General features: G+C 33.1%; 10 protein-coding genes across 12 annotated transcripts in view; 6 read left to right on the top strand and 4 right to left on the bottom strand.

Annotated features, from left to right (window-relative positions):
• The window catches only part of LOC115890696, a 317,145-nt gene extending 212,948 nt beyond the window's left edge, over positions 1-104,197 (bottom strand). The window contains exons 1-2 of one of the 2 annotated variants that reach the window (XM_030911002.1): positions 104,009-104,197; positions 42,256-42,344 (exon numbers count right to left, since the gene is read on the bottom strand). The gene's annotated coding sequence lies outside the window, so the exon portion shown is untranslated. Of the gene's footprint in view, positions 1-42,255; positions 42,345-69,927; positions 70,068-104,008 lie in introns of those variants that run through there. The other variant, XM_030911001.1, reaches the window with a different exon arrangement.
• On the top strand, positions 41,032-41,616 carry LOC115890678. The gene has a single exon (XM_030910980.1). It carries the CDS (start codon positions 41,032-41,034, stop codon positions 41,614-41,616), a length of 585 nt encoding a protein of 194 aa, XP_030766840.1.
• Positions 74,647-75,135, bottom strand: LOC115890677. Its single transcript, XM_030910979.1, has one exon. It carries the CDS (start codon positions 75,133-75,135, stop codon positions 74,647-74,649), a length of 489 nt encoding a protein of 162 aa, XP_030766839.1.
• Positions 104,198-110,102: 5,905 nt separating the features above from the next.
• LOC115890698 (inward rectifier potassium channel 2-like) lies at positions 110,103-134,211 on the bottom strand. The gene is made up of 5 exons (XM_030911005.1): positions 134,080-134,211; positions 126,992-127,281; positions 120,130-120,380; positions 116,189-116,445; positions 110,103-110,610 (listed from the first exon to the last, which is right to left on the bottom strand). Exons 1-5 carry the CDS (start codon positions 134,172-134,174, stop codon positions 110,292-110,294), a joined length of 1,212 nt encoding a protein of 403 aa, XP_030766865.1. The 5' UTR covers positions 134,175-134,211; the 3' UTR covers positions 110,103-110,291.
• A 10,235-nt stretch (positions 134,212-144,446) lies between these two features.
• Positions 144,447-171,875, bottom strand: LOC115890632 (protein fem-1 homolog B). 2 transcript variants are annotated; one of them, XM_030910918.1, is made up of 9 exons: positions 171,712-171,875; positions 171,302-171,652; positions 170,975-171,158; positions 170,709-170,920; positions 170,070-170,647; positions 168,073-168,331; positions 152,084-152,301; positions 146,708-146,931; positions 144,447-144,696 (listed from the first exon to the last, which is right to left on the bottom strand). In XM_030910918.1, exons 2-9 carry the CDS (start codon positions 171,425-171,427, stop codon positions 144,509-144,511), a joined length of 1,989 nt encoding a protein of 662 aa, XP_030766778.1. In that variant the 5' UTR covers positions 171,428-171,652; positions 171,712-171,875; the 3' UTR covers positions 144,447-144,508. The 2 variants fall into 2 exon arrangements, with proteins under 2 accessions (XP_030766778.1, XP_030766780.1); XM_030910920.1 differs by having other exon boundaries at positions 168,103-168,331; positions 171,712-171,874.
• A 294-nt stretch (positions 171,876-172,169) lies between these two features.
• On the top strand, positions 172,170-198,769 carry LOC115890633 (LHFPL tetraspan subfamily member 3 protein). The gene is made up of 4 exons (XM_030910921.1): positions 172,170-172,584; positions 187,796-187,962; positions 195,536-195,781; positions 198,361-198,769. Exons 1-4 carry the CDS (start codon positions 172,349-172,351, stop codon positions 198,558-198,560), a joined length of 849 nt encoding a protein of 282 aa, XP_030766781.1. The 5' UTR covers positions 172,170-172,348; the 3' UTR covers positions 198,561-198,769.
• A 3,770-nt stretch (positions 198,770-202,539) lies between these two features.
• Positions 202,540-240,441, top strand: LOC115890692 (O-acyltransferase like protein-like). Its single transcript, XM_030910995.1, has 12 exons — positions 202,540-202,680; positions 206,564-206,715; positions 209,011-209,249; positions 215,565-215,777; positions 215,980-216,067; positions 216,278-216,447; positions 220,625-220,793; positions 221,761-221,954; positions 230,693-230,855; positions 233,660-233,852; positions 239,615-239,757; positions 240,252-240,441. The coding sequence occupies exons 1-12, from the start codon at positions 202,605-202,607 to the stop codon at positions 240,396-240,398; spliced, it is 1,947 nt and encodes a 648-aa protein (XP_030766855.1). The 5' UTR covers positions 202,540-202,604; the 3' UTR covers positions 240,399-240,441.
• Positions 240,442-240,775: 334 nt separating this feature from the next.
• On the top strand, positions 240,776-278,360 carry LOC115890654. Its single transcript, XM_030910951.1, has 6 exons — positions 240,776-240,868; positions 263,834-263,985; positions 269,257-269,495; positions 271,017-271,229; positions 274,385-274,527; positions 278,226-278,360. The coding sequence occupies exons 1-5, from the start codon at positions 240,790-240,792 to the stop codon at positions 274,512-274,514; spliced, it is 813 nt and encodes a 270-aa protein (XP_030766811.1). The 5' UTR covers positions 240,776-240,789; the 3' UTR covers positions 274,515-274,527; positions 278,226-278,360.
• On the top strand, positions 243,054-246,309 carry LOC115890655. The gene is made up of 4 exons (XM_030910953.1): positions 243,054-243,131; positions 243,501-243,560; positions 243,625-243,678; positions 246,054-246,309. Exons 1-4 carry the CDS (start codon positions 243,086-243,088, stop codon positions 246,269-246,271), a joined length of 378 nt encoding a protein of 125 aa, XP_030766813.1. The 5' UTR covers positions 243,054-243,085; the 3' UTR covers positions 246,272-246,309.
• LOC115890653 (protein FAM200A-like) lies at positions 255,153-257,977 on the top strand. Its single transcript, XM_030910950.1, has 2 exons — positions 255,153-255,442; positions 255,549-257,977. The coding sequence occupies exon 2, from the start codon at positions 255,558-255,560 to the stop codon at positions 257,658-257,660; it is 2,103 nt and encodes a 700-aa protein (XP_030766810.1). The 5' UTR covers positions 255,153-255,442; positions 255,549-255,557; the 3' UTR covers positions 257,661-257,977.
• Positions 278,361-288,358: the final 9,998 nt, after the last annotated feature.

Below are 288,358 nucleotides of genomic sequence, written 5' to 3'. Positions count from 1 at the left end.
TGGTAAACTAGGTATGTACGCTTTTGGAATGATTCAATTATGTTTTAAGAATTTTTATTACTGTTTCTCGTTTTTAATTAGCGATGCCGCCGTCCAATATCTACCTATATTGGGAAATTACACAGTTTTATTGTATTTTCTTATTACGAAACGCATATAATTTGGTAGGTGATGTTTGGCTAATCTAATTTAAAACGTATTAACCATATTCTGGGTTATTCTGGTGATATTTCAAAATTCCATACCTATTGTAAATGGAAATTAAGAAAAAAATTTACCAAAACAAGAGTTTCTAACAAGATCGAACCCGAACCTTCGAAAGCATAGGGAACACGTTACCGAATTTTGTGAAAACTATATAGTTTTTCGATCCCGGTTAATATTCGTCCTAAGAAAAACTAGTTTATCCTAAAATCGGGTTTGCCCGGTAACATACATGTATATAATAGAGTTGGGACATGCTAAACATTTTAATTTCCATTTCCCCCTAACCTCCAACCAATGTCATCAAATAATGTAGGATTATTGCTAAACTTACCTTGACATTTTGGGATCAAATCGTCAACTCCCATGCCTGAAGAAGGTCTTCCATTTTCACATATCACAAGCACAAACGATAACAAAAAACTTTATAATTTTATAAACTACCTAGTCGGTGCGTCTAGTAACTAACCTAAAAGTAAGAAGAGGCTTTATTTTATAGTAGGTGATATTACACTTGAATAAAGTAATTATTACATGTACACAAAGAATTTCTATACTTAATGCAATAATTTGCTAATTTACAAATAAGTATAAGTAGTACTCGAAACAAGATTTTATCTAGAATTGTCTAGAGTGTAGTTAGAAACTTAATTTCAATACTAGGTAAATCTTAAATAAAAGATAAATTTTCTTAGCTTCTAAGGATAAGGTTTTCTTGAAAAGAAGTATAACTAGATTTGCGGAATGGGGAAACTAGCATATCGTTGGTTCAAGATTAATAATCTTTAAGCCAGTTTAGCTTTTTTTCCGTGTATTTGAAAGAATAATGTTTATTTATTTATTTATCTACAACCGTTTAGTTATAACGTTTTAACCACTACTACTACTCACTATTTTTTAGTATTTTAGTTACGTTATGAGATTCATAACACAACTAGTGGTGTTATGAATCTATAACACAACTAGTTTTTATAATAATGAAAAACAACTACGAACATCTAAATATATTAATTGTTGATACAAATTCCTACTACTAATTATTATAAATATTAATATCACATTTTTTACACTTCTTCAAAACAATTCCTGCTGCTGATGATGATGATAATATGATAATATAGTGAAGGTCTAACTGAAATAGATTGGGCTGTTGATCGGTTTGGCTGGCACTCGGGCTGGCATGCTTCCTCAGCGATTCATGATCCCAAAATGTGCTGCACAACAATTTTCTTGTTTTAACAAAAATTGTTTGTTATCAGCTTCCTTCAGGAATTTTTCTATATCATTTCTTGTGAAAGACCTTGATTTAATAGGCTGGTAGGACTGAGATTTTCTTTTGAGGAAAGCAATGATTTGGGCATATTTACTTATATCACAGATTAGGTATCCTATAAGTATACAGATAAAAATCTTGTCCCTAATTCGTGGTACGAAAATTGTTTTTTATGACGATGTGCAAACGAGTCAAATTTCCTGTGCGCAAAAATAAACTCGCGTAAAATAACAATAAACAGCGTATTAGAGAGATATCGCTAAACCGACTAGCGTGCATGGACGTTAATAAGGCCAGGTGTTATTTCCTTTACGTGAGGTGGTATTAACTCTCTTCATTTATAGTTATCGGATCGGAAAGAATTCTGATCGCGTCGCGTCCGCTATTTAAACTTAACCTAACTTTGAAATTGTTTTGTTTACTAGGTATTTTAAAACTAAAGGGCTAAAGTGCTTATTTCCAGTGCTTTATTGTTCAACGTCTGCCAATGGGTTTAGGGCAACAAGCAACAAATTCTCTTAGAAGGGCTAAGTCGTCATCTGCTGTAAACCTAAGCCTCTTTATACGTTCTTTAATATTGGAAGAGGTGGAATCCATCATTAAATATCAAATTACCTAATAAAACTAAAGCAATAATTCAAAACAATTCAAACATAACCTAAAATAAAAGATCTCGCCGGCCGGCTGCGGTTGTCAAATACCCGCACATACCCATTTAAGCAATTTTTAAACGTTATCAGAGGTTATTTAGAAAGAGCTCTTGGTGTAATTGATCCGCAAATTACGTCAGGCGGTAACGTTATTAGCGGGTGTTACGTTGACTCGCGCATATCGAAACCATGATAAGGTACGCGTAAATACTGGATGACGCTATTCGGTTTTCCGATATATCTCTAATAACTGTGCCGGTCAGGCGCTGTGCACAATTTTAGAGGCCATAAGTGGGCGTGCTATGTGCGCAAACTAGTCACCTAACTAGTGCCCGATTCCGAAAATTGGAACCACGAAAAACATTAAAGAAAAAACAAAGATTATAATCTGAATAATCTGTGCTTATATCGACGTTCTTCTTCGGGGATATTGTGTATATTCTCAATTATTGTGTATATTATATTGATATATTCTCAACATAGAATAAAACGTCCATAGACTTGATGCGCTGTATTTCCGCGCAAGATTTTCAAAATATGCTAAAATTACTTTTTCATTCCATTGATTTTTCACCTTTTTGTCATCACACCATGTTAAAAACTGGTTGTATGTTTTTTTCATATTTTGATCGCGACTTTTCCGGCAATAATTATTGCGTGGCACGTATTCCGGCAACTTCTACATCTGAAGGACTGTCGGAATCGCTCATCGTAATTTTTTAAGTTATTTTTCTGGGCAAAAAGTGCTCGCGTTTACTTGACAGGGCAAACTGACTTTTCAGAAAAAAAGACTCTCTACTTGAAAACAACGTTTGTAACTGTAAAAGAAAACTTTAAAAAATAATACTACCTTTACAACTTCATATAGAGTATCTAAAAATTCATTTTAATATAATCACTAGTGATGGGAAAAACCGATTAATTTCAATAATCGAGTACTCGAGTATCAAGCGATTGCAATAACCGAGTGATCGCTCGAGCGAAATATCACTCGTATTTAAAAATACGGTTTTCACCCGTCGCTTGTTGTAAGTACTCGTTAACGCCAAGCGCCAAGCAATAAGTAGTAAGTAGTAAGTAAGTAGTAAGTAGTAAGTAGTAAGTTCCGGTTTCACCGGAAATGACTACAACTTTTGATTTTTAAATGGCACCCTCGGTATTTTTTTACTTTATTCGGTAGTAAATGACACTCTGAATAGAATGACATATCACATGTCAACTTTTGACATTTTCGCATAATGGTTTATTTGAAATTGTAACATGCGATTCATAACGAAAATTTGACTCGAAATACCAAGTGTGTGCTACCAAATTATTCGTAAAAAAATGCTTTTTCCAAATATGCTAATGAACCACCCTCGTCCCATTTGAAAAAATTGAAATATGACCAAAAATACGATTTGGGTATCTTTTAACCGACCAGGACAAGACACTAAAACATTAGACGATCAAATCTATTTTTCCAAGGCTCCTTGATTAAAAATTAGTGTTTTTAACACAGCCATGGCACTCTAGATTGAAATTTAAAATACAATTTTGTTTTTAGATTGAAATTTAAAATACAAAAGTTGACATATGATACGTCATTCTATTTAGAATGTCTTTTTCTATCGAATAAAGTAAAAAAACACCGAGGGTGCCATTTAAAAATCAAAAATTTTAGTCATTTCCGAATACAATTGAATACGTCAATCAATCCTAATTTATGTTATATACTAACATATCAAATCTCATTTTTTTTATCTAAAAAAATAAAAAAGTTATAGGGGTGAGCCGCTTTTGAGACGCACCCGGTATATACGGCGTCGTATAAATTTGCTACCTGCAATCTATGTAGAAAATTCCCTCGGCTTTTTATCGAGTATGTCACATTAAAATCGGATTTCAATTTATTTCATTCTAGGATCGCTTGCTTTCGTCGCTTTGTACTCCTCACTTGAATCGCTCGTTCATAATCGAGCGATGTCGGTTATTTCAATAATCGAGTACTGGAGCGAATTTTCGCTCGAGTTATCCCATCACTAATAATTACTAGCTTTAAAGGGCAATAACTCGTTTAATTTAAATGGAACACCCTGTATGTTTTAGGAGAATCGTATCCACAATTTAATTGTAGATATTATATCAAATTGTAATATATCATTTTTTATCTATCTCTTCAAGTTTTCGTATATAATTCAGACCTCATTTATTAATATACCCATAGAATATTGACATTTTCGATTTTTTTTGGAAAAATATTTTTAGATTGTAGCTCTAATAGTCCTTCAACGAACCCAAAATTTACAAGGGGAGTTAATCACCGTGACCTTACAGATCTATTGTGTGTTCCCATTGTGTTCCCCTTTCTTGAGTTATAACAAGTTATAACTCATCATACAGTCTCAGGGCTTTAAGAAAAGTCAGTATCTGACACGGCTCTACAGAGGCCAGCTCTCCGTCCTCCACATCAGCCCTACCAAAGTTCATGGCACGAATGGTCGTCGTCTCGGCGCACTCAGTGAAGTTGTTCGTTGTTCTGGTATTTCCCCATTTTCCCCACAGAATCTGCATTCGCCGTTGTTTCTCAGCTTCAGCCTACTGAAGTGTTCGTTGAGGAGACAGTGTCCTGTTAGAAACCCCGTGACAATCCGAAGATTGTTTTTACTTAAATCAAGGAAAACCTTTGATTTTTCTCGGTCGTAAGTTCTGAGGAATTACAATACTCCGTGTGGTATGTGGTGAACAACAATGTATAAAGATTTTCAGGTAAATATTTTCTTAGAAAATTTAAATTATACAGTGTGGTTCACTAAATATGCAACATATGGGAATTTTTTTTATTAAGTCCTATTCAAATAGCAATTTATTGTGGTGCTGTCCAAATAGCAAACAAACATATAGGGAAAGAAGTTAAAGTATGGCAAAGTTTCGCAATTTTATTAATTAAAAGATATTAGGAATATAAATGACACACCAGATTTAACAAAACACTGCCATTTTCCGTATAGTTTGGTTAACAAATATTACAGCCATTCACAAACGGTATATTTATTTTTTTTAAAGAATGTCTTGAACATGACGGTCCCCATGAAAATAGGTTACGTATATATATTTCTTTTGTTACACCACAGTGGTAACAATATGGCTCTATACCTATCCTATAAACCACCTGCCATGTGAATACTATAAAATACAGAGGGCATTTGCATTCAATGCATAAATAAACTTAATGAGTAGGTAACTGTAAACTATGTAAAATTAAAAATATGGTTGTATTTTTTTTCAGTTCAGTTTAACTTAGTAAAAGATCGGTTTGTAGAATGTAGAATGTAGAATGTGTCGGAGGGGAGTTAATCACGGCGACCTTATAGATCTATTGTGTGTTCCCCTTTCTTGAGTTATAATGAGTTATAACTCATCATGCAGTCTCAGGGCTTTAACAAAAGCCAGTATCTGAGACGGCTCCACAGAGGCCAGCTCTCCATCCTCGACATCAGACGTATCAAGGTTTATGGCACGAATGATCGTCGTCTCGACGCACTTAGTAATAAGGTGTTCTGGTGTTTCCCCATTTTCCCCACAAAATCTGCATTCGCCTTTGTTTCTCAGTTTCAGCCTACTAAGGTGTTCGTTGAGGAGACAGTGTCCTGTTAGAAACCCCGTGACAATCCGAAGATTGTTTTTACTTTAATCAAGGAAAACCTTTGATTTTTCTCGGTCGTAAGTTCTGAGGAACTTTTTCGAGTGTCTTAAACCGTTGGAGGACACCCATTCCAAGTTACGGATGCAGTCTTCCAGATTCTTCAGTTCCGCTTTCAGTTGGTTCCCGTTTGGAAAACAGAACGGTTCTGGTCCAGTTAGTGGAGTGTTCGCTCCTTTTCTAGCTAGATCATTTGCTTTTTCATTGCCTTCTATCCCTTGGTGAGCAGGCACCCAGAGTAAGAGGACTTTATTTTCTTTACCTAATTTGTTGAGCTTCTCTAGGCATTCTTTGACCAACATCGAATTGATGGTTACTGAGTTGATCGCGTTAAGTGCTGCTTGACTATCGGATAGGATGGCAATTTCCTGTTTTCGATAGTTCCTATCTAAGATAAATTGTACGCATCTTTCGATAGCGCAAATTTCAGCCTGAAGGATACTGGGGTAGGTGCCCATTGGTTCGGAGTATTCAGTTTTCGGCCCAAATACTCCTATCCCTGTCCCTGCTTTGGTTTTGGAGGCATCAGTATACCACGTAATGGTATGGTCTTTTATATGCTGAGTAAGCGTTTCTTTCTTCCAATCCTTTTTATTACTCAATACTACAGTGAGGTGTTTCTCAAAGTTGTAAATTATTGGTATGTCATCCACTGGGAGTTGGAGAAGTGGAATTTTCTTTTTGAGGGTGTTCCAAGCCCCTGACCTGAATATTCTCCCAGTACTGTTTCCGTCAGTAACCATTCTAATCATTGTCGCATTGGCATAACTACCGACGACAATGTGCAGTGGTGTTAGGTCTAGAATGACCTCCATTGCTGCTGTTGGATATGTTCTCATGGCACCTGTGATGCAAATACATGCCAGTCTCTGTACTTTGCACAGGTTTTGCCTTGCTGTACGTTGCTCTAATTTTGTATACCAAGCAACTGCTCCATAAGTAATCATGGGTCTTACTATCATGGTATACATCGAGCGCAAAATGTTAGGGGCGCAGCCCCTCCTATTTTCCGCCAGTCTTCTGCATATCATGAGAGCCTTTGTGGCTTTGCTGGTAATGTTCTTAATATGCCTGTTCCAGATAAGTTTACTATCCAGGGTTATTCCCAGATATTTCACTTCCTGTGATGGCAGTATTTCTTTTCCATCTAGATAGGATTCTTTTGAAGTTTTTCAAACTTCGCTTTCTGGTGAATGACACTACTGCGGTTTTATCTGAGTTAATACTCAGCCCGACAGTCCTGCACCATCTCTCAGCGATGCGGAGTCCTCTTTGGATAATATCACACAGGGTGCCTTCATGTTTCCCCCGTGCAATGATGACTATGTCATCTGCATACCCTATGCAGTGTATTCCCGCTAGAGTTAATTCTTCCAGTAGTTCATCCACTACCAAGCTCCACAGTAGGGCGGAGGTCACTCCACCTTGTGGAGTTCCTTGCGCTGCTTTAACAACTACAGTTTTGGTACCTATCTCAGCCTCTGCTGTTCGTGTTGAGAGCATTTCCCAAAACCAGCGAATTATCGTACTGTTCACCCCTCTTGTTTCAAGAGATCGCTTCACCACCTTGTGAGGTATATTGTCAAACGTCCCTCAATGTCCGATAAGGCACGTTATTTAGTGCTGTTTCTTTGCTATCCAGGCTTGCCTGTATTAGCACAGTTAACTGGTACAGAGCAGTTTCTGTGGATCTGCCCGCTCTATATGCATGCTGACTATCGTGCAGTGGTTTAACTTGTAGATGATTTACTCTAATATGGTTGTCCACTACTTTCTCCATAGTTTTTAATACGAACGATGTGAGACTAAAAAAGATGGGTTTACAAATTATTGTTATTATTCTCGGATTAATATGTTCTGTTTTTTTTAAACATTGCAAACAGTTTTATTATTATAGGGTACCTAGTTAATTTAAACTTAATAAAGATAGTAAATTGGTTCCAAATTGCAACATACATACCTGTTTTACAATTTCCTGTTAAATGTTTTTTTTATTATATCAGTAGTATACTTTTACTTGGACTTAAAATAGTTTTGCTGTATTTTATCTCGTTTTACGGCTACTACTGTCAGGTCAGTTTGAAAGTTGCCTTGTATCTCTAAAAACCATTTTAGCATTTGCAGTACTTACAGCTCTACCGTAAAATTCCTCTATTAAATCTGCTAGTTTCCCAAATTGTATTAATAAAAATTGAGTTATTGTTTAGGTAACCTAATTAGGGAAAATGAGGAAACACCAGAACACTTGAGTGCGCCGAGACGACAGTTACTCGTGTCATAAACTTTGGTACGAATGACATCAAAGATGGAGAACTAACCTCTCTAAAATCGTCTCAGATACTGGCCCCTGTCAAAGCCCTGAGACTGTATTAGTTATACCTAAAAAAGGGAGACACAAATAGATCTGTAAGGTCGCGGTGATTCAGCACCTCCAATACAATTTACATCACGGGTTAGCAATGGCATTATCAGAACATTTTTACGGCGTTGCCAAACTTATTATTTTTCCTGCAAAAAAAATCTCGACAGTGTTGCCAATTTGTGCAGTTTTTCCTTAAATAAAACTAACGTAAAGAATAAAAGGTGGATAGTGATGAAAAGACGAATGAAAACGTCGTCTAGTTTATACGATCCACGGCGTAGCGAAACGACGTTTGAGAGAATAGACGAGGCGGCCGTTATTAATCCAATTACTGTGCATATAGCCGCGTCTCGGGAGGGAAATAATCTCGACCATTAGTGCGTTGGTTCCTCCGAGAAATAAGTAAACATAGAAGTACTCTAATCCTTGGAATGGAATTTTTAACTAAAAACTTTAAAACAAAAAAAAATTCTGAGAAATTTTTTTGTTTTAACTGACACGAAATGATAACTAGTTGTTAAAGTTGGACTAATTATTAGAGAGCTATGTTGAAGTAACGTCAGACCATATTACAGCCAACTAGATTTTATCAAATAATAAAGATCTACTCAGATCAAATCATGTAAATGAAAATATCTAGGAAAATCTTTGTTTAAGGGGTAGTACCTTAATAGTATTTTGAAGAGACATGAATTATGCATTCAATATCGAAATAATATACTGGGTGTTCTATGTAAAATAAAAGAGTAACATGCTTTTAAAGGTGAGCAATGTTCAATATTAATTTTGTCTCACCCTGTTTAACTTTTGCATCAAGTTTTAATTTGATTTACAGTACAATAGTTAATTTATCTATGTATTAGGCTATACCTGGCAAATTCCAATTTAGGTAGCTTTTATTGTAATTTAAAAATTGTTCTTTATTTCTAGAAAATGTTAAATATGCCAAAAACCTTACATTTTAATCATATACTTCTCTTATAAAATTCACCTTTATTTTTTTCCCAGAATCCGAAAATCAATTAATATATAGGGTGTTCCATTACAAAAAACACAACTTTGATACCTATGTAACTTTTTTGGGGACAGCCTGTAGAACTCTCTATATTTTTAAAAAGTGCTCTAAATTAACCTACATATGCTCACAAAATTTCATTTCAATACAAACGGTTGTTCTTCTTGGAGCCTCCGCTGCGTATGAGAGGCGCCACCCTGTATCTCCTCTACGCTCACTTATTTCTCTGGCGTTCGTCGCTTTTGACGTATACACGCCGGATCGTTCTCTCGCATGTAAATGGCGCGGCGGGCAGGTTATTATTACCCTAATTGGGCCGCGTTCGCAGCACGTTCGCCTATTTTAATTAGATTAATAATTGGCCCCGGACTCCGCTCTGAAATATGGCTCTATTCCAGTCGGACGGACGTTTCCTGAAACGGACCGCCATATTTATTCAGCCAGCTCAACGCGACGCGCTCTGTCGCTATGTATAAATATGTTCAAGCTCGTTGCTGTAATACGCCGGGGTGACATAAACCTGAAATGTTCGCTTTTAAAGCTGTAAAATCACGAGGAAATCAGTTCTGTGGCATCCATAATTATTATATTATACTCTAGGGCTCTTGCCACTTTTGAAACGACTTTTGAACCATTAGATTGGAAAGCCCGTCAAAATATATAATTGTTTTTTATGGTACAAAGAAAACAAGGTATGATATTGCGCAGGTTGGTCGCTACCTCACAGGTGATAACAGGCGCTATTGGTCAGCACGCTCCGCGCGCCATTTCAAATCGTCAAGATATTGTAATGAACCTGTTTTTTTCGTTTATATACCGTAGAATGTAGAATGCTTAGGAGGGGAGTTAATCACCGCGACCTTATAGATCTATTGTGTGTTCCCCTTTCTTGAGTTATAACGAGTTATAACTCATCATACAGTCTCAGGGCTTTAACAAAAGCCAGTATCTGAGACGGCTCCACAGAGGCCAGCTCTCCATCCTCGACATCAGACGTACCAAGGTTCATGGCACGAATGGTCGTCGTCTCGGCGCACTCAGTGATAAGGTGTTCTGGTGTTTCCCAATTTTCCCCACAAAATCTGCATTCGCCGTTGTTTCTCAGTTTCAGTCTACTGAGGTGTTCGTTGAGGAGACAGTGTCCTGTTAGAAAACCCGTGACAATCCAAAGATTGTTTTTACTTAAATCAAGGAAAACCTTTGATTTTTCTCAGTCATAAGTTCTGAGGAACTTTTTCGAGTGTCTTGGACCGTTGGAGGACACCCATTCCAAGTTACGGATGGATTCTTCCAGATTCTTCAGTTCCGCTTTCAGTTGGTTCCCGTTTGAAAAACAGAACGGTTCTGGTCCAGTTAGTGAAGTGTTCGCTCCTTTTCTAGCTAGATCATTTGCTTTTTCATTGCCTTCTATCCCTTGGTGAGCAGGCACCCAGAGTAGGAGGACTTTATTTTCTTTGCCTAATTTGTTGAGCTTCTCTAGGCATTCTTTGACCAACTTCGAATTGATGGTTACTGAGTTGATCGCGTTAAGTGCTGCTTGAATATCGGATAGGATGGCAATTTCCTGTTTTCGATAGTTCCTATCTAAGATAAATTGTACGCATTTATCGATAACGCAAATTTCTGCTTGAAGGATACTGGGGTAGGTGCCCATTGGTTCGGAGTATTCAGTTTTCGGCCCAAATACTCCTACTCCTGTCCCTGCTTTGGTTCTGAAAGCATCAGTATACCACGTGATGGTATGGTCTTTTATATGCTGAGTAAGCGTTTCTTTCTTCCAATCCTTTTTATTACTCAATACTACAGTGAGGTGTTTCTCAAAGTTGTAAATTCTTGGTATGTCATCCACTGGGAGTTGGAGAAGTGGAATTTTCTTTTTGAGGGCGTTCCAAGACCCTGACCTGAAAATCCATGTTAAGTCCAAATCCATGTTAATTGATAATTAATATTTTGGGTTTTTGTCTTTTATTTTTAAATATATTTTTGAAACTGCTGGTTTTAGTAATTATTAAATTAAACGAACTAAAAAGTCAGAAAAAATAAACAATTCTTAACCATAACCTTAAAAATGCAGATCTCCTGTCAACTTTCTTTATTTTTTATTTATTCCTTCTTCCTAGTGACGTCACAGGTGGTATGCGCGAACTGAACGAAATTGGAGCCGCTATCGATCATACCTTGTATTCTTTGTACCATGATTGTTTTGGGTCGCGACCATTGTACGCGATCTGGCGCTGCTATAGCGGTTGCTAAGAACAACCGCAAACAATAACAGAAATAATTTTCTCTTGTCAAAGTCAGAATCTTAAAAAAATTATAAAATCTTTCAAAATTTAAACCGCCTCATTGAAAAAAATACGGAAAAGTGTTTAAAGCGTCCGTTCTCAAAGTAATTATTGCATGCTATCTTGTGAGTTTAATTTAAATTTAACTTACTGAAACCTGTGGTAATTGTGAAAATGTGGCATTAAAAACTAAAAAACTGTGTTGTGAACTGTGAACTGCAAAAACCATCGTGGATCGTGGCATACCGTCGTTTTCCAAAGTTTCATAGGTATTTCACATACATGTTCTTATATAAAATAAAGTTTCTTTTATGCAACACACAGTATTTTATTTATAAAATTAAAAGAAAATAATAATAAATTTGAATAAATAATATTTGGAGACATAATTCCGGAAAAAGCAGAACCGATCCGAAATTATCAAAAGTTTTGGATCGCGACCCTTGGCGTTGCAAGAATAGCGACAAATAGTTTTACATTGTCCTTAAAATAGAGGGCAATACCTTAGAACAGGTCTACAAGTTCAAATATTTGGGGTCCTTGATAGTTAACACCTTGAACAACGACGTGGAAATAAAAACCAGAATAGAACAAGCGAGAAATGCATTTTTAAAAATGAAGAACGTCTTCCAGAACTCCAGATTGGACCTAGAGTTGAGAACTAGGCTCGTTAAGTGTTTGGTCAATACTATTATACGGAGCAGAAACATGGACACTGAAAGTTCAAGAGATGAATCGCCTCGAATCGTTCGAAACATGGATATATCAAAGAATGCTTAAAATTCCATGGACAGCCCATATCACAAATACCGAAGTCTACAACAGAATAGGCAGAGAGAGAGAGAATTGCTCAATATAATAAAAATAAGAAAAACATCATACTTAGGGCATATATTGAGAAATGTAAAATACCACGTCTTACAATTGATAGTTAAGGGTAAGATTGAAGGAAAGAGAGGTCTCGGCAGGAAGAAACTATCTTGGTTGAAAAACATCAGAAACTGGACTCACCTAACTTTTGAAGAACTTATAAGGAAAGCCGAGAATCGTGAAGATTTTGCCAATGTGATCGCCAACCTCCACGAAAGAGACGGCACGTAAAGAAGAAGAATGGGCACTTTCCAATCTAAACTTGTTTCATTTATCTATGTTTTGAACCACAGAAATGTCGTCGCCATTGGAGAATAACGAATTTAAATAAATAGCCATCTTATCTGATAGTCAAGCAACAGTAAACGCGATCAATTCAGTAACCATCAATTCGAAGTTGGTCAAAGAATGCCTAGAGAAGCTCAACAAAGAAAGTAAAGTCATCCTACTCTGGGCGTCTGCTCACCAAGGGGTAGAAGGCAATGAAAAAGCAAATGATCTAGCTAGAAAAGGAGCGAACACTTGATTAACTGGACCAGAACCGTTCTGTTTTCAGAGGAAACCAACTAAAGGAACTGAGGAACCTGGAAGACTCCATCCATAACCTGGAATGGAAGTCCACCGACGGTCTAAGACACTGGAAAAAGTTCCTCAGAACTTACGATCCAGATTTCCCTTGATTTAAGTAAAAACAATCTTAATATTGTGACAGGGTTTCTAACAGGACACTGTCTCCTCAACGAACATCTCAGTAGGCTGAAACTGAGGAACAACAACGAATGCAGATTCTGTGGGGAAAATGGGGAAATACCAGAACAACTTATCACTGAGTGCGCCGAGACGACCACCGTTCGTGCCGCGAGAGCTGGCCTCTGTGGATCCGTCTCAGATACTTGCTTGTGTTAAAGCCCTGAAACTGTATGATGAGTTATAATTCGTTATAACTCAAGAAAGTATAAAATTATTGTTTTTGACAATAAAACAATCTCTGAAATCAATATTTTATTTAAAAATGTGTTGTTCGTAAAAGACTAGAGATAATGGGATAGGTCAAGAAATGAAATGTTAGGAATACATTTAAGATTACAGGAAAGTGTTTTTTTTATCCAAAATGCCCGTCTCATTTTTTCCACAGGGTGTTTTGGATTTATAGCAGAAAACAACGTTTTGATTTATCCCGGTATAAACCCACTTAACCGAAGAATATAAGTCATTAATAGTTATTTTTTATATAAGACGATAATGCAATTTTATTGTCGTGTGTAAAACAGTATTTTTTTTTTCATAGCGAGTTACGTTTTAAAAAATATTATAGAAATTATTATTTCAAAGAATTTATTACGAGCAGAAAAATATTGTGCTGTGTTGGCGTTGGTTTCTATGTAATTTGACAAATAAATAAAGCTGTCTCTTTAGTTGCCAGTTTTGAGTCAATATTTTTTAATTCTCTTTCGTGTCGATTGCTGATTAAATTGGAGTCAGAAATGACTCAAAACGAAATAAGTAAATTACCAACAGATATTCAGGCTGAGGCGACAAATGCCATATCTAAACTCCTTCCATTTAAACCCGGATAACTTATGAAAAGGAATACAAAAATTTTCAAAAATGAAAGCAATTAAAAAACGTGCGAGAAGAAATAAAGTTTTTAACCTATCCTCGCTGTTAGAGCATCATTAAATCTACCCTTGCGGTTAAAGCACTATTTTATCTACTATTTTTGATAGATATAAGGTAATTTTAACAGTTGCTATGGAAAAAAATAATAAAGAATCATGCCAATAAATTTATCTTCACACTGATATCATAATTATAAAAATCAGATTAAAAAATAAAAAGTTATGAAACATCAAACTTAGTCAAATTTTCAGGATGGCAAATTTTGTGCCGGGGAGTATAAATAACAATTCATTCAAAATTTACGGTATACAGGATTAACTAATCAACAAAAAATAAACATAAATAAATAAGGCGTTGAATCAACCTTTACAGAATTGCGTAAGTGAGACATTAAATTCGAATCATCATCGTCGAAAAAGTTTGTTTTTTCTCATCGACATGAAGTCCGAGACTAGCATAAGGTGAACGAACCTGGTTCTGTGTTAAAATGGTATTCTAGCCACTTTCTCTGAAAATACACAACAGACTCCGATAGACGCGGATACCGGGAGGGAGAAGAGCAGAGAGAAGATGGGAGACCTGAGATCTTCACAGCGTTTATACAAGGAATTATTACATGAGTGACCCGTTATATAACGAACTAGATGTTCAGTTAAAAGAACAATCAGTGCATGTGGCACAGATCGTTACCCAGTGTTGCCACAAGTTTATTTTTCATCGAGGTAGATTGTCACGAAAGAGCGGGGTTAAATTGTTTTACAAAGGGTAGATCTACCCCAAATGTAGTACTGTGGCAACACTGCCGCTATCACTTTTCCTCTTGCTAATTCGCGCATGGCTCGCGCCTCACTGTATACCCTGTATATCAATTACAAATGTTTGTCAAGTACAGGGTGTGTCAAATTTTAAATGGAAACATCCTTTTCTATAGGAAATAGACGAAAACTAATATCGGTGCCTGGAGCTCAATTTTCATCAAAAACATGATGGTGAAAACCGCACATCAATATCTGTTACCGTTTCGGAGATACGGGGTGTTTTTCAAAAATGTGCACTTTTAATAAATCGCTGTAACTTTTTTGCTATGAAAAATTTTGTATTTCTATGAAAACATTTCCAAAGCACCTTTTTACATAGAATTTAATGATTTAAGTATAATTTTTTTAAAATTAATAATTTAAGAGTTATCAACAGAAAAATTGATTTTTTATTTGGGACACCCTGTATATTTTTAATTAACTGAAAATAATTTAAAATTACCTTTCCAAAAATATAGCAGACTTGATATTTTGTTATAATCCCCTTCGAAATACAGAATTTTTAAAAGTTCGCCACTTTTAACTCGTAGGCTTTGGACCCCTTATTGATGATATGCCCTTAATGGAACTGAAAAACATATTTTTCCAGTAAGACGACGCACCGCCTCTGAACGCTGAAGTTATCAGCACATTTTTGCTGCCAATTTCAAGAATAATTGAATAGCTAACCAAGATCTCAGCCGTTGGCCGTCGAGGCCGCCTGACTTAGTGCCCATGGATCTAATCCTATGAATATATTTGCGGAAGAATAAAGGTTCCTTATTCTTCCGTATAATCTAGACAAGAATTAGAAATACTTAGCAGTTATGGGAGGGTGTCTTTCACCCCCACTGAGTTAATGAATTGCGCGAGAAATGTTCGATATGTCAAAAACCTGTAGCAAAATCTCATGTCTTGGTTTGCTGTTTATTTTTATTGTTATTAGATATAGTTTAAATGTGTTGATGTTGGTTAAATATATTTTTAATATGTTATAAAATTCTGCATCTCTCATAGCAAATATCATTTTCGTTTCAATTGATGCTCACAGCTAAAATTTTTTTGCATTACAGCCGGTGCCGTTCAAAGCCTACTTATTTAAAGCGGACGAATTTTTATATACTCTATATCTCGAAGACGTATCGAGCAAAATATCAAGTGTGTCATATTTTTGAAAAGGTCATTTTAAATTATTTTCAATAATTTAAAAATATACAGGGTGTCCCATATAAAAAATCAAATTTTCTGTTGATAATTCTTAAATTATTAATTTAAAAAAGTATATACTTAAACCGTTAAATTCTACGTAAAAAGGTGCTTTGGAAATGTTTTCATAAAAATACAAAATTTTCCATAGCAAAAAAGTTACAGCGATTTGTTAAAAATGCATATTTTTGAAAAACACCCCGTAACTCCGAAACGGTAACAGATATCGATATGCGGTTTTCACCGTCATGTTTATGACAAAAATTGAGCTCCAGACACCGATATTAGTTTTTGTCTATCTCCTATAGAAAAGGGTGTTTCCATTTAAAAGCGTCGAATTTGACCCACCCTGTACATATACATACTACATACTGCCATTACTCGCTGACGAGTATTTGACACGCATCAAGAAGACGGTTGCGTTAGACGTTTTCTTTCATGAGCTTTTCTGTGACAGAAAAGCCCTATACGCGATTTTATCTCTCTTCCGCACTCCGGACATTCAAAAATATTAATTACTTTGTTGCCTCTTTACTTTTTGGTTGGTTGTCTCATCTTTGTATATTTTGAGTTGTCCACCCGGTTTTCTCTTACCGTCTACAAGCTCACCGTAAAGCAGAGATTTTGGTACGCGGTTTTCTTGCATTCTGCATACGTGACCAGACCATCTTAAGCGGGATTTTGCAATCATGACTTCAACGCTCTCGCAATTAGCTTTTTCAAAGATCGATACGTTTGAGACATGGTGGAACCATTTGATTCTAAAGAATTGTCTAAGGTGTCTCTGTTGCAACTTGTTTAATGCGTTCATGTGCCGGCGGTACGGCACCCAGGTTTCGCTTCCATATAGCATGGTGGGGATTATTATTGCTCGGTACACTGCAAGTTTCGTTTTTGTACTCAAGTCATGATTGTAGACAACCCTGTCTTTTAATTTCCAGAATACTATTGACGTGCTGCTAATCCTGTGCTGAATTTCAGAGTCGATATTGGTCTTTTCCGAAATCAAACTGCCGAGGTAATTGAATTCCGCTACATATTCTAATAGTTCTTCGCCGATTTTTATAGCATTGTTGTGATGTTCCGGAGGAGTGCACATGATTTTAGTTTTATCGATGTTCAGCTTAAGTCCCAATGCCAACTTTTAACCATGAATTAACTATACCCAATTACTTTAAATGTTTACTTTTGATATAATTATTCTTGTTCTAATATATCCACTTCACATACAGAATCGCCTAAACAAAGAATCCATGACATATTGACACATTTTTTGTCTAAAATCACTGCAATAATTTCGACATTATGCTAGCGATTGAAAAAATGAAAATTGATTTTTTTCACAATTCTTTTGTTTTTTATTTAATCACCGTCACAGATCGATACGCGCTGGATTGATTGGACAATGGCTACTTATTTGGACCGAGGCTATACCATGCCCAGCCTATTAGATTTTGATAATTATTGAATTGATATGAAAATTAGTTTGCTTAGGGATGATTTATAATATATGATATATTTTTCTAAGTCCTGAAGAGAAAGATGTACGAACAACAGAATTCGAGAAATTATGGAGGTCAATCGCACAATAAAACAATTAATATAAATAATATACAGGATGTCACAGAAATGAGTGCAAGTATTTTAAGGGGTGGTAGATCTCAATAATTATTTTACTTGAATGAAAAATTTCAAAAAAATGACTTTTTGCTAAAATTTTGAGAACCACTGGATCGAACTCTAAACTGTATTTCGGAAATTTCGGCAGCATATTCTACAGATAAAAATAAGTAAACAAGTTCATATAAATGTATGTCCTAAAATGCTTAGTTTCGGAGGTACAGGGTCTAGAAGTTTCATTTTTGTTTCGATTTGTTCCAAATAATTTCTGAAGTGAGGTCAATATTTTCATGAAAATTAGTGTCTGGGAGTTTTGTGACATGAGAAATTTGATTTTGACGTCAATATGACTCTTGTTTGTAGGCGACCCTATCTACTTGTGTTTTAACTGTTTTGAAGAGTAATAACTTTTCGTCCGTACCTGTATAAAACTACTGAGTGAAAAGATATACATTTCCGTGACTTTTTACTTAAAAAATGTCTCTTGGTAAAAATCGCTACGAGCAACGCGTTTTCAAGATATTTATAATGGAAATGTCAATATATGTCATTATCGACAAAAAATAAACACGTTGAGTAGATATTTATTTGACTGAAATAAGATTTTTTTTTTTAAGTTAATCATAAATTTTTCTGCGAAAAAAAACGATGATAAAACAGTTTGTGTTGAACTTTTGGCACAAAAACATTTCAAATTTATGATTTCAGTCTAATAACTATTTAGTCAACATGTTTATTTCAAGTCAATGATGACAGGTACTCATAATTTCGATTCCAAATATCTCGAGAACCATGACACGTAGCGATTTTTACCGAGAGACCATTTTTACGTAAAAAAATCAAATTTCTTATGTCAAAAAACTCCTAAGCACCAATTTTCATCCAAATATTGATGTTACTTCTTAAATTATTTGAAAAAATCGAAATAAAAATGAAACGTCTACACCCTGTATCTCCGAAATTAAGCATTTTAGGACATACATTTATACGAACTATTTTACTTATTTTTATCTGCAGAATATGCTGCCAAAGTTTCCGGAATACAATTCGGGCCACCCTGTATACCACCCTTAAAATATTCTACTTATTTAAGATTCACCTTTTTTCGTTTGCTGTAAAGAAAATATTTAAAGATATGAAGCTACTTCTTTGTAATATACCGGGTAATGTAAATATTGAACTGTCCAAATATTTCCAACCAATTGTATGCTGAATACACATGCCAAATTAGAAGAATTTTGGACAAGCGGATGTTTAACTAATTTAAGAAAAACATCATCTATTTTTGAATTAAAACTGAACAAGCAACAATTTAAAACCAGGCAAATGTGAACATACTTTAAGTTCTCAACCTATGATTTTGTGAATGTCAAATTGTATTTTGCATACGATTTCCTATGATTTGAACGACGCACGATGCACCACCCGGTATAATAAAAACCTTGGTTTGTCCCTGTATAACACTGATCCTTATACTAGTTACTTTTAGTTACTTTTTTTATTCTCACCGTCAATGCCATTCTGGTAAAAATTTTCGATTCGAGCGACAAAAAAAATGAACCACGCCGGCAAGATAACAAACGACAGTCTGGCAAAGTGGTACCGAAATCCAGTTCCTTATTTGGAGAAAAATAGTTGGAAACGGCGAAGTAGGCCAAGGCGACCGGCGCCGCGCCGCATAGGTCAACAACGTTTTGCTTATGTATTTTACGTGCGCGAGTACTGTACACGGTGGTCAACATTTTCTTTTCTGTACCTGCAGTACCTATTGTAGACATTGTAGATTTCAAGGGATTGGGGAAGTTAATTTATAGATCTATTGTGTCCCCTTTCCTATAATTTTAACTCATCATACACTGTGAGAGCTTTGACGAAAACCAGTATATGAAACGGTGGTGCGCTGGTACCCAGAGGAGAAGGACTTTATTTTCTTTGCATAATCTGTTCAGCTTCTCTAGGCATTGTTTGACCAACTTCGAATTGATAGTTACATCTTGGTTACATCTCTTAAGGCTATTTGACTATCAGATAAGATGATCATTTCTTGTTTCCGATACTTCCTATTATCTAAGATAAATTTTACGCCTCTTTCGATAACGTATAATCAATTATTTATTTTTGCCTGAAAGAAGCTTGTGTAGGGTGTAGCTACCCAATTGGTTCAGAGTGTTTAATTTTCAGTCCAAATACCTGTTTATCACGTTATGGTATGGTTTTTAACTGCTGAGCAACCGTATATTAACAATACTATAGAGATGTGTTTCTCAAACTTTTATGAGGGTGTTCCGAGCTCATGCAGTATCCATACACTTATAAAAAAATATACTGTCTATATTGCGGCCTTTCCATATAAGAAATGAGGGGATTTATGCTCCTCCAATGAATTATAGAAAATCAAGTTTGTCTTTGTTTAGGAAATAGAAGTAAAATAGATTCAAAAAATAGTCCATTTTCCTATTAGTCGAATAGCGTTAGTTATATATGGAGAAAATGGGGAAACACCAGAACACAAAAAAAAATGATGAGGAACCATAGACTTAAAAATAAAATATAGACTACACTATTTACATTTCAACGCGGACAAACAACCTTTTTTGTACACATGTTTACTTCTGGGTACAGTCGACCGAGCCTTCCTCATCCAGCCTATGTTGTCACGTCTTTAATATTATCAATATTTTTTTTCTTGTTATACACATTTATTGAGATATTAATAATACAGTTTAATAAAGTAGGTTTTAATATTCCATAGATGTATTAAATAGTCCTTATACTACTAAATTATAAGTCGGATACTGTTTAATAAGGATAAGTTCTTTACAATATGACAACACCGATTAGAGGCAAGGGAGCCTATTCATTCATTTATTACCTTGTAGTACGTGTCGCACGTGTGCGGTAAAGCTTTGTTGCCGCTATCTCCCCGTCTGTATTAACGCATTTTCTTAGCTTGTAGTCTTTAAGTGTTTATTTTATTGACTTTTTCTGTTCAAAAACTATAAAATATGGTTCGCCAGTGCCAAATTTGCAAGAAATTTGACTTTAATAATCCATTTAAGTCTTGAAACGACTTTTGACCGGTAGGCAACTCTCAATTTACCCATTGGGAGTCAGTGGCGTTGTTGTAGAAAGGCGCTTATTTAGATAATATTTTAGTAAAATGTAAAATCTGATTTTTTTCTCTTACATTACATTATTTACTTACTTACATTGTAACAAAATCATAATTATAACCCTGTTAATAATAAATAATGTTTTTATTAAAAATATATTCCGGTTTATTCTAAAATTATCTTCAGAATCTAAAATAACATACAAGAATTTTAAAATGATATTACATTATGAAACAATATTTTTTAATATACCGGGTCGTCTCAAAAGTGGCTCACCCCTATAACTTTTTTATTTTTTCAGATAAAAAAAAACAGATTTGTATGTTAGTAGGTATATGACATAAATTAGGATTTATTGACGTACTCAATTGTTTTTGGTCTCTTCCTGTTTCACCGAAATTATTACATCTTTTGATTTTTAAATGCACCCTCGGTATATTGCTACTTTATTCGATAAAAAATGACACTCTGAATAGAATGACATATCATATGTCAACTTTTGACATTGTCGCTTAAAAATATATCCTATTTTAAATTTCAATCCAGGGTGCCATGGTGTTGTTAAAAACACTAAGTTTTAATCAAGGAGCCTCATAAAAAATAGTTTTGATCGTCTAATAGGTTTAATGTGTCTTGTCTAGGCCGGTTGAAAAAGATGTACAAATCGTATTAAAAATACGATTTGACATCATTAACCATATTTGACAAAAAAGCACCTTTTTTATGAATATATTGATACCACACACTTGGTATTTCGAGTCAAATTGTCGTTATGAACCGCGTGTTACAATTACAATTAAACCATATGCGAAAATGTCAAAAGTTGACATATTATATGTCATTCTATTCAGAGTGTCATTTTCTATCGAATAAAGTAGAAATATACCGAGGGTGCCGTTTAAAAATTAAAAGTTATAGTAATTTCCGGTGAAACAAGAAGTGACCAAAAACAATTGAATGCGTCAATCAATCCTAATTTATGTCATATATTAACATGCTAAATTTTGTTTTTTTATTTGAAAATATAAAAAAATTATGGGGGATGAGCCACTTTTGGGACGCACCCGGTATAATAAAGACAGTACCGAGTTAAATAAATGTAGTTTTCATTTTATCCACTTCCTATCATCTTCCTTGCTTTAATGGAACAGATTTAGGTTTTCTCTAATTTACATAAGACATCACTTAACCAGAAAAAATTACAACAATCAATTTTTTTTTCTCTCCCTGTCGCCGATTCTATTATATCTGTGGAATATATCCTGTTTTTGATTAATATTAGGGGTTGTAAATGTTTGACTAAAATTAATAATTTATTATTAATTCCAAAAATTACGTAATTTCGATTATAAAATTTCTTCTATAACGTGTATTTTATTATTTTTATCCTTTTTGGCACTAAGACGTTTTTTCTAAACTTTTATTTAAAAAACCTGTCCTAAATCTTAATAAAATATAAAAAAGTTTAAATACGATATATTTTTTAATTTAATTATAGCTTCATTAAAATAAAAAAATTACCCGGCTATGAGACGGAGAGTTCAGGTGTACTCGAGAAACGAAAGACAGTGTTGTGTTTCTCGGCAGAGTCGTCAGGGAACGACCGTTACGACAGAGACAACCTATCTATCGCTCGTGTCGCACTCGTTATAACCTAAAACAATAACACAACAATAACAAGATATTGTCTGACCGCATGTTCCAGCTATTTATGAATGAGATGCTCAGTCTATATTTTATTTTAAGTCTATGTGAGGAACAGAACTCATTGAAAGAAAAATGAACAGACCACATTTTCAATGAGTGTGCCGAGACGACAACAGTTCGTGCCTTAAACTGTGGTTTGGCTGATGTCGAAGATATAGAGCTGGTCTCTGTGGAGTCGTCTCAGATAGTGGCTTTTGTCAAAGCCATGAGACTGTATAATGGGTTATAGAATGAAAGGGGTACACGCGGTAGATCTGTAAGGTCGCGGTGATTAAGCTCCCTCCTAAATATTCTACATTCATCACCGAGGAGAGAGTTCCACGATCAAAATCGACGATAATAATCGCGAGTATAAAGTGAGATACCCTGTACTAAGTATTGGAGGTACCGGCAAAGAGTAGATAAGACAAGAGACGACAGTGAACAAAGAAATCGAATTTCGCGAGAGAGACGCAGATATATTAAAATTTAAAGGTCCCATCAAGTCCCATTTCATCTGTTGCCACGTATATTTTTTTGAAAAATAAACAAGATTTTCTGAAAATAAATTAATAATATAAGAAGAATATAAGTAACGTACGTTAATATGGAAATGTAAATTTTCAGTTTAGGTTGATTTAGGTTCTTTTTTCGCAATGTACTGTTAATATCAAAGAAACAGAATGACTAAGTTGATCGATTTCAAAGATAAACGATAAAATCTGACAACGGCGTATTTTATTTATTCTAACCTATGATTTTAGGACGCTAATCAGCTGTGCTAATCAGGCTTAAACATAAACAAATCTGATCAGTTGTTTTCTTGCATTTTTGCCTTTTTAAAGTGTGTGTTTCAGAGTTTTTCGATATATTATCGTTTTGAGAGTTTTTAAGGTTTAATTTTAGTATTGTTTTTGTTGCGTACTAATTTGTAATTATTGTTAAATATGAATACTGAACAGGACACGAGTAGCAGGAAAAGACGAGATGGTGGCAATGTGTGGCTTATAAAGACTGCAAAAATAGGTCTTATTCTTCGACAAACATAATATTTCACTCGTTTCCAAAGGATCCTGAAAATTATTTTTTTAGAAATATACTATATAATTATGTTATTAAACTAAATGTAATCCATAGATCGAAGACATGGTTAGAAGCTTGTAATATATTTTTACAAAGAAAATTGAGCAATTCTATTTTTTTGTACATAAACTCCACATTGTGATATTGTAGAATGGAGGGGAGTTAATCACCGCGACTTTATAGATTTATTGTGTGTTCATTGTAATATTACACTTGTTCAAGTCCATATGTAAAAAATACATGTAAATAAAACACTTCTTACAAATCGACTTGTCACTTTATCTTGTTTACCAACGATATACAAAATATTGCTTTTATTATCTTTATTCCCCAACAAATATGTTTCTAATTATAATTTATTTTATATAATATTTAGAAAACTCATTTTTTTTCGTTTCTATTTATTTCTTTGCCCATACAGTAACTATTTATAAGCTATACAGGCAAGTTTTAATAATAGTCTATTTCAAATTTCCCGCAAAAAAGTTACGAAAATTTAAAGGGACAAGCGAGACGAGGTCACTCTCCCCACCACTCAAACATGAAAGGTACCGCGCGAACTGTCGTCTCTTGTCTTATCTACTCTTTGGTACCGGTAACGATGCCTGCCGACATTATTTTATTCTTCGCTTGGATTTCGTCGTACGCAAATGAAATAAAAAGTTCGTCTCAGCCTTGTGTCTAATACCGATCGTTTAACTTGACCATTTCGGGCTATTCGGAGGCTGGCCGGTACCGACGAGGAATTCGAATGGATATGGATAATACAGGGTGTCGCAATCAATAACCGATTGCTCCTAAACACAAACACGTCACAATTCCACTATTAGACGGTCCAGAATCGGTAACGAGGTAAATGGTAGGGTTCATATGTCTGAATGTATGACCTGCGTCTATTACATAGTTTACAAATCATTATTCCAATTAAATCAACGCAATTCTAATTCTCATTATCTATAAATTTACTTACGAATGATCGAATGGCAGGTGAATGACATATGGAGTAAGTGGACGATAAGAACTTTACTGTACCTGAAACAAAAAGGAAACAAATAAATAAACGTACAACAAATATTACACAGAAAAATTCAAGGTGTGACAGCAACGTTATTTTTGCAACAAAAATAGTTAGTTAATATTTGTAATGCTGTTGGCCGATAAACATTTATTGTTATTACTAGACATAAAAATACCGTTTATTCGCAATATGTGGTTTATTTTTAAACAAATATGAGAAACGAGGACTTATGTAGTGTGAATCATAGACTAATATCATGTACTAGAGATAGATTGGACACTGATATAAAACAAATGGGTCCGTCATTTAGAGCCACCTGGTGATCCGGAAGAAACTAATGGAGAGTTTTGGCATAACATAATTTTAGCGGTCCGTTACTTATTAACGCTAACTAAAACGGTAACGTTATTCAAGCTCAAAATTACTCCTTGTAAAATATAAAATAATAAATATAGACTTTTTTGTTGCCATTTTATGTTTTATTAGATCATTAGAAGTGTAACATAATTAAAACAAAATTAAAATATATACATACATTTTAAACACCAACAATAGAGCACATAGCGCCTATTTTTTGATTTAACCAATAAATTATATAGCAAAAATATTATAGACTACTAATTAACTGTTACAAAAAATACTATATATTACCAACTATGTAATTACTTATTTATGATTAAACTATTTTTTTTTATTTGGTTCATAAATTTATACTTTCTAAAATGTCAGAATGACTTTAATAAATAAGTTTAGTACTTTGAATAAGAAGATTAAGGAAGGAGCATAATGCTATCCATGTATTCATGCATGGTGGGCGGAAAAGCCACCATAAAAGCTCTCTAGGGTGGGGATCCTTGACAGTTCTGTTTGACGATTCATTTGACACATTTGAATTTGATTTGAAATTTTGTGGATTTGTCAGTCTTTACGGAGCTTATTTTATGTTATTTATTATTTATTCTACTACTGATAGTTGTATAAAGGTAGTAAATCTAGATGGAAATTGTGGCAGAACTTAAATTAACAGTGACACTATCGCGATTTATCGAAAAGACTCTAAAATAGTTGGTTGTGTAGCGTGCGGTAAAATCTCGGCAAAAACTGAGTGAAATAATGGAACAACTTTTCGCTAGTAAGTGACTATATAATATACTTACGTGTAGTAAACCGATCATTTATGAAATTCACTTAAATTAACTAAATTATATATTTTTCTTGCATTTTAGCTTTTATTTATTACTGTCAAAGATTAGATGTCAAAAAAATTTAGATACGCTAATTTGACTTACCTGCTTCAGTAGCGTATCGGATGTTTGTGTTAATAAATACTTATTATAACTTATCTATTTTTATTAGAATTATATATTTTTATAACAATTTTAATAACTACCAACATTTATTCACAACGTAAAATAAAACAACAAATTATGGAGTCTACCCCACGTCTACCCTACATCATAGTTTTACATTTTTTAAATAAAATTAGAACGACACTGATAAACCGGAATTTAAGTCGGCCATATTTGAGGCCCATCGCGGTGTACCTAAGATTTTTGATATGCTCCTTCCTTAGCTTCCGATAAACTTTCCGATAAATCAGGAATATCTGAATTAATGATTATTTAAATAATGATCAAAATAATGATTTAACTTGACGGATCACCAACATTTTGTCAAAATGTCAACATGATGTCAATTAGACAAAAACTAGACCACAGACAATAGTCAACATAGGGACTGTCATGTCATCTTCATATATAAATTAGAAACCTGTACTTTAATGTCTTTTGCGCCGTCTGGCGATGCGGAAGAAACTAAATTTGGAGTTCTCTAAAATTACCATTGAGTGTCTAGGGCATGGTGTATATAATGTCATCATCATCATCATCATCACTTCCAGCTTATTCCACCATTTCCAATTATGGTTTCACATATTTAGATACTCTCTTTGTAGATGGGCTCATTGGGGGTTTTCAACTGTTGGCTATGTGGGTCCAAGGATTCATTCCGGGGAAAAAGTTAACAAACTTTTGACTTTTCCACTAATTATAATTCAAAATTTGATTATATCCGTCAAGAAAAAATGTTGTTAGAAACCAAAAGTTTATTGTTTTATAAGCTAAATGTTAGGCTTTCTCTATGGATGCAACTGATTACTGCAAGCTGTTGCTAGGATATTTTATTAATTTTATTAATTGTGTTTTTTAGACATTGTGAATGATCGTAAACTAAAAAGGTATAAAGTTTAATTGACACCATTAATTTATTCCACTAATGGCGAGGTTTTGAATGAAGCTTAAGTCTGTATGATGAGTTAAAACTTAAGAAAGGAACACTATATAAATCTATAATGTTGTGGTGATTAACTTCTCCCCTCCCATACAATCTACAATCTACAAGTAGGTTTTACTAGGACAGCGGCTATACAGGAAACGCTTAAACACAACATACTTACATAAGAGCGTCGCTACGAAGCATCTTTTAATCTCCACAGCTCCGAGACAATCTCAGACGAAATTATCAACCATTCCCCGCGACATTTTCCGCTCTTTTTTGCAGTTTTAGGAATCTTCGGTGCTTCGCTTTTTTTCCGTCGTCTGTTTAATCTTTTGCCGGAATCGGCGGGATCCGAGAAGCTAACTGTCGACCGGCAGTTAAGACAGAGAGAGCGAAGAGATGGTATCGCGGCTCCGGGAGACGCAGAAATTGTACTTTGTCTTCTGTGCGAGCCGGGAATTCGCCTTTAAATCTGTCTCTCGTTGAATAAGAGAGACGCGGCGGTACTGAGGCTGATAAAAATTTCGTATACAGGGTGTTTAAAATGGGTTTTTGAATGTTCCATGTCGTTATCATCATTATTTTCAGCTTATTCAACCATTTTCAATTATGGTGTAGCCTCCCTCATATATTTAGATACTCTCTTTGTAGTTGGGCCCATTGTGGTCTATTGTTGACTATGTACTCCAATGCATTTAAGGTCGCTCGTGGAACAAAATCACATGAAGCTGATTAACATACAAAAAGTCCCCACCCCTGGGAGGGTGCAAACCACCCCAAAACCACCCCCATAGGTACATTTTTTTAGTTTTTGCCCATTATCTCGAATATGGTTCATTTTTTCAAAAAAAGACTAGATATTAAAATTAAAGCCAATAAGATTATCTACAAACTGATGTATATAAGTCTATATTTTAATTTACACAGTGGCGTACAGCAAACGTTTAAAGTCGACAAAAACCATTCTTTTGTACATTTTTTAAAGTTTTTGTTATTTATTACAAAAATGGTTGATTTAAGAAAAAATACTACTTAACAAAATGGAATCCAGTAAAAATAGCTACAAAATGATGTATATAAGTACATATTTAAGTTAACACAGTGGCGTACACTAAGGGTCTTTATGTTGGTGTTAATATTTTCCATCGTGTAGCGTAAAATTAATAGGTACCTTATTTAAACAAAGTCTTCTTCGTGGTCATCCTCGTTTTCCTCAGTCTGCTTAGGGACGAGAACATTGCTACAGGACTGTCCTTGGCATTGCCAACAGAGATTGGAGCAATCTAATCCAGCTTTTCTGCAACTGCGCAGTTTTCCACAATCTGTCCTACAGTTGCAGAACAACAATTTTAAAATAAAATCTGAGGCAATGGGCTTATTAACAGTTATTGGCACCAAAAGCCCTGTTTTTTTTCCATCCCCAAGAGGTATATAGCATCCAATTCAATCCCCAACCATGCCTGAACTTGGTGATACACCCGCAAACTGTGGTTGGATGCAGCGTCGGATGTTGGCGGCAGAGATGTCAAGGAAAAGGTCGAGTTGAGGCTTTGTCGCGCAGTATTGTTGTTGAATTTTACGAACCGTAGTTGATCTAATGATTTTATTGACTTATCGGCTCCATATAAAATTAAAAGAAATTCTTCTACAGAAATTAATTCACTTTTGTTGGCATTTGGCGTTAGAAAACTGCTACTTTCCTTTGTAATTCCGGATTTTTTTCTAAAAGCTTATAGGTTGACAACTTTCCCTTTTTATAAATTGCCGAAGTTGTGTCACATCCAGAAATGACATGGCAAAATAGGATAGAGGTTGTAAGGATACCTATCTGGTTCTGCAGGGAACCTATGTGCGTGCTTTTATTAAGTTTTGTAGCTTGGCCAGGCCTTAACATAAAGATGTTGTCGGATTTTGTTTTAAATAGTAGTAAAACCATTAAGTTAGTGTCTTCTCCAACCAATGTTACTCGAATTTCTGATTTTCCTAATTCTAAAACTCTGTCCACTATAAGTATATCTGCATCACCGTCTGCCTGAAATACTTGAACACCAGCTTCTTTAAGTTTTGACTCAGTTGTTTAATAAATAACGACTTATTGTTTTTATTCGAAAAAAAATGTGATTGGTTGATGGTTGTCTTTGTGTCTTCCGAAAATTGGATGTCAGCACAAGTATTTTTATCATACCGACCATAAAAAGGGAAATTTGTCAACCTATAAGCTTTTAGAAAAAAATCCGGAGTTACAAAGGAAAGTAGCAGTTTTTTTAACGCCGTATGCCAACAAAAGTGAATTAATTTCTGTAGGAGAAGAATTTCTTTTAATTTTATATGGAGCCGGTAAATCAGTAAAAACATTAGATCAACTCCGGTTCGTAAAATTCAACAATACTGCATAACAAAGCCTCAACTCGGACTTCTCCTTGGCATCTCTGCCGCCAACATCCGACACTGCATTCAAGCACAGTTTGCGAGTGTGTCACCAAATTCAGGCATGGTTGGGGATTGAATTGGATGCTACCTCTTGGGGATGGAAAAAACAGGGCTTTTGGTGCCAACAACTGTTAATAAGCCCATTGCCCCAGATTTTATTTTAAAATTGGTGTTCTACAATTGTAGGACAGATTGTGGAAAACTGTGCAGTTGCAGAAGAGCTGGATTAGATTGCTCCAATCTCTGTTGGCAATGCCAAGGACAGTCCTCTAGCGATGTTCTCGTCTCTAAGCAGACTGATGTAAAAGAGGATGACCACGAAGGAGACTTTGTTTAAATACGGTACCTATTAATTTTACGCTACACGATGGAAAATATTAACACCAACATAAAGACCTATAGTGTACGCCACTGTGTTAACTTAAATATGTACTTATATACATTATTTTGTAGGTATTTTTACTGGATTCCATTTTGTTATGTAGTATTTTTTTCTTAAATCAACCATTTTTGAAATAAATAACGAAAACTTAAAAAAATGGACTTTGTCGACTTTAAACGTTTGCTGTACACCACTGTGTAAATTAAAATATAGACTTATATACATCAGTTTGTAAATAATCTTATTGGCTTTAATTTTATTATCTAGTCTTTTTTTGAAAAAATCAACCATATTCGAGATAATGGGCGAAAACTAAAAAAAAGTACCTTTGGGGTGGTTTTGGGGAGGTTTGCACCCTCGCAGGGGTGGGGACTAAAGTTAAATACAGTGCTTAGTATCTTTCCAAATTTGCCACATTACTTGTCAAAAATAGTCACTATTCCCCGAAAAAGTCCTGCTCAGAGAACCACAGAAATGCAAGATCGAAGTGAGCATAAGCATTTCTTTGGTTCTTTCAGCAGGACTTTTTTGAGGAACAGGGACTGTTTTCGACAAGTAATGTGGCAATTTTTTTTAGTTTTATGTGGCAAATTTGAGCAAACCTTAAATTAATTTAAAAATACGCGCCACGATAGCCGGTAAAACGGACCGTCGCGCATTCGCGCTCGCTAGAAACCAGTGGCGGATACAGAGGGGGGGGGGGCCATGGGTTCCGCCCCCCCCCCCCTAAAATCTGTAAATTGTGTTAAATATTAGGCTTTTTTTGTTAAAAATGGTGCCCTAAAAAGCATATTCTACATTACTTTTTATTTTGGGCCCCCCCCCTAAAATATATTCCTGTATCCGCCCCTGCTAGAAACCGATCTTAATCTCTTAGCGGTTGCGGCGTTGCCAAATGGTGGTTCACGGCTTGTTAAGTAGAGTCGAGCTGTGATCAAGTTCTCGTTTCAGGTTCGGTCTTTTTCTAGGTCTCTTAATTTCTTGTGGGTACCATTCTGTAATTTTTGTGGTCCATCTGTTGTCCGACCTTCTTGCCAGGTGTCCTGCCCATTGCCGCTTGAGGGATTTGATTCTGTGGATAACATCTAATATCTGGCTCTTTTGTCGGATCCACTCTATTTTTTACGGTTTTTCTTGGTTATTCCCAGCATATTTCGTTCCATTGAGCATTTTGCGACCTGCAGTTTTCTTATAATATTCGTTTTAAGTGTTAGTTAAACGTAGTTAAACAGACAATTTTGTGTAATTCAGACTCTACACTAGGAGGAAAATAGTCCGAAGTAGGTCAAGATCGTGTTTCCTCACCTAACTTTTTTTTGTCTCGGCTTATCTCCGGTTATCTCGGCTTATTTCCGTTTGTCTAGACCTACTATTTCTTAAAAGCGCTTCGAAACTACCCGTGAATTTGCGGAGGAGGGCGTAATAGACGAATAGCTGGCTACATAAAAAACCTTATCATCGTTACATGGTCAATTTTTTCTGTGAAGTAACCTTTTGTGTTGCTATTATGAAATAGTCATGTCTGCCACCGCAAGGCCGGGGCTTAAAGCGGGAGTGGCCAATCGAAAGGGTGAAATTTTGAGACTAAAATATTATATGGTACACGAGTTATAATTACCAAATAATTTTTATTTATTATTAAGAAATGTGAAAAATTGTTGGCAGACATTTTCTCGTGGCTAAAATGCCGGCAGACAACACGAAAGAGGTACGAAATTATATAAGGCCATAATTAAAAAAAATTCTAGCTGTGAGGATCAATTAAAACGAAAATAATATTTGCTATGAGAAATGCAGAATTTTATAACGATTTAAAATATATTTAACCAACATCAACACATTTAAACTATATCTAATAACAATAAAAATAATTAGCAAACCAAGACATGAGATTTTGCTACAGGTGTTCGAGATATCGACCGTCTTCTGTTATGGACAGACGGGGCAGTTTTTGAACATTTCTCGCGGAATTCATTAACTCAGTGGGGGTGAAAGATACCCTCTTATAACTGCTAAGTATTTCTAATTCTTGTCTAGATTATACGGAAGAATAAAGGAGGGCACTAAGTCAGGCAGCCTCGACGGCCAACGGCTGGGATCTTGGTTAGCTATTCAATTATTCTTGAAATTGACTCCAAAAATTTGCTGATAACTGCGTTCAGAGGCGGCGCGGGCGCGTCGTCTTGTTGGAAAAATATGTTTTCGAGTTCCATTAAGACCATATCATCAATAAGGGGTCCAAAGCCTACTAGTTAAAAGTGGCGAACTTTTAAAAATGCTGTATTTCGAAGGGGATTATAACAAAATATTAAGTGTGCTATATTTTTGGAAAGGTAATTTTAAATTCTTTTCAGCTAATTAAAAATATAGAGGGTGTCCCAAATAAAAAATCATTTTTTCTGTTGATAACTCTTAAATTGTTAATTTAAAAAAATATACTTAAACCATTAAATTCTACGTAAAAAGGTGCGTTGGAAATGTTTTCATAGAAATACAAAATTTTCCATAGCAAAAAAGTTACAGCGATTTGTTAAAAATGCACATTTTTGAAAAACACCGCGTAACTCCGAAACAGTAACAGATATTGATGTGCGGTTTTCAGCATCATGTTTTTGATGAAAATTGAGCTCCAGACACCGATATTAGTTTTCGTCTATCTCCTATAGAAAAGGATGTTTCCATTTAAAAGCGTCGAATTTGACCCACTCCGTACACAAATTTGATTATTGTTGTATACACTCTATCTTTTATACATGTTTATGTATCCACTCTGTACATTTTTCGTTGTCCAAACAAACAAATGAAGATTATCTAACTCGGCGGAACAACGGTACAAGTGGAAAGCATCGTCTTCTTCCGAGATGATAACGAACGATCGAGGCACTTTATTAGGTTTGTCTTTTTGTCGGGAACCGAAGGAATTTCGCCCGAGATCGCAACGAACGATAGAACAATGGCGCGGTGAAAGTCGAATATAACAGAATGCAACAGCGTCAAATTAAATAGGAATTAGAGAAAAAGTTTTGGGTTGCGAAGCTCCAGAAGAAGACGTGAGAAACGCGGATTAAGGACGATGGAAACATCATTAACTTAACGATTTTTGCAATGTCATATGCCCGATAATTTCTCATGGAAGAAACAATGATGAATATGAGAGAATCTTCTTAATTTCCTTTAATTGTTTTATCGTAGCTCCCTCTACACTGATAAAAAAGATAGACTTGAACTAAAGTCGCCATCGTTCTTGAAAAAAAAAATCAGTGGCAAGAGAATTTATTTTAGCGTAATAGAAAATATTTTGCCTGAAGAAAAACTCTCTTAATTCAAGAGAACTGGTTCTCTTGAAAAATTCGAAAATTTCTCTTGAATCTATTTTCATTCAACCAAGTGCAAGTTACTTTGTTTTAAGATAATAACAAAAATACGCTAGGAAGTACTTCATTCAAGAAACATGGCCATTTTTCCAATAGCTAAATACTCTTTTGATGAAAAATAATAACGACACGCAAAGACGATGACGAAGGACGGTATATACAATCAGTTGACAGTCCGATCAGTCGTACGTCGCCTTTCATAGGTCGCACATCATAGTACGCACGGGTTTTGTTGCTTGGAATTTTTTACTTGGAATTTTGCATAATTTGCTTTTTAAACGCATATCGTATAACAAATTAGTGATCGTTACTAACATGCATTTGTCATTTTTTATGGACAAATTTTAGGATATATGGATTATTTGGAGTTTCTGAAAAAATGGAAATTAGAGCATTTATTTTCTATATTTGAAGGTAAGAGACATTTACCTAATGCATCTCTTTAGATAATCCATGCGTGACTATAGATAGAATAAGAATATAGGTATATCGATTTTTTTATGCAAATAATTACAAAAATTTTAGAACTTCAAGTCGTATTAAAAAAATACAAAATGTGACCAAAGCATATAATTTTAATAATTTGTTTGCTTTACTTTGATTAATCGTGATGTAACATTATTTTGTAATTTGTAGAGTGATAAACCACCCCAAAAAATACCAAGGAGTGATGAAGAAGCAGATATAACTACTATCGAGGAAAATAATATCACTTTACTAAAGACCAGGAAAACGTAAATTTACCAGAAAATAATATACCGTAATATGCCTGTATATGATGTATAGACTTCTCCTAGATCAAAATAAATTTTAGTTGAGTCAATGGTATTCGCTATTGGTTTAAGAAAAGTGTCTCTTTAATCAAGAAATATCCCTTTTCAATCAAGAATTTTTGCATGAATCAAAGAGACTATTGTTCTTGTAGCAAGAACTTCTTTGCATATTAATTTTGGGTCAAGAGTGAAATACTTTGGACAGATAGATTCTTCTATTCTCTAAAGTAATTTTTTAAAGCTTATGAAAAGATAGTTAATGCTTTGGGCAAAGAAACGTCGTTCTTGGCCCTATTGAAAAGCGCCAATCTTTTGGCTGAAAGTCATATTCATTTCGACTGATAGATCATTTTTTTCAGTGTACAAATAACGTATTGTAATCGCAAAACATTTTTCCGATGCACGTCATCAATCATAACGACACTGACACTAAAGTCTATAAACCTGACTAAATGAAATTTTTGAAAAAATGTTTAAATTTGTTGTATAATTTAAGATACCGAGCAGCACTTCATTTGACTTTATAGAGAACATGATTGTAACAGATATTTTATTTAGATTAAAGCAAAAATTAGTTTAAACGGAATTTTATTATCGCTATGTTGGTCACATTGCGCCGCAGCAAGGTTGTCGTTTATTATTTGACAATTATTATCCTAATGTCAGTCATTATTTTGTATAATATCGTGTTGTTGTTGAATCTTTGTGAGTAATTCTCGTTTTTTTTGCCTATTTTCATAGTCTTTCTTTAAAAATTGTACTTTTAAGCACAAACAGTTCTTTTAAGAACTAAACTTTCGAGTTTTTGTATTGTATTTCTTGAAATTTGTGTGTTGAAAATATGCCGAAGCATTTAAACAGTCGAAGGAAAGATCTTGTAGCTTCCCTGATAAACTAATTTGACCGAGAACGTGACAATAAAGGTCCTTTATTACCCTTGACTGCAGTTAGAGAAGTAAGTTTCATTGATAAGCACATTACACCACTTTCAAAGTTAATTCTACGTTAGTTTTTATTAAATTCTGTAATTATTAGTTTGTGCATTAACAGTACCCTCTTACTTACTAGTTAAATTTTGATGAATCTGTGTTTGTTAAAAATTATACCACAGTGGCCAGATTTAATAAAACACATTTTTCTCATGGAGGTACTATGATAATGTCTTTAAACAACGACTTTTCCGAGGTAACTAGGTACAATGATTTGTTATCTGAAAAAGTATTCGAATTTTCCATTGTCCACTATAATGCTTATGACCATTACATTATTTGTATTTATAAAACACCTGACTCTGACGTGCAATTATTCTGTCATAATCTACTAAGCTTGCTTGAGTCCCTGCCCTTAAAAAGCAAATCAATTTTGTGTGGCTAGTTATCTTAATATTGACTTTCTTAGTGTATGTGCTGCTCAGGAGTTTCTTCAGTCTTTTGATTCTTTTGGAATAGCCATGCATGTAGGCTCACCTACCAGAATATCCAATACCAGTTCTAGTACTATAGACTATGTTGTGTCATCTTTTGATCCTAACTCCATCGCCTGCAACGTCTTTAGCTCAGGTCTCTCTGATCATGAAGCAGTTTTAACTGAATTTTCGATAAAGTCCAAAATCAAAAATGCCCCTCGTAAATTATGTCGTATTTTTTCAAAAAAGAATGCTCAAAAGTTCAGCCACTTATGTAAAACAACCAACTGGAATACTAGCTCTTATGATATCGACACCGAATTTTCTATTTTCGTAAAAACATTAACCAGTCTAGCGTTCAAATCCTTTCCTCTTAGGCCTATAAAAAATAAGCATAATAAACCTTGGACTACTAAAGGTCTACGTATATCTTCTAAAAACATGCGTTCATTATCTCACTTAAAAAAAAATCTCAGACAGTCTCTTCTTCCACAATTACGTAAAACTATACAGAAAAATTTATCATAAGACTATAAGAGCCGCTAAGGACCTTTATTATAATAGGAGAATAGTCAATTCTGGTAATGTTGCTAAAGAAACATGGTCTATTGTGAATGAATTGAGAAACAAAGCTTCTTCGTCTAGCAGTATCTCTACCTCACCTGAGAACCTTAACGATTACTTTGTAAATGTAGCGAAAAACTTAACTAATACCATATGTCCTCCTCATGATCCACTTTCTTATCTCTCTAATGATAATGTAAACTTACACAGTTTACATTAAGAGCTTCGCAGTACCAGTAATACCATCAAAAATAAATCCTCTTCTGGGACCGACGGGCTGCCTTTAAAAATGTTTTCGAATCTGCCATAAAGCACTCTGAATCACCTAACAACTTTAATAATGCCCTTCCATTCTGGGGTATGTGTTGTGCGACTCAATTTGACCGCATTTTCAAGCTCCAGAAGAGAGCTGTTCGATATCCACTGGGACTAAACAGCAGAACTCATTGCCGGGACTTTTTTAAAGAATTAAAAATATTGACTCTTCCTTCCTTATTTATATTTGAATCCGTTTGCCTAATACGTAAACATGTATCAGCTTCTCAAGAAAGGCCATCTCACACTTATCCACTCAGGAACGCGAAGCAAGATCTTTATCTACCTACCCCACGCTCAGAGTTAGTTAAAAGTTCAATATTATACAACTCGAAAAAAATGGACAATCACCTGCCATTTGAAATCAAATCCATAACATAATTTTTTTCATTTCGCAAAGCATTGAACTCTTATTTACTAGACAAGGCTTTCTACGCCGTAAATGAATTATATTTTGAAAATAGAATTTGATCTTGTAAACACTGGTCTAATGTGTGCTATTGCTATATTTACTAATGACCTCGAAATGAATTTATTTAGAGATCATTGATATTTTACTATAAACTAGCTAAATATTTTTGAATATTATTTTTATTTTTTTGTTCTTTGACATTGTAAACATTTATAAATGTTTATTTTAACAATAAGACTGACAATATTATTTGTATAATGTTTTGTATTATCTTTTGTTTGTTTGTTTGTGTACCTTGTTTTTTTACTTTGTTTGTTAGTTTAGAAAGCCATTATTATATATTTATAATTATTATTTTTTTTATTTTTTTTTATTATTTATTTTTTTAGCCATTTGTCTACAAATTTAAAAATTTTTTTGACAATAAAGGCATTTATTTATTTATTTATTTTATTTATTTACTTGTTATTACCACTTATGGCGTTGTAAGATGTACATCAATAAATAAATAAATAACCCATAATAACGCTTAGACTAATCTTCATAATGGACTAGTTTTGCCAATAGGTAATAAGTAAAATTAGCTATAAAGCGAATAAATCAATTCATTACTAAAATATTAGTTATTAAATTAAAAATAAGACGTAAAAATCTTTAAAAAATGATATAATAAATATACTGTTTGTCACGTTTAAATTAAGATTCATCTCATAAATCTATCACAATCTGGCAGCGCTGTCGCCATCGCTTGTCACTCAAAATTGATCACGTGCATCGGAATTTGTTTTGCGATTGCCATACCTAATTTTATAGACGATTGTTTGTCGTCTAGGCACACTCAGTGATGAGGCGTTCTGATGTTCACCCATTTTCACCACAGAATCTGCATTCGAAGTTGTTTCCTAGCTTCAATCTACTGATCTGTTCACTGAGGAGACCGTTAATTTAAGGAAATTTACAAAATCAATCGTCATTTTTCTTAAAGGCGGGCGGCCACTGCGAGCGAAACTAAACTAAGGAACTATAACATTTTTATGCAATGCAATTCATCTTTAGACGCGTTTTTCTCGGAAGTAATAAAAAGTAAGTTAGTGACTTTTGGCAGCAATGGGACGAAATGTAAGTTTCATAAATGTACAAGGACTTTCAAATATGAATTTTGCTCATTTCCGAAGATTTTCTAAATATATTTTTTTGATAAAATCACATAAAACAATTTACATCCAACATAAACAATTCCTAATACAATATACCGTATGATCGAAAAAAAATGGCGTCCAGTTGGCTGGGAAATGACGATCGATGACATTTCCCATATAAATTTACATATAAAATGACAGCGATCTTCATTTCATAGCCATCGTTGACGCCGTTTTTTCTCGATCATACGGTACTGTCTTTACTATTTTGTAATAATAGTTAACAATAAAAATATGTCAATTTTAGAGATAACAAACTTGTTACAATGACTTAGAGAAAAGAACTACTTAGTATTGCATTTTTTGTTTAGCATAGAGTATGGGATGGTATAGAGGTATTTTGAATGCGTTTAGTTTCTAAAATCAAGGAATTTGAAAATCATTTTATCATCTAAGTGTATCTTTTCTCCATAGCATATTTTTTGGTTCATCTCAATAGGTTTATTTTTTTGGAGATACATATTTGCTTCTGAAGAAGCCACTAACATTTTTTCATAATTTTAGATTAAAACCATCCATTTCTTTTGTTCCCAGTTAACAGACCTATAACATAGTGTTTATATTGATAAAACAAAAATCATCATTGGCTGTTGGGCAGTTACTCTAGCAGAAATGGTTTTAAGTCCAGAAATTGTGTCCGCTGTAGTTGTTTTCATTGAAGATGATTCAGAGAGTCGCTTTAGACAAGTTTATATTCTAGACATTCAGAAACCTTCGTCGATTACTTCGAATCGAGACGATCGCCATTTGCTAGCTTTTCAAATTTATGAATTGCACTTAAGGAACGAATATGTAAGTAAACGGACTTTAAAAAGAAGATTAAACGAAGCAAATCTTATGTCAAGATGGCCTGCTTCGGGATCAGCACTTACTAGATCTGTTGATTAGGATCAAAAGCGAAGGCATGGTTTTAATGTCAAAATACGAAAAAATGTTAGTGTCTTCTTCAAAAGCGAATATCTCCAACAAAACTTACGCAATTGAGATAAACTAAAAAATAAACTAGCAAAAAAGGATGTACCAAGTTGAAAAATTTTTAAATTCCTTGCTGTCTTAACATATTCCACAGGGTGTTTCAAACTTAACCAAAATATCAAAATTTTATTTTCTCTCGTATAATTGACAGATGGAAGCTTTCTTTTTTAATTTAGAAAGGGATAATAAAAAGTCAAATAATTTAGCTACATACTGATTAAGAAATCATCAAAATCGGCCCACTAGAACAAAATATATTAAACTTTAAAATACACCAAAATTGTAAGTTGCCCGTTTTTGGTGCCGGTGAGTGTGTAAAGGGAATGTCTTCGATCGTCATTCCCTAGCCAACTTGACGCTGTTTTTATAAATTGCTAACACGATACTGATAACATATTTTCACAAAAATGTAACTGTAAACAATTTCAAACGCATTCGTATCTTATACGCTAAAAGCATCAAAATATTTCAAATAAGTACTTAAAAAAATCAAATTTCTTCTTCGGTTTGCTCACTTACGTTCACCAGCTGCGACATCTCCAACACTATTCGCATATTAATCGTGCGCCCGTCATTAAAATTCAACACTCAACCTCTTCGTCGCTTGTTTCAACATTTTAACACAGCCCCACTATGACTAACGATCGTGTTTGTGCCGTTGTGGCGTCGCATGCAAGAGGAAAATGAAAAATTGACGTTTCTGCCCGCGCACGTACCTTATTATAATACAGTCGAAGGGTTAAAGTACTCGAAACAAGGGCAATATAGGATAGAAACAACCCAAAAACCCAATTTTATAGAGGAGGGCTAATTTCCTTTAATTTAAAACTCATAACGTCCGCAGCATAGGAAACGCTTTTTTTGTTAATTTCACTACAGTGATTTAATGTTTGGAAAATCTATACAGGGTGAGTCTATTTTTTTTTAATCGGTTTAAAACCCCACGTCTTTTGATACTATCTATCTCTATCTGTAATAGATTCTTGTTGTGCAAAAGGATTGGTGGTAATAGGAAATCGGTATATTGGTGGAACAATGCAATTGCCGAACTGAGAAGAAACTGCATTCGTTTGAGACGATTAATTAAGAGGCAGAATAAAAGACTGGGGACTCATGTGGCCGTCACTAACTTGGGTGAAGAGCATAAAGGGGCAAAAAAGAAACTCAAGGAGGAGATTGCAAGATCCAAAAAGAAAAAATGGGAAGAACTGTGCGACGAACTGAACGCGGATGTGTGGGGAATACAGAATAGTCACCAGGAAGTTTATGAATAGGGCTAGAGTTCCAATCCCGGCAGATGAAGTCAGAGAACAAATAAGGGCTCTTTTTCCAACGAGACCATACATTGAATGGGGTAACTTGAATATATCTACTGAGGAGGTGCCGGTTTTTACTACGGCGAAAATTTTATGCGCCGCGCGTAACATAAAGAATGGCAACGCGGTAGGTTTGGACGGAATACCTGTAGAGGTGTTGAAAGCAGCAGCTCTGAAGGATCCGGAGTCCATTACTAGCGTTATGAATTGGTGCTTAGTCCGAGGCCAATTTCCGAGATTGTGGAAGGTTGGAAAGCTGGTTTTGATCGAAAAGCCCAAAATGGAGAGTTCATCTGCGATAAGTTACAGACCAATATGCCTACTTAATGCCAGCGGGAAACTCTTTGAGTCCTTAATAAAAGCTAGACTGGAGACTGAACTGGAGGAAACAATAGACTGTTCGATAGGCAATTTGGATTCAGAAAGAGCAAATCCACAATAAACGCTCTTAACATAATTGTGGACAAGGTCGACCTGATAAGGCAACGCAGCTGGAAGAGTAGGGGATACACCCTTCTAACGTTGGATGTGAAAAACGCATTTAACTCTGCTCCCTGGCGGGGTATTATAGACCAATTGAAGTTAATGGGGATCAGCAGGTACCTAATTAGGGTAATCCAGTCCTACTTATCATGCAGGAAAATAGAGGCGGAGGACGGCTAAACCTATAAAATGAGTTGCGGGATTCCTCAGGGATCAGTACTTGGCCCGACGCTGTGGAACGTCTTCTATGACCAGGTGCTGAGGTTGGACATAGAAACTGGGTGCGAGATTCTTGCTTATGCAGATGACCTGGCAGTCCTGATCACAGCCTCAATGCCAAATATGTCGAAAATAAGAGTGGCGACTGCGGCGCTGATATTCGGCAACAGGCTGGATAGCATGTGTATCAGCTTAGCAAAACAGAACACGGAGTTGCTTGCTTTGGTGGGACATGACAGCGGAAATTAGAAGGCTGGAGCGCTAATATCATGGGCGAGACTATTATGCCCTGCAAAGCTCTGAAGTACATGGGAGTGTGGTTGGACAACGGTCTGCGTATGATCACCCACGTCCGCAGAATAGTGGAAAAGGCCATACGTGCACAATTAGGCACAAGGCCATATTAACACACTGTGGCGGGTAATGCCCAAGGTTGGCGGACCTAGGGCTATGAAGAGGAGGACGATGGCATCGGCCGTGACTTCTATGATATTGTATGCTGCTCCAATTTGGAGAAGAGCTATACAATATCAACACTATCAAAATATGCTGCAATCTATGATTAGGAGATTGGCCGTACTGGCGTTGGCTGGTGTCATGGCTATTGTACACCAGGTAGAGGAAAGATGCGACACCTACAGGCTGGGCAAGGAACATAGGTTGCAAGTAAGAGAAAACATCTTGATGAAATGGCAGGAGGATTGGCAGAGATATGATGGCTGGACAAAGCAATTTATTGAAAATGTGGCGGAGTGGCACAAGAATGGATGGGTGGAGGTAGATCACTTTCTTACTCAAGCTATCACAGGTCATGGGTATTTTGGCATATACCTGAAAAGGATAGCGACCGCTGTGTGTACTGCCAGGAGCAGGATACTCCTGCGCACACTCTATTCGAGTGTGGAAGATGGAGGAAGTTTAGGGCCGTGGCAGAGGCAAGGTGCGGCACCAAGGTCACGCTGGATAACGTCGGGGCACTTATGGGTGAAGACCAAGAGAAGAGCATAGCGGTTGCGGAAATTCTGAGGGTTATTATGAAAACCAAATTTCAGGAAGAGTCGGCGCAACGATTAATACATAGGATGCACACATAAGACAACCCTCTGTCTTGAAGTAATGCCCCGGGCGGTTCCGAGACGGAGACTGAGGTTTGACAAAGATGGGTTTTTAGTGGTTAGACCCTCTGGGTAGAGTAGAGAGGGAGATCCCCACACTCCGGGCCTAAAGGCGTTTCCCATCTATAAAAAAAATTGAAACCTTTACTTTACTTATTTCTGCCATTCTTTGGACATAACAAAACTCACCTTCTTAACAGCACTTAAGAGACATAAAGGACCATTACTACCGCTTTCCTGTTCAAAATATTCTAATAAAATTGTGATGATTTTTTTAAGGCTATTAAGCTATATTGTACACTTCGCACTAAAAGAGGTCCTTAAAAGAACAATGTTCGACTACGAGGTCTGTTAGTAAACATTTTTAAGCTTAAAGTACAACAACACAATTCATTTAAACCAAATATCGGTAATACAAAACTAAAGTGTTAAAACGAATGACAATTATCAGGAAATAAATAATTAAATAAAATTTTATATAATTTTTTATATTAATCTTTTTTATTTGTAGATAAATTAAAATAAAACTCACCTTATATTTTATATTTTAGTTGAAGCTGCATTAAAGCAAACCGATATCACTTTCGCACTATACACGGTGTCCTAAGCACGTACACATCACTGAAAAAAAAAGAAATTATCAGTATTAAAATATATTTTTACAATTCATATTTATTTTGCATTGTTTATCAGCAATTCTTAAATTATTCAAAATTTTAATTAAAAAATTCCCAATTCTTTACTTTAAACGATTTTTTTCTGAAAATTCTACGAAAACCACAATAGTTTTTTTTTAATAATAAATATACAGGGTGAGTCTTAAATAAGTGCCAATATTTTTAGGGGTAGTATATTTCGATCCCAGAAACACGATTATGAGCTTTATTTGGCGGAAAATAAAATTGTGAAAATTTAAAATTTTTTGAAAATTTTTTTGATAAAATCTAATCTCAATTCTTCTTAGAGCTTTATTGTAGACTGTATGAATCAAATTAAAATGTATATATTAACATTTTTCATTAAGATAAGAACTAATCTATACTAATATGTGCTAATATATAAAATCCTTAAGTGACTGACTCACTAATTAATCACGATCCTGCCCAAACCATTCAACGTAAGAAACTCAATTTTGGCATACAGGTTGATTCTACGGTGTAGAGTTTCGATAAGAATGGATTTTTCGAAATTCCAGTTCCGAGGGGGTGCAACAACCCCTCAAATATTACAATATTTTAGTATTGAAAATACTTCTGGCCGCGTTTATATGGGACCCATCTTTGAAAAAACGACATGCTCGATGCCACACGAGTTCAATAACCTGCCTAATCCACTTGTCAACACGTAAGTCGATAGTTTAGCCGGCGTTGATCATCGAAGGACGTTTGAGGGCCGAAATGAGGTCTTATTAATTTATCAGTGTGTGTGTGTGTGTCTGTGGGCTATCTATTTTATGGATATGGATGTTTGTCTGGGCCGGCGAATAAAGAAAGCCCATGTTATTATAAAAAAGAATATGCGTCAAGGCATATGAATTGTTAGGTACAGTTTGGCTATTTTAATCTAACTCTTTCCGTATGAGAAGCAAGGGGCAAATTATACGTGAAAGCGTCGAATCACATAAATAATAAATTTAGACTAATGCAATATTTTTTTCTTGGCGCGTAGGATAGGTAAATGCATTAAAGGGGAATAATTAATTAAATCATTAAGTTCCAAAACATAATAACTCGGATCTCATCGGATCTGCTGATACATTTTGCTAAAATTTAGCCTATTAGGACCTATATTTTTTATGATTATTATTTTTTTAATTAACAACTTAGGCCAAAGAAAAAGCTTGCATGGTTTCCACCGCCAACAGGCGTAAAAACACATGAATCCAAGGCGCTGCCAAATATTTATTGGGATAAGATTTTATCCTTTGAATATTGTTGTAAATAATAATTATCATTTAATTAGTGCTAGCTTATCAAAGTTCACAACATGGCGAAATTTCAACAAAATCGGCCAACGGATCTTTGGAATATTAATAAAAAAAGGTCTATTAGAAAACACCTTGATCTGTATCTTTAAAATTATACATTTCCGGACACATGTTTATATGAACTTTTTACCTTAAAACACTCAAAGAATCACCTCCTGAAGTTTGGCCAGATACTTAATTAACACCCTGTATTTAAAAATGGCTAGCTAGTGATTTAGTAAGCTATGTTTATTTTAATGGGAAAAAATACATCTCATAAAAAATAAACAAACTCATAATACAAATACTATACACTAATTAATTCATTTTAAATGTATCTAAATAGGCACTTTAATAATTGAAAAATGGTCAGGAGCACTTCATAGAATATACCAAATATGCAAAAAAAATCCAATAAAAAACCAAAAATGGCACATTAAAATCTGCATTATCTGAAATCAAACTATACCTAAACGGCTAATAAAATAATAGTGACAAGACTAAATAAAAGTGACAAGACGCCGACATCGATAACGCGATGAGCAGTTTTAAATAATTATTATATTATTCCAAGTTATTATTACATACGTGTTTTACAATTATTGTAATACAGTAGCATTCCTTCAAATAAATTTTAATTTAAGTATTGTTAATATAGTCATATTAATTATTATAGCCCGTATGATTTCTAAAATAAAAAAATCAAGCGTGTTTTATCAGAATTATTAACTGATTAAAAATAAGTAAAAATAGTTAATATTTATCAACCTCGTAAGTGTTATATTTTAATATAATTAGGGACTGTCTTAAGTTTAAATTATGGTAAACTTGTATGAGTTTCAATCATTTATATTTAAAATGTTAGGAAAGACAATATAGATTTTAGGCAAGAGGGAAGCCAATATGGGGGGGAGGACTGCGTAACTAGTAATTAAAACTTAACAATTTTTTTTACTTGATATTTTTCTGGTCGTTCACGTTGCACTTTAACTCTTCGTTGTGTCACACACAATCTAAATTTCGGATATGATGCAGAACTGATGAAATGGATTAAATATATTAATTGCAAGGTACGCAAAGAAAAATTTTTGTTAACTTTGCAAATACTTAAGGCATGCAATAATTTTAAAAAATGACGTGAGATTACTTCATAATTCTTGGAAGTCTTGAATGATAAAGATTTGAATTATTATGGGTCTGTTTTGTTTAAGAAGCTAACAAATAATTTCAAAAACTCAACTATCAAAATATATTGGTAGCAAATTTTTAAAAGTATGCATAGTTATAATGTTCTATATTAATTGGACATACTGAATGTAAACTAGGTATAGTTGTTGCAATCGATAATATATTTTGCTGCTTATTTTCAGCACAACAAAATCCGTTATGATGAAACGAAAAAAAATACCGCTACTCATATTATGGGCACCTATGTATTTTTAATTTCATATAATAATAATGGTGTTTAAAAATACATAGGTACATACTATGAGTAGTGGTTGTGACGGTTTTTTATTAGGCATGATGAAAAGAAGCTGCAAACTAAATTATCGTTGGAGCCAACTATATTTTAATTTATTTTTATCTACAGTAACTATGCACGGTAGGGGTTCAAAATATGCCTATACTGTGAGGCAATTCCATTCGAGTATAAATTAACATTTACATTCCAAGTATCTTCTTGGTCTACCGGCGCGGCACCCCATTCACCCTTATTCCCTCATTTTTTTTAAATTTTTATTGTGAAAATTGGTGAAAAGTATTTTTTTTGTACGGCGAATATAAATTTATGGGCCATCCATAAATTTAAATTTACACCTAAGTTCGAATATTGGTTAAACCTAGGAATACCCAGGTAATACCCCGAAATATGCAAAAGAAGAAGTGAGTTTAGGTTAGATTAGAATTAGGTTTTAGTTGGTTTTGCATTAATAAAAAATATAGACCTAATCTAAACTTAAGCTAAACTGACCCCCTTTTTGCATATTTTGGGCTCCTACGTGTGTATAGGAGCTCGTCATAGTGTCGTGACCGTGATCGTGACCAATCACGAATCCGCACACCTTCATATCCATCATTAATATTTTCCTCACTAAATTCTTCACTTTTACACAAAACCATCACGATAAAAATCAAATATCAAAATTATTTAACGTTGCGAACGTTAAACTTGTTCACTATACGTATCTGGAATATATTTGTGAATAGCGATCAATGATACGTTTACGTTAGACTGCCGGAGTGCTGACGTCACGAATGTCAAATTGCTTTCCAACGAACAAGGTTTAGTTCTTTTATATTTCTATTGAGCTCTCCCAAATGACGCCACAAGTTAATATAAAATGTAAAAAAACAGGTGATTGTCGACAACCGCCGACTTATGTCTGGTATTTTCAATACGCCTATGATGGTTGCGCATGTTGCAAAATCTGTGAATTTTTTATTTAAAAAACGGTCAAGTTTCCGAAAAAACGTATGTTTTATTTTGTTTTTTTTACATATTTTAAGATTTTTTAAAAATCTATACAGGGTGTTTCGAAAAATCTTGTCATTGATTAATCACGATTCTGCTTAAAGCGCTTGACGTAAAAAGCTGATTTTTGGAAAACGGATTGACTTTAGGGTGGAGAGGTTCGATAAGAAGGGATTTTTCGAAATTCGAATTCTAAGGGGGTGAAACCACCCCTCAAATATTAGAATATTTTTTATTTAAAAACCGGTGAGTTTTTCGGAAAAACTCTTAAACACGAATATTTTATTTTGTTGTTTTACATATTTTAATTTTTTTTTAAATTTATACAGGGTGTTTCATAAAATATGTCCATTGAGTAATCACGATTCTGCTTAAACTGCTTGACATTTAAAGCTGATTTTTGCCAAAAGAATTGACTGTGGGGTGTAGAGGTTCGATAAGGAGGGGTTTCTCGAATCTCAAATTCCAAGAGGGTGAAAACGCCCCTCAAATCTTACAATATTTGTTATTTAAAAAACAGTTAGTCTTTCGGGAAAACGCATGGACACGCGTAATATATTTTGTTTTTTTACATATTTTTAAATTTTTTAAAAAATCATACGGGGTGTTCCAAAATGTTGGGTAATTTCTTAACCACGATAAACCTTATTTTTAGCAAACGGATTTATCGATAGTCAAATTCCAACGAGATGAAACTACCCCTCAAATATCACCAAGTTATATAATAATATCGCCATATGGTTTTTTCTCATGCTGACATAAATGTTAGAAAATTTTATCCAGTTTGTATGTTAATGGAAATTCTTGCTTTTTTTTATCATCACCATTACTAATGATTAATTCGACGCGAACAAAGTCGCGGGTTCACGCTAGTAACTACATAATAAACTTATACAATATATCCACAACGAAATTATTGAAATATATAATAGTAATGTTTAATTCTAATTCCTGGGCTTCTTCAATTTCGTTTTAAAAATTAAAATTCCAAATTCTCTGTCACGTATGCTCATCTACGGCCAATTAAATGCGACCTAGACATTCTTAGAATTTTTACATCTTGCAATAATAATAAAAAATAATGGGTTAAATTAATTATTATACCCACATAACTCTAGTAAATAAACCTTACATCATTTTGTTTCTCACGAAAAACTTTAGGTACCTCCATAGGTACTTTATCTCAATTTAATTTAAAAAGTTACATGGTGTTTATTTGGCTCTGGATTTTATCTCTTAATTATTAAATGTTACTATTATGTACTAAAAAAGGTCTTAAAACAAGTTACGACATTTGAGTATGTAAAATAAAAAGAAATCATAATAATTAGGCCATTCACGATATATTTTTTGTTTACGAAATTTTTTTTAAAATTAAAATATACAGGATGGTCCGAACTTTATCCCTGAAACTTCGGTAGCATATTTTGCAGATAAAAATAAATAAAAAAGTTCGTATAAATGTATGTCCTATAATGCTTAGTTTCGGAGTTACAGGATGTAAAAGTTTCATTTTGATTTACATCTTTTCCAAATAATTTCTGATGTAACGTCAATATTTGGATGAAAATTGGTGCCCGGGAGTTTTTTGGCATGAGAAATTTGATTTTGATGTCAGTATGACTCCTACTTGTAGAGGGCGCCACCTACATATTTTTTAACTAGTTTGAAGAGCGATAACTTTTCGTCCGTACCTGTATGAAACTACTGAGTAAAAAGATATACATTTACGATGTTTTTCTACATAGAAATGGACTCTTGGTAAAAATCGCTACGAGTAATGGTTTTCAAGATATTTGGAATCGAAATTACCACTGCTGCTGCCATTACCCGCTGACGAGTATTTGACACGCATCAAAAGATGGTTACGCAGGGCGTTTTCTGTCATGAGCTTTTCTGTGACTGAAAAGCCCGATACGTGATGTTATCTCTCTTCTGCACTCCGGACATTCAGAAACCTCATTGCTTTGTTGCCTCTTTACTTTTTGGTTGTCGTTGTTAACTGAGTTTACAATTCTCCTCCATTGCGTTCTATTGTGCGCTGCTTCCTCCCACTGATGCTGCATACTTATCCGCTTTAAGTTTTCTTGAACAACATCCTTGTATCTTTTGAGTTGTCTACCCGGTTTCCTCTTACCCTCTACAAGTTCACCGTAAAGAAGAGATTTCGTTAGGCGATTTTCTTGCATCCTGCATAAGTGGCCAGCCCATCTTAAGCGAGATTTAGTAATCATGACTTCAGCGCTCTCACAGCTTGCTTTTTTAAGGACTGATACGTTTGAGACATGGTGGTACCATTTGATTCTTAAAAGTTGTCTAAGGTGTCACTGTTGCAACTTGTTTAATGCGTTCGTGTGCCGGTGGTACGGCACCCAGGTTTCGCTTCCATATAACATGGTGGGGATTATTACTGCTCGATACACTGCAAGTTTCGTTTTTGTGCTCAAGTCATGATTGTAAAAAACCCTGTCTTTTAATTTCCGATAAATATTCCAATAGTTCTCCGATTTTTATAGCGCCGTTATGATTTTCCGGGGGAGTGCACATGATTTTTGTTTTATCGATGTTCAGTTTAAGGCCCAAAGTCTCGTATGCCCAGGTATATGTGTTCAGCATTTCCTGTAATTGTTATAACGTATTTGCAACTAGAGCGCAGTCATCAGCGTATTGGAGTTCTGTGATGAATTTTCTACGTGTTTTTGCCCTGAGTCTTTTTATGTTGAACACACCGCCGTCATACCTGTATCTAACACTGTCACGCGTTTTGGCCTTAGCTCGGCTCTTTTAAATTAAAAAAAAAAGAAAGAAAAAAAAATTTAGAAAAGAAGTAAAAAAAAACAAATACGAAGAAGAAAAAAAATATTATTAAGTTAGCGATTAAGAAAAATAAATATTTATGGAATTTGCAGGGGTCTAGTCGCGAACAAATTTATGCCCTAGCTCAGAAAATTCGGAGAGTAGGGGCGGGTTAAGAGCGCCACTGACTTTAGACGGAAAAAAAAGTCAGAAATCCCCCAAAGGTGTATTTAGGGCCTTACAAGTTCCACAAATACATAAATAAAAAAAGTAAATAAATAAACAAAAAAAGTCAAGATCTTAGAGAATTATGTAGACATAGGGCCAAAGGAAATAAAAAAATAATGCAAACTGATTAGTTTCAGTACCCTCTATTGAAATATAAAAGGAAAATATAGGAAACAGTAAATAGAAAATACCAAATAGCAAATAGTAAATTAAATAAATCAATAAAAAAAATTGTGCACCAAGAAAAATATATCTCACAATACGCAAGTAACAAAATTACGTAAATACCTAGGTACCTTTCGTGATCACGTAAGATTTACAAAATAAAATATATATGTATATATCAGCGCAACTAAATTCAGCTAAGATATCAAATTAATCAACAAATTAATAAATCAAATAAATAATACTAAACCAATTCACTAATAATAATAATTAATAATATAATTATTAAATAAATAAATCAAAATAATCAACTAATAATTATGAATTCATCAGTTCAAGAAATTTAGATATCGATAAAAAAAATGAATAGATTTAAATTTTAAATAGAGACAAAAAGAAACTGTGTCAGCTGTATTAAATTTACAAAAAAAAATTAAAGGAAAAAAAAATGAAATATTATTTTATCAACAGAATTAAGTATGTGAAAATTTATTCTAATTAAATTATAATGTTAAAAAAATTATCTACGTTCAGTATTCGTACGCACCAATGAAATTCAAATCGTAAGATAGGGAAAAATAAAAATTGAATTGTACGATACCAAATAGTTGAAAATCTTCTAATCAAATCAATTTTTGGGCAACACCGTCGGCTGTCAACTGTCAACCGTCGACTGTCAACTCCTCCAGAAAAGTAAAATGGATACAGCGAAAAAAAAACTGCTCCAACAAAAAAACTGGCTCAGAGAGAAGTCTTCAACACAGAAGAAAAACTTCTTCGGCCCAGACAAAAAAACTTCTTCGGTCCAGACAAAAACTCTTCGGCTCCGACGAAAAAAAAACCCTACGGAGAAATAATATTATAGTTTCTCCATAGTACGAGATACCATCAAAAAAGATAGTTTTTTTTTAAAGAAGAAAAAAAGTGGAAAGAAATGTATTAATAAAAAAAAATAGGCTTTACCTGCTAACTCAGGGTTTTCTACGAATCCTCAGGTGATTAATATTATTTCTTCCCCTGGATGGAATGGGGTGCTCAATAAAAAAAAGGCGGGCTGCTTGGTTGACCCACGTCAGCGTTTTGAGGTGAAAATCCCGTCACCGGTAAACCGTAGCACCGTCCAAAAAACAAAAGGTAAGATAGGATGCTGCAGTAATTTTTGAGGCACACTCGAAAATCCCCACAAGGGTAAAAATCAAAAACTTGACAAAAATGACCGAGAGGCCTCTGTACCTCACACTAGCTGAACATAAAGTGACCAAACCAAGGTAGTTCCAAGAAAAACGAAAACCTTTTTTGCAACAAAGAAATAGCCAGATAAAAACACGAGCCCTTGATAAAATATGGATTGCCAACCATGAGCTGAATAAAGACATGAAGAAAAAGTTATATATTAAAGGAAAATAAAGTTAATATCAATAATTTATATAATTAATAGAATAAATAAAGTTAACGAGATTAATGAAAGTTATATAGAAATTTGCTTATCAAAACATTCAAAAATTAATAAATAACAACAATCTAGAGATATTGCGCATGACTCACTTGCCGGATCGATACGATATTTTTAAGACAATTATGCTTAGAAAATTCTACCTAAAAATTAAAATAGAGCAACATAAATTTAATGAGTTTAACTAAGTGACAATAGGCTCAATAATTACTGTTGATTAAATAAAATACAAAAATATATAATCAATTTATTAAAGTATATTTTGGGTTGCCTAATAGTTAATGTTAATAAAAATATAAATAAATATTTGACAGTTCAATTCAAAAATTTCTAACCTACGTATTTAGTATATAAACAGAATTAACGGCGGAAAGAATTATTTTATCTATTTCGGCTAAAATAAATATTAAATTGTATTAAATCAAACTAGTTTTGTGCTGCTTAAGTGTGAAATATGTTTAGTTAAAAATAAGGATGGAATAATTACTTTTGTTAACGTTATAAGTACGATTTCCTTTATTCTGGTTTACTGAATTTGCAACTAGATCGCATATTCAGCGTATTAATAATCTGTGATGAATTTTCTACGTGTTTTTGCCCTGAGTCTTTTTATGTTGAACACCGCCGTCATACCTGTATCAACACCCATTCCTCTTTCCTGCAGTTTGCTCCGATAACCAGTAGTGAAATTCCTCGGTAGTTTCCGCAATCTGATGCACTTCATTTGTTCTTAAATATATTTACTATATTCGCGTTGCGAAAGTCCTGAGGTACCTCTCCGCTTTCCCATATGACATCGAAGAGAGCCATATGACATCGAAGATGACCAATAAGTTCTTTGCTTGCACACTTATAGATTTCCGCTGGAATCGCGTCACAGCCAGCCGATTTGTTGTTTTTAAGTTGTTTTATGGAGGCCTTTATTTCCTGTTCCGTTATTGGGATATCTAATACATCAATGCTGTTGTAACGTTTTTAGTTCGTTACATGTCTTTGATTATGATATATGATGTCTGGCGTATCATCACCGGATTCCCTATCGTTCCGGCCGGATAATTTATTTGACGAATATTTACGTTCTCTAGTCCACAACCCTGTTATCGTTTGACACAACCTTGTTATCGCTCTGTGGAGGCGCTGTCAACATCGCTTCTGTCAACTCTCTGTGCTGTCGACTGACTTTTGCTTTTAGCGCTCTGTAGCCTAACCTAACCATCCCGGCTTTTAGAAATGGTGATTATTTAAATGTTGCTGTATAATTTGAATCAGCTGCTATTTCAAAGCAACAGGGTAGAGTTTTGGATGTCCCAACCTAACTTGTATTTGTATTTTGCTGGCACGTTGGCGTCCCTTTTCTTTTGTCCTCCAGAATGTCACATGGAAGAAAGGACATGTTCTTTATTATTTAGTGAGCCCTCGGAAGTAATTCGAGGGTCTTATGGACGGACTGTGTCCAAGGTACGGACTATTTCCAAGGTACAGGCATTATCCAAGGTCCTAGTAGTGTTCCAAGGTACGGGTAGTGTTCCCTTGTACCATTATCTTATGGACGGATGTCCCGTGAACGAGTGTCCCCAGTAGGAGTGATTTATCTTACATATAAAGTGCCCCAGCGTGGATGTAGCTTGAGCCCCATGCTGCTTCGTTCCCATCTATAAGCCAGTTAGTAGTTACGGCTGTATCAATTCATGGTGTCTTCATTCTGGCCCCTTTTGTTGTATTGGATGGCCGAGTACAGAGATGCGAAACCACCTCACGCTGTTACTGTTTGAAGAAAGATTACATAAAGAACAGCTAAGTGTAGATTTAAGTTCAAGTTTTACATTTAACATTTAAAACATTTTCAGTCTTAACTTAATAACGTACATTTTAAATAATATCGTACAGACTATATTTAGTGGTTAGATTATTAAGAACATTTATGTCGATTTAGTAGTTACAATATGATTTAGATTTTAGGTTTCCTTATATTACGCCTTGTAATAGTATTACTTTTTTATAGATATTATTATTGCACTAACATCATATAAAATATACCAAATTAATTAAAGTAATGCTACATTTCATATATTCTCTTAAACTTTACATGTCTTGTATTTTATCATAGTTGTTTTCATAGATATTTAGTACAATTCTTAACACCACTTTCGTTGACATATAACCACTATAATAATTATTAAAATTGTACAATGCTATTTACCATCACAGGCCATCATGAATAAATATAGTCATTAGTTTTAAGTAATATACAACTGTGTTTTCTTTCTCTGTACATGCCTGGCACCCAATATCTATATTTTTTGTTTATTGTTATTGATTAGTTTTCTTTCCAGTGAAATACCTTATCCACGACTGCTCTCCGATGAAAAGCTGCCGTTCGCAGTGGTAATGTTTATAAAAAACGCTACACTGTTATACTGAGGTATTGTGTTTAGTGCTTGCATATTGGGGATATTGTATTGGTTAAGGATATGGCTGTAATGCTCTTTCCAGCGATTTCTGATTTGCTCTTCCTCTTTTAGAATTAATTATCAATACCTGTCGTCATAGACATAAATTAAACATGTTGACTAAAAAGTTATTAATCATAAATTTGAAATGTTTTTATGCCAAAACTTCAACAGAAACTGTTTTATCATCATTTTTTTCGAAGAAAAATTTATTATTATTTGTTATTATTGACCATGCTCACCTGACTAAGTTACTGTGCATTATATTAAAATTCTTCGTGTAAAGAGTATCGTCTTATTAGTCTAATGAGCCACTTTCTTAAGCTCTTTTTACGGGTACTGCATACAAGACTCTACAAAAAATGTGAGGAAGTAAGTGGAGAAAGTAAATTTGGATTTAAGAACGGCTTTGGTACTAGAGAAGCCATATTCAGTCTTCAAACTTTAGTACAGAATTGCCAAGATCAGAGAAAAGATGTCTTCATGTGCTTTATAGACTATGAAAAGGCGTTCGATAACGTTAAACATTACCTCCTTATATCATACCTCAGAGACTTGGGACTTGATGGAAAAGATATAAGGCTCATCAGTAATTTGTATTGGAACCAAAAAGCTGAAATTCGAATACATAGCGTGGGAGTACAGAAGATTTTGAAATAAAAAAGGGGGTAAGGCAAGGGTGTATTTTGTCTCCAATGTTGTTCAATTTATATGTGGAAAGAGCATTCACTGAGTCAATCTCCGATAGTCCCATTGGTTTGAAAATAAATGGCATTCCAATTAATAATATCCGATATGTGGATGACACAGTGATATTGGCAGACAATGCAAATATTCTCCAAATCCTTCTAAATAAGGTAAACAGTGAAAGCCAAAGACAGGGTTTAAACATAAATACTACAAAAACTAAATTTATGGCTGTTACCAGAAACAATATTCCGAACACCAGAATTTACTTAAATGGAGAGGTCATCAAGCAGGTCACACAATTTAAATATTTGGGATGCATGGTTAACGAAACGTGGTATCCGGATCAGGAGATCAAATGCAGGATCGAACAAGCAAGATCGACTTTTCTGAGACTGCGAAGATTTCTCAGAGATAGGAATTTGAACTTCGGCCTTAGATACAGAATGGTGAAGTGCTATGTCTGGTCCGTTTTGTTATATGGTGTGGAAGCATGGACACTGAAGGTAGCAACAATAAACCGAATTGAAGCCTTCGAAATGTGGACCCTACGGCGAATGCTAAGAGTGCCCTGGGTCGACCGTGTTAGGAATGAAGACATTCTCAGAAGAGCTGGTCTGGAACAACGTGAACTCTTCGAAATCATCAAGAAGCGGAAAATAGCCTATTTGGGACACATACTACGTGGAGAACGCTATCACTTTCAGCGTCTCATTCTCCAGGGTAAAATAGAGGGGGGCAAAAGGGGGATAGGACGAAGGAAGCTATCCTGGCTGAGAAATATTCGTCATTGGACAGGCATACAGGACTTCCAAGCACTCCAAGTTGCGGCAGTTAACAGAACCATCTGATGAGGAAGACAAAGATGAACGCCTACGCAGGAATCTGCACGGCACCTTAAGAAGAAGAATATTAAAATTCCTCAACACCGAACAGCTAACTTATCATCATGATCATTCAGTATCATAGCGCGACATTTGTGGAATAATGTTCATAATAAGTTTAAATTTCAATCCTTGCAGATTATGAGGAACCCATTAAAATAATTTAATAATAAATTTGTTAATACAGTTTACATATAAACAAATGCATAATTACGTTAGTAATTGATCAACTGTTCTTGATATCTCTAATTCTTTACCAATTTACGCTTGAAAAAACTTGCTAGTGTCATGAAAAAAAATGATTTAGTTGATTTACCATTATCGAAAACTACCTACCGTCCTACTTGCTCCACGAAGGACTTGTTCCAGAGGAAGTAAAAGCGAAAACACTCCTCCGAAAAGGGGAGAGTAAAGAAACCAAAAAACAACATGACTCATCTCCATCAAAGGGCAAGAGAGGGAGCGAGAACTTCTCGCCTCTTCTCCGACAGGGAGAGAAAAAAGGCAGGATGGAAAGCCGTCCAACACCGGGAGGCAAGCAGGGACCTATCACCAGTTTTGCCGCTATTGCTGGACAAGTGAAAATGGTGGTGCTGCCAAATGATTTCCCAGAGGTTGCTCTGACCACCGACCAGCAAACGTCTCTAGAAGAGGCTATACTGGACGAAGTAGTGGCGATCGGATCGTAACACAATGATCTACAAAATGTGGGTCAGCTGCGTTTTGCGGGGATACACTTTCGGGTGGGCATGATCCTTATAAATTGTGTATCTCAAGAATCGGCGAATTGGTTGGTGGAAATCGCACCTAAGCTTAAAAATTGGCAAGGGCTGGAACTGGTTGCAGTGAAGGGAGAAAACATCCCTAAAGGGGCGGCCATAACGGTCTTTCTGCCGAGGAGCAAGGGGAAATACACCACCTACCTGCCGAGCTTTATCCAAGGTCAGAACTTGTGTATATAGAACGATGTAAGGACATCGAGTTGGCGAGTCATCAACTCGAAGGAGGAGGGTCATGGTCAGGTCCTCACAATAGGAATTGACTTCAAATCCAAGGAGGCAATAGAGAAAGAGGGACATATCCTCTATTATAGATACGGGACAACACCGGTATCAGGTCTAAGGAGAGACCAAGTTAAAGAGGTGGAGAAAATGGAGACAGATCCTCCAGCCTCCACCTCACGGGTTCGTCAGCCGGAGGCAGCTCCTCGACTGTAAAGAGCGGCACGGAGGGCCAAACTCCAACCGTGAAAGTGTGTGTACCCTCGGAGGAAGAACTGTTGTCAGAGGAAGATGGAAAATACCCTGTCCCCTCTACAACAGTGGTATGATGGGTTATAGATTGTGTGATGACTCAAAGAAGGGGGACACACAATAGATCTTTAAGGTCGCAGTGATTAACCCCCCCCCCTCTTACTTATTCTATATTTTACATTCCACTTCCATTGCCCTTACTTGCCATTTCTGTTGATTCTGATTTTTGTGCGGTTTCTTTAGGTTAATCAAAATTTCTTTTTAAAGAAATAGGGTAAATTTCGAAGTAAAAAATAATTCCAAGAAGATATTTTAAGTAAAATACCAAGCTGCTGTTAAAAGCACCATTAAAAAGAGTAGACAAGATTTAAATCTAATCATAGTATAATCAGATCTATGCAATAAAGAATTATATTTCAAATTGTCTGCCATTGTCAAGTTATTTTAAAAATGAATTATTTCTAATACCCTTGGCATTTATTTTTTCTACTCTTTCTGACATTTTCTTTTCTAGTCTTTTTAATTTAATATACCGCTCCAATCTTCTTCACAACATTTTATATTAATAGAATGGGATACATTTCTGCCAAGAATTTAATTAAAGTTAACAGATTCTATCAAGCAGGCTCCACAATAACAGATTCCATCGATTGATTCTTCGTTTATTATTCATCAACCATTATATTAAACACATACTCGACATCATTCTTTAATATCGAAATGGTGAATAAGGGGCAGAATGTATATGCCTATAATTGCCGCAACTTCCTACTGTAAACAATTTTCTGCTCTCGGATTATCTACTTAAAATTCCAATCAAAGACTTCTCAGATAGTTATTATTTTAATATAATGGCGTATTAAAAAAATAAACGGCATCCGACCGAACTACTTTTATATAGGGTGAGCCAATATTTAGATAAAGCTCCGTATCAGATTTATCACAGATAATATACTTACAGGGTCCGGCAATAGTACCTCGGGCATCTGTAGCTCCTAGAATAAAAAACTTGAGAATTGTGAATGGATGTAGTGCAAATGGATGTATTTCAGGAAAATATTTTAACTTCTATAGGGTGGCTCAAAAAAGTGTGAGTGGTCTGGATGACTTTTTTTAAATGGAACACCCTGTTTATTATTGCATTTATGTGTATCCCTTCAGATCACTTTACATAATCCTAAGGTATGAATAAATGTATTTCGAGGATATCAGAGATATTAAAAAATAAATCAAGAATATATCTTTTTCAGCCATTCTTAAAAAAATGATTAAAAATACAAGAACTGTTCTGAAATTAAAACTATATTAGGTATTTACTTTAGATGGTCTGTACTTACTTTGCTATTAATATGAAACTCGTAAATTATAAGGATGTTCAAAATTCTAAGCAAAACTTTCTAAAATATAAAATAATTTTTCTTCGTTTTTTTAAATGTAACGCCCTGTATATTATTTTACCAATAGACGGAGAATTAAAAAATGAAAATTTTTCCTATTTAGAGTATTTCAAAATTTTTAACGGTTCTAAGAGCTACAGATGCCCGACGCACTATTGCCGGACCCTGTATAGATATACAGGGTGGTCCAAACTGTATTCCGAAAACTTCAGCAGCATATTTTGCAGATAAAAATAAGTAAAAAAGTTCGTATAAATATATGTCCTTAAATGCTTAGTTTCGGAGATTTTTAGAAGTTTAATTTTTATTTCGATTTTTTTTCAAATAATTTCCGAAGTAACGTGAATATTTGGATGAAAATTAGTGTTTGGGGGTTTTTGGCACTATAAATTTGATTCTGATATTAATATGACTCCTACTTATAGAGGGCGCCACCTACATTTTTAACTGTTTTGGAGAGTAATAAATTTTAGTCCGTACCTGTATAAATCTACTGAGTAAGAAAAAATACACATTTGCGAGTTTTTTTACGTAAAAAAAGGTCTCTTGGTAAAAATCGCTACGAGTAATGGCTCTCGAGATATTTGGAATCAAAATTATCAGTACATGTCGTCATTGTCATAAATTAAACATTGACGCCTTCTCTATTCGGTCCAGCACTGGCAGACAGCGTTGGACAGGCACAAAAAAGTGTTAACACAGTGACACTATACTTGTATTCATTTAAAACTTCCCAATATGGCGGACTTCAATATGGGAAATATATGGATGACTGTTTTTGTATGTTGTTATTTTTAATAAAGTAGTCCTTTTCCCTCAGAGTTCTAATCTTTATATATAAATTTTCATAAATTATATCTACAAAATTTATTACCTTATAACTTTTTGCTAAAGACTTTGTAGTTGATACAGTTTAACAGTATGTAAAAGAGCTATTTAAATAAGATGTTTGAAAATATATATCTGTTTTTGCACACATCAATTCAATTTGTGATTAACTGTACTGAAAGAAAAACAAATTAAGAGAAATGGGGTGATCTATCAACTATAACATGAAACGCATCATCCTATTTCCAAGTCTTCTATTCATTTCACTTATTAAACAACTATAATTATTCAATAATCTTGATAATTCTAGGAACTCTCAGATTATCGTCAAAACATGAAAACAAAAATTCACTTCCTATAGTTCTTACGTCCCTTTAACTGAAATATAAGAAACAGGGGAATTAATATTCTCACTGAGAAAGTTTATAAAATTTTTACTAAATAATTTCAATAATCTATGTTTTTATTTATGACAACCACCTAATAACCCAACTTTAACGTCAACTTGACAATCATTAAAAATGTTGTTAACCAAAGAGAAAAGAAAAAATTAATTTCTGAATTCGCTAACGCCAACTTATTTTTCATTAAAAAAAAATTACCAATTTTCGTAACTAGGTCGGCCATATTGAGGAACTGTTAAAACAATTGTACTTATAACATGCCAGTGCTGGTCTACATGCGAGACTGGGGCCAGGTACTGGATACGTGTAAATCTGCCTTTAAATTCTAATAATTAATTTATATGTAAAACTGGCTTTTATGAAGTTTCAATTTAAATTTTTTTACCTAAAATGGATATTTTGATTTTTAGGTGTTTCGATTAATTCCCAGAAAATCGCTATGGTCTGTGTCTCTTCATATATCTTGTCGCACCTCGATTTGTTCTGCCAGACAAACAGTTACGCGAAAACAAGTCGCGTCAGAATTTCGGACTTGGCGAGCCGAAGAGGCGGCAAATAAGCCCCGTTCGCTAACTGTCCGCCGGCCAGGGTTGGATCGGCGTAGTAATTAGAATTTATTACGTTACATATTACTTTAATAAATATACTATATTCTGTTTTTTTTTCTCAGGTAAGATTTGGACAGACGACGACAGAAGAAAAGCAGATGATCTATTTATTTTACTAAAAAAAGTTTCTAATATTTTTTAAGTTAACTATGGATGGGTTTAAATATAAATCCGTCATGCGTCGTCTCTTGTTGTTTTTAACCAGTTTTATTGGTTTATTTCAAAAATGACAGATCATATTTCAATTTTATTGGTTTGACGCTTTGAATAAGAAGACTAAGGAAGGAGCATATCAAAAATCTTAGGTACACGGCGATGGGCCTCAAATATGGCCGACGTAAATTCCGGTTTATCAGTGTCGTTCTAATTTTATTTAAAAAATGTAAAACGTATGTAGGGTAGACGTTGGGTAGACTCAATAAATTGTTGTTTTATTTTACGTTGTGAATAAATGTTGGTAGTTATTAAAATTGTTATAAAAATATACCGTATGATCGAAAAAAAACGGCGTCCAGTTGGCTGGGAAATGACGATCGATGACATTTCCCATATAATTTTACATATAAAATGACAGCGATCTTCACTTCATAGCCATCGTTGACGCCGTTTTTTCTCGATCATACGGTATAGTTCTAATAAAAATAGATAAGTTATAATAAGTATTTATTAACACAAACATCCGATACGCTACTGAAGCAGGTAAGTTAAATTAACGTATCTAAATTCTTTGACATCTAATCTTTGACAAGTAATAAATAAAAGCTAAAATGCAAGAAAAATATATAATTTTGTTAATTTAAGTGAATTTCATAAATGATCGGTTTACTACACGTATGTATATTATATAGTCACTTACTAGCGAAAAGTTGTTCCATTATTTCACTCAATTTTTGCCTAGATCTACCGCACGCTACACAACCAACTATTTTAGAGTCTTTTTCGATAAATCGCGATAGTGTCACTGTTAATTTAAGTTCTGCCACAATTTCCATCTAGATTTACTACCTTTATACAACTATCAGTAGTAGAATAAATAATAAATAACATAAAATAAGCTCCGTAAAGACTGACAAATCCACAAAATTTCAAATCAAATTCAAATGTGTCAAATGAATCGTCAAACAGAACTGTCAAGGATCCCCACCCTAGAGAGCTTTTATGGTGCCTTTTCCGCCCACCATGCATGAATACATGGATAGCATTATGCTCCTTCCTTAGTCTTCTTATTCAAAGGTTTGACGGAACGATGAACGATAAATGGACGCCGATGCGTATGAACTCGCCTTTAGATTTTTGAGGCTTGTCAAAGTCTTGCCAAATTATAGGTTATAATTTTGTGTCAACTTATGTCAAATAACCTCCGTTTTGGAAGATGATGCATTTTGATTCGTGTTATTACGTGTGTTTTGTGTCTTTTGAAGTCAAGTTGAGGAAAAATCGAGGGAAAATTAAGTGTAGACCCAGAGCACAGTTTATAGTTAATACTCGCTGCCTAGGCAGTTACCATCAATAAAGTTTGTATACAATCCCGTCGTAGCTAAGTGCATCTCGTATATGGTACAAGGATAGTACTAAACATATACTAAAACTGGAGTAGCTGTAAAATAGCGACATCACACGATAGGTAATTAATGGATTTTAGTACTTGGAAACTAACTTAATGGATTTTAGTACTGCAGAAAAATAATGTCAAAAGCTACTGGTTAAAAAAAAATTAAGATTAAAGTTAATTAATCAACCTTTAAGGTATAAAATTTGGTAAGTGTTATTATTAATGAAATAGTTTGTTTTATTTATGTTGTTTTATTTATTCCTGTGGAATATTATAAATTTTTATTTGTACATAAGTTATATTGATAAATATAATTATAAATGCGGGAAGTTTCTTGAAGCTTGAAAGTAAAAAATAGTTCTTTTTTATATTTTTTTGGTGTGTGGTGTTTTGTTATTGTTTGTTTTGTATTAACACATACCATTTTTTTTAATAAAATAACTCGATTAGATTTCTTCAGTTTTATACAGTTTTTTTCACAATATTTTGAAGTAATCACTTGTCAGTCAAATTTCAAATTAATTTTCTGCTATGCGTTCCAATTGTACCAACTTATTTCTTTGTAAAATAAAATAAACTACTTTGAAATTAAAATGACATCTATCACTGTCAAGGATCTTGTCGTTGGACAGACTATAGCCGTTGTTAGGAAGGTGAATTTTGTTGATGTAAAAATAATAACTGTTTATAATATTTATAATTAATTTATCATTGTTTCCTAAAATATTTTGATCACAAGAAAATATTTAAAAGTGGGCAACGCCGGCGCCGTGCCGGTCCAGCTTAATCACGCGACTAAAAGTTTATTTCCTTTGACCTAATACATTTTTCTGCCTTCCTCTTCCAATATTTTTTGAGATAATTTGGCTACGCGCCATAATGCGCCTAAAATTTTTAGTCATATTTTTAGTTATTATGGAACCCATCGGCCGACTATTTGATGGCATTGCATAGTCTTAATCTATGCGCTGACAGGGAATTTTTAGTCGGCCGACCGTTTAGTTGCAGATTTATAACCAATATATTTTTATGGAGCCGGGCTAACATGCAATCAAATAGTCGGCCGATCGCCTTCATAAGAATATATTGTTTCCACTTTTGCAACTATCGTAATATTGTAAATCAATATATGTGCTATGACAGGCAATTTTTAGTCGGCTGACTAAAAATTGCATGTCATAGCACATAATATATTGATTTACAATATCCGAACTATTTAAAAACCTAATTCAGAGAATTCAAGGTGTCATGTTTTTCAATTTAATACAAAAAAATTCACAGTCCTTTTGGTTCAAAGATACAACAGGGGGGGGGGGCACGAGAAAATGATGAATAAAAACGTAATAAATATGAATTAGTTCTTAATATTTGTGTATTACATACATATGTTTAAATAACGAACTTAACAAAAAACAACAGATTTAAAGATTCACTGAAAAAGTAGTAGTGTTAACATTAAATAAAACATTATCTTATGCGATCGCACCTTATCCGTAAAACAAGCAAGCAAAAAAACCTCGAAAAAAACAAAATAACATACAAAACATCAGGTTAACATGATAACAGATGATCAATGACAGATAAAGAATTCTTACGGAAAGTTACACTTTACGATATAATTTTTTAACTGTTAAAGGCAAACCCCATTTAAACACAAAACTTTTTAATACCTACTACTGTATCTAAAAGAGATTTTTTAAATTACTAAATTCTTAGCCACACTTCTGTTTTTCTTGGCTGTTGTGCGTCACGTCAAAGATTAACAGGCCCACGTTTGCACCTCAAGGCGATGCTGCAGACCACTAGGTAGACCGGTCGTAGAAATTTATGTTATACAACTTGTAGTCAATCTACACAAATATTATCAAAAACTTTTTTTCTTTTAAAATGTGTTCAGATTTTGTAAAAGTATAAGTCAAAATCGCAAAACTTAAATTTGATATGAGTTTCTTAGTTTTTAACTAATATAGTGGCGAATTACAAAAATTCCTTTTCAATGAAAATCAGTTAAATAAAATAATTTAATAAATTACTTTTTCCCGCGACTACGTTCGCGTTACACCTTGAATCGTTCATGCATTGATTTAAATGATTTTTTACTTCTTTATAGAGAGCTAGTGAACATAGATGTTTTTTATTTTTCATCTTTTTTTTTATTTATTAAGAGCACTAATACTCTCTTTATAGGTTATTTATTATTCTTTGAAGGATAATTGAGGAAGATATATTTCCTTATGATGTCACTAAATAAACCCTTGTATAAAATTTTATACTGTCTGGTTTATAATGTTATAGTATTGCATTTTCGTACAGCAAACTTTCATTCCCTATTCTACTCCCTAAGTGTATAAATTTCATAAATTCGCTTTATCTTTGTGTCAATTTTTATGTGTATAATCCAGAGGTCACCAAGTTTTATATAAATTTTTACTAACTTTACCCATTTGGTTAATGAATTTCAAAAATTTCTTCTAATTCTTTTTGTAGGATTTCATTCTTCTAGACCAAATAGTAAGAAATTTTCATACAACAAACTGTTCCGACATAATTTTACTCTCTAAGAGGATGAATTCCTAAAATCGCTTTGTGTAGCTAATTCACTAATGTCGTTTAAACGAACCTTTGTGCTAATATTTATGTATGTAAAGCTGGCGGCATGAACTCACTCTAAAATATCTAAAAACGTTATATATAATCTAACTGACACACCACTGACAATGACAAATAATTTATTTCTGGAGGTATTGTGTGTAGGTGTTTTTCAGGTATGTTTTAGTATTTAGTCGTTTTATACAAAGAAATAGCCATTAAGCACTATAAAAATACTTCATAACAAATCTACACATATATACTTTTCATTTAAAAAAAGAATCATCAAGATTGGTAAAGCGGTTTCGGCGGGATGGATGCAACAAAAAAACCCTTTGAGCTTTTATATATGTATGGATTAATTATTTTTCCAACATATTTTACTTTGCAAATTTTTATAAATAGTCAGACTCGCCAATATCGTACTCCGTGTCCAGCCTGTTTAGCCAAACGTAGGCCGATTCCTCTTCGACGGCGTCGTGACCCTGGCCGAAGGAAGAGTCTTGAAGACGCTCATCCGCGCATAGGAATAAGTTGACTGCGTAGCGTATTGCGTATTAATCGATTCTGAAATTTTCTATCTCGTGTATAACATGTTCGCAAGTTTATTATTTTAATCTCGATTTTAATGGATAAATGTGTGAAATGCCACCTGAATATCTTCCGCCATGACATGTTTTACTTTTTGTTATGGTAAAGTGATTTGTATAAACTTTATTCAATAACGTATATTTTCCTCCATTTGTGATTTTTTAATTTTAAGCGAAAATTAAGTATAACATTTTAGGAAAAAGAAACACTGTAATATTTAAAAGAATAAGAAGAAATTAGTCTTATTTTGAAAGGAAAATATAGAAAAAACTCTTTTTATAGAAAAAGTCTTTATGCTAACCAGAATCCGGTGACATATACGCGGTCTCACCGGAAACATTACTCACGAAATATCCTCCTTGGAGTGTTTGGGTTAAGGGGTGTATAATAAATTAATCCTTGTTTTATAATAAAAACCATAAAACATTTATTTGTGAGTAAAATAATGCAATGGTTGGATATCTCTCCTTTATAATTAGGTGACTAAAAATACACTAAAATAATTAGAAAAAAAATCTTGTACTTATTTAGTAATTACGTCAATATTAATTAATTGACTTTCTAGTCTATTTTATTTTATGTACAAATATATTATTAAATTTTAAGCATTAAGTAATAAAACACTTTGTGCCCTCTTATATCGTAAAAGGTTACGAAATATACTCCTGGTTACACCCCTTACAGAAAACAGTGTAAGGGGTGTAAATAAATTGTATAATCACTGTTTTTTATAATAAAAACTATAAAATATTTCTTATTTGTGAGATTAAAAAAACAAAACAATGCATTGGTTAAAATAAGTACATTCAATACTGTTTTCAATTGTTAATTCAATAATGTGTTATAACATAATATAGCCATTACTATTATACTATTATTATTAAAATAATATGTGTGTAACATATTTCTTTAACGAATTAACCTGTAACAGACATTTATATGCCCAGTATATTTTTGTTTAACAAACCAATCAGGAAAAATCCAAAACCTACCGTTATAGGAGGTATAAGACGATTAAACTTATATAATGACAACTACTTATCGGATAACAAATTAATTACTACTGTCAGCTAGTTCAGCTACTGTCTAGGTAGAATTTACCTAGAGTACCTACACCTACCTATGATGATGTAGGTAGATTAAAGCTTATTTTGACGTTACCTCTCACTTCGGTGTCACAAGCTGAATTTTTCAGGGATGGAAGTACAGTACATCACAGTACATGATATGGGGACCCTTATTCCGAAAGTAGTACAAAATTAAACAGGGTAAAAAGGCACTATCATCAAAAATCGATATATTAATACCACCGTATAGAGAAAACAAATACTTATTTTTTGATCCAGTACAGAATAAAGTCTTCGTAGGGAGTAATTTTTTATAATTATTTACAAAAAAACATTTCCATTAGCGCTTATGACCAAAAAAAAACTTTAAACATGAATAATCATTTCAATCATGCGAAAATTTGGTTTAAAAATAGAGATTTTTTTTTAATATAACTTTCATTTAACGAAAAACGAAGGCCTAAATGAAAAAAAGAAACAATTTAAAAGTTTCGCTCATGTCTTGACAAGGTATCAAAGCAAACCCCATATTTTTTGCTTTTAAACTAATAAAGATATATCAATAAACAATTAGCGATGTAATGGTTTTTGCGCGCGCTGGCCGACTGCCGCCGCTGCGCCGAGATTTCCTATACCCTTGTATATATGACGTCATGGTGTGGCAAATGTAGCATTTTAATTCGATTTGGGCTCCCTTATATAGGATAACAGAAACATTTTCAATGTTAATATGCGATAATTGTTTTTGGTTCAGGGTGCTACAAATTCGAGGTACGAGCATTGGTATCTCGGAAACCGTAATAGATACGAACATGGTTAAATTGGGGCAAAGTTGCGCTTTGGGATGTCCACCAAGATGCCATCAAAAAAGTATTAAAAATTTCAAGGATTGCTGAGATTTTTGGAAAAAAACGGATATTTTTGAAAATCAATTTTATTTTTTCCTATCGTTACTTTTTAGAAAATCAAAAAACGAATTGCACATTCTCATAGCCACTTTATTAGGGCTCTCTGATAGTATTTTTAGATTTTCAAATCAGCTGATAATTTGTGAGGCCAACTTATTTTTTTTTTTAAATACGGACCTGCATTTTTTATTTCAGATTTTGAAAGAACTCGCCCTCCTCAGTACAATGATATGCCACACTTAATCTAGATCTATTCAAAGCCAAAAATAAAATTTAACGAAAAATAAATTTGTGCAATAGGGAGGCTGGTAACCCTTTCGAACATGTAGACTACCTAAAGCATTAGAAACTAGTTTGTAGAACTTAATTTATTCATAATAACTACGATTAATATTATGCAAATTATTAGATCGTACACTGAGAATTTCAAATTCACAATAAGAAAAGTTAAAAATAATATCTTTAAATTGCTGATCTGGATATTATTTATTTGAATCTTTCAATTGGCTTAATTTTTCTTATTCAATGTTAATTAGCACTGATCAATATTGCTGCAATGAGTATAATCAGATTAAATAATTTACAAAACAGAGTCGGACTTGAGTTTTTTTTGTTTTGGTTTTGTGTTGTTAAGGTACCCAAAACAAAAAAAAATATAAAGTGTGGCATATCATTGTACTCAGGAGAGTACTGAGTTCTTTCAAAATCTGAAATGCATTAAAGAATAAAAAATGCAGGTCCGTATTTAAAAAAATTAAGTTAGCCTCAAATTATCAGCTAATTTGAAAGTATAAAAATACTATCAGATAGCCCTAATAAAGTGGCTATGAGAATGTGCAATTAGTTTTTTGATTTTCTAAAAAGTATCGACAGGAAAAAATAAAATTAGTTTTCAAAAAAATCCGTTTTTTCAAAAAAAATCAGCAATCCTTGAAATTTTTAAAACTTTTTTGATTGCATCTTGGTGAACAGCCCAAGGCGTAACTTTGCCCCAATTTAACTATCTTCGTATCTATTACGGTTTCCGAGATACCAATGCTCGTACCTCGAATTTGTAGCACCCTGTATACATATAATAGAGAATACGCCTGGATTATTGAGGCGTCGCGCGTCGGGATTACTGAAGCACTTAAATGTATTTCTTTAAAAACTCAAAAATTGACATTTTATTAAAAAACTATCCTTTATTAATCAAAATTATAGAAAAAAAACTATTTTTCCCATAAAACCTGATTCCTCGTTTCGTTGCAGTTATGTTTGGTTTGGTTTTAATTTTGGTTGGCAAATGTTTTACAGAAAACCTTACCTAATCTATAACAATTGTGGCTTTAACCCATCCCTGGCGTTGTTGGGATCTGCCAAATGTGGTCGTTTCCCAGTCGCCTACTATCGGACTGTCACAGCCGCAATAAAAGTGGTCGCTTACGTCATAGAGGTCGACACTGGCAGGCGTAGGCGCCGTTCGTGAGCAATTCTATCGTGCATGAGGATATTAATTTGTTCTTTGAAAAAAATACCATCTCATTTTTTATTATTATAATTTTATCGATCACTTCGGTTTCTTAGATTTCACCTAAGATACACACACCGGAAAAGTCTAGGGATTTACATTTTTATCCAGCCATCGTCAGTAATTTTATTATTTGCATTTCTGATATAATAAAATTAAAATAAACAAATAGTTTACAGGACGTATTGGAAATAAAAATGCGAAATTTACCGAATTTTTCAAATTTACCTTGATTTTTATTGAACTCAAAAAAATTCACACATTTTTTTTATTCTAAACTGCGAATTAAAAAAAAAGATAAAACCATTTTTACTTAATAAAGGGTATGGCCTCCTCTACTGTTCATTACAGCCCTACATCGTCTCTCCATGCTCCTGATCAGGTTGTCGATCTCTTCTTGAGGTACAGCCTGCCACGCTGCATTCACGGCCCGAACCAGATCCCTACGAGTTTCACGAGGCATACCCATTCTCAAAATTCTTCTTTGGACCGCGTCCCATACGTGCTCGATGGAGTTGAGGTCAGGAGATTGTGTCGGCCAGGGTAAGATGTTTAATTGATGAGCATTGATAAACTCACTTACCACTCTGGCTGTATGAGACCGTGCATTAACATGCATGAGAATGAAGTTTCTCCCTAAAATCATTGGCATATGGTAACACGACAGGCTCAAGAATTAAATCACGATATGTGATTCCTGTTAGAAACCTTTCATGAAAAACGAGATCGGTTTTTTGGCCTAACTGGACTCCTCCCCAGACCATAACTGTTCCACCTTGATAAGGGTGCACTTCCTGAACATGATCCAACCGAATAAGATTTCCCGGTTCTCTCCATACCCTAAGCTTTCTCGAATCCGGATGAATTCCAAAGCGTGACTCATCCGTGAAGAGAACATTGACCCATTGTCCATTCAACCACTGAACATGATCTTGAGCCCACAAATATCGTACCTCTCGATTTTCTCTCGTTAAGGGTTGAGCTCTCCAGGGGCGTCTGCTTCTTAAGTTGACCTCTCTTAATCTATTGCGAACAGTGTCAGGACTAACGGTTACATTATGTGTTTCCTGGAGAATTAAACTAAGCTCTGGTGCTGTAAGAGTCGGTCGGCGTCGAGCATTTAATTGTAAAAAAATGATCTTGCTGAGGGGTAGTAATGCGATGTCGCCTTGTGTGCCTTTCAGCAACATCACCACTTTCACGATAGCGTGCACTTAATCGCGATATTACACTTTGCGTTGTATTTAATGCTCCAGCTACGTCGATTTGGCGCATTCCAGCTTCAAGCATACCCATAGCCCTTAGCATTTCGTCTCTGTTAAGATGTCTACGCTCCATAATGTCGTTTAATACTAAACAGAGTTATTTGAATGAATTTTGGCCAGTTATCATAAAAACATAGCCAGTACAGGTTAAATTCGAAAAAGTGATGCTAGGTGCTTTTTATACATTTGACAAAAAATGCACAAACACTTCTGCAAATATCCCAAATTTAGAAGAAATAACTAGTGTGACTACTTCGTTTCAATCGAAGTAGAAAGAATCGGCCTACAAATATGTGGTTGTTTATTCAAAACATTTATTTTTAACTTTAATAAAATGATATCTCTAGATTTTTCCGGTGTGTGTATTATACGTATTTGTTAATGCAAGTTAATACCGTGAAAAGTGATAATTAGGGGGCTAACTTGATTTTTCCTTGATTTAAACAAGGACAATCTTCGAGTTTTTAACAACAACGGGGTTTTTAACAACACACTGTCTGTTCAGTGAACACCTCAGTAGATTTAATTTAACACCTCATCACTGAGTGCACCGAGAATACAACCATTCATACCATAAACTTTGGCACGACTGATATCAAAGATGGAGAACTAATTTCTGTAAAACCGTCTCAGATACTGGCTTACTCGTCAAACCCCTGACACTGTACGATGAGTTGTAACTGAAGAAAGGGGGACAATAGATCTACAGCATGTCCTCGGATTGTCTTTACAAAAGGAAGAACATTTTTGTTGTTGACGTTTTCAGAAAAAATTCTTCATTCTTTCACCTTTGACACAGATCAATGCTCGGATCAATAAATAATATCTATTCTTATCGAACATAATGAAGATGTTTCGGGATTACCGAATAATATTTTTACCTGACACAAAATGCGTTACCCAGCAACACTACGACTCCGAAGGTTAGGCAACACTACGACTCTGAAGGAGGAGTAGTGTTGCCGGTGTCGCATTGAGTGTCAGGCGAAAGTATTAGGTAATCCCGAAACATCGAGTTGTATTCAAAAGATTATACAACGAAATAAAGTACATATATCGTTCTTATCTTAAACATTTTTATTATAATAATTATTATTTTGTGGAACTGACTTATTAATATTATCGCTCACCTGTTTACTCATGAGTACTTTTTGACATAATTAAAAGTCCCCACCACGATATTTCCACTAAAAACCCTACCAAACGTCCTCAAACTGCCCCATACCAGCACCTCGCGACCCTTCACACCGACGCGGACGGAGAGATCTTTCGCTTCACTAACTATTGATGGAAAATCGAATATTTTCATTAGATTCGATTCGAATTAATTCAATCTAGAAGGCGTCGCTGGGTGTCCAAATAGGGACACCAGTCAATGTCAGATGCGAGTAAGACCAGAGAGCGAGACAAGGATATGTAGCGTGGTAATACAATAGATATTAAAAAAGATAGATAGAGTGATGTTAGGTCTTAGTTTAAAATATTGAAACAATAATACAGCATAATACAATAAATAGTCTTCTGTATATAACGTTTACAGGTCTTGGGAGTAGCAAGATATAGCTTGCTGTGCTAGAGTTTTTGGTATTCTAGAGAAGTAGTAAAAATGTACCTACGTCCACAGTGCACCGGCTGGCTTATTTCGCGGTAGGTCTTATAGCTTTGTGAATTTGCGCCATTGAAGCAGGTAGTGGACATTAAAGGCTGATTCATGGTACACCGGGCCGTACCCGAGCCGAGCACGTTCCGTGCAGTAGACACCGGGCCACGTCCGGGCCTTCAATATATGCTACACCGAGTGGACAACGGGGATCATGTCCGTGCCGATTATATTCTAGAAAACAGTGTTGCCGCAGTGGTACATTTGTACCAAATTTGATACTTTTAATTCTATTTGGTACAGTGGTACTACATTTTCAAATCAGGATAATTTGGTACAATAATTATTCCCACGCGCACCGAAATTGAATAGATATTTAATAATTATTGTCGTTGATATTGCATTAAACGCGCTTACCGATACCATTCGGAGAAAATCCGCATTAATTAACGACGTATTATAAACGTTGTAATGTCTATAGCGTTGCCTATATTAAATAACCCGAAGAAAAAACTTGAAAATTTACTGTTTCTAACATGCTTCTATATTTGCGTTTTTTTTAAATAAAATTTAAGTTTTCCAAGTATTGTGTGTAGTATTAGAATTACTTAGAATTCTTCAACCTATACATACTTATAATTGGGTTTTCTGAATTTCTATTTCATGTTTTTCGTCTCGATTTGTGTCTTTCTCCAGGAAGTTTTTTTATGTAGAAATTTATGAAGAAATTCACAGCGACCAAACCGGTTAAAGTCATATGCAGATGTATTTTGTTGTGCTTTAAAAAATTGTACCAAAGTGGTACATTTTTAGTTTATAATGTGGTACGCGCTAAAAGTTGGGTGCGGCAACACTGCTAGAAAACAGCCGCTATAGGCCCGTAGATGAACGAAGTATTTAGCCCGGGCGACTCATTTATGTTTGCCGCAACGGGGCCGGACCGTAGCGGATCCGAGGAAAAATGTACACCGACATTTCTCGGACGGGGCACGGACGCGTTCCGGCGAAGCTCGGCCCGTGCTCGGCTTAGCATGAATGCATAAGTATAAATAACATTTGACAATGTTTGGCCGTGCCTTCACCGTCGCACGGCCCCGGCCCGTCACGGTGTACCATGAATCAGCCTTTATACGTATGCATTCATGCTAAGCCGAGCACGGGCCGAGCTTCGCCGGAGCGCGTCCGTGCCCCGTCCGAGAAATGTCGGTGTACATTTTTCCTCGGATCCGCTACGGTCCGGCCCCGTTGCGGCAAACATAAATGAGTCGCACGGGCTAAATACTTCGTTCGTCTACGGGCCTATAGCGACTGTTTTCTAGCAGTGTTGCCGCACCCAACTTTTAGCGCATACCACATTATAAACTAAAAATGTACCACTACAATTTTACAAATTTTTAAAGCACAACAAAATACATCTGCAAATGACTTTAACGGGTTTGGTCGCTGTGAATTTCTTCATAAATTTCTACATAAAAAAACTTCCTGGAGAAAGACACAAATCGAGACGAAAAACATGAAATAGAAATTCCGAAAACCCAATTATAAGTATGTATAGTATGTACCTTGGAAAACTTAAATTTTATTAAAAAAAAACGCAAATATAGAAGCATGTTAGAAACAGTAAATTTTCAAGTTTTTTCTTCGGGTTATTTAATATAAGCAACGCTATAGACATTACAACGTTTATAATACGTCGTTAATTAATGCGGATTGTCTCCGAATGGTATCGGTAAGCGCGTTTAATGCAATATCAACGACAATAATTATTAAATATCTATTCAATTTCGGTGCGCGTGGGAAATAATTATTGTACCAAATCATCCTGGATTTGAAAATGTAGTACCACTGTACCAAACAGAATTAAAAGTATCAAATTTGGTACAAATGTACCACTGCGGCAACACTGTTTTCTAAAATATAATCGGCACGGACACGATCCCCGTTGTCCACTCGGTGTAACATATATTGAAGGCCCGGACGTGGCCCGGTGTCAGAATGAATCAGCCTTTAGCCTTAACTCGGCAATACCATTTGACATCATGGAACTATCCCGTGGGGATCTATTATGTCTTTTTATTAGCTGGTTATAATATTCAATATTAACTGATACAAAAAAAATAATACTCACGTTCATGAAATTAATCGGTTTCATTTTTAATTTGGTAAATATAATACGTTATATACAGGGTGTCATTGAAATGGTGTAAAAAAAATTGGGGGGTGATAGTACTCCTAAAAATAGTAAAAACAGTTCCTATAAGTATAGGGCGGAAATGCATATTAAGGGAGTTAGGGGCACTGAATGGATGAATTTAAAAAACGTTTTTTTTGAAATTGTAGGCTTAAAAAACGAGATAAAACGTCGAAAAAAATCCACTGCCATAAATTTTGACCCTAAATCAAATGGTGATACTGAAAAATTATTTGGAAAAGCGGAAAGTGTAGGAGGTTGTTTCATGAATAACTTTTTTGAGGTTATTTTTTTTGCAACGTAGGTTTATTTTTTGAAAACTACATACTTTTTCCTACAAAAAGGTACTCTTATTGCACATCGCCCAGAGCGATGGTTTTCGAGAAAATTGAAAGCAAAGAGATTGCTCTGATGGGTTGCTAACTGGTTAATCAATATAAACTTATGAAAGTTATGGCGGTTCAAAAGTAACCAAGTAGTAATTAAATAATTAATTGAAAAATCAAAATTTCATGATTTTTAAAACATCTTATTGGTTTAAAAAACGAAATAATCCAATTACCAAAATTCCTTATTAACATAATGCATTCCTTAATTCATTCATAGTAAATGTTCAAAGTGACCACCATTCATTTCAATGTAGACATCTGATCTTCTTCTCCACGATCTGCGTACCCTGTGGAATATCCTTGTTGATGTCCGAATTTGATTGGAACAGTCAATAATGCGTTGCCGTAGTTGCTCTTCAGTATCAATCGGCACTGAGAAAACCAAATTTTTTTAAAAGCAAAAAATATTTTGTTTTTAAAGCAAATAAGATTTTTTAAAAATCATGAAATTTTGTATTTCCAATTAATTATATACTTGGTTACTTTTGAACCGCCATAACTTTCATAAGTTTATGTTGATTAACCAGTTAGCAATCCGTCATAGCAAACCCTTTGCCTTCAATTTTCTCGAAAACCATCGCTCTGGGAGATGTGCAGCACGAGTATAGTAGTTTTTGTAGGAAAAAGTATGTAGTTTTCAATAAATGAACCCACGTTGCAAAAAAATAACCTCAAAAAAGTTATTCACGAAACAACCACCTATCCTTGCAAAAACTACCCTTTCCGCTTTTCCAGATAATTTTTCAGTATCACCATTTGATTTAGGGTCAAAATTTATGGCAGAGGATTTTTTTTCGAAATTTTATCTCGTTCTTTAAGCTTACAATTTTAAAACAACCGTTTTATAAATTCACCCTTTCAGTGCCCCTAACTCCCTTTATATGTATTTTCCACCCTATACTTATAGGAACTTTTTTTTACTATTTTTAAGAGTACTATCACCCCCCGATTTTTTTACTCCATTTCAATGACACCCTGTATATGATAATTATTATCAATGTATTCTTAGAGGTCTACATCCAGTACTTTACCTGATATCGTCCTCTCTTAATAAAAATAGTCCAATTTCTTACATTTTTGATATAACATATCACATAGGTCTATTTTCTTTAAGGCACTATTTGAGAATAGATGTCTATATGGTTTATTGTTTATAGATAAAACAATACACCATACACCTTCTTGGTATTGTGTTGTACGACAAGTACTAATAAATATCATTGTATAAGGCGTTTAAATTAAAGATTGTTTATAACATAGTTGCACATTTTTGTAACACACATTTTGAAATACTTAAGTCGATTGAATGTCATGTCCAAATTATCAGATTTTTTACTTTTTATTTTTATGGAAAAATGTTTAAATTTTTTAGCAAAAATCTAATTGAATTAAAAATTAATTAATTATTTAATAATAGCAACAAAAAGAATCATTGAATGGTATAAATTTGTTCCCATATTCCTACCAATTATTGAAGAAACAAAAAACAACAATCCTTTTGAGATGAACCGCCTATTTAAAAGTAAACATATACTTCTTTAAATTCAAAACATTCATTTTTAAGACACTCTGTATAGGCTTGGTGCATTCTCCGCCGGTGCTGCCAACGCCGGAGAACTCGTAAATAACGAACGCATACATACAAATCTCTATCTATCTATTCAGCCTCTTAGATCCATCGTTGGACATAGGCCTCCCCCAATCTCTTCCACTCTTCACTCTCTGTCGCCGTGCTCATCCATCTTGTGCCTGCATGTTTCCTCAGATCGTCCGCCCATCTCATCTGAGGTCTTCCTCTACTTCTTCTATTCTCCCAGGGCCTCCAGTTTACGATGCATTTGTTCCATCGATCAACCTTCTGTCTGACATTGTGACCGGCAAACTCGTGTCTAAGTGCAGGGAGTACACATGGATTATATACTTTGGTTTTGAGGTACTGTGGATATCTTTTGTTTTTTAATATGTAACTTAATTTTCCAAATGCTGCCCAGGCCAGTCTTACTCGTCTCTTTATTTCAGCTGTTTGGTTTTCTTTTTTCAGTTTAATCATTTGTCCCAGATATATGTACTCTTCAACTCGTTCTATTTTTTCTTGGTTTATTCTGGTTGTTATGTTTTCATCTGTGTTTGTTATGATTTTAGTTTTAGTGTAGTTCATATTTAGACATATTCTTCTAGCTGCTGTATCCAGTTATTCCAGCATTTCTACCAGTTCTTCTTTCTTTTCTGTTATTAAGGCGATATCATCCGCATATCTTAGGTGATTCAAGTGTTGTCCACATATTTTGATACCTTTTTCTTCCCAGTCTAAATTGAAAAAATTTGAAAACGTATTCTAATGCCTGGTTAAAGTGTTTAGGTTTTTATTGTGTCACCCTGTCTGACACCTCTTCCTATGCGAAATGGCTTTGTTCCTTCGTGGATTTTAATTGTTGTTGCTGCTTTGCTATATATGTTATTGTTAATGGCTATTAAGTCTGCGTATCTGTAGTCTATCCTGCTAATTATTAAGGAATTTTTTACTGCCCAGTGCTCAATACTATCAAAAGCCTTTTCAAAATCTACAAATGCAATATATATTGGGATGTTGTATTCATTGGCTCGTTCTATTAGTATTTTCATAGTTAATAAGTGGTCAACTGTACTGTATCCTTTTCTGAAGCCTGCTTGTTCTTTTGCTTGGTATCCGTCAAATTTTGTTGTTAGTCTATCGGTTAATATTACAGCAACAAACGGCATAGAAACTAACATTAAAAATGACATTATAAAAATCACACAGATGTTCTATACAGAACTATACGAAACAAAACGGGAACCGCCGATAGACACCGTAAAGAAACTCCAAACAAAAATAAGAAACGTAAACTCAGAACTACAACCTGAAATAAGCAGATCGGAAATAAAGAGAGCATTGAAGAAAATAAAAAACAACAAATCACCTGGAAAAGACGGAATAACAACAGAAACGCTAAAGTACCGAGGAAAAGCTGTAGTTAATACTCTTTATATTATTCTCCTGAATAAAATCCTAATAGAAAAAATAATCCCAAACGACTGGAAGGAATCCATAACCACCATCCTACATAAAAAAGGTGATAGTGCAGATCTAAAAAACTATCGTCCTATCTAATTCCTTAACGTAATTTATAAGCTCTTCACGAAAATACATACAAATACACGGGTTTAAATGGCGAGTAAATAAAAAAAATAGTATACATTATTCTAAAAGTGTTAGAAAGTGTAATTTGTGGAAATTCTAAACAAAAAAATAAAAATGTAAATATTTTGATATCTTCCTAACCTAACCCAACCTAACTTGCATTATAATTTATTATTCCAGTTAAAAAAAAAAGATGAGTTCAACTAAGGTAGCGAGCATGGTTTCATCACGGTTTTGCTAGTTGGATTGGAGTTGTTTCGGTTATATCGAAATTTTTAAAGGTACATAATTTAGCCTGTGTTCTGCAATGTATGTTTTATTTGTAATTTTATGACGTAATTTTTTTTGAATTGATTTGTATTGTATGACTTTTTTTATTATCTGTATATTTGTTTTTGTGTTGTTTTGTTTTGCGAATGCTTTGTTGATGAAGCTGTTTGCTGTTGGGCTTTTTGTAAAATTAAGGGTTGTTTTTTTTTAATTTTAGAAGATGTTCATAAAACATTTAATCACTAGTTGATTAAAAAAGTATACCATTAATATTGCAAATTATATAGTATCTATCTATTTAATTTTTTGATTATGTACTCACTTGTTTCGTCGAACTGCTTGAATCCATTTTTGCTATTGATCAAATCGGCGTAAGAAATTATGAAGCTATAAAATGTTGTTTCAGGAGAGTTGAATATCCGGGAAAGTTGAGTTATTGAATGTTATTGCACCTAACAAAGCCCCTTTACACGTTAAAATTTTTTTGGGCAATTTTATTAACATTTGAAATTGTCACAACACAACAAGACGCCTAGTTCGAATTCTTTTTCACTCATTTTTTACTACCCGAAACAGCGTTAGACCACAAACCTCGTACCTGAGTGTTTTATAGTCTCAGTAACTGCACTAGCAGAAAACTAAAATATGTATTTAAATATATTATGACAAAACCCCGATTTCAATGTTATTACTTGAGTCTAGTCCCAGCAAGGCAACTATTAAGCTTGACCAATCACGTTAGAGTTTTTGACAAAAGCCGATGCAGAATAGCTGTGGCGCACTATATAATTTATTACAAACAAATAAAGAAAATCAATGAATATCTAAAAAACAAATATAAATTAGTAAAAACCAACCAGCCCCACCAACTAACCAACCCAAGCAGCATTTGGACGTCGGGACAACGTTGTGTCACGCGACCAAACGTCGGGGCGCAACGTCGGCACAACCTCTTGCCAACCCTAGTCTGCACTAGTTTGGAGAATAATTTTTGGGTCGAAACGACATTGGATACCGACGTTGGCTTGAAGCCTAATTTAGTACAAACTGCAACGTTGTTGAAAATCCTAATTCACAGAAATACAAAACTAATATGGCGTCTAAGTCGCGTTTTATCCTAAATTGGGATAATTATAGTAAAAATATTATTTTTATGATTTAGTTAGAGACATATGTCAGATGGCAGTGAAGGAAAACAAAACAAAAGTATTTAATATTCTATAACTTTAAAATTATATCTATTTACTGCGCGTACTGTTCTAAAAGTGTCCATGTATATTCTTTTTGTAATTTTGAAAATCCTAATTCACAGAAATACAAAACTAATATGGCGTCTAAGTCGCGTTTTATCCTAAATTGGGATAATTATAGTAAAAATTATTTTTTTATGATTTAGTTAGAGACATATGTCAGATGGCAGTGAAGGAAAACAAACAAAAGCGTTGTTTTAAATGTGGAGGATGTTTGAAGATCATAATTATTGATTACTTTAACCGACTCGATAACTCGTTACCCAAGGCAAAAAGTTAAACGCAAACAACTTTATTGATAAATGTATTGTTTCTACTTTGAAAAATACTAATGATAAGCACTTTTCAAAAATTAAAGAAGTTTTAAAAATTTTCTTGAATTTTTTTTAGTAAAATGAGAATAATTTATTCGCAGAAAAAAAAAAATTTGTTTCCGCGTGTTTTTAGGGTCAAATATTTCAAGTTAATGTACAAAAAAGCAGAATTGCTATTTTAGGAACGAAACATTTTTTATTTAACAACATGGCGGCTTTCACTTTGTTGTTTTGGAGATTAAGATGGAGTAGTTCGAGTAGTCGCATACTGGACAATAAAGTCGCAGTTCGGCCTTAACAGGTAGTATACTAGTCGCAAGATTGCCTAATAGTCAGTCTAGCTTGTGCCGTATCTATAATCTAAATAAACGAAAGTGGATAAACTATCGGTAATATATTATGTCGATGTATTAAATTTAGTTTTATATGTACCTTTCTTATGTCCCATTTTTAATTAAGTTTTTTTTATAAAAACAAAACAGCACTGAACTGTCTGACTGAACAGAACAATGAAAGTGAAAATTTAAGATTTAAGGTTATGGTTCAAGCTGACAAAAATATAAAAGTGACTCGACGTCCTACCAAATGTAAGCAATAAGGAAATCTAAAACAACGTTGGAATTAGTAAACAGACGACGTTTGCATAACGTTGAATAGGTCCTGAAACTGACGTCGAAAAAACTATATTGTCCAACGTTGTAACTACGTTGTCCGAATCACCTAAAGATCGCTTAAGCAAAAAGCATTACAAGACAACGTTTATTCGACGTCGCAGAAGCTTCCTACTTTGCTGTAGTACCGAGTCCAACGTCGGCTCAACGTTATAAAAAACGTTGCTGTGGCGCACTATATAATCTATTACAATACCCAAGGTAAAGAAAAATCAATTTGTAACTAAAAAACGTTATAAATTAGTAAAAACCACCAGCCCAAGTCCAACTAACCAATGAATTAACACCCTCCAAAAAAACACGCTAACCAAAGCTGTTGCCTTACCAAATAGTTACCTTGCTTGAGCTAGACGCAAATATATTATTGTAATGCGATCGACATGACGCGACGGCGCGGCGCGGCGGCGCAAAAAGGAGTATTTTTTAGATCTAGTTGGCCAAAATTGATTTCCGAAAATCACGCGTAGATAAAAAGATACGGTTCTCAAACAATGCCAGAGAGACCCCCCGCTCCGAACCCAGTGTTTATGGTGCCGCACTCCACCATAAAATCGAATGCATCAATCGGTTTTCGGACGTTAAACAGCCGTAACTGTTTCGAACTGTTTTCTGTGTAAAAAACGTGACTTTTAGAAGTGTTGTATATTTTTGGTGTATTCTCAAGACTAAAGTCTCATAGATTCTGAAATGGCAGGTAATTTTACCTTTATTTCCATATTAGGGTTTTTGTTTATTATCGGTTTCTTATGCGTTTATTACTTTATATTAAAAAATCTTGTACTTTTGTCTGTGTTATGAAAAGATATTATAACTGAAAGTGTTTTGTTGTACTTCAGGGTTCGTCCCGGTAATGATTTTTGTAGAGATGATAAATAAACAGTATTCCCTTCCTAAAAATCATATATTCAAGGTCCAGTATACTCCACCTATTGATTAATTAAATATTTAAAGCTTACTGTTTTGCAAAATGTAAAAAAAATAATAATCTCCTGCTGATCTGCTGATACTTTCTATGGTCTGTGGCATTCAAGTTATTAGTAATTTTGCATTTTCCTTTATTTTAGGACCATCTGGCCATTAGGGCAATGACTCGTAGAGAAATATTTGACTTGATGAGTGCACAAAATCGCCTCGATATTAACGAGAAGTTAGAATTTGTCGAAAATCATTTTGCAACATTGGAGCCTTATAGCGACGAACAAATTAAGGAAATAAAGCATAAATTTTCATATGTGAAGTCCGAAATAAAGCGTCACTGGATTGCAGCAAAACAACGACCGGACCAATTCGGGAAAAATAATCAGACATGGCTAAGGGGAGTGTTTGAGCTGCCAAAGTTACAGACAAAGCCAGGACGACCGAAAAAGTTATTTGAAGAGGCTAGCGAACGAACTAAAAGACGCAAGACTGAAGAACTTCGATTGTCTGGTAGTCCTAGTAAAATTATTTATGCATTTATCTTAGTACCTACCAAAATTATATGCTGTAAAGTAATAATATCACACATTTTTTTTAATATACGTAGATTTAACCAAAATATAGTATTTTGAAACGATTTTCAGTGTTAAATAATTTTGGCCAGGTAGATTCAGCAAATACTCCTCTGTGCGGCGTGAACTATTTATTGATAATTTCTGATTTCTGCCGTAGAGTGCGCTGCGGTCGGAATTTGTTGAAATCAACTGTTATGCACCAAGCCTATACAGATGAGGTAAAATTGTAAAATATCTATTCCTAGTCTTCAATGTTGCATAAAAGTAATGAATCTAATTTAAAAATTACATTGCTATATAGTTTGATCCACGCACTTTTGTAGGTACACTTTGTATTTGCATACCTATTAATGCTGTGCTTTTATCTTCCGTTATATAAATATTTTGGAATATTTCAATATTATTGATTTAACGTTTCGAGTGGGCCGGCGTTGGCCAACAAAAAGAGAATCGTAAATACCAACGCCAATTTTCGAATGCCAGGACTGTGTCAATGAAAAACCTCTATAAAATATATTAAGCAGTGAGGTGACGACACTTGAATAATAGAAATAGATCGTTCAAAAATTTTTATAGCTTATTGAGAATGTCCAAATATGTTAACTTAACAGTCGAGCGTATTTAAGTTTGGTAAATTTGTTCTTCAATAGATTTCTGAAGGTATAACAGGGTGTCATTGAAATGGTGTAAAAAAAAGTTCCTATAAGTATAGGGCGGAACATGCATATTACGGGAGTTAGGGGCACTGAAAGGGTGAATTTAAGAAACGGCTGGTTTGAAATTGCAGGCTTAAAAAACGAGATAAAATTTCGTAAAAAAATGCTCTGCCATAAATTTTGACCCTAAATTAAATGGTGATACTGAAAAATTATTTGGAAAAGCGGAAAAGGTAGTTTTTGCAAGGGGAGGGGTTTGTTTCGTGAATAACTTTTTTGAGGTTATTTTTTTTGCAACGTGGGTTCATTTTTTGAAAACTATATACTTTTTCCTACAAAAAAGGTACTCTTGTTGCACATCGCCCAGAGCGATAGTTTTCGAGAAAATTGAAGGCAAAAGTTTGCTCTGATGGGTTGCTAACTGGTTAATCAACCTAAACTTATGAAAGTTATGGCGGTTCAAAAGTAACCAAGTAGTTATCAAATAATTAATTGAAAAATCAAAATTTCATGATTTTTAAAACATCTTATTGCTTTAAAAAATGAAATAATCCACTAGATTTCTACTTCTGGGGCCACTTGAAAGCTTTAGTTTACTCAGTGCCGATTAATACTGAAGAGCAACTACGGCAACGCATTATTGACTGTTCCAATCAAATTTGGACAACACCGAGGATATTCCACAAGGTACGCAGATCTTGGAGCAGATGTCTGCATTGAAATGAATGGTGGACTTTAAACATTTACTATGAATGAATTAAGGAATGCATTATTTTAATAAGAAATTTTGGTAATTGGTTTATTTCGTTTTTAAAGCAATAAGATGTTTTAAAAATCATGAAATTTTGATTTTCCAATTAATTATTTAATAACTACTTGGTTACTTTTGAACCGCTATAACTTTCATAAGATTATGTTGATTAACCAGTTAGGAACCCATCAGAGCAAACTCTTTGTCTTCAATTTTTTACCTATATACTAAAGTGCTTCGTTTGTCCGCTAGAGGGCATCAAACTTTAAAAAAATAAACACATTTTTTCAGATATTGTAAGAACCGTTATTCCGATTTAAATGAGATTTCGGGTGTCTATGTTTTGCTAAGTGCTTTAACATTTGACTTTTTCAAAAATCAAGAAAATCTACGGAAAGGGTGAGAACTACCCCCACCCCTACATAAATTTTAGTATAAATATTTTCCAACTTCTGTAGAAGAAATTCTGTAGTCGGTGGTACAGAATTTCTTTTCGTTAAATAATGCTCCCTCTAGTATTTACTACATTTTTCATCTCTTAAAAAAACGTCACATGGCATAGATTTTGAGAAAAAATTTTATTGGCGAATTTATTTTTCAAAAGCAGACCTACAAAATATACAGGTAGTTCCAATATTCCGTGGACATAGAACAAATACGTATTTTTTTAATCAAAATAAGTTAATTGTACATCATTTACCTTTATACAAAAGAGCTTGGTTTGTCCGGTAGAGGGCATTAATAAAAAATAAACACGAACGTTAATTAATTTTTTTCCATAGCAATTGTTAAAATTGCCTTATATCTATCAAAAATAGTAGATAAAATAGTACTTTAACCGCAAGGGTAGATTAAATGATACTTTAACAGCGAGGATAGGTTAAAAACTTTATTTCTGCTCGCACGTTTTTTAATTGCTTCCATTTTTGAAAATTTTTGTATTCCTTTTCATAAGTTATTCGGAATTTAAATGGAAGTAGTTTGGATATTGCGTTCGTCGCCTCAGCCTGAATATCTGTTGGTAATTTACTTATTTCGTTTTGAGCCATTCCTGACTCCAATTCAGCAATCGACACGAAAGAGAATTAAAAAATATTGACTCAAAACTAACTTACACTTTACTTTACTTACTAACTTAACTAAAAAGACAGCTTTATTTATTTGTCAAATTACATAGAAACCAACGCCAATCCCAAGGACTGTATATATTCTAAAGGACTGTTCGCCGCTGTCATAGTCACCGTGGAATGCTACGTCACGTGCTGACCAGCGCTCCACAGTGCGGCGGATGGTTATTCTAGCGGGACAAAATCTCAAGAGCAATGTTTGGGACTTAAAATCTAAGAACGTAGCAAATGGTCTAATATATAGCAACCGAGATAGCAACTATATGGTTAAATTTATTTATTTATTAACAACTTAATTTATTAATAAACAAATACAAGATAATAAAACTATGATATTATTCGTACATGATACACAAAAACCGTATTTGTTAACTATTGCCAAATACATAAAATTCTGATATCAAAAAACTCTTTAGCAGTTTTTTTTAATTAATTTGTAATCTTGTGACACCCTCTATAATTTATTCTAAAAATATATATTTTATTTTGAAAATAATAAATAAGATAGATATTTTAATTTTAACAATCGGTAATTGTAAATTCATATATAGTAAGTATCTAAGATAATTTTTTAAACTCAGTGCCTTTTGATGGAGTTGTTTTGTTTCTATACTATCCGATTGAAATGAATCTTTTGGGGCTTTCACCTGTTAAACTCCCTGTGACTGTGACTACCTGTGTTGGTAACTATTGGTAACTCAAAAGATCTACATCATTCAATATATCAATATTTGAAAAAAAAGTGAAAGTTTGATATCTGCAGAACAAAGGCACGAAGGATTTTAACAAATAATATATGTACTGTAGAAAAGTACATACCTTTGGCAATCTTCAACATAATTTGGCTTTCTGATAAAATGTATAAGCACTTGTAAATATTTTGTTTTCGTATGATCTCTGCCTTGCTGAGCAGAAAACGACCAAATTTGGTTGATAAAAATGTATCGAAATACAAAGAATATTCATGCATTTTTGTATCAATTGGAATGTCTACTATTTATTCTTATCAGTACACATTTTTTGGCTTATTTCTAACCAAACGCTTTTGTCCCGCTAAATTTATCTTCCAACGCACTGTGCGCTCGTCCGTCAAATGCAAAAATAACTGTCACTGTCTAAAATCTTTAGCGCCAACTTCAACTCGGTCAGTAGATGACGTAAAAAACTGACAGTGCAGGAAGATAGGAATCGAACTATCCTTATCTCTATAGTATCTTTTTACTTGCGCCAATCCAGCATAATATTTTTTCTACTCGTAATAAATTCCTTGAAATAATAATTTCTGAATATTTTTTAAAACGTAACTCGCTATGGAAAAAATATTGTTTTATACACGACGATAAAATTGCATTATCGTCTCACGGAATTAATTCACGACGGACAGTTCGACGATAAAATACCATTTTATCGTCTTGTATAAAAAATAACTATAAATTTTATTAATTTTTTAAGCTTTTTATGAAACTTATTATCAAATATAATTTGTGATACTAATATAAAATTTCATATTCGTCATAAGACAGCTTCGGATTTTTTTTCTCAAAAAATATGCGTTGTGGCTTTTTTACAAGAGACAAAAACTGTAGTAAATACTAGAAGGGCCATTTTACGAAAAAAAAAATCGGTCGTCGGTTAAGTTGTAATTAATTTTAAATAAGTGAAAAATATAACTGACAAAACCAATTACTAATTTTAGTTACTAAGATTATAGACAAACATGTGGAATATTTGCTGGTCTTCAAGATGACTGAAATTATTGTCATAATTATTTTTAATATTTGTGAAAATATGTAGTAATTATTGAGAAATATTGAAACCAAAATTTGCGAAAATGATTAAAAAGGAAACTGAAAGGTTGCAATAATTATCATCAACAAAAGCGCATATTGCTTAATTTAATTAGTATAAATGAGAACAGGTTGGTGTTGTCATCAAAGTCGTTAAAAATTGTGGGTGTTTAGAACTATTAGAATCATTTCTATGAAAATTAAATTGTTATGCAACTGATAATGTCACAATCTATTAATTTTCGTATTTAATATATACTCAGATGCAAAAAAGGCAACGGAAACATTTTTCGTCCAGTTTAAAATGTTATATTTTTTTATTTTTAGTCTTAATATATCGTCACCCTAGAATAAGATTGTTCTATAGACCATTTCGATGAAACTGAGAAAACAAGGTTTAAAGTTTAAACTGGATATCCGTGAACACTATATACCAAAATGGTTCTATTAAACATATAAATTAAGGGTAATATAAAAACCTATCAAACATATGTATCTCTTTTACTTTTAGAAGCTTTATTTAAAAGATATTAGTGATTTTAGATTTGGATATAGAACAAATGTGTCTATTAGCTGTGCATTGAGCCGATTTTAGGGATATAGAACAAAATAAGGGGATATAGAATAATATAATACTCATCTATCCAAAAAAATCCTTATGGGTTTTTCGCCACTGCACTGCAAGAAAAATCTACAAAATAAAATAGTTATTTTTTGTAAACACTTCTGCGTTATACCTAAACCGACGCTGCTTGTCAGAATTTGTGTTTACAGTAATAAAAATTTGCCTAAGAAAGAAAAAAATGCTTAACGTTTCGGAAAGTTTTCTCTTTCCGTCGTCCGAAGCAAAAAAAATATAAAGAATCAAGAAAAAAAACTATTTAAAATATTTAAATTGAACTATTCGAGAACACTTTACTTTTTAAAACAGATACGTCTACAAGAAATCGTTGACGTTCTGTTAAAATGACATTATATTAAGTTAAACTTCAAAATTAACAATTACTACTACCTGATAATTACTTAATAAGGTAAAACCAAAAAGTCCAAACTTTCTGTGTGATTATTTTTAAATTTCACGTATGTTATGTTTATTTATGTAATGTTCTTTAAAATCAAAGAAGCGATTGCCATACATTACTAACATCTACAGATGCATGAGCAATACATTTATTTTTATTAGATTGAATTAAAAAAGCCTCTTTTATTTTTCTTTTAGAGGCTATCGCTTCTTTCATTATAATTTTTGGCGTTATTAAAATTTATTCTGTACCCTGTGTCCATGAATGCTGACAAATCTTAGATTTGTGAAAATCTCCCTTTCTTAAATAATCTTTATGTTCTTTAATTCTAACATTTAAGGGTCTAGATGTTTCACCAATGTAAAATTTATCGCATTCACAGGATATTTGGTATATTACATTTTTTGTTTGTTGTTCTGTATTCATTGGTTTAGTATGTGATAAAATTGATCTAAGTGTATTTTGTGTTTTGAAAGATGTTGTATGTTATATTGTTTTCCTATACCTACTTCTTATTTTTTCCGAAACGCCTCGTATGTATGGAATTGTAAGTTGTATATATTGTGTATTGTTATCTTTGTGTCTATGATTTGGGGTTTGGGTCTATTTCTCGTTTAATGTTTTGTCAATAAAATATGGTGGATAATCGTTTTTTATTAATGTATTTTTTATGTGGTTTATATCTTTGTTTAGTGAAATGTCGTCTGTATATATTATTTTTGCCCTATCATATAAACTTTTTATAACACCTTTTTTTACACTTATACTGTGATTAGATGTGAAATTTAAGTATCTATCTGTGTTTGTGGGTTTTCTGTAAACATCTAAAATTAGTTTATTTTTAAATTTTGACACTAAAACATCAAGAAATGGCAAACGCGATTACCTCCCTCTACTTCTAAAGTAAATTTTATGGTAGGTTCGCGAGAGAATTTATATAACGTTATGTTGCCATATTGCAAAAATATCATCAACATAACGCAGCCATATTACAGGCTTTTTTGAAAAACTATTTATTGTATTATTTTCAAAATCTTCCATAAAAATATTACTTAACAAAGGAGAGAGAGGTGATCCCATTGCCATACCGAAATCTTGTTGAAAAAATTCATTATTTAATTGGAAATAAGTAGTTTTAACACAAAGTGTCAACAATTCCAAAATACTATCTATGTTTAATTTTGTTCTATCTATTAAATGTGTATCTTGTTCTAATCTATCCCTAACTATTTTAAGTGATTTATCTACCGGCACATTAGTGAAAAGACTAACAACGTCAAAACTAACCATTAAACTGTGAGGTGTTATATTAATTTCTGAATGTTTTTCTATAAAGTGTGGTGTGTTTTTAATGTATGAATCGGTGTTATTTGCAATCGGATTTAATATGTCTAGTAAAAATTTTGCTAAAGTATGGCATGGAGAATTTATACTACTGACTATAGGTCTAAAAGGTATACCCTGTTTGTGTATTTTCGGTAAACCGTATAAATGAGGTGGTTTACTGTAATGGGGTGTTAATAATGTTCGTTGTAAGTCTGTTAATATATGTTTTTATTTGTATAAAGTTCTGTATATTTTTCTTTCAATAGTTGGTGTTGGGTCTTTTGAAAGTTTTGTGTAACTACCCTTATTTATAAGATCTGTAATTTTGTTATTATATTCGTCTAAATCTATAACTACTGTAGCATTACTTCTATCTGCTTGTAATATTTTAATTGTTTTGTCTGTTTTTAAATTTTTAATAGCTAACCTTTCTTCTCTATTAATATTAGGTTTAAATTTAATAGGTCTTTCTAGAATAATTTTTGACCTAACACGATATTCATCCGCGTGTTCTAAAGGTAATTTTTGTGCTATATTTTCAATAGCAGAAGCCAAATCTAATTTTGAAACGTTTTTATCAGTTACGCTAAAATTTAAACCTTTTGATAAAACTGATAAGACATTAACTAAAAACACCATAAAAAATAAAAACCTAAAATACAATAGTAGTAATTATTCGTCCGCATTGTTTATTAAAAACTATCATTTTTTTTTCCGCCCATTTGTTTGATATGTATAGTGTTTAGAATAACTTAATCAGATATCTGATTTTTAACTTTTATTGGATTATTTAAATGTTTTTTTAGCTATCTCTAGTATTGATAGTATTAGATAACGATTGAGCAGGCAATTGAGTTGAAGCAGCTGGTTTCACGATATTCCAAAGTGTAAAACATTCGAATTTGCTAACAAAGCAGGCAATCAGTGCTTTTCAAACGAACGATTGGGAAGTCAATTGAGTTGAAGCAGCGGGTTTCACGAAATTCCAAAGTGAGAAACATTCGAATTTGCTAACAAATCAGACAATCAGTGCTTTTCAAACGAACTATTGAGCAGTCAATTGAGTTGAAGTAGCTGGTTTCACGAAATTCCAAAGTGTGAAACATTCGAATTTGCTAACAAATCAGGCAATCAGTTCTTTTCAAACGAACGATTGAGCAGTCAATTGAGTTGAAGTAGCTGGTTTCACGAAATTCCAAAGTGTGAAACATTCGAATTTGGTAACAAATCAGGCAACCAGTGCTTTTCAAACGAACCGATTTGCCGCCTATTTGTTATACGAACGTTTAGTAGTGCAATTTCACCCACTTAAAACAAAAGCCTTAAATTTAAATAAAAACAGATACATACATTGTGTGTTAGAGAGAAAGAGGTCGAGAATAAATGGATATAGAACAATCTAATTTTTATGCATAGTAACATATTTTTTGATCTGGTATTTTCGTTCCATATCCACTTCTTAGGATAAAGAACACAATGATTCTATTTTTTTTTTCTATTACAAACTGTAGTATGTGGGCTTACATAGTGATTTTTGTATGTAGGCCATTATGTGGTTTCGCGACTTTCAAATTAATATGGATATAGTACAAAATATTAGATTTTTTTTTCTTTATTTGTGAATTTGGCTATATTGTTTTTGTGGATATAGAACAAGCTAATTCTGCATAAAAACAATGGTGTACGTAACTCATTTTACCCCAAAAGTGGATATAGAACAACCTAATTCTAGGGTAACGATATACTTGATTTTTTTAGAAAATTGTATATGTTACTGTAAATGTCCGAAATGCGGTAAAACCTAGGATAAGCGCGCTAAACCTAGGATTTACCATGTGGTTAAAGCCCGAAAACTATTTATTTTGCTTCCATTTCGGACTTTTACCGGACCTATCTTAGGATTTACCACACCGCATTGGTAAAAGTACGAATAAGCAGGTGGTAGTAAAAACTTACCAACCCCACCAAATAACCACCTAACCAATGCATTAACACCCCCCAAATAACCAGGCTGACCAATGCATTAACTTGTCGATATTGTTGCTATAAGAAAAATAATTCGTACTTTTACCAATGCGGTGTGGTAAATTCTAAGATTTACTTACGTTTGGGTCCGGTAAAAGTCCGAAATGGAAGCAAAATAAAGAAGTTTTCGGGCTTTTACCACTTGCTTTTGCTAAATCCTAGGTTTAGCGCGCTTATCCTAGGTTTTACCGTATTTCGGACATTTACAGTGACATATATAAATATATCAACTTTAATTCGTAAACTCAGTTTATTATAAACTTAATATTTGTATTATTACAAGGTTAATTGAAGAGTTGTTTTTTACCTTATCTTTAAAACACCCTGTGCAATAATTTCTTAAACTAATTTTCCTAAAATACTATTTTTTGGTCAGAACCATGTCTCCTGAATATTTTATTTTTTGACTCATTTCAAGACATACCTACCTTGGTAAATTTTTAAGGGCAAAATCAACTTGCGACAAACATTTTGCAATTTTTTGAAGTAAGGTTACTTTTTAATGTTATTCTTCATCATGACGAGATGGTTTTGGTGATTATTGTTGTGTAGGTATTTATTATTGTTGTGTACGATTGGATATGGTTCTTAGTGTCGCAGATTGTGCAAAAGTCATTGATCTTGTTGAAGATGGTCGTTATTACAGTATTATTAGCCGACCATAATAATAGATATTGTAGGCTATTAAGATCGGCAAAAAAAAGTTTTTTTTTAATTTCACTCAAAATGAGTTATTTGGGTCATAAATGACCTAAATACAAAATATTTTCATGGTGTCTGTCTGTCTGTCCGTCTGTCCGTCTGTCCGTCTGTAACACGATAACTCAATAACCGCTAAACCGATTTTAACCAAATTTGGCACAAAAATACTGTGGCACCCGTAAATCTGGCCATTAGTTTTTGGTGGGGGTGGGGGGTTGGTAAGGGGGTATGGGAGGGGGTTAAAGTTTATAAAAAATCGTAACTCCAAAATTACAGTAGCTAGCGAAACGCGGTTTTCAATTTAAGATTAGGAATAATATTTGCAACAAAATTTGTAATAACATCAAAATCAGTCAAAGTCGCAGCTTTTCAGATAATTGAAACTAAAAGAACTGCCTACCAACTTTTTATTAACATATTTTAGTATGGGCGGCTATACGTGCTTCCCGGCGCCATTTTTTTTAATATCCTTAGTTCTGTTAGTGTTATTAATATTTATTAAAACCAAACCTGTATCGTTACTTTTTAACATTTTTTAAATTTTAATATAGAATCAATGTCGATATGACACTATGACAATAGTCACCAAAACCACCTCGTGATGTTAAAAAATAACATCATAATAGTGATAGTTAAAAAAATTGGAAATTATTGGTGGCAAGTTCATTTCGCTCTTGAAAATTAACCAAGGTATGTGTTGACATGAGTCAAAAAATAAAATGTTCAGAAGACGTGGTTCTGATCGAAAAGTAATTTTTAATATAAGTTACTGACAAAATTATTGCATAGGGTGTTTTAAAAAGGTAATAAACATTAACCCTGTGTAATAAGCGAAATACTATACTTCATAAAAAACTTAGTCTATGAATTAAAGTTGCTAGATTTATACCGGGTGTTGCGTCGAGCGGGACATAGGAAATCCTATGTAAATTTTAATGGGGTCAATTATTGGCTTCCCTAATTATTTTAGAGAATAATTCTATTTAGGTTTATTGAAGAGCACTAAAACCCACATTCAAAAGAATAACTTTAGATATTTTTGATTAGCCCGTTTACGAGTTATCGCCGAATTCTTTTTAAATATTTCTCCTTTCTTATGGCCCCGTATTTACTTATGAGCACCAATCAAGGTAAAAAATAACTGTCAAATGAAGTTGCCATTTCAGAAATTTATCTATTTAGTGCTTTATTATTATTATTAAAAACTCATACCTACATCGAAAATATTAGCCATGAATTACACTACCGAAGAAAAAGTATCGATGATTAAATGGTATTATCAAGGAAATAGTTATCAAAAGGTGTCGGACATGTTAGCTGCTCTGTATCCGAATAGACCGATACCTGGAAAATCTACAATTACTCATATTCAACACTCAATACAGATTTGAGACCAAAGGTACCCTAATAAATAACTGCAGATGTGAAGCAAGGCAGGAACAAAGAAAAGATGCAAGAAATGATACCGACTTGGAAGTTTTATTGTGCGTGGAAGAGAACGATGGAAAGATCAGCACAAGGAAATTTGAGGATGAAATAGGAATAGATCACACTACAGCGTTTCGAATTTTGAAACGACATAAATACTATTCCTTCAAATATGAAAAGCACCAAGAGCTACGAGATGGGGACGAAATACGGCGGCAGGTGTTTTGTTTTGATATGATGGAAAGAGCAAACACGAATAGGGAATTTTTAAAAAACATATGTTTCACTGATGAATGCACGTTTACCTTAAGTAATGAACCCAATGTTCAAGATTATCGATATTGGAACAAAGAAAACCAACACAGGTTTGTCGAAACAAGGACGCAATATCCATAGAAAGTAAATGTTTGGGCAGGGATATTCGGACACAATATTATCGGGCCATTATTTCTTACGCGACATTTAAATGCAGAATATTATTTGGAACTACTCGAAAATCATATTTTACCTGCTTTACATGATGCCGCTAGAAAAAATCAGGAAGTTTGGTACCAAATGCATGGCTGCCCGGCACATAGTACCCTGGCTGTTCGGGAATATTTAGAAAATAGTTTTAACGGAAACGTTATTGGCCTAAATCATACAGTAAATTGGCCAGCAAGGTCTCCTGATATTTCGCCAAATGATTTCTTTCTCTGGGGCCATTTAAAAAACAGGATAAACAAGGATAAAAAATACCCAAATCTAGACGAGTTAAAAAATGCTATTTCTACCGAATGCAATAGAATTTCAGTTTACCAACTAGCGAATGTAAGAAGAGAATTTTATGATCGCCTGGGTTATTGTCTAGCAGTCAATGGAGGAATATTTGAATATCTTCTTAAATCCTTAAGTTCTAACAATTTAATATTACCTAAATTAATAAGTTATTGAATATTGTAATAATACTATAATTAACCTTGTAATTGATTACTTTGTTTTACTTTAATTCATATTAATTTGTATTTATAAAAACATAGTGTTTTCAATAATAATAAAGCACTAAATAGGTAAATTTCTGAAATGACAACTTCATTTGACAGTTATCTTTTACTTTGACTGGTGCTCATAAGTAAATACAGGGCCATAAGAAAGGAGAAATATTTAAAAAGAAATCGGTGATAACTCGTAAACGAGCTAATCAAAAATATCTATAGTTATTCTTTTGAATGTGGGTTTTAGTGCTCTTCAATAAACCTAAATAGAATTATTCTCTAAAATAATTAGGGTAGCCAATAATTGACCCGATTAAAATTTACATGGGATTTCCTATGTCCCGTCCGACGATGCAACACCCGGTATACAGTTTGCTAAAAAAATCATGAAAGTAGGGTTAAAAGTAAGAAAGATATAACACTTTAAACTTCACGAAAAATTTTTTCGTTGTGTTTTTTTGAGTGTATTTTCCAATATTTAAATAACTTCCAACACAGAACGTCTTGGGAACATTTTCTTAATATTTTCCAAAGAAAGTGATGAATATATAACAGATTAAAATTTAAATCTCTTAAAGTTGTCCGGTGCATAAACCGAATTGATTTGACAGTTTAGACGTGATTTGAATAGTTATTCTCGATGTCATTGTATTACACTATAGCCGCTCATTCCTATTTACATAATGCGCGCTTCTTGCAAAATGCATTATTAATTCCCAGAGGGCGATTTGGAATGTTTATGTCTCATATCGGTACGTTCTCAGAATATTATTATGTAGGTACCTTTTAAATTTAATTTTTGTTAAAACTAAACACATCAAAATACTGCAATTTTACTTTTGTCCTCATCTAGGGGACAAAATGTTAGGACCCAAGATGCAGTAAGTTTTATAGGCAGATATTCTTGATTTGTTATAAAGGGTATTTCAATAAGTATATCAACACGTTACAACAATTACAAGAAATGTTAAACATATATACCTGGGCATACGAGGCTTTGGGCCTTAAGCTAATCATCGACAAAACCAAAATCATGTGCACTCCCCCGAAAGATCACAACAATGCTATAAAACTCGGAGAAGAACTATTGGAATATGTAGCGGAATTCAATTACCTCGGCAGTTTGATTTCGGAAAAGGCGAATATCGACTCTGAAATTCAGCACAGGATTAGCAACGCCTCAAGAGCATTTTGGAAATTAAAAGACAGGGGTCTCTACAATCATGACTTGAGTACAAAAACGAAACTTGCAGTGTGCCGAGCAATTATAATCCCCACCATTTTATATGGGAGCGAAACCTGGGTGCCGTACCGCCGACACATGAACGCATTCTCGCAACAAAATCCCGCTTAAGATGGGCTGGTCACGTATGCAGACTGCAAGATAACCGCATACCAAAATCTCCGCTTTACGGTGAGCTTGTAGACGGTAAGAGGAGGCCGGGTGGACAACTCAAAAGGTACATACAGGACATTTTCCACGAAAACTTAAAGGGGATTAATATGCAGAATGAGTGGGAGGAAGCAGTTCAAAATAGAACTCAGTGGCACAAATTACCTATTACAGATGCGAAAGAAAACGACTGCATCGGAAACCGCTCGGCAAACCCGACACGCCTATTGAGTGGTGTAAATACACCAGTCGTTTAGTCCGGAAGCCCTTGCTGTGTCGTATTCATTTGCTGAAGCTCGCTGGTGTGACATAGTGCGTGGTTATATGTTTGTTTTTAAAAACGCGTGTAGGATTTTTGTTGAACTTTCGAACTGTTATTTCTAAGTTTGTATATCTTATTTAAAATGGGATACAAATGTGTTTATTTATACTGTTCTACAAAAACCGGAGGAGGAAAATCACTTTTTAGGTTCCCAGAGGATAAGTTAAGGTAAGGAAAAATGATTAATAAGTAGGTATTAGGTATTATTCGCCCTTTTGTAATAGGAATTATTGTAATTTAGTATTTTCAAACTGATAAAATATCTAAGTACATTCTGATTTAAATGAACAAAAATAGAAAAAATGAAATGTTCTTTTGCTGGAGTTTGTATTTTAAAACCCCAAAACAGGTGTGTCTTTATTCTTGCCGGCTTGCCTGCATTGTATGCAACATTATTTTAAATAAAACTACGTTCCTCTTATTTTTAAGATCTGTTCATAAATTATGATAAAGCCACGAATCTTTATACGTGACTCATCGCTTGACGAAGTTAGAATCGACACGTACGCTCTGTTTTTTTACATTAAGAACGTGATATTTTACGGCAGATGTAGTGTTATAATCCCGTCCTCATTTTAATTAAATTTGTAATATTAGTTTAGGAATGTCCCATCTCCAATATAAACCTTCATACCTCTGAGGTCATAAACGACCCTACAATATAATTCTAATTGATAAGTAATACCGTATGATCGAATAAAAACGGCGTCCAGTTGGCTTGGAAATGACGATCGATGGCATTTCCTATATAAATTTACATATAAAATGCCAGCGATCTTCATTTCATAGCCATCGCTGACGCTGTTTCTATTCGATCATACGGTACTAACCTTTGGAAATTTTGATCATAAATTTATATAGCTTTTGCAGACGTCTGTCTACCTAAACAATGTAAGTTTAGGGCAGTGTAAGTAAGGCAGTAGGTTTTTAAACATCTGGTCTAATCATCGGCGTCTGCACTCCCCCTACTCACTCTAAAATGCTAGTGTGGTTTTTAATTCTGTCAACTTTGGCATGGTTGACAAATGACAAATCGCCTTTTGTGGATTGACTCGTTTTTGTCTTTCAAGTTTTTTATTTTTATTAGAATACATAATACGTAGCACCGAATAATAATATAGCAAGAAGAGTCACTCTAAATCCCGCCCTATTTTACGTTATTTCCACGTGGCTGTGTTTTTTAGCGGAAGCTCTTATTTGAAATCGGTGTGTTTTTTTGTACGGAGTATATTTATTAAACTTGTTACCTAGCTCTATTGGTCAAAACTTACTAAATTGAGATCATCCATCTTGACGTGATGTTCTTTTTTTAAAAAATGTTTTTATTTGTCTATTTATTTTCATAAAAAAACGTTTATGTTCAAAAGTTAAAATTTTTAGATTATTTTGCCTCGGATTGTGCTTTTTTAGGTCATTAAGTTTGTTATTATTTTAGATTTTGTTCTGTGTAAATAAATATACACAATTAATATATTTATGTAACATAATATGTTTGTTTATTATACGTTATCCTATTTCAAATACATACCGACCAGACTTTATACTATTTACATTTAATTCCATCCGCCGCGCCGCATTTATTTGTGAAGAAACCCCGTATTCGAACGCTCGACCCAGCGGCTGCATACGACCATAACATTTTTTGCTACCGCCGCGGCTCGTCTTTGTAAACGCCACATGAAAGCTAGAATGCCGACTGACCCTTCTTGTTATATTATTATTCGGTATATGTAGGTACAAACACGACAATTTAAGTAAGTTTGTCTGCCATATACATATACCATAAAATGCAAACCGGCTTAATTTTACAACTTAGGGCCTTAATTAATGTATATATGTATATTTCCTACGAATATATATGACGAGCAATCTATTAAATTACTGTGAGATTTTATGCCTCGATCACATATTGGTGCAGATTATTTTAACCGAAACAAATAATAACGCAAACTATACATTGATGCGGATTGTCTATGAACTCTTTCTGAAGGTCACAGAAACCGAAACGCGGAATTCGGTGTACTTTCGCATCTGTTATAGTTAATTTGTGTCAGTGGAGAAAAATTGTAAACTCAGTTAACAGCGACAACCAAAAAGTAAAGAGGCAATAAAGCAATGAGATTTTTGAATGTCCGGGGTGCGGTAGGCAAATAACGTCACGTATCGGGCTTTTCAGTCACAGAAAAGCTCATGAAAGAAAACGCCTTGCGTGACCATCTTCTGACGTGTGTCGCATACTTGTCAGCGAGTAATGGCATTTTATTTTAAATCTGATATACCACTAACAATGACAATGATAATGTATGTTTTATATGTACGAGTATATACATAAAATCAATAGATGTCTTATTAATTCAATTATGACCATTTTGGCCTCAAAATATGTTTGATTTTATTTGATTCCATTAGCATTTTTTTTTATTTTACGTTTTTTCTCTCAGTGTGCCAAATGGCCACGACTTCTCTGGCAGCACACAATTTTTTTGTTGAAATTTTCCATTACTGCTGAACACATTTCTGGAGTTATGTCACGAATTATTCGTTAATTTGACAGAATTTTTTCTACAATATACATTTAGACAAAATGTAAAAGAAACGTAAGGAAATACAATATCCATATAACTTACTTAATTTCCTATAATTAAACAAGAATTGTTAGTTCTGACCCAACCTCTTCATTATATATTATTAGCGATAATTTACTTTGCAGTACTTAGACAATTTTAATTATATAGTTTATGTAAACTGTCTAATTGAATAAACTCAGTTGCGAAAGATGCGTTAACTCATTAGTAATGAAAACTATTCATTAGATATGTAATTGAAAAAGGTAATTATTCAGACTCAATATAAATATATTCTGATGTGCAAAGAAAAAATATAATTTAATCTTAAAAAACAGCCACTATATTAGCACGACAACATTAGTCTACTAATTAAAATACATTATTCTTAAGTCCAATATTTAAATTTACTTCGTAATCGAAATCGTAGATTATTTTATGATAATTATGGTGCCATGCGAATTATGGTGTCACTTAAGAGTCTATTACGCAGGGCCGGACTTAACGAAGTTGCCGCCCCAGACTAAAAAAAAATTGCCGCCCCTTAACATTTTTTTTTGATTAAAAAAATTACGGATATAAAAAACATTTATTTGAATACAGGACCAACAACAGAATAGACCGACAGAACAGATCAACACAGAACATAAAATAAATATTAAAATATTCATATAAAATGGCAACAAACGAACAACAAAGCTATAAGGTTTGCTTATATGCCTATAAAGGTTTCCTACGTACTTTTTTGTTCGCAAAATTATCAATTACTTCATCGTAATTGATAATTTTTAAAAGGTCGGATTCAATATGTAAAACTGCCAAATGATTTAGACGTTCTGTTTCCATAGTGGACCGTAAATAAGTTTTAATACGTTTCAATGCAGAAAACGAGCGTTCAGAAGAACAGTTAGTAATAAAAGTACATGTGAAGATTCTTAATGCTATGAAAGTATTTGGAAACAGGTCTTGAGCGTTTTTTTCATAAATTACTTTAACAAGCTCTCTAGCAGATTGTTTTGCTGACTTAATGCATTTTATAAATTCACGAAAATGTATTAATTCATTAGGCATTGACTCATCTAAATCATTTGGATAACAGGTTATTAAATGTCTGGACTTATCGGTAATGTCGTCAATTTGGTTGAAAAGTCATTGTGGGCACTTTTCCTGTAGGAAAAATTTTAAGGATTAATTTATCAATAATAACATTAAATACATTTATCCTAAAATCGTCCGTAGCGTTAAATAGAGTTTCATTATCACTAGTTTCATCAAATTGTCGTTTCCGTTTCACTTTTCTCTTTTTATCTGCCGCATATTCTTTCTCAACGAACAATTCTATGGCCCTTCTTTCATATTCCTCAAATGATTTAGTATTATCTAGATTTCTAATTTCAGAAAAATAATTTTCCAATGAGCTATATAAATCTGCAGCAAGTTGTAGATCAATATCCACCATTTGAAGCTTTTATTGACCGCATCTAATCTATTTAAAACGTCTCTCCAAAATACCGCCATAAAACCCATTTCTAGGCTTTTGAATTGTTTAAGGAGACTAGAAGCATCTAATCGGGTTTTAGGCTTTTCGGTATCGTCTTCAGAAATTGACTCCAACGTGGATTTTATTTCATTGGAAGACAAAGATAGTGATTGGCAAGCTTCATTTCGTGCAGACCAACGTGTTTTTGATAAATTTTTGAATGTTTTTAAATTTATTTTTTATATTCGAGGTATTTATGTATTAAAGGCAGATTCTGGGGCTAATCTTAATACAATTAAGCGACACGGTGGATGGAAGTCCAGTACCGTAGCGGAGAATATAAAAGACTCTTTACAAAATAAAACGAGTATTGTAGTATCGAGTATAGCACCAGTGCTAAAAGTAAATGACTTTTATCTACAACCGTTTAGTTATAACGTTTTTACATTACTATTTTTTTAGTATTTCAGTTACGTTATGAGATTCATAACACAACTAGTGATGTTATGAATCTATAACACAACTAGTTTTTATAATAATGAAAAACAACTACGAACATCTAAATATATTAACTTTTCCGGCAATGATTCCGTGGTACGTACTGCGGCAACTTCTACATCTGAAGGGAGACTTTCGGAATCGCTCATCGTAATTTTTAAAATGATTTTTCTGGGCAAAAAGTGCTCGCGTTTACTTGACAGGGCAAACTGACTTTTCAGAAAAAAATGTGACAAAGGTCATAGTTAAAGGTGGGCGAGTAGTAAACGAAAATTAAAACAGCATTTTCTTATTTTTCGGTTGTAGATAAAACGTTGTACATGACACGTGCGTTTAAACATGATTACAAGACTCGTGTGATTAGAACGATTCTAATCGTTCACACTCGTTGTTGTAATCATGTTCATAAACGCACTTGTACAGGGTGAGTCAACGATAGAGTAAAGTCCATTATCTCATTTGTTTCAAGGTTTACGAAAAATGTTTAATATAAAAGTTATAGGGATGGTTAAGATACACATTTTAAAATTATTATAGATTATACAAGGCGCTTCAAAAAAGTGTGGCGGCTATAACATATGTTTTTTTAAATGCAACACCCTATTTTTTATTTTATTTTTAGATTTTGCGTAAAATTCCATAACTTTTTATATATAATATGATATACCTAAAATTATTAGTTTTTGTAATATTTCAATTTATTTAAACAAATGTTAAATTGCAGTGTGGTAAAAAATTGTCAGTGGTGCCATTGTTTCTGAAGTTGGAGTACCAAAATTTGGTAGGAGAGTTTTGTAGAGATGAAAAAAAAAGATATATGTAAAGATATTTTAGTTAAATGATACAGGGTGTTCAAAATATATTTATGAATTTCAACTACTTAAAATTAAAAAATCTCAAATTTTTTAAATGGGACACCCTATATATTATCATTTTTTCTGATAGATTTGACAAAACTCTTCAACTTTTATTAAGTATGTCATATCCCTATTTTTAATAGTTTGCAATTTATTCCCATTTTTTCTATTTTTACCCATATTTTTAATACAATTACCCTATAAAATCATAGTTGCCATGACAAAACAAAACTATTTATTACTTACCTTTAACAAGTAGCTTCATAATTAGTTACAATTGCTGGTATTAGTTAAAATTAATTAACTTCACTCAAATAAACTAAATCGCAGTAGTGAATTTCTTGGTGTATTTCTATATTATAAAAGATGACACTTGGAATTTTTTGTCGGGGCGAATAGCCACAGATTAGGGTAATATTAGATTACCTAATTGCCAAAGACTACTGATATATGAATTTTCTTCGACATACAGTATAGTTTTTTTCTCGTAGTAATTCTGATTTATAATTCATTTGGTAAAGCCAATATTACTACTGCCACGAAACCGTCCCATTACACGATGCAGATAATATAGTTAGTAAGTTTTCTAGATAATATACATCTATCCTTATAGTAGTTAGCAAAGTACTATATAATAAATAGTACTGAACCAAAAAATGTGGTTTTCTAAGCTTCTCCGTGTATATCATTCACATTGACTAATTCATGTCAAGAAAATCTGTTATCTCTACCATTTATACTTACTTATTACAACAAATTAAACTAAAATTCAAATTTTATTCTGAACTTGCTTAACAGACATGAAATTGTCATAATTATTACTTTTTGTCATGGCAACTATGATGTTATAGCGCAATTGTATTAAAAATATGGGTAAAAATAGAAAAAATAGGAATTAATCGCAAACTAATAAAAATAGGTATATGACATTCTTAACAAAAGTTGAAAAGTTTGGTAAAATCTATGAGAAAAAAGGATAATATATAGGGTGTTCCATTTAAAAAAATTGAAATTCCTTAATTTTAATTAGTTGAAATTCCTAAATATATTTTGTACACCCTGTAACATCTAACTAAAATATCTTTACATAGGTCTTTTTCTATATCTCTATAAAATTCTCCTACCAAATTTTAGTTGTCCAACTTCAGAATCAATGCCATCATTGACAATTTTTTAACCCACTGCAATCTAACATTTGTTTAAACAAATTTAAATATAACAAAAACTATTAATTTTAGGTACATAACATTATATATAAAAAAGTAATGGAATTTTACGCAGAATCTAAAAATAAAATAAAAAATAGGGTGTTGCATTTAAAAAAACATATGTTATATTTGCCACACTTTTTTGAAGCACCCTGTATACTGTGTAATAATTTTAAAATGTGTATCTTAACCATCTCTATAACTTTTATATTTAATATTTTTTTGTAAACCTCGAAACAAATGAGATAATGGACTTTACTCTATCGTTGACTTGACCCTGTACTGTAAATAACTACCGTATGATCGAATAAAAACGGCGGCCAGTTGGCTGGGAAATGACGATCGATGACATTTCCCATATAAATTTACATATAAAATGACAGCGATCTTCATTTTATAGCCATCGCTGACGCCGTTTTTATTCGATCATACGGTATTACCATCAGTGACATAATGTCACATTTTAGGCAATGACAGCATGCGTTAAAAATTACATTTTTACTGACGTTTGTAGAAAAAATACTTTATTATCTATACTGTGTTTTTAATCAGACGGTGTTTTCTTTGAGGAATTATCGAAAATTTTATGTCAAGGCAAGAAAAATTTTTCAGGAGAACCAACCTGAATTAAGCTACGAAAAAGGCATTCCAAGGGTACGACCGCTCAGTATTTATGTGCTCTAGTATATGTGTCCAGCGCAAGTGGCTTTCTATGTACAAAGCGACGGCGACGCCACGTAGCACCCAAGGCTGCGACCGGTCCTGTCTAGGTGTAAAATAAATGCTTGTGTAACGTAATCATACTTAATAACCGTTGAAAATTACAGATCGGAGCGATTTTCCCAATTCGCTGAATGCCACCTGCCGATTGTTTGACGCGGTTGTGCAAAAATGTGACATGAAAATGATGCGAATTACATATGAGATTACCTAGGAAAATATATTCTTTCCATAGCGTTTTTTTGTTCTAGGTACCATCTCTTTATTATTCCTCACGATATGTTCCCAGTTTTCATATTTGACAAGTGATTATTATTGTAATAACCAGAATAACCTGTGTATTTCGCACTGAATAACAAATAAATAATATTTTATAAACTAATCAAAACGAATTAGGGATCACATATACCGGGTGTTGCATCGTCGAGCGGGACATAGGAAATCCCATGTAAATTTTAATGGGGTCAATTATTGGCTTCCCTAATTATTTTAGAGAATAATTCTATTTAGGTTTATTGAAGAGCACTAAACCCCACATTCAAGAGAATAACTTTAGATATTTTTGATTAGCCCGTTTACGAGTTATCGCCCGATTTCTGTTTAAATATTTCTCCTTTCTTATGGCCCTGTATTTACTTATGAGCACCAGTCAAGGTAAAAGATACCTGTCAAATGAAGTTGTTATTTCAGAAATTTATCTATTTAGTGCTTTATTATTGTTATTAAAAACTCATACCTACATCGAAAATATTAACCATGAATTACACTACCGAAGAAAAAGTATTGATGATTAAATGGTATTATCAAGGAAATAGTTATCAAAAGGTGTCGGACATGTTTGCTGCTCTGTATCCGAATAGACCGATACCTGGAAAATCTACAATCGCAAGGAATATCCAGAGATTTGAGACCAAAGGTACCCTAATAAATAACTGCAGATGTGAAGCAAGGCAGGAACAAAGAGAAGATGCAAGAAATGATACCGACTTGGAAGTTTTATTGTGCGTGGAAGAGAACGATGGAAAGATCAGCACAAGTAAACTTGAGGATGAAATAGAAATAGATCACACTACAGCGTTTTGAATTTTGAAACGACATAAATACTATTCCTTCAAATATGAAAAGCACCAAGAGCTACGAGATGGGGATAGATACGCCGGCAGGCGTTTTGTTTTGATATGATGGAAAGAGCACACACGGAGAGGGAATTTTTAAAAAACATATGTTTCACTGACGAATGCACCTTTACCTTAAATAATGAACCGAATGTTCAAAATTATCGATATTGGAACAAAGAAAACCAACACAGGTTTGTCGAAACAAGGACGCAATATCCACAGAAAGTAAATGTTTGGGCAGGGATATTCGAACACAATATTATCGGGCCATTATTTCTTACGCGAAATTTAAATGCAGAATATTATTTGGAACTACTCGAAAATCATATTTTACCTGCTTTACATGATGCCGCTAGGAAAAATCAGGAAGTTTGGTACCAAATGGATGGCTGCCCGGTACATAGTACCCTGGCTGTTCGGGAATATTTAGACAATAGTTTTAACGGAAACGTTATTGGCCTAAATCATACAGTAAATTGGCCAGCAAGGTCTCCTGATATTTCGCCAAATGATTTCTTTCTCTGGGGCCATTTAAAAACAGGATATACAAGGATAAAAATACCCAAATCTAGACGAGTTAAAAAATGCTATTTCTGCCGAATGCAATAGAATTTCAGTTTACCAACTAGCGAATGTAAGAAGATAATTTTATGATCGCCTGGGTTATGGTCTAGCAGTCGATGGAGGAATATTTGAACATCTTCTTAAATCCTAAAGTTCTAACAATTTAATAGTACCTAAATTAATAAGTTATTGAATATTGCAATAATACTATAATTAACCATGTAATTGATTACTTTATTTCACTTTAATTCATATTAATTTGTATTTATAAATACATCTTTAAGATTTCCGATGTAGGAATGAGTTTTCAATAATAATAAAGCACTAAATAGGTAAATTTCTGAAATGACAACTTCATTTGACAGTTATCTTTTACCTTGACTGGTGCTCATAAGTAAATACAGGGCCATAAGAAAGGAGAAATATTTAAAAAGAAATCGGCGATAACTCGTAAACGGGCTAATCAAAAATACCTAAAGTTATTCTTTTTGTGGGTTTTAGTGCTCTTCAATAAACCTAAATAGAATTATTCTCTAATATAATTAGGGAAGCTAATAATTGACCCCATTAAAATTTACATGGGATTTCCATGGGATACTGTTGTCCGTCCTGCTGGCTATATTGCCATTTGAGTCATTTGACTCTGTGGATCCTATTATTACCTGGTTCTTTTGTCGTATCCACTCTATTCTTTTACGGTCTCCCTTGGTTATTTCCAGCATATTTTGTTCAATTTATTGTTATTGTGCGACCTGCAGTTTCCTTATGATGTCCGTTTTAAGTGTTCAGGTTTTGCATGCATAGGTCATGGCATTCTAGATTTGAATATGATTTAGTTTCTTCTATAAGAACTCCATGCTAACTTAACTATTATCATTGCTAACTGACCTATTATTAGAGACCATATCTTGTTAGTGCATAATGTTTAGTAAGTAGGTCTTTTTAGTGTTCCTTAATTCATTTTTTGATTACATTAAGAACTAAATTTAATTTTCTAAGACTTGTTTTCCCCATATACAACGATCATCTGTTAATAATATCAATGAAAATGTAGGTATTTATTAAGATTGAACCAATATTATGTATTATTTCATATTTACATCATGTGTGAAGTAATTACAATAAGAAATACTGGTTGAAAACAACTGGTACCGCTTCTAAACTAGTTTAAGGTCAATAATTTGAACTTAAATTGATCTAGTAGCTTATTACGTTTCAATAACATTACAAGTACTACCAAAATCAATATTATTAAGAAATCGACTGATATATAACAGTCAAACTAGGGATAATTACGTAGTCAATCAAATAACTCCTGATTTTAGTTAAAATACATATCAAAATAACTCACCTTGAATATTACAGATAAACCAGATCACAACAGACTGTCCACCAAGTTATCTATCGACCCTATACACTGATCGAAATCGTTCCAAAACGATCGCAGAGTACCAACAAGAGGAAGAAAACAAACACTCGCGAGTACCGTTGCTCGGCGTCGGGTTCGTGCCACGGATGATGACTCTCGGCAGAAGACTGGCGATGGCGGTTCGGCGGGATCGCGAAGCCATGAACGGCGGGCGACCGTCGCGGCCTACTTGATATTAGCGGTTAATTGGTGGCGGGCGTCGTTTTGCGGCGCGCTGGATTAACTTTGGCGTTAAAATGTTCTCTGCAAAGATGTTGGTACTGTAAAAAAGGCAGTAAAGAGGTAGTTCTAACTGCCAGAATCTCTTGAAGAAGCTCCTTTCTTCAAGTTCATCAATCAATCATCAATCTCGAAGTTCTTTATTCGAAACATTATTTGAAATTTTGTCGCAGCACTGAGATGTGGTAAATGGACATTACGTGTTGGCCAGGTTGAGGGACCCTCCATTTTGAAATCTCTTAGACTATTCCTTGCCTATCTTCACGACCAACCATCCAGTGTATGTTTTGAAGGCACACAAGTACCAGCATCAAATTGATGCTTGCATCAGAAGGGCTACCTAGTGACCTGGACTCCTTACGTAAGTGTGCGAACACAATGCAAGCAGGTTTGCCGCTTACTGGTAGTCGGCGCCAATCTGGGTACCTATTCTTGACATCATTCGCAACTTTGCGTATACGCATCACGTGTATTGTTATAAACAGGGTATCCCAGAAATAAGTACCAGTATTTTAAAGGGTGGTAGATCTCGATAAAAGAAACATATTTTCTCTTTATCCAAAGCCTTTAAATAAGTCCAAAATAACGGAGTTATTTTACTTTGAAAATTTCCAAAAAAAATTATTTTTTGCTAATAGTTTGAGAACCTTCTTCTTCATGTGCCTTCTCCTCATCGGAGGTTGGCGACTATCAATTGGAATTCCTCCCTGTCTTGAGCCAAACGGATAATTGCCTGGCCTCTCCTATATTAAACCACTGGCGCAAATTCCGCAACCAGGAAAACCGTTTACGCCCGATGCCTCGTCGTCCTTCAATCTTTCCCTCAACGATCAGCTGTAGGAAACTATATTTGTTATTTCGAAAAATATGACCAAAATATGCTGCTTTCCGTCGTTTTATTGTAGTCAATAGTTCTTGGTCCTTAGACATTCTTTCCAATACGTCGAGATTTGTTTGAACCACTGGATCTTTTCTGGATTTTCTTTCTTGTAAATTTAATCTACTACTTATGTTGCCATATTATCAAGAAATTATTTTTTTTAAATAAAAACTAAAAAAAATCCAAAAAAATTTTCAAAAAATTCCGAATTTTCAAAAAGAAATTATTTAGAAAAAAACCTCATAGGCGTGTTTCTGGGGTTGAACTATACTACCAGTTAAGTTAAAATACTTGCACGTATTTCTGGGACACCCTGTATATGGGTACATAGTAGCGCCGCGCCGCCTCGCGCTTATAACCTTTAAAAATTAAAGCGTGTTATGAAATCGGCTAGTTCACAGTGAAAGCAGGTAGGCGCCGTCAACCAGCGTTCATCGGCGTTCTCGCTTTTACCGGAACGAAAATTTATATATTTCTGCTTTTGCAGGCGCCGACGGCGCACAGAGGGTATTAAGAACTGGAAGTTGCCAAAATTATGTTTTATGATTTTTTTGCTTTTTTGCTAGTAATATTAATTATTAGAGGAGAGGGTGCTAATATGGAACCCCACTTAGTTTTTCCTACACAATATTTTTTCCTCTACTCTGAAACCCTTTCCACCCATCAAATAGGGCCATTCTGTGCAAAACCAAGCAATTTGATGAGGATGCTAGAACAAGAAAGTAATTTGTATATTATAGACGATATTTGAGCGAGGATGGGTGTTATAGAGTAAAGACTATTTCCTTTAAGAATCTACTTAAATCAATGTTTTTTTTGGCAGTGGCAAATATTGGCAAGATTTTTGTACATATTCCAAAGCTGGAGACTTTAAGCACTGAACGGATACTAATTTCCATGCGGAATATTGCCGAATAGTCTTACACCTTATAAAAATTCCTCTGATTTTTTAAATATAAAACATTATACAGAAATAGAATAGAAGGAAAAGTTTCCAAATAAAAATATGGCATAAAACGGGACTTGCCAGCTGGCTCTGTATCCATCATGACAGTTATTATAAACAATTTGCAAAAAAAGCACTACAAACAATTCCACTATTTTATAATCTTAGAAATATTCAGAATACACTCAAGATAATTCATACTTATAATTGAAATATATTATTTATTTGATAGTCAACTTACGACTTAAAAAAAGCTAATAAACGTGCTTACATTTAGTATTTGTAGATTTGTATTCAGTTAAGATAAAAAATGAAAATATCACTTTTGGCCAGGTTTATAGACCAAATATACCTATGTGCGGCGCCGGCGCGGCGGGCGCGGCGTTTGAATATGATTAGGTTAGGTTAGGTTAGTTAATCAGGTAAATTTCCTCTTAATTATCTACTTCCGAACCGTGCTCGCATCCCCGAAAAAGCCCTATAACAATACACTTGATGCATAAACGCAAAGTTACGCATCACTTGCGAGTGGTCAAGAATAGGTCCCCAGAGACGGCGCTTGTTGCCGGAAAGCAGAAACCTGCCACCACTATGTTCGTACCCTAAGTTGTACTACCGCTTCCACAAAGCCTACGGTATTGGTTCAACTGAAGTTGATGAATATCTTTCAGCCTTCAGGTCATTCTTTTCTGCGGAGAGCCTTCTACAACTTCAAAAGATTAGGGAAGAGCACAAAAACGAAACTTGCAGTGTACCGAGCAATACTAATTCCCACCATGTTATATGGATGCGAAACCTGGGTGCTGTACCGCCGACACATAAACGCATTAAACAAGTTGCAACAGAGACATCTTAGACAACTCTTAAGAATAAAATGGTTCCATCATGTCTCAAACGTATCGGTCCTTGAAAAAGCTAACTGCGAGAGTATTGAAGTCATGATTACAAAGTCCCGCTTAAGATGGGCTGGTCACATATGCAGAATGCAATTGAATTGACGCAAACAGATGATCAAGCACCCTCTGAAAAATTAAGCGATAGCAAGCTTAGTCTATTCCTTATTAATATTCAGTCCTTAAGACATAAAACAGATGAATTATATCTTTTACTAGAAGAATTTCCAGATCATTGCCATAACTGAACACTGGTTAAATTTTGATGAGCCTGTGTTTGTTAAAAATTATGCAACAGTAGCCAGATTTAATAGAACAAATTTATCTCATAGAGGTACTATGATAATGTCTTTAAACAACGACTTTTCTGATGTAACTAATTACAATGATTAGTTATCTGAAAAAATATTCGAATTTTCCATTATCCACCATAATGCTTATGACCTTTACGTTATTTGTATTTATAGAACACCTAACTCTGACATGCAATTGTTCTGTCATAATCTACTAAGCTTGCTTGAGTCCCTGCCCTTAAAAAGCAAATTAATTTTGTGTGGCTAGTTATCTTAATATTGACTTTCTTAGTGTATGTGCTGCTCAGGAGTTTCTTCAGTCCATTTTTGATTCTTTTGGAATAGCCATGCATGTAGGCTCACCTACCAGAATATCCAAAACCAGTTCTAGTACTATAGACTATGTTGTGTCATCTTTTGATCCTAACTCCATCGCCTGCAACGTCTTTAGCTCGGGTCTCTCTGATCATGAAGCAGTTTTAACTAAATTTTCGATAAATTCCAAAATCAAAAATGCCCCTCGTAAATTATGCCGTATTTTTTCAGAAAAGAATGCTAAAAAATTCAGCCACTTATGTAAAATATCCAACTGGGATACTCGCTCCTATGATGTCGACACCGAATTTTCTATTTTCGTAAAAACATTAACCAGTCTAGCGTTCAAATCCTTTCCTCTTAGGCCTATTCAAAATAAGCATAATAAACCTTGGACCACTAAAGGTCTGCGCATATCTTCTTGCCGTTCATTATCTCACTTAAAAAACTTCTCAGACAGTGTCTTCTTCCACAATTACGTAAAACTATACTGAAAAATTTATCATAAGACTATAAGAACCGCTAAGGACCTTTATTATAATAGGAGAATCGCCAATTCTAGTAATGTTGCTAAAGAAACATGGTCTATTGTGAATGATTTGAGGAACATAGTTTCTTCGTCTAGCAATATCTCAACCTCACCTGAGAACCTTAACGATTACTTTGTAAATGTAGCGAAAAATTTAACTAATACCATATGTCCTCCTCATGATCCACTTTCATATCTCTCTAAAGATAATGTAAACTTACACAGTTTCTCTTTTTTCGCCTGTAGTTTTAGAAGAGCTTCGCAGAACAATTAATACCATCAAAAATAAATCTCATCTGGGACTGACGGGCTACCTTTAAAAATGTTTTCGAATGCGCCAGAAAGCACTCTGAATCACCTAACTACTTTAATAAACATGTCATTCTGAAATGGTATTTTTCCAAAATGTCTTAAGACGGCAATAATCATTCCTCTGCATACAGGAGGAGACAAAGATCAAGCTTCTAACTATCGCCCAATTGCACTCCTTCCAACGCTATCTAAGATCATAGAAAGGTTGGTTAAAAGAAGGCTGGTATCTTTTCTGTTTAAGTACAAAATACTTCCTGAACATTGGATTTCTAAGCAACAAGTCCACAAATGACGCTATGTTTTCGCTCCTTAATAAAGTTTACTCCAGCCTAAATAACCATCATTCTACAGCAACAATTTTCTGTGATTTTTCTAAGGCTTTCGACTGTGTAAATCGTAAGATCCTAATTAATAAACTGCAGCACTATGGGTTCAGGGGAACATCTTTCGAATGGTTTAAGTCGTATCTGATCAACAGAAGTCAACTTGTGAGGGTGAGTACCACGTTGTCTTCTACTAGGCCATATTTTGTTTCTTCTTTTTATTAACGACATTGCTAACATAAACATCAGTGGCAAAATATGTCTTTTTGCGGACGACACTAGCTTCACTTGGAGCAACAAGGACGTCACGGCACTTCATAGAATTATATCAAATGACTTAACCACCATTAAATCTTGGTGCGATTCGAACCTCCTGAGTCTCAATATTTCTAAAACTAAAGCTTTGTCGTATAAAACTCGCTGCAGCCTTTTGTACTTAACAACAACACCATTAACGTCGTAAAATCTGTAAAATTCTTAGGGCTTGTTGTAGACAATTCTCTGAAATGATACATGCATATGGACGCTTTGTCGAAAAAATTAAGCTCTGCCTGTTTTGCATTAAGATCTGTTTCTAAGGAGCTTAACTTGTTGGTGGCTAGAACTGTTTATTATGCACTTTTTGAGTCGCACCTCAGATATGCCCTTCCATTCTGGGGTACGTGTTGTGCGACTCAATTTGACCGCATTTTCAAGCTCCAGAATGAGCTGTTCGATATTCACTGGGACTAAACAGCAGAACTCTCATTGCCAGGACTTTTTTAAAAATTAAAAATATTAACTCTTCCTTCCTTATTTATATTTGAATCCGTTTGCCTAATACGTAAGCATGTATCAGCTTCTCAAGAAAGGCCATCTCACACTTAGCCACTCAGGAACGCTGAGCAAGTCTTTATCTACCTACCCCACGCTCAGAGTTAGTTAAAAGTTCAATATTATACTTACAACTCGAAAAAAATGCAAAATCACCTGCCATTTGCAATCAAATCCATAACATCATTTTCTTCATTTCGCAAAGCATTGAAATCTTATTTACTAGACAAGGCTTTCTACGCCGTAAATGACATATTTTGATAATCGAATTTGATCTTGTAAACACTGGTCTAATATTTGCTATTACTACATTTACTATGAACTTTCAAAATATTTTTGAATCTTATTTTTTTATTCTTTGACATTGTAAACATTTATAAATGTTTAATTTAAACAATAAAACTGACAATGTAATTTGTATATTTGTTTGGTATTCTCTTCTCTTTGATAGTTTGTTTACTTTACCTTTGTCTACAAATTGTAAAATTTTTTGACAATAAAGGCATTTATTTATTTATTTATTTATTTAAGATTTGTACATTCTCTACAGAGCATGGCATCGTTGTAAGAAAAAATATGTCCTTACAATAATAATTACATCACTTAATAATTGGCCTTTAATCTCTAACACTATATTTACAAGGATTAAAAGGCGTCTTTAAGCAAATTTATAGTGAAAATATTAAATTTCGTTTGTCTTTAATAAATTCCTCCCACAATCCGTCTGTCCGTTCAACAGATCCACATTCAAAGACCGCCTCTCGTTGATATGTTTCTGCAAAGAGTCCAGAACTTTGGCGCTGCAAAGTGGTACTTCTTGAGGTACTGTCGTGTTGAAAAGTCTCTTGTTAACTACGTACTCCTTTTTGGCAGCGTTATGCTCCAAGCAAGGCGCAAAGCGGTAACCCCACATGATCTCTTTGTTTAGGTACGAAGTTTGGCTTTTGGTGGATTGGCCGGTTTTGACAGAACTGCCTGATACCACCACAACAATTTCCAGTCTAAAACAATGATTAATTATACCTGTGTACCAATATCCTCTGGTTGTATGCTAGAAAGTAAATTTTCAAGTATATATTTTCATCGATAGGTTTGTAGCTTCTTAATAACAGTCTAGGTAAAGCATCTAGCTCATTTGCTAGCTTAGAAATAGAATTATTAGAGTTAAGCAACTCGCATTTTCATTGAAGGACATTGTCATATTTATTTCAAACCAATAATCGACGAGAATATTTGTATAATTTAACAAAAATTACTGTAAACCATTAAAAATACAAATTGTTGGTTAGGTTCAAAATTTTTTCTCTTCTTAAATAAATTTAAGCGTTAAAATTATTAGGAATTTGTATAAAAGTGTGTATTTTGAGTAGTATTGCACAAAATTTGCAGGCTATTGAAAAAACAGAAAATTTACAGATTACAGAAATAAATTGAAAATAACATTTATATTTATACACACACCGACCGGTAAAAAAAACGCCCACTGAAGACTAGTCCCAAATTCAGAGTTGGATTTCTCGCGAACCACTAATAGATTTTGATGATTTTTTTAAAATTCTAAATTAATTTCTTCTTAACGGATGCTACGGTGGTCCGAACTGTATTCCGGGAACTTCGGCAGCATATTCTGCAGATAAAAATATGTAAAAAAGTTCGTATAAATGTATGTCCTAAAATGCTTAGTTTCGGAGATACAGGGTGCAGAAATTTAATTTTTATTTCGATTTTTTCCAAATAATTTCTGGAGTAACGGCAATATTTGGATAAAAATTGGTGTCTGAGAGTTTTTTGACATGAGAAATTTGATTTTGATGTCAATATGACTCCTACTAGTGGAGGGCGCCACCTACATATTTTTTAACTGGTTTGAAGAGTAATAACTTTTCGTCCGTACCTGTATAAAATTACTGAGTAAAAAAATATACATTTACGACGTTTTTTACGTGAAAAAGGTCTCTTGGTAAAAATCGCTACGAGTAATGGCTTTCGAGATATTTTCAATCGAAATTATCAATACCTGTCATCATTGACATAAATTAAACATGTTGACTAAATAGTTATTAGACTGAAATCATAAATGTGAAATGTTTTTGAGTCAAAAGTTCAACAGAAACGGTTTTATCATCATTTTTTGCAGAAAAAATTATGATTAATTTAAAAAAATAAAAATTTCCCAAATTTATTATTTCGGTGAAATAACTATCTACTCATAACGTGTTTATTTTTCGTCAATAATGACAAGTATTGACTATTTCCATTCTCAAATATCTTAAGAACGGTTGCTCGTAACGATTTTTACAAAGATATATTTTTTACGTAAAAAGTCACAGATATGTATATTTTTTCACTCGGTAGTATTATACAGGTACGTACAAAAAGTTATTACGCTTCAAAACAGTTAAAACACATGTAGGTAGCGCCCTCTACTAGTAGGAGTCATATTGACATCAAAATCAAATTTCTCACATCAAAAAATTCCCAGACACCCATTTTCATCTAAATATGGACGTTACTTCAGAAATTATTAAGAAAAAATCGAAATAAAAATGAAACTTCTACACCCTGTATCTCTGAAACTAAGCATTTTAGGACATACATTTATACGAACTTTTTTACTTATTTTTATCTGCAGAATATGCTGCCGAAGTTTCCGGAATACAATTCGGACCACCCTGTATACAGGGCACAACAATAAGACGAAGCTTTTTGCCCGAACTTTGTAACACCCTGTAGGGTGCAGCAACTGTAGTAGCTATTGCTAAATCAAATCACATTATAGAGTGTTTTTTTTTTATCTTTTGTGAGTATTTTTCTTTTTTAATCACGACATTCGGAAAAATGTTTCGCAGGCAAAACCGCGATTCGTCCGTGAAAAGGACCTTAGTCTATTGCTCAATATCCCAATTCACATGTAAACGCGGAAACTGAAGACGTGCTCAACGATGTCTTGAAAGCAGCTGGGGTCCTATGGCAGGCCTCCTTGCACGCAAGCTGTTTTATTTTAGTCTTCGTCGGATTGATCTCTCACTGCCTTGGGTTCTACGCACGGCTTGTAGCAGATGTCGATTCTGAAACGCTGTAATTCTACAATTTCGTATAGTATTCAGGGCAAAATAAAACACTAAATTACCACAATACACCAAAACACTTTTACACTGGACGCGCGTTTCGCTAACCATGTTAGCATCATCAGCAGATGATTATAAATTTGGTTAGCGAAACGCGCGTCCAGTGTAAAAGTGTTTTGGTGTATTATGGTGATTTAGTGTTTTATTTTGCTGTGTAACACCAAAGGTTCCAACCCTCAACTGTAATATTCTGGGCAATAAAGAGGTCGTCAATTGCATTTTACTTCCGTTTTCTTTCGGAACCCACTCGCCTGGTGAAATTTCCCGTTTTCATATACCGATTCAGTGGCGTAACTACCGATGTGCCGTGTGCCTCCGGGGGCCCGGGCCGCATTCCCATATCTATCACATGCTATAAAGAATCAAGCAGAATCGGACGATCCCGAACTAAGTTTTTATCTATCACATGTCTTCTTAACTACTTAACTAGCACACGCTATCGCGAAAATAACTTATTGCTTTACACTTGTTCTTGTGCAATTTTGTAGCTGTGTTTTCCCTTTATATTTTGCAAAATAAAAATAACTGGAAACATGTGATTTTTCATTAAAGCATTAAATTTGACAAAAAAGGAAATTTGCTGTATTGTCACTGGGTTTCTGTACCATCGAATAGAAATAGAACTAAGTAGTTGTAGCATTAAAAAGAGCATGAAAAATTATACTGGCCAAACTAGTTAACTCAATATCTCAAAAACTCTAGTTACCAAATGATGGTTGTATTAAGGGGACGATAAGGCAGCTGAGTTACGAGAGGTGCTCGAAACTGCCACTTTTTGGCAATTATTTCAATAGAAAATGAAGTTACTCGTACAACAGACATTGGTAATATTGTGTCAACTTTCGCCCATGCTAAAGCAAGGAAAAAAGAATTTTAACATGTTCATGTTCCTATTTACATTGTTTATTTTAATTTAGTTAGTTTTGTTGTTGTTTTTTATTTTGTTTTTATTTATTTTTTATTTATTTGATATTTTATATGTTTTGTTGTTGTTTTTTATTTTGTTTTTATTCATTTTTTATTTATTTGATATTTTATATGTTTTGGGTTACATATTCTGTGTTGCAGTAATAAATAATACTATATATAAAAATTAATTTGATAATGTTATTTCTAACCTAAAATATGGGGGGTCCGGTAAAATTTTTGCACACAGACCCGTGAGTCTGTTGTTACGCCACTGTACCGATTCCAGGCATCCTGGATTGTTGCTCGAGGTATAACCCCTGGTATCGGACACATAACGTTGACTTTGGCCATCCTCAATTAAAGCCACAATACGAGCAACATCCGTCACAGATAATAGCATTTTTTAATTTGCCAGTCGTGTTGCCATATACTTCATCAATCTGTTTTCGTCTATGTCGCCTTGATTATCCACACATAAAACTTTTTACCTGGGAAGCAATTTTCCGAGACGTTAGTTTTAAAGCAGTATATCTTCAATACAAACAGAGATAATGATGTGATTAAAAAAACAAAATGCTCACAAAAGATGAGGCTACAATGTGATTTAATTTAGTAATAGCTACTACAGCTGGTGCAGCAGCTGTAGTAGCTACAAGGTGTTACAAAGTTCGGGCAAAAAACCTCGTCATATTGTTCTGCCCTGTATATGCTCGAAATACACACAACCAAACTTATATCTATTATTTTTCATAATTTTTGAGATGTATGAAAATTTTGTGTTTATGAATAAAACTCAGACCTTACCGATGATTTTTAATGAAAAATAATCCATATAGCGAAAAAAAAAATTAATCAGTTCCAAAAATAAACAAAATGGTATTTTTTTAGTTCCTGAAACGAAATTAAGGTTTAAATTTTTAATGGCCAAAAAGCATAAACAGAAAGAAAACTAATAATTTTAATATTCCTTGTTACCACCTCTAACCCTTATGCAAGTTTCTATCCGCACTGGCATGCTTCTTATTAAATTATACACGTTGTCTTGGAGTATGTTTTCCCATTCTGCTAATGCTGCATCAATAAGCTATAAGAGATTTCCTGGATTGTTTCGACGAGCTTTAACCTTTCTTTTAAGCTAGTCCCACAAGTGTTCGATAGGGTTCAGATCTGGTAAATAGGCAGGCCAGTCCAAAACTATGACACTTTCCGTTTCAAGACATTCTCTAGTCACTCTGCTGGTATGGGGAGGTGCACTATCGTGCATGAAGTTAAAATTATCCCCAATTGCAGTTCTCCAAAGACTAACGATTGGTTCTAGCACCATATCAACATATCTCCGACCCGTTAAAATTTGTTGAAGCGGTAACAGTGGAGTTTTTTCTCCCATTATAATACCTCCCCAGAACATTACAGTTCCTCCTTTATATCTTGGTACAGATTTGGCAGCCTGAAGTCTCGCTCGTCTTCCTGGAGCTCTGAGAACCTGAATTTGATGGTTATCTGATCTTAGGCCAATTCTGGTATCATTCCAAAAAAGAACATTTTGCCAATTCTCAGTTGTCCAGTTTTGATGTTGAAGACGTCAATTTAGCCGGTCAATTTTATTTTGCCGAGATAACTGTGGGATCCGCAACTCTCTCCTACTGTAAAACCCTCGTGCACGAAGCCTTTTTCTTATGGTTTTAACTAAAACGTTCACACTTGTAGCTGCCAGAATTTGTCTTTATAGCTCTGGATGAGAAACATTGGGATTTATTCTAGCAATTTAACACACAATGCAGCCTTGTTGTTCAGTTATGACTCTTTGACGACTTTGTCTGGGCCTATCCTTGTGTGATTCCTAATTCCAAGTATCTGCCATATGTTTTCGATACAACACCCTGGGTAACGCCTACTATCTCTGCTACGCCTTTCTGGAGCATTCCTTGTTCGGTAAGGGGAATAATTATTCCCCCCTGTACATCTGTTAATCCAACCTAAGGCATTTTTTAATTTTTTTGCATTGGATGAAAATTACCGGACAATTGTGATTTTACTACTGAACACAAAATTCAAAAGAAAATAAATCGCAGCAGTCGCTTATTCTTTATTATCATGTTTATTTACAACAAAAAGCCTTATCTTAAAGTTGTATACCAATTTTTATCCATGCAAGAAATTTAGTCAGAAATAAAGAGTGATTCCTTATAAGTTTGGTTGAGTGTAAATTCGGAATAAAAATGACTGACATAGCATCCGTTATGAAGGAATTAATTTACAATTCAAAAAAAATCATCAAAATCTAACGAGTGGTTCGCGAGAAATCCAACTTTGGAATTGAGACTAGTTTTTAGTGGCCGTTTTTTTGCCGCAGTATTAAAACAGCATATGTCACTTTTTACAGACATGTCCTTCAAATCCTTCATTTAATAGCTGTTTTTTAACAGAAGTTTCATTTCAAATATACGCACATAGTGCACACACTGTTTTTTTTATTGAAAACATGCTGTATTTTTAGTTAATAATTTCTATTTTTTTAAGTATTTTTACCGAACCTACTTACTTGTTGGTCATCAAGTCTCTAGCAGAAACCTGCCACAAGGGACTTTTGCAGTTGATTTCGTGCACGACATCAATTGGCCAGAACAACATACCATAGGGCTGTGTCTCCAATTCTGTGACAAAATGTTTATCAATTACATCTTCCTCCGATACGGATTCTTTTATCAGGTACATCCGTATGTCGCTAGTTATCCAGTGTTTTCCTTCCCTATCATTTACCCGTACTATTAGACACAAAGATCCGTTTCTCATAGCTATCTGAAAGACAGTTGAAACCATGTAAATGTGTTATAACAATAAAACAAATATAATTTTTGCATGTTACCTAATATAAACTCACCGGCAGCTTAAAACTAGTTCCAATTTCAAACTTGGATTTCTCGCGAACCACTCATTAGATTCTGATGATTTTTTTTTAATTCTAAATTAATTCTTTCCTAACTGATGCTATCTCGGAAATTTTTATTACGAATTTATTTTGAGCATTTATACTGGGCACAACAATAAGACGAAATTTTTTGCAAGAACTTTGTAGCACAGCAGCTGTATTAGCTATTGCTAAATCAAATCACATTGTAGTCTCATCTTTTGTGAGCATTTTGTTTTTTTAATCACGACATTATCTCTGTTTGTATTGAAGATACGCTGCTTTAAAACGAAGGTCTCGGAAAAATGCTTCGCAGGCAGAAAGTTTTATGTGTAAATAATCAAGGCGGCATAGGCGAAAACGGATTTATGAGTATTTGCAATATGACAATAACGGTTGTCAAATTAAAAACTACCATTATCTGTGACGGATGTTGCTCGTATTGTAGCTTTAATTGAGGATGGCCGAAGCCAACGTTATGTGTCTGATACCCTGGGTATACCTCGAACAACAGTCCAGGATGACTGGAATCGGTATATTATGGAAAGGGGAAATTTCACCAGGCGAGTGGGTTCCAGAAAAAAGCCGAAGACAAATGCAATTGACGGCCGCTTTATTGTCTTGAATACTTTACGAAATCGTAGAATTACAGCGTTTCAGAATCAACATCTGCTACAAGCCGTGCGTAGAACTCAAGTCAGTAAGAGAATAATTCGACGAAGATTAAAAGAAAACAGCTTGTCTGCAAGGAAGCCTGCCACAGGACCCCAGCTAGTTCCAAGACATGTGAATTGGGATATTGAGCAATGAACTAAAGTCCTTTTCACGGATGAATGGCGGTTTTGCCTGCGAAGCATTTTTCCGAGACGTTCGTTTTAAAGCAGCGTATCTCCAATACAAACAGAGATAATGTCGTGAGTAAAAAATCAAAATGTTCACAAAGGCTATAATATTATTTGATTTAGCAATTGCTACTACAACTGCTGCACCCTACAGGGTGTTACAAAGTTCGGGCAAAAAACTTCGTCTTATTGTTGAGCCCTGTACAGGGTGTCCCATTTTGGTTGAAATCATACGGTATCTCTGTTATTCGTGAAGATAGAAGGGTGCGGTTTGCACAAACCTGTGCCACTTTTTTGTCAAACGGAAAATGTTGTAAACAAAATTTTCATAGCTCTCTTCGTTTCTGAGCTACAGGGTCTTTTTGAAAATTTTGCAATTTGGGACACCCCTTGTATCTCTGTTATTGTTAAAGGTATTGAAACCGTGAAAACTGTTTATTGTAGAACTTTTTACGTAGAATACAGTGGCGTAGTCTGTTATTCTACCAAAAAAATATTTTTAAATATATAAACTAAAGTTATGTTTTCTTAAATGGAACACCCTGTATATTAATAAATTATATGATCTGGCTTGCCATAAGCTTCTCAAAAATATATAATACTCTATATTTATTTTCATTATTTAATGCAATATTTAAAAAAATATATTAAAAGATCATATTTATTAGCAGGCCATGATTGATAATAAAACAAACTAAAGAATTATTAAAAGTAATACTGTTATCTGTCTCTTGTTTTATTTTGAGAGCCACTAATTAATTCTTTGTATATTAGGGAAACTTAAATCTCTACCGCTATTTCTAATTCTTGGAAGCTAGCGTATCGGAACTTTTAAATATTCCTTTAGCTAATTTACGTCAAATATACTTTCAGCTAAGATGGGACTTAACTTACAACGAAAATATTAGAATTTTGTTAAATTATTTAATATTAAGACCCTGTAGCTTAGAAACGAAGAGAGCTATGAAAATTTTGTTGACAGCATCTTCCGTTTAACAAAAAAGTGGCACAGGTTTGTGCAAACTGCACCTTTCTATCTTCACGAATAACGGAGATACTGCTTGATTTCAACCAAAATGGGACACCCTGTACAGGGTGGCGCACCTCATTCGCCTCGGTTGATTATACGAAAACAGAAAGATGTAGAAACAAAGTATTTTATGGGTATATGTAAGGAGATAATGCGCACAATTTAAAATTATTTTCAAACATACAGGGTGTTTCAGAACTAAGACCCATACCAAAGTTATATTTTTTTCTTATGGAACACCCGGTATTTTATTTCATTTTTGGATTGTTGGGCCAAAAAAAAGGCATTTACTATAAGGGTTAAATATGTCTAAAATCTTTGGTTTTTGAGATATTTAAAGATATTTAAATTTGCATGCTACAATAGAATAGGTTATTAACACCCTGTACATTACTTTTCATAATTAATTATTATGTTGAGTTTAAAGGTAGAGAAATAAACTTTACTGAAAAATGGTATTGCATCCTCAAATTTTTACAGGGCTATACAAAGCTATCTAAAGTTACTGATCTATTTTAAGGATGTATTTTATATAAAAACTTCGTTATTTCAAATGCAACACCCTGTATTTTTTAAAATAAATCAAAGCAGATTCAAATGCTCTTTCAAACTATATTAAGGTTTCCTATACCTATCTAGCTCAGATTTTGAATAAAAAGAGATTTCTAAATAAAATTGCAATCAAGCTGGCTGGTGTCGCCATGGCAATTTTCTAGTGACAGTTAGTAACTATTTTCAAAGTCGACATTAGTTTATGGACATTATTATTTATAATTTATAACAGTTTACTTTAATTTACCTACAATAGTTTAATAAATAAGTATTCATTATTTTATCAAGAAAAATAAAGCAGTATCTGCTGGCGGAACGAATAGATATGTTACTAGTGATTTTATTTTGTGAGGAAATGAGTGGTATAAATTTAAATAAGTCCATAAGCTAAATTCGATTTTGAAAATAGCTACTGTCACTAGAAACTTGCCATGACGACACTAGCCCTCTTGGTTGCCATTTTATTGAAAAATTGCTCATTATTCAAAATCTGAGCTAGATCGGTATAGGAAACCCTAATGTAGTTTGAAAGAGCATTTGAATCTTCTTCGATTTATTTAAAAAATACAGGGTGTTGTATTTGAAATAACAAAGTTTTTATGGGAAATATATTCTTAAAATAGATCAGCAATTTTTGATACCCCTGTATAAACTTAAGAAAGCAATAACATTTTTCTGTAAAATTTATTTCTCTACCTTTAAACTCAGCACAAGAATTAATTCTGGAAAGCAATGCACAGGGTGTTAATAATCTATTCTATTGTAGCATGCAAATTTAAATATCTTTAAATATCTCAAAAATATCTTTCCATTTTCGTATAGTCAACCGGGGCGTATGAGGTGCGCCACCCTGTATATGCTCAAAATAAATTCGGAATAAAAATTTCTGACGTAGCATCCGTTAAGAAGGAATTAATTTACAATTTAAAAAAATCATAAAAATCTAATGAGTGGCTCGCGAGAATTCCAACTTTGAAAATGGGACTAGTTTTTAGTGGCCAGTTTTTTTTGTCGGTGAGTGTATTTAAAAATAATGAAATTAATAGTCTAAACAACGAAACCTAAATAGTCTAAGGCTTTAGATTTCATCTACTAGTATTTACTATAGCTCAAAATAAACGATTCTGCTTCTGAACTCGATTCGTATTTACCACGGCTTTTCTACTGAAAATTTTTCCATATACGTTTTGATCTTTGATCCTGTTCAGTTTAGCGTATACTACAGATATAAACATGCCATCTATGAAGATACTGGTCAGAGTACTGAACGTCAGTACTACGTAAAACAGACTGCAGTTTTCAGTAGGATGCATATATCCATATCCGGTAGTGGTCATCGTCTCTATTCCGAGCATAAAGAAATTTGATATTTTGTTCACTCCCTCAATGCAAACTAAATGATCTGGAAGAAAAAAGGTCAATAGTTAAATATTTGGGATGATATTCAAAGCATAAAGGTTGATTCTTACTACACCTTTCGTTTCCATTCCATATCCTTCCCGTATTTTTTATTCTATTGTTACGTTTTTCGTCGATTCCGTGTGGATAGAAAGTCACAATTTATTTAAACACTATTTATTTAACACTAATTAACAAAAACAATAACGATAAAAGACTTATAGAACTATTTACAAACGATTTATAACTAAGAATTAATTCTGAATTTTAGCGCGTCAACTGCACTCGTCTATTTATAACTGTCCTCTCTAGGCCACAGCCGCCGGCTTTTATACTGACAGCTAAAGATCTCTAGAATAGTCCATAGATCGTTAGGTGCATAGAGAAGGTTTCGAATGTTCTCGTATGTACTACTCCATTCCAGTGGGACTCGATTCTTCTCGAACGAATGAATCATTACGGTGTCTATTCTTTAGTGCGATGTTAAGGTCATCTGAGGGCGGGACATATAGTTAGGTTAGGTCGATTCCACACGGGTCCGCAACACTGCCCCCTTCTTAGGTACATGCTCGTCCCGAGATGTACACGGTGAATGAAGGTATTTGCAAAGCTGGCCCCTGGTACACTGAGAAGTCTGGTAGAAATAGCAGTCTACAGTTTTCTCTCCCGATGTCAGCTTTGGGTTGTAGCAGCAAACGAGGATCTCGATTCCCGTAAATCTGAACAAGACTTCAATCATGTTCCGGATTGTACGCCAACTCAAACCACCAGTCCACACGCCAGCTTCGGAATGGCTAATCGTGTAATGTTGTTGTTTAGCAGGGCTTCTCTCAGTTCAATCAGGGTCTTCCATAGATTGAGATAAGTCGGCTTACTTGGGGACCATTCCTTGGTGACTAGGTAGAAAATGTGCCTTGCTTGACCATGTTCATTGTCGGTTAGCCTCAAGACGCTTCCAACCTCTGGATCTTGTCGGCGTAGTTCTCCGACTCGCCCAAACTTCTCATTGACCGTCGCAGCGATTCCTCTGGACATCCGCAAATCTCGGGCCACACAGTGAGCGAGCGAATAATCAGGAGGCACGGAAAAGAGGTCTCGTTGTTCTTCTTTGATTACACCATAGCGAGCCTTCTGACTGCTGTTGTATCGGGCCATGAAATCGTCAAAGGACATCTCCGAATCAGGGGGATCAAAGCTGCAGGTTCTCACGGTCCCAGCACGATCTTCTATTTCGCCTTGGTAGGGGCTCAAACGGTTGAAATGGACTACCCTCGGTTTTCCTTTTGGCAATTTTCTGATACGGTATACGACGTCATTAATTCTATCCATGACTTCGTATGGCCCTTCCCACGAGGATTGTAGCTTCGGAGATAACCCACGACGTCTCTGCGGGTTATATAGCCACACCAACTTCCCTGGTTGGTATCCTCCATGCTCAGCTTGAATGTCGTAGTGTTCCTTCATTCGGTCACTAGCACTTTGAATATTTAGGCGGACTCTCTGATGAATGTCGTCCATCCTTTGACGTAGTGTGTGGACATAATCTTCTCCGGCGACTTCTTCTCCCGGTCGGCAACCAAATTTCAGATCACAGGGTAGGCGCACTTCCCGTCCCATAACGATGCTGGCTGGAGTTTGCCCTGTAGATTCTTGGACGGATGAACGGTAGGCCAACAGGAACAGGTGAAGAAATTTGTCCCAGTCTCTTTGGTGGTCAGAGACTACTTTGGCCAGATAACGGTTGATAGTTCTGTTCATGCGTTCAACCATCCCATCGGATTGTGGATGTAGAGCAGTCGTCCTGGTCTTGCGGATGTTCAGGACTTCACAGACGCCTTGGAACAGATTGGACTCAAAGTTTCTTCCCTGATCTGAATGAAGCTCCATGGGAACACCAAACCTGCAGATCCATTCTTTAACAAGGGCATCAGCAATCGTGGACGCTTCTTGATTTGGCAACGCGTAGGCCTCGACCCATTTGCTGAAGTAATCCATTACTACCACAATGTATTTGTTGCCATCGTTCGTCTCCGGGAAAGGACCAGCCACGTCGATCGCTATTCGTTCGAAGGGACTACCAACATTGTACTGGCGCATAGGGGCTTTACCACGCTTTTGTGGCCCATTAATGGCTGCGCAAATATCACATTTCTTACACCACACAGGCCCTCACATCTTCTTTGCAGTTCACCCAGTAGAACCGTTCACGCAGCTTGCCAAGTGTCTTGGTAACACCAAGATGTCCACCGCTGGCTCCATTGTGAACTTCCTCCAACACTTCTGGGACCCTCTTCTTTGGAATGACGATCTGCCTTCTCCCTTCTTGTCCCTCCGGTCTCTCGATCACACGGCGAAGTAGTCCGTTATCTATTACCAAGGAATTCCACTGGGCCCAGTACGACTTTACGTTCGGCGAATATCTGCAAACTTCTTCCCACGTTGGTCTTTGGCCTGCGTTTTTCCAGTTAATTACTAAACCTAATTCTGGGTCACTGGTTTGGTCATTTGCAAGATCTTCGGGTTGCCAACTATCATTAACCACAGTTGTTCCTAGGAGTTTCACTTCTTTCTCTTCTGCTCGGGAAAAACTGCACTCGTCTATTTATAACTACCCTCTCTAGGCCACAGCCGCCGGCTTTTATACCGACAGCTAAAGATCTCTAGAATAGCCCATAGATCGTTAGGTGCATAGAGAAGGTTTCGAATGTTCTACGGAGGATACCGCTTAAATTCCTGTCCCGATATTGAAGGATGGCTATAGAATTTCAATGCATTTCCTACATAAGTCTATCCTTGGTTTGTAGGAGGTTTGACTAAACAAGGATGAACCTATGTCTTGAACATTCGACTCGATTTTCTGTCCTCCTTCAATACTGGGACGTAAATCCTCTCATTGCTCTTATGGGGAGGCCGTCGTATATTTTATTTAAACGTATTTGTCTCGTATGTACTACTCCATTCCAGTGGGACTCGATTCTTCTCGAACGAATGAATCATTACGGTGTCTATTCTTTAGTGCGATGTTAAGGTCATCTGAGGGCGGGACATATAGTTAGGTTAGGTCGAGTCCACACGGGTCCGCAACACTATTGACGCTATACGTAAGCTTCCATTCCGTATCAGCTCCATACTTATTATTGTACAATTAATATCATTACGAAAGTTTTATTTTAAAAATTTGTATCTTTTTAAAAAGGTAATAGAATTAATTAAGAGGTGGATAAATAAATAAATATCAGCAAAATGTTAACAGAGCTGGTATAAATGTAAGAACTTGACAACGCTTTTTCCGATACGCTTCAGTCCGTCCGCCAAAAAATATGTATGGAAGGAAAGGATATGGAACGGAAGGGAAACGGAACGGATAGTGTGCATTGTCCTGTTAATTTACATGATATAATATTTTATTTAAACGGAAGGGAAACGGAAGGTACCTGATATGGAAGGTATAGTGAGAATATTTTTGACTCAATCAAGATATTTTTGACTCAATCTGCAACGTAAATATCCTTTGGAATTTCTACCTCAAGGAAAACAATGGCAAATTACTTATCTTAGGTAGGAACTAACGGAAAGCTATCAACTCAGTAAAAATCAATCTATCCCCGTTCCTTATTCCAAAATATTCAGTGATATTTTTTAGAAATTAATAATAGTATATTACATACCGGGGAAGGAGGGAAGTGTTTCATTACTGTCGAGAGATTAACTAAATCTCGAGACGATAATGAAAACTTTCCTCCGAGGTTTGTATACTATTTTATTTACAACCACATCATTAATTAAAAAATAGGGACAGTCTTTTATTTTGAAAAAAAAAATATGCGAAATTTTATCGTTTTCTGTTTTGGCATTTCCATATCTATAGTTACCGGTACCAGTGGTTGTTATGGCGCAAACCTTCAACAGCAAAACAAACAACTAAGTGACAGTTTTGAATTTCTCGTTCGTTTTTTCGAATTTATATAACATAGAAAGCCAGAATGTTGTCGGAAAGTTCTGATAATGAAGACTACTTTAATATTGGTACTCCACCAGAACTTACAGAAGCTGCAAAAAGAGCAGAAGCCAGTTTACTTCCAGAGAAAAGTAGGGGGCGATATGAAATAGCATTGAAAGTATACGAAAAATGGCGTGCCGAAAGAAATGTTAAGAATATTGCTTCGGAGGCTTGGTGGCATATTTTAGCAACATGACAAGACAGAAAAATCCATCTACTCTTTGGGCTACGTACAGCATGATACGGACAATGCTAGAATTAAGGGAAAAGACTGACATATCAAAACATCACAAACTCGTCGCTTTTTTAACACGCCAGAATGTAGGTTTTAACCCACAGGAGTCTAGCATTTTTACCTTTAACAAATAAATGTATTAAAATCTTCATTTAATTATTATTGTTAATATTCTTGTTTATTTTTGTTGATGTTAGATAAGTATTTAATAAATATATTACAAGAATATTTTGCTTAATTAAATGAGGCGAGAAATAAAAAAAAACGAGTGAGGAAAATGGGTGAGGGAAATAGATGAAGGAAATGGGTGAGGGAAATGGAAGAGGGAAGAAATGTAGATAATTTGACACTTTTTAAAAGTCAGTAATGTCAGTATTACCAGAGAGAACACTAATAACTAAAGTGAGAGGGCTTGTGGAATAGGGCATTTCGTAGACAAGTTTATTTTGTCACCGCGCATCCCAGACGCGCATAGCGTTTAGGCGGTCAAAAAAGGAAGTTTTCAGCTTTGCAAGTTAAACATTTGACAGGATTAATTAGATTGTCAGTAGCTTTTTCTATTTCTTAGCTCTAGAAGGAGATAACTAAAATTTGTTGATAATCGGTGTAATAAATTGTTTTTAACTGAATGTACTTGTTCTTTTAGCTTGTGAGAAGAGAAGATTATTGTCATATAAGTGTCATTATTGATTATTTGAGATTCCACGATTATTCGGCATTTTTGTAATTTTTGTGTTGTGGTTGAGATCCAGACAAAACGTGTCCTTTAAAGGTAAGTTTTATCTCGGTAATTATACTTTAAAATACCTAATAGTAATAGTGAGTGCACATAATATAGTCTAAGAGCTAGCAACGTTTTCGAGAAAGTATTTTAAGACGTCTGGCTCTTTGATATATCTTTTACTATGCTCTCTGGAACAGTATGCGGCCCGTCTGGCTGCCGATATCCGTTGCGTTCACTACTGCGTATCGGAAGAAGATCCTATTTTTTTTAATTTAGTCCTATAAATTCTAGTATTGAATATAAATCGAACATGTCTCCATAGCGCAGTGCGTAGAGCGTAGAGTTTCCGACGATTTCGTACGAGCGTACGAACCGACGATTCAGAGTTCGAATCTGGGCCATGGCAAAGATTTTTTTATTTTATTTTCGTATATATTCTGATAGTAAAGTATTAAATAATTCTGGTGATTCCAAAAAAAAACAAATGTTTAATACTTTACTATCAGAATATAAACGAAAATAAAATAAAAAAGTTTTTGTCCTGACCCGGATTAGAACTGTGACTCCTCGGTTCGTGGTCTGAAACCCATTGAGCTATGGAGACTCGGTCGGTTTATATTCAATACTAGAATTTAAACGACTAATAAAATATAGGATATTCTTTTAATGCGCAGTAGGGAACGCAACGTTTACCGGTAGCCAGACGGGCCGCATGCTGTTCTAGAGAGCATAGTAAAAGATATATCAAAGAGCCAGACGTCTAAAAATACTTGTTTTTCCGACGTTGCTAGCTCTCGTACTAATAGTCGTACATTGCTAATTTACATAGGTAAGCATAACATGTGGAATAAATCCGATATCCGTAAAAGTAAAGCATCACATTCTTTTCTGATACCTATGGAACGACTAGGTATTATACCTGGTATATTACCAGTAATACAAATTATTTTTTTCAACTGATTTGTTCTTGTTATAGAATAAAGACTATCAAAAACATTGAATACCTACGGGATACCTACTGATACTCTGTGCGAGCTCCCAACCGTGCTTCCCTGTTTACTCCCAACAAAGTTAGATAAAAAAGATATTGAAGATTGCAGCCTTGAGTTGGAGTATGGCAAGGAGTATGGGCTCCACTACGACATGTACAGAAATGGATTAACCTAAACTGGTAAGCATGTAAAATTAAACCATAATGAAAAATTGAACTTATTTATTTTTAGTCCAAGAAAAAGCATGACAATCCACCAAAGACCTAGTAAATTAATTCTGCAAAAACTGAAAACCAAACTAAGTTAAATAAATTATTATGTTCCTACACAGTATTTTATTTATAGGTTTTAATGCTTTAAAGTCTAATAATAAATTTTCGTTGTCAACAAAATAATCTAAAAAAACTACGAAGATTTCTTATTATAAACTTGAAAGATTAAGATTCGGTTCCAAATACACAAATTTTAAATTTTTGGCGCCAGTATATAGATATGAATGCAACCTACTATATCGATAATGCGCTCATAGTTCGGGTTAGACGCCAAAGGCCGCGCAACTAACACAGTCTGCGAAAATTAACGTTGATCGGTCTCTCTCACTTTAGTTATTAGTGTTCTCTCTGGTATTACATAATGTGGTTGTAAATAAAATCATTTTACTTACCGGAACTATTATCAAAATCTCCGCTAAACCACGAATCGTAATAAAACAATATGCCGCAGCACAAATACGCCACAAGATTAACCAGGGCCACAACCAGTAATAGCCACCGCCACTGCATCATCACCAGGGTGTTCCATAGATCTCTGGCGAACTTGATCGACTTGTGCGGAATTTTTTTGAAGTAGAGTTTCGTTCTGCCTCTCTTGTTCACCAATCTGGCGTCGGATTTACGATACTGAGAACTCTGGATGGAAACGTTACGACGTAAGGCGTCATGTTTAGAGTTCCGACTAAAATAAAAGCACTGCTTGTAAAAACTTACTTAAATCTGTTGTGTGACGTAAAGGTACTACAGCTTGCCGCTCTGTTAAAATGATTTTACCAGAGCTTGAACGGCTTGTGATGAACGTATCTTAATCTAGTTATATTGTACTCGAAAAAGTCTTTTAGAAGAAAGTTTTGGGGGAATTCTAGCAGCGAAACCTGGGTGCCGATGCCGTACCGCCGACACATGAACGCATTAAGGTACATTCAGGCTGATAGCGTCGAACGCTCGACGCTCTCAGCCTGAATGTACCTTTAAACAAGTTGCAACAGAGACCCCCCATCTTAGACAAGAATAAAATGGTTCCATCATGTCTCAAACGTATCCTTGAAAAAGCTAACTGCGAGAGTATTGAAGTCATGTATACAAAGTCCCGCTTAAGATGGGCTGGTCACGTATACAGAATGCAAGAATAACATAATGTATTATAATAGTAGTCTTTTTGAAGTTTCTTTTTGTCGCAACCTAAGTTTTTTATAAAGGAATTTGTACACATCTGGTTTTCAATGATTTCAAAATATCGATTTTGAAGCGATATGATACGCTCAATACGCAAAACTACGGCCAATCTTGAACCAGCGCTAGAGCCTAATCTGATTGTTTGAGGAAAAAAATATAATAATAATAGCTCCCGTATATAGCGTTTGACGCCTTGGGAGTAGCAAGGTACAGCTTGCCATGCTAGAGCCGTTAGGTATACAAGGAAGGTAATGTGGCTAGCACTACGCTTCAACCGCCTATTATTACCTCAGGATTGTGATCCCAAGTACTCATTTAAGGCTGAGTCGAGCTAGGTACCCAAAAAATTTTTATTTTAATAAAAATAGTCGGCTGGTGAAATGCCTGGTGCGGGATTCGAACCCACACCTTGAGATTGGTAGACGAGAGCCTGTACCTCTACGCCACCGGGCACCATATAAAGAAAACATATAAAGAACTGAATTTGTAGTGTGTTTTGTCTACTTTAATTTTGTATGGAGGTATCATATCTGAAAAATGTACTTTTTTGGAGTTATATGCAAAAAAACTGAAAAAATTGCATTTTTTGCGTTTTTTTGTATTCTTTTCAGTTTTCCGTCACAAAATTTTGTTAACATCAGATTCAGTGCTCCAAAAATATAGGACTACCCCAAAACTTTCCCTTAAAAAATACAATTATCTATCTGCCAAAAAAATCTGTGGTCCGGTTTGTGTTAGTTCCAGATGTTTTAAATATTTGTTTCTTTGTTCTTTGTGTTTTTTGTTGCTTTTGACAACGGGAAAATATATGCCTCTCGGAAAGTTTACGACTTTTTGACGGTTGAGCAAATTTGTTTTACGAGTAAAATGTCTTTGAGTAAATTGGTCCCCGTTGGATCAACGCAGTGTTATTTACAAGGGGTAACTTTTTTATTTGGAAAGTTTCCTCTAGGTGACGAAAAACTCCGAATTGCAAAGTTAAATTAATGGCCAATGCCATAAAAATCGGAGAAGAACTATTGGAATATGTAGCGGTATTCAATTACTTTGGCAGTTTAATTTCGGAAAAGGCCAATATCGACTCAGAAAGCACAGAATTAGCGGCGCCTCAAGAGCATTCTGGAAATTAAAAGATAGGGTGTTCTAATCATGACTTGAGTACAAAAACGAAAGTTGCAGTGTACCGAGCAATAATAATTCCCACCATGCCCCAAGTAGCATTTTCACGACTTGCGACCACATGTTTACTAAACACAACGTTGGATTAGAGTTACAAAAAATAGTTAGCTCCGTACCTTGGGTATTAAAATAAATGTAAACGTTGTTGTAACGTTGTGCCGACATTGCACTAGTACTACAACAAAGTAAAAGCTTCTGCGACGTCGAATAAACGTTGTCTTGTAACCTTTTTTGCCTAAGTGAACTTTAGGTGATTCGAACAACGTAGTTACAATGTTGGGCAATCAAGAGTTTTCCGACGTCACTTTTAGTACCTATTCCAACGTTATGCAAACGTCGTCTGTTTTACTAATTCCAACGTTGTATAGATTTCCTTATTCTTACGTTGGTAGGACGTCGAGCCACTACCTTTTTGCAACTGTATTGAACCATAACCTTAAATCTTAAATTTTCACTTCATTGTTCTGTATATAAAATTTTCAGTGCTGTTTTTGTTTTTTTAAAAAAAAAACATAATTAAAATGGGACGTAAGAAAGGCACATATAAAACTAAATTTAAATTATACATCGACATATTACCTATACTTTATCCACTCCCTCGTTTATTTAGAATATAGAGGGCGGCACAAGCTAGACTCTAGGATGACTAAATTAGGCAATCTTGCGACTAGTTAGTCCAGTATATGCGACTTCTCGAACTACTCCATCTTAATCTCCAAAACAACAAAGTGAAAGCCGCCATGTTCTTGAATAAGAAAATGTTTCGTTCCTGAAATAGCAATTCCTGCTTTTTGAATACATTAACTTGAAATATTTGACCCTAAACAACACGCGGAAACTATTTTTTTCGAGTGCGAATAAATTATTCTCATTTTACTTAAAAAAAATTCGAGAAATTTTTTAAAACTTCTTTAATTTTAAGGCCCATTAGTATTTTTCAAAGTAGTAACAATACATTTATCAATAAAGTTGTTTACATTTAACTTTTTTGCCTTGGGTAACGAGTTACAGAGTCGTTTAAAGTGTTTCAATAATTATGATCTTCAAACATCCTCCACACTTAAATACTTTTGTTTTGTTTTTCTTTACTGCCATCTGGCATATGTCTCTAACTAAATCATAAAAATAATATTTTTACTATAATTATCCCAATTTAGGATAAAACGCGACTTAAACGCCATATTATTATAGTTTTGTATTTCTGTGAATTAGGATTTTAAACAACGTTGCAGTTTGTACTAAATTAGGCTGCTAGCCAACGTCGTTTCGACCCAAAAATTATTCTCCAAACTAGTGCAGACTAGGGTTGGCACGAGGTTGTGCCGACGTTGCGCCCCGACGTTTGGTCGCGTGACACAACGTTGTCCCGACGTTCAAATGCTGCTTGGGCAGTGTTATTTACAAGGAGTAACTTTTTTATTTGGAAAGTTTCCTCTAGGTGGCGAAAAACTCCGAATTGCAAAGTTAAGTTAATGGCTAATGCCATAAAAATCGGAGAAGAACTATTGGAATATGTAGCGGAATTCAATTACTTTGGCAGTTTGATTTCGGAAAAGGCCAATATCGACTCAGAAAGCACAGAATTAGCGGCGCCTCAAGAGCATTCTGGAAATTAAAACACAGGGTGTTCTAATCATGACTTGAGTACAAAAACGAAAGTTGCAGTGTACCGAGCAATAATAATTCCCACCATGCTATATAGGCATGTTCGGTCTTCCGGTATACCGGTACTTTTGAAAAATTCCGGTATCGGTACCGGTACCGGAGAACCGATTTTGGTACCGGTAACGGAAGACCGGTTTAAATCGGTCCCGAAAGACCGGTTTTAATTGGTACAGAAAAATAGATTCATGATAATATGAAAAGCAAAAAACCTGTATTAGACGATTTCGGTACCGGTTTTTGTGCAAAGCTGATTGTGTTCTCCTACTTTACGTACCGTATGATCGAAAAAAAAGCTGCGTCAACGATGGCTATGAAATGGAGATCGCTGTAATTTTATATGTAAAATTGTATGGGGAATGTAATCGATGTTCATTTCCAAGCCAACTGGACACCGTTTTTTTATCATTCGGTATAATACGGTCAGGAACATGCATTGTAATTTATTTTGATGTATGTTTAAGGCATTGCTAGACTAGTTTGGTCTAGTAATCTAGTCTTCTTTTTTTAGTATAGTACATCTAAAATTCAAGTAAAGCATCTTACTCATGGATCACTCATGTATATTATCTAAATTAAAATGTCCTTAAAACTCATAGCTAACATCGTTTTATATGGGCGACCTTCAACAAATTAGAGACAATTTGTAGTTCTTTAAACATCCTGAAACCCCAGCGATGAACCGTTGAGCCCGTCACCCCAAAACCACCCCTACAAGGGGTAAAAGTGGCCCTTTTTTTATTTTTTCTTCAATAACTCTAAAACTACGAATTTTAGGAAAAAATGTCACGAGTAAAAAATTGAAGAGAAGAAAATTTCCTACCATATAGTAAAGAACCAAAATTTTTAGAATTTCAGTGGCGCAGGTGCGAATTCTTTAATTTAGGAGGATTGTTTTAATAACCCACCATTCTGTGTTTAACTTCTAATGAAAGCATTTTTGAGATAAATCTCGAGACCAAAAAATTTATTAGGATACAAGTTCCTATAAAAACGGTCTTTTTAATTAAGGTAAGTTACCAGTGGCGGAGATATCTTTTTTAAATATGCGTTTTTTACATTTTTAAAACATTGAATAAGAAAAATTGCAGTTTTGCAAATAATTTCCCATGAAATAATTTTTTTATGGGATTTTCTTATTTTGTTTCATAACAAAATAAGAAAAACCTTAGCTCAAAAATAGGATAACTTATCTTAAGGATAGTCCTCATTCACTTCCACATTTGCTGGGTTCATACATGTAATGCCATTGCATTGACCACATGCCATAGTGCAGGAAAGTCCCATTCGCTTGAATGTACATGCTTTTTTACAGCCTCCCGAAGAGCAATTGCAAAAAATTTTCTCTAAAACTCATGTAGGAGCAATAGGCTGGTCTGAATGTATTGGATTCATCTCTCGATTTTTCAGATTCCAACCCCAATCTTGCGGTGGTTAATTGTTATTTAACCAAGCCTGTACCCTGCGATATTTTCAAATCTGTTTTCTCAATACTATAATTATATAACATATCGCTATGGTAAAAATGTCACTGTTGTTTTTGATGGCTATGAAGAGATACAGACCAAAATTGTGGATCAGAATCGCAGATCTGCAGGTAAAAAAATGGTACCAATTGTATCTTTCTCGAATTTTTCTGCAGTGAAGGTACCAAAGGCAGATTTTTTGTCAAACACCACCAAAAGAATGAAGTTGTTTTGTTGGTGTTAAACACCAACAAAAGCAACTTCATTCGTGCGCCCGGAAAAGTATTGTTGGAAAATTGAATCAATGTTAAATTCGCTGATGGTGATGCCGATACTCTTATTGTAACTACAGCGGTCGCAATAAGCGACAATTTACCAGAAGGGACCGTAGCAGTAGTTAGCGAAGATACGGACATTATAGTGTTACTGATTCATTATTGCCACAACAGACTGTTTATGATTCCTCCGGGAAAGGTGTCAAAACAAAATAAAATAATCGACATATCGGCCTTACAACAAAAATTGGGGGATCTGAAGAATGTGATTCTTAGACCCACGCTATATCTGGTTGTGATACAATGTCTGCTGTGTTCAATAAAGGGAAGATTAATTTAGTGAACACCATCCAGAAGAAAAAGTTATGTGAGCTATTAAAAGAATTTTATAATCCCGAGGCTACAAAGGAGAAGTTAGAAGAAGTTACATCTCAGTTTTTTATAGCAGCATATGTTAAAAACTCGACAAAAAAGTAGATTTGGATAGTGCCAGACACATGCTTTATCAACAGTACGTAAGTACGTAGCTAAACGAAGTCTTAATACCAACTTCAACTTGGCATCATTACCACCTACCTCCAATAGTGCGAAATATCATGGACTTAGAGTTTTTCATCAGGTAAGTTAAATTTATGTTGCATTCAAATGTTAAACAAAATTCTCATTTTACAGGTACAGGCTTGGTTAAATAACAATTTACCACCGCAAGATTGGGGTTGGAATCTGAAAAATCGAGATATGAATCCAATACATTCAGACCAGCCCATTGCTCCTACAAGGGTTTTAGAGAATTTTTTTTGCAATTGCTCTTCGGGAGGCTGTAAAAAAGCATGTACATTCAAGCGAATGGGACTCACCTGCACTAAGGCATGTGGTCAATGCAATGGCATTACATGTATGGACCCAACAAATGTGGAAGTGAATGAGGACTATCCTTAAGTTATCCTATTTTTGAGTTAAGGTTTTTCTTATTTTGTTATTAAACGTGTAATTTTTCAATATTCCTATTTCATGGGAAATTATTCTATAATTATAATATATTATTTTCTTATTCAATGTTTTCAAAATGTAAAAAACGCACATTTAAAAAAATTATCTCCGCCACTGGTAACTTACCTTAATTAAAAAGATCGTTTTTATAGGATCTTGTATCTTAATAAATTTTTTGGGCTCGAGATTTATCTCAAAAATGCATTTCATTTGAAGTTAAACACAGAATGGTGGGTTATTAAAACAATCCTCCTAAATTAAAGAATTCGCACCAGCAGCGGCACTGAAATTCTAAAAATTTTGGTTCTTCCCTATGTGGTAGGAAATTTTCTTCTCTTCAATTTTTTACTCGTGACTTTTTTTCCTAAAATTCGTAGTTTTAGAGTTATTGAAGAAAAAGTAAAAGGGCCACTTTTACCCCTTGTAGGGGTGGTTTTGGGGTGACGGGCTCAACGCTTCATCACTGGGGTTTCAGGATGTTAAAAAGATAAAGATCTACAAAATGAAGCTCTACGCCAAATTTCAGCTTGTCTCTAATTTGTTGAACCTCGGCCTGTATAGGCTCTGGGCTATCAGGCCGATATTCAATAGCGCCTACTCTGTTATTTAAAATATGGAAAATAGCATCTTATTTTCTCGCTCCATTTATATCTCCAAGAACAGCAGCTTCCAGTACTTTTTTCCACTTTTTATAAGTAAAGAGAATGTTGGAAAAGATAATAACATACTTACGATAAGCTCCTGGTTGTAAAAATCACTGGAAAATTAAAATTCTGGTCACTATCATTATTAATAAACTTTAACAACTCGTCTCGTTCAACGGTCATATTGTTTCTCCGTAATTAGTTATTATTCACATATCTACGTAGGTAGTATACAAACACAACATCAGCAGGTATACAAATATCATCTGGTTTATACCGACAGGAAGATAAGATAATTTTTTCTTATGAAAATACCGCCAAAACGTAAAACAATTATTAATAGAAAATGTATGATTTACGCTACCGTTTTTTTTCTCAATGTGAATATACAGGGTGTCCAATGTTCGTAATGACTCTGCTTTTTTTCGCGTATTAATATAGATATAAAACTAGCGGTTTTTGCAAACCTGAGCTACTTTTTAGTAATCCTATATATTTTTTGGCGTTCCTAATAAATATATAGGATATATCACGAAATAATGGCTCAAAAATATAAAATATCATATTTTATGTTTTCAGCCATAATTTCGTGATAAAATATAAAAAATTGTGGTAGTTATCATACCGTGCTGGCAACTGTTACTCTTGGGTCGGTACTTACATGTATGGAAGTAAATCGCGGCGTTGCCGGTACGCCTTTCCCTCTCAGGTAAAGTAAAATCACGAAAAAAACGAGAAAAGATAACTAGATAAAATCATTAGATATGATTCTGAGCATCTAAAATGGAATTATAAGGATATATCGTTAGGGTGCCCATTTTTTTATAACGATAAAACGTCAGTAATCGCGATAATTTTAAAACTCAACTTTTTAACACATAACACGCCATAATTTAAGAACCACTTTTTTCTTTTTTTTTTAATAACACACAATATCCGCAGGATATTCATAGAATGTCGGAATGTCCCATTATAAGATCATCTTATAAAGACATATATAGGATATCCTCCAGACATCCTGTAGATGTCTCAGAATAGAATATCCTATGGATATCTCTGTCGTATATCTAATGTACATCCAGCTGAGATATCCAAACATGCTCATGATAATAAAATATCCTAACAATATCGTCTAGATATTTAGGAAAAATAAATAACGTACTACTTTTTATATTACATAAAATGCAATAAACCATACAGATAGGTATATATATTACGTCAAGGCAACAAAATATCCTCTTGGTATCTTCTGGATAATCTGGATATTGATGAGCTTGGCCACTCCCAGTAATACAGAGAATTAAAAACGCCCGCGCAAAAAATTTCCCACAATCCATCTCGACAGTTGTTTATTTTTGATGGTTTTTGCATCCTGTATTATTCAGTCCTTTGAGTTAGTGAGATTCGAGGTGAATTCGGTCATTTGTCGATATTGGATGGGCTTAAAAATGACTGAAACTAACAAAACTGGTTGAGTTTGACTTAGCTTTTTCTTATACTCATAGTTCTAGCCTTGTTCTAGCACAGGGTTGCCATATTTAGAAGAAGAAAAAGCGGGACGCACTGAATGACCGCCGGAGGTGAAAATGTTTGGGTGCCACGCCTAAAAATGTTTATTTTAATATCTTAAATAATAATTTATTGTGGGATTGTGGTATAAAAAATGTTTAAAAATGAAAATACACAAGCACAAAACGAAAAATATAATAAACATATTAACATTATTTATATTTTATTAAAAATAAGATAGTATAGGTAGGTAGTTGGTTTTTTTTATCAACAAAGGGGATAATATAAAGTTAACATGATTGCTAAGAAATTATAATAAATGCTGACGATAACCACCATTACCGATTATTCTCAGGTCCGTACTCAAGAAAACCCCCGGTGATGGCCATTTTTGTTACCAGACGTCTGTAAAATATATTTTAAAAAGTCCGTATTAAAAAAAATAAAATAAGTTGGTATCGATACCTGAACAGCTATATATTTGGTGAATTTTCCAAGTAGCATATTTTGTAGAAAAAGAAAAAAATATAAAATTTGTGCACAAAACTTATGATTCTATAATTATTAATAGTTTTTGAGTTATTTTTTTTAATAAAATAAATGTTACACATTTTGTACATATTTCCCTGTATATTGGAAACAAATGAAATTTTTGCAACTCTGTAAACGTAACTTTATTGAGCACAAAAATGCGCAACTTTTTTCTAATTTAACAAACCTCGTATCTTTTGGTGGATTATTCTGTATATGAAAATAGTTTAATATGCCTACCTCTCTTTTTCTTTTATTTTTTAATTTACCCCTAGCCAGTCAATCTCATCAGAGGACACTGAGGAATCTGAATCCATTTTGTTGCAAAAAAAAAGAATTAACCTATAATTATATAATTATATATAATATTAAAATGTACGTAATATGCAGCAAATTAACTCAACATAACGCGTTTGATGTCGGGTAAAGCACTCACTGCACGGACCACGGACACGGAGCAAGGAGCAAGTACACCTTCTACCTTCTGTGAAGTACACCAAACACCAAAGTACAAGTACACCACAGAACAGAAGTACACTACAACAAGGTCTTTTAAAATTAAAAGACAAAAGACCTTGCGACAAAACGTAAGCGACAAGCGACTAAATCCCGTGAAAGAAAAAGAAGAGAGAAAGAAGAATCAGTAGGAATGGCAATGATGCATCGATATGTCATGTATTTAAACCGTCGATACTTGAAACGGTGAGGCGGACACGAGGCGATAACAGAGTTTACGCATGATGCCATTGTCGCATGTCTCCTACTATAGTGGCGAAGGAAGATTTTGGGAATTTGGAAGCAGAGAACGAGATGCGGGACAAATCGGGACAGTCTCGGGCCGCGGGACATATCGGAACACATCGATTAAAATCGGGACAGTCCCGCCTAAATCGGGACGTCTGGCAACCCTGTTCTAGCAGAAATTCTATCCTAACCTCAACTAATGTCGAAAAACGACGAACAACTCAGGGTCTCACAATGAAGAATTTGTGACAAAATTATAGGTGAAAATTTGTTGAAAATCGCTTGTTCTTTATCCATAAACCCATTTTCGTGTTTGATCTATTTAAACAGAAATCCTATTTTTGGGTTTAAATTTTGAATTTCTGGAATGTGTGGTGTTAGAAATTATACCTGTATCCTGTGTGCTAACTTTGATGTAAACTGTTGCTGCTAGACATAAACTGGTAGACTCCATAAAGGGTAGTATAATCTTGTATAATACCATACGATCGAAAAAAACGGCGTCAGAGGTGGCTTGGAAATGAAGATTGCTGTTATTTTGTCCGTAAAATTATATGGGGAATGTCATCGATCGTAATTTTCAAGCCAATTGAATGCCGTTTTTTTTCGATGGTACAGTATAAATTGAAAGGTCTTAACTCATACAAATAAACTTCTAAATTTTGACGCAAAATTCATTGCCATAATATGTAGGTATATTTTAGAGCTGTTAATAAAAATATCCAATGAATAACGTCAAAATGTGGCTAAATAAAACTAAATCGCTAACGTTTTTATTATAAACTAAGGATGAAGTAAGTATTGTCAAATAACAGTCCTCATATAATGTCCTAAAAATATTCTATAATGCTCCCAACATCATCCTTGTATTATCCTAGAAATATCCCAAATAATCGTAAAAGGCTTGCCTATAGGGATGTCTTGAAGATGGCTTTTTTGTCCCACTTGGATATCCCATAAATATCCTCCTCTGGTTTTTGGATATCCCTAAGATATTTACTATATCCTTGGTGGATATCCTCAAGATATCTATAGAGGATATCTATAGGATTGTGTTGTGTTATATGGGTTAGGTATTGAAACTTTTTTTTATTTTGAAGATCGGATCTTTTACAATATGTTTAAATAAGAAAAATTCGATAAGGTTGTTTTTTCCATTCAAAACTTTTAAACAACCCATCCATTTTACTTTTAGTGCATAGCAATTTTCAGCAATCGTGTAACTTTTTATTGATAAATATTTTCACATACTGTCTGTGAATAATAGATTTTGAGATATCGATTCATTTTGAATTCAGAGTTCTAATAGCGCGACCCCTGTCGAACACCAACTCAATACCACTTATTTTTACCAAAAATGCAAGTATTTCTAACCTGCACTTAAAAATTTTCATGCTAAAGGGAAAGTTATTTTAGGGCAGTTTCTCGGTCTAGTTCGTACGATTGGTAACGTGTTTACTGTTCTCTCTTTGTTCAGTACATTATAAACGCATTGTACTCTTCTTACATACGGAAATCTCGACCCAAGACTAACCTTTGCCAGCCCTTAGTATACGATTTGAAGTTGAATTTTAACCTTCAATAACTTTCAAACGAGCCGATTAAATGAAAATTCAAATCAGAACTTTTTTGAAGACCGTTCAATTTCCTACAAGAGTGTGTATTGATTTTTACAAAACACTGATTTATTAATAAATGGGAAATAGAAAATCACGATGAGATACCACTTAATATTAATATTAAGAGCTCAACCAAATCATCCTGAACAATATTTTCACGGTAACTAAAAAGAAAAATAACTATGTATTTTTTGGTGCACCCTACTGTATGTACAATTTATTTTTAGAATAAGAAATATTCCGCTGTTTGAACGAGAAATATCATATACTGGTCGATAATATTAAAACAAATAAGAAATGCTTTTAGTGTTTGTATTATGTTTAAAACAATAGGAACGCAAATGTATGTAGCATTTGCTTGTGTAATAAGTATATTTGTTCAAGCTTTTAATTAGATTGATCGCAGGATTATTTAGGAACGCCTTATGTATATTTGATGATTCTATATTTGTCTACTTGTTTATATAATTCGACAAAATAATAGAAAAGTACATACGGAAGACCCATATCTTCGTTGTTAACGTTGACAAAGATATGAAAAAAAATTGGCGCCGGGAGGCACGTATAACCGCCCATACTAAAATATGTTAATAAAAAAAGTTGGTAGGCAGTTCTTTTAGTTTCAAAGTAAAGGAATTTTTCCAATTTTAGTCCGCGGTTATTTCCCCCATCCGCCACCTGGGGTCGCGTCCGATGGGAGTTTGGAGTTCTCCACACGGATTTTCTCAAAAACGGACTACGGAAACACGGAATATCTCAAAAACTGCGACTTTGACTGATTTTGATGTTATTACAAATTTTGTTGCAAATATTATTCCAAATCTTAAATTGAAAACCGCGTGTCGCTACTGTAATTTTAAAGTTACGATTTTTTAAAATTTTTAACACCCTCCTAAAATATAGCCTCCTATTTAAACTTTTTATGCAAAAGCGCAATATCTGTTATGATGTCAAACAGCGCCCTCTAGCTACTACGAAAAAAAATATGGAAACAAAATTTATACTGGAGATGATTAAGGAAGAAAAGTCCTTTTAAACGAGCCGTAGTTTGTTTAAATCGGGTAACCCAAACCAGAGTTATCCTTATTTTAATAAAAGCAAGTTTAACCTTCCCCCACCACTTTATTTTATCAGATTTATATATTTATGAGCAAAATACTCTATATCAAAAAAATTACAAATTTCTCGATGATTACAGTAGCAATATTTAAAATACCTGTTCGCCTGCATATTTTTGAGAAAAAAACCTGTTTTCTAATTGGCTAGCAGAGAAACGCCCCCTAGCGGACATTTTTCGAACTTGAGAATAATTTCCAGCGATTTCTCTTGGTCGATCTACTTATTAGAATGTTTTTCCCAAAGTTATACGATAAGTATAGTTTCTGAGATACAGCCCGCGTCCATTCTTAGTTGGCCACCCGGTACATAACTACTGTAATCAACTGTGAAAAAACTGGCTTTGGTAAATTCAGAGAATTTTTTCGGCGCTGCTGCCTGTTAGACTATTTTGTCAGCAACGACGATATTGGACATCCCCGCACTAATGAGCCACCCTGTATATATTATGAATAATATAATTTTATGAACAACATTCGTTTGTGAGCTTTTCGAGAGCTGCTACAAGAAATAAAACTATAATAATTTAAAACGTCTTCACTTTATTTTGTTCTTTTCTATACAATTTATAATAAAAACAATATCGTTACAGCCCCTTGGTATTACAAAATACAGTCTCAAAATCCAAGATAATAATTATTACGAGAAAAATAAATACGCAGCAAAAAAATAAAATAAAACTCAAAGAAAACATATATATTTAAAGCTATAGATAGAACCATTAGTAAAAATTTAATTTTTAGAGTATATTTTTCTATAGTTCATATATTATATTTTTATATACATATATATATCATTTTTTATTAATAACAAGCAAAATCACAAATATCAGAACGGCAACGATTCATCCGAGATAACGTAAAAAAAACAAACTGGCTAAATTAACCCGCCGGCAGTATTGCAGAAAAGAAGTATATTATTTTTCTGTCAGTGAGCTAGTATTATTTCAACTAGATCAATACCAGGAAACTTTGTCTTCTGTAATTCGGCCCCATAAAAACACCCCTTAATTGGTTTGCCTTCTACTGATTCTAAGATAATTAAAATTGAGGATTGAAGAGTGGAAAAACCACAAGAATGCCAAATTTTTCAATATTAAGTTATTAAATTAGAAACGTAATAAATACTATGCTACATGTCCTAACAGTTACAAGTGCCAAGGGAAAGCGTCTATTGTTTATGTATATTATATGTATTTTAAATGATATTTTAACAATTTATTAGTTTCAGTTCTACTGTGTTTTTCTCATTTACATCAAAAAAATAATTTTGGCACTTTCCCCCTTTGATATTTCCACTCTTCGATTAAAGAAAATATGCCTATAATGCTATAAAAGACTAAAAACTCAACACCGCAAGATTGTTTTGATTATTTTTCGGTTTTTTTTCGGTCTTCTTTTTTTGTTTATCTACTTGGTTAGTTCATACCGCCGTCAACGACAAAATGTTTATTTAATATCATGCCGTGGAATGATAGTATTTTTTCTATACACTAACAATACCGCCGGCGTCATCATTTAACCACTTTGGAAAAAATAGAGTAGAAACAAGTAGAACAAAAAAGCGCCCATTTCATTATAAACACATTTTAGGGGACCCAGTACAAATATTAATAATATTTTCTTATATTAAGAATATTATATTATTCTAAAAGCAATTGAAAGGAAATTATAAAAAAATCGAAAAAAAAAGACTTTAATCCCTTGTAGAGACGAAACAAAGCATCGGACCTAAATATAAAAAATAAATCTTATTTTTAAGTGAGGAATTTCCCCACGAGAGATGGCACTTGTTTTTCTAAACACCCTGTATTATTTATTAAATAAAAGTAAAAAAAATCGGGTCTACCCTACTATATATTTTAACACGACCCAAAAAAATAAAACGTCACTGATACACCAGAATTTAAGTCAGTCCTATTAAAGTAATTGATGGGAAAAACCGATTAATTTCAATAATCGAGTACTCGGGTTTCAAGCGATTGCAATAACCGAGTGATCGCTCGAGCGAAATATCGCTCGTATTTAAAAATACGGTTTTTCGTCCTTCGCTTGTTATAAGTACTCGTTAACGCCAAGCGCCAAGTAGTACGTTGCGTGCGCAGGGCACATAATATTCTTTCGGTGATGAATGGCAAGTAGCCAGCGACGAGCGGTTCGCTTGATTTAGTTTATTTCAAAGCATTGCGGATGTAGGTCGTAAAATTTTGTCCCTCAGATACGCAACGGATAAATATATACACGGCGTCGTATAAATTTGCTACCTGCAATGTATGTAGAAAATTCACTCGGCTTTTTATCGAGAATGTCACATTAAAATCGGATTTCAATTTATTTCATTCTAGGATCGCTTGCGGTCGTCGCTCGTAACTCGTCGCTTGCATCGCTCGTTCATAATCGAGCGAAGTCCGTTATTTCAATAATCGAGTACTCGAGCGAATTTTCGCTCGAGTTATCCCATCACTAATTAAAGTACCTTGTAGGTCTCTAATTTTAACCAACCCAAGTAGCATTTTTAGACACAAAATCGAAACAAAATCTCTGCTGAGAAATGTTTTATGTTATAATTGTGTTATAATAAGTAAATAAAAGCGTTTTAATTATTTTGACCATAAGTTTTGATTGGCGTTGTTGACAGGTAACTAGTTCCAAATTTCTACACAGGGAGCGTTAAATCAAAACATTTTGGAAACATAGGTTTCCATTTATTGTCGATTCATTTTCGAAACACAAGTTTCTCCCTTTTTAGACACAAATATGATATAATGCAGGTGATTTGTGTCCGATTTCATGTCAATTTTATAAAATAATGAATTAAAATTCCGCTATGTTGGCTAGCGATAGCGTTTTTAACTAAAAAACTCATAAGAACGCGTTCTACTTACATTAATTTGTATATTTTTATTTTTAGAACCATGATTTAGAAATAAAAATCTATTTCAAACAAAAATATTTTGTAGCAACAAATAATACTATATAGAAGGAGCATTAAAAATATCCCAAGTAGCATTTTCACGACTTGCGACCACATGTTTACTAAACACAACGTTGGATTAGTTACAAAAAATAGTTAGCTCCGTACCCTGGGTATTAAAATAAATGTAAACGTTGTTGTAACGTTGTGCCGACGTTGCACTAGTACTACAACAAAGTGAAAGCTTCTGCGACGTCGAATAAACGTTGTCTTGTAACATTTTTTGCTTAAGTGATCTTTAGGTGATTCGGACAACGTAGTTACATTGTTGGGCAATAAAGAGTTTTCTAACGTCACTTTCAGGACCTATTCCAACGTTATGCAAACGTCGTCTGTTTTACTAATTCCAACGTTGTTTAGATTTCCTTATCTTACGTTGGTAGGACGTCGAGCCACTACCTTTTTGTAACTGTATTAAACCATAACCTTAAATCTTAAATTTTCACTTGTTCTGTATATAAAATTTTCAGTGCTGTTTTTGTTTTTATAAAAAAAACTTAATTAAAATGGGACGTAAGAAAAGCACATATAAAACTAAATTTAAAGTATACATCGACATATTACCGATACTCTATCTACTCCCTCGTTTATTTAGAATATAGAGGGCGGCACAAGCTAGACTCTAGGATGACTAAATTAGGCAATCTTGCGACTAGTATGCTACCTGTTAAGGCTGAAGTGCGACTTTATTAGTCCAGTATGCGACTACTCGAACTACTCCATCTTAATCTCCAAAACAACAAAGTGAAAGCCGCCATGTTCTTGAATAAGAAAATGTTTCGTTCCTGAAATAGCAATTCCTGCTTTTTGAATACATTAACTTGAAATATTTGACCGTAAACAACACGCGGAAACTATTTTTTCGACTGCGAATAAATTATTCTCATTTTACTAAAAAAAAATTCAAGAATTTTTTTAAAACTTCTTTAATTTTAAGGCCCATTAGTATTTTTCAAAGTAGAAACAATACATTTATCAATAAAGTTGTTTGCGTTTAACTTTTTTGCCTTGGGTAACGAGTTACAGATTCGGTTAAAGTGTTTCAATAATTATGATCTTCAAACATCCTCCACACTTAAATACTTTTGTTTTGTTTTCTTATACTGCCATCTGGCATATGTCTCTAACTAAATCATAAAAATAATATTTTTACTATAATTATCCCAATTTAGAACAAAACGCGACTTAGACGCCATATTATTATAGTTTTGTATTTCTGTGAATTAGGATTATAAACAACGTTGCAGTTTGCACTAAATTAGGCTGCTAGCCATCGTAGGTATCCAACGTCGTTTCGACCCAAAAATTATTCTCCAAACTAGTGCAGACTAGGGATGGCACGAGGTTGTGCCGACGTTGCACCCCGACGTTTGGTCGCGTGACACAACGTTGTCCCGACGTCCAAATGCTGCTTGGGATGCAAGTACAATATTAAATTAAACGATGAATTTGCTTTTGCCAGATATTTTTTGTGCGAGAAAACCTAAAAACAAAGATCTTTAGACAAAAAAAATTATGGCGGAGGTCGACATTGTTGATGGTTGTTTTCATTTTGAAATCCACACACAGACATACACTAATTTAGTTCGGTATTTTGTTTCATCACATTTAGTAACAGTGGCTGCTGAAAACGGAAACAACGTGGACACAAATTGCAGAAAATGTTTCGAAACATTTTCTCTAAAAGTTTTTGTTTCCGCATGGAAACATTTCAGGAAACGGCTAGGGCCAACGCATTAGAAACATGAAAAAACGCCATATAAAATATATAGGTTTCGAAAAAATGTTTCCTATTTGTAGCATACCGTTTCCATTTTGTGTCAAGAAACAGACACAATTATTAGAAACATTACCTAAAATGTGTCCAAAAATGCTACTTGGAAAACCTCCCTTAATGTTTTTATTCAATTTAACACAAACAAGCGCCTTTTTGTTCAGTTACCTATTTTTTACTTACGCTATATCGCGCTTTATTTAAATCGCGTTCTGCCTTAGCAAATCGACTAGAACTAGGCTAAAATATAATCATAAAGCGTTCAGCTCTTTCCTACTCTTCTCCCACCGTTCTATGCCTCTTCCGTGAAGTTCTATAAATTCTTCCAGACCCGGTGGTACGTTACCCCGGTAGGGTACCTTGTTTATTTTGATGGCGTTCGCTGCCAAACATTTCAGACTGATTTTGACTTGAGTCTTGAGTATTATTTCCGCTACACCTGGAACAAAATTATTTATTTATTAAAGAACAAATGGAAAGTACCCATTTTAAAATATTAACAATAAAGGGTGTTTAGATATGAGGCGTCAAGTTGCAAAACCCGCCTTATCCATTTAAAATATATACATATATTTAAGTTTTTGTGTATTTTTCTTGGTTTTGGAATATCAAGTAAATTAATTATTTAATAACTGTCTTGCATACTATAGGTGACATATATTAATAGCACAGATTAGGTATCCTATAAGTATACAGATAAAAATCTTGTCTCTAATTCGTGGTTCGAAAATTGTTTTTTATGACGATGTGCAAACGAGTCAAATTTCCTTTGCGCAAAAATAAACTCGCGTAAAATAACAATAAACAGCGCAATAGAGAGATATCTCTAAACCGAATAGCGTGCATGGACGTTAATAAGGCCAAGTGTTATTTCCTTTACGTGAGGTTCCTTTACCTGAAGAGGATTAACTCTCTTCATTTATAGTTATCGGATCGGAAAGAATTCTGAATTTGAATTTAAAACTTTGAAATTGTTTTGTTTACTAGGTATTTTAAAACTAAAGAGCTAAAGTGCTTATTTCCAGTGCTTTATTGTTCAACGTCTGCCAGTGGGTTTAGGGCAACAAGCAACAAATTCTCTTAGAAGGGCTAAGTCGTCATCTGCTGTAAACCTAAGACTCTTTATAGGTACTTTAGTATTGGAGGAGGTGGAATCCATATTTTGGGCCATATTTATTTAATTAAAACTAATCCCAGCTACTTAAATATCAAATTACCTAATAAAACTAAAGCAATAATTCAAAACAATTCAAACATAACCTAAAATAAAAGATCTCGCCGCCGCCGGCCGGTTCCGGTTGTCAAATACCCGCACATGACCATTTAAGGCATTTAAGCAATTTTTAAACGTTATCAGAGGTTATTTAGAAAGAGCGCTTGGTGTAATTGATCCGCAAATTACGTCAGGCGGTAACGTTATTAGCGGGTGTTGCGTTAAAAATTGACTCGCGCATATCGTAACCATGATAAGGTACGCGTAAATACTGGATGACGCTATTCGGTTTTCCGATATCCTAATAACTGTGCCGGTCAGGCGCTGTGCACAATTTTAGAGGCCATAAGTGGGCGTGCTATGTGCGCAAACTAGTTACCTAACTAGTGCCCGATTCCGAAAATTGGAACCACGAAAAACAATAAAGAAAAAGCAAAGATTATAATCTGTATAATCTGTGTTAATAGTAACAACAATATATGATATATATTAATAGTGGACCCTGAAATCTACATAAACATAGTCCCAAACTGCAGTAAAAGTAGCCTATTCTTATATCCTAAATTACGTTACTGCAGCAAAATCCGTCTTATCCACTTATATATTTGCTTTTTATTGACATTATTGTTGCAAATCCCGCATTTTTTCATAGGTTTTTTACACAAGTATAATATTACTACTGACGTCTTATCCATTTCCTTACCTAATTTTAATAAAATAGCACATAACTCGCCTTAAACGAACTATTCTTCTATTAAAAATGACTATTTAAACATTTGCTAAAACAGTTTTTGCATATTATCTCGAAATAACGATTTTGGGATAAGACGGGTTTTGCAACTTGACCACTCGTATCTATTCAAGATGGCTAAGAAACCTAACAATATAAAAGTGTAGAAAAGTATAGGGTAGTCCTAACTCTATTCCGGAAACTATGTCCTAAAATGCTTAGTTTCGGAGATACTGGAGGGTGTAGAAGTTTCATTTTTATTTAGATTTTTTTCAAATAATTTCTGAAGTAACGTCAATTTTTGGATGAACATTGGTGTCTGGGATTTTTTTGACATGAAAAATTTGATTTTGATGTCAATATGACTCCTACTTGTAGAGGGCGCCACCTACATATCTTTTACTGGTTTGAAGAGTAATAACTTTTCGTCCATACCTCTATAAAACTACTTAGTAAAAAGTATACATTTACGACGGTTTTTACGTAGACGTAGTAGTGACTACTAACCTGTTGTTGACGCTTCTAACGGAGTTTCGCCTTTGTTATTAACTATATCAGTGTGAGCACCATTTTCCGTCAAGTCTGTGATGATAGAATGCAACGTCAAAAAATCCGCTATAGCTTTCCTGTAGTTTACTATCACGTGAAGAGGGGTGTTTCTTTCGTTGTCCATTGCGTTCACATTGGCACCACATCTGATGAGAAGTTTTGTAGTTTCAGCACAAGGAAATCTGAAATAAAATATAATTATAAGACTATTTCAGTCTAATTAAATAAACATAGGCTTCAAGGTTCTTTAATAATTCACTTTGAACAAGAATGTAACAATGGACAATTGTTCTAATTCTTGATTGCTATTTTAGTTGGTTAGAAACTTTGTTTACAATTTAAGAGACAGTGAGAAGCTAGTTTTCATGTAGATTCCCTATATAAATAATACCCCTATAAATCCAAAACTGTGAAATATAAAACCGCATTATACTAGTATTGAACGTTTTTATCGATGTTTTGACATTCATATTCAATGTTTTTTTATTAGTATTAATGTCAAACGGTCCAATACACCAATGTGAGTCGTTATGTGACATTTTCAAGAAATATAATAGTCGTTTTCACATAGCCCCACGTTGGGCGCCAAAATTTTGACCAATCACTAAAAAAAAAAATATTATTTAGTATACTCTTGCAAATCATGCATTAATTTTGGACTTATCGAAAATAAAAAAAGTACTGTACAGTTTTTACTGTAGAGAGCTTTATTATATAATATACTCTACAGGGTGCTACAAATTCGAGGTACGAGCATTGGTATCTCGGTTACCATAATAGATACGAACATGGTTAAATTGGGGCAAAGTTGCGCTTTGTGATGTTCACTAAGATGCCATCAAAAAAGTTTTAAAAATTTCAAGGATTGCTGAGTTTTTTGGAAAAACGGATTTTTTTGAAAATCAATTTTATTTTTTCCTGTCGTTACTTTTAAGAAAATCAAAAAACTAATTGCACATTCTCATAGTCACTTGAGAAAATTGTGACGTGTGTGCGTCATCAAAAAAAATCGACCGCCATCTTGAATTTTGGTACTTTTCGGGAAAAAATGTAAATAACTCGAAAACAGTGCGTTACAGCGAAAAACTTCAAGAGGTAAAAATTAAAGAGAATTAAAAAGTCTATCAGAGTCGGTAAAAAATAGTTTATTATCCTAACGCAGTGACGTACAAATTTTTTTTAAAAATCGAGCAATTTTTAAAAAGAACCGAAATGCAAATTACTAATTTTTTAAGCTTATTAACAAATAACATGGATATTTAGCATCAATTCAACTAAAATACAATCCTTGTGACATTTTCAAGAAATATCTATTGGTGGTTTAATAATATTTCAAAATTAACAAAAATTGTAAAAGCTATCCTTTACTAAATACATGTGTACTAATATTGTGCGAAAGCAGCCTCCACCTTGTCCCGGTCGGGGCTATTTGCACTTAAACCAAGGCCTTTTTATTACCATTTTGTAAACAACTTGTTTTTAAAAATACAGTGACAGTTTGAAAAATTAGGCTACAAGTTGGAAGAAAAAAATAAAATGTAATAAAGTACTTGCGAATGCCTTTTTGACATAAATATCATCTACGATCTTAACACTTTTTCATTATGATAAATGCATTATAAACATACTCCTACAAATCGAATAACAATAATTCAAATTATGATATCTATTATTTTTAATATACCATTTTAATAAAAATGTGTTACCAACTTGTAACCTAACGTTTCAAACTGTCATCTCTAGAAAAAAAATGAAGTTTACAATTTTATTCGATTTGTTCTCCATCGACCGATATTTGTTTGTTGTCGCAAGAAATACCATGACAATTACCACACACCACACAAGCTTGAACATGGCATATTGGATTTTAAACATGTACATAGTTTATTACATCCAGATTTGCAATTACAGTAAATCATTTTCAATACAAATTCTGGTGCCACTGCGTTTGACATTGTTTTTGGAACTAAGGTATCCGTTTTTTTACACATCCCCATTCTGTTGCCTCTTTTCCGTTATTTAGCCATTTGTAAATAGGTCCTATAATAATGATTTTCAGCTGCGTTAGTTGTTGGAGGTAAGGTAGCTGAATCAAAGTTTTACCAAGTACCTGACGAGATGTAAGGGTTTTATATTTTTAATACCTCAACTGATCTAAATCTTTTGCTAGCCTATGTCGACCATATAATGAAAATAAGAAAGTATTTCCAGCTTCGACTAGCTCAGATTTTTGTGCTGCAGGATCTAAAAAAACGGATGTAATTTGTCGAAGATGATCTTTTTCCAACGTTTTGAAAGTCGCCAGTTTACCTTTTTTAAACAAGCACGAGGTTGTACCACATCATAATATAGCATCTGCAAATAAGATTGAATGCTTCATGTTACCAATCTTGTTCTGCATATTACCGATGTCAGTTACTCTGTGAGGTTTGGACGATTTTCCATGCCGAAGCATAAAAATAGAATTTTTTGTCCGATAATGCGGTAATAAAACTCATAAATCAGTATTTGCTTCGCCAACTAAAGTAACCGACGCCGACGTAGAAGATGCATTTACTTTCAAAACATAATTTACTAAAACTATATCTGCATCTCCATCTGCTTAGAAGAAGTAACAGTAAAAACACTACTTACTAGTAACAGGCCTACTATGATTTTGGCGACCGATATCAAACTCAACAGTTTATCAAATAAACTTTTAAAATATATTTTTTTTATTTTATATTTTATTTTTATGTGAATGTTAATATTAAAGACAAGTACGAAAATTCAAAAAAAGTAACCTATTAAATAACATTTTACACTCTATACGATTTTCGCTTTGCGAATGCTTGATTCTAGAATATTTCCGGATTTAAGAATTCATGAGATGAATCTTCGCTGCGAGACTAAATTAGTTTTTAATGCATCTGGTAGATTTTTTAATTCTCTTCAATTTTTACCTCTTGAAATTTTTCGCTAAAACGTACTGTTTTCGAGTTATGTACATGTTTTTCCAAAAAGTATCAAAATTCATGCCATTCATGATGGCGGCCGATTTTTTTTGATGACGCACACACCGGACAAATGGGGACTTTTAATATGTTAATAAGAGTTACTAAGGCTATACTCTGTTTTTTTTCTCAGGTAAGATTTCGACAGAGGATGACAGAAGAAAAGCAGATGACGTCCCATACCAATCTATTTATTTTACTAAAAAAAGTTTCTAATAATTTTTAAGTTATCTATGGATGGGTTTAAATATAAATCCGTCATACGTCGTGTCTTGTTGTTTTTAACCAGTTTTATTGGTTTATTTAAAAAATGACAGATCGTATTTCAATTTTATTGGTTTGAGGGAACGATGAACGACAAACAGACGCCGATGCGTATGAACTCGCCTTTAGATTTTTGTCATTTTTGACGCTTGTCAAAGTCTTGCCAAATTATAGGTTAGAATTTTGTGTCAACTTTTGTTAAATACCCTGCGTTTTGGAAGACGATGCATTTTGATTCGTATTATTACGTGTGTTTTGTGTATTTTGAAGTCAAGTGCAGGAAAAATCGAGTGAAAATTAACTGTAGACCCAGAGCACAGTTTATGGTTTATACTCGCTGCCCAGGCAGAAAGTTTTATACACCAATGAAGTTGCCATCGATAAAGTTTGTATACCATTTCGTCGTAGATAAGTGCATCTCGTATATGGTAGAAGGATCAAACTAAACACATACTAAAAACTGGAGTAGCTGTAAAATATCGACATCACACGATAGGTAAATAATGGATTTTAGTACTGCAGAAAAATAATGTCAAAAGGTACTGGTTTAAAAAATTAAGATTAAAGTTAATTAATCAACCTTTAAGGTATAAAATTTGGTAGGTGTTATTATTAATAAAATAGTTTGTTTTATTTACCTATGTTGTTTTATTTATTCCTGTGGAATATTACAAATTTGTATTTGTACATAAGTTATATTGATAAATATAATCATAAATGCGGGTAGTTTCATAAAGCTTGAAAGTAAATAATAGTTCTTTTTTATATTTTTTTGGTATGTAGTGTCTTGTTCTTGTTTGTTTTGTATTAACACATACCGTTTTTATTAAATAAAATAACTCAATTCCATTTTTTCAGTTTTATACAGTTTTTTTCACAATATTTTGAAGTAATCACTTGTCATCTTGTCAATCAAATTTTAAATATATCCTGCAATGCGTTCCAGTTGTACCAACTTATTTCTTTGTAAAATAAAATAAACTACTTTGAAATTAAAATGACAGACACATCTGTCACTGTCAAGGATCTTCTCGTTGGACAGACTATAACTATTTTCAATAGTCGCAGCTTTCTAAAAATTTTTGCAATTTCAACATGGTGAATGTCATAACTGCACTGGGGTACAAGTAGTTATCAAATAATTAATTGAACAATCAAAATTTTATGATTTTTAAAATATCTTATTGCTTTAAAAAACGAAATAATCCACCAGATTTCCACTTCTGAAAGCTTTGGTTTACTCAGTGCCGATTAATACTGAAGAGCAACTACGGCAACGCATTATTGACTGTTCCAATTAAATTCGGACAACACCAAGGATATTCCACAGGGTACGCAGATCTTGGAGAAGAAGAGCAGATGTCTGCATTGAAATGAATGGTGGTCACTTTAAACATTTACTATGAATGCATTATTTTAATAAGGAACTTTGGTAATTGGTTTATTTCGTTTTTAAAGCAATAAGATGTTTTAAAAATCATGAAATTTTGATTTTTCAATTAATTATTTGATAGCTAATTGGTTACTTTTGAACCGCCATAACTTTAGCTAAAGTTAAACCATAAGTTTATGTTGATTAACCAGTTAGCAACCCATCAGAGCAAACTCTTTGCCTTCAATTTTCTCGAAAACCATCGCTCTGGGCGATGTGCAACAAGAGCACCTTTTTTGTAGGAAAAAGTATGTAATTTTGGAAGCCAAACCAAACCAAACCAAACAAAAAATGAACCCACGTTGCAAAAAAAGTAACCTCAAAAAAGTTATTCTGAAACAACCCCCTACCCTTGCAAAATCTACCCTTTCCGCTTTTCCAAATAATTTTTCAGTATCACCATTTGATTTAGGGTCAAAATTTATGGCAGAGCATTTTTTTTTCGAAATTTTATCCGCCTTATACTTATAGGAACTTTTTTTACTATTTTTAGTAGTACTATCACCCTCCGATTTTTTTTACACCATTTCAATGACACAATATAATATACTCTATATACATACTTATGTTCATAAATAAGATAAAAAACGGCGTTATATGGAAAATTTGACATAAAACTATTTACGCTTCGATCTTCCAACTTACTTGCATACATCCTTTGTATGAAAATCATCCACTGGCGTTTCATGGTTACAAGCCAAATGCAGCAATGTCTGTCCCCCTCTCACGGTCAGCTGCAGCTGGTTCAAAGCGAACACCATGCGTTGCACGTTGAACTTTTCCTCCTCATTGCATTTCTTCATCAGTTTGGTGAGAATAGAGAGCAAATAGAGAGTGGTGAGGAGGTTACTTTCGATTTCACCCTGGAAGGAGAACCATTGAAGGGATAGAATTCTTATAGGTTTACTTTTTTAAGCGGAAATGAACAAGAATTAGAGCTGAGAAAAAAGAAAATTCCTTCGTGCTTAAAAAATAAAACGTATGTTAAACTAAAACAGTGAAGAACAATTGTTAGACTAAAGCGAGGGGTGTCTCACATGGGTAGAAAATGTACATGTGCTGCTAAAATATAATTTTACTGCCAAGCGACTGCCAAGAATGTCTGTCATACAATAATTGTATGGCAGTCGACTATAATAATTATTATTATAGTCCACTGCCGTAAACTAATGACTGCCAAGAAAATGTACCGGGTGGCGTATTTACATAGTATACTACGGCACAGAACCCCATAGAACGCGGCGGCTCTGTAACGCAGTATGGTATGTAGTTGTAAACCGCCCTTATTTTCTACTATACTCTGTTTTTTTTCTCAGGTAAGATTTCGACAGACGATGACAGAAGAAAAGCAGATGACGTCCCATACCAATCTATTTATTTTACTAAAAAAAGTTTCTAATCATTTTTAAGTTATCTATGGATGGGTTTAAATATAAATCCATCATACGTCGTGTCTTGTTGTTTTTAACCAGTTTTATTGGTTTATTTAAAAAATGACAGATCGTATTTCAATTTTATTGGTTTGACGGAACGATGAACGACAAACGGACGCTGATGCGTATGAACTCGCCTCTAGATTCTTGTCATTTTTGACGCTTGTCAAAGTCGTCAAAGTTGCCAAATTATAGGTTATAATCACAGAACAGGTTATAATTTTGTGTCAACTTTTGTTAAATACCCTGCGTTTTGGAAGATGATGCATTTTGATTCGTATTATTACGTGTGTTTTGTGTCTTTTGAAGTCAAGTGGAGGAAAAATCGAGTGAAAATTAACTGTAGACCCAGAGCACAGTTTATGGTTAATACTCCCTGCCCAGGCAAAAAGTCTTATACACCAATGAAGTTGCCATCTATAAAGTTTGTATACCATTTCGTCGTAGATAAGTGCATCTCGTATATGGTAGAAGGATCAAACTAAACACATACTAAAAACTGGAGTAGCTGTAAAATATCGACATCACACGATAGGTAAATAATGGATTTTAGTACTGCAGAAAAATAATGCCAAAGGTACTGGTTTAAAAAAATAAGATTAAAGTTAATTAATCAACCTTTAAGGTATAAAATTTGGTAGGAGTTATTATTAATAAAATAGTTTGTTTTATTTACCTATGTTGTTTTATTTATTCCTGTGGAATATTACAAATTTGTATTTGTACATAAGTAATATTGATAAATATAATCATAAATGCGGGTAATTTCATAAAGCTTGAAAGTAAATAATAGTTCTTTTTTATATTTTTTTGGTATGTAGTGTCTTGTTCTTGTTTGTTTTGTATTAACACATACCGTTTTTATTAAATAAAATAACTCGATTACATTTTTTCAGTTTTATACAGTTTTTTTCACAATATTTTGAAGTAATCACTTGCCATCTTGTCAATCAAATTTTAAATATTTCCTGCTATGCGTTCCAGTTGTACCAACTTATTTCTTTGTAAAATAAAATAAACTAGTTTGAAATTAAAATGACAGACACATCTATCACTGTCAAGGATCTTCTCGTTGGACAGACTATACTACGGTGCAGAGCCGGTAGAAAGAAAAATGTATTTATGATGCTATTATTGTTGTTTAGTGCCAAAAATGAGTAATACAATATTAAATTGTAATGTGTTATATTAATATCGATAATTGACAACTTAGATATGCATTTGTGTTCAAATTAATGCATAAAAAGCTTAAAAATTTACTAGAAATAACAAACTATAATAATGCTGTAAAGGTTGGTTGTATTTTTATTGCTTTGCAGTTTAGGTTTTTATATTTTTCTTCATTCCACGAAAGCCTAATACTTAACCCAAACTAAAAATAGGACAAATTTAGCGAGTTATTTTTTGCCAATAAAATTTGATAATAAATTTCAGTATATCATGAAGTAATTTAGTTATTTATTTTATATTAAATATAAAGTGATAAGACAGGGAATAAACACTATTTTGCTCTTTAATGCAATATTATTGGCAGTAAATGAAATGTTTAATACCAGCGCTTTCCTATTTTTATAACAATAATGTTTAATGCCACAATTTAAAATAAAAAAAAACAACATATTATTGTGATACAATCATTTTATTGATACAATTATTATTATTCAAAAATAGAAAATAGAAGTTAGTAACACATATCGATTGAACAAATATTTTTAACATTAACATTCCACTAAAAATATTAACTATAAATAAAAATGGTTTTAGTTAATATTTTAGTGAGATTTGACATTTTGGCGATTATTAAGAACAGTTTCATTTAGTGATCTTTGAGCCTTGCATTTTCGAATCACTTTTTCATTATTTGCAGGCCTTCCTGCCTGAATTCTTTTAGATCCAGATGTCATTCCAGATCTTTTGGTTCTCCTACTCAGGGAGGTAGGCTGTACCTTGATTAATCTCCCACGACGTATATTTTTCATGGAGGTGAATAAGCTCAAAAGCTCTGTTGTACTCTTTATTTTTTCTAAAGTCTTATTATGTTTCACCACCATGTTTGTCGTTTCAGTCCATTCTGACCATTCTGACTTAAGAAATTTTAACTTAACTGATTTACTGCAATTTATTTTTTCTCAAGTTCTTCTGCATGATGATAATAATATTGAAGGTGTTGGTTTATTCGGAACCATTTCTTGGTCAAAGAAGTTGAGAGTGTCACATGGTTCTTTGTTGCTACTCTCATTTGTTAAATCATGGGTGTTTAAAGTATCCATCATATTTTCAAAAAAGGCGTCATGAAGGTTTTCCCCCATGGCTAATTTATCTAAATTCTTTCTATCAATGGTTGATAATGAGGGAATGAAGTTTAAATTGAGAGTCTTATAATTTTCTTCAACTGAGCACATATGTTTGTAAAACAAAAGATGCCACTATACGCGAATTAAATGCATGGAATGGTGACTATTTAGGAGTTTGATTTTAAAAATAGATTCATATAGGCATTGTTTTATTATATTTCGGTTTAATATTATAGTAGTTTTTTTTTAATTTGACTTTTCTTCAACTTGAATATACTTATGACATAGGTACTTACAGGCTATTCATATTCAATACAGACTAAAAACCAAAATGAAAAGGTTTATCACGTAATCACTAAAGCGCAGACACATTAAACACCAAGTGATAGGTCTTGTTTCGTTTTGGTTTTGAGTCTATCTTGAATGTGAATATTCAATGAAATAATAAAACGTATATCTAAGTTGTCAATTATCAAGGATAAAAAATCAATATTAATATAACACATTACAATTTAATATAGTATTACTCAATTTTGGCACTAAACAACAATAATAGCATCATAAATACATTTTTTTTTCTACCGGCTCTGCACCGTAGTATAGTATGTAGTAGAAAATGAGGGCGGTTTACAACTACATACCATACTGCGTTACAGAGCCGCCGCGTTCTATGGGGCTCTGTACCGTAGTATACTATGTAAATACGCTACCGGGTGGCCAACTAAGAATGGACGCCGGCTGTATCTCAGAAACTACTTATTGCATATAACTTAGGGGAAACAATTCTTATAAGTAAATCGACCAAGAGAAATCGCTGGAAATTATTTTCAAGTTCGAAAAAAGTCCGCTAGGGGGCGTTTCTCTTATAGCCAATCAGAAAACAGGGTTTTTCTGAAAAATATGCAGGTGAACAGATATTTCAAATATTACTATTGTAATCATCGAGAAATTTGTAATTTTTTTGATATAAAGTATTTTGCTCTATCTCATAAAATAAAGTGGTGAGGAAAGGTTAAACTTGCTTTTATTAAAATAAGGATAACTCTGGTTTAGGTTAGCCGATTTAAACCAACTAGAGCTCGTTTAAAAGAGCTTTTCTTCCTTAATGATCTCCAGTATAAATTTTGTTTTTATAATTTTTTTCGTGGTAGCTAGAGGGCACTGTTTGACATCATAACAGATATTGCGCTTTTGCATAAAAATTTAAAATAGGAGGCTATATTTATCTTTGCACAATTAAATAGAGCACAAAATTTCCAAAATACTAGCGCAAACCGCAACTTTCTATCTTGTCTCTAACCGAAGATATTAAGAGAAAAAATCATGTTCAAATCTAAAAATTAGAGTAGCTGTGGTAGTAGGCTAGGAAACAAAAAGAAGTAAATTGGTTAGGTCAAAATATCAAAACATATATTTTAATTTCATTTTAATACCATTTAATTGTTATTTATCCATGTCCGTTCTTGCTTCGACCCCATAAATTAAAACCCAGGCATATTGAATCCGATGACCTAGCTGGCCATGGGAATATGCCGCTCTGCGTCTCTATCTACTAAAGTAAGTTGTATCCAAGAAGCCCCACACATTCATAGCAGAAAATGCGACCAAGCTGCACCAACTGCATCATCTACACCAACTGCATGCTGATGAAATTGCTGATAAAATTCATGCCGATGAAATTGCAACAAATGCAATTTCATCATGATGGATCCCCTAACAAAATTGGCAATTCATCTCTACAATCCCGGTACTTCTTAGAAATTATGGATAGTTCATTTCATTCAGATAATTAAAAAAATCCAATCATTCGCCATCCTAGAATTTCTGCCTAAACATGTAGGTACCGACCAACGGTCTTGGTGCTGAACTACTTGCATTCAAGGTAGATTTGGACCAGTAGTGCATATTGTTAAGATTCGCCTCTTCGGGTCTATATGAAAAGTGACCCAAACGACATAAATTTTATAATATAATAATAAACAACACAAACAACAGGTAAAACACGAATACAAGTGAAATCAAGAACGAACTTGGATTAATAGCTAAATGATCTTACATGAAATAAACCCCCAGTTTTCGGCCATACGAAATTTGTTATTGTTAAAAGCAATATGGCGGCACAAAATTCCTAGAAATTTTAATAAAATTATTGATTGTCCGACTTATGGACATTTTAATTTGAGAACTACCTGCGTATAATTAACCAAGAAATTCGTAAAAATTATGTGGATGGTCGATAATGTTACATAAACACGTTTAAAAATTTATGACATGACGTCATTTTTTTAAGAAAACGCCCGAAATTCGAATGCACGAAAACTTAACTTAAACGTTTTGATATTTTGACGTAATCAATTTACCTCTTTTTGTTTCCTAGCCTACTACTATAATTTATAGACCATATAATCTTCAGCGGCAGCCTAACATGATTTGTTCTCTTAACATCTCCGGTTAGAGAAAAGATAGAAAGTTGCGGTTTGCGCTGATATTTCCGAAATTTTGTGCTCTATTTAACTGTGCAAAGAACAATATAGCCTCCTATTTAATTTTTTTATGCAAAAGCGCAATATCTGTTATGATGTCAAACAGCGCCCTCTAGCTATCACGAAAAAAATTATGGAAACAACATTTATACTGGATATCATTACGGAAGAAAAGCTCTTTTAAACGAGCCCTAGTTCGTTTAAATCGGTTAATCTAAACCAGAGTTATCCTTATTTTAATAAAAGCTAGTTTAACCTTCCCCCACCACTTTTTTGAGATATGGTGGGTTCATACAGCCAAATAAAATAAAATAAGAATAAAATAAAATAAGAAATAAGGAATTCTTATTTGTGTGCGTTCATACAGTCAAATAAAATAAAATAAGAAATATATATTTGCTCATGCGCAGTACGATGAGGCTGGATAAAAGTTAACTTTTACGATTGTTTATAGTAATTTTACTATTTATAGTATATTTATTTATTCGTTGCCTACTATATTATACATTTTACTTATGTGAAATTATAAAATAAATTAAATCCAAACTGAAAATATTTGTAGGTTAGAATTAAGCGTGCGCAAAGCCGTTTTCACATAAAATAAAACAAGAAGTTAAAAGATAAAGACTTCTTATTTTATTTGTTATTTTATTTGGCTGTATGAACGCATGTACGGTATCCCATATAACCAACTTTCTTATTTTATTTTATTTTATTCTTATTTTATTTTATTTGGCTGTATGAACCCACCAATAGGGCAAAACACTCTACATCAAAAAAATTACAAATTTTTCGATAATTACAATAGTAATATTTAAAATACCTGTTCATCTGCATATTTTTGAGAAAAACCATGTTTTCTGATTGGCAATCATCGGACATTTTTCGAACTTGAAAATAATTTTCAGCGATTCCTCTTGGTCGATTTACTTATTAGAATTTTTCTCCCAAAGTTATACGATAAGTAGTTTCTGAGATAAAGCTGGCGTCCATTCTTAGTTGGCCACCCGGTACCTGTGCTGCCAAAATATCATTTTACTGCCAAGCGACTGCCAATGACTGTCAAGAAAATGCACATGTAATTCCAACAGTGGAGACACACCTCAGACTAAAGTATTACAGTTTCAATTTTTCTGTTATTCCATGATGTTCTTTATTACTCATGATTAGGAAAATAGTTAGAATAACTCTGTTAGTTTATAGTTAATGAAAACTATTAGAAAGAGTGCGTTGAAAAATGAGAGCATCTCAAATCTCAGATCATTACGTAAGTATAGGTTCTCTAGATCGATAATATATGATTTCGATAGATGATATAAAAAAATGACACAAAAACAGTTTGTGTAGAGTTTCCATACAAGTTTTTGGAAATTCAGAGACAGGTAAATCATACAGGGTTATTCATCTCATTCGACACGGAGTGTTGTAGCCAAACGATCGTTGTTCGTTGAAGGACTATTAGACCAACAATTTAAAAATATTTTTACAAGATACAGAGTGTCGCAAATAAATAAAAAATATCAAATTTGTATTGTTTTAAACGGAACACCCTAAAAATTATTACATTTTTAGTTTCTACGATTAAAATAGAAGTAGATTTGATTAAGATTTACCGCACTTCAATATTACCGTTTTTGAAGTATTTACCATTTTGTGAAAATGCAGTAAACAATTTTAATGCTTCATTTCTCTAGGCATAATATACAGGGTGCTACAAATTCGAGGTACGAGCATTGGTATCTCGGTGGATGATTCTCATGATTAAATTGGGGCAAAGTTGCGCTTTAGGATGTTCACCAAGATGCCATCAAAAAAGTTTTAAAAATTTCAAGGATTGCTGAGTTTTTTGGAAAAAACGGATTTTTTTGAAAATCAATTTTATTTTTTCCTGTCGTTACTTTTTAGAAAATCAAAAAACTAATTGCACATTCTCATAGCCACTTTATTAGAGCTATCTGATGGTATTTTTAGATTTTCAAATTAGCTGATAATTTGTGAGATACAGAGGCCAACTTATTTTTTTTAAACACGGACCTGCATTTTTTATTTCAGGTTGTGAAAGAACTCCGTCTCCTGAGTACAATGACATGGCACACTTGATACTTCTTTTTGTTTCGGGTACCTTAACAATAACAAAACTATTTAACTATTATTTAAAATAATTCCAAATCCGGCTCTGGTTTTTTAATTTATTTAATCTGATTACAGTATAACTTCACTCCAGTCAATTGGACACCCGCTACAGTTCGGACATTTTCAGATTTTTACCTTCTGTAATTCGGACACTGCTAAAAAGCATAACAAATTACAACGGCTAAATGGGAAAAAGTATACTAGTATGTATACATATGTAAAGAAATATTTTTATACATGCAGCGGCTTGTCCAGTCGAGTCGTACGTAGTATTTATTTGGCGCCGAGTGTTAGACCACGTGTAAAAAATGACTCCAACGAAACGCGTCCATTGATCTGCTACTATTAAAGAGAAGTGTAAAATTCTTGACAGTTTAGATGCAGGTGGTGGTGTTCAGCATGTTGCGAAACTTCTCAAGATACCAAAATCAACAGTATCCGATATAAAGAAGAACAGAGTGAAGATTCGAAATTTTGTTGCAAGGTCGTACACTGATATAGGTAAGTTTATGAATAAATGCTGGGTTTTGAGTTTGCACTAAAGATATGTAATGTTTTTTAGGCCAGAGAAAAGTTATGAAAAAGCCCGAGAATCCTGATGTGGAAGAGGCGTTATACACTTGGTTTCTACAGCAACGTAAAAATCACATTCCTGTCTCTAGTGAAGTCTTGCGCACAAAAGCCAGATTTTTTTATGAGTGCATCACTGGAAAGACTAACTTTCAAGCTAGTTCAGGATGGCTTGACAAATTTAAGCCAAGACGCGGCATTCATTTTTTAAAAGTATGCGGAGAACGTGTTTCAAGTGACGCTGAAGCAGTTGCTCCTTTCCAACTTAAACTGCAAGCCCTGATTGAGAAAATGCAATTAACTAAAGAGCAAGTCTACAATGCGGATGAATCCGTACTTTTTGGAGGGTTTTGCCAAACACAACGTGGGTGCATAAAGATGAGAAATCGGCACCAGGGAGGAAAGTTTCAAAAGACCGTGTAACCTTTATGCCATGCTCAAATGCATCAGGCACACATAAGTTGCCGTTACTTGTGTTAGGTAAATCTAAGAACCCCGAGTTTTCAAAATGCACAGTTGCCTGTGAAATACGAGGCTAGTACCAAAGGATGGATGACCCGAAACATATTCTCTGAGTGGTTTAAAACAATCTTTGTTCCTGAAGTGAAACAATAACTGAGTAACGCCAATAAGCCAGCAGGGCACTGCTTCTTGTTGACAATGCGCCTTCACACCCACCCGAAGAAGAGCTCAATACGAATCCAAATTTCATAGTGGTATTTTTGCCTCCTAATTGTACTGCATTAGTTCAGCCAATGGATCAGAACTTGATACAAAATATCAAGGTTTCTTACAGAAGGCAATTGCTGACCCACATTATATCACAAGAAAACAAAGACACAATGCAACTGCTGAAGAAATTTAGTCTTCTGGATGCAGTGAATACTCTCGACTCTGCTTGGAAGTCCATAACCGAAAAGAATATTCAAAAAAGCTGGGATGGAATATGGCCTCAATTGGTGTCAGATGAAGAAGATGATATTTTGCTGGCCGATCTAAGAAAAAGCCTACTTGAAGAAGCTTTGAAACTCAACGACTTGAAAAAAATGTTAAAAGTTATAGATCCGGAAAGTGAACTGAATGATGAAGAAATAAGAAAACTGGGCGACAGGAAGAGACGAAATAGCTGTTGATAATGTTGGCGACGAGGAAATAATTGAATCGGTACAATCAAACACAAACGATGAAGAAGAGGAGGATGTTATTGACATTCCTACAAAAATCAAACACATAGAAGCAGTACAGTGTTTTTCAAAATGCGTGCAGTGGGCAGAAGAAAACAAATTGAATTATCAAGAAGTCCTTTTAGTGAAAAAAAAATTAGAACTATCAAGAAAGCTTCACAATGAGAACCTTATACAAAAAAAAATTGGTGACTTTTTGCCTTTAAATACTCGTACATAATATTCCCTTTCGCCAGATAGCCGCAAAAGTTGGATATGTTTTAAACTTTTTCTATTATACATACATACACATATTATTTGTAAAACACTTGAGTTAATGTTGGTACATATAAATATGTAAATAAAGCTAAAAAATTAACCTGTGTTTCATTGTCAGCATAACTTCGGTAATCCGGACAATTCACCAATCCGGACGACCACCTAAACTATATCTGTCCGGATTACCGAAGTTCTACTGTATATTCATCACAACAATATTGATCAGTGCTAATTAATATTGAATAAGGAAAATCACACACAATAAAAATTGTTTTGGACATTTGAAATCTATACATTTGAAGATTAAGAGTACAAAAACAATTAACGAGTGATAGAAAACAATTAAAGAGTACAAAATGCTTTCGGAAGTACCAAACCCTTTCGAACATGCAGAGCATTAGAAACTAGATTATAGAAGTTGATTTATTTATAATAACTACGATTAATATTATATATATTATTAGATCGTACACTGAGATCTCAAATTCACAGTAAAAAAAGTTAAAAATAGTAGATATCTTTAAATTGCTGACCTGGATATTAATTATTTGAGTCAATTGGCGTGATTTTCCTTCTTCAATGTTAATTAGCGCTGATCAATATTGTTGTGCTAAATATAATCAGATTAAATAAATTAAAAAACTAGAGTGGTACTTCAAATTGTTTTAAATGACAGTTAAATAGTTTTGTTACTGTTACGGTACCCAAAACAAAAAAAAAAGTATCAAGTGTGGCATATCATTGTACTCAGGAGACTGAGCTTTTTTAAAGCCTGAAATAAAAAATGCAGGTCCGTATTTAAAAAAATTAAGTGGGCCTCTGTATCTCACAAATTATCAGCTAATTTGAAAATCTAAAAATACCATCAGATAGCTCTAATAAAGTGGCTATAAGAAAGTGCATTTAGTTTTTTGATTTTCTAAAAAGTAACGACAGGAAAAAATAAAATTGGTTTTCAAAAAAATCCATTTTTTCTAAAAAACTCAGCAATCCTTGAAATTTTTAAAACTCTTTTGATGGCATCTTGGTAAACATGCCAAGGAGCAACTTTGCCCCAATTTCACCATCTTCGTATCTATTACGGTTTCCGAGATACCAATGCTCGTACCTCGAATTTGTAGCACCCTGTGTAAGTTTTTAAAACCAAATATTATACTGAAGTTTTTCTATTTACTAAATATTGTGTTGCAATAATAAAAATAATACTACCTTATATAGAATGTCTAAAAATTTATTTTAAATAATTACTAGCTTTAAACGACAATAACTTGTTTAATTTAAATGGAACACCCTGTATATTTTACATGAATCGGATGCACAATTTAATTGCCTATCAAATTGTATTATATATTATAGAAATGCCTCCAAACCAAAGTAGTATTTTTGACAAATAGATTTTTACAAAATCTGTCTCCTAAACTTCCATGTGTCATGAAAATATTTTAATTACACTTCTAAAGGTATAATTTAAAAATATAGTGTTAAATTCTCCTATCAAAACAGAGCAAGTTTATAATCAATTAAAAATTAAAATTAAACAATTAAAACAACATTTTTTTTAAATAGATTTGTATGTCTGGAAACGTTCTATCCCTTTCTAATCTTTCTCTAATTAGTGTATTTTTGACACGTTTTAAGTCAATTTTTAGTAAATGATGCCTAGAGTCCGCCAAAATTTTCATTTATTTTATTATTCCCAGCCGTCCTTGACGCCATTTTTTCAAATCGTAGTAGTATATAAACTTAAAGAAATAATGTCCAACCAAAGTTTTGATGAATTATATGTCTAGAGCCCTGGACTAATAAATTATTGTTTAGTTTCCCAAAATAAAACTTAAGACAACATACAGCTTTTATTGTAACCCTCAAATTTATAAAAAAGCGAAAATAAACGCGTTGGCACGAAATGGTTATACAAACGAGACAGATACAAATAATTTACAAAAGTATGAAATGCGTAAAAGTGTCGTGTATGTGTGCTTTTTAAATTTAGGTTTTAAAACTATTTTTAGATGGATAGTTGCAATAAAAAAATGAACTTATTGTTTTCTCATGCTACAAAAAATAATCCGTTTTTGCAAGGTCAATTCTATTTAAGTTTTTGCATTTACTGGCTTTGTCCTATAATGTACAGCGTGTCCCAATATTCCGTGGACATACAACTACTACATTTTTGGAATGGAAACAAGTTCACTGGACACAAATCTACCTCTATAAAAAATGCTTCGTCTGTCCGCTAGAGGGTATCAAACTTTAAAAAATAAACAAATTTTTTCAGATATTTTAAGAACCGTTAACCCTATTTGAATGAGATTTTGGGTGTCTATGTCTTGCTAAGTGCTTTATCATTTGACTGAATTGAATCCGTTGGGCAAATTTATTTATTACAGTGTTTTACAAAAAATAACTATTATGTTTTGTAGATTTTCTTACAGTGGCGAAATATCCATTCTTTTTTGAACAGATTAATCCACCACAGAAGCATAGACATTTTTTAAAATGTAGTTTCGTCTCCCTTTATGTCTTTGATTCCAACGCCAGTGGCATTTTAATAAAATAACTTGTTTTTTTTTTAGATTTTTCTTCAGTGGTGGAACCCAGCCTTTTTCCAGAAATTATAATTTAAATTGTTAAAATCATATTCAAACAAACTAAAAACAACGAAAAAATTGGTTAGAATGTTAGAGAAAATAAAAAAAAACAACATGTAAAAAGCGCTTTTTATGGTTAAATTATTTAGCCAGATAATACATTTATATTTCCCAACAATACCTTTATTAACACTTAAAAACATACCACATATGAATTATTAACTTTATATGATTAATATTTCGTCCTATTGCTGCCAAAAGTCACTAACTAACATTTTTCCGAACAACCAAATTCAATCACTAACTATGTTTTGAATCGGAGAATCGATTGCAAAAGTCATTAACTACGATTTCTGGCTATTTATGTTTCATTTTAATACCGAATAGTTACTGACTATAACATCTTTATGCAATGCAATTCATCTTTAGACGCATTTTTCTCGGAAGTAATAAAAAGTAAGTTAGTGACTTTTGGCAGCAATGGGACGATTTCTTGATAATACGGTTGTAAAGAAACAAATTAGAGTAAATATTGAAAATATATCAGCTCATGCCATATCAGCCTTATCTAAGCCATTCATCTAAACACCCAGGACGAACACATCCATGCGCAATCACATGTCATTTTAGGTTGTATATATTAAAGTGTTGTTTCTCAACTTCCTAACAATATAACATAGTAATAAATTTAGCAAATTAAATTTATTTTGTCATGAACAAAAGTATTTCATTCCATCTCTAACAAAACTTTATAAAAGCATTACCAAATAATTGTTACATTTACTTAAAAATCATTCAAAAATATATTTTATTGACTCTGAATTTTTGATAATATTTCTAAAATGTCTGTTCCTAGTATCTTTCTAAAAAAAATTACAAGCAACTTTTCTATCCGATACTTTTCAATATTTTGTCACTTAAATACACTTTTTACATGTTTAAAGGCATTTTTGTAGATTGCCACTATATCAGTCCATGACATCTATTTTTTTTTGATGGAGCATGCTGGTTTGATTCCTTTTCAAATTTGAGTTTTTTTTCAAATTATTACAACTATTAGGTAATCCTAAAGATAAAACACCTCCACTGGAAAGGTCGAGTATTTATGAGAATTATTAGGGGAAATATTGCAATCAGAAATATGGTGGACAAACCAGATCAATATTAACTAAATTTAAGAACATATGGTTCACATAAGATATGGTAGACTGGATATATAGTCTGTGAAACGACTAACTTTGAATTTGACAGTTCCCGCGGGCTTTTCTAGTGTTAATTTTATTAGGTTAGCAGCTTGCGGCCATGCTGACGCAATGCCGTCTCTAATAGAACAGCCTCGGAGCGAGATTTATGACGTCACGCTAGTTAGATATTACGGATTAATAAATATATTGAAAAAAATAGTGTCGAATAAAATCCAAAAAATTACATATAAAATATTCACAACCTAACCTAACACCACATAATGTTTACTGCAATTAATAAACTAATATAAACTTCAAACAAAGATGACCACATATTTTTAAAATTATTCTTAACACTAAAACTATCTACATTGACTATGGCTGAAATCGTACTCCATAGTCAATGTAGATAGTTTTAGTGTTAAGAATAATAATTTTAAAAAAGATATGTGGTCATCTTTGACAAGTGTATATTAGTTTATTAATTGCAGTAAACATTATGTGGTGTGGTGTGAATATTTATATGTAATATTTACATATAATGATTATATTCGACACTATTTTTACTGCATTACACAACACTGATGAAGGCTATAATGTTAGCCGAAACGTTTTTTTTAAACCAAATAAAAATAATGAAAAACCAGTTGAAAACTTAATCAGCGTTTTTTCCGAACCTAAATCCCAAGAAAATCAAAAATTTTAGAATAATTTTACATATAAAATGACAGCGACCTTTATTTCATAGCCATCGCTGACGCCTTTTTTTCTATGATATTGTATTATCTGCAAATATAATTTTTCGAACATTGATACTTGCAAAATATACATATAAATTTTGTGAATGCAAATAATAATACATCACTATTAGTAGATATTGAATGTTTTTTCTTAAATTAGATCGATTTTCAAACCCGAAAATTTAAAATATATTTTACATTTTACACATTATCTTATGTACCTATTCATTATTTGTATATTGCAAAACATTTGCTGCATTTGTATGATTCATAGTTTATTTGCCAAAGTATTTATTACTATAAATAGGTATATATTATATTGTATTTATTAACTGTATATTATGTATATTTCATTTAAACTATATCATTTTTAAAATACAAACCAAAAATACGAGGAATAATTATGTTTTCCATGTATTTTACAACATATTTATTAATCCTTAGTATCTAACTAGCGTGACGTCATAAATCTCGCTCCGAGGCTGTTCTATTAGAGACGGCATTGGTCTGATATTTAAAAATGTCAAAAGCTGATGACATTTTACTTTTGACAATTATAACATTTTGTGTTGATTTTTGCAAAAAGAGGAAGAACTGTCACTTGTTTTATTATTTTCCTTTTCTATTTCACGAAAGTAAAAAGAGTTACCTATCTGATTTGTTCAGGCACTCAATTTAAAGAATATCAGTAAATTTTTTAAAAGAGGGATTTTATATTTGCCATGTTGGTATAAAATAACGGTCAAAATTCAAAGTTATTCATTTTATAGACTATATCATGCGCTCCTCAACATATTGTTGATGAAGAAAAGTTTAAAATTAATTAAAAAAGTTTCAAATTACAGGCAATTAGATGCATATGTGAGCGTCATAGGGATAATGGTCCAGTTCCTTTCAGTTCTCTGTTCCTATTCCTCTAGCTTTGGTAGTTACCTTAGACAACTCTGGTCAAATGGTTCCACCATGTTTCAAACGTATCGGTCCTTGAAAAAGCTAGTTGCGAGAGCGCTAAAGTAATGATTACTAAATCCCGCTTGAGCTGGGCTGGTCACGTATGTAGGATGCAAGAAAACCGCCTACCAAAATCTGAAAGGTGAACTTGTAGGCGGTAAGAGGAAACCGGGTGGCCAATTCAATGGGTACAAGGATATTTTCCATGAAAACTTAAAGGGGATAAGCATGCAGAATCAGCGGGAAGCAGGGCACAATAGAACGCAATGGAGAAGAATTGTTAACAGCGACAATCAAAAAGTAATGAGGCAATAAAGCAATAAAATTTTTGAATGTCCGAAGTGCGGAAGAGAGATCAGGCTTTTCAGTCACAGAGAAGCTCATGAAAGAAAACGCCTTGCGTAATCATCTTCTGATGCGTGTCAAATATTCGTCAGCGAGTAATGGCAGTAGTAGTCTTCTCGCTTGAAACGCTCAATTTGTAGATATTAGTTTAGTTTTAATCATCTGTTGATGATGCTAACATGGTTAGCGAAACGCGCGTCCAGTGCAAAAGTAAAGTGTTTTGGTGTATTGTGGTGAATTAGTATTATATTTTGCGGTTGTAACACCAAAGGTTCCAACCCTCAACTGTAACCATTAAAGATTAAGACATCATCAAAACTAAAGATCTGATATGTCCCACATCAAATTTTAGAATCATTCCAAGTAATGTTGAGTTCCCCCCTATGCTTTAATACTTATTCTTTACATCTGATTATAATATATACAACCTACACATGTTACTTACTCCCTCCTTATATATCTACTAACCAATATCTTGTACATAAAACAGCAAATTACCATGACAGTTTCTTTCTCTTCTCGGGGACTCGGTTTGGCCAAGTCCCTCTTGTTCCTCTCCAACTCAATGATGGCGGCCGCCAGCACTTCGATCACCTGCTCGTAGGTGATCTGGACGCCGACGTGCAGCATCTGGGAGAACACTTGGGCGAACCTGAGCAAGTCTTTTACCACAGAAACGTGGTTCTCCTGGCGGAGCTTGAGCGCGTGCGACCACAGTTCCAGACACCTGAAAAATTGGTGTAGAAAGGTGTAGAGTATCAATGTGATGGGAACATTTATGCACCACAGTGTTACTGATCATATATTATACAGGGTGTTTCAAAAAGTGCCATCTCCCGTGGGGAGATTCCTCATGTAAAGATAAAATTTATTTCTTATATCAACGTAGAGATAAGCTTTGATAACGATTCTGCTTTGTTAAGCGAGGTTCTTAATTTTTTTCGATTTATTGTAATTTTCTTCAAAGTGCTTTTAGCGCTTCGAATGCAATTTTCAGTTAAAATTTTAAAAACTAAATAAAAAATTGTTAAAATACGAAGATATTTTTTTGTAAATAATATTTATATTCTTGTTTCCATAGCAACTGTTAAAATTGCCGCATACCTATCTATCAAAAATAGTATACTTTAACCGCAAGGGTAGATTAAATGATACTTTAACAGCGAGGATAGGTTAAAAACTTTATTTTTTCTCGCACGTTTTTTAATTGCTTCCATTTTTGAAAATTTTTGTATTCCTTTTCATAAGTTATTCGGGATTTAAATGGAAGTAGTTTGGATAAATATGGCGTTTGTCGTCTCAGCCTGAATATTTGTTGGTAATTTACATATTTCGTTTTGAGCCATTTCTGGCTCCAATTCAATCACCAATCGACACGAAAGAGAATTAAAAAATATTGACTCAAAACTGACAACTAAAGAGACTGCTTCATTTATTTGTCAAATTACATAAAAAAACAACGCCAACCCAGCACAATATTTTTTCTACTCATAATAAATTCGTTGAAATAATAATTTCTGAATATTTTTTAAAACGTAACTCGCTATGGAAAAAAATATATTAAATTATTAAAAATTAAGCTTTTAAATAAATAATACATATTATTAAAAATTATGCTTTTAAATAAAAAAGTTAAAAAAAAAAGATTTTATTTTTTAGAATTTCTAAAAATTTTCCCGGCCAAAATTGAGCTTTTTTCACTTATTCCGAATTGAAAGATTTTTGGGCGTGGGTCGATGCAGATTGATTAGTTAAAATTTTTAGTATACACAGTTTGTCAAAAAATTCATACAGAGAGAGAAAAAAATAAAAACCGATTTTTTCACCACTTGGCTGATAAATTAAAATCTACTTTAAATCAATAAATCTCTAAAACTACTGAACTAAAGTACATAATATCATATCATTAGAAGGGAATTGAAAGACCTTTCACATGAGGTATCACTCGGCCCCCTTTCTATTAAAGAATTTAGGGGTGGCGCCTCCCCCGCCTTGGGGGTTGTAGGTGTAAAAGTAATTTTATGATATATTCTTTTCCTCCTCGAAAACTAAATCGACGTGTCCGGGCGTTTTTCCAAATTTTAATTTTAAACGAGAAAAATTGGGGTGGAAAGTTTCCATTGGCCCACCCTGTATAGTGAAATTTAAAACTAACTATTTTATTTTCAAAATCTCATTCAAGTTGGAATAAAGGTTCTTAAAATATCTGAAAAATGTGTTTATTTTGATAAAGTTTGATGCCCTCTAGCGGACAAAGCACTGTTGTATAGAAGTAAATAAGGTCAAATAAACTTATTTTGATTCCAAAAATATGTAGTTATTTGGAACACCCTGTACCTATATTAAAATTTGTAATACAGTAAACTGTTGTTACTGTAAATATGATAAAATATTAAATACCTTTTTTCATATAAACAAATAATTACACTTACAATTTTAAATTAAATAAAAACATGTTTGTTTACCTTTCAAATCTAGCATTATCAGCAAAAACAGCACCCCTATATATTATAGGATGTGTCAATTCTGGATTGTGCACCCCCAATATCCTTTCCCTTATAGTCAGAGCTTCCATGTGCAAACTATTGTTATTTCCCTGAATTGCCTCCAGCTCTGCCACAGTCTGAGTTTCAACCCAATTATCGTAAGCCTTTATTGGCGGCAAAGGCTGTTTCCTAATAACATTATTAGGATCACTAAACCTTAATGTCATAGACCTGTGCATATATTTATATGCTTTTAAAATATCATAGTTTTCTTTATCATTAGCATACGAAGCTCCTAAAAGTTCCAGAGCTTCAATTTGTTCCTCTTTACTAATTTCAGGTCTGTCAATTAAATATTCTACCACTCTATGTCTTGTTCTTTCAGCAGCTGATCTGATAGGAGTCATGCCAGTGTCATTTGTATAGAACTTGGCTTCGTAGGTCAATAGTTCTTTGACAACTGCTACATGACCACATTCTGCTGAGAAGTGCAAAGCTGTGGCTCCACACAGAGCCTTCTCGTTAGGATCAGCACCATTTTGTAACAGAAAATTAACCTAAAAAAATATACATAGTATATACAAAAAACTAGGTAAATGCAATAAGAAAGGTACTCACTACATCTAAATGTCCTTTGTAAGCAGCTATCATCAAACAAGTATTATTATATTTATTCGCTATGTGTATGTTGGCTTGGTGGCATGTTAAGTATTTGACAATATCGAGCCTTCCATCAAAACAGGCAGCTCTGAGAGGTGTGGAATTTGTTTTTGTAGGATGGTTTACATCTGCCCCTGCTTTAACAAGGAGTTTAACAATGTTCAAGTGTCCTAAAATTTTTACATTCTCACAAAAATATTAATTTGAAGAGATTATTATCGTACCTGCACAAGCAGCACACCACAAAGCTGTAGCTCCTTCAATAACATAACCATCAAATTTAACGGTGCCCTCTTGCTCTATGTTGGGCTCAAACTTAGTTAAAAGTATCTGAACTACCTTGTCATGGCCGTTTTTTGAAGCCACAATTAGGGGACTACATTCTTGACCATTATCATCAGCTACACTCTACAGTTAAAAGAAAAATAATAAACATTCGACTATTGTTAATACAATAATGAATTAACACGTTAAGAAACAAAGAGCGGCGTGTTGAGAACAAAGACAACAAAGAGTAGGTGTAAATATAGCTCGATAAAGTTAAAAATTACCTCGTTAAGAAGCGAATTTGCTTCAGACGGATCCAGTTTTGATAAAACAGTGTATAGGATAATAGGCATTCCATCTTTAGCAGCGAAATAAACAATGTCTTTTACTTTGTCTCTGTTCTCGTTCATTTTTTGTGCATCGCAATTCAGCAGGCACCTTGCATCGTAGATTGCTATTTTCAACTGTGTTGCGGAAAAATCAAAATAGAATTTTCCCGTTCTGCGAATTTTTCTTTTTGACGTAAGACGTAATGCAAAAGGGCAAAAAACCTTGGGAAAAGTCAAAGTGAATTGGGAGCGTCTATCTGTACAACCAACAGATTTATTCCGAATTTGAATATTCGTAGGTGGAGTCTATAAATAAACAATAAAAATAGTTGTATTGTTGGAAATTATAGAAGGCTAAAGCTTACTTATAAATGTGAAATAGTCCTAATGTATTTACTTCCAAATTTTGCTTGTTAAAACAATGTGAATAAAATATAAAATATTTTAAAAGTATTTTGTTAGTAAATAATATCGGGTATATAACAACTTCCAATTTCTCGCGTACAGTCAGCTGATTTGAGGTTAACATTTGAAAACATTTTTAAACGGAATACTATAAATAAATGTTTATTAAAAATAGAAGTACTGTTAAAAAAACTTCTAGGTATATCGATTAAATTGTAATTATGTTCATTTTATGCGACAAATTAAAATGTTTTTAACTTTAAACTGACGCAACCAGTTATACACGTGTGTAGTGTGTGTAGTCTAGTGTGTATTATAAGAGGTGCCGTGTATAAGTACCAATCAAAATAATTTGGAAGATTTTTGACTGTCCCTCGTATAAAAAAGAAAACAATGCATTCTTGAAAGGTAGGTATGGTAGGTATGCAGGTATGGTACCAATGGTACCGAGGTGGGAGTGCTGCTGCTGAGTAGTCCGAAAGTTTGGGTGTGCTGGACGAGTACCAGCAGCTGGCGCGTAACCTATTTATGGCTACCATTTAACCTTTCAATTAAAATGCCAGTAAATAGTACCCGTGCGTAGTACCACCGCGGAAAATGGGGTCCAAAATCGAGTACGTGGACTCGTCGCAAATTTACGCGACGAACTATGTGAGAAACTCGAAAGCCATAGGGGTCTTGTGGGCTATTTTTACCATTTGTTATGCTATCATCATTGTGGTGTCTTTTATCACTCCCGAATGGATTGGTAACTTGGAGGGTGATAGTCCTGGTAAATTTGGACTGTGGTCTGTGTGCTACGCTGATGAAAACGGGGAAGTTTGTAAAGGAAGGTAAGTGGTTTATCAAATCAATCAAATTTGGGTTACCTTTTGTTTTACCGAAAATCCATTTTGTTAGTAAGAAATGGTACCTACTTTCATTTAGTAGGTACATCATTTGATTTCGTTAATATAATTTTTTATGTAAACATAGAAATGGTTATACTCAACCAATGCCTTCTATTAAAAGATCAGCCTACGGGCGAGATATATGACGTCACGCTAGTTAGATATAACGGATTAATAAATATGTTGTAGAATACATGGAAAACATAATTATTCCTCAGATTTTTGGTTTGTATTTTAAAAATGATATAGTTTAAATGAAATATACATAATATACAGTTAATAACTTCCACTAACATATATATACCTATTTATAGTAATAAATACTTTGGCAAATAAACTATGAACCATACAAATGCAGCAAATGTTTTTACAATGTACAAATAATGTATAGGTACATAAGATAATGGGTAAAATGTAAATATATTTTAAATTTTGGGGTTTGAAAATCGATCTAATTTAACAAAAACATTTAATATCTACTAATAGTGATGTATTATTATTTGCATTCACAAAATTTATATGTATATTTTGCAAGTATCAATGTTCGAAAAATTATATTTACAAATAATACAATATTATCTAAAAAGGCGTCAGCGATGGCTATGAAATGAAGATCGCTGGCATTTTATATGATTAAATTATTCTAAAATTTTTGATTTTCTTGGGATTTTTAGGTTCGGAGAAAACGCTGATTAAGTTTTCATTTGGGTTTTTCATTATTTTATTTGGTTTAAAAAAACGTTTCGGCTAACTATAGCCTTCACAGTGTTGTGTCATATGAGAAAAATAGTGTCGAATATAATCCAAAAATTACATATACAATATAATTCACACCTCATAATGTTTACTGCAATTAATAAACTAATATAAACTTATCAAAAGATGACCACATATTTTTAAAATTATTATTCTTAACACTAAAATTATCTACATTGACTATGGAGTACGCAGTAAACATTATGTGCATGAATTGTGAATATTTTATATGCAATTTTTGGATTATATTCGACACTATTTTTTTTCATATATGACACAACACTGATGGAGGCTATAATGTTAGCCGAACCGTTTTTTTAAACCAAATAAAATAATGAAAAACCAAATGAAAAATCAATCAGCGTTTTCTCCCGAACCTAAATTCCAAGAAAATCAAAAATTTAGAATATTTAGAATCAAGGTTCAAAGAATATCAAATTTTCCAAGATTGTAAAAATTCTAGTTAATTATTTTATGTGTACAGTTATTTAGGGAATGGCATCGATGTTCATTTCCAAGCCAACTAGACGCCGATTTTTTCGATGATACGGTATAATTCTTACGTAAAATGTAAATAACATTAGACCAATTAAAACAAAGAAATATGAATTTCTTAGTATTTTTAGTAACACCTTTATTCTTAAAACTTAATTTTGTATTATGCAAATATACCAATTTTATTGTTATTTTATTCATATTGTATTCAGCCATCACTTAAATATTTGATATTAATTTGGTATTATAAATAATCAATACTATTCATTAAAATTACTGAACAAATATATGTTATGCTTAACATACATTATATATTATCAAACAAAAACACATTCTTCTTTTAAACTGTATCAGTCTTGTCTTTACAAAAATCTTTTTTAAAATTTGAACTCAAAATAATAATCTTTTTCATGATCTCTAATACACATATTCTTTATTTTTCCCTAGATCATAATACCTACTTAAGTGTTTGAATCTATCGAAGCTGAACCAGCAACACTTGGAGTAGAGATTCCACAATATGAATAAAATAAACATAATTGTCCAGTTTTCATTAATACCATCATGGGAGAATATTATTTTTAAATTTATTAAAGATATTTTCAATAAAATTCTCTTGATTTATAACTCGTACCCACTTTTCTTGCTCTTCCGGACACTTTAGGCTGCCTAGTATAATAACTATCCTTAGTAACTATCCTTTCCACCAGGAACACAACAAAGATGAGGCATAGCACCAATAACACACTCCACTTAAGCTTTATTGATGAATTGTTAGAGTCTTAAAAAACACACACAAAAATCACGATAAGTAAAAAATGTATGGGCACTTTTAGGTTAAATCACTTGCACAACGTGTAATTTTTAAAATTTCTATTTTTTTATGCGAAACCGAGAGTGACCATATATCTGGTAGTAGTTTATGTACTTCAACACCAAAATAATTAGTTTTTTGCACTACAATAATAAATAATACCAAAAATCAAAGAGTTAAAACCAAAAATCAACCGACAAAATATGAAACGGAATCTAACCCAATATCTAAGTATGTACAGCTGATGAAGTAAACAAAAGTCCGCCCGCAGGCTGATCTTTTAATAGAAGGCACTGACTCAACCAACTGACCCATTTTTAAAATTTTCAATGGAGATTATGATGTTTATAGACAGTGGCGCATCTAAAAAGATTGACTCTGGATACTTTTTTTAGATAATAACTAAAACTACCAGATTTAAATTAAAATTTTCTTTGAAATGTATTGTGATTGTGGACAAAAATAACCTTCGATTGGCCTGGATTATGTATTTTGTTTGCTATCATTAATTTCTTTTGTGGCAATTTTATTTTATACCAAATTTTATCTTTATACATAAATTTCTTTCTAGGGGGGGGGGGGGTAATTACCCCCGTTACCCCTCCCGTATGTGCGTCACTGTGTTTAGAGGTATTTTTTTTTTTCAAAAAACTATAGGTTATGGGTACCAAATGGATACCATACGTTGGAAAAAAAAACGGCGTCAAAAACGGCTGGGGAATGACAATCCGCGATAATTTTGTCGATGTCAAGCCCTAGAAGTCCTTTACTTGGCCAGTACCCCGTACTCTTTTTTTAATGGTGCTTATAGTGTCAATTCGCCTGAAGAAAGTTATAATTTATTTTTATATTGAGTAAAAATGATCTTTAAATGGTGTAGTTTAAAATTGGAGAAAATATAATTTTTTGGAAATGCATAATATAGTTCATATGAAATAATTTTTTTATTCACGTGATTAAGCTTGACAGGCACAGCGTTGCCCACTTTTACACATCTTTTCTTAATCAAAATATTTTAGGAAACAAAAATAAATTAATTATAAATATATAAACAGTTATTATTTACATCAATAAAACTCACTTTCTTAACAGCACTTATGGGACATAAAGGGCCATTACCAAGCTCCGTCACGTTGGAACCCGCTTTCAAGTAAAGTTTTCGATTTTTGGCTTATTATTAACTACAAAAACGGTGCAATTGATTGTATTAATTCAATTTTTTTGTATAGTACTAATAATTAGCCAGAAAAAGTAAACAATTGTGCGCAATGTAATAAAGAGAAAAAATATTGTTTTAACAAAGGTCTAAAAACCTTCAAAATCGTTTGTAGTTTTATGTAGTAGCAAACAAATTGAATAAAAGATTCTTGGAATTAGTGAATTATAGTAAAATTTGAAAATTAACATAGTTTGACATAATGTCTTTAGTTGTACGCAAACTACAAACGATGCAATTGATTGTAGTAAATTCAATTTTTTTGTAGTACTAATAATTAGCCAGAAAAAGTAAACAATTGTGCGCAATGTAATAAAGAGAAAAAATTTTGTTTTAACAAAGGTCTAAAAACCTTCAAAATCGTTTGTAGTTTTATGTAGTAGCAAACAAATTGAATAAAAGATTCTTGGAATTAGTGAATTATATTTTATAAAGGCTGTATAAACATAGTTTGACATAATGTCTTTAGTTGTACCTCAATTCATATACGATGCAATTGATTGTAGTAAATTCAATTTTTTTGTAGTACTAATAATTAGCCAGAAAAAGTAAACAATTGTGCGCAATGTAATAAAGAGAAAAAATTTTGTTTTAACAAAGGTCTAAAAACCTTCAAAATCGTTTGTAGTTTTATGTAGTAGCAAACAAATTGAATAAAAGATTCTTGGAATTAGTGAATTATAGTAAAATTTGAAAATTAACATAGTTTGACATAATGTCTTTAGTTGTACACAAACTACAAACGATGCAATTGATTGTAGTAAATTCAATTTTTTTGTAGTACTAATAATTAGCCAGAAAAAGTAAACAATTGTGCGCAATGTAATAAAGAGAAAAAATATTGTTTTAACAAAGGTCTAAAAACCTTCAAAATCGTTTGTAGTTTTATGTAGTAGCAAACAAATTGAATAAAAGATTCTTGGAATTAGTGAATTATAGTAAAACTTGAAAATTAACATAGTTTGACATAATGTCTTTAGTTGTACACAAACTACAAACGATGCAATTGATTGTAGTAAATTCAATTTTTTTGTAGTACTAATAATTAGCCAGAAAAAGTAAACAATTGAGCGCAAGGTAATAAAGAGTAAAAATATTGTTTTAACAAATGTCTAAAAACCTTCAAAATCGTTTGTAGTTTTATGTAGTAGCAAAAAAATTCAATAAAAGATTCTTGGAATTAGTGAAATATAGTAAAATTTGGAAATTAACATAGTTTGACATAATGTCTTTAGTTGTACACAAACTACAAACGATGCAATTGATTGAAGTAAATTCAATTTTTTTGTAGTACTAATAAATTAGCCAGAAAAAGTAAACAATTGAGCGCAAAGTAATAAAGAGTAAAAATATTGTTTTAACAAATGTCTAAAAACCTTCAAAATCGTTTGTAGTTTTATGTAGTAGCAAAAAAATTCAATAAAAGATTCTTGGAATTAGTGAAATATAGTAAAATTTGGAAATTAACATAGTTTGACATAATGTCTTTAGTTGTACACAAACTACAAACGATGCAATTGATTGTAGTAAATTCAGTTTTTTTGTAGTACTAATAATTAGCCAGAAAAAGTAAACAATTGTGCGCAATGTAATAAAGAGAAAAAATATTGTTTTAACAAAGGTCTAAAAACCTTCAAAATCGTTTGTAGTTTTATGTAGTAGCAAAAAAAAACAATAAAAGATCCTTGGAACATAGTTTGACATAATGTCTTTAGTTATACCCAAACTACAAACGATTTGAAGGTTTTTAGACCTTTGTTTTAGACCTTTCTGGCTAATTATTAGTACTACAAAAAAACTGAATTTACTACAATCAATTGCATCGTTTGTAGTTTTGGTACAACTAAAGACATTATGTCAAACTATGTTAATTTTCATATTTTACTATAATTCACTAATTCCAAGGATCTTTTATTGAATTTTTTTGCTACTACATAAAACTACAAACGATTTTGAAGGTTTTTAGACCTTTGTTAAAACAATATCTTTTCTCTTTATTACATTGCGCACAATTGTTTACTTTTTCTGGCTAATTATTAGTACTACAAAAAAATTGAATTTACTACAATCAATTGCATCGTTTGTAGTTAATACTAAGCCAAAAATCGAAAACTTTACTTGAAAGCGGGTTCCAACGTGACGGAGCTCCATTATCACCGTTTTTCGATCAAAATATTCTAATACAGTTGCGATGAGTTATTTACGGCTATTAAGCTATTCTTGTACACTTCGCACTAAAAGGGTTTCTAAAAAGAATAATGTTTGACTGCAAAATTTGCTAGTAAACATTTTTAAACTTGTTTTTTGAATGATATTGCTTTGTAATAATTTATAGGTGTAATTTGTATATTTATGACTGCCACATTACACATACAGGAAATAAATTTTGAAAATTGCTATAAAATCTTTTTAGAACGTATTCTTTCTGGTGTGGGATCTATTAGAGAAAAATAGTTTCCGTCCAACAATAAATTATTATGAAAAGCTATTAGCAGAAATTATGGGAAAAATGATTATTATCATTGTTGTCCTAGTTTCAACAGATACAGAGTATGCCTTCTAATAATTTGAAAAATACCTGAGTAAAAATTGCAACAATCTATCTATACTAATATGACAGCTAATATATAAAATCATTAAGTGACTGACATATACTGATTAATCACGATCCTGCTCAAACCACTCAACGTAAGAAGCTCAGTTTTGGCATACAGGTTGATTCTAGGGTGTAGAGGTTCGATCAGAAGGGATTTTTTGAAATTCCAGTTCCAAGGGGGCGAAACCACCCCTCAAATATTGCAATATTTTTTATTTAAAAAACGGTCAAGTTTCCGAAAAAACGCTTAAACACGTATATTTTATTTTGTTTTTTACATATTTTAAGATTTTTTAAAAATGTATACAGGGTGTTTCGAAAAATCTGGTCATTGATTAATCACGATCCTGCTTAAAGCGCTTGACGTAAAAAGCTGATTTTTGGAAAACAGATTAACTTTAGGGTGTAAGTTCGATAAGAAGGGATTTTTCGAAACTCGAATTCTAAGGGGGTGAAACTATCCCTCAAATATTAAAATATTTTTCATTTAAAAACCGGTGAGTTTTTCGGAAAAACTCTTAAACACGTATATTTTATTTTGTTGTTTTACATATTTTAAGATTTTTTATAAATTTATACAGGGTGTTTCAGAAAATATGACAATTGAGTAATCACGATTCTGCTTAAACTGCTTGACGTTTAAAGCTGATTTTTGGCAAATGGATTGACTGTGGGGTGTAGAGGTTCGATAAAGAGGGGTTTCTCGAATCTCAAATTCCAAGAGGGTGAAAACGCCTCTCAAATATTAAAATATTTGTTATTTAAAAAACGGTTAGTTTTTCGGGAAAACGCTTGGACAAGCATAATTTATTTGTTTTTTTTTACATACTTTGAAATTTTTTAAAAAATCATACAGGGTGTCCCAAAAAGTTGGGTAATTTCTTAACCACGATTCTGCTTAAACTGCTTCACGTAAAAAGCTTATTTTTGGCAAACGGATTTTTCGAAAGTCAAATTCCAACTAGATGAAACTATCCCTCAAATATTACCAAGTTAATATTGTTTTTTCTCATGCTGACATAAACGTGAGAACATTTTATCCAGTTTGTATGTTAATGGAAATTCTTGCTTTGTTTTATCATCACCATTACAAATGATTAATTCGAGGCGAACGAAGTCGTTGTACACGCTAGTATGTACATATAATCTATTTTTTTCACTTAAAGCAAGGCCGCATTTTTTTATCCTTAAATTTATTAAGTATTTTTGAGGGACTTTTTATTTAAAATAACTTTTAATTGTAACAGTTCTAAGATTACCTATCATGAAACTGTTTGGACAAAGTTATCAGGTGATTTAGCGATTTAACCATACCTGTAGAGGGTGTTTCATAAAACATGTGCCATCTCTCGTGGGGAGATTTCTCAGGTAAAAATAAGATTTATTTTTTATATCAACATAGGTCCGATTCTGATTTTTTTTCAATTTATTATAGTTTTTTTCCAAGTATTTTTAGTGATTCGAATTAAAAATTTTGAGGGTAAAAGTTACTATATTTGCTACATATTCTAGTACTAAAAAATTGCCGATAGATTCACCAAGGCCGTGCATATGGGTTATCACTAGAATATTTTTCGAAAAAAAAATCATGCGTGGGTTACTGACTTTTTTTAAAAGACCTAATTTTGAAAAGGTTTAATATCCTGTAATTTTAAAACTATTTATTTCCGTAGTCATGTTTATAAGAACTTTTGTTCATATTTTGTTGTGAGAAATCAATGAGTACTTATTTAAAACTTTCGCAAGTTAATGATATTATTTTTTAAAGGTTGCTATTAGACTTGGATCAAAGCAGATTAATAAAATTATCTTATCAAGGAGGCCAAAATCGACGAAATATTAAAAGACAACTTTTAATCGGCATTAAATTTGCTTACACTATTTCGCTAAGAGAAAAAAGTCAGTGGCGTACATGCTGTTTTTAGAAAAATATTCCAGTTATAACCCATATGCACGTCTCTGGTGAATATGTCGACACTTTTTTCGCATTAAAATATGTCGCATTTATAGTAACTTCATATATTCCTCAAAATTTCATTGGAACCGCTAAAAGTACTTGGAAGAAAATTATAAAAAATCGAAAAAAAAAATAAGACTATCACACTGCCCAAGTAGCATTTTCACGACTTGCGACCACATGTTTACTAAACACAACGTTGGATTTATTACAAAAAATAGTTAAATTCCCCACCTTAGGTATTAAAATAAATTTAAACGTTTTTATAACGTTGTGCCGACGTTGGACTAGTACTACAGCAAAGTAGAAGCTTCTGCGACGTCGAATAAACGTTTTTTCGAGTAACCTTTTTTGCTTAAGTGATCTTTAGGTGATTCGGACTACGTAGTTACAACGTTGGACAATATAGAGTTTTCCGACGTCAGTTTCAGGACCTATTCCAACGTTATGCAAACGTCGTCTGTTTTACTAATTCCAACGTTGTTTAGATTTCCTTATTCTTACGTTGGTAGGACGTCGAGTCACTACCTTTTTGCAACTGTATTGAACCATAACCTTAAATCTTAAATTTTCACTTCATTGTTCTGTTCAGTCAGACAGTTCAGTGCTGTTTTTGTTTTTATAAAAAAAACTTATTTAAAATGGGACATAAGAAAGGTACATATAAAACTAAATTTAAATATACATCGGCATATATTACCGATAGTTTATCCACTCCCTCGTTTATTTAGATTATAGAGGGCGGCACAAGCTAGACTCTAGGATGACTAAATTAGGCAATCTTGCGACTAGTATACTACCTGTTAAGGCTGAACTGCGACTTTATTAGTCCAGTATGCGACTACTCGAACTACTCCATCTTAATCTCCCAAAACAACAAAGTGAAAGCCGCCATGTTGTTAAATAAGAAAATGTTTCGTTCCTAAAATAGCAATTCTTGCTTTTTGAATACATTAACTTGAAATATTTGACCCTAAAAATCACGCGGAAACAATTTTTTCGACTGCGAATAAATTATTCTCATTTTACTAAAAAAAAAAAATTCAAGAAAATTTTTAAAACTTCTTTAATTTTAAGGCCCATTAGTATTTTTCAAAGTAGAAACAATACATTTATCAATAAGTTGTTTGCGTTTAACTTTTTGCCTTGGGTAACGAGTTACAGAGTCGGTTAAAGTGTTTCAATAATTATGATCTTCAAACATCCTCCACACTTAAATACTTTTGTTTTGTTTTCCTTCACTGCCATCTGACATATGTCTCTAACTAAATCATAAAAATAATATTTTTACTATAATTATCCCAATTTAGGATAAAACGCAACTTAGACGCCATATTAGTTTTGTATTTCTGTGAATTAGGATTTTAAACAGCGTTGCAGTTTGTATTAAATTAGACTTCTAGCCAACGTTGGTATCCAACGTCGTTTCGACTCAAAAATTATTCTCCATACTAGTGCAGACTAGGGTTGGCACGAAGGTTGTGCCGACGTTGCACCCCGACGTTTGGTCGCGTGATACAACGTTGTCCCGATGACCAAATGCTGCTTCGGTGTAGCCATGAAAAGAAATAAATCGTATTTCTACGCGAGGAATCTCCCCACGAGAGATGGCACATACTTTTTGAAACACCTTGTATAGGCTTATATCCACTGTGTATGTGGGAGGACTGTTGCATCGAGAAATTAGGGAATATCATCTTATACATATTTGAGGAGCTTGTAATATCTATTGGTTATTTAGTTTTAATATTTGCTTTTTCTAAAACATATATATTTATTTCAAAAGCTCTGTGTTTAATAATTCTGAAATTTTTACGCGCAGTTTAACTTGAAATTTATTAAACCATTAATTAATGTAGAATTGTTCTCTAGAGTAACATTAAATAAAGTAATAAAACCAAAGTTGGCCGTTTTACATAAGCCAACCCGTTTAAATTTCTTAAGCTATAGAAATTTGTTACCAATATTGTAGGTTGCTAAAGTCGATATTAATGTTAGACATTTGGTTTTAATTAAAATCTACCAATTTTATCGATAATAGTATAGCGAAATAAACGAACTTTTTCTCTTGATATATTTTTTTTCAAAGGATATTTGATTGTTCTAAACTTATTTAAATGGTAGATACACAGTGTGCGACAAAAAGCAAACAAAAAAGGTAATTGATTAAAAAAATCATAACAATTTTGTCATAAGTATGCCAAGGGGCTACTCCCTTCTTGAAAATATCATTTAAAAATGTGATATGTAGGTTATTTTATAATACAGTATGTCTCCGGATTGTCTTTACAAGAGGAAAAACTTTTTTATTATTGACAGTTTGAGAAAAATGCATCCTTCATAAAAATTTTTGCTTGTTCTAAAATGGTTAATCCCGTTTAAGTTTTTCGAAATTGCCATACCGTTTTAGAGAAAATAAAAAAAAATGAAATCTAGTTAAATTTTTCCAAAAATTAAATGCGTTTCTATAGTAATATAATTTCGATTTCATTCTTTGATAGATCGCTATGATGATGTATGAAAATGTAGTTAAAGTATCACATTTTCCGATAACTATTATCACCCTTTCCCCAGCGCTGAATTAAATAAATTTTGTGCTACTTTAAAATTTTAAAATAGCAATAAATAGCCACCAAACCAAGCCACCCTATCTCGGTTAATTTTGATTTCAGCAAAAAATTATATGACCATTTTTATGTGAAATGTGACTTTCTCTTCAACTTTTATTTGAACTTTTTTTTCTAGTCTTTACCGTAAAAGTTTTAAATTACTTTATTTAGGTATTTATTTCCAAAAAATCTTTCACAATTCGTTTTTAGATCTTTTAAAGTAACTTATATCAAAAATTCAATTTTTTTCATTATTTTCTTGGGCTATACAGGGTGTCCCGGAAATAAGTGCAAGTATTTTAACTGATAGTATAGTTCAACACCTGAAAAATGCATATGAGGTTTTTTTCGCAAAAAAAAATTGAAAATTCGAAATTTTTTGAAAAACTTTTTGGAATTTTTTAAGTTTTTAGTTATAAAACATAATTTCTTGATAATATGGTAACATAGGTATTAGATTAAATTTACAAGAAAGAAAATCCAAAAAAGATCCAGTGGTTCTCAAAATTTTAGCAAAAAATATTTTTTTTGGAAATTTTCAAAGTAAAATAACTGCGTTATTTTGGACTTATTTGAAAAACGATAAAGAGAAAATATGTTTCTTTTATCGAGATCTACCACCCCTTAAAATACTTGCAGTTATTTCTGGGACACCCTGTATAATCGGCTACAATATTATCTGAGAAGAAATCTCGAAATTTTATAAGTAAAAAAAAATTACAAGGCTATTTTTCCTTGAATTTATGATCAGAAACAAGATAAAACAATTATTAATTTTGACCTCAATTAACTCAAGTGTAATGTTTCATTTTTCTTTTTGAATCAGGAAGTACGAGAAACAGAAAAATGAAACGTTTTTCTTATTACTTAATAGACTAGATATTTTCCGACTGAAACAGAAAACTATTATACAGGGTGTTACAAAAAACATGTTTGAACTTTTGCGGGGAGAGTCTTCAAGAGAATAAAGATTTATTTTTTATATCAACATAGGTCCGTTTATTTCTGCTTTCTTTCGTAAGTACAGGGGGTTAAAGTTTTAATTTTTTTATTTACTATAATTTTCTTCCAAGTTGTGCTTTTAGTGATTCGAATGAAATTTCGAGGGTCAAAAGTTATTATTATAAGTACTACATACAGTATTGGCCATAAGTGGATGAACTTTGTTAAAATAATGGATTTTTCCTAATATGTTTAAATTAAAATTTGACTTTGAAACTGTCAGTGCTATAAAAATAAATAGCATTGTTTTTTTTTAAATTTGCTTTAATAAGGTGGCAAAAAATTTAAATTGAAAAAACCATTGGAAAAAAGTAGATTAACAAAATATATATTTAATAAAAAAAAATCTTATGTTAACAAAAACTGAAAAATTAACTTATAATTTACTAGTACTTAGTGTAATAATCCTTATTCTTAATTACTTTCAGACATCGCTTAGGCATAGATCCCAGAAGATTTTCAATTATTGAAAAATCGATATTTTTCTAAGACTCTTCCAAAGCAAATAATTCTTGCTTATTTTTGTAGAATTTGGTCCTAATGTGTTGATCCAAAATTTCTCATAAATTTTCTATTGGATTCAGGTCTGGGGATTGCGATGGCCATTTGAGAACAGTCACCATTTCATCTTCCAAAAACCTTTTAACCAATTGCGAGGCTTGTTTCGGGTCGTTATCATGTTGGAAGTAGTGTACAACTGGCATTTTTTCGTCCAAATAAGGCACTAAAAGGTTTTGTAAAATGTCTCTGTAGCCAAACCGATCCATTATGCCCTCAATTTTATGGAGAGGGCCCATCCCATACCCAGAAAAACAGCCCCATACCATGATTGAGCCCCCACCATGTTTTACAGTGGGTCGCGTATACTTTGGTAGCAATTGTGTGTTGGGAGGTCTTCTTACATGTTGAATTCCTTCTGATGACATCAAATTAAACTTTGATTCATCACTAAAACAAACTTTTTTCCATTGTGCCACAGTCCAGTTTTGATGTTCCTTGGCAAATGTTAATCGGGCCTTTAAATGTTTTTTTGATACCACTGGTTTCTTGGCGGGTCTTCGGTCGGATAGTCCTTGTACTCACTGGTGGATAGCACATTTCTTCAAGTTTTGCTTTTACCTTCGTTGACGGCAAAATGGATCTTGTGAAGAAATTCGTTTTATGGCTTTTATCACATTGGGACCAACTTTTTTAGGCCGTCCTGGTTTTCTTTTTATAGAGACATCTCCTCTCTCTTATCTCTTTAAAATATAATGTACCGCTGATTTTCCAAGGCGTAATTGCTTAGCGATTTCCGCTTGCTTCAGACCATCCTTAAAAGCATTCACTACTCGCAACTTAAGATCTGCAGACAAGTTAATTCCACGTGGCATGATATATCACAAGAGCTCGAACGTTTTTAAATCGCAATTGTTCATAAAAGCAGAACAAATGAATTTAACGATTTTTAAAAATATTTGGTTCATCTACTTTTGTTCAAGATAAAAAAAAGTAACATTTGCCAATTCTTACCTATAACTCGTAAGACTAACAGAAGAATTTTTATTTGTTTGTAGTATTTTGGTGAGAATGTATTAACTTTTTAACATACAAAGGTACATAAAATAATTTTGATATTTAACACCTCAAATCTGATTTTCTGCGCAATTATTGGTATTGGTTCATTCACTTTTGGCCAATACTGTACATATTTTAATTCTAAAAAAGTGTCGACAGATTAACGAGGCACGTGCATAATATGGGTTATCACTGCAAATATTTTCCTAAAAATTACATCTCCGCCACTGAAATTTTTTCTTTTTTTAACAAAATTGTATAGGCCGTTTAATGCCGATTAAAAGTTGTATCTTAATATTTTGTCGATTTTAATCTCCTTGATGAGATAAACGCAATTTTATTAATCACAATTAATAAATTATTTATTTTATCTAATTTTTATTAAATTTTATTAAAATTTATACGGATCACTGAATAAATTGAATATACCCGGTGCATCAAAAGTGGCTCACCCCCTATAACTTTTTTATTTTTTCAGATATAAAAACGAGATTTGGTGTGTTAGTATATGACATAAATTAGGATTGATTGACGTATTCAATTGTTTTTGGTCACTTTCTATTTCACCGGAAATGACTACAACTTTTGATTTTTAAATTGCATCCTCGGTATTTTATTACTTTATTCAATAGAATATGACATTCTGAATATCATATCATATGTCAATTTTTATCATATGTCAATTTTTGACATTCTCCCTTAATAAAAAATCGTATTTTAAATCTCAATCTAGAGTGCTATTGCTATGTTAAAAACACTAATCCTTAATCAAGGAGTCTTGGAAAAATAGATTTGATCGTTTAATGTTTTTAGTGTCTTGTCCTGGCCTGTAAAAAGATGCCCAAATCGTATTTTTAATCATATCTCATTTTTTTCAAATGGAACGAGGGTGGCTCATTAGCATATTTGGAAAAAGCATTTTTTTACGAATAATTTGATATCACACACTTTGTATTTCGAGTCAAATTGTCGTTATGAACCGCATGTTATAATTTCAAATAAACCATATGCGAAAACGTCAAAAGTTGACATATGATACGTCATTCTGTTCAGAGTGTTATTTTCTATCGAATAAAGTAAAAAAATACTGAGGGTGCTATTTAAAAATCAAAAATTGTAATTATTTTCGGTGAAACAGGAAGTGACCGAAAACAATTGAATACGTGAATCAATCCTAATTTATGTCAGTTACTAACATACCAAATCTCGTTTTTTTACTGAAAAGATAAAAAAGTTATAGGAGTGAACCACTTTTGAGACGCACCCGGTGTATTCAAAAGAAATATAATAATTTATTTTATATAATGGGGTATTTAAGATAATTACAAAAGACCTATTTTTAAAAAGTATTTAAAATGTTTATAGGATCTTCTTTTGTATTTTTTTGATACCCTTACTTAACTTTTCAAGTAACGCTCATGCTAGTATATACTTTTATTTAGTTTCTCTGTTACTGCTTATAGCTTTCTTTAGTATCTAACCACAGAATTTCAGTTGTACAGGCGTCTTAATAGTTTATATTGCTAGCTTGGGTACTACTTATTTGCTGTTATTATGTTATTGTTACTTATTGTATACCATTTCACCAAATAAGTACCTTGCCAAACCTCTAAAATCTTTCAGATATAGGTATTTGTTTTAATATATTTTGCGGTTACGCACAAACGGCATATCTACGAAAGTGTGACCAAACCAGTAAATGCAAGTGTTTTAAATCGTCGACGTCCAGTTGGCTTAGAAATGACGATGAATGACATTCTCCATATAATTTTGCATATAAAATGACAGCGATCTTTATTTCATAGCCATCGCTGACGCCAGTTTTTTTCGATCATATTGTAGTAATATTGTCTTATGATTGAAAATTCTTTATGAAAATTATAGTAAAACGATTTGATAATATACAGCGTATTCCAAAAATTCCGCAGCAAATGTTTTTTTTATTAAGTTTAACTCATTTTGACATATTATGTCAAGTGACATGTGAGAACTATCATGGTGAAAAATTAATAAAAGTTCTAGCGTAAAATATCAATTATTATTTATTAATTTCAATTCATTATTTATGGGAAATTATACAAACAAAGTGATTAAGTTTTGTGCTAACTAAGATACATCACTTTATTTTTATTTATATAGATTTTGTTTTTAGGTTAGACACTATAATGTCCATGAGCAACAAGGCTTTCCAAGGTTCAGCAGCACTGGTTGGCTTGGCAGTATTTTCTGCCCTTTTGGCCATATGCGCCATGATGCTCTTCTTTTTCTGTCACTCCACCACGGTGTTCCACGTTTGTGCCTGGATGCAATTGGTCTCTGGTAAGTAATTATACAGATAATTATACATGATTGAAAAAAAAAACGGCGTCGGCGATGGCTATTATTCAAATTTATTCAAATTTATCACGATCCACTTTTTAATCGTAATAACAAAGCGTACAAGAATGTTGTTTTCATTAGATTTTGTAGTTTAAATATATCAGTTATTTGCTGATAATGGTTTAGTGTTGCTAATATATATTGGTTCTTAGTTCAGAGACTTGGAAATAAATTAAATTATAATGGATTTTGAAGACCAAGGTAAGTTTTTTTAAGAGAATTTTATTAACTTAAATATTTTTTTATGAAGCGAGTAGTTACCACAAACATAGTAGAGCGTTTTTTTTTTAAATTAAACTTTGAAATTACGTATCTTTAGAACTCCACAGATCTTCGCTTCTCTATTTTATATTTTTTAAAAGGTATTATACCAAGTTTAATTTACCACAAGTATCTTACCCCAAGAGACCCCGAGGTAGATGATATATAAATTAGAATTTTAAATTGACCAGTAGTCTTATTTTTGTTCCATGGATAATTTCTTAAATTATTATACTAATTTTTTTTGAGTAACTCTGGAGTGGTAAAAGTGTAACTATAGAGACTCACATGTTCCTCCCGTACTCTATTCCTTTTATTTTTAGGAACAATAAGCCGCAGATCAGTATGTGAGAGGTTTTTGAAAATGGGTTTTAATAATAGGTCAGAAGCGAATATTATTGATGAAATTATTTCATTTTTGTGTGATAATAATATTCCTAACATATTATCGAAAAAAAGCAAATTGAAAATTTTGTTTATAAATGGTCAGAAAAGTGGAGGAAATGTAATTATACTTGGAGCAGTTTTATTTCCAACAATTGTCTCTGGCTGAATAAAAATTTACTTCAAATGGAAGAAAATCAATCTTTTGATGACCCTGGCCCTTCAATAAGAAAATTTTTTACAGAATTGTCCAAGTCCCAAAAAAATAGAGATCAAAGGTATATATTGCGAGGAATTAATTTATAATATCTTACAGAAAAAAACATGTTTTTTTATTTACATAATGCTGCAAATATTGCATTATTGCTTTTAATTAATGGCAAAGATTAAAAATCAATTTATTTCTAGGAATTGGAGATTCTTACACCTCTGAAGCTCTGGCATATGCTACAGTTTCTAATGTAAGGAAGGAATATAAAAATGAGACAGCAAAGCAGTCCGAATATTATTGTCAATCAGATAGTGAAAAGGAACCAGAAGAAAGTGGTGGTGAATCATGTCATGAACAAAATGGATTTGAAGACTCCATTTAAGGCATATTGCAATTTATGTTTTTTTTCTTTAATTTAGACCAGTTAACCTAATGGGTATTCTTTTTTTGACTAGGTTCGAAGCATTTTTCAAACCTTTTTAAAAACCATAATTTTTAAATAAAATTCATAGAAAATCTCCCTTTTTTATTATTTTTATACTAAACAAACATAGTCTGAAATATATTATATTTATTCCTTCGACAATCTTTGTCATGTTAATAAATCCGCCATTAAACCTACTAAGTCTAGAATTTGTAATAAAATTAAAAATACCATATGCGCCACTTTTTGGCAATCTGAACCACTGTGCGCCGTCTTTTTTTTCGATCATACGGTACTAACATTTTCAAAGAGTTTTTCTACTTTTAAAAAATTCTGGTTATCGGAATAAGAAAAATAAAAACAATGTCTTGCATAACACCCTGGCTGAACTAATTATATTGTAAACAGAGATTTGATTAATTTCTCGCTTGGTGAGAGACAATCTACCCGCCAATTAGATGCGCTTAAAATTCTATTGTAGGCGCCAAAGTATTTAAAGCAAATATTGTTATTTTTTAAGAACTCAAACCTTTTTATGTTAAGAATTACGATTATATAAAACAATTTAATTGTATCCAATTTTCTTGCATTCTACTAAAATAATTGTTTTTTTAATATTTAAACTATTAAACAATTTACTGTAAACAAAAAGTAATCTAGTGAAAGAGAACTACGAAATTGTGTTACTTACTTACTGTCATTACTCATTGATGAGTAATTGACACGCATCAGAAGATCGTAACGCAAGGCGTTTTCTTTCTGAGTTAACTGAGTTTACAATTCTCACCCATTGCGTTCTATTCCTGCGCTGCTTCCTTCCAATGATTCTGCATGCTAAGATTTCATGGAAAATTTCTTTGTACCTTTCGAGTTTTTTACCCGGTTTTCCTCTTACCGGCTACAAGCTTACCATTTTTCATTTCTAGAATGCTTTTGAGGCTCTGCTAATTCTGTGCTGAATTTCAGAGACGATATTGGCCTTTTCCGAAATCAAACTTCCGAGGTAATTCCGATTTGTATAGCATTGCTATAATTTATCGATGTTCAGCTCAAAGCCCAAAGCCTCGTATGCTCAGGTATACAGGGTTGTTCACCACATACGACGCGGAGTATTGTAGCTAAACAATTAGATTTTTACAAATTGTAAGTTTTGGGTTCGTTGAAGGACTATGAGAGCTACAATTTAAAAATATTTTTACAAGATACAGAGTGTCCCAAATAAGTAAAAAATATTATAGTTGTATTTTTTTAAATGGAACACCCTGTATATTATTCTATTTTTGGATTCTACGATTGAAATAAAGGTAAATTTGATTAAGGTTTATAACACTTAAACCTTACCGTTTTTGAAATATTTTCAATTTTATGAAATTGCAGTAAAAATTTTAAGGCTTCATTTCTCCAAGGGTTTCAAAGTTTTTAAAACTAAATATTTACTGAAGATTATTTATTGATCAGATATTATGTAGCAATAATAAAATTTTTACTACCTTATACAGAGTGTCCAAAAATTTATTTTTATATAATTACTAGCTTTAAACGACAATAACTTGTTTAATTTAAATGGAACACCCTGTATATTTTAGGAGAATTAGATGTACAATTTAATTGTCTATCAAATTATATTATACCATTTTTTACCTATCTCTTTAAGTTTTCGTAGAAAATGCATTTTGTTATAATTTAGACCTCATTTATCACTATATCTATGGAATATTGATATTCGACATTTTTTTAAAGCGACATACATATGTACAAGACATACAGGTGGTAAATATTGCAAGCCTATTGGTATACAAAAAAGCTATTTAAATCTTTGTAAAACAGTATACCAATTAAATATACCTACCACCATTATTTTCGACCAAAAATTAGTTAGTTATATACTTTTAAATTATTTTAGTTAATAAAGTATTCTAAATAAATGTGGATTTGGCTCAGAAATCAATATAATAATAAGTTTTGAAAATGAACGTCTCTGTTTTTATAAATTAGCATTCGTCAAATAATGAAATAAAATTTATAAGGTGTTACTTTTTACTACAATGTCTAATATACACACAAAATTCAGTTTTTCAGTTTTGGAGCAATTATTATTAATCAACGTGAACAGTCAATTAATGTAGTTTAAATACTGGGATCATATTAATTGGTCCTCTTTAACTAACAAAAAATATTTACAATTACAACAGTTTTTTATTTTATTTTTTAATGAAATAAGCGAACTATATCGACAATATTAGTGTCTGTACTCTTTGAAAATTTGTTACATCTTTAAAAATAATCTAAGATGTCAATATTCCATGGGTATAGTGATTAATGAGGTCTAAATTATAAGAAAATGCATTTTCTACGAAAACTTGAAGAGATGGGTAAAAAATGGTATAATACAATTTGATAGACAATCAAATTATGCATATGATTCACGTAAAATATACAGGGTGTTCCATTTAAATTAAACAAGTTATTGCCGTTTAGAGCTAGTAATTATTTAATATAATTTTGTGGACACTCTGTATAAAGTAGTAGAATTTTAATTATTGCAACACAATATCTGATCAATAAATAATCTTTACTAAATATTTAGTTTTAAAAACTTTGATACCCTTGAAGAAATGAAGCCTTAAAATGTTTACTGCAATTTCATAAAATTGAAAGTATTTCAAAAACGGTAAGGTTTAAGTATGATAAACCTTAATCAAATTCATCTTTATTTTAATCGTAGAATCTAAAAGTAGAATAATATACAGGGTGTTTCATTTAAAAAAATACAACTATAATATTTTTTACTTATTTGGGACACTCTGTATCTTGTAAAAATAATTTTAAATTGTAGCTCTAATAGTCCTTCAATGAACCCAAAACTTACAATTTGTAAAAATATAATCGTTTAGCTACAATACTCCGTGTCGTATGTGGTGAACAACCCTGTATATGTTCAGCATCTCTTGTAATTTGCTGTAACGTTTTGACAACTATAAAGCGCAGTCATCAGAGTATTGAAGTTCTGTGATGAATTTTATACGTATTTTTGCCCTGGGCCCTTTTGTGTTGAACAGACAGTCGTTGTATCTGTATCTAATGCCCATTCCTCTTTCCTGCAGTTTGTTGTCCACTATAATGAATAAGTTGAATAGGAGAGGCGCTAAGACACATTCCTGCCTAACTCCTGTATTTTTTAAGAAGGGATAGCTCATTGATCCATGATGTGATACTGGTGACTTGTTGGTGATATTTATATTTATGCTTTTGCATACTGTAAGCAATTTGTTGGGCACTCCGAACAATTGCCTAAAGTGCATCTCTGTTTACAGAGATGGTATCTCAAACTAAGAAAAGTGCAGATTGCCCAACACCCTCTTTCGTAAATCTATAAAAAAACTTTTTTCTACAAACGTCAAAAAATGATAAGGTTCGTGAAAAGTGACACTTTTTTCATTTTCCTACGTTACCATAACACGGTGCGCGAAGTAACGCGAGAAATGCCTATCTCGCACACTGCATGTAACTTATATAGGATTTTGAAATTTTGATTTTTGGAAAATGAAGAACTCAATCATAACTAATAATTATTTATTTCGAAGTATTCAAGAATAAACAAATAGCAAATATCAAACTTAACACTAATGCATATTCTAGTTATTATTTACAATGTTAACATTAATAGTACAAACAGTACACGAACCAATATTTAATCCCAAACTAGATAGTTCTGATTCACTTGAAATATGGGGATTTTGGGACTTGAGACACTATCCAATTTTGATGTAGAGGTACTTGATCCCGTTATTTGGCACTCTAAAATTTTATTTCATATTTGAATTTTATTGTGTCGAAGATTTCCATCCCCCGTGGCTCTTCAAACTAAATATATCACCCCTGCATTAGCAAGGAGTGTGGCTGAATTTCTTCGGAAACAATGCCCAGTGTAGGCCTCATAATCTGGCAGCTTCAAGTGTTTTGCTATCATGCTTCCTAGGCATCTTACCAATAGAATTCATGCCGACCACTTGGTTAACACATCTTTTATTTTGATATTTTAAAAACAATCTGCGACTGGTAGCATTTCTTGGACGAAGAGCTGCGTATTTTCGGTAAATCTCAATATAATTCAAATTTGGCACTGTAAAGACTCGGTCTATGTTTGTTTTTGTATCGGGTACTTTAACAATCAAAATTGAATCTTTATCTTCTATGTTATCGACCGTCATTTTAGTAAGTTCCTCACGGCGGCAAGCACCAGAAATACCAAGTATTAAAACGACCTAAAAGGAGATCGATGACGATGTTCAGTAATAAAAAAAACATACATTCCAAGCTCACGCTTTTTTTCGAAGCAATAATATAATAATAATAATTTTTAGGGATATCCCGATTTTAATGTTTGTAGAAAAAATGTTGTTTGCGACTCGTGCGCGAACTACTTTGGTGATCTCGACTAATTTTTCAACTCGGCTACGCTCGTTAAAAAATTCCAGTATCTATCATCAAAGTAGCACTTCGCGCACTACATACATACAAAAATAACTTTTGTACACCTCTGGATGAATAATAGTATTTAAGTACAATATTTGGATTTAAGAGTATTTTGGAAGCATTGGTGTCTCCATAAAAAATAATTAAATATCAAATATTACGACTGTGTAAATCATAATATCTTAATTAACAAATTGCAATACTATGGATTCAGGGGAGTGCCGCTCGAATGGCTTAAGTCGTATCTTGGCAACAGAAGGCAGCTTGTGAGGATTGATACGTCTATGTCTTCTGGTAAGCCTATAGAATGTGGTGTCCCTCAGGGTTCAGTACTTGACCCCATTTTGTTTCTAGTGTTTATCAACGACATTGCAAATCTAGACATTACCGCTAAAATCTGCCTCTTTGCGGACGATACTAGTTTCACTTGGAGCGGCAATCTAAATTTAAATCTTGGTGCGATTCTAATCTCCTATGCCTCAACCTTTCAAAAACTAAAGATTTGTCATATAAAAGTACTATACAATCTTTTGTACTTAATAACACCACTATTGACGTCGTGGACTCTGTGAGATTCTTAGGACTTGTTGTAGACAACTCGTTAAAATGGGACTTGCACATCGAAGCTTTATCAAAGAAACTAAGCGCTGCCTGTTTTGCGCTAAGATCAGTTTCTAAGGAACTTAACTCATCAACCTCTAGAATGGTCTATTATGCCCTTTTTGAGTCGCATCTTCGTTATGCCTTTCCATTCTGGGGTACTTGCTGCACGGCAAAATTTGATCGTATTTTCAAACTTCAAAAGAGAGCAGTTCAATACTTATTGGGACTAAATAGTAGAACTCACTGCCAGAATTTCTTTAAATATTTCAAAATACTGACTCTTTCTTCCTTATTCATTTTTGAATCCGTTTGCTTAATCCGCAAGCACATATTCTCTATTCCGGAAAGGCCTTCTCACAACTCTCCACTTAGGAATGCCCGGAGCACGATATTTATCTGCCAATCCCTAGCTCAGAACTAGTTAAGGGCTCAATATTGTACAATGCCAAGAAAATGTACAATCATTTGCCTTCGAATATCAAGTCACTTTCATTCTTTCCCGCATTTCGCAAAGCTCTGAAATCATACTTACTGGAGAGAGCCCTATATGCGGTAAACGACTTTTTGTTGATGTTTAATCATGAACAATTTTGAATTTTAAAATTTTGATCATCTCACACACTGGTTAAAGGTCTAGTATTTAATATTTAATATTTTATAACTCTTGATTTTATGATATATAACATGATTTTATCCATTTACAGTTTTCCTTTTGTAAAATTTTCTAGATACGCCTGTGTTCTGCAATGTCCATATATGTTTTATTTATAATTTTATGACGTAAATTTTTTTGAATTGATTTGTATTGTATGACATTTTTTTTTATTATTTGTATATTTGTTTTTGTGCTTTTTTGTTTTGTGAATGCTTTGTCGATGAAGCTGTTTTGGCTTTTTGTACAATAAAGCATTGCTTTTTTTTAACGTCACATTTTCAATGTATCAATTCAATCTGTCCTAATTCACTTTTAAAAGAGATTTGAAGCATAAAACGAAAAGTCAAGCGTATTTCCCATCTCTCCTTCCCCCCTTCCCTAACTTTCCATTACCCCCCTTCGTACAATACCCTAATTACCCACCCCAATTACAAAAAATCTTTTCCGCTCACTCTCCGAGCTCCCTTGTTACGTCTTTTCACTGCTTTTTGTTTTGCAGGAGCCTGCCTAATAGCCGGATGCGCCGTTTATCCGATCGGATGGTCAGAGAGCGACGTTGTCAGAGTGTGCGGCGAGGCGACGGACCAATACCAACTGGGCAGCTGCGGTATACGGTGGGCCTACTTGTTGGCGGCGATAGGTTGTTTGGACGCGGTGATTTTGGCAACGTTGGCTTTCATATTGGCTACGAGACACGTGACGTTGCAACCGGAGCCTCAGTACGCTCCTGCCAGTCTTTATAAAGGTATTTTTTATTTTTTTTAAAGTAATTTTAACCCTTAACCGCTATCGTGAGCCCACCCTGGAACCCGGCGCGCGGCGGTTCCCAAATATGGTCTAATATTTTTTTAACTTTTTGGCCACTTATATTTACCGTGCTATTTTGTGAAATAGCACGAGGCAATCAAGGTCAAACGTCGTTTTGGCTTCAGAAAAATAAGTAAACATGGAAAAATTGATATGTGACGGCTTTAATTAAATTTGACAACCGATGGTAAATTAAATTGGCTAATCCTCGAAGGTTACACAAGAATATTTAGTTTTAATCATTGTCTAATATTATTAATTACTTTATACTAAAAAAACAGTGGCTTATAATCCACGGTATTGCGCCTCATGAACAAAATATACAGAGAATTATTTAAAAAATCGTCTAATTAATTATTATTTCTGGTTATGGTAATATTGGTTGTTTTTCTAGTTTTAGTTGTCGAAATCCCTGTAAAAGTATCGTTTACAGATTTTTCTTAAGAACAATAAAAGAACATTGCTTTTAAATAATATCCGTGGACCATACTTTTGTTGACATTGGGTCAAATAATAATTTTCCCAAGCAGATATAATGTTACCAGTATTACTCATCAAGCAATACTACTCTTATATTAATCAATTAAGGCCGTAAACAAACATATCATATACAATTTTATATACTAATTTATAATAATAAAATTAAATCAAAAAAATATTGTAATTCTATTTCTGCAGTTTAAGTGAAAAGTTTTACACTAACTATACACTATACATATAATAAACGTGTGTTGAAATATTAATTCTGTGGAATGTGGAATATATATCAATATAATATAAAACGAGATGTAATTAACGAAATATCATTGGAACAACAGCTATTTTAGAAACGTCTAGGTTTACTTATTTCGCTGAGATTTATGAAAAAAAATCCTTTGCCTCCGGTACAGATACCGCCACGTTTTGGAAATAGCTCAAAACAAAACAAAATTGAACGAGGCAACAAAAAACGCTAAAAAAAAACCCTCGCTCTCTTCACGTGTAGTTTTCAGGCGCTTTTAAGAATCGAAAGTATAGGTCGAGGCAAACCGAGGTGGGTCAAGGCAACTGGAAATAAATCGAAATGCCTTAAAGTTGGGCCAATGAAATGCGACGGGTTGTTTCTAGCATAGTGTGTACAATGTTTAACAACTGCCCAAGTAGCATTTTCACGACTTGCGACCACATGTTTACTAAACACAACGTTGGATTAGTTACAAAAAATAGTTTGCTCCCTACCTTGGGTATTAAAATAAATTTAAACGTTTTTATAACGTTGTGCCGACGTTGGACTAGTACTACAGCAAAGTAGAAGTTTCTGCGACGTCGAATAAACGTTGTCTTGTAACGTTTTTTGCTTGTGATCTTTAGGTGATTCGGACAACGTAGTTACAACGTTGGACAATATAGAGTTTTCCGACGTCAGTTTCAGGACCTATTCCAACGTTATGCAAACGTCGTCTGTTTTACTAATTCCAACGTTGTTTAGATTTCCTTATTCTTACGTTGGTAGGACGTCGAGTCACTACCTTTTTGCAACTGTATTGAACCATAACCTTAAATCTAAATTTTCACTTCATTGTCAGACAATAAAAAAAATACTTAATTAAAACGGGACATAAGAAAGGTACTATATAAAACTAAATTTAAATATACATCGACATATATTACCGATAGTTTATCCACTCCCCTCGTTTTAGATTATAGAGGGCGGCACAAGCTAGACTCTAGGATGACTAAATTAGGCAATCTTGCGACTAGTATACTACCTGTTAAGCGCCGAACTGCGACTTTATTAGTCCAGTATGCGACTACTGAACTACTCCATCTTAATCTCCAAACAACAAAGTGAAAGCCGCCATGTTGTTAAATAAGAAAATGTTTCTGTTCCTAAAATAGCGATTCCTGCTTTTTGAATACATTACCTTGGAAATATTTGACCCTAAAAACACGCGGAAACAATTTTTTTTTTCGACTGAATAAATTATTCTCATTTTACAAAAAAAATTCAAGAAAATTTTTAAAACTTTTTAATTTTAAGGCCCATTAGTATTTTTCAAAGTAGAAACAATACATTTATCAATAAAGTTGTTTGCGTTTAACTTTTTGCCTTGTTAAAGTGTTTTTAATAATTATGATCTTCAAACATCCTCCACACTTAAATACTTTTTTGTTTTGTTTTCCTTCACTGCCATCTGACATATGTTCTAACTAAATCATAAAAATAATATTTTTACTATAATTATCCCAATTTAGGATAAAAACGCGACTTAGACGCCATATTAGTTTTGTGCTTCTGGGAATTAGGATTTTAAACAACGTTGCAGTTTGTACTAAATTAGGCTTCTAGCCAACGTCGGTATCCAACGTCGTTTCGACCCAAAAATTATTCTCCAAACTAGTGCAGACTAGGGTTGGCACGAGGTTGTGCCGACGTTGCGCCCCGGCGTTTGGTCGCGTGACACAACGTTGTCCCGACGTCCAAATGCTGCTTGGGTGTATATTATATAATAATATCATTTTATATCTTTATTTCAGGTGAAATGAACAGTGGTTACATCAGCGACGCAGCCAGTGTTGCCGGCTCTAGAAAATCGCTCAACATCCATCCGGTACTGTTGATGAGACCGGGACAGGACGACACTTATTCTCAGTTTTCCCAAAGGACAGTACCCAGATCAGTACACTCGGGACACTATTCGCATCCCCATTCCTTACGGAGAAATTTCCAACTTTAGAAAATAACAGAAAAAAATGTCTTGTACGATTAATTTATTCGAAAAAATGCCGGAAGTATTTTTAGGTAGATTGTACCGTAGACTTAAAAAGTAAATGGACTATTAATAATTATTTATATCCTGTCAGCTTACTAAAGAGATGTGATGACTTTTTTTTAGTCTATGAATGACCTTTATTTTATAATTGCGAATAAAGCTATTTATAATTTTTTACGTTTTTATAGCTATTAAAAATACACATCATCAATTTTAATCGGGCAAAGAGCGGTATCGGCAGGCCAAGTTCGCAGATCAAAATACCAGAGTTTTGGTTTGGTTTGGCCAAGTCCGCTGATTAAATCCGCAGGCCAAATCGGCTCAAGTTTCGTTTACTTGAAATCAGTTATGTAAGCAATACTTCTTTATTTAGTACGTATTTGGAAGCCTTTTAGAATAGTATGTCATAAAACATTTTCTGCGCAAATGCACCCTTTTCAAATTTTCTGCGGAAATGCATGCAACTTCTTGCGGAAGTGTGCCATTTTCATTTTTACTTATAAAATATTGCAAAATATAGCAAATATAGCAAGATTTGAAAAGTACTCGGCAATTGGAATTCGTAAACAGAGGCGTTTTAGCTTACAGCGTCTTTTGATTGCTATGTTTTTTTCCACAACAAGGGGCCGTCCTCTGCCGGAAACACTGCGACCTGTGATGCCTATTGTGTTTGTCTCCTTTCTATATCTGCACCCATTCTCCTATCCCTGTGCCCTGCACTTACTTATGCTTTGATAGGATGGGAGCATAGTTTCTCCGGTTCTAGCCTAGCTTTCCCAAATAAAAAGTGTCGCTTGCGATCCAGAGCCTCGCAGTGACATGTTATGTGCTCCGCTGTTTCAGGATCTTTATCGCAGAGTCTGCAGCAAATACTTCCTTAATACAGGTTCAGCTTGTTCAGGTAACACTTGACAGCCATGTGTCCTGTCAAGAGGCCTGTCGTAATCCGCAATTTATTCCTGCTAAGCATTAGCAGTTCTTTTGCAGTTTTAGAGCTAGGTCCTTGGATAAAAGCCTTGCTGTTACCTGTGCCCCTGTCTGTTTCTCCAGTGGACATTCTGCTTTTCCCTGATCCAGAGTTTTAGTGCACTACGCGCCATACATTTGGGTATTCCCAGTACTGGCTCTGGACCAAGATCGGATGCCGATGATCCTTAACTAGCTAGCTCATCGGCTTTTTCGTTGCCTTGGATGCCGCTGTGGCCCATCACCCAGAATAATTTAATTCTGTTCCTTTGAGCCAGAGCTCCCAGTTCACCTAGGCATTCCCAGACGAGTCTCGAGTCTCGACCATACCTTTGGGCTCATAAGCGCCCCAAGTGCCGCCTGACTGAGCATATATTGATGAGCTTATCTGAATAAGCTCTTCTATTGTTTTCTCTCGCACATTGTAGAATGGCGAATATTTCTGTCTGGAATACAGTTGAGTGTTTATCCAAGGAAAAGGGTAAACTTACCCTTTTCCCAAATACTCCAGCTCCTGTTCCTTCAGCGGTCTTTGACCCGTCTGTATACCAGGTTAGTCCATCCTGAAGGAATGTTATATCTGTCCACATTCCTCGATCCATTTTGTTCACCTCGAATGGTTTGTGGTAGTGATAAAGAGGGGTCATTTGGTCCGATCTCATTTGGAGTAGAGGTACCATACCAACAGGTATGGTAGGCTATTAAGATCGGGAAAAAAGTTTTTTTTAATTTCACTCAAAATAAGTTATTTGGGTCATAAATGACCTAAATACAAAATATTTTTATGGTGTCTGTCTGTCTGTCCGTCTGTCTGTAACACGATAACTCAAAAACTGCTAAACCGATTTTAACCAAATTTGGCACAAAAATACTGTTGCACCCGAGAATCTGGTCATTAGTTTTTGGTGGGCGTGGGGGGTTAGTAAAGGGGTTGTAGAGGGGGTTAAACATTTAAAAAATCGTAAATTCCAAAATTACAGTAGCTAGCGAAACGCGGTTTTCAATTTAAGATTAGGAATAATATTTGCAACAAAATTTGTAATAACATCAAAATCAAAGTCGCAGTTTTTGAGATAAAAAAAATTGGAAAAATTCCTTTACTTTGAAACTAAAAAAACTGCCTACCAACTTTTTTTTAACATATTTTACGAGGGGCAAACCGCTGTGATATTTATTGTACAAGCACTTGGTAATACTGGTATTTTTTTTGGTACTAATTTGGTATTTTTGGTACCAATTTGGTATTATTTGGTAATAAACTGGTATTATTTGGTAATAACCTGGTTTTATTTGGTATTAAACTGGTATTAAACAGGTATTTTGTTGGACATCTGGCAACGCTGGATTAGACGCACGTGGCGACGACGGCCGGGAAGCTGATTGCATCATTTCTAGCCCACTTGCATCTAAAGCTAATACTGAAAAATATCTGGAATCTAAAGGTGCCTTCACAAAATCGTTTAGTTCTGGAAGTCTTTCCGGAAGATACCAGATATCCAGAAGATACCACTCTACATGTTGTGGAAACTGATTATACCCATGAATATAATATAGTTTCTAAAATACAAAAGCAATGGTTAAAGTCAAAAATTGGTGATGAACTCTGGAGCACTCTGCAATAATGCAATAGTCTGTTTAATAACATTATTTTTAGCACATCAATTTTACTTCCAAATTCTACTGCAAACTTCGAGGCAAACTCGATTTCGGGATCGACTTTAATATGCAAAATAACCTGCTTTTGTAAAAAGCAATTATCTCCTTCTACAAAAACTACAAAAACAAGAGTTACAAAGGCACTCTGGGTATATAAGCTTAAATTTTCAAACACACTTGATAAAGCATTTTGATATAACAAATAAATTATTTACCAAATATTAGTAATAATCGCAGTGTTAAATCTGAGGTTAAATCAGAGGTAAGCAATAATTCTTCAAATACCTATGAGGCGCAACCAAAAGTAACTTCATTTCTAAAAAAGCCTTCTACCGAGCCTTCTACGGAAAATACCGAGGAAATTGCAGAGGCATGCAAACCCTCATGTAGCAAAATTGTACCCCCTAATCTAATATGTGAAGCTCCCTGTAATCAAAGAAATCCTAATGTAAAAATACTAGATTGCGTAATTATCCGCCAACTAAACGAGCCTCGGAACTACCCTTATCAGCCACCACTTTAGCCATACCATCCACAAGCAATAATAATTATCTCCCCGATGTTACCCTTACCATTATCAGCTGCCGCTTCAACCTTACCGTCAACAAGCAATAATTCAATTTGGAAGTCTACAAAATACAGCCGCTCGCAAAGGAATAAAAGAAAAATTGAAATGTTTCAGTATAATCAACCTCTTATAACCAACTTTATTTCGATATTAAAGAAAATAAATTCTACTTTTAAGGAAAACGGAAAAATATCGAAAGCTCTTAAGGAAACGATGATGGTTTGTCTAAATGAACCCGAGAATGAATCTGATGAGAATATAAGCCAGAATCGAGACCAGAATCAATGTCATCAAACAAATTTTTAAACATGTTGCTTAAGACAGACTTTGGTACTAATTTGGTATTTTTTTTGGAAATAATTTGGTATTTTTGGTACTTTTTTCCCAAAATTGGTATTTATTGTACACCATATTTGGCAGCGGTTTGCCCCTCGATATTTTAGTATGGGCGGCTATAGGTGCCTCCCGGCGCCAATTATTTTTATTAAAATATAATATTTTCTACCCTTAAGACACAATTCTTTTCAATAGCATGTAAAGAACACATTGCTTAAATACAATATACAATATCATTTTTTTTGGAAAGTGAAAATTACATAAGGTGTTATCAATTAAATTATAGCAAGCGTGTTCAATTTTCTATAATTTAAAGTGAATTTACATGTTAATTAAATAATTGGTTTGTAATTTGGAGGGTATTGATGACGTTGCACAAAAAATAGACAAGAGTACACTTACATTTTAATAGTTTTACATGGGGCCATAGTAGGTGCGTTATAGGCATCTCGTACTATTTTTACTATTTGTCTAAGTAAAAAATGATGATACTACGATATAATACTTTTCTTTTGATCTTAGTGGTGTTTATTAAAGCAAATTATGCTCAAGTTTCTGGTAAGTACGGTGTTACTTTTTATAAAATAATATTTTATGTATTCAAAATCACCAAAATACGAGCCAAAATATCTTATTAGAAAATTATTTGATTCCTTACTCGGAGACCTTGGACCCATTGCCATAACCCTGTATTATTGTACCAAACCTTCCCCTCATTCTTTCTTTGCGGTAAAGCACTTCCAGCTCTTTGCAAATTTCACGATGTTGCTGATGTTGGCATCTGCTGCTTCCTCTAGTTCCTCCAAAAAAACCTTGGCCTAAAGTTTTAAAGCGTCGGTATTCCAGTGCCGGGCAGTCGCACAGCTCTATGGTTTCTTCTTCCTCTCCGCAATCCCCAGCAAGAGTTGGAAATCTTCCATTTCACGAGGTTTACCTCTGAGGGGCAGTTTCCAATGATAACACCTACAATTATGCGTACTAGGTTCTTTTTATGCTCTAGTAGATAGTTGGTTTGTCTTTTTGCTATCCACCACTGGTCACAGTCTTCGAACTCTAGCGCAACTTCAAATTTTAAGGCTTTAATAAAAAAAAAGAAAAAAAAATATTGTGTTGGTAAAATGTTAATTGCAGATATTTATTGCATCCTCTTGTATTGACGCCAAGCTACTCCCTTGGTGTCTGGTATTTTGTTTTTATGCCCTAGTTCCTTTTTATATCAGGATCATTCAAGCGTTCTATTAATTGGCTAATGCACACTACAATCCCCAATTAATAGAATCATATCAATTCTCTCCATTTTCGGCAAATTTCTGAGATTTTTTTTTGTTTTAGCTGACACAAAATCATAACTAGTTGTTAAAGGTAAAAAACTAATTTGACAGCTATGTTGAAGTGACGTCAGGCATATTACAGCCATCTAGATTATGTCAAACTAATAAAGATCTACTGACACTAAAGCATAAAAATTAAAATATCCAGGAAAATCCTTTTTTTTATTGAAACCTTAATAGTATTTTGAAGAGAAATGCATTCCCTATTGAATATCGGAATAATATACTGGGTGTTCTCAGCCCCGGGTCTAAGCGGGGGGGGGGGAGCAAACCGGGGCACCAGCCTCGGGCGCCAGTGTCAGAGGGCGCCAAAATCATAATATGATATGGTTGAAAATAAAAAAAAATGCTCCACAAAGCGCCTAGTATTCACTTTACGTTCTTCTGTCAAGTATTCATTTAATTTTAAAACGCCCAGTTAGTTTTTGAACACATTCTAAAGTTTCATTCAGAACCTCGCAATTAGTGGAATAAATTAGCGGTTTCAGTTATTACATTTTATAATTTTTGGTTTACGATCATCCACAATTTTTAAAAAACACAATTAAAATTAATAGAATATCTCTTCTAATATATTCTAACCGCAATTTCTCTTCACGGATACTAATCAAAAGGCCTGTTTACACTACGTGCAATGTGCAATACGGTGCAATGGCAATTTTAGTTGCCCGAACGCATGCGCACCTCACACTTTTCGATCGGCTGATGCAATTTTCATTGCATAGCATGGAATTAGAACACGCGCTAATTTGATTGCACGTAGCGTGCAATTTTTGCATCTACCAACCAAAAAAGTCAAATTTTATAATTAAAATAATATAGTTTCTGTTTTACAATTCATGTTATAGGTACCAATAATAATAAATTAAGATACAAACTCAAACTACAAAATCTAAAAACCTTTAATAAGACATACACAACGATACCTCGAAGATAAAATAAAAAAATAAATGAAACAGTTGTTATAGTCATTTTATTTAGATTGGCACAATAGATTTTCAAAATTATGGCATGTATTTTATTGCACTCTATGTAAACGGTAAATTGGGCGTGCAACCGAATTGCATGCCATTTTTAAAAATGGCGTTGCATCCAATTGCATCTAGTGTAAACACCGTTAAAGGCCAAAACGACATTTCCCGCAAAATTTGAAGTATAATTAGTGGAAAAGTCAAAAGTTTGTTTACTTTTTCTACTAATTGAAAATTACTACCACTAATTTAGACGTTCTGAATGCTTACATTGAATTTAAAGGAACAAACTGCTACGCCAATTGAAACCTCTAATTTATTCCACTAATTCGGAGGTTCTCAATGAAGCTTAAGGGCTCATTCTGTCCCGTTTACGAAACATGCCTACCTACAAATATCTAGATATTTGTAAGTTTTTTTAAATTAATTTTTTGCAAACGCTGGAGAGAGGGGGCGCTACTATCAATTTTTTGCCCCGGTTCAAAAAAATTGTAGATCCTGGGCTAGGTGTTCTATTTAAAATAAAATAGTAACTTCCTTTTAATCCGTTTATCAATGTTAACTTTGTCTCACCCTGTATAATAACTTTTTAGGTCAAGTTTTAATTTGATTTAAAGTACAAAAGTTATTCTAACTAAGTATTAGGCTATACCGAGTAAATTCCAATTTATAGTTCATATCAAAATAAACTTTTAGTCACGTGATTAAGCTTGACCGGTACAGCGTTGCTCACTTTTACATATTTTCTTTTAATCGACATATTTTAGGAAACAAAAGTAAATTAATTATAAATATATAAACAGTTATTAGTTACATCAACAAAATTTACCTCCTTAACAACACTTATGGGACATAAAGGGCCATTACTACCGCTTTCCCGTTCAAAATATTCTAATAAAATTGCGATGAGTTTTTTACGGCTATTAAGTTAACTTGTACACTTTGCACTATAAGAGGTTCTAACAAGAACAATATTCGACTGCAAGGTCTCAACATATTTAAGCTTAAAGTCTCACAATACAATTCATTTAAACCAAAAACTCGTAACACAAAACTAAAAAGTCAAAACCAATGACAATGTCAGGAAATAAATAAATAAATGTGGCAACTTGACATATTTTACAGCAGAAAAACTAGAAGTCTAATTGGTACCGAATATAGGTAGGTTTTATTGAAACTTAAAACTTGTTCATACGTAGCTTTTCTGGCGAACTCTCTACATTTAAAAAAATGTTATAAATAGGCACACAATATCAATACAAACTGTCGCTGTCCTTGGTGTCTATGTGTCGTATGAGAGACGCTACGCTGTACTGGTCAAATACAGGGTTGCCACAAGAAAATTTTTGATTGTGTGGAACTTGACCCTAAAAATGTATGGCGCCAAATTTTAAAGCATGATTAGGAGTCTCACTTCCACTCGTTTGTATACGTCAATATGTTCATTTCCCATTTCATTTCCTCTCATGCCAGCAAGGATTGCAGTGATGTCAAAATTGATGCCGCGAAACTAACGATTTTTTGGACAAATTAAACCGGTTAATTCTGTTTAAAAACTTTAAACTATTCAGAACTGTTTAATCGGCCAAATTTGTCCATAGAAACTGCAGTCCTTGCTGACAAGGAAGGAAGTGAAATAGGAATTGAATAATATTCACTTATGCAAACGAGTGGAAGTGAGACTGAACTACAGTGACGTAATTCAGCAGTGAAATTTGACCAAAGTATGTATTATGTATTATTTAAGGATTAAGAAATCCTGTCTATTTACCGTTTTTGGCTATTTTCTATTGGTCCTTGACTGAAAACCCAGTTCATACTCTGAGATTTTACTGAACACCTGAATACTGATGACGGAAAATGATATTTTTGTCAGTTCAAAAAAAAAGTAATTAAAGTACACTTGCAGCCTCTTTTCATGTAACTTAGATAACTTAAAAGCAAAAAATCAGCTTTTGTTAGCTGATTTACTGTTCTGCTATTATTTTTTATATGAAATATGAAAAATTTTCAAAATGTGTAGCTCAGACGATTGTGATATAGCTGTGTAATCATTGAAGCAAATGTGTAGCAAAGTACACAATTGTGTAGGTTGTGGCAACCCTGGTTGGTCAAATATTCTTATTTCTGAATTTACAGACGAGGAATATGGGTCGATGCCAGATTTGTTCCATCAAGACAATTTTGACAAATGCATGCTGCTAAAAGATCAAGCTTTCTATTGCTCATTTACGTATCAATTAGAACCCCTAGATCGATCAAATCCTCCAGAAGTATGGGGTATTATACAGGTAATAATTTGAAAGTAAAATTCAATTTTTAAAAGCAGACTTTTAAAAAGTGAATTAATAGTTATTTTTTATACAAGACGATAAAATGGTATTTTATCGTCGACCAAAAAGATTAATTAATTTCGGGAGACGATAATGCAATTTTATCGTCGTGTATAAAACAATATTTTTTTCCATAGCAAGTTACGTTTTAAAAAATATTCAGAAATTATTGTTTCAAGGAATTTATTACGAGTAGAAAAAACATTGTGGTGGGTTGGCGTTGTTTTTTTATGTAATTTGACAAATAAATAAAGCAGTCTCTTTAGTTGCCAGTTTTGAGTTAATATTTATTAATTCTCCTTCGTGTCGATTGGTGATTGAATTGGAGCCAGAAATGGCTCAAAACGAAATAAGTAAATTACCAACAGATATTCAGGCTGAGGCGACAAACGCCATATCCAAACTACTTCCATTTAAATCCCGAATAACTTATGAAAAGGAATACAAAAATCTTCAAAAATTGAAGCAATTAAAAAAACGTGCGAGAAGAAATAAGGTTTTTAACCTATCCTGGCTCTTAAAGTATCATTTAATCTACCCTTGATGTTAAAGTACTATTTTACCTGCTATTTTTGATAGATATTAGGCAATTTTAACAGTTGCTATGGAAAAAAATGTAAAATTCTTAGGCAATTCGAAGCTTTGAATCCAAACTTCAATTTTAACGAAACGGTAAGAAACACAGGTTGGTTTAAATTGGGGCAAAGTTGTCTTGTTAGTGAGCTTAAAAAGAAAGTAACAAGAGAATGATTTAGAATTGAAATATTGAAAAAATTACTTACAGAAGAAATATACAAGTATCAATCATAGAACGAAAAATTATGATAATGCTATACCCTGTAGTCTCTCCAAAAAATCCTATATGGGTATTTCGCCACTGCAAGAAAATCTACAAAATGAAATAGTTATTTTTTGCAAACCCTTCTGGGTTAATCCAAACGGAAACTACTTGTCAGAAGTTAGGTTTACAGATATACAAATTTGCCTAATGAACAAAAAAATGCTTAACGTTTCGGAAAGTTTATCTCTTTCCGTCGTCGGAAGCAAAAAAATACAAAGAATAAAGAAAAAACTATTTAAAATATTTAAATTCAACTATTCGAGAACACTTTAGTTTTTTAAAACAGATACGTCTACAAAAACCGTTGACGTTCTTTTAAAATGAGATCATATCCAAGTTAAACTTCAAAATTAACAATTACTACCTGATAACAATTATTACTTAATAAGGTAAAACCAAAAAACCCCAAACTTTGTGTATTATAATTTTTAATTTTTACGTATGTCATGTTTATTTATGTTATGTTCTCTAAAATCAAAGAAGCGATTGCCATACATTACAGTACGTCTGTCCGTTCTGTAGCTACGGGGTATCCGTGAGAGGAGAAACGATATTCTCTCAATGTTTTTTGTAAAAAATTAGACGACGCGTCCGGTCCCATCAATAAAAATTCGACAAATTTGCAAGCAGCCAATAAAATGAGTGGGCGGAGCGATTTGCGCTGACGTATTCCTCAAGTCGACGTATAAAATATATTGCGGTTTATTTAAATGGTTTTTGTCCGCATTCCTTTCATAGACACAGATCCAGCAGACGTACTGTACTAACATCTACAGATGCATGAGCAATACATTTATTTTTATTAGATTGTATTAATAAAGCCTCTTTTATTTTTGTTTTAAAGGCTATCGCTTCTTTCATTATAATTTTGGCGTTATTAAAATTTATTTTGCGCCTGTGTCCTCTGTCCCATGAATGCTGACAAATCTTAGATTTGTGAAAATCTCCCTTTCTTAAATAATAATGAAAGAAGCGATAGCCTCTAAAACTAAGACGTATTTGCTTCAGAATGCTTACCCTGACAAGTTCGTAGACAAAATTATGTCAAATTGTAAAACTGACTTAATGGTTCATCGACCTAAATGGGATGCTCTCTCTCTTGACTATATTCCACAGAGATGAGCAACAAATCGCAAACTGCGATTCAATCGCAGCGATTTTAAAATCTCGATCGCTCTTGACGTCACAGAAGCATGTAGACTGCTCATTAAGAAGCTACTTTGCCTAAATTTAAGCTACCCCGTATCCATTACCGTTTCTTAGATCACAATGGTGAGAGTAGCATTTGAAACATCCAGTTTACTAAAACCCAAACCTCCAGCATTCTTCATACTTATTAGGTATTTCAGTGATTATTTCTCATTTAGTACCTATTTGGATAAAGTAAAAATACCTTTTAAAATTACCTATAGAAAGTTATCAACGCATCTACAAACTACAGACATGACAAATTAAGGCATAGTATATGCGTGCCTCATACATGTCCTAACGTGTCCAAAGCATCAGATGATGATCCAAAGTTATGGAAAGGTATCCAGGATTGTTACAATAGCAAATTTTCAGAAGGCGGATTCAAGGGAAAAGTGATTGATATGAGCTGCGATACACAGTATTCAAAATATCCAATTGACTGGTTAGATATAATATGTGGGTAAGTCATTATAGATAGACTGATTCGTATCATTTAATATGGAACATCTAGAGCAGCGTTTCTTACCCAAGTAGCATTTTCACGACTTGCGACCACATGTTTACTAAACACAACGTTGGATTAGTTACAAAAAATAGTTAGCTCCCTACTTTGGGTATTAAAATAAATTTAAACGTTTTTATAACGTTGTGCTACTACAGCAAAGTAAGCTTCTGCGACGTCGAATGAACGTTGTCTTGTAACCTTTTTTGCTTAAGTGATCTTTAGGTGATTCGGACAACGTAGTTACAACGTTGGACAATATAGAGTTTTCCGACGTCAGTTTCAGGACCTATTCCAACGTTATGCAAACGTCGTCTGTTTTCCTAATTCCAACGTTGTTTAGATTTCCTCATTCTTACGTTGGTAGGACGTCGAGTCACTACCTTTTTGCAACTGTATTGAACCATAACCTTAAATCTTAAATTTTCACTTCATTGTTCTGTTCAGTCAGACAGTTCAGTGCTGCTTTTGTTTTTATAAAAAAAAACTTAATTAAAATGGGACATAAGAAAGGTACATATAAAACTAAATTTAAATATACATCGACATATATTACCGATAGTTTATCCACTCCCTCGTTTATTTAGATTATAGAGGGCGGCACAAGCTAGACTCTACTCTAGGATGACTAAATTAGGCAATCTTGCGACTAGTATACTACCTGTTAAGGCCGAACTGCGACTTTATTAGTCCAGTATGCGACTACTCGAACTACTCCATCTTAATCTCCAAAACAACAAAGTGAAAGCCGCCATGTTGTTAAATAAGAAAATGTTTCGTTCCTAAAATAGCAATTCTTAGTTTTTGAATACATTAACTTGAAATATTTGACCCTAAAAAACACGCGGAAACAATTTTTTCGACTGCGAATAAATTATTCTCATTTTACTAACAAAAAATTCAAGAAAATTTTTAAAACTTATATTTTTCAAAGTAGAAACAATACATTTATCAATAAAGTTGTTTGCGTTTAACTTTTTTGCCTTGGGTAACGAGTTACAGAGTCGGTTGAAGTGTTTCAATAATTATGATCTTCAAACATCCTCCACACTTAAATACCTGTGTTTTGTTTTCCTTCACTGCCATCTGACATATGTCTCTAACTAAATCATAAAAATAATATTTTTACTATAATTATCCCAATTTAGGATAAAACGCGACTTAGACGCCATATTAGTTTTGTATTTCTGTGAATTAGGATTTTAAACAACGTTGCAGTTTGTACTAAATTAGTCGTTTCGACCCAAAAAATATTCTCCAAACTAGTGCAGCCTAGGGTTGGCACGAGGTTGTGCCGACGCACAGTGCTTCGTCCCATGGACAAAAATCAAAAAATAAGTTAAAATTTACTAATATCTGAATATATAATTTTATACTTATAGCAATGTTCAACCATCCTGTATATTATTTTTCATAAACAGCGTTTTTGTTAGCAAATATTTTCACTAAAAATAAATTTTGCGGTCATTATCTCATCAGTGAAAAGAATAACATTCATAGTAGTTCTGTATATTATGGAGTTAAACGGGTACGTACTTAATTGAAAGCCACTATGGATATTGTTAAACAAGGTATGTACTTTAAATTTATGTCTAAACAAGTTCGTGATTGTTTAGTTTTTATTTATTTTTAAGCTGATTCTTAAATGGGTATAAAAATTTTACGTTTTCAAACTTCAAAAGGCATTTAAAAAAAACATATCAAAACATATCGTATTTATTGAATATTTTTGTTGCCATATTCATACACTTTTAATTTTTGTATAGTTCACCTGCGTCTGCTTGCGACGAACTTTATTTTATAATACTTTTCATATGGAGTAAAATTGATAAGCAATGCCGATCTGGCTAATACTTGGCTTGATCATAAGGACAAGAACTCAAAATTATTTGTATTTCAAAAAATATGTTCTTATTAGATATTGATGAACCTTCCAGTCAAATGAGACACCTGAAAAAGTCCACTATGTTGGAGCGAAACGTTGCATAAAAAAAGTGACCATCTTTCAATTTATTATAAAATCTCATACCCAAGAAAAGGAAAAAATAATATATGGATATGGTCTATTAAAGAGGTAACTATTAACATCCGAACCCCTCATACCGACAAAATGAACAGTAACAACGCGAAAAAGTAACATATTAGAAAATGATGTACAGAAATATCTTATATGTGAGGATACTTCATCTACCTGTGATTTGGATACTATAAATTTGGAAGATTCTGTCAGCAGTGATTCTCCTGAATCAGAGTAGTTACGATCTATGCATTTTGTTGTCCTAAAGTAAATTTATAGTATCTTAAGTTTTTTTTAATTAAATATAACATTAATGTTTCTTTTTCATTAAAAAAAACATTTTTTATCTTATATTAGGCTTATATTGTAGGAATCATGTTCTAATGTTATTTCAATTCTTTTTTATCACAGGAATTTATTTAATACTTACACCGTTTTCATACTATAACTTATTATTTGCTTAGATGGAACACAGCTCCAACATTATTATTATTTATAAGATTTTTTTTCATAAACGTGGGACTAAGAACATCATCATTTAGTACAATGAGAGTACTCATCATTTGTGTCAAATAAACCTAGTTTGAATAAATTGCTTACAATAAAAGAGAAGTTTTGGATTTTTGTCCTCTAGAGCCATATGTTCGAAGCACTGTGCGACGTTGCGCCCCGACGTTTGGTCGCGTGACACAACGTTGTCCCGACGTCCAAATGCTGCTTGGGTAACCTTTTTCAGTTCGCGGACCCCTAAAAAAATCAAGCACAATTTCAAGGACCCCCCTAATTAAAAAAAAACACTGAACTTTTAGGACAAATTATTATAGTACAAAAAAATACATTTTTGTCATACGCTCCCAAAAACAGCTATTTTACGGACTCATTTCAGTCCGTAAAATGTTTCTTTTTCGGCCTAGGCCGTAAAGGTCGTCATGGCAACCTTTATGGACTAAAATGTCTAAATTGTTGATGAATTTGTGTGATTTTGTGACAAATTTCGAATGACATGTCAAAATGCGATGAAATAAACAAACTCGTTACTAAGATATGAATTTATAAGCCAACTTTTTCAAACATTATAATTTCAAATATGGAAAATTTGCAAATATGCGTTCTAAAAAACTGTAAAAAGCGTATGACAAAAAATAGTGTATGTAACACGTACCTAAATTATGTTTTTTAGGACTCATCTACTATTTCGGACTCGGCTAACGCCTCGTCCGCAAACAGTAATGATTCGTCCTAAAAAACATCATTTTAGGTACTAGTTACATAAATAGCTATTTTGTGAAAGCGTTTCGAAATTGACAGTTTTTGATACTTATTTGAGATTCGAAATGACATTCATTTAGGCACTAATATCTAAAAGTGACATTTGTTTAGACACTATTGCCTAAAAGTAAAAAATGAAACGTTAGAAACAATGAAAATATTTATTTATTATAAATCTTAATAATAAAATCTTATTTAAATTATTAAAGTGAATACAAGAGGCATCCAAGTTTTCGTCTCTAAGAGAAATGCAAGTTGTAGGAGTCGGATTAAGTAAATTTCTTGTACTGGCAATGCTGGTAGATTCTGCTTCTACGTGAACTGCTTTTAATTTCTTATTTGGCGTATCTTTCTGTCCCATTATTCTATTTGCTATTTCGGTTTTCTGTTCAATTGAATTTTCAATGTAACCTCCAGCAACCGAGCTTGATCGCCAACCTCCATGTCGCTTTAAAACTGTTATGTCCGCTCCTGAATCTGCCAGTTGTTGCAGAGCTGCGCCCGGAAACCGGAAATAATGACCAGTGTATATGTATTCAATGGCGTTGGACAGTCCAAGAAACTCCGCTATCTTTTTTGGCATACCTCCAATTGTATTGATTCCAACTGGCAGGGTACAGAATTGATTTTTTCGATACGTCAAGAAAAATCGCTTACGTTGCACATTGAGTGGTCGAAGTTGTGAACTTACGAAATACATGTAAGAAATTGATATTATCTATTGATCCCTCAGTAATCTTTGAAAAATTACTTTTTTTTTACTTATCTTCACGCTAATAAATGACTGACAATCTTTAATGGCATCTACGGTCAAAAACGTGATTTCTTCCCTCTTACATGCACCAAATACTTCAACGATTAAGACAACTTTAGCTAACAGGAATTCGGCTTCTTTCATAAAGCGTTCTATTTCCAGTTTTGTAAATAGTTTTGATTTCTTTGCCTGATATCCGGAAGTTTTTCTTTTTAAAAATGGAATACGGTTTGTGAATTTGCTAATATCTATCTCGCAAAAGACATGGATTTTTAATCTCTTTCCATCATTATACTCCCGTGCAGGTTTTGCCTTGTCATTCAAACGGGCATTGTGACCACTGTGAGCGTGTTTTCCTTCAGCGCTATGAGAAAAGTTTTTTAGGTACTCAGAAAGTAAGTATTTCTTGATACTTGATTGGAAATAGGATTGTATATTATAACAATGCATTGATTACATGTTTGTTTGGTTGTTTTAGGGGTCTTTTCCTTGTCTGAATTTGTTTAATAACAAAACCTAATATACGTTTTGATTAATTTGAAGTGTAAAAAAAGTTTGAAACTAAATGGTATTTGGTATTCCATATTTGGATACTTTTCTCTATATTTTATTTCCTGAAATACTGAAGTAGATTCACATTGGCAGTAGATTCACAATGGACTGATTTGTTTTACATGTCATTAACATCTGCTACTGATAGGCATCTTATTGAAGAACCATGTATATTAATTTTATACAAGTTGAAACTGCAACCAAAACTTTTAAATTTTCGAAAAAAGTTGGAAGTATTAATAATTATTAGTTAAAAGGCATATTTTTAATAATATGGCTTGTAAATTAACCCTTAACTGGTCCGGCGTCGTCTGACAGACTACGCCAAATAAATAACTCAATCGCATTAGTTACTGGGGCCGCCTACAGGATTGGCGTTCCAGCTAATCCTCCCCCTCACGGTCAACAATTGATAGCCATATTTATAGTTTGGACTGGATGAGTTTTTGGATGAGTTTTTTAGAAGGATGAGTTTTTTAGAAGTTATGCCAAACTGGATGAGTTTTTTAGAAGTTATGGCAGAAGTTACTTAAGCCGTAGTCTCTCAGACGACGCCGGACCGTTTGTGTAAGATTTTGTGTGTTACAAACTTTTGTAAAATATAGCCGGGTTTTCGAAAAAATGCGTTTAGGAGACTCTAGTTATGAAGAAATTCTATTAAAATGATATGATGAGGACTGTGACAGTGACAATATGACAATCTGCAAGACAAATGCGTTTGACAATGTCAAATATTCCACGAGAAATACACTTTACAATTGGTAGAATACTTCCAATTCCTGTACAACCAGAAAATGCCTACGGAGATATTCTTATCCTATAGAGTTCTTATCCTAGTTAAAGACAATGTTATGTCCTAGTTAATTATTTTTAATGCCTAGAATGTACGATTTTATTGTGTAAAACATGTTTAGGAAAACAATGAACTTTGCCTCATGCTGTAACTAAATTTTTTTTCTTAACTCCAGTTTTATAACTTATTTTTTATATATATATATATATATATATATATATATATATATATATATATATATATATATAGTATTAAAAACTTATTTCTATATTGTAATGACTGTTAGTAATTTGGTTTTATTTTTTAGAGCTTGGTAAAAACCTAATTGATTTTTTTTTTCAAATTTATATGTATGTTATTTTATTTTGTACTATATTTTCTTAAAGTTAATATTAATTGAATCCATTTTTGTCTAGATTAGTTCAATAATACGTAATATAATATATAATGAAATAAAAATTTGTTATTTTTTAGTTTTTCTGCGTTTTTTAAACTTTTTAGAAGGCGTAGTCCCACAGACTACGCCGCACCGTTTATGATACATATCTATTACCGGACCAGTTAAGGGTTAAATTTAGAACAATGAAAATCTAGAAAAAATTCAGTGGTTCTCAAAATTGAAGCAAATAATATATATTTTTTAATTTTCGAAGTAAAATAACTCGGTTATTTTGGACTCATTTCAAAAACGCTAAGAACATATGTTTCTTTTATCGAAATCTACCAGCCCTTAAGATATTTGTATTTATTTAAGACTCACTCTGTATCTTTTTATATTACTATGTTTATATTCGTTTATTTTTTTTAAATAAAACATCATTATATTCATATTCAGTCGAGAAAAAAAAATATTTAAAAGATTTTTTTTTACTCATATTATATTTTTAGGGTAGTTTTTGTGGGTTATGTAGTATTTGTATTCTATGCTACATATTATGAGGGTGTGGCCCGGTACGAATCCAAGGAAGTATACAACCAACTGATGGAAACTCCTAAAGGAAAATTATTGTCTGCTTTTTCCATCACTAAAAACTGGATAAGACTGAAAACAGTAAATAGTACTAAAGAAGTGGAAAAATTACGATGTATACAAGGGATGAGGTAACAATAAGTATTTTATATTTGGTAAAACTTAAAAAAAACCTTGTACAATATACATAAAACAAGCGAGCAGAATAGAATGTGTAGTAGTTAAAACAACTTTCTTTGCACCATGCGTCGTCTTATGGAGTTTGCTGGTGGTCGTATTATGTGCAACGAAAGTTATTTTAATTTCCCCTGTAATTTTTCCTTATTCTTTTAGGTTATATAATACATGCCTGGTGGTTATGTCTCATACCGCACTTAGTCTTATCGGTCCACCAGTAGCTAATACAAAATACCCCGAATCAGTAAGTAAATATAATTCTGCTATTTTAACAATACTCAATATTGTTATATGAATTATTTATCTTCTGAGTTTATACTAAAAAATAAATCTAGAATAGATATATTTTATTCACAAAATTGTCGTTGAGTTCCTCTTCTTTCTATAAACAAACAAACGAGATATACAAAGCTAGACAAATATATAAAGTAAAATATGTCAAATCTTCTTCCAGATGCATCAGAACCCAGGTAGACTGATATTTTCCAGTGGACCTATATGTGTTGGTACCTTTTTCCTATTTTCGACTTTCTTGCTATCTAATGGACTATTTGATTACCTGAAAGACAAGAAGGAAATGAACATGAAGATGATTGTTTTTGCTATATTCAACAGATTTTTTAGGTGAGAGTTATCCTTATTATTTGTAGAAAACAGAAATATTTTCTGAATTTGATAAAGTTTTGTTTACCGTATTGAAAAAGTCCAATTAGTAGATCAATAGATTTATAATAGTTAATCATATATTAAATTTTCCGAAGTTCTTGTGTATGCAAGTATGTTGTGAGTAAATAGTTGTCTATTTTAAGTAGACTACACTACAATAGAAACACTAGAAGAAATCTTCCGTCAAATGGACTGGACCTAAAAGGATTAAAAATAACTGGAGAATATCTTAACCATCTAGTGTCTCCTCAATGAACACCTTGTCTCCTCAATGAACACCTCAGTAGATTGAAACTAAGAAGAAACGGCGAATGCAGATTCTGTGGGGAAGATGTTGAAACACCAGTACACCTCATCACTGAGTGCGCCGAGACGACAACCATTCGTGCCATGAATTTTGGTACGACTGATATTGGAGATGGAGAACTACCCTCTATAAAACCGTCCCAGATACTGGCTTTTGTCAAAGCCCTGGGACTGTATGATGAGTTATGATTCAAGAAAGGGGGACACAATGGATCTGTAAGGTCGAAGTGATTAACCCCCCTCCCACTCATTCTAATTCTAATTCTAATTCTAACCATCTAAGATTCGCTGACGACATAGTCTTAATTGCCAATAGTCCTGAAGAATTACAATCGAATCATCGGTTCGTGGTCGGAAACTCTACGCACTGCGCTATGGAGACATGTTCGATTTATATTCAATACCTACTAGAATTTAAAGGACTAATAAAAATATAGAATCTTCTTTCAATGCGCAGCAGGGAACGCAACGTTTACCGGCAGCCAGACGGGCCACATGCTGTTCTAGAGAGCATAGTAAAAGATATATCAAAGAGCCAGACGTCTTAAAATACTTGTTTTTCCGACGTTGCTAGCTCTCGTACTATTAGATATTATAATACCTCAGGCAATTTGGTGTACACATGCTTTTGGTTCAATTACCCATAGCAATTACACTGTGTTGAATTAAATTATTTACAAATTGTATTTTGTAGTAATATGTAGTAATCACATTTTTGCCAAAGTCATTAAATCATTTAATGGCCTTTGGCAGTCGTGTTATTTTGAAGAGATGTATAAGAATGATTAATAAAGAATCAAAAATAAAGAACTTTAATAAAGAATAAAATATAAAACTTAAAGAGGTCATGGAATAAAGAAACAAGTGTTATACAGTCTGTGTTTAAATAATAAAAATGTTTGCTTCTCAAAGGAACGCTGTTGAAAATAAGTTATTAGATTATATTTGTTGTTATTTGATGGTTTACGTGAATAACATAAATCAACAGAAAGAAGTACTTGTTTCTCTGCCAAGGTCAAACCTTGACCATCTGAATTTACTGACGTCAAGCACGATTTTTTTAATATGCAAAAATAAAACGTAGAATTTTTAATGTATGGTAATTTTGAAGAAGTTATTTGCATTATTTAGTTAAAATCAAAATTCATATAGATATTTAGTTATGATATACCTACCTTACTTGGCCAGAAAAGAAATGAAAAAAATAAAAGAAACATGTGAAATACAGGATGTAGTAGGACGGGCAATAAATAGGAGGAGAGAGTGGAGAGACCTTGTGGACAGAATGCCAAATGACCAGTTACCAAAGATATTTAAACTCAAGAGATACAATTGTTTACATTTTTTCTTCATCGGCCATTATTCTATCCTTATTTTCCCATCTCTCTTAAACCGAAAACCATGCCAGATTTGCCAGATTTACCTGTATATTGGTATTAGTATTCGATTAAATACCACAACCGATTTTGTTATTGCTAATAGAGGGAGTCTCATTCGCTGGATACGAACATGGTTTAGAACAAGATATTGAAACTGCATTTCTAATACACCAAAAATTTGATATTTTATTTAATAAAATAAAGTAAAAAAACACTTATTGCTTTTTTTAATCGTTATTCTTATGTGAAACGCCATCTTGTAATAAAAGATTATGCCGGTTTTTATTTATTTCACTATCTTCCCTCAACCTATTTTTTTATAATGCCACAAATATGTAAGTTATTTTATTTTTTTTTTAATTTATTAAACAATTATTTTAATTTTCTTAAGATACTGTCGGTCGATCGGCACGCCACTGGAAACACATACAAACGTCTAATCTTTGTACACACCTACATGGTTGCCATCGCGCAGATGCCTCTATTTCCTCCTCTATCCATTCTCTCTCGCATTCGTTGATTTTCGCAAACCAATTGGTGATGAAGTTTTGGAGCATTTTATGAATGGATCATTGTATCTCCCGAGTTTAAATATCTTTGCCAGTTAGCAAAAATAGCTACATAGAAACGAATAACACATCTCGACCGCCTGGACGACCACGTATAAGATTGTGTGAAATCTGGCCTTCATCATCTCAACTGTTCCTATGGAACCCTTGAACAAAAAACACAGGACTTAGTTCTAACTTATGAAGAAGAAGAAGAAAGAAGAGAACTTTTCTTTCTTCTAATTTAAAAAATGTTTTTTTATACATATCTTTGATAATCTGTAATAAACATTTTTTTTGTTAAAATGGATATGGTAAACAATGTTTATCGTTCAGACCCAATATTATTACATATTCTTGCATATTTCGATTTGTGGTCATAAGCATATTTCGTTTTGGGTTTCATAAGAAATTTGAGCATTGTTTTGGCCTTAAAATGCCTAGAAACATTATTTCGCAGTTTAATAGAGTCAGAATAGTAACACTGTCTCAACAGGGCTACCGCGGCAAGTTGCAATAGCTGAAATTGTAGAAGTTAACCAAAGCAATGTTTCGCGAATATTAAAAAAAATCAGGGAGACAAACAAGGTTACAGACCGGCCTGGAAGAGGTAGAAAGAGAGTTACTACTGCTGTGCAAGACCGTCAAATATGCCTAATTGCACGACGCAATCACCTGCTTTCTAGTACTGCTATTAAAAATGAGTTAGCTCGCCTTGAAGGAGTAAATGCTTCAAGAAAGACCATAGCAAGAAGATTCCATGACAGAGGATTACATTTAAGGAGGACTCTACAATGGGCTGAGGAGATGAGAGCAAATGGATCTAATTGGAATTTCGTCACGTTTAGTGATGAAACAAGAATAGGCCTAGTGTCAGACTCGCGACGAACTTTGGTCTGGGGAGCATCTGGAAGAAGCACGCTTGAATGGAGCTCAACGCCGTGTCCCGTTTCAAGGGGGAAGCATTATGGTATGGGCAGATATAAGGGACGGAGCTCGAACTCCTCTTGTTTTTATTGATGGCACACAGGTGCCTCATATCTTAGAGACGTTTTAGAGCATATTGTGCGTCCATTTCGAGGGGAAGTGGGGGATGAATTTGTTTACATGGACGATAATGCTTCTCCCCATCGGAATTTAGCGGTTCGCGAATTTTGTGAGAAAGAGGGTTTAAGAAAACTGTGGTGGCCACCGATGTCTCCAGATATGAATATCATGCTTGGGACATGCTAAAACGTCATATTGCCAAAAGGAATGATCCCCCCCGTACCTTAAATGAATTGAAAATTGCTGAGCGCGAAACATGGGAAGCCATTCCTCATCATCTTCTGGACAACTTAATTGAGGGCATGCCACGTCGTCTCACAGCTTGCATTGAGGCTCGAGGAGGCAATACAGACTATTAGTTGTGAGAAATAATTAAAATTGTTTTCAATATTTTCTGTTTAAAATGAAATTCGTTTTTGTTGGTTTTTCACTCATTATGAAATAAAATTATAACAACAGCCTAGTTGCACGTAGATTTTTAATTTTATATTAGTTAGTCGTGTAGTAAGCCAATATGTCCAAAAATATAAAAAGAATCATATTAGGTTCAAAACAAAATAAAAATATCGTTATATGCAATAATTTTGGCCATGTGTGTAATCAACTATCTCCATTACTAAGTAAATCTAAACAGTGCCCTTAAAAATAAGGTTTTTTAGTTAGAATAGAATATCATATCGTGCAATTGTTAAGTCATTGGTGTCAGATATGACAAGTATTGTCATACACAATAATTTTGAATAATTGAATATGTGATGCTTCACAATTATGTTCTACTCTATCCTCACAATTTGAGGAAATTTAAACTAAAATTATACAGAGTATAAAGGGTATTAATCAGTTAATTTTTTATAGGTTAACGCCAACAGTACTAGTGGTGGTACTGTTCCACGCAACGTGGTTACGTCATTTGAGTAGCGGTCCTAAATGGAACGAGTTCGTTGGCTACGAGTTTCTAAAATGTCGTGCCAATGGCTGGACAAATATTTTGTATATTAACAATTGGTATGATACGTATGTCATGGTACGTAACAAATAAGTATGTTTTATTACGTTTTATCTACGTTACTGAGTTAGGTTAGGTCTTAACTCACTCAAAATGCGTGAGTTAAGAGCTTCTTAACTGACGCATTTTCATTACCGCACTCCTTGTTTAGATGACTACCAAAGAGAAAAAATATTTTGTAAAACATTTATTTTGCACTAAATAGAAATAAACTGTTCTATTGATAATAACTATAAAAACATGAAAACTTATTTATTATAAATGTTAATGATACAGTTTGAACAATCTTTCAAGTAAATGCCTGATGAAGCAAATATATTCATTTTAATAGATATCATAGTACGTATCATTGAATAGAAAGCCCAAAGAGACGAAGGCTTATAAGTAGAGGATAAACTGGAAAAATATGTTATGAGTAGGTACCTTTTCATATAGCATTCTGGAAGCAATCCTGAAATGGCTCTGAATGACTCTTTTTCAATGTCAGAGGGAATACTTTCCGAATCGCTCATTTTTTAAACCAGTGACATCAATATTATTTACTGTCATATTGACATTGCCATGCATGGTGTTATTTGAACAAAGGTATTAAGATTAAGGTAATTGATTTTTAGGATAGATATATAGTTAAGTAAAATAATTTTTAAAATTTGTGCGTTTTTATAGTTAGACGTAGATAAAATACAGTACAATACGCGCGAGTTATAACTCCATTAAGATACTTGTGTGGTTATACAACTCGTGCTACGCACTTGTTGTGCAACTTTGACGGGCGTATCTTAATGATGCTGTTAATTCACTTGTATCGTAAATATCTATTATGTTATCATTTATGTTGACATTACTGACATTTTAAAATTTTGAAAATATCAGATTTCACAGGGTGAGTTTTCTACTGACAGTTTTTTTTTAATTTTAGCCACTCGGTTAAAAAAAACATTTGTTGTAACTTACTAAGTATAAAATATTTATTAAATTATTTTAGTGTGTTCCAGTTACATGGTACCTGGCGCTGGACACCCAGTACTTCGTCATGGCACTGTTTTTGATCAAGTTCCTGAAAGCAAACGAAAAACACTTCTCACTTATTATAGGAACCATCTTGGGCCTGACAATGATTGCTAGTTTCTGTCAAAATTATTACTACGATTTTTCGGCGTTGATACTTCCCGTACCCGAGTAGGTTTTTATGAAATTGTTTTAAATAACTTTATACTATACCGGATGCGTTTAAAAAGTGGCTCACTCCTATAAGTTTTTTTTAGATAAAAAAACGATATTTGGTGTGTTAGTATATGACATAAATTAGGATTGATTGACGTATTCAATTGTATTCGGTTATTTCCTGTTTCACCGGAAGTGTCTACCACAGTGGATTTTTAAATGGCACCCTCGGTATTTTTTTTTTACTTTATTTGATAGAAAATGACACTCTGAATAGGATCACGTATCACATGTCAACATTTGCCATTTTTGCATATGGTTTATTTAAAATAGTAACATGCGGTTCATAACGACATTTTGACTCGAAATACGAAGTGTGTGGTATGAAATTATTCGTAAAAAAATACTTTTTCCAAATATGCTAATGAGCCACCCTTGTTCCATTTGAGAAAATTGATTCAAAATTAGTTTTGAGTTATGACTAAAAATACGATTTGGACATCTTTTAACCGGCCAGGACAAGACACAAAAAACATTAGACGATCAAATCTATTTTCCCAAGGCTTCTTGCTTAAATATTAGCAATTAACACAGCCATGCCACTCTAGATGGAAATTTAAAATACGTTTTTTAAACTAGCATGTCAAAAGTTGACGTATGATATGTCGTTCTATTCAGAGTGTCATTTTCTATCGAATAAAGTAAAAAAATACCGAGGGTGCCATTTAAATATCAAAAGTTGTAGTTATTTCCGGTGAAACAGGAAGCGAACGAAAATAATTGAATATGTCAATCAATTCTGATTTGTGTGATACACTAAAAACCGAGGGGTCAACCACCATGTTAAAAAATGTACAATGATTTCCATATTTGGCAATCACTCATCAGTTACTCCCATGTATTCCCAAATATTGCCACTGATTTCCACTAATTGCCAAGTATTTTTATCCGATTCCCAAGTGATTCCCAGTTTTTTAACGATTCCCATGTGATTCCCGATTGATTACCTGATTTCCTCGCTGATTTCCTAAGCAATCACTTGATTCCCAGCCAATTTAATTACGAAAACAATGTTTAAGTGTTTATTTTCGTTTTATTGTGATCGGAAAATATGTACTAGCCGCATCTAGCAAAAAAAATGAATATTTTAAAACATCAGAAATTTTAAAAAATATTTCTTCATTACGCCATAAGCAATAATAAGCATGGTTTCTTAGAGATTTCATTATATTTCATTATAAATTGCAAGTTATAATAATTAAAATACACATACAGTACGTCTGTCCGTTCTGTAGCTACGGGGTATCCGTGAGAGGGGAAAAGATATTCTCTCTATATTTCTCGTAAAAAATTAGACGACGCGTCCCATCAATAAAAATTCAACAAATTTGCAAGTAGCCAATAAAATGAGTGGGCGGATCGATTTGCGGTGACGTATCGTCAAGTCGACGTATAAAATATATTGTTGTTTATTTAAATGTTTTTTGTCCGCATTCCTTTCATAGACACAGATCCAGCAGACGTACTGTACCTACCTACATTTAATGCTAAAAAATGAAACAAAATATGATGAACTGAAACTAAGAAAATCATTATGAATGACATGCGAGATACATTAACTAAGTAAAACTAAAACATACATAATAGAGGTATACCTATTTGGCTTGTAAGTTAAACAGAATAAAAAAAAACATTGCACTAAAAATATTGAGGCAGGTACCTACTGCAATAGGAACATGGCATTAAAAATACATTGGCTAAAAAAACTAAAATATTATTACCTATTTAAAAAAAGAACGAAAATGATAAATAGTATCTAAATAGATAAATTATTAACATTTATAATCTTTGTATTTTTTCAACCAAATCGTTTCTCTTTATAGTAAACCGATCACAGCCCCATAATGTGATAGGTCCATGAAAAATGAAACGTCGATGAACTTCTTGTATATCGTCTTTTTTGGGCCATTTAAAAATATCCTTGTCCTGTTGTAAAAATTTCATTTTAAATTTTTCTGATTTGCAGTTAATTACTAGCCCTAGATACCATTGCGTGTCATAGTACACAGCATAATATGAGTCTAAGCTAATGGACTCGATAATGGACAATTTAGTCTTAATCGAGGTCTTAATCAAAAACACCCTCTCCACCCCTTACTTCTTAAAACTGCATGTTTGTATTTGTTTTGATAAGAAAATTATGAACTTACATCCTTTACACCCTTCACCCACCTACACTCATTTTCGTTGATTAAATTGCGAGTTAAATTGTATTATCGCCAGATCAAATCATCAATCTGAATACCGCCTATTCATATTTGATTTGGTTCCAAAATTGTGAATTTCCCCCTTTCACACCCCTCACTCACCCTCTTTTTTTTCATTAAATTGTTTTTTTACCACATAAAATCATGAATCTGAAACTGCAAGGTCGTATCATTTTTTATTCCAAAGTTATGAGTTTTTACCCCCTCTACACCCCTTACCTACCCCCTCACCGTTTTTTTATAAAAATTTCTTGTTATCAAATCAAAACATAAATCTGAACACCGCATATTTGTATCAGTTTTCATTACAAAATTCTGAATTTACCCCCTTTACACCCCTCACCCACCCCTGTATTTCCGATTTTTTTTTCATAAGATAAGAGTTCATAAAACATAAAATCCCCGATAAAATCATAAAATCTAAAAACCGCATGTTTGTATCTGTTTTGGTGCCAAAGTTATGAATTTACCCCCTTTACACCCCTTAACCACCCGCTATCCCCATTTTTTTTCATAATAATGTATTGTCATCGGATTTACATTACTGTGCCAAATTTCATTAAAATCGGTTCACGGGAAGTGTGTCAAAAATGAATCGCAAGATTTGACAGACAGCCCAATCAGACAATACAAGTTAAATTAAATCGTTTAATCGAGCGTTTAATAATACAAATATGTCGTGACAATCATAAAGATACTTTTTAACTCTTGGTGCTCTTGTATTATTTGAATTTTATGATGATAATAATACAGTCATTTTAATTTAATTACATATTTTTTATCAATTAGCTACTTTTGAAAATACATTTTTGTTTAATCTGAACGCACCCACAAATCAAAATTGACAAATAAAATTTAACCTTATTACCGAGCTTGTTACCATCTGGCTCAATGACTAAAGAATATAAGGACATGTAACGTCCATATATAGGGGCTACAACAGAATTTGTGACCTTAGACGCCATTCTTTTGATGGCAAACAAAGAGTCATCATCTGGTCACCAGCGACAATTTTAGCGATTTTTAATAGTTTGTGTGTAGTGAACTTTGTATAAATTTTATTACAATGGTGATTAGTTGTTCAGCTTTCAAGTGTAAAAGCAGCAGGGATAAGAAAGAGCCAGGAGTTACGTTTCATAAGTAAATAAACAGTCAGCTCCACCTTTTTAGCGTTTTTTAGTTTTCTTATTGAATTCGATAATTATTTTTCTGATATTACTCGTATATGTACTTGATATGTGATATACGTCGATACTAGTTTTGTACCTTTTGTTAACATTTTAATACGTTTTTTTCTTAATTAATTAGTATGATACCATAGTATACACCATAGGCGTAGTCAAAACATTTATCAAAAAATATAAATATCTCTTCAAACAACTAGGTTAAGAAAAATATGTGCCACGGCACTGTTTAGTGACATCGTCACAATTTGCTCTCGGGTGTTATTTGTCCTTGGATTCTTTAGTCATTGATATGGCTTGAAAGCTAGAAATCTGAAATCAGCTGTTGATAATCGGCCATTTTTTATTTTATTATTACACACCCGTCTAACGATACTTTAGACACCAAGTAAATATTAAAATTAGTTGAATTTTTAAATAATAAATATTATACAAGCAACGAAGTATATTAAATAATATTAATAAAGTACAGAGTAGAGTACCTACTTATCTTACTGCTTTAGCAAAAGTTTTACGGGCCTGAACACTTCACAATAAATAGGTAAAGTACGTCTACTGGATTTGTGTCTATGAAAGGAATGCGGACAAAAAACATTTAAATAAACAGCAATATATCTTATACGTCGACTTGACGAGTACGTCACCGCAAATCGCTCCGCCCACTTATTTTATTGGCTACTTGCAAATTTGTCGAATTTTTATTGATGGGACGCGTCGTCTAATTTTTTACGAAAAACATCGAGAGAATATCATTTCCCCTCTCACGGATACCCCGTAGCTACAGAACGGATAGACGTACTGTACACATGCGAACGGGGACGCCGCGTCGTGAAAAACATTTGTATAATGACATGTGATTTCTAAGTTAGGATGAGGTGATTCCTAACGATTACCACATCATTCCCAGCGATTGCCAGTTGATTCCTAGGTGATTCCCAGGGATTCCCATGTGATTCCCAGGTATTCCCAGGTGATTCTCAGGGATTTCCATGTATTCCCAGTTGATTGCCATGTCATTCCCAGGAAAATGTACAATGATTTCCACTAGTGGTTTACCCCTCGCTAAAAACAAAACTTCGTTTATTTATCTGAAAAATTAAAAAAGTTATAGGGGGTGAGCTACTTTTAAGATACTTTTTTTGTTATTGTTAAAAGTATTATCCTTGATATATAAACAAGGATATTATACACAGTGGCGCACCTCATTCGCCTCGGTTGATTATACGAAAACGATACGAAAGATGTACAAACAAAATATTTTATGGGTATATGTGGGGAGGCAATGGGCACAATTTAAAATTATTTTGAAATATACAGGGTGTTTCAGAACTAAGATCCACACCATAGTTATATTTCTTCTTATGGAACACCCGGTATTTTATTTCATTTTTGGATTCTTGGGCCCAAAAAAGTCATTTATTATAAGGGTTAAATATGTTTAAAATCTTTATTTTTTGAGATATTTAAAGATATTTAAATTTGCATGCTACAATAGAATATATTATTAATAGCCTGTACATCACTTTTCAGAATTAATTCTTGTGCTAAGTTTAAAGGTAAAGAAATAAACTTTACTGAAAAATGGCATTGCTTTCTTAAATTTATACAGGGGTATCAAAAATTCCTGATCTATTTTAAGGATTTATTTTATATAAAAACTTCGTTATTTCAAGTGCAACACCCTGTATTTTTTAAATAAACCGAAGCAGATTTAAATGCTCTTTCAAACTATATTAGGGTTTCCTATACCTATCTAGCTCAGATTTTGAATAAAAAGCGATTTTTAAATAAAATTTCAATCAAGATGGCTGGTGGCGCCATTGCAATTTTCTAGTGACAGTTAGTAACTATTTTCAAAGCCGACATTAGTTTATGGACATTATTATTTATAATTTATAACGGTTTACTTAGATTTACCTACAATAGTTTAATAAGTATGTTTACCAAGAAAAATAAAGCAGTATCTGCTGGCGGAATGAATGGATATGTTTGTAGTGATTTTATTTTGTGAGGAAAATTACTTATTGGCCTCAAGAGCTTATGCTCAAAGGTATCCAAAAATAGAAATATTCCTGATAAGCGTTCCTTTGAAAAACTACTTGTCCTATTTCGCAGAGCTGGTAATGTGGTTTATAAAAAACCTATTAGGCAGAAACCTGTCATTGGAAGTGAAGAGAATTAATTTGCCGTAATTGTCTTTTTTATAGAAAATCCATATAGGTATCTACAAGTCATCGTAAAATAAATCAAAGAACTACTTCTTCGTTTTTCTTATTCTACCAAGAAATAAATACATATTTAATAAATATTATTTATTAAACTGTTTTAGGTAAATTAAATAAAAGTAAACTGGTATAAATTTAAATAGCCCATAAACTAATTTCGATTTTGATAATAGCTACTAACTGTCACTAGAAACTTGCCATGACGACACTAGCCCTCTTGATTGCCATTTTATTGAAAAATTGCTCTTTATTATTAACTCTAATATAGTTTGAAAGAGCATTTGAATCTGCTTCGATTTATTATAAAAAATACAGTGTGTTGTATTTGAAATAACGAAGTTTTTCTGTAAAATATATCCTTAAAATAGATCAGCAATTTTTGATAACCCTGTATAAATTTAAGGAAGCAATGACATTTTCCAGTAAAGTTTATTTCTCTACCTTTAAATTCAGCACAAGAATTAATTCTGAAAAGTAATATACAGGGTGTTAATTATCTATTTTATAGTAGCATGCAAATTTAAATATCTTTAAATATCTCAAAAACCTAGTGATGGGTTGTTATTTAACTATCTGTTATTTTATAACAATTATTTATAAATAACATAACGCAACCGTTACTACTTCTAAAAAATAACAGATATAAAATAACGACACGTAGAGATCGGCCGCTCGTGAAACGAAAAACGGCGCTCTGCATCACCACGAAATTCTATGCTGCTTGAAGCAATTCCAAAAAACAACTAGTATGGATGGAAAATATGTTAGCTTTTTTCGTTTTCCTGTTATTACCGATTCTGAATCGTCCTAGAACTCTGCAGCACATGCGCAAATGAAATAATGTGTTCATATTTCCTTCTGCGCATACGCATCACAGTTCTAGGACGGTTCAGAATCGGTAATAACAGGAAAACGAAAAAAGCTGTTATTTCATCAACCATCGATACAGGCGGCGAGACAACGGACAACGGAGTGGGGAAAGTGCTACGGCGAACGTAGCTGCTTCGGTCGATACCGTCGATGGTCGTATTTACAACAGCTTAAAAATAATAGGATATAAAACAAGCAGGTTTTTTGAAACAGTTGCGGGCATAACGCCTGGCGGTGGAGATAACAGGAGTAGGTAAGGAACGCTGCTGCATCGGTCGATTGTCGATGGAGGCTCGCAACGGGTTGGAGAAGCAGTCATTTTAGATATGTTGTTTTTCAACCTGTTACGAGCATAACAGGGCGGCGGTCGAGGTAATCGGTGTGGGAAAGGAACGCTGCTGCATCGGTCGATTGTCGATGGAGGTTCGAAACAGGTTGGGGAATAATGCATCAGTTGTTTTAGATACATTCTGTTTCAACCTGTTACGAGCATAACGGACGGAGGTCGAGATATTATGGCGCTGTATATTTCAGTACTTACGTATTAAGTTTCAATATTTAGGTATTTATTTATTCTGAGAAATTTTCAGAATAATATTTTAAGATTTTTAAAAATGTATACAGGGTGTTTTGAAAAATCTGGTCATTGATTAATCACGATCCTGCTTAAAGCCCTTGACGTAAAAAGCTGATTTTTGGAAAACGGATTGACTTTAGCGTGTAGAGGTTCGATAAGAAGGGATTTTTCGAAACTCGAATTCTAAGGGGGTGAAACTACTCTGAAATATTAGAATATTTTTTATTTAAAAACCGGTGAGTTTTTCGGAAAAACTCGTAAAACACTTTATTATGTTGTTTTACATATTTTAAGATTTTTTAAAAATATATACAGGGTGTTTCATAAAATATGACCATTGAGTAATCACTATTCTGCTTAAAGTGCTGGACGTTTAAAGCTGATTTTTTGCAAACGGATTGACTGTGGGGTTGAGGTTCGATAAGGAGGGTTTCTCAAATCTCAAATTCCAACAGAGTAAAAACGCCTCTCAAATATTACAATATTTGTTATTTAAAAAACGGTTAGTCTTTCGGGAAAACGTCTGGACACGCATAATTTATTTTGTTTTTTTACGTATTTTGAAATTTTTTAAAAAATCATACAGGGTGTTCCAAAAAGATGAGTAATTGATTAACCACGATTCTGCTTAAACTGCTCGACGTTAGAAAGCTTATTTTTGGCAAATGTGAGAAAATTTTATCCAGTTTGTATGTTAATGGAAATTCTTGTTTTGCTTTATCATCACCATTAGAAATTATTAATTCGACGCGAACGAAGTCGTGGGTACACGCTAGTTTAAGTGTAAAATTAATTCGAACTCTAGTGTGTAGTTGGTTTACTTATGAAGAATATACTACACATTTTCTTATATTGCTATTTTTTGACCGCAAATGGTAAAATCATAACTAAGAGCTTCTCGTCCGTCGAGTGAGATGCACCCTGTACACTGCTACGCAATTCAGGATCTACGCGGATCGAGTGGCAGTGGCGGAATTTTGGCTTTTTTTATATCGCAATTTGTAAACAGCGCTTATTTGTAAACAACCACCGTTTTTAGAGAGGTATTTTAGATAACAATCGATATTTAGAAATGTTTTGACACCCTGGAAATACTACCACCGAGCACGTCATTGTTGCAACTTGCAACTGCGTTAATACGCCTGGCGGTGACCGTCTCATACTCTTTCAGATATTTAGCAGTAAAATAAAGAAACCTGTTATTTTTAAGCTGTTATTTTAAGCTGTTTTTTATAAATAACTATAACAGTTTCAACTGTTATCTAAAAATAACAGTTTTGCCCATCACTACAAAAACCAATGATTTTAAACATATTTAACCCTTATAATAAATGCCTGTTTTTGGGCCCAGGAATTCAAAAATGATATAAAATACCTGATGTTCCATAAGAAAAAATATAACTTTGGTATAGATCTTAGTTCTGAAACACTCTGTATATTTCAAAATAATTTTAAATTGTGCACATTGCCTCCCCACATATACCCATAAAATATTTTGTTTCTACATCTTTCCGTTTTCGTATAATCAACCGAGAAGAATGAGGTGCGCCCACCCCCCCCTTGTATTATAAAATAGAATTATTAATAATGATTATTATAATTGCAAATATGAGTATTACGTTTATTTTAGGTTTTTCTATGGCATAAAGGATTTACTGGGAAGCTTTCAATTTCACTACCAGGTCGGTAGTTTTATTGGCAATATATCTCCAGCAACAATAGGCATTGCTTTTGGTTATTATTTCTACAAACATAAGTACGATGAACCTGATCAATATATATTTCGAACAAAGGTAATTACCTCTTTTTTTCTATTATTGATTTAACTAACCATACGCGTATCCAAAATTATTGCATATGATTGTTTGGTAAAATGAAAAGACGTCTTCATTTTTGCAAAGCTTGCGCTGTGTTGTTTCTTGCTCCAGTTGCACTTAGAGCTGCTAATCGCTGTACTTCTGTGTTTTTTTTATTAGTCTCTTTAAGTACCGCTTCCCATCATACTCTGTAGAATGTCGAATGTTTAGGAGGGGAACTAATCATCGCGACCTTATAGATCTATTGTATGTTCCCCTTTCTTGAGTTATAACTAGTTATAACTCATCATACAGTCTCAGGGCTTTAACAAAAGCCAGTATCTGACACAGCTCCACAAAGGCCAACTCTCCATTCTAGACATCAGCCATACCAAAATTCATGGCACGAATGGTCGTCATCTCGGCGCACTCAGTGATAAGGTGTTCTGGTGTTTCCCCATTTTCCCCACAGAATCTGCATTCGCCGTTGTTTCTCAGCTTCAGCCTACTGAAGTGTTCGTTGAGGAGGCAGTGTCCTGTTAGAAACCCCGTGACAATCCGAAGATTGTTTTTACTTAAATCAAGGAAAACCGTCGTAAGTTCTGAGAAACTTTTTCGAGTCTCTTAGACCGTGGAGGACACCCATTCCAAGTTACGGATAGAGTCTTCCAGATTCTTCAGTTCCGCTTTCAGTTAGTTCCCGTTTGGAAAACAGATCGGTTCTGGTCCAGTTAGTGGGAGTGTTCGCTCCTTTCTTAGCTAGATCATTTGCCTTTTCATTGCCTTCTATCCCTTGGTGATCAGGCACCCTGAGTAGGAGGACTTTATTTTCTTTGCCTAATTTGTTGAGCTTCTCTAGGCATTCTTTGACCAACTTCGAATTGATGGTTACTGAGTTGATCGCGTTAAGTGCTGTTTGACTATCGGATAGGATGCCAATTTCCTGTTTTCGATAGTTCCTCAGATAAATTGTACGCATCTTTCGATAGCGTAAATTTCTGCCTGAACCACGCCTCATTCGCCTCGGTTGATTATACGAAAAAGGAAAGATGTAGAAACAAAATATTTTATGGGTATATGTGGGGAGACAATGTGCACAATTTAAAATTATTTTGAAATATACAGGGTGTTTCAGAACTGAGATCCATACCAAAGTTATATTTTTTCTTATGGAACACCCAGTATTTTATTTTATCTTTGGATTCTTGAGCCCAAAAAAAGGCATTTATTATAAGGGTTAAACAATTAAAATATTAAGATATTTAAATTTGCATGCTACAATATAATAGATTATTAACACCCTGTACATTACTTTTCATAATTAATTCTTATGCTGAGTTTAAAGGTAGAGAAATAAACTTTACTGAAAAATGGTATTGCTTCCTTAAATTTATACAGGGGTATGAAAAATTGCTGATCTATTTTAAGAAATTATTTTATATAAAAACTTCATTATTTCAAATGCAACACACTGTATTTTTTACAATATACCAAAGCAAATTCAAATACTCTTTCAAACTGTATTAGGGTTTCCTATATATATCTAGCTGAGATTTTGAATAAAAAGCGATTTTTAAATAAAATTGCAATAAATAAGATGGCTGGTGTCGCCATAGCAATTTTCTAGTGACAGTAACTATCAAAGTCGACATTAGTTTATGGACATTATTATTTATAATTTATAACAGTTTACTTAAATGTACCTACAATAGTTTATTAAGTAAGTATTCATTATTTATCAAGAAAAATAAAGCAATTATTTAGATCTATGATTTTATTTTGTGAGGAAAATTGCTTCTTGGCCTCAAGGGCTTATGTTCAAAAAAAATATCCAAATAGGAATCTTCCTGATAAGCGTTCCTTTGAAAAACTAATTGTTCTATTTCACAAAGCTGGTAGTGTGGTTTATAAAAAACCTATTAGGCAGAAACCTGTCGTTGGAAGTGAAGAAAATTAATTTACCGTAATTGGCTCTTTTATAGAAAATCCATATATACAAGTCATCGTAAAATAAACCAAAGAAGTATTTCTCCGTTTTTCTTAGGTAAATTAAATAAAAGTAAACTGGTATAAATTTAAATAAGTCCCTAAACTAATTTCGATTTTGAAAATAGCTAGTAACTGTCACTAGAAACTTGCCATGACGACACTAGCTCTTTTGGTTGCCATTTTATTGAAAAATTGCTCTTTATTCAAAATCTGAGCTAGATAGGCATAGGAAAACCCTACTATAGTTTGAAAGAGCATTTGAATCTGCTTCGATTTATTTAAAAAAATACAGTGTGTTATATTTGAAATAACGAAGTTTTATATAAAATAAATTCTTAAAATAGATCAGCAATTTTTCATACCCCTGTATAAATTTAAGAAAGCAATAACAATTTTCTATAAAGTTTATTTTTCTATCATTAAACTCAGCACAAGAATTAATTCTGAAAAGTAATCTACAGGGTGTTAATAATCTATTCTATTGTAGCATGCAAATTTAAATATCTTTAAATATCTCAAAAACCAAAGATTTTAAACATATTTAACCCTTATAATAAATGCCTTTTTTTGGGCCCAAGAATCCAAAAATGAAATATAATGCCAGGTGTTCCATAAGAAAAAATATAACTTTGGTATGGATCTTAGTTCTGAGACACCCTGTATATTTCAAAATAATTTTAAATTATGCACATTGCCTTCCCACATATACCCATAAAATATTTTGTTTGTACATCTTTCCGTTTTCGGATAATCAACCGAGGCGAATGAGGTGCGCCACCCTGTATAATTGTTATATTTCTTAATTCTTTCAGTTTAGGCAAGGAATATGGTGGATAATGACTTTTATAACAGCTTTCCTTTACTTGATTATCACCGGATCTATAATATTAAATGTGGAGACTGAACACAATGCCTTCTGGGCATCCGTCTATGTAGCTGTTTCTCGTCCACTGTTTGCTTTCATCATTGGACTGGGCGTTATTGGGTTTACGGAAGGAATCGGCTGTAAGTGTTAAATTAATTTATACAGGATGTATCCAGCTGAGTTGGCCATTAGTAATTTAGAAAAAAACTACAATGTATAAAATGGAGATTGTTTACGAGAGATGTTATGTTAGGCCTTTATGGAAAACCAGTGATAAGTCTATATGTATATTTGATTTGTCTAAATCATCTCATTGGATTACATACATACAACTCACTGGATATTACACAGGGAAAGCCAAAAATTGATTATTTCCGTTTGATATAAAATTGCTGATTTTTTTTTAAATTCAGCGCTAAGTATGTATATTATTTAAAAAATCAAAAGACTAATAAAACAGCTTTTTAACGATATTGTTCCTATACCTAAACATTTCGGTTTTTTAAGGTAGAGCATATTTAAAGATTAATATATTTTTTTTCATAGCAACTGTTAAAATTGCCTTATATCTATCAAAAATAGTAGATAAAATAGTGTTGCGGACCGGTGTGGACTCGACCTAACCTAACTATATGTCCCGCCCTCAGGTGACATTAACATCGCATTAAAGAATAGACACCGTAATGATTCATTCGAAGTTTCGAGAAGAATCGAGTTCCCCTGAAATGGAGTAGTAAATACGAGAACAATCGAAACCTTCTCTATGCACCTAACGATCTATGGCCTATTCGAGAAATCTTTAGCTGTGGGTATAAAAGCCGGCGGCTGGGGCCTAAAGAGGGCAGACATAAAATAGACGAGTACAGTTGACGCGCTAAAATTCAAAATTCTTGCTAGATAAATAGTTATAAATCGTTTGTAAATAGTGCTTTAAGTTTTTTATCGTTATTGTTTTTGTTAATTAGTGTCAAATAAATTCTGTTTAAATAAATTATGACTTTCTATCCACACGGAACCGACGAAAAACGTAATAATAGTACTCTAACCGCAAGGGTAGATTAAATGATACTTTAGCAGCGAGTATAGGTTAAAAACTTTATTTCTTCTCGCACATTTTTTGCTTTCATTTTGAAAACTTTTGTATTCCTTTTCATAATACATTCGGGATTTAAATGAAAGTAGTTTGGATATGGCGTTTGTCGCCTCAGCCTGAATATCTGTTGCTAATTTACTTAATTCGTTTTGAGCCATTCCTGGCTCCAAAGCAATCGACACGAAAGAGAACATAGATAATTAAAAAATATTGACTCAAAACTGACAACTAAAGAGACAGCTTTATTTATTTGTCAAATTATATAGAAACCAACGCCAACCCAGCACAATATTTTTTCTACTCGTAATAAATTCCTTGAAATAATAATTACTGAATATTTTTTAAAAGGGGACTCTCTATGGAAAAATATATTGTTTTATACACGACTATAAAATTGCATTATCGTCTCCCGAAATTAATTCACTCATAAAATACCAGTTTATAGTCTTGTATAAAAAATAACCATGATTGTTATAGTCTCATTTCAAAAATCTCGTTACCATGGCAATTTTAGAAATTTAGCAAGTAAACTCTAATTGATACTTATAAAGTTTGAATATTTGTCATGGTAACGATTTTCTTTAAACGAAATATGTAACTATAATAGAATTATTTATCCTTTAAATCGCTTTACTAAAGAAACCAGAAGGTTTAGGTATAGGAACAAGATATATCACCTAAAGCAATTTTATTTGTTTTCCGATTTTTTTAATAATATACAAAGGCTTGAATTTAAAATAAAAAAAAATAATTATAAACTCACCGGCAAAAAAACCGGCCACTAAAAACTAGTCCCAATTTCAAAGTTGGATTTCTCGCGAAACACTTATTAGATTTGATGATTTTTTTTTAAATTGTAAATTCAATCCTCCTTAACGGATGCTACGTCAGAAATTTTTATTCCGAATTTATTTTGAGCATAATATGCTCAAAATAAGCATAATAGCTAATATGCATATATACAGGGCACAACAATAAGACGAAGTTTTTTGCCCGAACTTTGTAACACCCTGTAGGGTGCAGCAGCTGTAGTAGCTATTGCTAAATCAAATCACATTCCAGCTTCATCTTTTGTGAGCATTTTGTTTTTTTAATCACGACATTATCTCTCTTTTTATTGGAGATATGCTGCTTTAGAACGAACGTCTCGGGGAAATGCTTCGCAGAAAGAAAGTTTTGTGTGTCAATCAAATAATCAAGGCGACATAGGCAAAAACGGATTTATGAGTATTTGCAATATGACAACAACGGTTGTCAAATTAAAAAAAAACATTATCTATGACAAATGTTGCTCGTATTGTGGCTTTAATTGAGGATTTCCGAAGTCAACTTTATATGTCCGATACCCTGGGCATACCTCGAAAAACAGTCGTGCCTCGAATCGGTATATGGAAACGGAAAATTTCACCAGGCGAGTGGGTTCCGGAAGAAAACGGAAGACAAATGCAATTAACGACCGCTTTATTGTCCTGAATACTTTACGAAATCGTAGAATTACAGCGTGTCAGAATCAACATCTGCTACAAGCGGTGCGTAGAACTCAAGTCAGTGAGAGAACAATCCAACGAAGACAAAAAGAATCCAGCTTGTCTGCAAGGAGTATGGCATATTGAGTTATGGACTAAATCTATTTTGAGGCGTTTGTTTTAAAGCAGCGTATCTCCAATACAAACAAAGATAATGTCGTGATTAAAAAAATAAAATATTCACAAAAGATGAGGCTAAAATGTGATTTGATTTAGCAATACCTACTACAGCTGCTGCACCCTACAGGGTGTCACAAAGTGCGAGCAAAAAACTTCGTCTTATTTTTGTGCCCTGTATATGCTCAAAATAAATTCGGAATAAAATTTTCTGACGTAGCATCCGTTAAGAAGGAATTAATTTACAATTTAAAAAATAATCATCAAAATCTAACGAGTGGTTCGCGAGAAATCCAACTCTGAAATTGGGACTAGTTTTTAGTGGCCGGTTTTTTTTGCCGGTGAGTATTATACTGAAAATTTCACACCTCTACTTTTCAACCAATAACATGCTTTAATGTTGACTAGTTACCATGGCAACTGAAAAAATTTCGGGAAATTTTTTCGAGGCGCCACGAAACTTTAGTGGAAATTTTTTGACAGTTGAAAAGGTAAACATAAGATCTACAATCATAATGTGAATGAACTACAATGTCTATATATTGAAATATTACCCATTTGAGTTTTAGCATTTGATGTAACTAAGGTTGGTAATATTTTTTATTTAAGGAAATATGTTAGATATACCTACATATGAATTTCTTCGAAATTGCCATGTTCTAAAAAAATATAGTTCTGCCGCCTTTATTTAACTAAAGCTGGTATTTTTCTATTTAACGAAATATGATGGATATACACTTGATTTTGATTTTCGGGTGTTATCTGGTTTTATATTTTCAATTTCTTCTTTAATGACTTGTTGGTTTACTTTTCCAAATCGCGACATTTCGCTATACACTTCTTACTCTACGTACAGACGTTTTAAAACTAGTAATAGCTTAATGACAGAATCGCAAACAAAAATGACAAAACACATAATATGTCAAAAACATCAATACCTTGGCCAACTTAACAAATTGAAATTATTTTAAAATGTCATGTTGGATTAATATTTTTTTTCAAATTTAGGTGTGAAATTTTCTTACCGAATACCACGCAAGCTTAAATTATTCCTGGAAATTTTCTTTCGGGCACGAATATTTTAGGAAAATTATCCCTCGTCTTCGACTCGGGATAATTTTCAAAATATTCGTGCCCTCAAAAAAATTTCCGAAAATAATTTAAGCTCTTGTGATATTATAAGTGAAAATAATTTAGACATATGGAGCAAGCACCATTATGATCCTAATTTCTAACAAAAAATCTATCACCGGTTCTTCATAAACGCAGTGGCGGATTAAGGGAGGGGGGGGGGCGGAAGGGGCGGCCCGCCCCGGGCCTCTTCTTTTAGAGGGCCTCCAGATCTTAAAAAGAATTTTTTTATTCAACTGTTATTTTTCTATTTTGGAAATTAAATTAAGGGGTATTTTTTTTTGTTTAGATTATCGAATAATTATTTTTTTTTATAAAGTTTTAAATTATGAATATAAACTTGAAACTGAATTTATTTATTTTAGCTATTAAATTATATTTCAATGGTTTTATTATTTATTTTTACTGAATAAACATTTTAAATTACAACCAATGCACGGCATAACTTGTATTCTAGCTGTCCAACCGATGAGCAGTGCCGTTTTAGTATAAAGGGGGCCACAGGACTGAGACAGCAAAGGGGCCCCTCGGATCTTGGACGGGGCTCTCACAAAATCGCGATATTTCTCTGGAACGGTCGAGAAAGTTTCGCGGCTCATATATGTGGAACAAATATGTGGTTGAGGATTGGAACCTTTGGTGTTACAACTGCAAAATAAAACACTAAGTAATTCCACAATACACCAAAACACTTTACTTTTGCACTGGACACGCGCATTTCGCTAACCATGTTAGTATCATCAGCAGATGATTAAAACTGAGAGTTTTATGTATTGTGGTGAATTACTGTTTTATTTTGCCACCTCTAATTTAGTTGACTATTTATTATTTATTGTTTTATTAAATCCAATTCCATTGAATAATATTCCATTGAAATGCCAAGTGTGCGGTACCAATTTATATGTAAAAAAATGCTTTTGCCAAATATACTAATGAGCCATTCTTGTTCCATTTGAAAAAAAATGATATATGATTAAAAATATAATTTGGGCATCTTTGAATCGGCAAGGACAAGACACGAAAAACATTAGAGGATCAAATCTATTTTTCCAAGGCTCCTTGATTAAAAATTAGTGTTTTAACACAACCGTGGCACCCTAGATTGAAATTCAAAAATACGATTTTGTTAAAAAAAATCGTATTGACATTTATTTCTCTTGAGTGTCATTTTCTATCGAACAAGTAAAAATATATTGAGGATGCCATTTAAAAATCAAAAGTTGTAGTCATTTCCGGTGAAACAAAAAGTGACCAAAACAGTTGAATACGTCAATCAATCATAATTTATGTCATATACTGAATGGTATGCCATTCAGTAAATCCCGTTTCTTTATGAACAAAAAAAAGTTATAGGAGTGAGCCACTTTTGAGACGCACTCAGATATACAAGGTGAGTCTTAAATCGGTGCAAATATTTTTAGGAGAAATATTTTTTGATTCGAAAAAGAATTGAAAATTTGGTATTTTTTGAAAAAATTTTTGGATTTTTTTTAGTTTTTATTTGAAAAACATAATTTCTTGATAATATGGCAACATAGGTAGTAGATTAAATTCACTAAAAAGAAAACCCAGAAAACCCCTGGATCTTTTCTGGGTTTTCTTCAAAATTTAAGCAAAAAATAATTTTTTTGAAAATTTTTAAAATAAAATAACTCGGTTATTTTGGACTTATTTGAATAATGGCAAAGAGAAAATATGTCCTTTTTATCGAGATCTACCAGACCTGGAAAATTTAAGACTCATCCTGTATATTTGAATTTTGTCAACCATTAGACATACATACGTCATTCAATTTTTACAAAATGTGCATTAGAGGTATATCATTATCTGAACAGACCGGGGGCCACATTTAGGTTTACCGCCTCGGGCCCCGACAGGCTTAGTCCGCCACTGCATAAACGTCTATCGTACCATGGCCTTGAATCACCCTCTATAAACTTGAAATTCCTAACTATTAACGTGTTGTCGTTGCCGTATTCATATTTTTTTTTAAACTTAATAAAATATGTTTATCTCTTATTTTTATTATTTGCAGGGATAGCTTTAAGAGTAGTACAGTGGTCTCCTACTTATGTTTTGGGACGACTGACATTCAGTGTCTATTTAATACACATGTCAGTAAATTTGGTGAAACCTGGCATGGCCAGATTTCCAACGTATGCTAGCGATTCTGTTTTGGTAAGTTTTTTTCCTGATGACTTTTAAAGGACCGAGCTAAAGTAATCGTAAAACAATTTCCGATGCACGTGATCACCTTTGAGTGATAAGCTATGGCGACAGCGCCACAATCGGGCATTGTGATTTATGAGATGAATCTTAATGTAAAATTAGAAAACAATATATTTTGTCCACGACCACTTAATAATAAATCAATATTCCATTTCCTAGCTGAAGGAATATGGTGCCCATATTTGTAATAGAGTGAAATATAACAGCTGATAACAGTGAATTATGATAAATCACACTTTGCATTTACTTTACATTTGTTGCTATGCCAACGTGACACTCACAACATCCCGATGCGCGGCGTGGATGATTTGACGTTTTCCTTATCTTTTCTTTTTAATAATTTTGACATTTAAAATTGTCAAACGTTAAGTAGGTAGTGATTATTAAGTGGCATATCAAGAACTCGACACCCTGTATAATTAATTTTATGTTTTTTTTTTCAGTTTATTACTTTCCTTGGAGATATAGCGTTAATATACATATTGGCTACGATCCTGGCACTTCTAGTGGAACTTCCAGTATCCCAACTACAGAAACAAGTTTTTTCATTTGAAAAAGTGAAAAAGACAACCACCGATAAAGAGGAGTAAATAGTGATATCTTTTTACCACAATAAATATATTTAATTTGATATATAATGCTTTTTATTTTATAATTATACCTATCCTTGCTTATGAGTTCCTTTGGCTAAGAGAAAACATTTCTAGAACCCCATATACATATGTTATATCAACATAAGATGAGATAGATTAGAAATATTACTAAAATATCGTGCTGTATTTAATTATTTATTTTTTTATTTATAAACAACTAGAAAAAAAAACCTAATTCTATTGAGTACTGACAAGGAGCTACAAAAAATGTAACATATTAATTTATAATTAATATATTGGCGCTAAAATAATAATTAATTTAGTATTTAAGAGAGTTGACATCAGTTTTTTTTCTTTATTAGTTTAGTTTTTGAGTATTAAACGATGTATGGCAATGACAAAGCTGAGAACAAATTATCTTAGATATTTTTTAGTACTTGTTAATTACAGTTATGGTCAGGTTACTGGTAAGTAAAGTCAAAACCTTTGCAATTTTTTTTCTTGAGCAATTTTTGATTTATTTCTGGGACTATATTGTGGAATGAATACAAAATGGTCATAATAGTCGTGCTTTTTTTTTAAGTAGAAACGATTTTTACCGACGAGGAATATGTATCAATGCCAGATTTGTTCTTTAATGACAATTTTGACAAATGCACGTTGTTAAGAGAAAAGTCATTCTATTGCTCTTTTACATACCAATTAGAACCCGTAGACCCATCAAATCCTCCAGAAGTATGGAACATAATACAGGTAATAAAATGAAACTAATTATTATCATCCTGTAGGTATATAAATGGTTACCTACATGTTGATACAGCGAAAATAATTGCATTTATTTGTCTACTCACCCTGTAACACTTTAAAACTAAATCTTAAATTATTTAGTAACGATTTATTTTAAGTATAGGAACATGTAATAATTAAAAAGTAACGAATTATAAACCCTTTTTACTAGTGAAAACAAAAATTATGATAATTTTTTAATCGCCCAATTCCATGACAGCTACGGCCAATATTATATGACATTCGAACAATTTATTTATGAAATAGACAGCCACACGTCTTTTCTTTATGTCACAGTGGCTGTGGTAATCATTAAATTTGACGTTTAGGCTATACAATTTTTTTTGACAGGCAGTTTTTTCATTCAAAAATTTTATTATTTTTTTTTCTCAAAACAAGTTAATGTTAAGTATAGAGTGTTTAATATCAAAATTCATAAAATTAACAAAATTAATTATAGAGAATTCAAATATATAATATAAAATATATATAGGGGTACCTACCCATTTAAAATAAGAAAGTTGCTGTTAACTTCCGTTATTACCGAAAGTGCCGCCATATAGAAAATATTTATAAATTATAGATCTCGTAGATACTGTAGTTCTCTCGAAACGTCTAATTCACGCTTGATGTAATATAATTCTCAATGAAATTTTGATGTAATGTAATTCTCAATGTAATGTATTCTCTCTCAATGTACAGGGTGTTCCACTAAGAATAGCTCTCGGCTGTATCTCGGAAAGTATTAGCCGTAGCGACTGCGGAAAAAAATATTTATAACTAAAGAGTTAAAGAATTATTTATTATTTTCAAGTTTGTAGAACGACCGCTAGGGGGCGCAACTGCAACAAAAAATAAGAAAAAGGAGTTTTTAAACAATTTTGCCTAGATAAGGTGTACTATAAGTAACAGCTTCATAATCTTCAGTAAATTTTGAATATTTTTAGTTGAGCCATTTTCCCTATCTACCAAAATAAAGTGGTGGGGGAGGGTTAGATCTGTTTTGATTTGAATATTAATAACTCTTTACTGGATGATCGGAATCCAACAAGCGAGGGCTTGTTTAAAAGAGCGTTTCTTACTCTATATTGTACAATATAAGCAATAATAATAAAGTTTTGAACGTAGACGCTAGGGGACGTTGTCTTATAATTTAACAAACATTGCGCGTTTTTTCAAAAAATTAAATGCAATACTATATGTAATTTTAGCTGATAGTAAAAATTAGTAAAAGCTTAAAAAGTCAGCGAAAACCGCATCTTGATATCTTCTTTCAAACCGAAGATATTAGCAAAATTATAATAAATACCAAAAAATCAGCCCTTAATTACCTTATTTTTACAACACGGTATCAGTAGCCCTCCTGGTTATGCTCATTCTAAACTAAAATAAGATAGAAATAGTTAGTTTATTTTAAAATAGATGATATTCCAGAATATCATACCAGATGTATTAATATCTAATAATTAAGATATTAATAATAGTGAACAAGAAACGATGATTCAGTGAAGTCATGGTAGGCTTTGGAAAAAAGTTGCTTTTGACATTTATACTATTACGCGAAAAGCAATGGAAATTTACCTATATTTAATTGTTAGTAGATTGCATGATAGAAAAGGAATGTTATATTATATGATGGAAAAAATTGAAATGTGTATTAAGTATACTATTGAGCATTACTTTTTAGCAGCACAACCGATTTTAACAAAATTAGCGACATTTAAAAATATATACTTCCTGAAACGTTAAGCATTTTGTCGGTTTGCGATAAAGATTTGGATAAGAACCATGCATTAAATATACATTGACCTAAAAATTAAATATAATAATTCGTTCCTTATTGTAATCGTTGTACGAACCCTTACACATTCACTAAAGTACCTTTTAGAAATTTCAATATGAAATATCTTCTATTTTTTCTATATACCCTGCTTCCAACTTATGGTATGATTTTGATAGTATAATATAGGTTTTTATACAAAAAAAAAACATTATATAGTTTGTCCAACGACAGGATACTTTACAGTGTTGTCATTTTAGTTCGCAGGTAAATTGCAATTTCTGTCATTTTTTGGATCTCGTCTGTCGAAATAGTTCCTGACTTGTTGGACATACTTTATATTATAGTGAATTTTGTTTAGTTTATTTTGATACAAAATTTGATCTTTTTCTTCCTGTTTCTTCAACGTCATCTGTCAATATCACTTATTCTTTCGACAATATATTTTATTACGAAATTCCAATATTACAGACATAAAAAGCGATATAATATATCTTCATAATTAGTGCTTATTGTCTATTTTATTTTTTCAGTTCTTTTAAAGCCTACTGAAGAAATATCTACCTTAAATTCAGAGGATTCGGTAGAAAGCCGTAAGTACTTAATATAATTTTTCCTGTAAATGCTTTAATATATCTAATTCATGTAATTTTTTAGGTGCTGGGATCGTAGATGTACTAAATCCAGCCAACTTGTTCAATTCTTCTAATGGTAATTAATTCAATCACAGTAATAAGATCTAAGATCTTTATCTGTCAGTAGGATATAAAATTAAGATCTCTACACTGTGTAAAACCCAGTATATTTTCAAAAGATTTTATGATCAAATTTCAGTTAAAAACATTGTGTTATATTAAAGATTTTCTTTGCTAGACAAACTTCATTTCCAAAGGGTCTTGTTGACGTCTTGTAGACTATTTTTATTATACAGTAGATTAAATTTATCGTGCAGTGTCAAATAGGTATGGAAATTACGATTATTGACCTCTAACTCTACATGAAAAACTTTAACTCTTGCACTGGACGCGCGTTTTGCTAACCTTGATAGCATCATCGGCACATGATTAAAACTAAACTAATATCTACATATTGAGCGTCTATACAGGGTTGTTCACCAAATACGACACGGAGTTTGTAGCTAAACGATGAGATTTTTACAAATTGTAAGTTTTGGGTTCGATGAAGGACTATTAGAGGTACAATTTAAAAATAATTTTACAAGATACAGAGTGTCCCAAATAAGTAAAAAATATCAGTTGTATTTTTTTAAATGGAACACCCTGTATATTATTACATTTCTAGTTTCTACGATTAAAATAAAGGTAAATTTGATTAAGATTTATTATACTTAAACCTTACCGTTTTTGAAATATTTTCAATTTTGTGAAATTGCAGTAAAAATTTTAAGGCTTCAATTCTCCAAGGGCATCAAAGTTTTGAATACTAAATATTTACTGAAGTTTACTTACTGATCAGTTATTATGTTGCAATAATAAAAATTATACTACCTTATACAGAGTGTCTAAAAATTTATTTTATATAATTATTAGCTTCAAACGGCAATAACTTGTTTAATTTAAATGGAACACCCTGTATATTTTACGAGAATCAGATGCACAATTTAATTGTCTATCAAATTATATTATACCATTTTTTACCTGTCTCTTTAAGTTTCCGTAGAAAATGCATTTTCTTGTAATTTAGAACTTATTTATCAATATACCCATGGACTATTGACATTTTAGATTATTTTTAAAGATGTACCAAATTTTTAAAGAGTACAGATACTAATATTGTCGATATAATTCGTTTATTTCGTTAAAAATAAAAAAAACACTGTTTAAATATTTGTTAAAAAGGATCAATTAATATGATTCCAGTATTCAAACTACATTAACTGACTGTTTGCGTTGATTAATAATAATTGCTCCAAATACTAAAAAACTGAATTTTGTATGGGCATTAGACAGTGTGATAAAAAGTAACACCTTAAAAATGATATTTCATTTTTTAATCAATGCTTATTTATAACAACAGAGACTTTAATTTGATAACTTATTATTATATTGATTTCTGACTCAAATCCACATTTATTTATAATAATATATTAACGAACACAATTAAGTATGTAATTCATTAGTATATGGGCGGAAATAATGGTGTTATATTTAATTTTAATGGTATACTCTTTTATAAAGATTTAAATAGTTTTCTTTTTGCATACAAATGGGCTAGTAATATTATCGTTTTGCTAAAAACGATAATATTACTAGTCTGTACATTTTGTACATTTGTTGCTTTAAAAACAATCTAAAATGTCAATATTCCATGGATATATTGATAAATGAGGTCTAAATTATAAGAAAATGAATTTTCTACGAAAACTTGAAGGGATAGGTAAAAAATGGTATAATACAATTTGATAGACAATTTAATTGTGCATCTGACTCTTTTAAAATATACAGGGCATTCCATTTAAATTAAAGAAGTTATTGCCGTTTGAAGCTAATAATTATTTAAAATAAATTTTTAGACACTCTGTACATAAGGTAGTATTATTTTTATTATTGCAACACAATAACTGATCAATAAATAAACTTCATTAAATATTTAGTATTAAAAACATTGATATCCTTGGAGAAATGAAGTTTTAAAATTTTTACTGCAATTTCACAAAATTGAAAATATTTCAAAAACGGTAAGGTTTAAGTATAATAAACCTTAATCAAATTTACCTTTATTTTAATCGTAGAAACTAAAAATGTAATAATATACAGGGTGTTCCATTTAAAAAAATACAACTTAACAGATATTTTTTATTTATTTGGGACACTCTGTATCTTGTAAAAATATTTTTAAGTTGTAGCTCTAATAGTCCTTCAACGAACCCCAAACTTACAATTTGTAAAAATCTCATCGTTTAGCTACAATACTCCGTGTCGTATGTGGTGAACAACCCTGTATACCCTATGATTAATAAAAACCAGGTCAAGTTATCTAAGAAATATGCAATCGATGACAATTCTAAAGTGACTTGGCACCACCTTTATTTATATGTATTATAAAAATTTTATATTTTTTTGTAGATAATAAAGATAATTCTATCTTAAAACCACTACAAAGTTTAACGCAAATAAATAATATGGGAGACACACTAAAGGATACCAAAATCTTCTTTGCCTCTATCCAAGGACTTGTGATGCCTGGTAATGTTGCGACAGCTGGCATTAGTAATTTTTTCAAGTATTTTGAAGGCATTCAAAATATCCCTAACGTGAATATCTTTAATCAAAATAAGACATAACAGATATTGTATTACTAATGTATCAGTAAAATATTGTATACCTGTATAATAAATATGGATTTTTATACAAACCCATTACCTATTTATAACCAAAAGACTAAATATCTATCTTGTTGCTTTTATAATTTAGAATTTAGAACTTGTGTTGTGTACAAGCTTAATATTGTCAATTTTAAATACTCTTGTTGTACAATTTGACCAAACCTTTTCCCTGTTAAAGGAAAGATTTATCAGTTAACAGTAAATTAATACCTACAGTATTGGCTATAAGTGGATGAACTCTGTTAAAATAATGTTTTTTTCTGATATGTTTAAAATTAAAATTTGAGCTATATTTATTTCAAGTCAAGTGTCAGTATATATAAAAATAAATAACATTGTTTTTTTAAAATTTGCTTTAATAAGGTAGCAAAAAATTTAAATTAAAAAACCATTGGACAAAAGTAGATGAACAAAATATATATTTGATAAAAAAAAATCTTATGTTAACAAAAAGTGAAAAATGAACTTATAATTTACTAGTATTATACTTAGTGTAACCCTTATTCTTAATTACTTTCAGACATCGCTTAGGCATAGATCCCAGAAGATTTTCAATTATTGAAAAATCGATATTTTTCCAAGACTCTTCCAAAGCTGCAAATAATTCTTGCTTATGTTTGTAGAATGTGGTCCTAATGTGTTGATCCAAAATTTCCCATAAATTTTCTATTGGATTCAGGTCTGGGGATTGCGATGGCCATTTGAGAACACTCACCATTTCATCTTCCAAAATCCTTTTAACCAATTGTGAGGCATGTTTCGGGTCGTTATCATGTTGGAAGTAGTGTACAACTGGCATTTTTTCCTCCAAATAAGGCACTAAAAGGTTTTGTAAAATGTCTTTGTAGCCAAACCGATCCATTATGCACTCAATTTTATGGAGAGGCCCATCCCATATCCAGAAAAACAGCCCCATACCATGATTGAGCCCCCACCATGTTTTACAGTGGGTCGCGTGTACTTTGGTAGCAATCGTGTGTTGGGAGGGCTTCTTACATGTTGAATTCCATCTGATGACACCAAATTAAACTTTGATTCATCACTAAAACAAACTTTTTTCCATTGTGCCACAGTCCAGTTTTGATGTTCCTTAGCAAATGCTAATCGTGTCTTCAATTTTTTTTTTGATAGCAGTGGTTTCTTGGCGGGTCTTCGGGAAAACAACTTCTAGTTAACTAATTTACGTCGGATCGTCCTTGTACTCACTGGTGGATAGCCCATTTCTTCAAGTTTTGCTTTTATCTTCGTTGACGGCAAAAATGGATCTTGTGAAGAAATTCGTTTTATGGCCTTTATCACATTGGGACCAACTTTTTTAGGTCGTTCTGGTTTTCTTTTTATAGAGACATCTCCTCTCTCATTATATCTCTTTAAAATATAATGTACCTCTGATTTTCCAAGGCGTTATTGCTTAGCGATTTCCGATTGCTTCAAACCATCCTTAAAAGCATTCACTACCCGCAACTTAAGATCTGCAAACAAGTTAATTCCACGTGGCATGATATATCACAAGAGTTCAAATGTTTTTAAATCGCAATTGTTCATAAAAGCAGAACAAATGAAACTAACGATTTTTAAAAATATTTGGTTCTTCTACTTTTGTCCAAGACAAAAAAGCAACATTTGCCAATTCTTATCTATAACTGATAAGACTAACAGAAGAATTTATATTTGTTTGTAGTATTTTGGTGAGAATATATTAACCTTTTAACATACAAACGTACATAAAGTAATTTTGATATTTAACACCTCAAATCTGATTTTCTTCGCAATTATTGGTATTGGTTCATCCACTTTTGGCCAATACTGTACATTTCTTAATTATTTATCAACTAATGAAGGAGCATAAGTACCATTACACTTATTCATAATTTATTTTCATTTTAAATCATTTTTTCAAACCTTGTTGTTTTTCATGCCAGAAGAATTGAATTTTGTCGCAATTCTAATATACCTACCTTTTATTAAGATAATTAAACTAAGCATCTTATGTATGAGCACTTTTAATTGATATTTTATGTTGATTAAATAATAATTGGTAGACAGTGCACAATACAAAAATAACAATTTTTTACATTAATGGATCATCGATATTGATGTCTTTGAAGCCACAAAATTTAATTTTAAGTATTTTAGTACCAAAAACGGTATGAAATGAGAAAGTTAAAAGAAAATTTACTTTTGGTTTTATTTGTTTTTATTAAATACAATTATGGTCAAGTGACTGGTAAGTAAAGTTTTTATTGTATAGGAATTAGGTATATTTCTTATTACTATAGGAATTTTGGTATTTTGTAATAGTTTTCGTGGTTAAATCTTATAACAAAACTTTAGATTTCTAGATTTCAACTTAAATTTTTTGTTTTCTATCATTAAAATAAACTATTCTTTTTTGAAAACAAAGAAAAATTTCTAATGCCCTGTAGATAAAATGAATTTATCTACAACCGTTTAGTTATAACGTTTTTACATCACTATTTTTTTAGTATTTCAGTTACGTTAGGAGATTCATAATACAACTAGTGGTGTTATGAATCTATAACCATAGATAAAAGAAAATAATCTACTATTAAGATAGATATGAAACTTAATAGTAAAATTTTGGGTCAAAGCGCCCCTCCGTGTTTTTAGTGGAGACTACGTTTAACCCAGCGCCTTCGCCTTCCCAACTAACATTTTTTGTTTTATAATGGTAATGGTTACGTTTCGGTAACCTACTTAATAAAACCTAAGAGCTTATCAATTGTTCGCGAAACGTTTTGGTTACCCTTATAACACCCCTATAGCACTTAAATGGAGAATCTTATAAAGGTAACGGTGACCAAATTTTAGTAACTTTTAAATCCTTTAACGTGACCTTTACTCTCCATTTATTGGTAACTAAGAGGTTGTCGTTACCTTTATAAACCACAAATAAGTTTTATAGCGGCAAGGAATACATTTTCGTTACCGCTTTAAAACCTTTAATATTCCTTATAATAGCTATTATAAACTTCCTGATCTTACGGTGTTTATAAACACCAAAATAAAAAACGCCCCTTTTTAGTTCATCTCTTTCTACAACGTTTGTTTGCAATATATTCTATTTCAAGTCCTTGTCATTATTATTCTGCTTGTTCTTTAAATTTGACAGCAATGGATTTTCACTTTGATGAAAATGGCGTATTATAATAATTATCATAACAAATTAAATACTCTGTAAGAATTCTATGAGGACTAAATTTTATTGGCACGGAAGATTTATCGAGTAATATTAACATTTTACCCTTCTTAAAACTAAAGCGCCTCCGTTTAGAACTCAAATATAATTTATTTTGTAAAAACCAAAAAATTAAAATTACGTCTCATGATTTGTTTTTTTTTGCAAATAAACTGCGCAACATTACTTAACCTCATGCTTTTGAAAAAATACGTCTTAAAGCTTCGTTAATATTGCTTAAAATGCAATATTCTTCTTTTTTGTGTAAGTACAACAACAGAAACATAAAATGGCCGTCTTATAAAAGGACGTCATGTTCGCCATTTCGCCTTTTAAAAACCTCTAGTTTTATATGGACCTTTAAGTAATCATCAGCACCTTAAAAACTCTTATAACTCTTTCCTAGGTGGGAATTTTGCTCTTGCAATAAAACCTAAGGTGCTTTTGTGATACTTAATAGTTTTATTAGTTACCAAGAAGGTATTTATAGAAACTTGACCATTGACCATAACCCCACTTTGTTTCGGGCGTTTTGGCTTTTGCAAAACAATTTTTTAATCTAAATAATTAAAACAAAGCCCTTCAATGCACTTCAAAATTGTCCACAGAGGATGAAAAATCAACACCGTCTTTGACCAATTTTCCCTGATATCTATACATTCTTCCAAAGGTCCTTCGCCCCTTCCTTCATCATCAGTGGCAGTCGATTCAGTCGAATTATTTGGCAATATATCTTCTTGAGGAACGTCTAAGTTTTGGTAATTTTTAGTAGTTGTGGGTGGTGTGCTTTCCAAAATATTTTCACGGGTTTTAACGCACTTTCTATAAAAACTGCTACTGTATTTACCTTTTTTCCAATTTTTTCTTTCTTCTTCCATCTTTAATTTACAAAAGTAAAACAGGAACATAAAACATAACATAACCTTAAAAATATAGCGCCCCCTATTCTACACATGAAAGGAGTTGCTACTGGGCCTATAAGTTTTATAAAATTCTTTAGGTTTTGTAGTAACTGTAGAATATTTATTAGGTGCCTTAGGATTTATAAGGGTTTTACAAAGTAAGCTATAAAACCCCAAGAGTAAAAGTTTTATAATAAGATTTTTAAGAACGCTATAAAACCCTTTTGAAAAAACCTTAAGTAACCAACACCAAAGGTTTTATAAATAAGGTAACGAAAACATTTTGGATGCAATATTATAAAACTTCAAGTATTTTGGTATTTTTTCGAGGTGTTACAAAACTTTTAACATCAATAGTGTTCTTATAAGACTTTAAACACTCTTTAAATGTTAAGGTTCCTTATAAACCTCTTATAAATACCCGTTACCTTTTAATAAAACTTTAGGCTCCGAAAAATGTTACTTGGGTTTTCTGCTCTAAATGTTTTTTATGTTTATATTTGAATTCAAAGTATTTATTTTTAAAGTTACACTGATATATTAGTATATCAGAGTAACTTTAATAAAACATAAGAACATATCTATTTTACAATTTATTTTTTTATTTATTTTACAGAGTTTCATGTAAATGATCGTAAGTCGACTGGCGGTCTAATGAATAGACCGAGATTTATAGATCTTAAAGCGAACGAAAAAAAATCAAACAACGAATACATACCATATATTTTTCTTTTATCTAAGATACATACCTTATCGTCTTTTGGAAACACGTACATTTTTGCAGTTTTGTTAGTTTCTTTGCAAGATGCAACACAACAAGAAAACACCATTTTTACAGTTAAAAAATAATAAAGCTATTTCTGACTATGATATTTAAACTTTAGATAGATAGCAAATTAAAAAACAAATGAGTATTTGCAAACGCAGGTCCAAATTCAATAAAAATCAAAATTTTTCCTGCGAAAATCAGGCTTTTTTCACTGAAAAGGTATTTTTTGATTTATCAGCAGTCATTGTCAAGTTGACAGTATACAGGGTGTTTTCGAATTAGTCTAAAAAAATTATGGTGTGATTCCTCATGTGTTCTTAAAACAATTTTTATATAACCATTGGGTCTAAAGTACATCCTTTCTGATCTACAGGGTGTTAGAAATTAAAAAAATCGATTTTTTTGCTTAACATAAATGATACACCACTGCTTTTTTAAAGAAAATTGATTTTTTGCTTTTTTCTTGTTCATCAAATGGTTTTCGAGAAAAAAATAAATATACTTATTAAGAGCCCGCCTTAATTCGTTTTCTAACGATTTTTTATTTTCTAGATTAATTAGGAAACACCCTGTATATGCATATCACAGGCAACCAAATAAACTAGTAACCTCTAAAAATTATTTTTCCTGCCACTAGCGACATACCGTGTTTTTAGTGTGTACTAAATTATTTTATCAAAATATCACCATATAAGTTTCCAGTCAATGATCTATAACACAACTAGTTTTTATAAAAATGAAAAACAACTATAAAAAATGTGACAAAAAATGTCATAGTTAAAGGTGTAAAAGGTAGGCGACTAATAAACGAAAATTAAAACAGCATTTTCATATTTTTCGGTTGTAGATAAAACGTTGTACATGGCACGTGCGTTTAAACATGATTACAACACTCGTGTGATTAGAACGACTCGTTCTACGACCTCGTCGTTCTAATCGTTCACACTCCTTGTTGTAATCATGTTCATAAACACACTTGTACTGTAAATAACTATTATAACATAATCAAATTTTTAAAAAGCATTTCATTCATTACATACATTGTCTCTCTGTCTATTCACTTAAAAGACTAATAATTTGTATTTTAATAGTAAACTGTAGCAGAAAAAAACTAGTGGAATAAATTAGTGGTTTCAATTACACATTATACTTTTTAGTTTACGAACATTCACAATGTCTATAGAGGTATAGGCTCTCATCTACCAATCTCAAGGTAGTGGGTTCGAATCCCACACCCGGCATTGCATCAGCCGACTATTTTTATTAAAAAAAAAAAATAGTTTGGGTACCTAGGTCGACTCAGTCTTAAACGAGTACTTGGGATTCACAATCCTGAGGTAATAATAGGCGGTTGAAGCGTAGTGCTAGTCACATTACCTTCCTTGTATACCGAACGGCTCTAGTATGGCAAGTTGTACCTTGCTACTCCCAAGGCGTTAAACGCTATATACGAGAGCTATTATTATTATAAACAATAAACTTTTGATTTCTAACCACAATTTCTCTTGATCGATGATAATTCAAGGTCAAAATGGCATTCCTCGCAAATTTTGAAGTATAATTAGTGGAAAAGTCAAAAGTTTGTTAACTTTTTCTACTAATTGAAAATCACTGCCACTAATTTAGACGTTCTGAATTCATTGTAATTAAAGGAACAAACTTCTACGCTAATTGGAACCACTAATTGCGAGGTTCCGAATAAAGCTTAAGGATGATTTTTAGTCTGGAAACATAATTTGGAGAAATTTAACGACGAGTTAGGGACTTTCCTTTTAAAACTAAAATCTTTTTACAGACGAGGAATACATATCGATGCCAGACTTGTTCTTTCATGACAACTTTGACAAATGCATGTTGTTAAATGAAAAGGCCTTCTATTGTTCCTTCACCTACCAACTAGAACCTTTAGATCAAACCAGCCCACCGGCAGTATGGGATATCATACAGGTAACAAAATATACCCGGCAACTGAAAATACATATCATCTAAAGCTCTAAAGCATCAGTAGCTCTAGAAGCTTAAAAGGGCTGTGTCTTTCGCCTTTATTCTCCACCCGTCCACTCTTATCCTTCTCAAGTCCTCTTCAACTTCCTTTTTCCATCTGATTCTCGGTCTACCCCTCCTTCTCTTTCCACCTATGTGACGCTTCGTTTCTCTCTAGCCATTCTTTTAATGTGTCCCAGCCATCTCAGTCTTTGTGCGCTAGCTACTCCCGTTATACTCGGTGCCCGATATAGTTGCATTAATTCTTCATTTGTTCTTCTGGTCCATATGTTGTCTATTTTCTTTCCTCCAAAAATCCTCCTCAGTATTTTTCTTTCCTAGATCTCTAGCCTCGAACTTTCCGTTGCATTGAACGTCCACGCTTCACATGCATACAGCACTATTATTGGTCGTATCATTGTTTTATACATTCTGATTTTTAAACTTCTAGAGATGTTCTTAGGTTAGGTTAGGTTAGGTTGCTGGGGTTTGGGACCATTTTGATCACTCACTCGGAGGCCTTGGGCCCATTGTGATACCCCAGTATTGTTTTACCAAACCTTTCTATCATTCTTTCTTTGCGTTAAAGCACTTGTTACGGTTATATATTTTAAAGGGGAATTAATTTTCTTATATTTATTTTAATTGATATATCTTGACAAAATGGTGAATGTGGTGATTTATTATTTTGTTTATAACCTTGAAGATGGCACGTTAATAAAATATAACAATACATTTCTTAATACATATTAATTATTTATTTATTTTCTATTTACAAGTAAAGTAAATGTGCATTAACTTTAAATCATAATTTAACTTCATATTGTTGTATTTTTAGCCAAATGTAATATTTTGTAAATAATATCTTTGACTCGATCTTGAGGTATTATTCTTCAGGTTATGGAAGGGTAAATGCATCGTGTAAAGACTTCTTATTTATCTAAAATAACGTTAATTAAAGTAATATTAATAATAACCACTTTATATACTTACTTTTGGTATTTGTTTACTTCTGTTCAAGTGGAAATATTCATTGCATTTTGTTAGTTGTTTGGTTGCTACAAAGGGAAACCATATTATATTAATTATATTATACGAAACGATGTACATACCTTTTTAATAACAATAATACCTTCAATAATTATTATTAATAAATAATCTGATTGTGATTTTTGTTTAGATTAATTAATTTGTGGTTAGGGCAGAAACGTCAAATCATCAACGGGTCTAACGGTGTTGCCAGCTTCTTGAAGTTTTCTTAAATCATATTTCACCTCATTCATATTTAGTCTCTAAATAATTAATTTTAGCATTTAACTTATTTTAATACTTTTATTTATTAATGATCTTAAACTCTTATCAATTGTATCTAGTTGTAATTGCATTTAACTTATTATTATTGTTTGATTTATTATTAAGTTTCTTTTATTATCGGATTACTCCTGGCAACATTGGTACTTAACTGGTTGCGGATGTACCTAGGGATTTTATAGCTAAATTTATATCAGGAAGGGGTATCGATATTAAAATTCCAAGCGCCCACCTGTCTGGTGATTTCCTTTCTTTTCTTTTCGGCACGCTGGCAGTGAAGTCACGTTTTGAGTTGAAAAATCCTTTCATTTGATTTTGGGAAAGGTTAATAATTCTCTACGTTTAATTGATATTATTTATATCATACAGCTACGGCTGGATTGAGACGAAACTAATAGCGTTGCATCTTTTGTATTATTTCCAAGGAAATCGCCCACAGTTTGGGCACCTTGGTTTGGTTTTTCTTTTTACGCACCAACTTGATTCCACGAGGGTTTTCACGACTGGCTAGCGAGGTTCCAGTGTTGCCAACCGTAGAGGAATTCCGCTACGCATAGCGGAATTTACCGTCAAGAGCGGTGTAGCGGCGGCGGAACCAAATGACAGTAAGACGTAGCGGAATATTTTAATTCTCTTAGACGCGTGTAATGACGTCAACATCCTAAAACAGATTATTTATCATAAGTATTATGAGCAGTAAGAAGTTATGTGTTTTATTATATATTAATCTTATTTATTATTAACTAAAACTCAAATCAACAAGGCAGCGACATCTATCAATCAATCAATCAACCGGCACTGTGGCGTGCCAGGTAAAATGTGTTAGAGAGCGCCGGGAGCGGTAGAGGGCTCTAGGCTCTAGTGCGCTGATCGCTATTTACTAGTTCTCGGTGGTTCCCAAAATCTTTTAAAGTAAACAAAACAAAAGCAATGTAGGTTGTACGTGTATTTAGTATTATAAAAAGGTATGCTAATATGATTTATACATATATACATGCATTCAAGCAGAATACATATCTAAATATGCATAAATACCACAATAAAAAATTACATAATTTGCACTCATTTCAGGGGCGCAATATGTCTGAGTTATCTGATTCTGATATAGGAAAAAGCGGATCATCTACTCCGAAAAAGAAAAGGGCAATGAGGCACGAACTGGCCAGAGATGAAAAGAAAAGCCGAAAACAACTTTTTTCCAGAAAGTGGATGGAAGAAGATATTTTTAAGCGATGGCTACTACCAACTGAAGATCCAGCTAAAGCTAAGTGTAAAGTATGCCAGTTGAATTTAGGGACCAAAAGAAGTGATTTGTTAAGCCATGGGAAAAGTCAGAAACATTTAAAAAATATGAACTTAACGCAAATAACTAGACCAATTACTGAAATATTTCAGTCTTCTAAACAAGATAAAAATCTAATAATAGCAGATATCAGATTTACTTTGTTAGCTGCATCTCATAATTTTAGTTTTAGTTCTATTGACCATGTAACCGACACTTGTAAATTAAGTTTTAGTGATTCGAAAATCGCAAAAAATATGCAATTAAGGCGTACAAAATGCACAAGCATTTTAAAAAACGTACTTGCATCTACAATTAAAGAGGCATTGTGTGGTGAACTGAAGAATAACAGTTTTTCTATTCTTGTAGATGAAAGTACAGACATCAGCAATTATCGGTACCTGTGTATTTTAGTTAGATATATTTATGAAAACAAAATCAAAACCGAATTATTAGACTTAATTCCCATCAAGGCTGATGAGGGGTCAGCAAAAGGTCTCTATTCCCTGTTTAAAAAATGTCTGACTGATTTTAATTTAAGCGTGAATAATATTGTGGGTTATTGCTCTGATAACGCCAGTGTCATGATGGGGAACAAAGAATCATTTAAGACTTATCTCTTAAACGAAAATCACCATATTGTTGTAAATGGATGTGTGTGTCACTCGGCTCATTTAATTGCTGCTGCCGCTAGCCAAGAATTGCCAAGTAATATAGAAGCATTATTGCAAAATATCTCCAATTATTTTTCTAGAAGTCCAAAGAGACAGTCAGTTTTAGAAGAATTTCAACAATTTATGCGGGCAGCTCAACTTAAAATTATAAGCCCCAGCAAAACCAGATGGTTGGCACTATCAAATTGTGTTGAAAGGCTAATTGATCAGTGGGATGTTCTTTTAGAAGTCTTCCGAGTAGCTGCCTTTGAAGATAAAAATCAAGTAGGCAATATGATATTTAATGAAATGCAAAATCCCTATGTCAAAGCTTATCTTCTATTTTTAAAACACGTTCTTCCGATCTTTAATTCATTTAATGCTATGTTTCAGTCTTCCAAAGTCCTTGTAGATAAAATGTATGTAGAGAGTAGAAGATTTGTGAAGATACTATGTGTAAACTTTGTCAAACCCTCCTGTTATACGAGTGAGGTTGAACTTGATCTATTAAATGTATTTGATCCAAATGTGTTGCTTCCGGTGGAAGAAATTAATGTGGGTTTGAATACCATGAATTTACTCAAAGATTGTATCAAAGCTGATAACGAACAATTTAAACTTAAGTGTTTGAAATTTTATCAAGTAGCCGTTGCCCAAGCATTTAAAAGATTGCCTACTAAAGATAAATTTTATAAAAATATTACATTTGTACAACCGCAAAATGCTCTGAATGTAAATCTAAAACATGATATTGATGAAATTTGTAACACATTTAAAAATAAAATAGACCCCGTAAAAGCTATAACTGAATATAATAATATAAAAATATATTTTTCTGAAGAAGAAAAAGAAAGTCTAACATGCGATGATGTAATTACGTTCTGGACAACTTTGTTGGACATGAAAAATTTTAACGATGAGCATTTATTTAGAAATATCAGCATAGTTGCTCTGATCATCCTTACTTTAACTCACGGCAACGCGGACGTGGAAAGAGTGTTTTCAATAATGACTGATGTTAAGTCAAAAAAAAGAAATCGCCTTTCACCTGATACTCTGAGTGATATTCTCAGAGTAAAAATTGATTTAGCAACCAAAAATAAATGCTGCACGAGTTATGCAATTAGCGAAAGCCATTTTCAAAAATTTAATCAGTTCATGTACCAATTTAAAACCAAAAATGAGGCAACTAGGTCCACCGCCCCCAAAGAAAATGTTTGTGACACTGACACGTCTGATTCAGATTAGAGCACGATTAGAGTTAGTTAATTTAAGTGTATGTTTATCTTTTAAAGAGAAAATATATTTTTGATTTATTTTCCATTTTTCCAGATAAGGATTTATTTGTGATTTATTGTTTATATTTATATGTTTACAAAATAAAAGTGCTTATTTTGCTGTAATTTTTTTTATATTGAAAAAAATCAATTGCCAAATGGTATCTATATAAATCATAATTCCAAAATAGACTAGATTTGTAGTGAAATTAGAAATGACACGACCGTAGCGGGGAGTAGCGGAATTTGTGTAGTGACGTAGCGATATTCGTAGTTTTCTGGTTGGCAACACTGCGAGGTTCCTGTTCAAACCAATTGATCAGCTAAGGGGAAGCCACGTGGTTGGGCCTTCTGGTTGTGCGGCAGATCCGGGCGTAGGGGATTTTTTTTGGGACCCTTACGAATAAAAGCTAAGTACCAAACTCTTTATTAGCTCCCTCTCGTTCCTGCGTACTTAATAAATATTGTACCTATTTTTTTTTTGTTGCTTCTGATTAGTTTTAGTAAAGACCATATATTTAGTAATTTAAGTATCATTTATATCGTGGGTACCCCGTTTGTCATTTATATTAAATTTTAGTAGAGTAGGTAATTTTTTTTGTCTAGGTTACACTAACTGGTCATCTAACGGGTAACCAGTATTATCAATTGTTGCAAATATTTAATTTATAATATAGTCATTTTAATTTCCCTATATTATTGTTATAATTATTTAAACCATTTTAAATTGTATTGTTTCAAATGATGAGCTACCCTACTCTGAATAAACGTCTGTCTTGTTAATCTGTGTTTTATTGTGTAATTACATTGAACTAAAATTTGGTGTTTTATATAGGTACAATTTTGAACCCACCTCCCAAACGGGAAGGTAGCACACTTTCAGCTTTTTGCAAAGTTCCAGATGTCGCTGATGTTGGCTTCTGCTGCTTCCTCTAGTCCCTCCAAAAAACCTTGTCCTAAAGTTTTAAACCGTCGATATTCCAGTGCCGGACAGTTGGCACAGCAGATGCTCTATGGTTTCTTCTTCCTCTCCGCATTCTCTGCAGTAGTCGTCGTCGGAAACTTTCCATCTTACGAGGTTTACCCCCGTGGGACAGTTTCCAGTGACGACAACTACAATTATGCGTATTAGGTCGTTTTTGTGCTCTAGTAGTTGTTTTGTCTTTTTGCTATCTACCACTGGCCATAGTCTTCGAGCTGTAGCGCAGTCCTCACGGTGTTGCCGCGTCTCTTACTGCTTGGCTTTGATGGCAGTTTCTATAGCCTCCTTCAGTGTGTTGATCGCCACAAGTGGTGGGTCATCTGCCACGGCCTCTCCCCTGGCCCCGTCTTTGGCGAGTCTGTCTGCTTCTTGATTGCCCACCACATTGCTGTGGCCTGGCACCCAGCACAGAGTAGCCCCGCCCCGACGCAGCCAGGACAGTGCTTCTCGGCATTCCATCACAGTTTTCGATCTCACTGATTTCATGGTGATGCTTCTTAAAGCGGCCAAGCTGTCAGAGTATATCACTATATCCCCTATTGGTCTACCAGCAATTTTCTCTCGTATACATCTAGCCGCTTCCTTTATGGCGTAAACCTCTGCTTGTAGAACATTACAGCCATCCGATAGCCTCAAATATCGTCGGATGTCTTGTTTCTCTGAGAAGATGCCTACACCTGTGCCCCCTGAATTTGCTAATCTCTTGAGTGTTCATTACTCGGTTGCTTTTCCATTCTTCTCTTGTCGGGATGCGAATCCTTATCTTTTCTCCTAAATCATGTTTGGTGAGCATATAGTCCGTTTTCTGGTCTAGCAGATGTGGACTCGTGTCCACCATGATTTTCCCTATCACTGGCAATATCCTCGAGTGACCGTAGTTGGTCTGGTTCCACAGATTGGATTCCCTTAATCTTAGGGCACCCTTAGCGGCCAGATCCTTCACGAGCCAGTCGATTAATTGCAAGTCCAGAATTGCTTCTAGCGCAGCTTGCGCTGTGTTGTTCCTTGCTCCAGTTGTACCTAGAGCTGCTAATCGCTGTACTTTTGTGAGGCTTTTTTCTATCTCTTTAAGTACCGCTTCCCACCATACTAGTGCTCCATAAGTGATGATTGTTTACTATAGTGTACTATAGCAGAGTACATCCAGTGTATAATGTACGGTTGCAGACCCCATCTCTTTCCAAATAGTTTTTTACGTGCATAGAATGCATTTATTCCCTTTATCATCCTTTCCTCCGTGTTTCTTTTCCAGTAAAGCTTCGAGTCCAGAATGATTCCCAAATATTTTGTTTCCTTAGCAAGTACAAATGTCTTATTCCCTTCCAGCTTTGGTAGCGTGAATTTGGGTATCTTATATATTCTTGTAAACAGAATGAGTTCAGTTTTGTCTGGGTTGACGCCTAAACCATTCCTTTTTGCCCATTCCGTTATCTTCTTCAAAGCAGATTCCATGATGTCACTGATCGTCTGCAAGTCTTTGCCAACGATCAATATTACCACGTCGTCCGCATATGCCTTTATCCTAATTCCCTTCATTGTCAGAGAGGTCAGGATCGGGTTCATTACAATCAGCCACAGCAGAGGTGATAATACCCCTCCTTGTGTGACGTGCCTCGTGTTTAATGCACACTTTTTGGCTGAGCTGTTTCCCATCTCCGATGTGATAGTCCTGTTCTCTAGCATTTCTAACACCCAGTTGATGGTTAACTGCTCTACCTTTAGTTCCCTCCATGGCTTTTTTGATCGCCTCTGTCTTAACATTATTGAAAGCACCCTCTATGTCTCAGAAAGACACTAATGTGTATTCCTTATCCCTGAGGGATTTTTCAATTGTAGAATACCTACTACTGAATGCAGAGCACTTTCGACTGACAGAGATGTTCTTACTCTTAATAATTTTCTGTAATGTGCTAACACATCTATTTCCTGTCATTATTCTTGTCGCCATTTCTTGAGTTACGTTAGAAATACGGTTTCTAGATATGTGAATGTATCTACTTCCTCAAACTTGTATTGTTTCCCTCTCTCAGAATCTAATTGTAGACAACAAAATCTCTTCTCAAAATCCCCATCTGACCACTCCATAAACTTCCTCTTCTTCTCATTAAACACTAAGTCTACTTTTTGCGCTTAATCTTCTAGTCTTTTAGTGACCGATATCAGCTCTTTCCGATCTCTTGCTAAGATAACTAAATCATCTGCAAAGGCTAAGCATTGGTGTCTTTTTGTATACAGAAGGCCTTCTCTGTTGATTCCCGCTTCTTTTATAACTTTTTTTAATACTAGGTACACTAAATCCGTCCCTGATTATACATTTTAACATTGAAAATGTTTCTGTTATCCTATATAAGGGAGCCCAAATCGAATTAAAATGCTACATTTGCCACATCACACCTTCATTTCATGCTAGAATGTAGACACAACAGTACACTATTACAAAGTGTCTATATAGATATTTATATTATGTGTATACGTCACATTTTTACAAGGTGTGTACTATAGACACAACTATGACACGAAGTATCACACATACATATGACTTATACATTGTATGTCTCATATACCGACGTCAGATTTCATCATTTTAATAATTATTTGTTACGTTACAAAAAACTCTTTAGAATCTTGAGTGCATACAACTAGTAAACACTGTATCACACAATTCTATCAATATAAACTTTATGCTAGAACTAGATAAACATTTAGGTTCACTTTAACATATGTTGTTTCTCATGTGTCTCCCTTGTAGAAACGTAATTTCATTTGGACGTGCTATATGGGATACTAAGCATGAATATTTCACAATCTAAATATAAGTTGTAATTACATATTAAGCATGAATATTTCATCAACTAAGATTAAGAAAGGACCATACACACTACACTTAGCTACATTCCTAATGTAATATCATTTCAAATCACATATTTATAACTCTATTCTAAAACATTGGATAACCCTAATAAAAGTATCCATAATTCATAGTCTTCTGATGTAATATTAAGTTAATTGTTTTAAACTTTTTTCTATTTTTTAATTGATTTTATATGTTGATTCAGTAATTAATTTAATATTGAAAAAATACCCTTGTAATTGCTACACAAAAAATTTTCATTAATTGAAAATTCCACTATATTGTGTTTTTATAGATTTTTATAGCGCCATAATATAAAATTTAATATTAAGGTAGGTAATATAGAACTATCTACGAGATGAGTAATTTAAAAAAGTATGTACTTTTGATTTTATTAGTGTTTATTAAATATAATTATGGACAAGTAAGTGGTAAGTAATGCGTATTTTTTATTGTGGAAATAGAAAATTGTAAATTGAATAATATTATTTGGGAAAGAAATATCTGATGATGAGATATACTGAAAAAAAAGTATACATTTTTTTTTATTAAGAAATTGTGCGAGTTTTTGTTTAATTCATCAAAATGTATTATTTATGATTAAATTTAATCAACAAGAAGTCTAATTTTATAGTTTCAATTTTTTTCTTGTAGGTACCTTGGGTTTAAGCCGGTCCTACACGATGCTTCCAACGTTGGTTCCAATATTGGAATCAATGTTGGACGCATCATTTGTTCATAAAATATTCCGAATATAGCCTAATATGTAATCGGCTATACATATTTATTTACTTAACTATTATTATTGTTTAAATATATAATTTGCTTGGGTTATTTTTTACTGCATTGTGCCATTGCATCCAGTTAATAAATACATTAATACCTCGAATATAAAAAAATAAATTCAAAAACATTAAAAAATTTATCAAAAACACGTTGATCTGCACGAAATGAAGCTTGCCAATCACTATCTTTGTCTTCCAATGAAATAAAATCCACGTTGGAGTCAATTTCTGAAGACGATACCGAAAATCCTAAAACCCAATTAGATGCTTCTAGTCTCCTTAAACAATTCAAAAGTCTAGAAATGGGTTTTATGGCGGTATTTTGGACGTTTTAAATAGATTAGATGCGGTTAAAAAGCTTCAAATGGTGGATATTGATCTACAACTTGCTGTAGATTTATATAGCTCATTGAAAAAATATTATTTTCTGAAATTATAAATCTAGATAATACTAAATCATTTGAGGAATATGAAAGAAGGACCATAGAATTGTTCGATGAGAAAGAATATGCGGCAGATAAAAAGGGAAAAGTGAAACGGAAAAGGCAATTTAATGAAACCAGTGATAATGAAACTTTATTTAACGCTAGGGGCGATTTTAGGATAAATGTATTTAATGTTATTATTGATAAATTAATCCTTAAAATTTCCTACAGGAAAAATGCCTACAATGACTTTTCAACCAAATTTGGCTTCTTTAGTGTGATTTATCTACTTTAAGTATTGACGACATTACCGATAAGTCCAGACATTTAATAACCTGGATATAATTTGGATAACAGGTTATTAAACCTGTTATCCAAATGATTTAGATGAGTCAATGCCTAATGAATTAATACATTTTCGTGAATTTATAAAATGCATTAAGTCAGCAAAACCATCTGCTAGAGAGCTTCTTAAAGTAATTTATGAAAAAAAAAACGCTCAAGACCTGTTTCCAAATACTTTCATAGCATTAAGAATCCTCACATGTACTTTTATTACTAACTGTCCTGCTGAATGCTCGTTTTCTGCATTGAAACGTATTAAAACTTATTTACGGTCCACTATGGAAACAGAACGTCTAAATCATTTGGCAGTTTTACATATTGAGTCCGACCTTTTAAAAACTATCAATTACGATGAAGTAATTGATAATTTTGCGAACAAAAAAGTACGTAGAAAACTTTTATAGGTATAAAAGCAAACCTTATAGTTTTGTTGTTCGTTTGTTGTCATTTTATATGAATATTTTAATATTTATTTTTTTTTCTGTGTTGATCTGTTCTGTCGGTCTATTCTGCTGTTGGTTCTGTATTCAAATAAATGTTTTTTATATCCGTAATTTTTTTAACTAAAAAAAATGTTAAGGGGCGGCAATTTTTTTTGGCCTGGGGCGGCAACTTCGTTAAGTCCGGCCCTGCACATAGTGTGGGACCGACTTTATTGATATACGTTGTATAAATAAAAAATTATCTGTCTTCTCTTGTAAAACACCTCAGAAGTATTAGGGATTAATTTTTATTATTAAATTATTTTTTTTACAGACGAGGAATACGCATCTATGCCAGACCTGTTCTATCATGACAATTTTGATAAATGCATGTTGTTAAAAGAAAAGGCATTCTATTGTTCCTTAACTTACCAATTGAAACCTTTAAACGAAACTAGTCCTCCAGATGTGTGGAAAATTATACAGGTATATAGTTGATGTTTGATGCTTTTGATGTAACAGGGTGGGTCAAATTCGACGCTTTTAAATGGAGACACCCTTTTCTATAGGAGATAGACGAAAACTAATATCGGTGTCTGGAGCTCAATTTTCTTCAAAAACATGATGGTGAAAACCGCACATCAATATCTGTTACCGTTTCGGAGTTACGGGGTGTTTTTCAAAAATGTGCATTTTTAACAAATCGCTGTAACTTTCTTGCTATGGAAAATTTTGTATTTCTATGAAAACATTACCAAAGCACCTTTTTACGCAGAATTTAATGGTTTAAGTATAATTTTTTTAAAATTAATAATTTAAGAGTTATCAACAGGAAAATTGATTTTTTATTTGGGCACCCTCTATATTTTTAATTAACTGAAAAGAATTTAAAATTACCTTTCCAAAAATATAGCACACTTGATATTTTGTTATAATCCCCTTCGAAATACAGAATTTTTAAAAGTTTGCCACTTTTAACTAGTAGGCTTTGGACCCCTTATTGATGATGTGCCCTTAATGGAACTGGAAAACATATTTCTCCAGCAAGACGAGGCACCGTCTCTGAACGCTGAAGTTATTATTTTAAAGATTTAGTTAATTTGGCATTTTAAAAATTTAAAGAATAATTGAATAGCTAACCAAGATTCCAGCCGTTGGCCGTCGAGGACGCCTGACTTAGTGCCCACGGATCTATAATCCTATGGATATATTTGCGGAAAAATAAATGTTCCTTATTCTTCGGTATAATCTAGACAAGAATTAGAAATACTTAGCAGTTATGAGAGGGTATCTTTCACCCTCATGGAGTTAATGAATTCCGCGAGAAATGTTCAAAAACTACCCCGTCTGTCCATAACAGAAGACGGTCGATATGTCGAACGCCTGTAGCAAAATCTGATGTCTTGGTTTGCTATTTATTTTTATTGTTATTAGATATAGTTTAAATGTGTTGATGTTGGTTAAAAAACCAAAATGTACCAATTCCTATTAAAATAGAGGGCAATACCTTAGAACAGGTCTACAAGTTCAAATATTTGGGGTCCTGGATAGTTAACACCTTGAACAACGACGTGAAAATAAAAACCAGAATAGATCAAGCGAGAAATGCATTTTTAAAAATGAAGAACGTCTTCCAGAACCCCAGATTGGACCTAGAGTTGAGAACTAGGCTCGTTAAGTATTATGTTTGGTCAATCCTATTATACGGAGCAGAAACATGGACACTGAAAGTTCAAGAGATGAATCGCCTCGAATCGTTCGAAACATGGATATATCGAAGAATGCTTAAAATTCCATGGACAGCCCATATCACCATATCACAAAAACCGAAGTCTACAACAGAATAGACAGAGAGAGAGAATTGCTCAATATAATAAAAATAAGAAAAACATCATACTTAGGGCATATATTAAGAAATGAAAAATACCACGTCTTACAATTGATAGTTAAGGGTAAGATTGAAGGAAAGAGAGGTCTCGGCAGGAAGAAACTATCTTGGTTGAGAAACATCAGAAACTGTACTTACCTAACTTTTGAAGAACTTATAAGGAAAGCCGAGAAGATTTTGCCAATGTGATCGCCAACCTCCACGAAACAGACGGCAGGTAAAGAAGAAGAAGATGTTGGTTAAATATATTTAAAATTGTTTGGTTTGGTTTGGTTGGATAAAATTCTGCATCTCTCACAGCAAATATTATTTCCGTTTTAATTGATGCTCACAGCTAGAATTTTTTTGCATTACAGCCGGTGCCGTTCAAAGCCTACTTATTTAAAGCGGGCGAATTTTTATATATTCTATATCTCGAAGAAGAATCGAGCAAAATATCAAGTGTGTTATATTTTTGGAAAGGTAATTTTAAATTCTTTTCAATAAATTAAAAATATACAGGGTGTCCCATATAAAAAATCAAATTTTCTGTTGATAATTCTTAAATTATGAATTTTAAAAAAATTATACTTAAACCATTAAATTCTACGTAAAAAGGTGCTTTGGAAATGTTTTCATAAAAATACAAAATTTTTCATTGCAAAAAAGTTACAGCGATTTGTTAAAAATGCATATTTTTGAACTCCGAAACGGTAACAGATATCGATATGCGGTTTTCACCATCATGTTTTTGACAAAAATTGAGCTCCAGACACCGATATTAGTTTTCGTCTATCTCCTATAGAAAAGGGTGTTTCCATTTAAAAGCGTCGAATTTGACCCACCCTGTACATAACAACAACAGAAGAAGAGAAGTAGAAGGAAGTAGAAGTTTTCATTAACCATTATCTCTGTTAATATTGTCATAATCATCATCATCATCATCCTCAGCTTATTCAACCATTTGCAATTAGGGTGTAGTGTCCTTCACATATTTAGATAATCTCTTTGTAATTGGGCCCATAGTTGTCTATTGTTGGCTATGCGGGCCCAAGTTATCCCTGGTAACTTCCTAATAGCATGGTCCCATCTCAGGTTTGGTCTTCCCCTAGGTCTCTTAATTCCTCTTGGGTATCATGCTGTAATTTTTGTAGTCCATCTGTTGTCCATCCTTCTTGTCAGATGTCCAGCCCATTGCCATTTGAAGAATTTGATTCTGTTGATGACAACTATTACCTGGATCTTTTTTCATCTCAACTCTATTCTTTTACTGTCTTTCTTGGTTATTCCCAGCATATTTCGTTTCATTGAGCGTTGTGCGATCTGCAGTTTTCTTATAATGTCTGTTTTAAGAATCCAGGTTTCGCATAGGTCATGACTGATAGTACCATAGACTTAAAATAAAATATAGACTACACTATTTACATCTCAACGCGGACAGACAATATTTTTTGTACACATGTTTACTTCTGGGTACAGTCGACCGAGCCTTCCTATAGGTATAATATTATCAATATTTTTTTTCTTGTTATACACATATATTGAGATATTAATACTACAGTTTAATAAAGTAGGTTTTAATATTCCAGAGATGTATTAAATAGTCCTTATACTACTAAATTATAAGTCGGATACTGTTTAAAAAGGATAAGTCCTTTACAATATGACAACACCGATTAGAGGCGAGGGAGCCTATTCATTCATTTATTACCTTGTAGTACGTGTCGCACGTGTGCGGTAAAGCTTTGTTGCCGCTATCTCCCCGGCTGTATTAACGCATTTTCTTAGCTTGTAGTGCTTAAGTGTTTATTTTATTGACTTTTTCTGTTCAAGAACTATAAAATATGGTTCGCCAGTGCCAAATTTGCAAGAAATTTGACTTAAATAATCCATTTAAGTCTTGAAACGACTTTTGACCGGTAGGCAACTCTCAATTTACCCATTGGGAGTCAGTGGCGTTGTTGTAGAAAGGCGCTTATTTAGATAATATTTTAGTAAAATGTAAAATCTGAATTTTTTCTCTTACATTACATTATTTACTTACTTACATTGTAACAAAATCATAATTATAACCCTGTTAATAATTAATAATGTTTTTATTAAAAATATATTCCGGTTTATTCTAAAATGATCTTCAGAATCTAAAATAACATACAAGAATTTTAAAATGATATTACATTATGAAACAATATTTTTTAATATACCGGGTCGTCTCAAAAGTTATCTCAGAGTTTATTTTATTTTCTCAGATAAAAAAACAGATTTGTATGTTAGTAGGTATATGACATAAATTAGGATTTATTGACGTATTCAATTGTTTTTGGTCTCTTCCTGTTTCACCGAAATGATTACATCTTTTGATTTTTAAAGGCACCCTCGGAATATTGTTTTTTTATTCGATAAAAAATGATACTCTGAATAGAATGACATCATATGTCAACTTTTGACATTGTCGCTTAAAAACAAATCCTATTTTAAATTTCAATCCAGGGTGCCATAGTGTTGTTAGAAACACTAAGTTTTAATCAAGGAGCCTTGGAAAAATAGTTTTGATCGTCTAATGGGTTTCGTGTCTTGTCTAGGCCGGTTAAAAGATGTACAAATCGTATTTTTAATCATACATATGTCAATTTTTTCAAATGGAACAAGGGACTCATTAGCATATTTGGAAAAAGCATTTTTTTATGAATATATTGATACCACACACTTGGTATTTCGAGTCAAATTGTCGTTATGAACCGCGTGTTTCAATTACAATTAAACCATATGCGAGAATGTCAAAAGTTGACATATGATGTGTCATTCTATTCAGAGTGTCATTTTCTATTGAATAAAGTAGAAATATACCAAGGGTGCCGTTTAAAAATTAAAAGTTATAGTCATTTCCGGTGAAACAGGAAGTGACCAAAAACAATTGAATGCGTCAATCAATCCTAATTTATGTCATGTACTAACATACTAAATCTTGTTCTTTTATTTGAAAATATAAATTATTATTATGGGGATGAGCCACTTTTGGGACGCACCCGGTATAATAAAGACAGTACCGAGTTAAATAAATGTAGTTTTCATTTTATCCACTTCCTATCACCTTCCTTGCTTTAATGGAACAGATTTATGTTTTCTCTAATTTACATAAGACATCACTTAACCAGAAAAAAAATTACAACAATCATATTTTTTTTCTCTCCCTGTCGCCGATTCTATTATATTTGTGGAATAGATCCTGTTTTGATTAATATTAGGGGTTGTAAATGTTTGACTAAAATTAATAATTTATTATTCATTTCAAAAATTACGTAATTTCGATTATAAAATTTCTTCTATAACGTGTATTTTATTATTTATATCCTTTTTGGACTCTAAGACGTTTTTTCTAAACTTTTATTTAAAAAACCTGTCCTAAATCTTAATAAAATATAAAAAAGTTTAAATACGATATATTTTTAATTTAATTATAGCTTCATTAAAATAAAAAAATTACCCGGCTATGATACGGAGAGTTCAGGTGTACTTGAGAAACGAAAGACAGTGTTGTGTTTCTCGGTAGAGTCGTCAGGGAACGACCGTTACGACAGAGACAACCTATCTATCGCTCGTGTCGCACTCGTTATAACCTAAAACAATAACACAACAATAACAAGACAGTGTCTGACCGCATGTTCCAGCTATTTATGAATGAGATGCTCAGTCTATATTTTATTTTAAGTCTATGGATAGTACACATTGGTCGAATGTTTTCTTCTTTAGATAAAGTGGCATTCTAGATTTGAACATGATTTTTATATATATTTTAATACCGTACGATCGAAAAAAAAACGGCGTCTTCTTCATTTCAGCCATCACTGACGCCGTTTCTTTCAATCATACGGTATATTTTTTCTTTATAGAAAGTCAGCAACGTTTCTACAAACTACAGGCATGACAAGTTGAGGCATAGCATATGTGTACCACATTCATGCCCTAATGTGTCCAAAGCGTCAGATGATGATCCAAAGTTATGGAAAGGTATCCAGGCTTGTTATGATAGTAAGTTTTCAGCTCGAGGACTAAAGGGTGAAGTGACACAAATGAGTTGCGATACGCAGGATTCCAAATATCCAATTGATTGGCTTGATATAACATATGGGTAAATCATCTTAGTTAAACTAGAATTTGACACACCGGGTGTTTTTCAAAAATGGCTCAACCATATAACTTTTTTATTTTTTTTTCAGTTAAAAAAAATATATATTTGATATATTGGTATATGACATAAATTAGGATTGACTGACGTGTTCAACTGTTTTCGGTCACTTTTTGTTTCACCGGAAATGACTAAAACTTTTGATTTTTAAATGGCACCCTTCGTATTTTTTACTTTATTCGAAAGAAAATGACACTCTGAATAGAATGACATATGATAAGTCAACATTTGACATTTTCACTTAAAAAAAATATTATTTTAAATTTATATCTAAAATGCTATGACTATGTTAAAAACACGAATTTTTATTCAAGAATTTTTGGAAAAATAGCTTTGATCATATAAAAGACACGAAAAACATTAGACTTGTTACCCGTTAAAAGATGACCAAATCGTATTTTTAATCATATCTCAATTTTTTCAAAGGGTGGATCATGGGCATATTTGGAAAAGCATTGTTTTACGAATAATTTGGTACCACAAACTTGGTATTTCGAGTCAAATTGTCGTTAGGAACCGCATGTTACAATTTCAAATAAATCATATTCAAAAATATCAAAAATTGACAATGATATATCGTTCTATTCAGTGTCATTTTCTATCGAATATAGTAAAAAAATACCGAGGATGTCATTTCAAAATCAAAATTTGTAGTCATTTTCGGTGAAACAGGAAGTCACCGAAAACAATAAAAGACACCTTAATCAAATCTGATTTATGTCATATACCAACGTATCAGATATATTGTTTTTTTATCTGAAAAAATGAAAAAGTTATTGGAGTGAGCCACTTTTGAAAAAACACGTATACATATATTTATTATTTATTTATAACACCATATACTAAGAAACTTTTTACTATGGACGCATGCTTTGCAATTTTACTATCTCCAGCAAATAATCAAACTTCAGGTCATCTTCTGGTTTGAATTATTTGCTGAAAATATTAATGATTAATAATTCTAATGAATTTTATTCTTTTAACAGCTGCTAAGCTGAAAAAATTTGCTAAATAGTCCACATATATCTTCTAAGTATAAACAGTTCAGGTATTATTCTACACATGTTAATTATAATTTCATATTTGATTTATGAATCAAGACTACATAAAATTTTTGTAACAAGCTAAAGTACTGATTATTTAAAACATTCATTAAAGAACTTGCACAAGAATTTACACAGGGTGAAATAAGTGAAAATATTTTCAGGGCTAGTAGATCTCGCCAAAACATATTTTCTCTTTACCCTTTTTCAAATAAGTCCAAAATAACCGAGATATTTTACTTTGAAATTCTCCAATAAGAAATATATTTTGGTTTGGAAAATTTTCAAAAAATTCCAAATTTTCCAAAAAAAAAGTTTTGCGAAAAAAACCTTATAACCGTGTTTCTGGGTTCGAAATATACAACCCGTAAAAATATTTGCACTTATTTAAAGACTCACCCTGTATAAATTTAAATTTTAGTGTAGTTTTGGGTGTTTATGTGGTTATTGTACTCTATGCTACATTTCGTGAGGGCGTGGCACGCTACGACTCTAAAGAAGTATACGATAAACTGATGGAAACTCCCAAAGGAAAGTTGCTGTCTGCTTTTTCCATTACTAAAAACTGGATAAGATTGAAGACAGTAAATAGTAATAAAGAAACGGAAAAGTTACGATCCATACAAGTGATAAGGTAAAAACATTTTTTTTATTATAAAAAACAATAAAGAACATTTTGGATAACTATAATCCAATAATCCACAGTATCCATATTCGCGCTATGTTATAGGTTAGGTTAGGTTATATTGTGGTTACGTGGAGGGGTGTCTCACGTGGGTAAAAAATGTACGTGTACTGCCAAAATATAATTTTACTGCCAAGCGACTGCCGATGACTGCGAAGAAGACTGTCAGATTGCCCATGTCTGTCATATGATTATACTCGACTGCCGTAAGACGAACTACTGCCGTAGAAAACGTTATTATTGAAAACATAGACCATATTTAGGTCATAAAATCAAGCTGGGTAAAGAGAACCAAAATACGGAGATCAAACGCAGGATCCATTTGGCATTGGTAGCATTTGGAAATATGAGCGATATTTTCAAGGATAAAAAGGTGCCCATCAATCTAAAGAAAAAGGCTTACGACAGCTGCATTCTCCCTGTGCTTACGTATGGCTTAGAGACTATGGCAATTACCCGAAAAATAGCAGAACAACTTCGAGTAGCACAAAGAGCCATGGAAACAATCATGTTGGGAGTCACCATTAGGGAAAAAATACGGAACACCCACATACGTCAAAAAACAAAATTAATAGATGTTGTTAAAAGAGTGGCAAGTCTGAAGTGGCAATGGATAGGACATGTGGCAAGACAGGATCCAGACCGATGGGCCCAAAAAGTCATCCTGTGAAAAAAGTGTGGACCGACCAAAAAAGAGATGGGTCGATGACGTCAGAGCAGTGACAGGAAGACAATGGATAAGATTGGCTAAAGATTGCGAAGCATGGAAAACGCTAGAAGAGGCCTATATCCAACACTCGATGGAACTAGGCCGAGAAAGAAGAAGAAGAAGAAGCCGTAAGACCGATGTTAACCACTTCCGGCACTTGCCAAGAAAATGTACTTGTTATTCCAACAAGGAGACATTCCTCGTGTTACGTTATTTAATATGAACGAGAATGTCTGTCTTAGTTCATTTAGTTCCACATAGTTTGTATACATAGAAACATATGTATATATTGTATATTGTTATCATTGTGTCTATGATTTGCGGTTTGTATTTCGTTTAATATTTTGTCAATAAAAGATGGTGGAGGATGGATTTTTATTAATGTATTTTTTATTTGGTTTATATCTCTCTTTAGCGAATTGTCCTCTGAACATATTATGGGCGTCCAGACCTGAGGAGTTGAGTGCGAGACGAGCGCGAGACATTCCAAATTTACGGTGTTTTTCAAAGGATGGAGGGGTCTCGCAAGAGCCTCGCGACCGTTTCGTAGCCTCGAGATATTACCTCTGATATTATAGTGCATATTGAAATGGAGACTTTCAGGAAGAAGATCAGCTGAAATTAATCCATTTATATAAAGAAAAACCAATATTATGCGATCCAAAAGATAAAGAATATTAAAAAAAACACGATGCGTGAGTAGATATGTGAATAAAACTTGGGAAAAATGTAAAAAAATTATTTCTCTACTGGCAACATACAGGAAGGAGATTATTATAGGAAGATTAATTATTATTTAATCTTGTTACTTAGTAAATTAAATATACAGGGTGAGCCAACCATAAAGTTCATTATTTTATTTGTTTTGAGAATTATTAAAAAGTGTTTTAGAATTATTAAAAAAATAGAAAAACTGTAGAGAAGGTTAAGATACACATTTTAAATTATTATAGAGTATACAGGGTGGTTCAAAATAGTGTTACGGATATAACATGGTTTTCTAAATGTAATACATTATTTTTTTTTATTTTTAGATTCTGCGTAAAATTTTATAACTTTTTTTATATATAATGCGAGGTATAATGTTAAATACCTAAAACTAATAGTTTTTGTAATATTTCAATTTGCTTAAACAAAAAATGTTAGATTTCAGAGTCGTAAAAAATTGTCATTAATGCTATTGTTTCTGAAGTTGGAGTGCTAAAATTTGTTAGTTAGTTTAATTTAATAGTTTTATTTAAGTTAGTTTAATTTGATAAATTTATAGAGTCGAAGAAAGAGATATAGGTAAAGATATTTTAGTTTGATGCTACAGTGTGCTCAACATATATTTATGAATATCGACTATTTAAAATAGAATTTGTAAATTCTATTAATAGAATTTACAAATTTTGCGTCACTGGCACTTTTTACCACCGAAATCTAATATTTCTTTAAACAAATTGAATTATTACAAAATCGATTATTTTAGATATGTATATAATATGATATGCAAAAAAAGTTACCGAATTGCACGTAGAATCTAATAAAATAAAAAATAGGGTATTCCTATTAAAACATACCGCGTGTGAGTGAGTCATAGTGTTATTTTTTCTCGAATAAAGTAAGAAAATACCGAGGGTCCCATTTAAAAATCACATGTTGTAGTTATTTCCGGTGAAACCGGAAGTGGCCGAAAACAATTGAATATGTCAATCAATCCTAATTTATGTTATATACTAGCATACCAAATCTCGTTTTTTTATCTGAAAAAATAAAAAAGTTATAGGGGGTGAGCCACTTTTGAGACGCACCCGGTATATCCGTAACACTTTTAGAAGTACCCTGTATACTCTACAGTAATTTTCAAATGTGCTTTTTAACCTTTCCTATAACATTTCTATTTAACATTTTGTTCTAAAAAACGAATTTTGTAAAAGGCGTTGTGTCTCGAAACAAATGAAAGGTAAAAGGGGAAAAAATCGACGATGAATAAAATACGACAAACCAAATATCATGTCAAAGATATAAAAATTTATTACTTATGCGTTATTATTTGCTGCAGGTTTTTTATCGGACATGTTTACACAAACCGGTCACCTTTCACTATGATCCAACTCGCTTGCCTCGCTCTTGTCTCGCTCTTGTCTTGCTCTCGTCTCGCACTCGACTCCTCAGGTCTGGACGCACCATTATGTTTGCCCTATCATATAAACTTTTATTAACACCTTTTTTGTACTTATACTGTGATTAGATGTGACATTTAAGTATCTGTATTTGTAGGTTTTCTGTAAACATATAAAATTAGTGAAATTACGAATAATATAACGAATTAAAATGCGTAATTATTGTCTTGTTATATTAGTTTTCACTTTCGGGATCTTTAAAAAATTGTTTCTTCTTGATTTATTTGTAGGGTTAGCACTAAGAGTAGTCCAGTGGCCTCCCATCTATGTGTTAGGACGATTGACATTCAGTGCCTATTTAATACACTTGTGGATACATTTGGTCAGACTAGGTATGGCAAGATATCCAACGTACGCTAGTATTACCACCCTGGTAAGTTCTTATCACTATGAATAATTAATACATAAAATTACTAAAATTTAAAACCACTTTTATAAACATTGGGGTGTCCGTTATTTAGAAAGTTGATCATTTCTCTCACGACGCCCTCTCAATTTTTATTTGATTGTCTAAAAAAATAACAGACCATTGTAAACCCTTAATATTCACAATTAACCTTGCCCCAAAGACGATTCATTTCCCATTAAAATTACATGAGAATTTGACAATTTTGGCAAATATTTTTTTTCTAGCCGGACCAGCCGGACCATTCAACTCTCCAACTTTTTTTTAAGAGTTTACCCAGTGGTTAACTTTAACCGTGAATAACGTTTGAAAGAATTGGTTTATCGAAAAATTGCAAGAGACCTTTTTTGTAGAGCGGTCAATTCTGTACAGAATATGCCATGGTGCCGTGGCTGCGAGAGAACAAGGTTGATACATATGTCTTTGGGGCAAGGTTTATTGTGAATATTAAGGGTTTACCACGGTCTGTCATTTTTTTAGACAATAAACTAAAAATTTAGAGGGCGTCACCGGCGCCGTCGTGGGAGAAATAATGATCAACTTTGTAAATAACGGACACCCTAATAAACATATATGAAGTATATTATATTTTCTAAAATATATTTGCATGTTATTAAAACAAGAAATTATACAGGGTGTCCCAGAAATAAGTGCAAGTATTTTAACTGGTAATACAGTTCAACCCCAGACATGCCTATGAAATAATTTTGAAAATTCGAAATTTTTTGAAAAATTTTTTGGAATTTTTTTTAGTTTTTAATATATATATATTTTTTATTAGTTTTATATATTTTTTAGTATTATATATAAACCATAATTTCTTGATAATATAGCAACATAGATAGTAGATTAAATTTACAAGAAAGAAAATCCAGAAAACATTCACTGGTTCTCAAAATCATTTTTCTTTTAAATTTTCAAAGTAAAATAACTCCGTTATTTTCGACTTATTTGAAAAACGATAAAGAGAAAATATGTTTCTTTTATCGAGATCTACCACCCCTTAAAATACTTGCACTTATTTCTGGGACACCCTGTCTTGAACTAATCTTGTTATTCAACGGTTTTGAACAGTATTCTATTTTATGCTATGGTGCATTATAGCACAGTATGATTTTTTTATTTTTTGAATGATATTTTTAATCTCGAGACACTTCCCATACAGCACATCAAATCACATTTACGATGTGTTTACATTATTAAACGTAGACACAGGGTGACACAATTTCCCCGATGTAAATATGCTACGTTTACACATTGTAGTTCAACACGTATGCACAAAGGTTTAAGGTTTTAAACGTCCGCCTCACAATGTAGCCACAGTATAGCATTTACGTCTACACAAAGTAAGGGATACACAGTGTGCCGTAGGATTCACAGTGCTTGTGTATTACGTTTAAACTCACTTTACACATTGCAGTTGTGACTACCGTGTGTATACGTATGTATTTTGCTTCGTATATACATCTTGTGTTAGATAAAACTACTTCTTATGAATGAATTTAGGAAATAATACAAGTTAATTTTTCGTTCTTTTTAAGAAATATTTATTCAATGATACCAATTATATCTTTTTAGAACGAAAATTAGGAAGGCAAAACTTTGTATTTTCCAAAAGTATCTCGATTGGAAGTTCAAGAGAAGTAGCCTTAAAATTGTTCCATTTTTGTTTTGTATTAAATGTACCACATTTCTTCCATAAAATGGATTAAGTGGTTAAAAAATAAAATTCTTATATTTCTTTATATCATGAAACGCAATATCGCTAATAACACAATAATAATAATTATTTACACTGCAGAAACTAGAAGTAAGAAAACACTGTAAATGAACAGAATTTGTATAAAATGTATTAAAAATATAAGTACCTAGTATAACAACATACTAAAATAGTAAACACTGGTATATCGCCACGATTTGGTGGACCTCGTTTAGTCATTTTTTTCTCCTCTTTTCCCTTCAAGCAGTTCGTTTGTTAGCATACTCATTCAACGAGCACTCTGTTGGACTTTGTTGTATTTTATTTCCAGACTAACAATCTCACCCTTAAATTTTATATGAAACGGATTATTGAATATTAAACATATATGTATATTGATCCATCAATAACTTACCGAATATCAGAGTAAGAAGTTCCTTGAAGTGTTTAAATCTTTCTTTCTCTGGTCCATTTAGATTTTTATTATTTGAAATTAAAAAAAAAATTATATTGCAGAGCTAACCTCTTTATCATTATACGAGAATATTTGGAGTTTTCATTCATTGGAGTCAAAATTTGGTAAATTGTGTATCGAGTAAGGGAAGAGTCGCTGCTATAATATTAATAATACTCTTAGGAAGGTATAACAAGGTAATTAAAAACTTGTGCTTACCTTAAAATCTCTTTTAAAATACACACAAACAGAACATTTTTATATAGAGCTTCCGAATGATAAAACAATAATGGCTGCTAACACATACCACTCCTAGAAAGGACAAAGGAGATATACACATAAGATACACTTGGTCGGTGTGTCTACGCTGAGGCTATCCGCGCGTGCGCTCACCTTCATTTCATGCTAGAATGTAGACACAACAGTAAACTATAACAAATTGTCTATATAGATATTTATATTATGTGTATACGTCACATTTTTACAAGGTGTGTACTATAGGCACAACTATGATACGAAGTATCACACATACATATGACTTATGCCCGGACCCCATTGTTTTTCCATTTAATTACATGTATTGCGTACACACTAGGCAACACGCCACGCCATCCGATGCTATAACACGCCAGGACACGTGTGATGGTCGATTCGTCGGTCCCAGATCTCACCGACGTGTGTTACGGCGTGTTGTTCTCCGCTTGCCTCTCTAGTCCCGCAGCTATCTACTTTTGTAGTTGATGTAGGGATGCCCCAAAAATAAAATAAATCAATATTTTGAATCGATTCAACATCGGATATAACAAGATAGATCCAGAAAAAAGCGGCAACAAAAGATTGATCCCCAAAAGATTGATTTAATAATATCGATATTCGATTCTGAATATATTGGTGTACTGGTATTATGATTATAATCTAATATCGGTATGGGTATCGATACTTCTAGTATTTTCGTAATAAAAATTCGTGTTAACACGAGTTAACAGGTGTTACCTAATGTGTACACCCATTCCCACGTCGCAACACGTGGGATAGCGTGGCATCGCGTGGCATCACGTCGGGTGTTGGCTAATGGGGACCCAGCTTTATACATTGTATGTCTTATATACCGACGTCAGATTTCATCATTTTAATAATTATTTGTTACGTTACAAAAAACTCTTTAGAATCTTGAGTGCACACGGTATACAACTAGTAAACACTGTATCACGCAATTCTATCAATATAAACCTGCGTGTATCTCATATGTATATGTTAAAACTAGATGAACACTTAGGTTCACTTTAACATATTTTGTTCCTCATGTGTCTCCCTTGTAGAAACGTACTTTCATTTGGACGTGCTGTATGGGTTATATTTAATTTAAACATATAATTTTTTAATGGAACACAAATTTGCCTTTGAATCAATACTCTAGTTCAAAAAATAAAACCCTTCCTACTGAAAATATACACGATATTGTATAATATTTAATATTTATTTACTCCATAACATTTATACTATTCCCTATAGTTGATCGTCTCTGTCGGTGATATAGCATTGGCATACATGTTAGCTACCATCTTGGCGCTCTTGGTTGAATTTCCTGTATCACAAATCCTGAAGCAACTTTTTTCCATTGAAAAAGTGGAACAGACAACTGAAAAAGACGAGTAAAAATTATATGATTTTTCTTTTAAATAAATGTTCTGTAGAAATTATTATAAAATGCCTTTTATTTCCAACTCAACGTTGTGTTTAGTGGTGAGCAAATGCAAGACCAACTTTGGTGTCGATCTTGCAGTCTAAGACCACGGCCACATACACACAGAAAGCAGGGCCGGCGGAAGGGAAATATTGATACCGGGTGAATACCCTCCCTGGCGCCCCCCCCATAGTTAACATGTTAACATAACAACTAAGCATATTTATGCTACTTTAACAATAAAATTTCATTTAAAGGTACTTCAAAGTTCTTCTCTTCGTTCAATCTTAGTCCGCGGTTGTTGTTTTTACTATACCGGGTGCATCTTGAAAGTGACTCACCCCTATAACTCTTTTATTTTTTTAAATAAAAAACGAAATTTGGTATGTTAGTATATGACATAAATTAGGATCGATTGACGTATAATTGTTTTTGGTCACTTCCTGTTTCAACGAAAAACTATTGATTTTTAAATGGCACCGTCGGCGTCGCGTCGGTATATTTCTGGTTTATTCGATAGAAAATGACACTCTGAGTAGAATGACATATCATATGTCAACTTTTGATATTTTTGCTCAAAAAATCGTATTTTAAATTTCAATCTAGAGTGCCATGGCTGTGTTAAAAACACTAATTTTTAAACAAGGAGCCTGGGAAAAATAGATTTGATCGTCTAATGTTTTTCGTGTCTTGTCCTGGTCGGTTAACAAATGCCCAAATCGTATTTTTAATCATATGCCAATTTTTTCAAATGTAACAAGTGGCTCATTTGCATATTTGGAAAAAGAATTTTTTACGAATTATTTTTGTAATGAACCGTGTTACAATGTTACAATTTCAAATAAACCATATGCGAAAATGTCAAAAGTTGACACATGATGTCATTCTATTCAGATTGTCATTTTCTATCGCATAAAGTAGAAATATACCGAGGTTGACATTTAAAAATCAAAAGTTTTATTAATTTCCGGTGAAAGAGGAAGTGATCAAAAACAATTGAATACGCCAATTAATCCTAATTTATGTCGTATACTAACATACCAAATCTCGTTTTTTCATCTGAAAAAATAAACAAGTTATAGGAGTGAGTCAGTTTTGAGACGCACCCGATATATAAATGATAAGTACATATAAGTGATCTTTGAAAACATTACTATTTAGTTGCAAGCAATTGGCATTATTTTTCTATAAGAATTTAAGAAAAAATTATTTTCTTTTTCACAATCAATTATTTCGTGCAGAATCAGTATAGGTATGATCAGATACTGTTTTGTCGGCTTCAAAATGAGGATCAGCCAGTGTTTGAGATTTGAGATGCATTCATTTGTCTTGTTTTAATGAGAAATTTCGACGATTCTGCTACCATTTACCATGTATTACTACATATTCAATCCAGAACAATCAAAATCACCAAAAGATTGATATTTTTCCCACTACTGTTAATAAATTAATGAGGCAAACTTACAAGCTTTTTTTTTATAATAAGGATATCGGGATCCTATTTAGCTTCTTGCGAATGAATATTTGATTCATATAATTTTAGGGCAGATCGGCCATTAACAAATAAAGGGTGTGGGTAGTAGACAAACTGCAATTTTTAGCGGTCAGTCTAAAACTGTCAATTTTGTTGGCTCTTGACCCAAAACAGTTTGTTTAGAGAAAATTTATAAAAACAAGAATTATAGAAAGAAGGGTTATTTACAAAAAGTTGATAGCTTTTCAGTTATAAGTAAAATACCACAAACAATTTTTTTTAAATATTTTAGTTGCTGACGTGGCGCCCCTTACATTCGGCGCCCCGGGCGGTCGCCCGGGTCGCCCGGCCCTTCCGCCGGCCCTGACAGAAAGCGATTTTTGCGTTTTTTACCTGAAGCGTCTTTCACGACTAAAACAAAATAACAGGATTATACAGGGTGCTACAAATTCGAGGTACGAGCATTCGTAACTCGGTAGCCGTAATAGATACGAACATGGTTAAATTGGGGCAAAGTTGCGCTTTGGGATGTGCACCAAGATGCCATCAAAAAAGTTTTAAAAATTTCAAGGATTGCTGAGTTTTTTGGAAAAGACGGATATTTTTGAAAATCAATTTTATTTTTTCCTATCGATACTTTTTAGAAAATCAAAAAACTAATTGCACATTCTCATAGCCACTTTTTTAGGGCTATCTGATAGTACTTTTAGATTTTCAAATCAGCTGATAATTTGTGAGATACAGAGGCTAACTTATTTTTTTTAAATACGGACCTACATTTTTTATTTCAGATTTTGAAAGAACTCCTCTCTTGAGTACAATGATATGCCACACTTAATATTTTTTTTTTGTTTTGGAAATTTGGACAGAATTTATTTAAACTAATTTCAAGTCCGGCTCTGTTTTTTTTTAATATTTAATACATTCATCGTTACAATATTGATAAGCTTTTAAACTTAACAGTGACGTGGGTTGAATAGAGAAAATCAAATGCAATAAAATAATAAAAACATATAAATAAAATGTAACATAAACAATCACATCATTTCCCCGGAAGATGGATTGCAAATGGTAGAGCAGTATAATGGCCAGCGAGCTACCTGGACCGTCTGATGACGTCAATTAATTCGACAGGTCCAAATTTTACAAAAAAGTGAAATCAACACATCTCGGCAGTAACAATAAGTGGTCACAATAATTGGAAGCCCAATGCATTCGAAAGTATAAGAAGATCTATTCAATAGCTATAAATAAAATTGAACGAAAAGTAAATTTGTGCAATAGGGAGGGTGGTAACCCTTTCGAACATATAGACTATGTAAAGCATTAGAAACTAGTTTGTAGAAGTTAATTTATTCATAATAACTACGATTAATATTATGCAAATGATTAGATCGTACACTGATAATTTCAAATTCTCAATAAGAAAAGTTAAAAATAATATCTTTAAATTGCTGATCTGGATATTATTTATTTGAATCTTTCAATTGGCTCAATTTTCCGTATTCAATATTAATTAGTACTGATCAATATTGTTGCGATAAATATAATCAGATTAAATAATTGAAAAAACAGAGTCGGACTTAAATAATAATTAAATAGTTTTGTTGTTGTTATAGTACCCAAAACAAAAAAAAAGTATAAAGTGTGGCATATCATTGTACTCAGGAGACTGAGTCCTTTCAAAATCTGAAATAAAAAATGCAGGTCCGCATTTAAAAAAAATAAATTAGCCTCTGTATCTTACAAATTATCAGCTAATTTAAAATCTAAAAATACTATCAGATAGCCCTAATAAAGTGGCTATGAGAATGTGCAATTAGTTTTTTGACTTTGTAAAAAGTACCCACAAGAAAAAATAAAATTAGTTTTCAAAAAAATCCGTTTCTTCCAAAAAACTCAGCAATCCTTGAAATTTTTAAAACTTTTTTGATGGCATCTTGGTGAACATCTCAAAGCGCAACTTTGCCCCAATTTAACTATCTTCGTATCTATTACGGTTTCCGCGATACCAATGCTCGTACTTCGAATTTGTAGCACCCTGTATAGGAGTGGCCCGACCAAAAACGTGTAGCGTTCGGCGTATGTCGCAAAAGACGCAAATGAAAACACATCAGTTTGTTTTATGTAGCGTCTTTAACGATTTCTAAGATGAGACCCCGTCATAGGCGGACGTAATATTTAATAATACAATAAAAATAAATTAAATAGTATGCATTTTTTTTCATTTTAGGGTATTATCTAAAAATATTTTTATAGAGAACATCTACTGTTAAGGAAGATTCTATTAATTTGAAAATAAAACAAAACATATTTGAAAAAAATGTAGTTTGAAATGTTGAAAAAGTAATAAATTAAAAAAATATTCTTTACGCTTAAAAAAATTGTTTTTTTGTGTTAAAAATATTTTTTTACGTATAACAAATAGTCTTTTACGTATAACAAATAGTTTTTTACGTGTAACTAATGGTTTTTACACTAATAATTTGGTACTTTATATAATAATATAGGTACTACTAACTTTGGTACAAAAAACAAAAAACGTTTTCTCTGTGGCCGTGTGCTAATAGTGATGTAAAAATTCTAAGTAAGTTAAGTCTAAGAGAGAGAGAAAGAGAGAGAGAGAGAGAGGAATAATTACGTTTTCCATGTATTCTACAACATATTTATTAATCCGTAGTATCTAACTAGCGTGACGTCATAAATCTCGCCGTGGCTGTTCTATTAGAGACGGTATTGGTCTGATATTTAGAAATGTCAAAGCTAATGACATTTGACTTTTGACAATTATGCCATTTCGTGTTGATTTTTGTAAGAAGAGGCAGAACTGTGACTTGTTTTATAATTTTCCTTTTCTATTATTTTCTATTTCACGAAAGTAAAAGAGTTACCTATCTGATTCGTTCAGTCACTCAATTTAAAAGAGAGAGGGAGAGAGAGAGAGAGAGAGAGAGAGAGAGAGAGAGAGAGAGAGAGAGAGAGAGAGAGAGAGAGAGAGAGAGAGAGAGAGAGAGAGAGAGAGAGAGAGAGAGAGAGAGAGAGAGAGAGAGAGAGAGAGAGAGAGAGAGAGAGAGAGAGAGAGAGAGAGAGAGAGAGAGAGAGAGAGAGAGAGAGAGAGAGAGAGAGAGAGAGAGAGAGAGAGAGAGAGAGAGAGAGAGAGAGAGAGAGAGAGAGAGAGAGAGAGAGAGAGAGAGAGAGAGAGAGAGAGAGAGAGAGAGAGAGAGAGAGAGAGAGAGAGAGCGAAGCGGGAAAGTATAGAGAATAGAAGGCCCTTTTCATTGCGGTACCACTTGACCTCCCTTCCCATTGAAAAACTTTGGGGGATCACACCCCCGCTTAGAGGGTTGAAGATTTTGCAATGATTTTTGGGGCAAAAATTGTCCCCCTCACAAACAAAATTTACGTGTTTTTGAATTTTCTGAAAAAAAAAATTACCCTGGCCCTTATGCCTTGCGGAACGTTTTCGATGGGCCACCCTGTATTTATTTGACTTCCACAACAAAAACCTTAACTTCTTTTTTCTTATTTTCCTTTCTGGCTGCATTCTGCACTGATGCAGTCATAATATGATCCGCAAACATTCATAGCGGCTGCCTGGCATTCAAGCTGAAAAAGTTATTAACCGTTGACAAAACACAATCCTCTTACGGCAGTCCAAGAACAACTACATCTTAAAAATTAATAATGTACTTATTAATTTAACCAAAAGTATTTTTTAAGCTGGCTAAAGGCTATACGCTATAAATTTAAAAACGATAATCGAAGGAAACCAGTTTTTTAGGATCCGCAAAATTCGACAATAATTTGAAAAATAATAATGATACCAGATACAATCAAGAATTTCGGAGAACAGGTTACCAATAGTTTTTTTGGCCTCACTAAAACGTACTAAGAGGATGTATTTTATGTAAACAATAAAATATATTCAATAATCAATAAATTTAAACATTTTGATTTTTAACAAAAAGAGAGCAATGAAGATCAGCAGTGTTTCAGTTTTAGTGATCTTGTTATATGTCAGTGGCCAAGTTAAATGTGATATACCGGGTGAGTTATGTTTGATATATTGTAGAATTAGCAAAATTTAACAACGATAAGTACAGGGTGGGTCAAATTCGATACTTTTAAATGGAAACACCCTTTTCTATAGGAGATAGAAGAAAACTAATATCGGTGTCTGGAGCTCAATTTTCATCAAAAATATGATGGTGAAAACCGCACATCAATATCCGTTACCGTTTTGGAGTTACGGGGTGTTTTTCAAAAATGTGCATTTTCAACAAATCGCTGTAACTTTCTTGCTATGGAAAATTTTATATTTCTATGAAAACATTTCCAAAGCAACTTTTTACGTAGAATATAATGGTTTAAGTATAATTTTTTTTAAAATTAATAATTTAAGAGTTATCAACAGAAAAATTGATTTTTTATTTGGGACACCCTCTATATTTTTAATTAACTGAAAATAATTTAAAAATTACCTTCCAAAATATAGCACACTTGATATTTTGTTATAATCCCCTTCGAAATACAGAATTTTTAAAAGTTCGCCACTTTTAACTAGTAGGCTTTGGACTTTTGTTTTAACTAGTAGGTAATGGAACTCGAAAACATATTTTTCCAGTAAGACGACGCGCCGCCTCTGAACGCTGAAGTTATCAGCAAATTTTTGCAGCCAATTTCAAGAATAATTGAATAGCTAACCAAGATCCCAGCCGTTGGCCATCGAGGTCCCCTGACTTAGTGCCCATGGATCTAATCCTATGGATATATTGCGGAAGAATAAAGGTTCCTTATTCTTCGGTATAATCTAGACAAGAATTAGAAATACTTAGCAGTTATGAGAGGGTATCTTTGACCCCTACTGAGTTAATGAATTCCGCGAGAAATGTTTAAAAACTGCCCCGTCTGTCCGTAACAGAAGACGGTCGATATGTCAAACACCTGTAGCAAAATCTCATGTCTTGGTTTGCTATTTATTTTTATTGTTTTTAGATGTAGTTTAAATGTGTTGATGTTAAACCATTAAATTCTACGTAAAAAGGTGCTTTGGAAATGTTTTCATAAAAATACAAAATTTTCCATAACAAAAAAGTTACAGCGATTTGTTAAAAATGCATATTTTTGAAAACACTCCGTAATTCCGAAACGGCAACAAATATCAATATGCGGTTTTCACCATCATGTTTTTGACAAAAATTGAGCTCCAGACACCGATATTAGTTTTTGTCTATCTCCTATATAAAAGGATGTTTCCATTTAAAAGCGTCGAATTTGACCCACCCTGTACATTAAATTATATTATTTAAAAACTGTTAAATGTATTAACAGTGTTAACTAAAATACATACAGAGTAAGTATTCTGTTTTTAATTCCAAGTTTTGAAAAATGGAATGGAGTATAAGACATACAAATACATTTTCATGTGCAGATTCTTCTAGCTAGATATCCATCTTTTATTATTGATTACAAAGGCTATTACATTAACTTAAACCATCAAAATCAGTTTTCTTCTAATTTTTTATTCTTTTTAATCTTTTATCCACGACTCGTCTATAATTTGATTATTATACATGAGTTTATGAAATAATAATAATATTCATTATTCACTAGCACTAGTGAAAATGGTTTCATTATTCACCGTTTCCAGGGATATCTCAACCCAAACTCCAAACAAGAGCTATTTGAAGTTTTCAATGTCACTTTTTGCATTCATCTATGGGATGTTTCAAAAGTTGTTTTTCTTGTCACGAGATTTTTAACATATTTTTTGCTCCTTAAACATTCTCTTATATTATATCTCGCCATGTAAACAAATTATTATACACCATTATAAAGAAACAATGTTAAAATTCCCTCATTTTCTACTCTAAAATTCGATTTAAAAATTTGAAGTTTTTAATGCCACTTTTTGTATCTAAACCAACCTTAATTTATTCTAAAACTGTATATTTCGGCATTCCATAGTCTTCCTCAGGAGCGTAAAGCTAAAAAATCAAAACAAAAATGTTTTTCATCATCAAACACAGTAAAAGCAAATTACAGCAATAAATATTAATTATCTTTTTTTTACATGTATAATTAAAATAAATATAATTATATAATTAAAAATGAAATAAAATGAAAAAAATTATATACAAAAAGTGGGTTTCCATTTGAAAAAAAATGATTTATGATAATTTTTTAATCGTTCAATTCCATGACAGCTCCGCCCAAAATTATATGAAGTTCAAACTTTGAATAAGAAGACTAAGGAAGGAGCATAATGCTATCCATGTATTCATGCATGGTGGGCGGAAAAAGCGCCATAAAAGCACTCTAGGGTGGGGATCCTTGACAGTTCTGTTTGACGATTCATTTGACACATTTGAATTTGATTTGAAATTTTGTGGATTTGTCAGTCTTTACGGAGCTTATTTTATGTTATTTATTATTTATTCTACTACTGATAGTTGTATAAAGGTAGTAAATCTAGATGGAAATTGTGGCAGAACTTAAATTAACATTGACACTATCGCGATTAATCGAAAAAGATTCTAAAATAGTTGGTTGTGTAGCGTGCGGTAGATCTCGGCAAAAATTGAGTGAAATAATGGAACAACTTTTCGCTAGTAAGTGACTATATAATATACATGCGTGTAGTAAACCGATCATTTATGAAATTCACTTAAATTAACAAAATTATATATTTTTCTTGCATTTTAGCTTTTATTTATTACTTGTCAAAGATTAGATGTCAAAGAATTTAGATACGTTAATTTGACTTACCTGCTTCAGTAGCGTATCGGATGTTTGTGTTAATAAATACTTATTATAACTTATCTATTTTTATTAGAATTATATATTTTTATAACAATTTTAATAACTACCAACATTTATTCACAACGTAACATAAAACAACAAATTATTGAGTCTACCCCACGTCTACCCTACATCATAGTTTTACATTTTTTAAATAAAATTAGAACGACACTGATAAACCGGAATTTAAGTCGGCCATATTTGAGGCCCATCGCGGTGTACCTAAGATTTTTGATATGCTCCTTCCTTAGTCTTCTTATTCAAAGCGTTCAAACAATTTCTGAAATAGATAGTTACAATGTCACATGTCGCAATCTTTATGTATCAGTGACTGTTGTAATTACCCAATTTGACATTTAGGCTATACAATTTTTTTTTCACAGGCTGTTTTTTTGTCCAAAGATTTTAAATATTTTTTTTCTCAAAAACGGTTAATGTTAGGTATAGAGAGTGTTTAATATCATAAAATATTACAGAGAATTTAAATATGCAATAAAAAATTGGAGTACCCGTTTAAACTAAGAAAGTTGCTGTCAACTTCCGTTATTTCCGGAAGTGTCCTCATATTAAAAGTATTTTTGGTCGATAGATCTCGTTGTGAAACAATGATGTGCAAAAAATCTCCGATCTAGATATTGCTGTTTTCTAGAAACTCCTAATGCACGCTCAGCCTGGGACACCCTGTACAGGGTGGGTCAAATTGGACGCTTTTAAAGGAAAACACCCTTTTCTATAGGATATAGATAAAAACTAATATCGGTATCTGGAGCTCAATTTTTATCGATATCTGTTACCGTTTCGGAGTTACGGGGTGTTTTTCAAAAATGTGCATTTTTAACAAATGTTGTATCTTTTTTGCTATGAAAAATTTTGTATTTCTATAAAAACATTTGCAAGGCACTTTTTACGTAGAATTTAATGGTTTAAGTACAACTTTTTTAAAATTAATAATTTAAGAGTTATCAACAGAAAAATTGACTTTTTATATGGGACACCCTGTATATTTTTAATTAAATGAAAAGAACTTAAAATTACCTTTCCAAAAATATAGCACACTGGATATTTTGTTATAATCCCCTTCGAAATACAGAATTTTTAAAAGTTTGCCACTTTTAACTAGTAGGCTTTGGATCCCTTACTGATGATCTGCCCCTCATGGAACTCGAAAACATATTTTTCCAGCAAGACTAGGCACCGCCTCAGAACGCTGAAGTTATCAGCAAATTTTTGCAGCAAATTTCGAGAATAATTAAATAGTTAATGAAGATCCCAGCCGTTGACCGTCGAGGCCGCCGGACTTAGTGCTTATGGATCTAATACTATTGATATCTTTGTGGAAGAATAAAGGTTCTAGATAAAAATTAGAAAAACTTAGCTTAAACTTATGCGAGGGTATCTTTCACCCCTACTGAGTTAATGAATTCCGCGAAAAATATTCAATAACGGCCCCGTCTGTCCATAACAGAAGACGGTCGAACACATCTGTAGCAAAATCTCATGTCTCGGTTTGCTATTTATTTTTATTATTATTAGATATAGTTTAAATGTATAGATGTTGGTAAAATATAGTTTAAATTGTTATAAAATTCTGCATCTCTCATTGCAAATATTATTTTTGTTTTAATTGCTGCTCACCGCTAGATTTTTTTTGCATTACAACCGGCGCCGTTCAAAGCCTACTTATTC

The sequence above is a fragment of the Sitophilus oryzae genome, unplaced genomic scaffold, assembly GCF_002938485.1.
Source record: "Sitophilus oryzae breed Bouriz unplaced genomic scaffold, Soryzae_2.0 scaffold_907_pilon_pilon, whole genome shotgun sequence".
NCBI lineage: Eukaryota > Metazoa > Arthropoda > Insecta > Coleoptera > Curculionidae > Sitophilus > Sitophilus oryzae.
Note: the sequence above shows the minus strand (reverse complement) of the source record. Positions and strands in the feature narration are given on the sequence as shown.

What these genes read in the sequence shown, in the direction of transcription:
- LOC115890678 (XM_030910980.1), top strand. Translation starts at nt 41,032, where the DNA reads ATGCCCAAGGTTGGCGGACCTAGGGCTATGAAGAGGAGGACGATGGCA.
- LOC115890677 (XM_030910979.1), bottom strand. Translation starts at nt 75,135, where the DNA reads ATGAACTACACTAAAACTAAAATCATAACAAACACAGATGAAAACATA.
- LOC115890698 (XM_030911005.1), bottom strand. Translation starts at nt 134,174, where the DNA reads ATGACCGTTGAACGAGACGAGTTGTTAAAGTTTATTAATAATGATAGT. An exon ending in AGATTTTGATAATAGTTCCG is followed by an intron (nt 120,381 to 126,991) that starts GTAAGTAAAATG and finishes TTTTTCTTCCAG; the next exon opens with ATCATTTAGTTTGCATTGAG. An exon ending in TTTTCAGTAGAAAAGCCGTG is followed by an intron (nt 116,446 to 120,129) that starts GTAAATACGAAT and finishes ACTGTCTTTCAG; the next exon opens with ATAGCTATGAGAAACGGATC.
- LOC115890632 (XM_030910918.1), bottom strand. Translation starts at nt 171,427, where the DNA reads ATGAACGAGAACAGAGACAAAGTAAAAGACATTGTTTATTTCGCTGCT. An exon ending in CAAATTCGCTTCTTAACGAG is followed by an intron (nt 171,159 to 171,301) that starts GTAATTTTTAAC and finishes TTTTAACTGTAG; the next exon opens with AGTGTAGCTGATGATAATGG. An exon ending in GTGGTGTGCTGCTTGTGCAG is followed by an intron (nt 170,921 to 170,974) that starts GTACGATAATAA and finishes TAAAAATTTTAG; the next exon opens with GACACTTGAACATTGTTAAA.
- LOC115890633 (XM_030910921.1), top strand. Translation starts at nt 172,349, where the DNA reads ATGGGGTCCAAAATCGAGTACGTGGACTCGTCGCAAATTTACGCGACG. An exon ending in GGGGAAGTTTGTAAAGGAAG is followed by an intron (nt 172,585 to 187,795) that starts GTAAGTGGTTTA and finishes TTTTGTTTTTAG; the next exon opens with GTTAGACACTATAATGTCCA. An exon ending in TCCTGCCAGTCTTTATAAAG is followed by an intron (nt 195,782 to 198,360) that starts GTATTTTTTATT and finishes TCTTTATTTCAG; the next exon opens with GTGAAATGAACAGTGGTTAC.
- LOC115890692 (XM_030910995.1), top strand. Translation starts at nt 202,605, where the DNA reads ATGATGATACTACGATATAATACTTTTCTTTTGATCTTAGTGGTGTTT. An exon ending in AAATTATGCTCAAGTTTCTG is followed by an intron (nt 202,681 to 206,563) that starts GTAAGTACGGTG and finishes CTGAATTTACAG; the next exon opens with ACGAGGAATATGGGTCGATG. An exon ending in TGGTTAGATATAATATGTGG is followed by an intron (nt 209,250 to 215,564) that starts GTAAGTCATTAT and finishes TTATATTTTTAG; the next exon opens with GGTAGTTTTTGTGGGTTATG.
- LOC115890654 (XM_030910951.1), top strand. Translation starts at nt 240,790, where the DNA reads ATGGCAATGACAAAGCTGAGAACAAATTATCTTAGATATTTTTTAGTA. An exon ending in ATGTGTGGAAAATTATACAG is followed by an intron (nt 263,986 to 269,256) that starts GTATATAGTTGA and finishes TTTTCTTTATAG; the next exon opens with AAAGTCAGCAACGTTTCTAC. An exon ending in CGATCCATACAAGTGATAAG is followed by an intron (nt 271,230 to 274,384) that starts GTAAAAACATTT and finishes ATTTATTTGTAG; the next exon opens with GGTTAGCACTAAGAGTAGTC.
- LOC115890655 (XM_030910953.1), top strand. Translation starts at nt 243,086, where the DNA reads ATGAAATATCTTCTATTTTTTCTATATACCCTGCTTCCAACTTATG. An exon ending in AGAGGATTCGGTAGAAAGCC is followed by an intron (nt 243,561 to 243,624) that starts GTAAGTACTTAA and finishes GTAATTTTTTAG; the next exon opens with GTGCTGGGATCGTAGATGTA. An exon ending in CTTGTTCAATTCTTCTAATG is followed by an intron (nt 243,679 to 246,053) that starts GTAATTAATTCA and finishes ATTTTTTTGTAG; the next exon opens with ATAATAAAGATAATTCTATC.
- LOC115890653 (XM_030910950.1), top strand. Translation starts at nt 255,558, where the DNA reads ATGTCTGAGTTATCTGATTCTGATATAGGAAAAAGCGGATCATCTACT.